The sequence below is a fragment of the Mustela lutreola genome, chromosome 12 (genome assembly GCF_030435805.1).
Source record: "Mustela lutreola isolate mMusLut2 chromosome 12, mMusLut2.pri, whole genome shotgun sequence".
Lineage (NCBI taxonomy): Eukaryota > Metazoa > Chordata > Mammalia > Carnivora > Mustelidae > Mustela > Mustela lutreola.
This window is the reverse complement of record NC_081301.1, coordinates 38,320,121-38,608,478: the sequence shown is the minus strand read 5'-3', so window position 1 is coordinate 38,608,478 and position 288,358 is coordinate 38,320,121. Positions and strand designations below refer to the sequence as shown.

The 288,358-nt window shown below is 41.0% G+C and overlaps 6 protein-coding genes and 1 long non-coding RNA gene across 13 annotated transcripts; 3 read left to right on the top strand and 4 right to left on the bottom strand.

Moving 5' to 3' along the window:
* The first annotated feature begins 9,520 nt into the window (after positions 1-9,520).
* LOC131812359 (iron-sulfur cluster assembly enzyme ISCU-like) lies at positions 9,521-10,339 on the top strand. Its single transcript, XM_059141737.1, has one exon. It carries the CDS (start codon positions 9,623-9,625, stop codon positions 9,914-9,916), a length of 294 nt encoding a protein of 97 aa, XP_058997720.1. The 5' UTR covers positions 9,521-9,622; the 3' UTR covers positions 9,917-10,339.
* A 115,687-nt stretch (positions 10,340-126,026) lies between these two features.
* Positions 126,027-129,830, bottom strand: LOC131812519 (uncharacterized). Of its 2 annotated transcripts, none has more exons than XR_009346383.1 (4): positions 129,759-129,830; positions 128,328-128,447; positions 126,936-127,098; positions 126,027-126,822 (listed from the first exon to the last, which is right to left on the bottom strand). It is a non-coding gene; the product is annotated as an uncharacterized LOC131812519 (long non-coding RNA). The 2 variants fall into 2 exon arrangements; XR_009346382.1 differs by lacking the exon at positions 129,759-129,830 and adding an exon at positions 128,777-128,957.
* Positions 129,024-185,423, top strand: ACO1 (aconitase 1). Of its 3 annotated transcripts, XM_059142178.1 has the most exons (22): positions 129,027-129,181; positions 144,360-144,540; positions 150,542-150,660; positions 151,726-151,894; positions 153,159-153,296; positions 159,788-159,857; positions 159,985-160,168; positions 160,869-161,008; positions 162,780-162,951; positions 163,720-163,820; positions 164,943-165,059; positions 166,167-166,326; positions 167,795-167,930; positions 168,837-168,921; positions 169,680-169,836; positions 171,247-171,371; positions 173,392-173,496; positions 174,201-174,343; positions 177,123-177,270; positions 181,591-181,713; positions 183,518-183,703; positions 184,562-185,423. In XM_059142178.1, the coding sequence occupies exons 3-22, from the start codon at positions 150,564-150,566 to the stop codon at positions 184,673-184,675; spliced, it is 2,670 nt and encodes an 889-aa protein (XP_058998161.1). In that variant the 5' UTR covers positions 129,027-129,181; positions 144,360-144,540; positions 150,542-150,563; the 3' UTR covers positions 184,676-185,423. The 3 variants fall into 3 exon arrangements, with proteins under 3 accessions (XP_058998160.1, XP_058998161.1, XP_058998162.1); XM_059142177.1 differs by lacking the exon at positions 144,360-144,540 and having other exon boundaries at positions 129,024-129,181; XM_059142179.1 differs by lacking the exons at positions 129,027-129,181; positions 144,360-144,540; positions 177,123-177,270; ... (1 more) ...; positions 183,518-183,703; positions 184,562-185,423 and adding an exon at positions 176,885-177,012.
* A 3,080-nt stretch (positions 185,424-188,503) lies between these two features.
* On the bottom strand, positions 188,504-244,929 carry RIGI (RNA sensor RIG-I). 4 transcript variants are annotated; one of them, XM_059142175.1, is made up of 18 exons: positions 244,800-244,929; positions 219,910-220,044; positions 216,087-216,268; positions 214,871-215,018; positions 213,272-213,394; positions 211,665-211,766; positions 211,089-211,242; positions 210,252-210,510; positions 209,180-209,342; positions 207,656-207,775; positions 204,594-204,751; positions 203,458-203,593; positions 201,995-202,143; positions 198,644-198,734; positions 196,015-196,185; positions 194,604-194,755; positions 191,132-191,275; positions 188,504-189,076 (listed from the first exon to the last, which is right to left on the bottom strand). In XM_059142175.1, the coding sequence occupies exons 2-18, from the start codon at positions 219,998-220,000 to the stop codon at positions 188,780-188,782; spliced, it is 2,640 nt and encodes an 879-aa protein (XP_058998158.1). In that variant the 5' UTR covers positions 220,001-220,044; positions 244,800-244,929; the 3' UTR covers positions 188,504-188,779. The 4 variants fall into 4 exon arrangements, with proteins under 4 accessions (XP_058998158.1, XP_058998156.1, XP_058998155.1 ...); XM_059142173.1 differs by lacking the exon at positions 244,800-244,929 and adding an exon at positions 225,275-225,511 and having other exon boundaries at positions 211,665-211,763; XM_059142172.1 differs by lacking the exon at positions 244,800-244,929 and adding an exon at positions 225,275-225,510.
* TOPORS (TOP1 binding arginine/serine rich protein, E3 ubiquitin ligase) lies at positions 233,419-246,824 on the bottom strand. The gene is made up of 3 exons (XM_059142171.1): positions 246,517-246,824; positions 244,800-244,991; positions 233,419-239,577 (listed from the first exon to the last, which is right to left on the bottom strand). The coding sequence occupies exons 1-3, from the start codon at positions 246,517-246,519 to the stop codon at positions 236,647-236,649; spliced, it is 3,126 nt and encodes a 1,041-aa protein (XP_058998154.1). The 5' UTR covers positions 246,520-246,824; the 3' UTR covers positions 233,419-236,646.
* On the top strand, positions 246,378-247,123 carry SMIM27 (small integral membrane protein 27). Its single transcript, XM_059142181.1, has 2 exons — positions 246,378-246,562; positions 246,899-247,123. Exons 1-2 carry the CDS (start codon positions 246,518-246,520, stop codon positions 247,019-247,021), a joined length of 168 nt encoding a protein of 55 aa, XP_058998164.1. The 5' UTR covers positions 246,378-246,517; the 3' UTR covers positions 247,022-247,123.
* Positions 247,124-247,574: 451 nt separating this feature from the next.
* NDUFB6 (NADH:ubiquinone oxidoreductase subunit B6) lies at positions 247,575-258,383 on the bottom strand. The gene is made up of 4 exons (XM_059142180.1): positions 258,087-258,383; positions 256,170-256,262; positions 251,176-251,220; positions 247,575-247,752 (listed from the first exon to the last, which is right to left on the bottom strand). The coding sequence occupies exons 1-4, from the start codon at positions 258,264-258,266 to the stop codon at positions 247,684-247,686; spliced, it is 387 nt and encodes a 128-aa protein (XP_058998163.1). The 5' UTR covers positions 258,267-258,383; the 3' UTR covers positions 247,575-247,683.
* Positions 258,384-288,358: the final 29,975 nt, after the last annotated feature.

Genomic DNA, 288,358 nt, shown 5'->3' with positions numbered 1-288,358 from the left:
ATCTGGAGGCATTTTCTCCGGAAGCTGCTCTCTCTGGACTCGTTCTCTTTTAATCCATGTATTGTTTTAGGCTAATAACCTACGACTCTATTTTTTGAAACGGTTTCAATACATGCAATCTTTTGGAGGAGGTGTCATTTTCTAAAATTAACCCTCTCCCTTTATTAATACTTGTTCTTTCACATTGGGAAATGTGAACAGTAAGTGCCCTTTTCATTGGTTTCATTCATCTGTTAAGTATCGAGGGGCCAGTACTTCAATCAATACATGCAATCCTTCAGAATTAAATTGCCCTGTTAGGAAGCCAGAGAAAATGTCTTCATGTGATGAAACACTTTGTGTTTCTCTCAGTTTCCTTTGTTCAATTGTTTTGGAACAAATACACATTTCTGCCTAATTTAACTATTACCTGTGAATGGTGAATGTTTATAATCATCCTCAGGCATCATTATGTAAGGGGGGGTAGTATTTCCTATTTCTAAAAATAGCATTGTGATTCTGACAGCATTTTTTTAAAAATTATTTTGGTAAATTGAATCATATTAATTGTAGAAGAGGCTCAGACTGTTTAAATAACATCTGTAATGACTGATTGGATTAAGGGAATAATTTGTCTTCTCGAAACTCAGATCATTGTTTACCTCAGGGGAGGGTGGGCTATGAAACTACTCATGGTTTCCCACCCCAACAAGTTTGGTGTCTGATTTCTGCCACCCACGGAGAATCAAACAGCCCTTAGACTAGGGAAACAAAGAAAGAGGTTAAAACCATTAAAACCAAGAAGCTTGCAAAGAGGGTATTTCGCATAAACCTGCCACAATAATGTGCCATCAACATACACACTCACATTATAAAATACTCACATTATAATAATGAAATCGATCTTCCTTACTGACAGCTCACTCTGTATCACATCATATAATATCTAAAACATACGTTAGCAGTTCAAAGCATGGCTCAAGAACTTCCTAGCATCCTTAGGATCCTTTCAGGGAGTCTGCAAAGTCAAACCTAATTTTGTAATAATGCTAAGAAGTTCCATGTCTTTCTTCATTGCATTGGCATTTCTACAGATAATGAAAAATTTATCCTAGGAAAAATTCATGGCACCTACATATGAATCAAGGCAGTGGCATCAAAATAAAAATGTTATCAGTCCTAACTATAATTTTCACTGCCTACATGTTCCTACATGAGGAACAGGAACATTTCCTACATGAACTTGCATGTAGGGAAAAATAAATGAATAAATAAAGCCAGCCTCACTTAAGATGGTTTTTAATGAAGTAGTAAAAACTATTAGTTTTACTAAATTTTACCTCTTTGAATGCTCATCTCTAATCTTCTTTATGATTAAACAGAAAGTACACATAAAACCCATCTGCTGAGACCAAAAGCATCATGGTTGTCTGGAGGGAAGGTGTATGATTATCTGAGTTATATGCCACACTTGCCCCTTTTCTCATGGAACACAATGTTTTCTTGGAAGAACAGCTGACAGACAGTGCTTTTTAGGCTTGGGTATTTGGTAGATATCTTCTTGAAAATGAACAAAGTAAACCTGTCACCCCAAGAAAAACAAATGATAATAGTTGTGGTCACTGATCAAATTTGAACTTTCAAATGAAATTCGAATTTTGAAGACTTGTATTTACCACCACAAGCTTGACAGCTTTCCAATACTTAAAAGATTTTTTTTTGATACAATAGGTGGTGAGTTAACAAATGTGATTTCTGTTTATATCTGGTGATAAAATGTGTCAACATTTAGAAGACCTATACTACGGGGCATCTGGGTGGCTCAGTGGGTTAAGCCTCTGCCTTCAGCTTGGATCATGATCTCAGGGTCCTGGGATTGAGCCCCGCATCGGGCTCTCTACTCAGCAGGGAGCCTGCTTCCCTCTCTCTCTCTCTGCCTGCCTCTCTGCCTACTTGTGATCTTTGTCTGTCAAATAAATAAAATTTTTAATTTAAAAAAAAAAAAGACGACAACCTGTATTACTCAGTAAGCCAGTATTTTCCAAATGATCCATGCACAATGCTTAAGATTATATGTGGGGGAAAGATCCACTCGAAGTGCCAAGCAGACCAATGGGTTATAATATTACACAAGCCAGAGTGTTCACTGAAACGGTTTAAGATTCCAGACTATAACAAACCTACTTATAAACTACCACTTGCTGAGTTTGGGTGAATATCAAAGGAAAATATCCACAATTATTGAAAAAGGCTGTAAGAATAGTCTTCTCTTTCCCAACTATGAATCTGTGTAAGGCCACATTTTCTTCATGTACTTCAACCAAAAAAAAATATAGCAATAGATCAGATGTACAGGGTACACATGATAACCCAGCTGTCTCAAAGACACTAAAGAGATTAACAAAATATAAGATAATGCCACTCTCTAAACCTTTTATAAACAGTTATTTAATTAAAAGTATCTTATTTTTTGGTAAAACATAAAGGGTTTATTATTGCTACTTTAAAATCAATACTACAGAAATATTTCTCAATTTGAATTTCTAATACACTAAATGTCGATATATAACTCATAAATTAAAAGCTTTTTGAAATCTTCAGTAATTTTTAAGAGCTAAAGGTGTTTTGAGTTGAAAATGTTTGAAAACTGTTGCTTTAGATATATCATTTTATTTTAACTTATTTGTTCTTTAAGATATTAGACTACTACTGTATTTTCAAATGAGCTAAGATTGAAAGAGACTAAGTAACTTGCTGAAGGTCACTCAGCTGACCAGTAAGTGCCAGAGTTAATATAGTTAGCCACTGGATATATGTATATAGTAGATGAAAACAGTGCAAAACAGCCAGGTAGGGCAAAACAGGAAAAAACAAAAACAAACAAACAAAAAGAAACAAACAAAAAACCCACAACACTAAGCATCTCATAGTTGGTCAAGAGATGAAAACGCAGGAAACAGGTATATAAAATACATAGTTTTGTTCCAGCTTCACGGAAATTTTTGCATGCCCTGAAGTTCTATTGGGGAGTCCTGTGATCACTCGGGGGGGATCACCAACATTATGTTAGTTTCTGTAAGGGCTACAGCGCATTTGGCTAGGACATCCCCTGTACTGGCTACCTTTTTGGAGCTTTTAAAGGCTACAGCAGAGGGCTGAACAGGTCTGTCACCAAATGACTTAGATCCTTGGGATGATAAGTAGCCCAGCTGGCCTTCCCCCGGTAAATGCCTAAGAGGGGAAGGAAGCGTGGCAATGCTTAGAATCAGAGTCCCTGGGGCCTGGATGGTGTCACCAGCATTACATCTCATGGAATCGTCATGACAGTCCCTAAGAAGACGTTTCCCTGTGTTTAAAACAGGACCAAGATTAAGGCCTCAGAAGGTCTTGTGAGGAGGAAGATGAGTGAGTGCAAAATGGGTCCTCCCCTCAGAAGAGTGGGTCCTACACAGAGACCAAAGTTTGAGAATGAGAGGTAAAAGGGGAATACTGGCAGATCAGTTAGCAGAACTACAACCATCAAGGCCTGATTACCCACATGGCCATCTCCATTTTAAGTCACAAAGGTCTGGTTTAAGTGATATCCTAAATTCTGCAGCCAGGTACTTCTAGTTGTTAAAAGTACAGAGCTATGGAGACCAAGATTTAGGCCAGACTTGACAATGAGAGTCGTTTTTAAGAATAAAGACATTACCATTGAAGATTATTAGCATTCTACTATGTTCACCTCCTTACTCTCACTTGAGATGAATTTTTCATGTATTAAATCTGCATAATTCATAATTCTAGATTTCTCTATTCTCTGACAGCTAGCTAACTAAAGATTGTAAGGGGAACTAAAATTCTAAGTATTTGAGTGTGTGGTGTCTAAAATAACCTGATTATATGTTTACCAGTTATGCATTGGTGTGTTTATATAACAATTTGTGCATTAAGGATAACACAAACAAGTAATTGTGCTTCCTTTCGTGGGAGGGTGGTGAAGACTGGAATGGATGTTTTCCCATAAATGGAAGCCTATCAGACCAATTTTTCCTCTATTCCTAGGCAAGAGGATAGATTTTCAAGATAAACTTGCAGTCCTGCTCGCTCTCTTTAAAAAAAAAAAAATGTTGTATTTATTTATTCATGAGCGACAGAGAGAGAGAAGGAGGCAGAGGGAGAAGCAGGATTCCTGTGGAGCAGGGACCCTGACACAGAACTTGATCCCAGGACCCCAGGATCATGATCCGAGCTGAAGGCAGATACTTAAGTGACTGAGGCGCCCAGGCTCCCCACAGTCTTCCTCTTAATGCTACCACCACCTACCACCTGATTCCACAGGAAAACTGGATGTTCCAGCAGGTCACTGACAGGATTGTTACCTTGAACAGTGGGCAGAGTTCATTCCCTTTAGGCCACAAAATAAGTGCCCCGAATATGATACTTATAAGAGGAGGAGCCAGAAAATATGTTGGGTTAGAGGTGCTGAGAACCAGTCCTACATCATTTGTGCACTCTAAAAGCCATAGAGAGGTTATATAAGAGATGTTTTACAAAATGTTAAATAGCCTGGGTGGCTCAGTGGGTTTTAGCCTCTGCCTTCGGCTCAGGTCATTATCCCAGTGTCCTAGGATCAAGCTCCACATCAGGCTCTCCACTTAGCGGGAAGCCTGCTTCCCCCCCCCCCCTCTCTGCCTGCCTCTCTGCCTACTTGTGATCTCTGTCCAAAAAAAAATTAAATCTTTTAAAAAAAAAAAGAAAAAGAAAAATGCTAAATAGGATTAACTTGAAAAACAGGACAAAATAAACTAATTAACGAGGGAACAGTGAAGCTTAAATTAGGATGATAGACTTGAGATGACTCACTCTGTCTTCAACTTTTCCATCTTACTCTTACAATGTTCCTGCCAAGGATGCGTCTATAATTCCCATTACATGTCATGTTTCCTACCATCTAAGATCTATTACAAGAGTTGTCTTTCACAGTGAGTTTTTCTTCCTAGGACTGAGGCTGCTGAGTCTATTTTAATGGGTCACTCAAATGTTGCTGGTGTATCAGACATTTGTGTTTCTGTCTCATCTCTTTCAAACAAGGGAGCCTCCTGTCTGCTGGCTACCAGTTCCCATATTGGGGACCTCTTTGGTGGAGTACTCTTGGAGGAAAGAGTAGGTTCCTGATGAATGTGACATGAAACTGAAGTCGGGCAAGCCTAACTTCCAGAAGTACACATTATGGTCTGATTGTGCAACCCTTCTGTTTTATAAGTTGGCCCTGTTACTCCTCAAGAGTTGCCTGTGTATGTGTTTTTTTAAGGTTGTCTGTGATTAAGTAAACCTACCTAATTCTGGGATCCAACTTTAAAAAGACCATTATTGTCATATAGTGAAAATATATTTTCCAAAAGCCCTATTAGTAACAAGCTGGTATTTTAATCTCATTCTCCATAATTCTTTTGTCTCTGATTGAACAAAGAAAGGAGCTGTTACGAATTGTCCTTCTAATGCCTAGTTCAAGAACCATGAGAAATAAAGAGTGGAATTTGGGTAGTAAAAGAATACCTGGAGAGTGAAGCATCTGCTGTGGCCTACGAGAAGAGTGTTTCTATGTTTGAAACAAGAAACATTTGGTTTCAGCAGCCTGTATTGTGTCATGCATGGGTATGGTTTTGTTTCATTTCGTTTTGCTTTGTTTTTAGCTGATATGTTCTGAATGGACAGCTTTAAGACTTAGGCATTAGTAAGTGATTATCATGTGGCACATGAACCTCACTGGGTCATCAAAGTTTATGACACCTTCAGACACAGGTAAGTGGCTCTAGGGTAAAGGCTGAGCTGCAGGCACCAGGCCGTAGCAACACATCCAGACACCTGCCATGACGGACTCAGGAGGAGGCTACCGCAGTCTGACCTTAAATTTCAAGAGTGGCTGGGCCCCATGTCGAGTGCAATACTGTGTTGGGTAAACCGTCCTAAAGCATCAATGAATGGGCAAAATTATTGTATTTTACTGTTTTGCAGACAGATCTGTTATACAGGATAGTTCTGTGGAGCATGAATTAGAGTTTAACTACAGGTTAGTACCATGTTTGGGTAGACAGTAAGGGACTGGTCCTCAACCCCAAATTCCATTCTTCATTCAGGAATCAGAAGAAACTATGGAGCAACTGACCTTAAATTCATGAAACTTGCCCACAGGGCCAAAAGCCACCTCCCCATAAGGTATGAAACTAGATTTGGATTTTAGAACCAAACTGAGTTTCATCCAGAGAAGAGGAGTCGATTTTGTTACATACTAACTAAAAAGATACAGAATCCTTATAAAGAAAATATAGCAACTTCTTGGAGTGCTTCAGACTTCCTATTTAATAGGAACAACTGAAGACTGAAAATCCAATAAAGGTGTTCTGGTTAAGCAGAAGCAAGAGAAAGAATTCCTTAAGAGGATGGCTGAAATAGTAACTAAACAGACATGGAAGAAAGCAAAACTTAGATATTAGAATACATGGGCATACAATCCAAGAGTCTAACTGCTCTTTTTTTTTTTTTGAAGATTTTATTTATATTTATTTATTTATTGGGAGAGAGAGAGAGTGCTCACGTGCATATGCAGGGGGAGGGGCAGTGGGAGAGGGACAAACACACTCCCCGCTGAGTAGAGAGCCCGACTGGGGGCTCAACCCCAGGACCCTGAGATCATGACCTGAGCCGAATGCAGACACCTAACTGACTAAGCCACCCAGGCAACCCTAACTGCTCTTAAAATATCAGAAAAAGGGGACATGTTTTAGTTCAGTGGTTTTAAAACATACTGACCCTGGAATTACTGGGGGCTTGCACCTCAGATCAAATCAATCATGATCTCTGGGGGTGGAATCTGGTATCAGTGTTTTTAAACCTAATAGGTCATGCCAACATGCAGACAAGTTTCAGAAGCCATGTTTAAAGAGGGGACTGTTTAATTGCTTCAATTCTTACTACATCAGAAAGGATGCTTAGCATGGAAATCTAGCAAAGGAAGAGAGAGGAAAGATATCAGAGAACACTGAAAGGACTCCTCCAGAGATAGCCAGGATCCAGAAAACTATTTAGAAGCATCCCATGAAAGTCACAGAAGGTGAATCCATGCGAAGAGCAGGGTAAAATACTCAAAGTATTCCTGAGTCAGGATTGCAATAAAAGATTGCTCCTGAAAGTAGAGTGACAAAATTGAGATCATGACCAAAAAGTTTATGGGATTAGGATACTAAAGATGAAATATCTTCAATATTAAATGGAAGCCATGAAGGGTAATAATGTGTAGCATCAAGGCCTGGATTAGATATTGATCTGATGGGAGAGCACAACCTGGTAGGATCACATAAACCAGAAAAACAAAGGCAAAAGGATGTTAAACAATAAAATTGGGAGGCAGACCCACAGTTCATTGATTTCCTATCTCTTGCCTAGGAGACCCTAAAGATAAAATCCAGAAGATCATGTTAGAAAGATTTCCTGATAACATATTCTATGCTAAGAGAATTAATCTGGTTGGTAAATTTAGAATAATTAAACGGATATACAGTTTCTGTAGAGGCCTCTTTTAGACAAACAAAAGCTTGAGCAATGGAATGCAGAAAGGGCCCACGGTGATCTTCTGGCTGAATACATGTACGTCCATCAGGCAACCCACCTTAAAATATCCATAGGCCCTAAATGACCAATGGGCTACTTTCAACTAGGCACAGTTACAGAAAAATGGAGAATTCCATATGTTCCCATACCTCCTCACCCTATCTCTTCAATTTTGGGGAGTTTTTGTTTTTGTTTTTGTTGTTGTTTAGATTTATTTATTTATTTTAGAGAGAGACAGAGACAGAGCATGAGCAGAAGGGGCAGAGGGAAAGGTAGAGAATCTCAAGCAGACTCCACGCTGAGTATGAGCCTGAGGCAGGGCTCAATCTCATGACCATGAGATCATGACCTGAGCCAAAACCAAGAGCCAGACTTCACCACCCAGGTGCCCCTCACCACCCCTCTTTAAAAACAACCCCACCCACTGCCTCATCACACACAGCCCCTCCTTTGCTCTTCCTTCTACAGCTCCCTTGCTCCCTCAGTAAATTTCTAGCTCCTTTGTTTCACTTTGGGTGAATCCTTTCACGACCAGCACCTGTCTTCCACCCGATCATCACCCCACATTTTGGGGCCCCCATCCAATCGGCAGATACCAGTTTCCTTCCTGAGAATCAGCTCTACAGAAAGCACAGCCTGAGATCTGCTCTTCTACACTGAAGATTTTCAGGGGCTACCCTCTTTGCAGAGCATGGGGAGGTTGTACCTTGGAGGACACCATTGTTGCCTCACACCTAAGCCACATTTTTTTATCAGTTCTACCACACCAACACTGGTATGGCACCACGGTAGATCAATTTTGATCTTACCATCGTGCCAACTTTGTCTCTCCTGACTGGTTCAAACCTTGGTTTGGGAAAAGCTTATAAAATACTGACCTCCTAAAAATCTTGAAGCTTATTAAATACTGACCTCCTAAAAATCTTGATATTCTCTAGTCTTTACAACATGGTAATTTCTCAATGGTAGAGACCCTTACACTTGTATGGACCACAGTGCCTAAAAACTATCTTACACATTATATCACCTCTATAAATATGTGTGAAATGAGGAATAATGTTGGGTTTTCCTCATCTTTTCCCTCTGACGTAAGAATGAGAGTCTTCATATATTAGTCACTTACACTAACCCTTTCACATTCAAGTCTGGAACTTTTTAAAAGAAGAGACATTCTCCCTCTAGGTGGTGCTGGTTTTTCCTTATGCTCTAGCAGCAACTGATGGTGCTTTATGTTCTGAAGGCACCACTTCTTTAAATGCTAACGTCAGAGTAAATCCAAGGAAAGTAATATGGAGCAATAAGCAAGCCTTAGAGCTCAGCCTGACATTCAGCCCATTTCACCAACAATGAAACCAGAGGAATTTGGGGCACAATTCATAGCTAAATATAAAAAGCTTACATACAAAATTGTATCTTCTGGACAATTTCTCCTCAGTCACATATTGATTTTGATATAGTTGGGATTCCAAAATGAGATATCCCCTCATGTCTTCTCTTTAGAGCTGGTTTATATATTAGCATTTTTATTTTTTTTTTAAATTAGCGTTTTTACATCCAAACCCTAACCCTCTACCCAGTTCTCACAATAATTAGGGCCACAGATTCTTTCTCCAGCATATAAATGACTTAAAGTTGTAACAGGGAACCTAGCAGACCACCATAAAGAAGTCACATATAGTACCTCAGGGTCATCCAAACCTCATTTTTTAGAAGGATGGATGTTGTGAGAGAAATTTAAGAGAGGAAAAGAGATTTTTATAGGTAGATCAGATAAAGTCCAATGTGTAATTAAATTCTGCCTGTTAAGAATAGTCCTGTAAGTCATTGTTTTAGGAGTTGGACAAGAACATTAAAGAGGATTTAGTATGTCAATTCTGGCTACCCCATGCCTAATTCCAGAAAAGGTATGATCTCTTCCACTTACTCTGCCTGGAATAGCAGGCAGAAGGTTGTTGATCATTATGAAAATCCTAGAAATGTGGGATCCCTTGACAAGACTTCAAAAAATGTCGGAACTGGATTGGTGGGGGCGCCAGCATGTGGTGATGTAATGAAACTGCAGATTCAAGTGGATGAAAAGGGGAAGATTGTGGATGCCAGGTTTAAAACATTTGGCTGTGGGTCTGCTATTGCCTCTAGCTCATTAGCCACTGAATGGGTAAAAGGGAAGACGGTGGAAGAAGCCTTGACGATTAAGAACACGGACATCGCCAAGGAGCTCTGTCTGCCCCCCGTGAAGCTGCACTGCTCCATGCTGGCTGAAGACGCAATCAAGGCTGCCCTAGCAGATTACAAACTGAAACAAGAATCCACAAAAGGAGAGGCAGAGAAGGAGAAGAAATGAGCCCTCGGCGAAGCATCTAGCGGTCAGACCTGCTGTCACTACAGATGTTCAGAAGCCACCACCCCCACTACAGTAAAAGAGCTCGGAGTCACGCACAGTGCTTGCTGGTCACGTGGCAGCTCCCATACCAGCAATATACACCGTTTACTTGTTCTAAGTCCTGTGCTTTCTTTCGGCCCACTCTTAGCACCTTAACCCCATTTGTATATATTTTGAATTGTGCGCATGGCCTCTAACGGAAATCAGTCACAAATTCTCAAGTGTGGTAGTCAAAGTGCGCAAATACCTAATTTCACCTGAAACTGTCTTGGGGAAGATTACCAGTAGAAGGCTGTGATATTATTTGATAGAACCAATTATTGTACATAAAACAGATGTGCATATATATATACACATATATATAAAATAAAGGATATAAGACCATGTTTTTCTCTGAAAAAAAAAAAAAAAAATACCCATCCCTGAATGAAATGGAAACATTATCCTGTGGGAAGTTGCCCAGATAATCCGTCTGTCATATATACTCTATTATTCTCCATTCTAAGGCCCAAGAACTTTTTCCTTTTTTCACATTCATTGGCTCAATCAACCTGAATTTCAAAAGATGTCAAGAAAACCCCCATTCCATTTCTCATATATGCAAACTAATTTCCTGGTGGTGTTTTAGAATTCTAGCTTAAGTCCTCTTTCAGCCACTAAAGCCTTGTTACTCAACTTTAGCCTAGGCTAAGAGTCAGCAACCTAGAACTGCCAAATCCTTTGATATTCAGCTCACAGATCACTTCCATTTAATGACAAGTTTCATTGCTGAATTTTAATGGGGCTTCCTCTCATTTTTAATTGCTTTTAAAAATGAAATAGTTTTGAAGGAATCTACACATATTTGACACAACCATAAATATTTCAAAAAGAAAAATCTCATGCTGGAGAACCATGAAAGACTCATCAGTTAAAGTAAACAGGAAAGAGCAGTTGCAGGATTAAATTTGCATTATTTCACATCAGATTGGGGCAATTAATATGTTAAACCCTACTTAACATCAAAAGTACAGGATATGTTCAACTTGTCTCTTCAATTATTAAGTGACTAAAATGATTTAATTACAAATTCTCTATTTTCTCTTACTACAGGAACGTGCTTTCTTTGTGTCATACTATTCCTCTTTGGTCACTGAATTTTGACGTTTTTCCCCCCACTGATACTGAATAACAATAGACCCTTCAAACAGCTTCATTCTATGATGATCCATAGAGCTCTACGCAACTGCTCCTTAGCTGTTACTGGTTGGCGCTGACCACTTTGTACTATAAAATGAGAAGTCAAGAGAAAGACATCTTCACTAAGAGAACCGAATGAGGAACTTCAAAGGAACAGCCTACCTCTCAGATATTATCACATCAATTTTTCCACTCATTTGCACTTCTGTCTCCATTGGAAAAAAAACCTCTAAATAAGACTAACACAGGTGAGGGCTGATCAGGCAAATATAGACAAAGAAACTTGCCTGAAAAACCTGATCTCTTCTCACATACTTAGATTCCATGAATGAGCTTGGAGAACTTTTATTTCTATTTGGCAACCCCGCTCAGCTTAAAAAATGTGGTTCTTGCGGCAGAGAGAGTCACTTACGTTTAGGGAAGCAGAGAGACTGTTTGGGGATTTGATACGCCCCATGTTCACCTGGAGGTTGTTCCATTCTTTCACCTTTTTTATTCTGTCTCTGTATTTGTAATTGTGAAAAATTTTAAACACACCAAAAGCATAGGAAGTACCTTAAAAAAAACAAACAAACAAACAAACAAAAAAATCTTTACCTATCTGCTAGGAACATAAGCACTATTTTTTTTTTAAGATTTTATTTATTTATTTGACAGAGACATAGCGAGAAAGGGAACACAAGCAGGGGGAGTGGGAGAGGGAGAAGCAGGCTTCCCTTGAAGCAAGGAGCCCAAAGTGGGCTCGATCCCAGGACCCCTGAGATCATGACCTGAGCCGAAGGCGTACGTTTAACGACTGAGCCACCCAGGTGCCCCAACACTGTATTATTTTTGCTTCAGTTTCTAAAATAAATAAATAGAACATTGCAGATGCAGTTGGAGTTCCAACTGAAAAGTAGTCCAAGTTGATCTCTTCATCTCTCCCTGGAAGCAACTGCTAACACTGTTCAAACAGAATCTTTCTCTCTCACCATGTTCTTACATTGTAACTACTTAGTATACATCCAGGAGCATATTGTTCTATATTATGGGTTTACCAAATCGAAGTGAATGGTAACATACAATGCGCATTACATTGCTACTTGCTTTCATTCTCAATGATGCTTTTAAATTCTATCCATATTACAACATATTTATCTCATTCATTTTTAACTACACCATTTAAATACACCATTGTATAACTACACAACAATCTGTCTTTCCATACAACTGATAGTTATTGAACTTGTTTGTGATTGTTAACATATGCTTAATTGTAATTATGGTGTATTACAACTACTTTTAGACCCCTCCTTCCCTTATCCCTAAGAGTAACATCTGTATTTTAATCGCAGGTCACTTTTATTTTTTTTTTTAAAGATTTATTTATTTATTTGGGGAAGGGGGTAGAGGGAGAGGGAGAGAGAGAATGCTCAAGCAGACTCCCTGCGAAACACAGAGCCCAATACGGACCTCCATTCCAGGACTCTGAAATCATGACCTGGGCCAAAATCAAGAGCTGGTAGCTTAACTGACTGAGCCTAATTAACCCAGATGCCCCTCCCATGTTGCTTTTAAATTCCCAAATATGTAGTTATTGTTGTTGCTATTGCTGTTTCTTTTAAAATTACAGTCTTAGTTAGTTAGTTAGTTAGTTAGTTAGTTATTATCTCTACAGTTCCTGCTTGGTTCTTTTATGTAAGCTCTTCCTCTTTTCCTAATGTCCTGGTCTTACTTTATGATGCCTATCCTTTTTTCATCTCTGATCACTCTTTAGTAAAACTTTTTTTTTTTAGTCCATTCTAGATTGCTCATTATTGGAAATTCTTGGGCTATTCATACACCGATTTGTTATCTGCATTGCCTTCTCAGGGTGACTTGTTCCCTCAAGAACCTTGTACTTTCTGACATCTCCAGTGGGGTAGTTTTTTTTCCTCATAAGAGACAACCTCAGAGAGAAGTTCCAAATTCTCCTCCCCTGGGTCTTCAGCATTCTGCCACAGACTTTAGTTTTAGCTCATTATTCCAGCTCAAATTCCTCTGGGGATCTGATATTTGGGATTTCTCTTCTTCACCTCTGAGTTGGTTCTATATTCATGTTTCCTGTTGTTGTATATCTCATTAAGCATTTCTGTGTCTGGGAGAATTGTAGGGGTATATCCCCCTCCTCAACTTTCCAGTGAATTCTTGCAAATATTTCCTCAGAGCTGTATAAGCTCTACAACCAATTGCTGTGTCCCCAAAACACTCCTTTGCTTTTAAAGTAAAAGGAAGAGAATTTGTGTTGTAACAATTGCAATTTGAGAAATTTCACTTGCCCATTTTACTTGTTTGAGTATTATTTTCCTTATTAATCCAATTCATTTTTCCTTTGAAATCTGAAATCCTTTTCTCTATTTCATTGCTAGGATGAAACACATCAAAAGGTAAACCTCAGGCTTCCAGGAGATGTGTATGGTTTTATTCACAAATTTAACTAACATGAACATTTTATTTGAAAGCAATTAAAGAAGTATTGCTTTCTAACCTTATTTCATCTATAGATGTATTTTTGATATCTTGTTCTTTTGCTAAAATTGTGTCCTTTCGTGAAACCCAAAATAATCTTTGTGAACAGCCTGTAGAAAAACAAATCTTGTGATCAATTTTCAAGGAGAGAGTTGAAGTGAAATATGTAACAAGTAGGAGGTTTGGGACTTTTTACTTGAGAATTATAAGGGATGGATATAACATATTCTACAATATAAGACCAAAAAAGAGCACGATCCTTCTAACCCTCGTAGGTATGATTTCTTGATAATTGCCCTTAAAGTTGGGCAAGAGGACAAACATACTGAGTGGTTTTTGTTTTTTTTCCCTAACATTAAATAGCATTTAGGAAACTACCTTATTTCAATCCAAGGACAGATAATATTAGCTATTTATCAGTTTTGACTTAGATTTCAAAACCATAGGATTAGGACATCTGTTTTAGATTAAAGTAAAATTTAAGCTTCCATATTAAGTTGGCATCTATTATATATTTGTTCTGAAGCTGGAGAAAAACTCTCTTTTTTGGACCCTCTTGCAAAATTAATAAAATAGAATTGGGAAAGAACACTCATCTGAAGGGATCCAATTGCCTCACTGAGGAAGCAGAAATTCAGGGGACATTAATTAAGTGACAGAGCTCAGATTTGGACATAATTTTATCAAATTCCAAACTCTGTGTTATTTCCACTTTACTGTTTTTCCCACATTACAGATTTTCATAGTCTGGCATGCATTAATGAAAAGGTCCCTGTCCTAGAAGTCAAGAGATTTAGGTTCAAGCTTGGACACTGCCATTCCCATTTTTCCTGTTTCGAATGTCTTAATGAGAAATAATATGGAAGCCTTGCTAGTTGTCAGCTGGGAGCTAACCTGTTACAGCTAGCCTGTGGTCGTCTCCTGTCGAATGTAAACAATGTCACAGAGCACCAAGTTCAGCAGAGGTCACCCTGGGAATATGACAGGGTGAGAAAAACACAAGATCATTTTGTAATCATGTCCGATCCTAGACAAAAATAAGAACAATATGCAAACCACAGAAATGTCCAGACATCCCCCTCTCCCAGCTATCACAAATGCCAGATGTATAAATCAGGACAGCTGTTATCACCACTCTGTACCCCTACACCCGAGGTATAAACTATTGACCTCCAATAAAGAATAGCTCCCACCCCCTGATAGTACCCACCTACAGCAAACTCCTGCCTCCTTGACCCCTTTGTCCCTCATATAACCAAAAGCCAAACCCTACCACAAATTTCCAACACCTTCTTAACTTATGTTCACACTCGCCCATGGGGTCCCCTTATTGCACCAAGTAATAAACACAACTTCCCATGACTTCATGTGTCCCTGACGGTTATTTGATGGCTCAGCATCAACAATAATACATCACATATTTCCCTGGAATTTTACATGTTTCTCATTTGCACGAAGGGGAAACTGGACTGACAGCATCAGTCTCATACTCCAAGAGACCTTCCAGTGCTGTAGACTAAAAGTTTACTATTTCTGTTCCTTTCTTCTGGTTTTGTAAGATACTCACACAAATTATTTTTATTTCTACTTTCTAGATTATTTCTACTTTCTACAAAAGAATATTTCCACTTTCTATGAAAGAAAATTTACAATAATTAGCACAAGCACTGAGCTAGAAGACAATTCTCCAATGGTCTCAGAATGAGGATGAGTGGAGGAGGAAACTGTTAAATAATCCATACAACTTTGAGCGTGGAAGTACCAGGTTCACACTGTAAATAATCCTGATTACACATGCCATCTTTATCATCTTTTCCTGCCCCTCAGGTTTTAACCATTTTATAGAAATCGAAACCTGGAAGTACATTTTTTTGGCATGACAGTTTAGAAATTAAGTGTGGTTAAAAGAACTGAGTGAGTAAGATTCAGTTATGTAGCTGTAATGATGAAGTCAGTAAATCAGATGCAATTTAATGATATTTCTGATATAGTATATGTAAGTTATGCATCATAATAATCATGTGGTTTAGAAACCTTTTTCTACCTTTGGTTGAGATCTGGCTGAATGAATCTGTCAAATGACAATGTAAAACAATTTTGTAACAAGTCTGATGTCCTTTATGCAAGGGAACAGAATCCAAGGACTGGGTGGGAGTTCAGGGCCTCAGCCGCAGCAAAGCCCTCTTCCCGTGGGATTTGGGGTAAGAGCGAGTTTTGTTGAGCATTAGAAGCAGCAACACAGAAACAGGGCATGACTGCCTAGGAGGCCAGGGATTTCCCTTAAAAGGCTATCAGGGCCTATTTCTAGGGTGACGGGAGCTAGCTAAAGCTCAGCGGGAGGACTGGGGTCAGTGTGTGTTAGGTCTCCTGGACAGGTGTTTCCTTTCCAATTAGTGCAGGTTGATCTCAGCTTAGTGTTGTGATGTGGGCCTGGCCCCCGGGGCAGCCTCCACTTTTTTGGGCAGCCTCCACACAAATTAACCTTATCAGATCATTTGGATTTAATAAATTTTGATGACTCTCTCTGTCACTGGGAGAAACTGGTTTAGATCTCAACAGAGAAAAGTATGAGAAGAAATGGTACTAGTGGGAAGGTCCACGGAGAATAATCAGAGGGAAACTGACTGTCAGACTAAAGAACGTGAACAAGGAGAAAGGAACAACATCGTCAAAAGAAAATACTCGGCAAAGAAGACAACCTGTAGAGAAGCAGATCTTACTAACGATAAAGGGCTATGAATTAGATGGCCTTTCTGAATTGGAGAAGCAAAGATGTGCTTTGGAAAATTGCTAGAGCAGCCACAAGTACATCTTGGTAAGAGGCAATGATAGCATAACTAATGACTTTCCGGGAAGTGTGTATTTCCTCATGTCAAAGAATATTTTAAATGTAAAATTGAATTATTCTGCCAAATGCACTTACTACTGATGGTTTGAAGGGTGACTTCCTTTAATTAATTAAAAAGGTGCATTTTATGGGCAACCGGGAGGGCAGTTTAATCAGACTTGGATGATAATCCCAGAGCTACCCACTCCTATACAGAGCACTTCCTCTCCCTCATCCTCAATAAAAGAAGTCTTGAGTAGCCTACCTGGCACCCAACACCTACCTCAAGGATTATTCAGGAAGGAATCTCTTACAGAAACCACCTGAGACACCTAAGAGACTACCAACAGGACATATCTCACCATGGAGATTTTCTAACTTCTGTAACTCTATCAATTTAGAGTTCTAGAAATCCTATATATTAGCCTAACTCCCTAAACAGAAACTTGTTAATCCATAGTCACTGTTACACCTTCAGCGTTTACTTCTGAATATTTGAAAGTACATAAGTATGAGAATTAGCACCTCTGACATTAGAGTTTTCAAGGTGCTCCACCTGCTGTGATCACCAAAAACACAAAAACAAACCCAAAACTCTGGTAGCTGGAGCAGTAACTGTTTTTCCTGTTTAAGAGACGAGGAAATTGTGACTCAGAGAGGTTCGTTAAGTGCCGAGATGTCTCAACAAGGAGGCTGGACTAGAACTGGCCTGACCCTCTGTTCTTGGCTCACGTGCTGTCTGTGCCACACTATGTGAGATGCCCACCAGTAGACCAAGGTGAATACAGTGCGAAGATTCCTGGCCTCCTGATCATTCCAGAGTTTCTTTTTCCTATGATATCCATTTGATGTTTCTTAAAATAATAAAAAATGTTATGTATTTCAGATCCAAGTTTAAAGTCCAGACACTTCCAAGTTACTGTTTTTTGAAATGTTTTTGACCTCGAAATCCATTTCTTGTCTTTTGATTTGAAAATAACTTAAAATATTGTTGTGGATCTCGAAGAGTATTTTTGGCCCTAAGTACTACATCTGATGGAGAAGGTAGTGACAGGGACAAGTGGACCTGGGAATAAACCATTCCAAGTGGGTTTCGGGTTGGTTTTGTTTGTCTGCTTGTTTTTGCTGAACAATTTGAAAGTAAGTGGCAAACACTAGGACATTTGACTTTGAAATACTTCAGCAGATTTCATCTACATAAGGACATTTTCCTATGTATCCACATCAATGTCATATCTCAGAAAATTAACATTAATTCATGAAACTACAGTCTTTTAGCCTATATTACAGTTTCTCAGTTCCACATCATATAATTTTTGTACTTTATAGTGATACTTCCTTCTATCTTCAACCAAAATTATATGACCAAATTAATCCATTCACATTATTTGCCACATGTACCTTTGGATGATATTTGTGTCAAAATTTACTCTCTCATTTTTAATGCTTAAAATGTTTCCTGGGGCGCCTGGGTGGCTCAGTGGGTTAAGCCTCTGCCTTCAGCTCAGGTCATGATCCCAGGGTCCTGGAACTGAGCCCCGCATCGGGCTCTCTGTTTGGCGGGGAGCCTGCTTCCCCCCCCACCCCCGCCTTCTGTTCTGCCTACTTGTGATCTCTCTCTCTCTCTCTCTGTGTCAAATAAATAAATAAGAAATATTTTAAAATAAAAATTAAAAAAATAAAATGTTTCTTTTGCTGAACTGCTAGTGATGCTTTAATGAGACATAAAGTTCTCTATCCTATGTTCTTTCACTGTCATCCTTTGGTAATTTTTTTCTTTCTCCCAAAAAATCCTTAACCCATACTCATCTTCCAGAGTGTTTTCATTCATCCAAATGCCTAGGCTGAAATATTAGAAAAGAGAGCTGTCATATTCCATTTGTTGGATGTCATTTTATAAAGTGCATAAGACAGTTGCGGAAGTTAGCAGGCAGATCTAATCATACATCTTATCTCTACCACACTGTCTTATCTACAGTGTATCCTTCAAAAATAGACAGGACATAAACTCAGAGCAAAACATCCATATAATGTGTGATGATCTCACAACCTGGTGAAGGCAAGTTAGGGGAATAACTAAAGTTATCAGGAAAGAGACACAGGCTTAAAATATCAATCCTACACATCTACTTCACCCCTCTAAGCCACAGTTCCAGCTGAAAATAAATACTGCTATATGATTAGATGAGATAATCAGTATAAAGCACTCAACATATAAACTCTACACAATGTCTCCCTCTCCCTTCCCTAAAGCTTCCTTAGTGTTCCACCAAGAGACCATCCTTAAGGTCTAATTCCCTCAAGGATAATTCCCACAAAGAGAGCTATGCCTCCCCTAAACCTTCATTCCTTCCACAAAGAGACCAGCCTTGGAGTCTCACTGACAAGTAAAAAAATACAGGTAACAAGAGATAATTACAGAGACAGATATTTGTTTTATTTGAAATATGTGAAACAAAACACTCAACATTTTCAGTAATGAAAAACATTTACTGAAGATTCCATTTGCTAACGCAGGCATCTAATACTTCAATCATCCAGAACAATGAAGAAGGAGAGTTACAGTATGTAAATAAATGTCTTATCCTGACTAGTTCCATCTAATGTATATAATACAGCAACATCTAAAAATACATGCTTCTGCTTCTGAGAAGAAGCAGTTCTCCTGCCATGTACAATGAAAAACTCTGGATATCATATATACAACAAACTCAAGAAGACTCCAAAAGGTAAAGAGAAGAAAGACCAATTAGGCACAACAGAATTTGAGGGAGAACATAGTGGTGAGCTCCCTGGGTTTTCTTTTCGCCTTCAGTATCCCAAACTGAAGAAGCTGGCAAACCAGAAACATCCCCAAGTATAGTGAAATTTTTGTTAATTAAAAAAATAAGTAAGCCTGGTCTCTCAGCCGAAGTAACAGGTCAGGAGCAAGACTAAGACTTTCAGATAATAACCACTCCATCACAGCCAAATACCAGGGGGAAGAAAATTGATGGCCCACCCCCAGTCACAGAAGCAAAGACTAGGTGGAGAGTTCATAATTCCACCCTTGGGAGCTGTATCGAGGGACCACAACACCCAACAGGGGAGTGTTACAGAAGGCCAAGCAGGGAGCTGGGACTTTCACCCTTCCCGCCAACTAATGAGGCAACTGCCTCCACCATCATCCTTAACCATGAATTTCAACATCTGACACTCAATCATAGTAACCTACCATATTAACAGACTACAGAAGAAAAAAAAAAAACCACTTATATCAGTGATGGAGAAAAGAAGTAATAAAATTCAATACCCATTAATGATGTTTAAAAAGAAAGAAAAAACTTTCAGGAAAGTAGGAACAGCGGGGTAGCTCCTCAATTTGAAAAAGAGCATCTTCAAGAAAACTTGCAGCTAACATTATACTTCACAGTGAATGACAGAATGTTTTCCTCCTAAGATTGAGAACGCATCAAGGATGTCTGCTCTTACCACTTTTAACATTGTGCTGGAAGTTCTAACCAGTGCACCAAGGCAAGAAAAAGAAGTAAAAGGCATGCAGATCAGAAATAAATAAATAAAAGTGTTTACAGATGACAGGATTATCTACATAGGACATGTAAAGGAATCCATGAGGAAAAAAAAAAAAAAAGCACAGACAAGTAAATGAGTTCAGCAAGGTTACAAAATATAAGAAAAACATACAAAAATCAGGTATATGTCTATTTACCAGCAGTGAGTATGTAAACACCAAAATTAAAAGTTCAATATCATCACCAATTGCTCAAAAAATGAAATACCTATATGTAAATCTCACAAACACATGATATAGATGTTAAAAATTATATAACACTAATGAAAGAAAGATCTAAATAAATGAAGAGAGAGGCAACCAGCTGACTCAGTCTGTGAAGCATGCAATTCTTGATCTTGGAGTTGTGGGTTCAAGCCCCATATTAGGTGTAGATATTACTTTAAAATAAAAATCTTAGATAGACAGACAGACAGACAGACAAACAGACTGTATTCATGGATTGGAAGACTAAGCATAGCAAAGATGTCCACTCTCCACAAATCAACATATAGTTATAATTCCTACCAAATTTCTACCAAAATCTCAGCAATATCTCTTAGAGATATAGACAAAATTATTCTAAAATTTATATAAAGACAAAGGAACTAGAAGATTAACACAATTTTGAAAAAGAAAAAGTGTGAAGAATCTGTTTACAGAATTTCAAGATTTATTATTTAGCTCCAGTAATGAAGACTGTGATATTACCAGAAGAATAAACACGCAGACCAATCAAACAAAACAGAGAACCCAGAAATAGATTCATATAAATATGCCCAACCGATTTTTGACAAAGGCATGACAGCAACTCATTGGACTAAAGACTGATTTTTCAATAAATGGTACTCAAGCAATAAACATTGGTCAGCAAAAAAAGAAGAAGAAACATACAAAAATCAACTCAAAATGGATCACAGACTTAGATGCAAACTGTAAAACTTATAAAATATTCAGAAAAAAAAAAAAAAGGAGAAAATCTTTGGAAGGTAGGTCTAGGCAACGAGTGCTCAGACGTAACTCCGAAAATACAATCCATAAAAGGAAACTTGATAAATTGGGTTTCACCAACATTAAAAAAACTTTGGTTCCATGAAAGACCCTATGAAGAGAATGAAAAGACAAGTGACAAACTGGGAGGAAATTTATCTGACAAAGGACAAATATATTATGAACTCTCCAATTTCAACAGGAAAACAGTCCAATTTAGAAAACGGACAAAAGATGTAAACAGACATAGAAGAAATGCAGATGGCAGATCAGCCCATGAAAAGATGTTCCTTTATCATTAGCCATTAGGGAGATGAAACTAAAACCATGATGAATTTTCACTACCTATCTATCATAATAGTGAAAATGAAAAAAATAGTGACAATATTAAATATAAGTGAGGAAGTAGGAAAGCTGAATCACTCCAGCATTGCTAGTATGCACGTAAAATTGTAAAGCCTCTCTGCAAAACAGTTTGGCAGTTATTTAAAAAACATTGTTTATGTTTTTATTTAAAAAAAAAAATCTAAATTTTCAAATGCAGCAGCAACAGCACTCTTCTCCCGGGGAAAGGAAGACTAATGCTCACACCCACAAAACAGGTACACGAATGCTGACCACAGCTTTGTTTGTACCAGCAAGTACTGGAAACAACCCAGACGTCCTTTAAGGGGTGAGTGGTAAAACAAACTGGCTTCTCCAGATCACGGAATACTATACAAAGAAAAAAAAAAAAAAGGAAGCAACTATTGATAAATAGAACAAACTGAATGAATCACAGAGAACTGTGTTGAGCTGGGGAGGTGCAGAACCCCCAAACATGGCATACTGTGTGATTCCATTTATGTAACAGTCTCAACGAGCCAAAATCATAGCAATGGAGAACAGCTTAGTGGTTGCCGGAAGTTAAGGAAGGAGCTGCTGTGCAAGGGAAATATGTATAGCTAAAAGGGGGCAAAGTGGGGGATACCTTGTGATAATCATGGAAATGTTCTGTATCTTGACTGTATTCAATGTCCATAGCCTGGTTAAGATACTGTCCTATAGTTTTGGGGGAAGGGTTTACGAGCTCTCTCTATATTACATCTTACGAATGCATGGCAATCTACAACTATCTCGAATTAAGAAGCTTCAATCCACATGCACACTACATGCATAGTTTGCCAAGAAGCCATGCCTCTCTATCCTGATAACTCAGATGCTCATTTAGACTGTGACCTGAGCAGGGGCTCTGGAGTTTGCACCCAGGCTGCGATGCCAAAATTCATAAGCTTTCTAGATGACAAACATTGCTTTAAACTAATGCTTCTGGAAATACAGTGAGTCTTGATTAAAGCTCATTAAAAAGTACTTGTCAGATGATCTGACTATGTGGGTGGCTGTTCTGATTTGATGCCATGCTTTGCTATGAGCTCCTGAACCAAATCAGTTTCTTAATAGTTTATTCCTGCATCAGCTACCATCCTAGCCCCAACCAATGGCTGTCAACCAGAGCTGAACATGAGAATTACCCAAAGAGTAACTAATTCAGTCAGTTAGGGCTGGAAGTCCAGCCTCATTCAGAAGCTCACCAGGAGATCCACATGCAACCAGAGTTGAGAACCATGGGTCCAAAACATCAGCAAAAACCCACCTTCACATTTGGAAGAAAAGGATTTTTTAAAATTACAGCCAATATTCATTGCTGAGAAGAGAATAAAATAATTTCCAAACTTCTGAAGGGCAATTTGACATCTCTTTGGAAAAATTCCCTTCCAGGGAGACACCAATGACCTGGAGTGAGCCAGAGGGAGGACTCAGACATTGTTCTCCAGGCCTCACCAGTCTCGTGGAGGTACTAAGTTAGAAGCCTGACCCTCAGGCAGCAGGTTTGGAATTAGGAATGGGCCTCTTTCAGGGAAAGACAGAGATGAGCATTTTGGTCGGCTTCTTCTACACTGAGCCCCAGGGAGATAGCCACAGTGAGTCCTGTCCTCCTGAGCCCATTAAGAGCTGTTTCTTTGTTAGTTATACTCTTGCGATCTCAAGGACACCAAGCCCCACTGGCTTTCTGAGTTGGGTATTTGGGGGACTCACTCTTAGGTGGAAGTCTTAAAAGTTGGGATATTGGGTCCAACCTCTTCACTCTTAGTGAATAGTTTCCCTATTGTATGTCACAGTGCTAGGGGTGGGGTTTACAGTGAATGCATATCTCAGCCTTTCCTATTCTTTTCAGCATGGTGTTTTTGGTTTGGGGTTTTTTTTTGTTGTTTTTTTTGTTTTGTTTTGTTTTGTTTACCCCATTTGTACTTATTGCTCAGTTATTTTCTGGGTTTCTGCTAGAAGGAATTGTTCCATGTATAGCCACTGATTCAGTGTGCCAGTTGGGGGAGGGGTGAGCTCAGGAGCCTCCCGTGTTGCTATCTTGGATTAGATGTCTCCCCTTTGCATTTCTTAAAATTAGTAGTGTGGATCTCTGCCTAAAGAGGGTGGTCTTTAGCCAGCTCTCAGAATCTTTCTTTATTAATTCTTAGAGCTGAATGTGAATCTATAATTATCTCAAAAATTTTTCAATTAAAAAAATGCATGGCTAATAAAAGTTCATTCATCAAAATTGATCACCCTAACAGAATCATATACACCAACTATATGATGAAATGTACGCTACAGCTCTTACCTAGTTCACTTCACCTAAACTTATTCTGCAGTGTATTTTATATTTGAGCCATTCATTTATGTGAAACTTTATCTCTCCAGCTATTAATTTCTGGTGCTTTTCCTTCCTGAGTCTGACTAGGGTTTTGTTGTTGTTGTTGTCTATTGCCAGTGGCACTTGCATCTCTGTTACTATCATTTCATCACAAAAGAATTTAAAAATTTGCAATAAAATATTTCCCAACAAGGAAAAAAGTGACTATAACTTATTAGGAATAGACATGAAAATTCTTGCCCAGGATATACAGTCATTCATTTTAACAGTGCCAACCAAGCACTAGCCGAGGAACTGAAGATACAGTAGTAAATTAAAGCCCCTGCCTTCATGGAGGTCACAGTCAAACAGGTTAGAAAGATAAAGAGATAAATCAGGATGTAATATAATACTATGTAATACTACTAAATACCATAAAGCATACTGCATCCGAGTAATTACTGATAGAGAATGATGACAACACTAATACAGATTGGGTGGTGGTCCTATACAGCTAGTCGGAAGCGATGATATAGGAGCAGAGATCTGTATATTACATCAGAGACAACATACAGTATGTAGCTCATAAGCACCAAGACAAAACCAATGCTGGCTCTTCTGAGACCCATGCTTATTCTTGATTCCCAGAAAAATTAATAGAGAAATGAAAGCACAGCCAAACTTCTTTATCTTTCAACCCAAAGGCTATGGCGTTTGGTTACAAAATGAAAAGGCACCAAACACTTAATACCCTATTCTTTCATTCTCCTTTCTTTTGATATTTTTTAAAACCTTGTCTAGTTCTAAAAGGAAAAAAAAAAAAAAACAAACACCATTTTAATGAACACTGCAATTAAGAGATTCAGCCCTTGGAAACGAACACCCTTTGAGCTTCTGTGATGTTGACCTTTTCCTGATTTGAGGTCAATAAAGTTATGGTGGTTGTGTCTCCCAGGGAAAATCCCTGCATGTAAAATCATTTGACTCACTCTGACTTCCCCAAATCCTCCTCAGAAGCTCAATCTGGAGATCAGAGCCAGCTACTCCTTTTCAATTAACTCTCTTTCAGACTTGATCACTGTCCTTGTCTTCATTTATGTCAAATAGTGCTCCCTGTGGAGACAGGCAGCTGGTTATTCTGAGCTCACTCAGATAACCCTTATTAAAATAACCACCTCCCTTGCGCAAATCCATCTATCACCTTCACCTTGACAGGCCCCTGTCAGCCTCGTGCCATTTCTGGATAGGTCCCCACTCCACCCACCTGGAAACACTGCACCAGTAGCTTCAGGATGTTGTTTGCAAGGTGCAGACTGCATGGGGAGATTCTGACCCATTTGCTTCTTTGAAGGTTTCATTCAATGCAGGAAATGTTAATTGAACAAATATTATAGCTTCTGGAAAAATAGGAATGAGATCCTAGAATCCTATCTTAAGTGAGAATAAAGGCTTTGCCTCCAAGGCTTCCTTGGAGACAATAGGGAATGCCCTGGGTTTGTTTGTTATCTAGTCCAATAAATGCCAGATGGATATTTTTGTGAGACAAATACCATAGCAAGCGACATGGGGGAGGGAGATAAGAGTTTATGAGACCTAATAAACTCCAGGTTTGGCATGGACATCTATGTAGGAAGACAGGAATTTATACTTTCTGTTCAATATTTAAGATTCTGAGAAACACACTGAGGGTTTTGGAGGGGAGGGGGGCCGGGGAGTTGGGTGAGTCTGGTGGTGGGTGTTACGGAGGGCACGTATTGCATGGAGCACTGGGTGTGGTGCATAAACAATGAATGCTGGAACACTGAAAAGAAATAAAATAAAATGAAATGAAAAAAAAAATCATCTAAAATGAAAGAAGAGGAGCCAGTCACAGCAGCTCCAGAAACCTTCCTCAGCCATTCCTATCCGCTTCTTCCTTGACGGGATACTCCCTAAGCTTCTGCTGGAATGTGTATAAACCACTCTTGACTTTAGAAGTGACCTGTCTTGGCCTCTAAATTCAAAGTCACACTAGGATTGAAGAGTGAATAGGGCCAAGCAAAAAGCTCCCTGATGTAATTTGTGTGAAGATTACTCCTGAGAGCTCTGTTTGTTTCTATAAATGTAAGGCCTGACTAGATGTGGCAAGATAGTGGGCCTGTCGTGGGCAACAAGGAGCTAGTGAACCAGGAAAAATGACAGTTTCTTATTTTCCTTTTGCTACTCATAGAAATAAATAGGGACTCTTCTCATATATGTAGACTTCGACAGCATAATGAGTCCTAAGGGTGGATGGGTAGATCCCATGGTACAGACTCATGCACCTTTGCAAAGTCCCTGTAGGGCCCCAGCCCTGGGGTTGTAGGGTCCCCCAATAATGGGTCCGTGATTAAAGGAGCAAGACTGATACAAAGCGAAGGTCAAGCAAAGCTTTATTTCGCGCCAAGCATCGAGAATCAAACCGACTGGTCAGGGCCATCTCTTACAAAGAGGCGACCTCTCCCTGCCTTACAGACTAGCTTTTAAGGGCAAAGGCCATGTGGTTGGGCCTGGCCACACACAGGTGACCAATGAGACTGTAACACAGAGAAAGCTTCACAGTCCTCCTAGGTCACACATAAGTGACCAGCTGAATTACAATTCACCCCATAGTAACTATTTGAACTAGCCTACCACCTTGGTCAGAACTGGCGCCCAAAGGGCACCCAAAGGGCAGGGCCCATACTCCTTGGTAGCTAGGGAGACAGTATGTGCACTTTACTGATTGGATGTCTCCATCTGACCTGACCCACCTTTGTATTTGGGCTTTGTTACCTGGGACTGGTTTCCCAGACTTGCTTTTAAGTAAGTTCCCCTGGGGGTGCAGGGTCAATTTAAGTTTTACTGCATAAACAACAAAATGGCTGTCCAACCGGGGTGGGGCCATTCTGGCTGAATAGGCCTTTATAGGGTCACATACAGCTTCACCCCCTAAGCAGACAGAGAATTAAAATCAAGGACTATGAGTAAGAGACAAATAATAAGAAATGTTAAAAAAAAAGGGGGGGGAACAAAAGCAAAAAAAGGGGGGAGGAATACTGTGCTACTAGATGATTCTCCGATTCTCTAAGAGCTTATAAACCAAAACCCTGAGAGACAGCATCCTCCCAGGGAATTCTGGATAAGGAAGGTTGTTGCTAGAGCTGTCACTGCTGCTACCATGACTATAATCACCAGCCAGCATGTTGGGGGTATTTAAGACTTAGGAAGAGCTGCAGATTCCCTGATGTAAGAAGGGAAATATCTACAAGTTTGGATTTAATAAGGGAGTCAACTGCTACAACCTTGCCATGCTGGGGAATGTCGCCCTACAGAATCCTACTTCGGGAACTTGGAAAGACTATGAAATTTGGTTACCAAGTCAGTAGAAATTCCAGCATTTGCTCATTTCCTAAATAAGGTTCCTTCCCAAGCAACTGCGACTAAAGAGTCTGTAGACAGAGTTCCCAGGCTGTGGTAGCGGTGGTGTCTGCTTGATTTTCTCCAATCCATCATCCATAACCTCACCTCCTATGGAATCGCTCTGTTGCTTAAATGTACTTTTGTCATCTTGCTTTGATAATCACTCAATGGTTTCCACTGCAATAAACAGCAAGTTCAACATCTCCAATGTGGCTTATGAAGCCTAAATAATTTCTCTTTCCAGCTTCTTCTCTCATCATTGTCAATATTGACAGGAGGTTTCCTGTGCATGAGTGGCACATTTTCCCATGAATGAGCTGTGTTTTCTCACCTCGGATTATTCCTTCTGCCTGGTCCCCCCACCCTTTCAGTAAATTAACTCTTTTCCATTCTTCAAATTGCAATTTAGATTTTACCTTCTCTGGAACACCTTCCCTAGCCCTTACATTACACTGCAAATCTCTCCAATGTGCTCCCACAGAATCTCATCCTATTCCATAAATGGTACCTACCACACTGTGTTATTGTTACTAGTTATCCATCCTCCCTCACCAATCTGTAAATTTCTTGTGGGAAGATAGGCACCTTGTTTATCTTGACATTCACTGATCAAAATAGGATCTCTTGAATGAAAGAACGTATGAAAACACCATTGTCACCAGGAGGCAAGAGATCTGCACTCAAGTCAAAACCTCACTATTTAACTTTGATTGTAAGGAAACCACAAACTTCCCGGAGAGAATACAGAAGTAGAAATGTGATCCTGTCTGCATAAACCAGGTGGTTGAATGGGACAATGCCCTTACGGTCCTGTCAATACAATCAATAGCTTCATATGCAAGATTGCAATGTACACTGGGTTGTTCTAAAATACATCCAAGACAAGAATCCCTGGGTCGTCAGAAGAAGAGGAAATATGAACAGTTTCTATAAATGCCCAGATTCAAAAACAAAAAACAAAAAACTCTCTGTTCTATCACAGGAAGGAGGGAATTAACTGAAAGGTCCAGTACAGAAACATGAATACTTGGCCAGATTATGCCCTAGTTCAGCTCTCTAAAATTCAAGTGTCATTAAAAGCTAGCCTTAATTAGGCAGGACTCTAACCTATATTGATTGGAATTTATTTATTAATTTTTAGCATTGCTTCCAGTATTCATTCTAGCTGTTAATTGGGCCCCTTTCCTTAAATGAAAAATGTTCATATGTGCAGAATTTGAGCATTTCCCAGCACTGACTTCCATTTCGCCCCCATCATGTTCAGGCAAGGGCAGGATCCTCTCTGCTCTAGCAGAGCCCTGACTGTGTTCTAGCCGGCATGCAAATGCAGACTGTGATCCATCATGTTTTATTTAATAGAGTCGCTGAGAGAAAGGAAAAAGGAAATTGTTGTGAATTAAATGTCCTTGTCGTTTCAGGCAAGGAGATAAAAGTTCTGATTGATTGCTGAGATGGCTGAAAATGGAAGTATTAACGCAAAACAATGATTTTGTTATGTTTCTATTCTCTGGAGTGTTGCAAATGGAAAGAACATTTTATTCTGGAAACAGATTAAGAGAGACTTTCTCCCTTGCCAGAACACACATATTTGGTGAAATCAGGAAGCAGAAGGTGAAGAACCAGGGAACAGGGCCAGGGGATCTCCATCCCAATCCTGGCCCTGCTATGTTCCCTTGGTGGCCTTGGACAAGTCTTTTATTGCCCTAACCTCAAATTTCTTAGCTCTGATGATCTGACGAGGTATGAGATCTAACATCTCTTCACTGCCTCTACTGCCATACAACTCTTTCTCCTTCTAAATCAATCCAACCAATAGGTCTGAAGTAGCTGTCCTCCACTGTCACTGACCTGTGCTGCCCACTAGAAACTTAACTAGAATTATCAGCAGATTCCTCTAACTTCTGTCATTTCTTTCCAACAATATATAAAGAAGCAATTCTACTAAGACTCTGATTGCAACAAAAGAAAATATAAAGTGTTAAATGATCCCATTCAATGGACTAAACTTGACAATTTACCCAGTTGACCTAAGCACAATGCCACACACAATGAACTACATCTAATAAGCAGAACGTTGTTGGTGTTAGCTTCTACCTCCCTTCTCACTTAAAAAATGGGGGAAATTCTTAGTTGAGCCAGATAATGAAAATATCTCTGTCATGATCTGGTCCAGATCCTGCTTTTTTTTCTCCCCTTCCTGAATCTGCAACTTTCCTGGATTCTATGAATCTCTGAGTTTATACTGTTCCATTTGCCATAGTTGCAGACAGAGGCATTGACCCTTTGATGCTTCCAGGCATTTAAAGTCCTCAAAGAAAATTCCCAGTACTTAGCTACAAATAAATGGTCAAGGTTCAGAGTTTAAGTTGAATGTCTTTATCTACTACACTTCTTTCTCTTCCTCAGAGAGACTACTTAATATTCAGATAGGGGCATTGCTGAAGACTAACAGAGGTTTGATTTTCCCTTCTGCAGAGCACCCAAGATGGGTGCCTCAGAAATGGCTCCCAGTCATCTCCCTCTGTAGTTCCTGCTCTGAGGGTATGTGTGTGTGTGTGTGTGTGTGTGACAGACAGAGACAGAGACAGAGATCCAAAGAAAGAGACAAAGAGACCAAGATGTGGGGCACCTGGGTAGCTCAGCGGGTTAAGCCTCTGCCTTCAGCTCAGGTCATGATCCCAGGGTCCTGGGATCGAGCCCCACATTGGGCTCTCTGCTCAGCAGGGAGCCTGCTTCCCCCTCTCTCTCTGCCTGCTGCTCTGCCTACTTGTGATCTCTGTCAAATAAATAAATAAAATCTTTTTTTTTTTAAAAAGAGACCGAGATGTAAGCACAGAGAAAGATGTTAAGAAACAATTATTAGATTCTGTAGCTCAAAACAGAGTATGTATGATCTCAGACTGTGTGACATTATCTACTGCACCAGAACTCAACTTCAATATGACCCCAAATTTTTAAATAGAAATTAGGTATTAGTCTTCAAACAAAAACCAGACCCCTTTCAGAACTCACTCCAACAAAGACAGGAGCTTTTAAAGTGTTTGTGAAATGTTCTTTTAGTTTCCATGGGCTTAGGTTCTTTTTTGTTAAATATGATTCTTAAAACACTAGCACAGTTAGCAAAGATCTTTCTGTCCAAATGACAAGATACACAGACTCGACTATGGCTTTTGCTCAGAACAATGACTTCATAGTTTATATGATGTAATATCCAAACTTAACACCAGGCCCCCAGCGAGCCCTGGTTTTCTCCACTGCTTCGATGGTTTTACTTTACTCAAAAGTTGTTTCTGAAGTCGAATTTCCGAATGATGAAATCTGGTGTTATGGGTGAAACTGATGAAGTTGGATCTTTCCACTTGGTGACATGACTTTCAGATACTAAGCAATCCGATCATTCTCTCAGGCCACCAGGGCAGAGCTGCACACACGGTGTGACTAATTCCCTCGCAGAGTAAATTAACAAATGTAACTCAAATGAACTTAACTTCTTAGAATATAGAGTTAATGAGCCTGAAACGTGTGAGATTAGTTTAGGCAAGTGAGCTCGGGCAGGCTCCAAAGCAACACACTGCATCCCAAACATGAGGGAATCTAGGTCGTTCGTCAGGAGGAGGAGCGGGAGCGAGAGAATCAACGGGTCAGTACACGCCCCTCATCCTTGGAGGGAAGGCAGCTAAAAACGGACAGGCCGAGTTTCAAAAGATAGCACAGCTAGATGCTTTATGCAAATGGGTGAAGCATTTCCAGATGTACTGAGTCTGGAGGACGCCTATGGGTTTACATTAGTAAATTTCTATTTGTATCTAATTATAGTCTTCACGTGAGACTCTTCTGTAGTTAGCCTTCAATACTCTCACCGTTTCATAATTCAGTCTGAAAGGACATGGTTAGGTCCTACTATTTTTAAAATATTTAAAAGGGGAAATAAAGATAAAAACATAATTCTGAAGAAAATGTAATCCTACTTAAATCCTCAGAATAAACTTCTAATTCTTGGGCCAGTCTCTCAGATCAGACTACCTGCTGAAAGACAACTGACTTTCATGATCCTGAAGCCAGACGTTACTGCTTTGACTTGGGTGAATCATGTAACCTTTGTGCTTCAGTTCCTTGCACTGAAAACTTGAAATAAAAATAGTACCGACTTCATAGAGTCAGTTTTACTGTGTGCCTGGTACTTGATGCATTTATTTTTATTGTTTCAAAATACGTGTATTCTCCAAATGGAATGAAGTTGGATTTCTTCTTTATGCCATACGGAAAAATAATGATGATGATTAAAGGATTTAAATAATAATGAAGACAAAAAAAAAAAAAAATCCCTCACAAAGTATACAAAGTTTCGGTTATAGAAGACTATAGAAATCTACAGCACAGCATAGGGCCTGAAGTTAACAATTTAATTGCTGTAGGGTGCCTGGGTGCCTCAGTGAGTTAAGTGTCCAGCTCTTCATCTCAGCTCAGGTCTTGATTTGGGGATCGTTAAGTTCAAGCCCTGTGCTGGCTCCCTATTGGGTGTGGAGCCTAAAAAAAAAAATTGCTACCAGGGTAGATCTTACATTGTGCTCTTATGATCAAAAAAATTAATAAAAATAATAAATAAAGGGTATGAGGAAACTTCTGGAGGGGATTTATATGTTGCGGCATAGACTGTGGTCGACATTTCACATCTGCATACTTATCTCCAAACTCATTGTGTTTTATACATTAAATATGTACAGTTTCCTGTGTGTCATTACACCTCAATAAAGTGGCTTAAGAAATAAAGGAAGAAATCACAGAAAAATATAGTTTGCAATCTTGAGGTGAAAATTTTTATCTAAGCCAGACAACAAAGGTAGGAATCACAGCAGAAAAAATGAACAGGTTTATATTTACAAAGATTAAAATTTGCCATAAGGAAAAACAAATGACAATTCTCTTTTTAAATATTTGACAAGATACAAAAAGGTAGGTACTTTACCTGTATGTAATATATACATATATATACACACATATACATATATATATATACACAAATATATATACATATATATATATATATATATATTTTTTTTTTTTACAGAAACTAAGAAAAAAGAGTTTCCAATGTAGAAAAAAATATAGGCAGAGTATATGAACCGGTTACTCACAAAAGAAGTAATACACGTTTCTTTTTTAAATGCTCACCTCACTCATAATCAAAGTCATGAAAATTAAAACAGCACTGAGATTAGTACTAACTGCTGTCAATGGAGAAATGTGAATCTGCTCTGCACGATGGGAAACTGGATTTAAGAACAAGGATATGAAACAGAAAGTACGGAGAATGGGATCACAGGGGAGAAAGAAAAGGAATCAGGGAGAAAAGTCTGGTACACTTACACCGCAGGTAGCCTAGACGGCCTTTGGATCTTAGCATGAAATGAACCTGGGTCTGACTCTTTTCTCTGATGATCACTGTTACATAGTCTTGGCAAGTTCCTGGCTTTCCTGACTTAGCTTCTTCATCTATAATGTAAACTACAGTGATGAGACTGAGCAAAAACAATACACTTGTTTGGTCAACGCCATCCCACCTGCACCTAGCTTCCGGGTTCAGAAAAACCATTTTTACTGACTAATGCAATTTTCCCCGCTGCTGCTGGTCAGGAAGGAACTATCCAGTCCCAGAAGCGCAGACCAGGCCTCCTTCATCCTCATGCCCCATCGATAAAACTGTCCACAAGACAGAAACAGACTCCTTCTGAGGTTAAAAGCAAAACGGACATGAGGAGATTTTCAGGTGTTAGTCTGAGCTGTCTGCTCCAGCTCACGGGAACAATCGCTTCTTGACCAGTGAGGGAAGCAGACGCAGTCAATTCTGCTAATCACTTTTTACCTAGGGAGCACAGTATGGATTATATCCACCTTTGGTCTCTGGTTATTTTATGTAGTTTGCTTTGGGATGGGGGCTTTGTGTTTGATTTTTCTTTTTTTTAATTTGATCATCTTTTCTGTATCTTCTTTACATTTATGAAGAGTAAAGGAACAGTCCGTCCTGCTGTGATAGCCTGCAGAAAAACTCTTCACTCTTCCAGAGATGGAAAGAACATCGTGACACTAGGTAAATCATAAATGGGTTCCTCAAGACAAATGAAATGTTTCATGGGAATAAGAGGCAAAAAATATCATAGGAAAGAGAGAAGGAGGGAGGGGAGAAAGCAAGAGAGAAAGGGAGGAAGAAAAGAGAGAAAAAGAACCCAAAAGAGAAAGAGCCCCTGGAGTTGCCAGAGGGCAGGGGTTTCTCCGTCAAAGACTGCCACCTGGTGGCAGTCTCATAACCTGCTCTTGGCCTCCTCTGGTCCTGGAAGGCGGCCAGAGCCATCAGAAGCCGCTGACCTGCAAGGCTTCAAAGCTAAATGAAAAGCAGATGAATAAATGTCGGTGCATCAGTAGATACTAAATCTTGACAACACAGAGGCCTTATTTAATTTGATCCCTGTGCATCAGAGACTTTAAACGGCCATTAGTCAGGCACGCTGCCACTCTCTCCTCCGTTGTAGAAGGCTGGTGCTGTTTATGGGGCATAAACCAACTATATTTCATGTAAGCAAGTAAAAGGAAACAAAATCTCTTATGATAAAATAAAGAATAAATATAAACACTATTGTTTTATCCGGCATAATCCTTCCTGGACCTCTTTCCACCCATTTTAGATAGGTTTCTCAAAAAAAAAAAAAAAGATAAGTATTTGAAATATTTGAATAAATGAAAGGACTGCTAACATCTTTTCAATGATCAAAGTGGCTTGACTAGAGGCTAATTCTATCTAGTAAAGAGACAATAATGTTGCAAGAAAGAAAAAAAATAGGTTCATACTTAATGTTTTCTCTCTGTTCTAGCAAACAGAAGGGAAATCAGATGTATAAAGAATTTATCCTTTACTCCGTGCTTCCACACTACTCTGCTGACTTAAACAAGGATTACTATACTATATGACAAAAACCTACTTAAGTTCCAAAAGCAACTTTGTATTTCTAAGCCTTTGTATTACCTTTTTATGTGGTAGGGAAATAAAAGCAAATAAGATTTGGCTTTTATTTTTTACTCCTGCCCAGAAAAAAAAATCTTAGCAGCTCTCATAGTCTCTTTAATCACAGTTTCTACCTCTAGGCTCCAAATTCAATTCTCATTTACAGATTTCTAAGGCTTGCATAATTTTTAAGGCACAACACTATATATTTCTGTCCTGTGAGTTGAATACTCTGAATTCAGCTGTTTTTTGGCACACAGATTTAATGACCATCGAGATTCTTGCAAAGAGAACAGGTAAACAGATCCAGGAGGATACTTTCTCTGTTATGCTAACGTTATGGAAAAGTTCACGGAATAAAATTAGAACATATGACCTACTAAAATAAAAAGCAAAAACTAATGTAAGATATTCATTTCAGTACCCAATCTAAAAATCTTGACAAGAAACAAATAAAATCTTCAGTGTGTATATGGTCTTTATCATTCATTTCAATGATTCGCTTACATTTTTACAAAAAAGGCAAAATTTATTGAGCAGATAATAAAGAATTTCTGAGAATCAGAAAAATAACCAAGAGAGTAAAATTTCACGGTACCCAATGGTATGGAGTTTCAAAGAAGAATGTAAATGCAACTAAGAAGTTCAGTAAAAGAGCTTTGACAAATGCCCATTAGGTACGGCAATGAAGGAGTTACTGGACCTTCAGGAGGGGAGTCTCAGTAGAGTGGGGAGGGCCGAAGCCAGGACACAGTGCATTGGAGAAGAAGCTGGAATAGTAGAAGTAGAGATAGCAGTACTACTCATTCAAAACACGTGGATAAAATAGAAAGAAAGAAGAAATGGGGGAGGAGAAGGAAAATCAGGGGTCCAATGAACACTTAGGACAAAAGCACATCCAGAGTTTAAAATTAAGCTACTCCATGGTATTGCTGGCTCAGCATCCATTTTGTTTGGCCAAGTGGCCTTGGGGGCTTTACACTGATGCTAGCCCCTCATGCAAGCCCACGGCGTCACAACAAAAGTGAGCTCAAGATACGACTTTCCCAGTATCCCCAGTGTTCAGCAGTTTCCCCTGCCTCCCAAGGCCTGTAATCCCTTTGTGTCCTTTAGATAAGACCCCTAAAAGACTTACAAAACCCCCTCTCTTATGCTTCGAATTGACCAACACATCACCCACAGGCCCTAACAAAAGCACACGCCCCGGGTCCTGCCTTTCTCTGTGTGTGCCCTCTGCTTTCAGCTCCTGTATGGCCCTTCGAGGCATGGAGAGCTCACCATGGCTAATGATAATGTGTTTAGGCGCAGGGGACAGAAGCAGCCCATCTGGTGGTTTCAACGATATAGAAAAGGAAGGCAGCTACTGAAACCAAGGAAAATACGGAGGACTGGCTGGAGATCTAGCCTAATCAAAATAGCAAAGAATTGGAAGGGGAAAAGATACTGACCAAGGGTGGTCCCCTGCCCGTAAAAGAAAGGAAGGCAAATGGTCCCATGGATCCCAAATTGGGTATTTGTAGGAGAAAAAAATTTGAGTACTTTATTTTCAGTACCCATGATCCCCAGTAATTACTCACAGAATAAGGTGTTGGAAACTAGTTCTTTATGGCCGGTCTTTAAGTCCAAGTCCACATACCACCTGCCCCAGAATGTGAACAACCAACTATCATCATGAATTTGCATCTGATGCTATGCCTCATCCCATCTCCATCATTATTATCCTTCTGTTCTAAGAAAAAACAAACAACAGAAAGACATGCAGGGCGATTTTTTCTTCCTTTCTTCCCCAAAATGTTTAAAAACTCCTTCTGTCCCTAATTTGTCATTTGCAGTTGCCCTGACTCCTTTTAAATTTCTAAAATAATACACTGTCTTTACAATATTAGCATATTCCATATACTAAGATTATTTCATCCATATTTGCATATTTGATTATCCCACAGGGGACAGATAGCTGAAGGATGGGGATTTTTAAGTGGCAAAGATCACTTAGATACAACTCCAAAATTATGAACCATAAAAGACAAAATTGACAAATGTGACTGCATCAAAATTAATACTATACTGCAAAAAATAATGCTAAGGCGGGGAGACAAGCCACATATGAGAAGGAAAATTTTGAAATCATATATATCGCAAGGATAGATTTTTCAAAAAGTAGCACAGAAACTTCATATCACATAAAAAATTAACTCAAAATGGATTACAGATCTAAATGTAAAGCCTAAAAACTATAAAACTTCTAGAAAAAGGCATAAGATAAAATCTCTGAGATCTTGAGTTTGGCACATATTTCTTAGATACAAAGACAGAAGCATAATACATAAAAGGATAAGTTAGTAAGTTAGACTTCAAATCTAAAATTTCTACCTTGGGATACCTGGGTGGTACCGTCAGTTAAGCATCTGACTCCTGGTCTCAACTCAGGTCATGATCTCAGGGTCGTGACCAAGCACTTGACAGGGCTTCAGCGTGGAGCCTGCTTACAATTCTCTCTCCTTCTCCCTCTGTGTCTGCCCCCTACTCTCTCTCTCTCTCTTAAATAAATTAGTAAACCTTTTTAAAAATCCATCAATAAACAGATAAATAAATTTCTATCCTTCAGAAGTCATTGTAAAGGGAATGAAAAGGCAAGTCATTAGATGAAAGGAAATGATTGCAAAGCGTATACCTGATAAAGAATGTATACCTATAAAATATAAATTATAAAACCGAACAAGAAAATAGCCCAATTTTTTAAATGAGCAAAAGATATAGTTCACCAAAAACAGATAGACAGAGTGATAGATAAACTGACAAAGCACAGGACAAGGTGTGCTTCAACATCATTATTCATTAAGAAAATACAAATTAAAACCACAATGAGATACTACTACACCCCTATTAGAAAAGTCAAAACTGAAAAGTTTGACCATACCAAGCACTGGAGAGAACATGGAGGAACTGCAACAACCACACACCCCTGGTGGGAAAGGAAAACGGGACAACTACTTTGGAAAACAGTTGGCTATTTTCTTAAAAAGCTAAATATACACCTACAATATGATCCAGTCATTCCATACCTGGATGTTTGTCCAAGAGAAATGAAAGCATATGTCCACACCAAAAAACCTGTACAAGAATGTGTATAGCAACTTTATTTGTGACAACCTGGAAGTGACTCAAATGTCCATCAGCAGGTGAATAAATAAATAAATCATGGAACATCCATTCAATGGTATACTATTCTGTGATAAAAAGGAATAAATTCTTGTTACATGCAAAAACACTGATGAATTTCAAAATAAATATGTGAAGTGAAAGAAGCCAACCGACAACAGAACAGATGCTGTATGATTACACGTACAGGAATTCCAGAAAACGCAAAATGATCAATAGTGGCAGAAAGGAAATCAGTGATTGGGAGACAGAGGGTGATGTAGAACAGAAGAGACAGAGGACAAAGGAATTTATTTATTTTTTTTAAAGATTTTATTTATTTATTTGACAGACAGAGATCACAAGTAGGCAGAGAAGCAGGCAGAGAGACAGGAGGAAGCAGACTCCCCGCCGAACAGAGAGCCCGAGGCGGGGCTCAATCCCAGGATCCTGGGATCATGATCTGAGCCGAAGGCAGAGGCTTCGACCCACTGAGCCACCCAGGTGCCCCCGTAAAAAGGAATTTAAAGAAACTTTTAGGGATGATGGATGTTTTCATTTTGATTGTGGTAATAGTTTCACAAGTATATTCTTATGTCAAAACTTCCCAAACTATGTATTTTAAAACATGTACAGTTAAATGTGTTGATTGTATCTTAAGAAGGCTGTTTAAAAGTTCCATAGCCACCTACTGTTTCCTCCATTTAAAAATGTATAAGCAAGTCATGGGACACCTGGGTGGACCAATCTGTTAAGTGTCTGCCTTTGGCCCTGGTCATGACCTCAGGGTCCTGAAATTGAGCCCCATGTGGGGCTTCCTGCTCAGTGAGGAGTCTGCTTCTCCCTCTCTCACTCTCCCTGCTTGTGCTCACTCTCCCTCTCTGACAAAAATAAATAAATCAAATCTTTTTAAAAATGTATAAGCAAATCATATACCCATGTATGAGTCACCCAGATTAAAAATAATTAAAAATAGATTTGAAGCCCATAAATATCCCTCTTGCAGTTGCTAGAAGATCTTACCACCTCCTTACTGAGGAACATCTGCAGGTACCTCACATTTACCCATGTGAGTAAATATGCTCAAGAAATGATATGTACAATAGCGGTCTCAACATTCCCCGGAAATTCTTTTGCCATCTTCACGTGACATCAAGTTCAAGGGCCTGTGCATAGTGGTAAACAGAGAGCCCCTTTATCTAACCACACAGGATTCCTCTCTCCTCAAAAGGGGCATGTTTGTATTGCTCCAGCACTGCCCAGCCTCAGCACCACTCCACTCCAGAAGCAGGTGGGAGGAGGGAGAACAGAGATGACTCTGAGCAAACTCAGATGCACGTGTGGCCCCTTTTTACTTCCCAGAGGATTGACAACTGTGAGACAGTCTCTTCTCATCTGCTCTATTACTCCAGGCTGACCCTCTTTTCATGCATTATATATACCCTGTTGGAAATGGCAATGTCTCTCCTGGAAAAGAAAAAGTTCACCTGTCAGCAGTAGAGTGGGAAGTGAATGCACTCACAAGTTCCCAAGTTAACACAGCAACTGCTTTTCTGCACATTTCGCAATAGTACAAGAAAAAAAAAGCCTTTCTCCACAATGGTATGACCCCAAAACATCAAAGAATTAGTGTTAGGCTTGAAAGGCAAAGAATATACTCCGCCTCAAGGTTAATCTCTGGAAGTAAAATAAACAAGCAGAATTATCAGTAACTATGCCTTTCGCAGAAAATCTTAGAATGTGAAACTCTCCAACACTTCAGTGACCACCATGTTCAAGACTCCAGTTCTACAAACAAGGAACCGAGGCCATGACAGTTATGGTGCTCTACTTTTAAAATGTTCTACATCTCTAAAACATCACCAGAGTAGGTCCGTATTTGTCCTGTCTTTTAGCGTTCTGCCAATAGTTTTTCAAAACTTTCCAAGTGCAGAACCATAAGCTTCAAGATAGAGACACGGGGATGTTCTCAAGGAGCAGGGCTAAAGTGAAGAATCTATAGAGACTGATTATGTTTTATCCAGGGATAAATGTAAGTCTTCCCAGTTTTCCTGGGCAAGAAGAAAGGATCAGTCGCCCCCACTTCTGCCATGTCACAACCAGCAAGACCCACAACCACCCCAGTGACTGATTCCCAATGGCTTCTTCAAGAGCCCTCAAACTCTTTGCTTCCATAGGTCAGGAAAGCTGATGTGAATGTGGGTTATGAGAGTCTAATGGGATCAATTGTAAATGTGATAAATGACCCCTCTGTAAACATGGCCAGAGAGGGATCTTTCAAAGATAAATGTGGAATCGTGATTCTCCTTTATAATCCTTAATAGTGGAGCCTGGGTGGCTCAGGGGGTGAAGCCTCTGCCTTCGGCTCAGGTCATGATCTCAAGTTCCTGGAATCAAGCCCCAGGTCGGGCTCTCTGCTCAGCAGGGACCCTGCTTTCCCCCTTTCTCTCTGCCTGCCTCTCTGCCTACTTGTGATCTCTATCTGTCAAATATATATATATATATATCTTTAAAAAATAAAAAATAAAATAAAATCCTTAATACTATCGGCATTTGGGGATGAAGTTCATTCTCTATTTCTCTATACAAAGGCATTCATAACCTGTGTCTTCCCTCCCTTTCTAGCCTCATCTTCAACCTTTACCATTACCATTACTCCACCCCTGCACTCCGAAATCCAGCCAAATGTTTGAAATTCTCCGATCACACCTCCCCTGTGCTCTCTTGGTTTGGCTCATTTGGATTCCTTTTCCTTGAATGTGTCCCTCCTCTTCCTCCATCCCAAGTCCGCCTTGATGAGTGCTCACTCTTCTATAGTAAGAAGCTTCCTAAAGATCCTCACCTGGTATTCGTGTCTATGTGTAAATCTCTCCCCTTCAGTGTAGACTGAACCTCGTGACTTGCTTCTCATGAACAGAACATGCAAAAAGTGATGTCAGGTCCCTTCAAAGATTAGGCTATAGAAGACTGTGACTTTGGTCTTACCCCATTCTCTTGCTGGCTCTTCTTGCTAGTTCATTCTCATGAAGCAACTGCCATGGGGGAGATGTCCTATGCAGAGACCCACAAAGCAGGAAACTGGGGGCAGCCTTCAGCCAACAGCCAGTGAAAAATGGAGGCCCTCAGTCCAACAGCCTGGGAAGAGCTGAGTATTTCTTTTTTGGTTTGTTTGTTTGTTGTGTGTGTGTGTGTGTGTGTGTTTAAGATTTTATTTATTTAACAGAAAGAGAGATCACCCCCTGGGGCAAATAATACATTATATGTTAATAAAAATAATTAATTTTTTAAAAAAGAAAAGAAAAAAGAGAGATCACAAGTAGGCAGAGAGGCAGACAAAGGGGGGGGCGGGGAGGGGAGCAGGGGAGGGCAGAAGCAGGCTCCCCACTGAGTAAAGAGCCCGATGCGGGGCACGATCTCAGGATCCTGAAGCCATGACCTTAAGCCTAAGGCAGAGGTTTAATCCACTGAGCCACCCAGGCGCCCTGAACTGAGTATCTCTAACAACTATGTGAGTGAGCTTGGAACCAGATCTTTCATCAAAGGCCAAGATGACTGCAGCCCACCCAACATGCAGACTACAGCCTTGCAAAGAACTCTGAGCAAAATCACCCCACCATACCATGCCCAGACCCCCGATACACAGAAACTATGACAAATGTCTGAAGCCACAAATTTGGGGGGTAGATAGTTTACACATTATCTCTCCAGCCTCAATTCCTAATACTAGCAGACAAGGAAGATTGGACTCTCTCCTTTCTGTCTGCCTCTGTCATAGAATTGCCAGGCACGTGCTTCTCTTTCCCATTTGACACAAAGCTCTGTAAAACTGGAGAGAGGTCCTTTCATCTTTTTAATCCCGAGATCCCAACACAAGGCCTGTCACATGGAAAGACTGGAGAAATGTGAATTAAATTATGACCTAGTTTCAGAGTTGAAATTTAAAACAAAATTTACAAGTCAAATTTGTATTCTTTCAAATACAGGGGAATATTCCAAGGGTTGTTAGGGTAGCCAATAAAGACCCTATGAGAGGTGTCTTTTTTATTCAGGCATCTTGTGGACCACACCACTATCCAGTGTGAGGGATGCGTGAGGCGACTCTTCCTGGCTGAGGCAGAAACTCCGTTAAAACAGAAGTCATTCAGGCTAAACATCCTCAGAGATAGAAACCACTCATTTGAGACAAGAAAGAAGTACCTACTAACCTACAAAGGGACCCCCTGGAAGGATGTCCCTTCCAGAAGTGAAAAATCAGAGGGATAGCAGGTTAATGAGCCCTTCCTCAAGGGCAATGGCTTGATGCAAGAATCGAACAGGGATTCCAGTTACATTTTCAGAAGAGCTTTACAAAATATTTATCAGTGACTGTGTATTGCATCTATCTGCTATGCTGGTGTCCCATTTTGTAGAATACTAAAATGTATAAAACCTGAAGCCTCCGGATTTGTTTTTCGGGAAACAGTGTGTGGAGATTACAGGCCACTCTCTCGCTCATGGGTCTCATATAGAGGCTCACTCATCTAGAGGCTGAAAAGACTAGAAAAGATGGAAATCCAGCTAATTTTCTGAGGCCAGCTTCAAGGGAGGAAAGTAAAAACAATCAACTTTCCTCTTGCAGCTCGTATATCTCCCCATTGCTCCCATACCAATCCTGTGCCACAAAGTTAACAGCATTTTCCGAGGCTACGGTCTCAGAATCCAAGGTGCTGGGGAATTAAGTAATTTGTCGTGGGTTACACAGCTGGTAAACAATGGGATAGTGACTTAGAGCCAGCAAAGTCTTCATTCGGTCCCATATTCACTGCTCTTACACTGTGCATAATGTGCTGATGGAGACTGTAACTCACATGTCCTTGATTTTAACAAGCTGTGATGAGCATCATCTATGTGCCAGGCTCTTGGCCAAGGGAGGCAGCATGCAGTATGATCCTGGGGTTGGGGGTGGAGGGCTCCAGTGGGAGATCCAGCACCCCTGATCAATCTACCAGCAGCAGCCCTTAGATTAGAGGAGGTTTGGGTTTGTTCTTTTTTTTTCAGCTGATGGTTTTTCCAACATTACCTAAAAATTTTCATCCATATCCCTGTTGCAAGAGCAGAAATATTCTAGCACAAACAAGACTGATTCTGTCAAGTGTAGGAATGGCAAACTAACAAAATACTTGAGTTAATGATGCCTCCAACAGTAAGGTCTATTCACTTAACTGACTTCACAGTATAAGCTGTGCCCAAAACAATATGCTCACTTGTCTCACACGTCTCCATGTGGAACCCAACACTTGTTAGCGTGGGATTTTTAAATCTAAGTGATACCAATATGAAAGTTGGAAAATTCAGATAAACATCTAAAGGCTTCTAAATATACCGATGCCGGTAGCCATCTATCAATCCCTCTCCATCCCCGTTACATAAATGCTTCACTATACATTCAATAAATAGTAGTTGATAATTTAATAGTAGTAGTAGATGCTGCAGTTAGTGTCCTTCACATATTATCCCAACTAATCACCTCATCAAAGCCCTGTGAAATAGGTGCTAATGTATTCAATGTGTAATTATCTATATTTGCCACCTATTATGTGTTGGGCACTGTGCTAAGCATTTAACATATGTTTTCTCATTCATTCAGTAACTATTTATCAAGAGTTTGTTATAATCCAGGGATGGGGTTAACCTCTTAGGATACAAGAGCAAGCAAATGGAATAGACAGGGCATTGTCCTCACTGCCCTTGCTTCCCAGGCAGTTGGAGACAGCAATAACTAAGAAAATAAACAATAACAAGATAATTACAGATGGTGATAGTCCTGAGAAGAAACTAAATGAAGAGAGAAAAATGCCCGAAGAGGGGAATTCTACTCTGGAAAGCATGATCAGGGATGATAATATCCAAGCTGAGACCTGAAGAGCATGAGGGAGACAACCACGTAAACACCTGAAGGAAGGGATTCCAGGTTGACAGAACAGATGCAGAGGTCCTGAGGTAGGAAACAATCTGGTATCCTAGAGGTAGGATGGTCCAAGGTGAGTCTAAAAAGGTAGGTGGGAGTTGGATGATGCCGCAGTTCATGGCAAGGAATTCTGATTCTGTTTTGTTTTGTTTTGCTTAAGATTTTATTTATTTATTTGACAGAGACACAGCGAGAGAGGGAACACAAGCAGGGCAGTGACAGTAGGAGAAGCAGGCTTCCCACTGAGCATGGAGCCTGATGCAGGGCTCAATCCAGGACCCTGGGATCATGACCTGAGCTGAAGACAGATGCTTAACGACTGAGCCACCCAGGCACCCCTGATTCTGTTTTAAACCTACATGGAAACACTGAATATTTTCAGCTGAGCCATGGTATGATATGATTTGTAATTTTAAAGATGATTCTGGTTGCTATGTAGGGAATGAACTATAAATAAGTAGGAACGGGGGGAACAAGTGAGGAGGTCTTTACAGCCATCCAGATTGGAGATGGTAGAGGCTGGCTTGGTCCAAAGAGGTAGCAGTGGGTATGGAGGAAAGTGGACAGACTTGAGATATGTTGTAGTGGTAGAACCAGAGCCAACAGAGCTCACAGAATTTAATGTGAGAAGTGATCACATGGGTTTGGCAAATTCAGTGCCATTTATTACCCTTTTATACAGATTTTTTTAAAAAACAAAATGTAAAATGTTAAATTACTGTCAATTATACTTGACCCTTGAATAATACAAGTTTGAACTGCATGGATCTACTTACATGCAGATTTTTTTAAACTTAATATACTGGACATTTTTTTTGAAGATTTGCAACAATTTAAAAACAATTTCTTTTCTCTAGCTTACTTTACTGTAAGACTACAGTATAAAAGACATATAAAACACATGTTAACCAATTGTTTATGTTATCAGCAGGCTTCTAGTCAACAGCAGGCTATGAGTAGTTAAGTTTTGGGGGGGGGGAGTCAAAAGTTATGCACAGATTTTTAACTGTGTGGGGGTCAGTGCCACTAACTCCCATGTTGTTCAAGGGTCAACTGTATATCAATAAAACTGAAGCAGGGTGAGTGGTTACTGGCAAGAACTAGGGAGAGAAAGCACTGGGAATCACATGAGATATGCCTGACTGGAAGTCCTCAACCACTCTGCTCCACTGCTTTACATTTATCCCTACTCCTTATCCAAAATTTCTGCAGGAAACCTCAGATTTGTCCTATCTTCTACTCCTGGTCCTTGACCTCCTGGCTCCTCACCACCAGTGCTGCCATGCGCAGCCCTGTGTGTGATACATGCCCCGCACAACTAGGAGAAGGAGGGGACAGAGAGTACTATGGAGGTTTTAAAGACAGGTTTACAAATTCGTTGATATTCTGTCCCTCCAAGTATTTACTTCCCTTGCTTTTGAGTGTGGCTGGACTTAGTGATGTACTTCTGATAACAGAACAGGTAAAGGTAATAGCAGGTCACTTCTGAGATTAGGTTATAAAAAGACTGCTTCTGCCCATTCCTATTCTCATTCCTAGTCTATCTATCTTTCCCTCCTTGCTCTCCCTCCTGCATAACCTTATCACTGACTCTGAATTCAACCAGAAGTCACGTCATGAGGACACCTAGCAGTATGGTCAGGCCCACATGACACAAGTTTTATAAACCCTGGTTTAGTGTTTGTCCCTGCCATGTTACACAAACATGGACCATAACTGGAACCGAAAGCTATATTTCCTGTGTCCCCTTCAGATTTCTTGCACACGTGCAATATAAAGTTTACATTTTTCCTCTGTGCATTTTCCCAAAGGCAATAACCGAATTATATTTGCTGAATGTCTGCAAAGATGCAGCAGTTAAGTATATATTGAATTTACATATGAGACATTTTGTACTTTTAGCAAAGTGAGATTCAACTTGATGGAAGTTAGTACTCTGAACATATAAATTTATTTTCTGTGATCTCACTTTTGCAATAACTAATTTAGTTGGTATCTTCTCCGACTCTGTGGAAAATGTGAAGAGCATCTCAATAAATAAATAAATGACAGCTTTTGGGTTTATCAGTGATCGAGGCTGCAAAACTAATAGCTAAAGAAAATACAGCAAAGCAAAACTAGAGCCATTTATTCTGTTAAATTCGGGGAAACAGGGTCGTCAGCAAAATGCCAGAGCCAAAGATGCTACTGGAAAGGGATTCTGGTAGGAATAAAGGAGACCGCAGTTTTCTAATTAACACTGCAACGAATACTAAAAATGACCTTAAAGCAGAGCTTAAAAGGTATTTTAATGAGTTTTTGGCAAGGAGTGCTGATGAGCCCTTTTTTATAAGTGAAGAGAAATGTCTTAAAATTAACCAAGGCTTATGATCATCATATTGGAATCATATTTCAGGGAAATAAAACCCTTTGCTGCAAGTTAAACAAAAGGCCTAGTAGGAATACTAATCAAGCTTGTATCTTATTCTAATAACTGACAAGAGGCAGATTTCTGAAGTCTAACTATTGTGCTATTGTCTCCCTTAAACCTTCTGAGAAATTCTCAGATTTTAAAGACACATATGCACACACACATATACACATGTAAACACACATACACACACACTCACACACTTCATTACTCCATGTTTACCTGTTTGTCTACTTCGCTGTCCTTCCCTCTCCCACCAGAGGTTCTTCAGATTCTTTCCCAGCCCATTACATTAAGACATATACAATCATCTCCCACATTTTTTAAAATATTTATTTATTGGACAGAGAAAGAACACAAGCAGGGGGAGTGGGTGAAAGAGAAGCAGGCTTCTTGCTAAGCAAGGAGCCTGATGCGGGGCTCAATCCCAGAATCCTGGCATCATGACCTGAGCCGAAGACAAGCACTTAAGGACTGGGCCACCCAGGCGCCCCTCATCTCCCACATTTTTGAAGGCTTCACTTGTACGAGACCTCTAGTTTAACATCGTATCTATTACCAATTTTCTAAGGAAATATCTCTGTAGGTGGACCCAAAAAGCCTACATTCTAGCTCATCATCCCACAGACTGGCTCAGTTCCCATAGTCACTTGTAAATTTGAGTCTAGAATCACCCAGTCACCCCTGCAGTGCCCCCTCACTTTGTGCTGCAAGGAGGGATCTGTTACCTCGTCTTTCTTCAGCCCTCCTCCATCTGCTTATATGTTCCAGAAATTACTGAAATCTTATTTCACTCTACCCTCTTTTAGCAATGACATGGAGTTCTCCCTCTTGTTATACTTATCCTCTCATTTTAGAATAAAGGTTTAAAAAACTTGTAGGCTCAGGATAAGCCCATAAGAACTGATGTGTTTATTACCAACAATAAATTAGCAAAAATAATGTAAGAATTGATGAGTATTTATTAAATAAAAGGCTTCACTGTCCCATTTCTCTAAAACTGTAACACAGGTTTTAGGTTCCTTCAAGACCACTTAGCAATTGGTCTGGAAAAATCTAGACTGACGTTCACAGTTGCACGGCAGCGAGAAAAATACACCGTCTGTCTCAGTTTGGTCAGGGAAAAGCTGGCTTGTGGTCATCTGTAATAAGACGTGTTCCACCTTCTGGTAAAACTTTAAGATTAACAGCAAGAATGTAAGTGGGAGTTTTTATCTGAGAAACAGATAAAAGTTATGTAAATTATTTAAGAATAAAAATGTGGTTTTTTTTGTCAAGAAACCGGAGGCAGTTCTAGGCATTTGATCCACAGCCATAACCTGTGTACCCTCGGCAAAACATTTTCTAGCTCAACAGCTGTGCCAAGAAGGGAGGAGAAGATTCAAGGAAAATCTCTCCTTTAGCATTCCTTGAAGAATGGGGTCTCATTCTTCAAGGAATGCTAGGGGTCTGGGGTCTCAGTCCAGACTCTAGATTGAAGGAGATGAAATGCAAAACCCTATCAGCACCTTGTAACTCTGAGTGTGGTCCTTGGCCCAGTAGCATCCTGGAAGCTTGTTGGAAATGCAGACACCCAGGCCCCACTCTAGGCATTTACTGAATCACAACTGCCTCTCTAGCAAGTTCCTCAGGTGATTGGTATACCCCTTGAAGTTGGAGAGGCTCTGCCCTCCTTGTGAGAAGGAAGCTTCTCACACCAGGGGCTCTAGAAAAGTGGGACACTTTTCAATCTCCAGATTTACTTCCTCCTATTTGCTCCTCCTCCCCACTTGTCCTGGGCCAGACGGGTTACTCATAGAGGTAGTGGCCTCAGATGATTCCAAAGACCAAATTAAGTGGTATGACCCCCAGATTCCAGCAGGACCACACAGGCCTGGGAGGCCGAGGTGTCCTGGATTCTACTAAGCTATATTAAAGAAAAGAAAACCTACAGACTTCTGAGAGTCCTCTACAAGTCAAGACTCTTGGAGCTACAGTAGCAGAAAATCCAACTCAAAAAAAGAAAATTTATCGTTCATGGAACCGAAAAGTCCAAATGTTGATCAATTCCAGTCACAGCTGGGTTTGTGTATTTAAATAATGTTGTAGTAAGCTGCCTACCTCTCGTGAACATCTGCTTCTCTCCATGTTGGCTTCTTTCTCTGGAAGGCATTGTGTCTAAATACAGCTCCCATTTCCAGGTCTACCTCTTCTCAGCTCTTCAACCGTAGAAAAAGAGAAAGTGTATATTTAGCATGTGTCTAAAATGTTGGAAATGCAGACACCCAGGCCCCACTCTAGGCATAATGAATACTAAATATAATGAATACTAAATAAAACCGATAGAATCCAGATTAATTTTTAATGAGCAGCAGTTGTGTACTGCATGTAATAATATTGAAATTAATACATAATTAAAGTAGATTTGTACAGAATAATTCACCCGAGGTCTACCTCTTCTCAGCTCTTCAACCATAGAAAAAGAGAAAGCTTCTCTCCCAACAGTTTCCTAAAGCTCCAGACGGAGTTATATTGGCTCTGTTTGTGCCAGTTTGGATCACATGCGCATTTCTGAACCAATCACAGCAGACGGAGTGGATGTGACCTTCCAAGTCCAAGTCCACTCTTTGAGCCAAGGACGAAGTCAACCCCATCTTCAGTACACAGACTGCAAGTGTGGGAGAGCTGCTACCCCCAAGAAAACTGGGAGATAAGGGCAGAGGAAGGGGAGATTGATGCTGAGTTTAAAAAAAAAAAAAAAAAAAAAAAAAAAAGGCAGTTGTTCACTAAGGACCATTTGGCTGAAATTCACAACCACTCTCTCTTACACAGAGACGATCTCTCCAGAAGTGACAATGTGGTCATTTACTGCAGTAGAGTCACAGAACAAGGAAGTGGATCCCAGTGCATTTTCCTTGTCATTTTGGGGGTGTCCATTGTTCCATTATAATATCTACAACAGAATAAATTCGATTTGTATTTAAAGCTATGTCGACTGATAGCACTGCTTGCTTACTTTGTCAGTGAAGCAGTCACCTTACTTAATAATCACCTTAAGTCAATCAGTGATGTAAGAAAGGTGAAAATCATTAGCTAGTGAAAATGCAGAAGAAGTCATTGTAATGGTAACAGTGCTCTAGGCAAGGCTGTGACGTGTGCAGACTTTGTCCTAATTAATGTTCAGTGGGGCCTCCTATGAACTAACATGGAAGGTCGTAGCCCAGATCAAAGTTCCCAGTGATCTCCCACGCCTCTAGAAAGTGTGACTTTGCCTCAAGAAAACACTGATCTCTCTTGGTGTCTGAAAAATCAAGATACAGAGCTGTGGGTCGCCTCTGGAGATGTTCAATTTTGTTCTCCACTCCTCAACTCTCAAGTGAATTATTCTGTACAAATCTACTTTAATTATGTATTAATTTCAATATTATTACATGCAGTACACAACTGCTGCTCATTAAAAATTAATCTGGATTCTATCGGTTTTATTTAGTATTCATTATAAGGCAACGTTCACTTTTTTTTAAAAAGGCCTCCAGATAAATGTGTTGCTCTACATAACCAAGTAGCGATCTGCCAGAAGTAGAAATACCTTAATAAGAATTCTGCCTACCTTTTCCCTTCCCTCTTCTCTTGAGCGGCTCACTCACACCCATCAGTAGTGAACTGGCAGAAGGAACTGGCAACCATTGGTTCAGGGCAGCATCTGAGGCCTCTACTGTGTTCTAGGTTGTTGCTGGAGCTGGAACACCGGAGTCCTATTCTCATTTTGTTATTAAAAGGAATTATTTTGGGGCTCAGTGGGTTAAAGCCTCTGCCTTCGGCTCAGGTCATGATCCCAGGGTCCTGGGATTGAGCCCCACATCAGACTCCCTGCTTAGGAGCCTATCTCCCCACTTGCCCCCCTTCCTCTCTGCCTACTTGTGATCTCTCTCTGTCAAATAAATAAATACAATCTTTTTTTTAAAAAAGAGTTATTTTATGTCCTTGTCTTCAATAGCACTGCTAGGGAGAGTCTGCAGCAAGGATGCCTCTGTTTAGATGTTGACCAGAAGTCCCACAGCTTTACTTCCCCACATCTGTTACAGGAGTTTTCCATGCGGATAGGTGCAGAGCAAAATAACAATGCTTACATTGTGCATGGAAAGAATCACATAAGATTGCAAATAATAAAGTCTAAGCAGTTTTCTTCTGAATCTGAAAATAACAGTTAACATTTATGTAGACCTTACTATGCGCCAGGTATTAAACACATCTTATTTAATTCCAAGGTAAATAACTACAGTTATTTCTCACACGAATTTTACATGGTGTTCATAATACCTTAGAAGGATTCATATACATGTTCACAATTAATGAGCACTACCTTAGCAAAGAAGAAACAAAACCTTAACGTTGAATTCATCACGCCAAATAATTGACAGAGAAAACAAATTTTCACAATACAGTTGTGGTCTCTTGACAGCATCAAATCAACATTTTGAAGAAGAGTTAAACAATACATCCTGGCTTGGGCATTATTTTCTTAATTTAGGAATGGACTTTTCACTTGGGGCTATTTCATGAAAATGTTGGCTTCAAACTAGAATTGACATGAAGGGAAATTTTACAAAATAATATTTTGTGGTTGCTTCTCAGTGAGCTATACCTGAGCAGGTTCCCATCCTGCCTTTTCTTTGACTTTCTCATTGGCTCCAGCTAACATACAAAGAGAAGTAAATAAGGTGCCAAGCCAATGTACGGGTCACACTACTGATGCAGAAACCAACTTCAACCAGCAAAAGTAAAAAATAAAAGACAAGGTAGAGGGTAGGGGGTGTGATACAGGTGCATTACATAAACCGAAGAAGGAAGCATCCAGGACTGAGAAAGTGATGAAAACAGGAATGAGAAGTGGGTCAGGAACCTTTTCTTTGCTTTTCATCTGTGCCACTTTACTCACGCTACAGACCAGCTCTCTCTGCTTCTCACCCAGATGACAGAAATGGCCACTCACAGCTCCTAAGTCTAATGTTACATGTTGGCCAAACAGGAAACTGTGCTTTCCCCCTCCTTCTCAGGTTTAACCTGTGAGTAATCTGAAAAGCCCACATGGAGTCAGATGTCCACCTCTGGACAGTTCATACGGGAGGTGGGGTCAAATAGAACAAAATGACTATAAGAACCATCAACTCAGGTTAGAAAATAGAGGCCAAAGAAGAGGGAATGCCTGTGAAATGGGCAGATGTCCTAAAAGGATGTTTGGTTACAGGGTGCCTGGGTGGCTCAGTGGGTTAAAGCCTCTGCCTTCGGCTCAGGTCATGATCCCAGGGTCCTAGGCTAGAGTCCCACATCAGGTTCTCTGCTCAGTGGGAAGCCTGCTTCCTCCTCTCTCTCTCTCTGCCTGCTTCTCTGCCTACTTGTGATCTCTCTCTGTCTAATAAATAAATAAAAATCTTTAAAAAAAAAAAAAAAGGATGTTTGGTTAGTCTGGATTCTACAGAGAAACAGAATCAATAGATACTGGTTTCGGGAATGGGGGTGGAAAGGGAGGAGGAATGAAGGGAGTAGGGTAGGAAGAAGGAAGGAAAGAAGAAACGAGCAATGGAAAAGGAGTTAGCTCATAAAATTATGGAGGCTGACAAGTTCCAAGATCTACAGTCAGTAAGCTAAAGACCCAGGAGAGCCAAGAGTATGATTGCAGTCTGAGAGCAGGGGAAGACAGATGTCCTAGTTCAACAGTCAGGCAAGTGAAGTTCCCTCTTACTCAGCCTTTTTATTCTATTCAGGTCTTCAACTGACTGGATGAGGTCCACTCACATTAGGAAAAGCAATCCAGTTTACTCAGTCTACCAACTGAAATGTTCATCTCATCCAGAACCATCCTTATGGACACATTCAGGATAGTGCTTGGCCAAATGTTTGGGCTCCCTGTGACCCAGTCAAGTTGATGCATAAAGTTAACCATGATGGATGTCCACATCCACCACAAATAACACAGTGCCTTCAGGCACCTGACCACAGAGACAAAATTAGAATATTCATCTGATATTTTAATTTCTTTTGACAATATGAGCCATGTCATAATAACATTTTGTTAATAAAAAATTAAATGCTATCTCCTTGGAAGTAAAGTTGAATGTCAAGAGAGTGCCTTGACCCAAAAAGTATAATCTGACTGATCACAGATCCTTTCAAAAAGACATTGGCACAAGTAGGCCTATCCCATTTTCCTTACCAAAAGTGATGAAGTAATGATGAGGGAATCCTTTGGTTCAGATACTTTAAATTTATTTGGAGATTTTAGACTTTTCATATCATCATATTCTTTTTGCTTTAAGATAAATTCATTCTCTGATTCCAAATCAAAACTGACATAAATTAACCTAAGACCTAACACAGCTGTGAATGTGTTGACTTTTTACAGTTATTAAGCTGAAGAAGCAGCTAATAAAAAAAGTCACTAATGTAAAGATAACTTATTAGTCTGTGGTTTGCATTATTAAACAAGTTTGAAAGGTTAAATACTCATGTTCTAAATTATAGAATAAAGGTTACTTTCATCCATCCCTTTGTTGCAGAAAGAAAATGTGTTGAGAGGAAATACAAACAATTTTGGAATATTTAGGCTTTTAAATAAGTTATAATCATTTAGTCATAGAAAACTTGAATGTGGCAGCACTGGCCCTAACTTTAACAGATTTACTTCAAATGCAAAATTCACATTTTTTAATTCTTGAGTCATTTGACTCTATTAAATACCATTGCCATTTAAATAGTCTTGTCTTTAAAACAGACCTGTAAAAAATATTCTTTGATTTTTTTTTTTTTTTAAGAAAGGGAGAGTGGGGTGGGGGGGAGGGACATAGAGGGAGAGAGAGAATTTTAAGTAGGCTCCATACCCAGCATGGAGCCCGACTCGGGGCTCCATCCCACAATCCTGCGGTCATGACCTGAGCCAAAATCAACAGTTGGATGCTTGAATGACTGAGCCACCCAAGCACTTCTTAAAATAATTCTTTTTGAGATATCAATCTTTTAAATATTGAGCATTTACATATACAGAATTATTCTAAGAAAATCGGGTTATACTCTATTTTTGAGATTCAGAAAAAATAAAAGAGAAAAAATATGATAAACATAGGGTAAAATGTAAACAATTGGAAGAACTGGAATAAAGAGTATAGGGGAGTTCTTTATACTATTCTTGCAACTTGTCTGTTATATTTAAAATTATATCAAAACTTAAAGTTATTAAAAAATAAAAATAAAAATGTATGATCCAGCAGCTCCATTTCTGGGCATATATCCAAAGATAGTGAAATCACTATCTCAAGTGATATCTGTACTCCCACATCCATTAAAGCATTATTTAAAATAGCTAAGACATAAAAAGTCTCCACTGATAGATTAATGGATTAATAAAATGTGATAGATAGATAAATAGATAGATAGATACATATACATATACACAATGGAATATTATACAGCCAAAAAAAAGGATATCCTATCATTTGCAACAACATGGAGGGGCCTTGAAGTCACTATGCTAAGTGAGGTAGGTCAGACAAAGACAAATGCTACATGATCTCACTTATATGTAGAATCTTTAAAAACTGAATCACAGAAACAGGGAAGAGACTGATAGTTGTCATGGTTGCCAAAGGATTTGTGGAGGGGCACTGGCTGAAAGCTACACAAGGTCAAAAGGTACAGACCTCCAGTTATAAGATCAGTAAGTTCCAGGGATGAAATGCAGAGCATGGTGACTGCAGTTAATAATACTATATTGCATCAGTCAAAGTAGCTATGAGAATAAATCTTAGAAGTTCTCATCACAACAAAAAAATATGATTATGTGAGCGATGGATGTTGAGTAAACTTATTACGGTGCTCACTTTGCAATATACGTTATATAAAATCATTATATTATCCATCTTAAAGTAATTGAATGTTATGTGCCCATGATATCTCAATAAAACTGGGAGAAAAGAAATCAACAAAATTGGTAAGTTGATAAACTGCCTACAAGGTCCATTTATGTAAACAGAAGGCAGGCTGTCAGCAGGAAGATACTAAACAGTTTAGCAAAATCATGGCAGAACCTGACTTTTCACTTTCCACCCAGTGAGAAAGGTCTGGAAGGAATGGCTGACCTGTCTGGAGCTGTGGTCCCCTGGGAAGCTCCACCTCCTTTGCAGCTTGAGAAAGTTATAAATGAGCTCTCCAGCTGGAATCAGCCAGCTCGGTTTGACTTCATCGTCTCCTTGGGAATGTCACGTCATCAAGTGGGTCTCCCAGGGGGCAGCAATGACTCAATCACTGAGGAAGACAATCGAGGAGGATCGAAAACGCATGCCAACTAAAAGTTATTCAAATAAAACTAAGTTGATGGAGAAAAAACAAAAGAGAGGATTACATTATTTTCACTTTATCATATATACAGGGTGGGAGGATTAATTAGTTTGTTTTTATAAAGTGCTTTAAAGATAAATGGTGCTGTTAACTTGCCAAAACTCATTTCTATAATGTTCATTTGCTGTGCCCTACATAAATATTTAATGATTACTCTGGGAAAGTAACTCTTGTTTAATCCATCATCCCCTTCTTATTAGTAGATAGTACCCAACAGCCAAATTTTTCCCCTGAACATATTATTTTTAAAAAATGCCTCCAAGATAGTTTCCTATCAACTAAGCAATAATCCACAAATAAGCCATTAATTTTTTATTGCTCTTAGCAATGAGAAACACATAATAGGGTAGAACCTATACATCGGAGCTCCTTCAGGTAAAACAGGAGTTCCTTTTCCTCAGCACCAGAGTGGTCACAATCAAATTGGCCACTGCTGAGGTAAGCCTTTCAATAAAGAAACAATACAGGTTCTGATTCACTCAACTGTTTTTGGTTTTTTGGTTTTTAAAGATTTATTTATTTATTTATTTGAGAGCAAGTACACAAGATGGGGAAGAGACAGCAGGAGGGCCTGATGCCGGGCTTGACCCCACAACCCCTAAGATCATGACCTGACCTGAAACCTAGAGTCCTAGAGTTGGACGTTTAACCGACCAAGCCACCCAGGTACCCCTCACTCAACTGTTTCTAAGCATTATCGACCCCAAAACATGCTGTATTTCTAGAAACACAGGTTTCACAAATTAAGAGAAAACACTCCCGGTGTCACCCAAAGTGGTGATTTTCAATTAGCATGCTTCATGTCCCACTAATTAATCTATTTGGTGGGAAGGTAGAGAAAGCAATAGCAACACGTCTTTGCACTGAATTTGTAACTCTTTTTTTTTTTTTTTAAGATTTTATCTAATTATTTGAGAGAGAGAACACAAGTCGGGGGAGGGACAGAGGGAGAAGAACAAGCACACTCCCACTGAGCAGGGAGCCCAATGTGGGGCTGGATCCCAGGACCCTGGGACCATGACTTGAGCCAAAAGCAGATACTTAACAAACTGAGCCACCCAGGTGCTCCTGAATTCTTTAACTCTTCAGGGAGATGAGCACAGGCCCCAGGCTCTGGCCAGGATGCCCAGCCCTGCAGCACAGAGGGTCCCTAGTGGCTTTCCCCTTGATCTGTACATCCCTGGACCTCCTGGCATAGCCTTGGCAGACGAGCCTCTTGGCCTCCCACATTAGCAAGAGCAGGCCCATGTGCACACACGGTACCTGGCAGTGGAAGGCAGAAGGGCATAAAGCCAGTGGATAATCCCTGGCAAGTTAAGACTGGCAGAAAAACAGCAGGAAGTGAGCAGGGGGATGATGATTAGGAGAAACACCGTGTACACAGTTACCCTTCACAGGCCACAGGATTACAGTGTCTGTCACACTTGCCAGTGAACATGCTAATAGAGAAGTGGCAAAGTCTTAATATGTTTTCAAGTGTTGCTAGGAAAACCGTGTCTACAGTACACTGAATCTGAGTCCACCTCGTTCAAAACCACTGGCCCAAGGAACATGCAACTAATTCAGCATCACTGGATAATGTCCTTCCTGACTGAAACTTTAGCTGAGGGGCCAGGCTACAGACACAGAAATGAAGGGAGCTACCCTTTGCCCCACCACAGCTGACTTGATTGTCTCAACCAAGCCAGAAACTCTGACCCAACTTTTCCCTAGAAAATTCCTCACAGCCATGTGTGGCAGTCAAGGTTATCATTGCTTTCCTCATCCTGGGACTTGCCCTTTTTCCAAGCTGCATGACCTGAGACTTAAGCTCATCCTGGGAGAAGCAGGCCTCTTTGGGTAATTCTGTGCCTTAGTCAAGTTCCTTCAGGGGGTAGAAGTGTGGAGGGTAAGTCCTGCAGCTCACAGACCAAGGTTAATTAGTATCTGAGCTCTAGCACGTAGGAGCTGTGTGACCTCCAAACTAATCCACATTTCGGAGGCTCAGTTTGCTCACTTGGAAAATGAGGAAAATAGTATTCTTATGATTAAATGGCAGCTATTACCAAATTCTTCTCCCTAAAATGCAGTCAATTATATTTTAATGAAGATAGTGAATTTAATGTGAATGAAAAAATTGCTAAGCTTTAATTCTACACATTTATCAATACAATTATATACCACTCTATTCTTCAGTATCATGGCTAAAATTTAAGTGATGCCTTTTTGTTTAGTTATGCCTTCTTTAGCTGAGAATCGAAAGATGCTTCTGATTTTCTTGTAGCCATTCTCAGTTATACATTTTTCTTTTTTAAAATCTATGTTCATGAGCATAACTTTCTCAGCAATTTCAGTTTTGACAATGAAACTCTTGGGCATTCAGGACTGCTGTGCATGGTTATACACTGGTTATGTACTGACTGCCTTAGGAAACATCATTCACATAGATCATAAGGGCATATCTAAAAATATCACACTTTTTAAAATGAGTCACATATTGCAGAAACAAACCTGCTCTTCGTGAAAGCTCTCAGACCTGTTATAGATAAATGTTCAACGCCCTGGGATCAATATCTGTGTGATGTGTAACTTGGTTAGGCCAAGCTCTCCTCACTTTGAAGATTTTGATTTATTCAAGAACATAGGGCTAACTTAACAGAACACTTTTTGTAATCATAAATATAATTATTTCTCACTGCTAAAAGAGACAACAAGGAAGATGCATGGGCTTTTTTACGGTTTTAGAGACACATTTGTTCTGTTGGATGTTCTCTTGTGGAGTGGCCAACAAATAGTCCAGAGCAACCTTAAAATCCCATCTGTGCTTTCTAAATTATACATATCATGATTCAAAGTTCAATCTGCCTGACAGAAATGTTTTTATAAAGTCATATTAAATCACTATTCTTACAAAGCTATTTTTAACTATAACACATTTAACTAATCATAAAACGTTACGTATTCATTGCAAACAATTTTGGAGGATATTTTTATAGGAACAGAACAGAATAATGGTTGCTAGAAACCATTGGGAGAAAGAAATGGAGAGATGTAGGTCAAAGGGTACAAACTTTGGGGATTAAATTCAATAATATGGTATTGTTTGCTTAAAAGTTCCTGAGAGTAGCTCTTAAATGTTCTTACCACAAAAAGAAAAAATATGAGAGTTAACACTGAGGTGATTGTGTGTCAATCATTTTGATCTTGGTAGTTATTCCACAGTGTATGTCAAATTATCACACTGTATTCTTTAAACATACAATCATATTTGTCAACTATTCCTCAATAAAGCTGGGAAAAAAATATTTCTATTACTCAGTTGATATTTACTGTGCAACTACAATGGGCCAGACACTAGCTAAGGTTTCAAGAAATGCAGTCTAATAGAAAAAAACAAAATCACAAATGAGTGAAAGAACAGAAAAACAAACAAGTGAGTGAATATAATGTATTATGTTTAAATAAGTATGCAAAATGAGTTTTGGCTAAGAAAAGATGAAGCAGCCACCTGAGTGGGGCGGGGGTGGGGGGACCTGAGTTATAGCAAACAGGTGTATAGCTCAGCTGAGAAGATCTTCTTCCTTGAAAATATCTTCTAGATGTTAAGATGTAATTCTGGTACCTAATGTTTTAAAAGTCATCATACTGAGGAATACTATGCATAGAGCTTCCAAAAGTTGAACAACCACTACGTGGATGCCAATCAGAACTTCAATCAATACCTTGAGCCAGCCAAGGAAAAGAATCTTAACAATCCCAGGCTAGATTCAAACCTTGGGATGAGTGTGTGCATGGAAAATTTAAATATGGCCCCAATGGGGCACTTCCTGCTTTTCAGAGGCAGCATCTAAAAAGAGTGAAAACAGCATGCTGAATACATTTTTGGTAAAAGGCACTGCCATTTTTACAAGCCTTCTAAAATCAGGAGAAAAGTATTTAATTTGGAAATAATACAGGCATCTTAGTATCTAAAATTTCAATGCCTCTTAGGAATTTAACTACAAACTTTTGATGTAAGTGGACGAAAGGCATGAGGCTAAAATCAGCAAGCCTCTCAAGTATAGAGCAGTAAATGTGGCCCAAAATGTTCAAAGAAAACACAGAGCAAGACTAAATTGAATAAAAAGAAATTCACAACAATGCCAAAATGCAAAAGTCAGCCTCCTTGTTCTCTCATTTTGTAGTTAATTTATCCCATTACAATCCTCTGACCTAGTATTTACCATCAATTTCACCGTCAAGACTTCTGTTGTTCTTTTAATATTCCTTCAGTTGTATACATATGAACCTCAGGGCAGAAGTGACCTCCAGAGCAAACAAAAACAAAACAAAAAAAAGCGATGCGTGCCTGGCACCCTCTATAAATCCTCCCAACACGTAGAAGTGCTTGTGTTTGAATAATCCCGCCCTGGGACATTGTTCAAACGGCAAAATGTGGACATTAAAGCATGAGACTCTAAGATGCCAAGTCTCTGCTTTAAGATTCAACATTGTGCAACTTTGACAAATCACTTGACCTTTTTTTAACCTATCAAATGTGTATTACCAACATCACACTTAATCTAAAGAGTTATGAAGTCAAATATGGCCTACAAAAAATCATATCATATAGGGCAATACAATCACTATTAGTGGGATAATTACTTAACTCTTATGCTTACAAAACAATTCTGAGTTCTCTGATATTTCACGGCAATTTCTTGTTGAAACATCCAAGGAATTTTAATCATACAGAGCTTGCTTTGCACCAATTCAAACCTCAAAAATTTGAATTTTCTCCTCATGACCAGTTAGTTGTTATGCATACATGATATTCTAAGCCTCATATTTCTTATTCCTGTTCTTAAGTGTATTAACTTCAATAAGGTTCATGAAATGGGGGTGAGAACATATAGATCTACAGCCTGTAGAAATGTGCCATTTTTAAATTTATTACTCAGGAAGAATTTTTTGCTCCAATGAAGTGGAAAGGAGAAGGAGGAGAAGAAAAAGCATCAGAAACCAGACACCAGACCATCTCTGAGGGGCAGGTAACTGTCCACCCAGACCCACGTTGACACTGCCTTCTCTTCAAGTAGGACAGGGACGCCTGGGTGGCTCAATTTGTTAAGTGGCTGCTTTCGGCTCAGGTCGTGATCCTGGGGTCCTGGGATCAAGTCCCACATCTGGCTCCTGGCTCAACGGAGAGCCTGCTTCTCCCTCCCACACTGCCTGCTGTTCTTCCTGCTTTGTACTCTCCCTCTCTGTTAAATGAATAAATAAAACCTTTTTAAAAACTCTTTAAAAAAGAAAAAAAAAGATGGAGTAGGACAGCTTGTTCTGTAAGGATAAGGACCTCTGGCTCCAGATTCCATCTCAGGTGATGGCTTTCCTACATTGGCTGTATTGATAACAGGGTGAGTGACAGGGAATTCTGTTTTAATCGTAAAGATGATAACACCTGCCTGGTTCTTCCCTGGAGCTTTCTAAAATGTGGAATGCAGCACACTCTGTAGAGTATTAAAAGGAGGGAGAGAATGAGAGACTCTTGTATATAGCACCAAATTGTGGAATCAAAGCTTACAGGAGCCTTTATAGGAACGGAACCTTATGTCTCAGGTGTAAGTTTCTCAGCCACAATGAGAAGAGGCAAGATTTCCAAGGAAATCAAATAGTCAATCTTATCTGAATTGTGTTTTGAGGAATGACCAAGGCACAACACATATTTCGGAAATAATTAAAGTTCCTGGACCAAGGCTTTACTTACTTCATTCTCCACTCCATTTTTCCATCTAGAGTCTCAACCCAGAGAGACCGGAGAAGACCACAAAGTCAGAGAGAGCAAAACTCTGTTTAATTGCAGGATTCTATGCTGCATGGAAATGTGAAAGCCTGAGTCCTTATTGGAAGTATAATTTGCATCTCCTTTGTGGCAACCCAGTTCCACTCGGGACAGCTTTCTTTCTTAGTCTGTCTTGGCAAATGAATTTAAGCCAAAGAAATGCATTTGCTTACTATTCTCTTGGACAAACAGACTGTTGATGTGCTTTGGCATTCTGAAATAGTAACCCTCATTATTTTCTCTGTTGTGATCCACAAACTTTGACACCTTCCGGTGAGTAGCATTATACATGTAATTCATCAAAGCTTCAGTTCCAACATAAATTCCTCAAACACACCTCGCTTGTGAAGTATCCTCGCTGGCTTTCTTCTGTTCTATCCCTTCGAGTTAACTTCCAGCTGACAGGCCAAGATTTTTTTCTTTTCTGTAATCATTAATCTTCACTGAAAAGCTGTTCAAATGCCTTCCAACAGCTTCAGGGGCAGAGCCTCCTGCTGGCACTAGTAACTCTCATAAATATTATTGGGATTGTGCATGTACATCAGGGAGAGATTTTTAACCCAAGAGAACATGAAAGGAACACCAGCAGGCTCATTCTGAGTCTGAGTTCTGCAGCTGAGCACAGTGGAGAATGAGTGCGGGAAATTAGCCAGCAATTCAAAGGGCAAACAGGTGTTCCGTGCAGGCTCTGCTTCTAGGGTGAAGAATGTCACACTTTACTGTATAGTAACATTACTTATTATTACATCCTCTGTCCTCTTAATAAATGACAAACTTCATGCAAGAAGCATCTTTTTATTATTAATGAAGTATCTGGCAGAGAGACATTCAGATGTTTGTTGAATAAATGAACTAGATGAGTGGATAATGGGTGGATCGATGGGTAAACAGCTTGTGAAGTGAAGCTTGTATTATTCACATATAAAAAAAAAATAGTTCCCAGTAATAATATACTCCCCAACAGCAAAATTAACAAAATACTCCAGGTTTTTTTTTTAAATTATCATATTATTTATGTTATATGTGTGTGCATGTTCAAGTGTGCACGTGTGGGGGTTCTCAAAGCTACCTATGTAATTTTTCTGGCTGTTCTGGAAATTAAAAACATGACTATGCTTTGAAAAAAATCTTGATGTTAGTTGTCTGGGCATGTGCTAAAGCCTTAGGAGCATTTTCTAAAGGAATACTGCATGTTGAAATTAGTGAAGGAATTAGTGACAGGGAAAAAGAAACGTTTTTAACAAACTGGGTCAAAAGGAAACTATAATATACTCCTTAAAAATTATATTTAAATTAATGTTCAAAATTTTTCTATAAGAGCTAGAGAAGAGATAAAGTTCTTGTGATGAAGAGATTATGAATTTTGAGTTCTGGAATTAAGCTTGCCACATTTAAGTATTCTAGAGAGAATAATATTCAGCAGAGTGCCAGAGTGTTTCTTCTATTTTATTATTTCAATTTTCCTCCTGGCAAGTTGGCCAAGTGAGCTTGCTGGTCTGTGATGATTCTCTATAAACTTACATACTGATAAGCAACTCTGAGCCCTGCTTAAATGAACCCTATGCAAATTCCAGCCTATGCCCCAGACACTGGAACTATCTGGCAGAAGATTTAAAATAACTCTGATTCGTATGTTAAAAGTTATCATTGAAACCATGGTAGATATCCAAGATCAGAGGGGAATTTCATCAGAGAGACGCTAAAAATAAAGCAATAATAAAGAAGGCCTTCAACTGCTCATCAGTACACTCGGTATAGCTGAGGAAAGAGTAAGAGACTTGAAGAAATGTCAGCAGCGACAACCCAAACTAAAAGATAGCAAGAAAAAAAAAGAAAAGAAAAAAATTTAAAAATGGAATATCCAAGAGATATGGAACAATATTCCAGAGGATGAGAGAGAGAGGGAGAGAGGGTCAGAAATATAGTTTTTTAAAAAATGGCCAAGAAAAAAAAAATAATAATGGCTAAGAGTTTTCCAAATGAATGAGAATCATGACACAACAGATCCAAGAAGTCCAGTGAATAGCAAGCGTGATTTAAAAAAAAAAAAATTTAGGCCTATTATATTCAAATTGCTAGAAACAAAGACAACGAAAATTTTTGAAGACAGCAGATATTTAAAAAACATTATGTACAGAGGGAGAAAAACAAAACTTAGAGCAAATGTACCATCATAAACCCAAGCTAAAAGACAATGCCATTCAAGTGGTGAAAAAAAAACCTGTCAACCTAGAATCCTATATCCAGCAAAAATATCACTCCAAAAGGAAGGAAAATAAATACTTTTCAGGAAAAAAAAAAACTGAGAAAACTTGTTGCGGGCACACCGACTCTACAAAAAATTGTTAAAGTGCTTCAGGCAGAAATAATACATTGGACTGAAAACTGAACCCACCAAAAAAAACCTCAAGAATCTAAAAAATGGAATAAATGAAGGTAAAATTAATCTTTTCTTACTTTTAATTATTCTAAAAAATAGCACTGCGTTCTGTGTTATAGCATATGAAAAATAAAAGGACAGAAAGGATGAACTGAGAATATACAGTTGGAAGGTCCTTACGCCACACATGATTGAAGCCATATAGTATCGCTTGAAGATATTATTACACATGTATATTATAAGCCCCAGGTTAACAACTAAAAGACATTTCAAGAAGGTATAAATAATAAGTCAATAAGGAGATACAATAGCATCATAAAAATTTCCTAGGCAGAAAAGGTGAGAGAGCAAAGAACAGATAGAAGGAATGAAAAACAGCCGGAAAAATAACAGGTTTTAATCCAACCATATCAACCATCACATTAAAGGTGGATGATGTTAAGGAAAAGTTACAATACAGCAATTTTCAGATTGGGAAAAAAAGCAAGAATCAAATACATGCTGTACTTAAGAAATCTACTTTGAATTTAAAGACATATATAGACAAAAAGGAAAAGGACAGAGAACAAACCATGCAAACATTACACAAATGAAAGCTGGAGTAACTATGTTAGTATCAGATGGAGTAAACGTCAAAAAAATAAGATATGGGACGAAACAGAACACTATCCAGACGGTCAATTCTCCAAGAATGGGTGATAATAGTCATAAAATACTAATCTGTTCATCCCTCTGTGTTTTCTACCAGACTGTGGGCTCTTTGTAGAAGGACTATGTTTTCTTCACAGTGGTGTCCTCCCTCAGAAACCAGCACGGTACGGATACAAAATAGGAACTCCCAAATGTGAAACTGATACAGCAATTGCCTTAGTAACCAAAGAAACACCAGTGAGTTTTAGTCTTAGTTATAATTTATTCAGGGAGTAACTATTTTTATGTAAATAGCATTATAATCGATGGAACCTAACTGAGCATGTCTCAGTTATTTCTGGAATTCCATGTAAGTTGAAAATCAGAAAAAAAAAGAAGACACCATTAACATTACATTATAATAAATTAAACAAGGTTGTGGGTTTTTTTAATATACTTATTTTATAGATTAGCTCTCATTCCAAAAAGAACTCGAGGTGACCTAAATAAGAACGTACAATAATAGTAGTTTATGTTAATTGAGTGTTTATTAAATGTCGGGTTTTCTTCTAACAACCCCATCATTATCCTGGTTTCACAAATGAAGAAACTGAAGCACAGTGTTTAGGAAAATATACAAGATCACACATAGATAAATGGACGAGTTAGGCTTGAACTCGGAACCTCGAGCTCCAAAGCCCACACTCTTGGGGACTGCAGAACTGCCTTGGTGCACCATGACAGTGAGACCGTCAGAATCAGCTTTGTGCTGACATTTAAAGCCCGGTGTGATTTCTTCATGCTCAATATCCAACAATTAAGTACAATGAACTGAAGCACAAGCCACACTGAGGTGCGCAATGTCCGTATTTTTAGCCCACCCCTCTTCCATCCCCTAACTTCTCTCCTTGTTGTAGCCTTTTCTACAACAGCTACATCCTCATGTCCTCGCTGCCCTCCACCCCACCCACACTTGCAAACACGAAAGGACCTTTCCATTTGTTTGTTCTCAAGTAGAAAGTGACAGATGTGACATGTTACCCCTCCCAAGGAATCTAGATTTTTAACAAGAAACAGAGTCTTAAATCAAAAGACCAAATCTCTCACAGTGAGGGATTCAAGGATTGACATGGCTGTGAAAGAGACAGTTTGGATATAGAGAATTTCTGGTACCACTAAAATTATACCCATAAAAGAAACCGTCCGGGCTTCTGAAAACAGCACAGGCTTTGGAATCTACCATTTTCTAGCTGTGTGAACTTAGGAAATGTAATTAATTGGGCCTCTCTTTTTTTAATTTTTAAAGGACAACATAGTACCCACTTTCTAGGGATGCGACAAGATTTAGTGATAATGTATATAAATTAGCTCCCAAAGTGCAGGGTTAATGCTCCATAAATTATTGGTACTGGTATTTAGTATTCATTTTGGTATTAGTATAAGTATTAACATTAGTGACATTAACATTAATTAACATTAATGAAAAAGTACTAAGCTAGCATCAGAAAATCTAAGTTTGAGCTTCAGCTCTGCCACTTCCTAGCCTAGTAAGCCAGCAAATGACACGTAATCCACCCAAACTCTTTTGGGAAAGGCAGTGCCCATGGGCCCTGAACACCCTGCGTGGTTTTGTGTGGTTTTTGAGAATGTAAAGCTGTGATGTCTCTCTATGGGGTCCATTTCTCAGGGTTGGTTTTGCAGCAAGCAGCCTTGAAAGGTAAGGTCACGTTCCCACTCAAAGAGCAGGTTTCCTGAGTGCTCACTATAAAAACAATAAATTCCTCTTCTGTAACACAATCCAGCACCTGGGCAGCCTCCACCCACGCTCCTGGGACTGGAAGGCACAGCACAGGGGAGCCGACACCATGCTCCTGCTGTTTGAAATGCAGCCTTTGTCTCTGACCTAGGATTTTTATGTGTTCTGCCAGCATCCAGAGAACAGAGGCAGCTCGCTTGTCTGCTTACACGTATGGTAAAATCTCAGAGCCTTCACAAATCATGATAAGACTCCTAGTTTTCTCATTTACCATAGAAGAATAGCACCACGTGCCCTATCTCCCTCAAAGAACTACTGGAATAGCTGAAAATGTATGTTCATGCACACTGTCAACCTTTATATCGGACGAGAGACTAACAGAACACACGTGACTGCAGATCATAAGGAGAGCCTGGTGTCATAGAGAGGAGAGACTCTCAAAATATGGTTAACACTTTATTGTTAATTAGCAGTCAGAAAGTGTCTGTGATTCTTAGGTTCTATTTTTAAAAGCATTCCTTGTGGTTTTGGTATCAAGAGATACCAGATACCAAGAACAATAGTATGGCAGTGATGTACTCCTATGCACACACTCATGCGAATGAACCTTCTGGTAACTCAGAAACTGAAACAAAGACGAATGCCTCCAAAACATCAGCTTTCCTCTGTTGAGATTACATCGTCCCTTCTTATTGTAGTTTTGATGTAATGGCTTACAAATTCATTTTTTACTTACGTAAGCGACCTTTATACTGTGGGGATCCAACACTAGTTTTCAGAAATACTTTTTCTTTTGGACTGAAAAACCATGGATGCACAGAGAAAGTCCACTTTCCCCTGCTCTTCCCACCTCCCATGCATCAGGGGCAAAGGAAAAAGAAACATCTGTTCTGAAGCTTACTGCCAACTACAAAGAATTAATGGAAAACCAGGGCTTTTGAGTGGTGCCCATGCTAGTTCCTGAATCTATCAAGCGATTATTGGATCTACAATGACCCACATGCTGAAATCTTCAAATGGCCAGATGGTCCCTGCCCAAATTTGGGCAACCACTGAGGGTCATTCAAAATCACCATAACTAGTACTCTTGACACTTACCAAGCCATAAACTAAATCTAGCCCATGTGAAAAGCGATTAAGTGAAAATCATTAACAAGGCTTTAATATTTCATAAGAAGCCTCTAATTCAAGGGCAGCCTTTTGTTTCAACAGTAAACCAAATGGTCAGAAATCCATATGCAAAGCGAGCAGGATGAATGTTTTATTAATAACAAGTGGCCCAAATTGAGATCCAAATACATCTATCTGCAAATGTCAGACAAAATTGCGGGAGGCGCAAAGGAAGTAATTTGCATCGATCCGTTTGTAAGGTGAATGGGGTTTGGGAAGGTTGTTCTGTTTTGTTTTTGTTCTTATTTTTTGTTTGTTTGTTTGTTTGTTTGTTTGTTTTGGGTCTTGACTAATGAAAGAAGGAGGTTATGTGTGATGCTTAAAAAAATCTGAGAAATGGACAAGACAATTTAGTGCATGCTTCTCCCCTTCACCGCTGGACCCACGAGCACAGGCAGAAGCAGCTTTCGAGGCTCTGGGAAATAATCAGAGCATAGACACTCTACCTTTGGTTCCAAGTGACAGAATGAAACCTGGAAACAAACAGTCTCCCTGGCAATCAGAAATTGTGTTCAATAGCTTTTGAGGCTGTTACACTAGTGCTTTAACCAGGTGTCTGGTCTATTTGCTCCGGTTCAGTGATCCTAGACAATAGACTTTAATGTGAAAAACAAGTAAACAGCTCAGCATTACTAACTGAACACTGTAACAGTTTCTTCCAGGCTGGAGGGAATTCTTTGCAACCTGCATTTTCTCATAATAATAGCCAATCAAGACAGTGGAGGAAACCAAGGAAGAAAGTTGAGAAGAGGCGAAACTGAGCAGGATCTCAGAATTCCAATTCTCAAAGTACAGTTTTTCAGTTAGTCTTCCTAAAAAGAGCCTCAATTTTTTTTCATTTCTGTTGTTTTCCTTTAAATTTTTAAACACTACTACAACCCCACATAGTTTTCTTTTTATATAATTAATCTCTTCCTAACGGCTACAGTACCCATGCTGCTTCTAGTTTGGATCCCTACGCCTCAGATGCACTCGGCCACATCCTTCTCCTGGTCTTTTCAGGCCTCTGGCACTGACCTGAGACCCCTGTCCAGCCCGGGAGACACTCACATTCTCAGGACATCAATCGCTCAGAAGAGAGGAGGGCGAGGTCATGCCACTCAGCTTCCTGAGCCCTCAGAGAATGTGGACATTCTATTGCAACCTGAAGTCTAACTGGGAAGCCTGACCCTGGGAGCCCAGGACCCAGGAGCTCCTTGAGATGCTCATATCCATGGCAGGTTAGTTTGGAATAAAGGGGGCAATAAACGACAGAGAGGAAGGAGACAACCGGACGTCGTCAGGGCATGTACTGCCTTGTTCTCTACCAAAGCTTCCCGTGTGATGCACGTACATCGTATTTCTGTCCACGCATAAAACACGCAGTGTGGCTGCCTCAGTAATCAGAAGTTTGTAGTCATGGGCTTGTTGTTGCTTTAATTATATTTTGTCACTGATATCTCTTGTATATTACATATCAATATAACCCCAAACTATCCTGTAAATCACCACTCCTAGGCCTCATCAACCTGAACATTCATTTAGGACTGTGAGATCCAGTAAAAATCCTCAGATTCAGCTCCCACCAGCCCAACCACTTCCAGGCAGATGTCACTCACCCCTTCTTGGTAGGGGAGCTTGTAGACATGCTTCCAGGTGCTCCTGGATAGTGCTCCTCCTGACCACCTCCCTCAATCCTCCATTCAACTGCCTTTGGCATTTGGAATGTGACACATGGTCCCATTCGTGGAATGTCTTTTCCACCTAAGTTGAGTAAAAGTGACCAATGTTTTCTGCCCCTTGTCCCTCCCATGATTCCTTGTATTCTGCTATACCTACTTTAATGCCACCCTCTTAAAAATCTCCTAAATATGAAAGTCTTTGTCCTGGGTTCATATCCTTTTTATAAAACAAGTCTCCATCCTGCCTCCCATATTTTAGCATTCTAGTTCCCTTGAGTAGCAGAGGTCATAAAGTGTGGCAAATAAAATCAGAGAAGCTGGGTTTGAGTCTGAGCCCTGCCACTTTCCAGGTGAGTAATACTGGGCAATAATTTCTTTCCATCCCAAGGTGCTCACCTATATGGGATAATTATCTTACCTCAAAGGCAATTGTCAGATTTATCTGTTACATTGTCAAATTCCTGCAGACCCTGCAGAAGTCCTCTTATCTAATGCATCTGGGATTGAAAGTTCGTAGATTAATCAAAAGAGCCAGAAATATGGAGAAATCTTATGAATTATTAACACATACTGTGGTGAACAGAACTGGCCTCCCAAAGATGTTCACATCCTGATTCCCAGAAGTTGTGACTATGTTGTTACATGACAAAGAGGAACTGAGATGGCAGATGGAATTAAGGTTGTTAACCAGCTGATCTTAACATGGGAAGATTACCCTGGATTATCCTGGTGGGCCCACATGGGTCCTTAAAAGTAGAAGCAGGGGCTAAAAAATAGACAACCAGAGAGGAGAAAGCATGAGAAGGATTCAGTCTCATGTTGCTGTCTTTGAAGATGGAGGGATGAAGCCACAAGCCCAGGGGTACAGGAGCCTCCAAAAAGATATAAAGGCAAAGAAATGGATTCTCCCCACCCCAGACCTTTGATTTCAGCATAGTGAGAGCCATTTTGAACTTGTCACCCACAGACCTTTAAAGTAATACATTTATGGGGCACGTGTGTGACTCAGCCAGTTAAGCATCTGCCTTCGGCTCAGGTCATGACCCTAGGGTCCCAGGATCAAGTCCCACATCAGGCTGTTTGCTCCATGAGGACCCTGTTTCTCCCGCTGTCTGCAGCTCCCCCTGCTTGTGCTTGCTTGTGCTCTTTCTAATAAATAAAATCTTTAAAAATTAAAATAAAATAATACATTTGTGCTATTTCAGTTCATTATGTTGTGTACTTTATCACAACAGCAAAAGAAAACTAATACATATTTATTAAACATTTCAGATTAAAACATGTAATTGTTCATTCACTTGCCAACATTTTGATTTTTGGCTACAATTTCTAGTTTGATTTCCTAAAATGAAGCAGATATTTGCTAAAAGACTGTATCCAAATATAAATAACTCTTACAACTCATTAAAGTGATGAAAAACAAACTAATGAAAAATAAGCAAAAAAATGAACATTTCACAAAAAAGTCATAGGAATAACCAATGAGCATATGACAAGACATTCAACATCATCAGTCATCAGAAAAACACAAATTAAAATCACAATGAGATGCCACTGCAAATACTGCATATACCACTAGAATAACTAAAATTTAAAATACCAAATATTGTTGTGGGGAGCCTGGGTGGCTCAGTGGTTTAAAGCCTCTGCCTTCGGCTCGGGTCATGATCCTGGGGTCCTGGGATCAGGCCCCGCATCAGGCTCTCTGCTTGGAGGGGAGCCTTCTTCCCTCTCTCTCTGTCTCTGCCTGACTCTCTGCCTACTTGTGGTATCTGTCAAATAAATAAATAAAATCTTTTTTAAAAAATCAAGTATTGTCAAGGATTAGAGTTTTAATTATGTGCATTTTTTGTTTTAAAAAAATTTTTAAGTAAGCTCTAGGCCCAATGTGAGGCTTGAACTCACGACCCCAAGATGCAGAGTGACATGCTCAACCAACTGAGTCAGCCAGGCACCCCTTATGCACCATCTGAAATAATATCTTTCATTATCTATTCTCAGAAGTTTCAGCAATGGTTCAGCTGAGTCTACAACTTACTCTGGAAGCAAAGAGATGGATTTTCCAAGAGAAATTTTATATATATTTTATGATTAAAGTTATCTTTAAGATTTATATTCAAAGAATAAGAATAAGAGATCAGATGAACATGACATTTCTTTCCCAAAACAGTATTTCAGAAGACAAAAAGGCAACATCAGTAGAGTCTCAAGGAAAGTATATTGTGACCCAGAATTATTCTTCATGTGAAAGGAAAAAAAATAAAACTTTAAAGAAATGCTAGTAAGCCCTGTGACAAGCAGGAAGAGGGGGAGGAAGGAAGGGGGAGGGGGACGGAAGAGAGGGAGGGAGGAGAGCGAAATGAAGGAAGGAAGAAGTGAGGGAGGAAGGACGAAGGCATGTTGCTTTGAATATGCTTAATAAAATAGGACATATATTAAAAATAATCTCTGAGAAAAGGAAATATAACCAAAAAATGAATAATAATGTGGATCTAAAATCCTACATGTTTTAATATCTTTAATTACTGTAATTAAATTACTAATGTGAGAGAAGAAAGTAAAAACACACTAAAATACTCAAGCTTTTACTCACTGCCATATGTGCACTGCTTTAAATTTTTCAAAAATTGAGGACTTTCACACAACTAAATGTTATATAGTCATTAAAAATATGTAGTTGTTGGACATCTAGGTTCTTTCCATAGTTTGGCTATTGTGGACATTGCTGCTATAAACATTCGGGTGCACGTGTCCCTTTGGATCACTACATTTGTATCTTTAGGGTAAATACCCAGTAGTGCAATTGCTGGGTCATAGAGCAGTTCTATTTTCAACATTTTGAGGAACCTCCATGCTGTTTTCCAGAGTGGTTGCACCAGCTTTCATTCCCACTAACCATAAGTAACTCTTAATCTCACAAAACAAACTGAGGGTTGCTGGGGGGAGGAGGGTTGGCAGAAGGGGGGTGGGGTTATGGACATTGTTGGGGGTATGTGCTTTGCTGAGTGCTGTGAAGTGTGTAAACCTGGTGATTCACAGACCTGTACCCCTGGGGATAAAAATAGATGTTTTTAAAAAATAAAAAATTTAAAAAATATATGTAGTTATGATTAAAGATCACACAACAAAGCGATTTCGCTCAGGTCACATGGACCAGATTTGGTCCCCATGCCCATCCCTGGACTAATTTGCAAAGACCAATCATGAGGTATTCTGGATTGGAAGTGAGGCCAACCTTTGTGAAGAACAAGAGGGTTTTAATAGCCACACATATGGTTTTGTTTTCAGGAAAGAAAAGATGGAAGGACTGGGTGTTGAGAAACCAGTAGTTCATGTCAATGTCCTCCAGGCAAAGATCGCCAGGAGCACACTCATACTTGAATGAGTTCGGTTTAGTGCTCATTGCAGTGAGGGAGAACACACAGATGGGGAACCATGGGGGTGTCTCAGTAAAAGAAAAAAAGTGGATAAAGAGTTAATTATAGAAGTTGGCCAAGGGTTAGGTGATTTGAGGGATGGCTAAAGGAAGCAGGCTCTGCTATGGATTGGATGCTACCAGAAACGGGGGCAATTCTAGCCTTGTTGTCCTAGTACATCTGACAGAAACCAAAGCCAGAATCATGATAGCCGCTCATACGTTAGTCAAGACAGGACGATGTCAGTATTGTTGTGGTTTGCTTTTGCCTGTGCTTAAACAGCATGATCAAGTTCTCCCACTTGTTTTTTCTCTAACTTCACCACAGTCACAGAATGCCCTTGTCTGACGTGATGTACGGTGAGGTCATTTATGTCCAACAGGAGAACACTTCGGCCTCGCTGTAGGTATTCTGCCAGCCCCTGGATGTCAGGAGCTGCTTTCTTCTTTTTCCATAGTTTTCCCCAGGTGGTGGGGACGAGGTGCGTGCTAATTCTCATGCCACCATTTGCACCTAATATTCCTGGTGCTTCATATGCCTAGTAAGATGCACAAATGTGGCAAGATTTCAGTAACAACTATTTTTAAGGAAAAAGATACACTACCTGTAAACTAATGAACAGTCAATTTTCTCTGTGTAGGAAATAATGACCACCACCACCCCACTCCTCATTTCCCCTAGAGAATTTCCAGGGCATTTCTGTTTGCAATAAACATGTAGGGTTTTATTTACTTGGTCTTCCCTAATACTTACAAACATTGATTTATATCAGAGGGTTTATTTAACCAGCAAACAAAAAAGAGCTTCCCCAAATGAGCATTTCTAAGCCAAGTCTCTGGCCAGAGGGAATTTGTTTCCCTTTCAGTTATAATTCTCTCCAAACAAGGTACTATCAGGGGAAGGCAAAGAAACAGCATGTGCCACTCAGCTCATTGCAGCTTTGTATCAAGCTTAGGCTGGAACCAGGGCTAAGTTATACAACACAGAAACCACTGGAAACAAAAGTGTCCATTCCCACTGGAAAGAGTAGCTCCAGGTCTCAGGGGGCAACAAATAGACAAAAGGACTTCTCAGAAACAGAAAGTAAGCCTTTTCCTAACCCCATTCACCTTCAGAATGCTGCCATTCTGACTTTTCTAACCATTTTAACCTTCTCGGCTCAAGGAAAGCCAAACGAGATGAATACGCTGGCAATCAGTAAGTCAGACACATTTTTTTAAAAACCACCTTTTTGGTAACTATCTTCTCCCATCGCCTGAGTTGAACACAGAAAACAGCTGAAGACACGAGTCAGGTGAGTATGCCTCTGGGGAGCTGGAGAGCCCAGGAATGGGAACAGAGCTGGATCTCAGCCATGCCCAATCCCCCAAAAGCACAGAGACAGCCAGTGTACAAAGACCACCTGTCTGAGGAAGTGTCCCTGTGGTGCCACTAACGGTTGGAGAAACTACTCCCCGCAGACTTACATCCTCTTGCCATTCCCCGATGCCTGGACTATCATGGGCTTCTGATCCACCCATGGTCAACAAGTGAGAGCATCCCATCCTTCTGGTTTCTAGGACATTATTCCAGGACAGAGCCTCCCAGGAAAAACTTCACAAGCAATTGACCCCCGCCTTATTTGTCTGACTTTGCCTTCCCCAGCCCTTCCCCACAGGGACACCTGATGACCCATTTCTCGTCTGATAGAGCAGGGACAAGAAGTAGCTTCAAGCAGTAGCTTCACATTTCCAGATGAAAGCATGCGACTCTTGATCTCAGGGTCATGACTTCAAGCCCCACATTGGGCCTAGAGCTTACTCAAAAAATAAAAATTGCCACAAATCCCAAAGTGGGGCCTGGTTCTGACCCTGCCACCCATGGACTTAGGATCTGCCCAGGCCAGGTGGTAGACCACTAGTCACAGCTTCCCTCTCTGTCCCCTCCGCCCCATCCCTTACCCTGTATAGGGGCCAAGGGCACCCAAGGGACACTTTGGCATATAGATAATTTTGAGTTAAAAGCAATCAAAGCCAACAAATTCTAGAGAAGCTCTTTACCTCCCCTTCAACTGCCAAAAAGATCTTAGGTGGAAGACCTACCTCAGGAAGAGACCTATCACCATAGAAAACTCTACTATAACATGAACTTGGCATAGTAGACAGAGAGCGACCTAGCAAGGCCCATTTGATCAAAGTCCTCTATGTCCCATTGTTTGGCCCACAAACACTTATTTACTGTGTATTCTTTTTCATCTTCCTGTAAACTGTCCTTTTTTCTTTTGAAGTCTTACACACTTACCCCCTTCTCTTCAGTTCAGAATGACATATAGATCTCATTTTGCCTGACTGCCTTTTTAATTTCATGTCTGTGTGGATTTCTCACATACAAAATTAAATTTTATTTTCTCCTGTTACTCTGTCTCATGTTAATTTGATTCTTAGTCCAGCTAAAAGGACCTTGAAGGGCAGAGAAAATTCTTCCTCTTGACACCTCAAGTGTTGACCCAGACTCTGGGACATGACTTCTTCCTAATATTCCCACTGTTTCCTAAGACTGCCTTAACCCAGGGAAGCCTGAGGAGCACCCAGAGATGATGCCAGCTTCTTCTGGGAGACAGTACTATTTCATCTCCTTGCCCCAGCTAAGGACTGAGTTTAAATTGAATTGCCCCCACCCCCTCCAAAGCCAAAACTTCACCTTTCTTCTGACCTGAAACAGAGGTCTCAACCCCTCTATTCCTTGTCAGAATATTCCTGATGGGTAAGCAACGAAAATCAGATTCACAGCCTCTGCTATTCACAGCCGCTTCAAACGAATGATGTGGTACAATCATGTCACCATTAAAGAAGGATACAGGATACGTGTACCAAGATATCATGTGCTGAGTAACGAGTCTGAGCCCAGTTTCTACTCACTGGTGGTTGTGGAGGTGGCCCTTGAGAAACAGGAAGCACGCAAACATGAAATCAAAATGCCTGCCTGGGAAATCTCTGCATGTCCATCTGTGACACGTGATCAGCTCCCCATAACGGTCACATTATCAACGTCAGGTTCATGTTAACATTTAAAAAAATGTGGACCCTTCTGATGGGGAGACTCTCACATCCTCTGCGGAGCTGGTAAATCAGAGCTGCAAGGAGCTTGCCCGTCCTCTCCCTTGCCCTCTTCCCAGGATGGTTCTGAGGGTAACACATTTGCCCTTCAGCAGTGATGAATGGAGTGTTGTGCTAATGCCGGGCATCACCATTATTCATGTCCCTATCCTCTGTCTGGGCCTTTAATTGCAGCATCCTGGAAGTAGAAGCAAAAACCGTATTACAGAGGAAACTTTCATCTTCCTGATTATAATACCTGACAAAAAGCAGGCTTTTCTATTAATCTTGGGTTACTTCCACCAGAGGGGCATCCATGCACCCCCCCACACACGTGCGCAGGGGCCACATCCAGATGGCATCATGTAGAAAAAAGACTCTGTGCCTCTTAGGATCCATAACTTCAGCCCCAAGAAGCTGAGCTGATCATCACATCACACCATGGCCACATCCTTAATCAGCCCATGACAGGCATAAATTAGGAATTTCACTGGCCAGAACCCATGTCCCAGAATTCCTGACTGCCAGGACCCAGATGAGCTCTGATGAATAGAAAAGTTTTCTAGCATATTCCAGCTCTTTCACGGCAGCCTCTTATAATTCAATTCATGCTTATTCAGAAATGCCCTGGATTTGTCACAGTCATCTCTTTCCTCCTTTCTAGCTCGTAAAGCAATATCCAAAAGAGGGTATTTGGTTATACAAATCATATCGAAAGGATACTGGCCGGAGATTTCTTGTTCCAGATGTATAATGACAGTATTTTTGTCATAATTAACAAAGAGGCAGAACAAGTGACAAGTCCATCAGAGCACAATAAAAGCATCAATTTGGGTTACAAGACAGTCCATTCCTGTAGCTGGTCACGGTTTCTATTAAGTTTTAGCGCTACAAGGGTTGTAACTTTGCCATCTGCTACTTCACTGAGTGGTTTCTAAGAAACCCTCTGGCCTGGAGAAAAACTGTCATACAGCTGCAGGCTGCTTGCTTCTCTTTTTCAAATTAAGACAAGTCTAGGATCCAACCCAAACTACAGGAGAAAAAAAAAAAAAAGTAAATAATTTTTGCAGCAGAGCACCCAAAGCCTTGCAACTCACAACTGTCCAATCTGGGCCATGATTTAGTTTGAATTCGCTGTCCACTGGGCCCTGTCCTAGCCATGGGGGACATCTAGGTAGAAGAAATACAGTGAGATGGGACGCCTAGGGGCCTAAGTCGGTTACATGTCAGCCTTCGACTCAGGTCATGATCCCGGGGTCCTGGGATCAAGTCCCACCTCGGGCCCCCACTCAGCAGACAGCCTGCATCTCCCTCTACGCCTCTCCCCCACTGCCCGCTCATGTTTGCTCTCTCTCTAAAATAAATAAATAAAATCTTTAAAAAAAATAAAATAAAAGGAAATATAGTGAGACCTGGCCCATTAGCCACCTGGGAAGTCTTAACTACCTCTGTGGAAAGGGATGCAGCAGACCTCCCTCCAGACTGCCCACACTGGAAGGCACTACCCAGCTTTTCTAGAAGTGGAGACAATACGAGAGGAGGGTAAAGGCGGGGTCTTTTCTCCTCCATCTGCCCTGGCCCCTCTGAACCCTCTGTTTCTCGGTCACAGCACTGCCCTCCCTGGTCTGAGACTGACTCTCAGGGCACAGTCAGAAAAGAGTCACAGGGCTGTCCCTAGATGATATACAATGTCCCTAAACATTGGGCAACTGCGAGGTTTCTTTAAGTGGCTAAGGTTTTACTAAGGAGTCTTTGTTATTCTAAGACTGAAGAGAAAACACAATCAAATATAAACTTCAAATTATCCATTGCAAAAGAGAATCAGTGTCATAGAGCAAACAGAATTACTTATTTGCAGCATCAGGAATTGACCGCTTTCTGACAAGCACCCTTTCTTGATGAAATCTGTTCCTTTGGTATCCGGGGCCAAAACTGGTGACACCACCACACGGTGGGGCCCAGGAAGAGGGAGTCAGAAGAGGTGCCAGTTAGTGGAAAGCACCAATTTTGAACACTCCGAACCGTGGCTTATCGTTCTATCCTGCCATCCCCTTCTTTATAAAAGCTATGGCAAGGGTGGATGTCGAAAAGAGAAAAAAAGTTAAAACAAACTTTCTATTTCTATTCCCCACTAGCATCTCAGAGTCTACTCAAAGAGATGGACAAAAAATGTAATAATCGAAAAACAGCTTATTACACTTCACAATGGAAATGTGTGGGCACCAAGGAAGGAGCAGTGAACTGGTAAACGCTGCCAGGTGAAGGCAGAGAAGGCTTCATGGAAAAGGTGATGATCAGACTCACTCCTGCAGAATGAGTAGGAACTCCCAGATGTCTTCGGGGGTTAAGACCAGTGAACCTTGGGGGGTCAAGCACCTGCTTTGCTTAGGTGAGCGGTTCTCAAACTTAGCCTGCAAGGGTATTACGGTACAGGTGGCTGGGCCTCCCCAGCAGAGTTTCTGAGAATGGGTCTGGAGTGGGCTCACAAACTGGCATTTCCAAATGAGCTCACAAGTGATGCTAACCCTGAAACCTGGGACTTAGGGGCAGGGTGAGGAGCAGAAGTAGAGAAAGATCTGCTGGGACATAAACAGGGCCTGGATATTAAGGGACCCTGGGGTCCATGGAGAGACCATTCATTATCTGGACAGTAAGGATCCACAGACAAGTGTGAAGCCACAGAGTGCAATAACTGTATTTGTGTTTTCAGAGGTCAGCTTTGGTGGAAGTGTTCAGGGAAAGGGTAGTTATAACTCAGTTTCACTCAGGAAATGATGAAGTTAGAACAAAAGCCCTGGGGAGTGATAGGAATGTCTAGGAGGATGTGAGGTTACTTACGTGAAAACAAGAACAAAAGCCTGGTCTCTTGAGCTGTCCTCTCAAAGGGGAAAATAAATCAACTGTCTCCTTTGCCTCCAAAAACTATTAATTGTTCTCAGCCCTTATTAAAATATGCATGGTGTATCTTCTGGGAAAGGACACATGGATTTTAGTATCATTTACCTAATTGACAGAGCTTGTTAATTCTTTTTTCCAAAAAAAAAAAGGGGGGGGGATTCTTATTTAGTGAGGTCAGAGTATCCCTGTGGGCCTTTCATGTGCACCTCTGTTACCTACAAAGCCCTGGGTCAAGGGTGTATGGAAGATGAAAAGGGTAGTGTCGGGGGAGCCCATGTGTTCATAGGTCGGGCAAAAGCTGACCAGAGGAGGTTAGAGTAGCACAGACTAGCGATGTAGAGGAGGCAGGAAGGGTGGCAGGAATACCAAAGGTCAGTACACCTGCTGGGAATAAAATGAGGATTTCTTGGAAGCCCCAGAAATATTTGGTAGGTGAATGAATTTCTTCTAGAATATGCTGGATAGGGGAAAATAAAAAATTAGCAGTAACATTCAAAGAGGCTAACACTTAAGGGCACCTGGGTGGATCACTCGGTTAGGCACCTTACTTTTGATTTCAATTCAGGTCATGATCTCAGGGCTGTGAGATCGAGCCCTATGTCGGGCTCCATGCTGGGCATGGAGCCTGCTTAATATCCTGTCTCTTCCTTTCCCACTACTCCTCCCCACCCTTCTTCATCTTAAAAAAAAAAAAGCTAACATTTACTGATGCTCACTGTCTTAGCCTGGGTTCCCCCTAAACAGAGCCTGATACAGAGGCTCACCTGCTGGTGGTGGCTGGGGTACTGGAACCTGAGGCACATGGACACATCTTGGGGGCAGAGAAAGGCCATCTCAGCTGCAGACAGAACTGACCACTGCCATGGGCCACACTGCTCACCTAACCCCATGGGACCTCCTGAAAAGCTTTATAAAAGGTTTCTCAGAACCATTTGTCTAGGAAAGAAAGGGGAGGGGGGGCTCAGCCACTGGCCACCTTCCCCCAGAGGTCAAGGGCTAGCCTATGAGATATTATTAAACCCTTGGCTCTTCTGAAGGAACATCCACTGCAAACAGGAAGCAGGAAGCAAGAGTGGTAAGAAGCTGTCAGGCTGTGCCGGCACCAAGTGAGCAGGGCCATTGTGGCGCTGGTCACCACCCATCGGAGGTGAGGCTGAGAGCACATGCCATGGTCCGAGAGCATCCAGTACACCTGCGATGGGCCAGGTCCCAGGCTAAGGGCCTCCCATGCCCTCTTTTATCTAATCCACACAACAATCCTACAAGGCAGGCAGTGCTATCCCCACAGTACAGGTGAAAAAAGGAGGGCTAGAGGCCCAAGATGACCCAGTGATCAGGGGCAGAGGTAGAACTCCAATCCACTTCTTTCTTTCTGGCTTCAAAGCTTATCTGGCTTACCCAAGATATTAGGCTGTACCCGACACCTAGATGGTCCCTCAGAAAATCCACTTAGGAAGCCACAACAACAGCCTTTAAAATGCTTATTAATTTTATTTCTCTCCTAGAAATCTGACTTAAGAAAATAATCAGAAATGTACACAAAGAAATGATTACACCCTAATATCAATTACATGTATGTACACACACCATACATATACATGTATGTATATGTATATATGAGTATCATGCAATTATTTAAAATGACTGCGAAAAAATGTAAATGGGAGAAAGAAAAATATAGCCTACAGAACACAAAGCATGAATAAAAACATAAATACACAGAAAAAAAAAGACTGAAAGGAAAAGTCAAAACTTAAAGTAGGTAACAAGATAATACTCATTTTAAATTTTTTTCTTTCTAATTCTCAATATTTCTTAATTTTCTACCAAAAAACTCTATTACTTTGATGATCAAATGATATTTTTTATTTTATTTTAATAGGCAGTGGGGGGAGTGACAGCCACCCATCAATGGTTCCCCACCAGGGCCCGAGTTACCTTCTAGGACCAGCAGGCTCGGATGGTCTGTCCACCCTGCACGGCTGCTGTCACTAAGGAGGGGCCCTTTGTGGCTGCGAGGTTTTGTGTGCTTTACAAAAAAGTCTCCTTCCAAACACTCTGCTTGGAGCCTAGAGCTGTGTCTCTATGCCTGGACTCCAGAGACACCTCTGCCAACCCACCATGGGCACCAACATGGCCTGAGCGCAGCTCTGTGTGTGTTCAAAGCTGGACTGAGAGTCCTGGGATGCTGGCATCCCAGCCAGCCCTGCTGACATGAGCTCTCTGTCCCAGGTGAGGATGGAACTGTTTCCAGGGCATTCCCTGATGTCCCAGGAGCCCCCTGGTGCCGAAAGAAGATGGGAATATGGGAAGGGCAAAGGGCAGGAGACCTGTGCCTTTCTACCCTTCACTAATATCTCCAGTGCTGGTTCTGCCTGCACAGCCTGGCCTGCCCAACCTCCACCAACCCTCAGGAAACCTTGTTCCCTAGAGTTAAGAGTCTCTTATGGTTTGCCTCCCTCTCTGTTTTCATCTTATTTTATTTTTCTTTCCCTTCCCCCACGTTCATCTGTTTTGTTTCTTAAATTCCACCTATGAGTGAAATCAGATGGTATTTGTCTTTCTCTGACGGACTTATTTTGCTTAGCATAATACACTCCAGTTCCATCCACATCACTGCAAATGGCAAGATTTTATTTCCTCTGCTTACTTTCTGGAAATAATTCCTGAAGACCCAAAATGAGAAGACTATAAGATTCAGAATGGTCATGGCCCGGTACATTGCACTGATGTGCCAAAAGGTCCACATGTTTCCCTTTTTTCTTTAATAAATAGTCCAGGCTATTTCAGGGAAAAGAGAGTTGCTTGGTTGGGTGCCCAATGGAGGAGACAAGGCTATAAATTCTGGCTATCACCTGAAGCACATCTGTAGTTCTATCTTTCTCTACATTATCAGACATCAAAAAGATACTCTGACAAGGGAACCATTTGGAAGAAACCTTGACACCAATCATTTGCTGGTTTAGTAAATGTATAGCATATTTTTAACAGCATTTCTGTGTCTACAGCATTCCACACATTACAAGGCCTGTGTCGCCAAAGGAGATGGGAGATCAAGACGACCCAGCACCACAATGACATGATGGTAAATGTTTCATAGTTAGCTTTGCAGGGGGGTAAAAAGCCCTGGTTTGTATCACTTGCGAATTTTCAGGGTGTAAATACTCCTATTAAGGCCAATGTCAAGTGACCATTAGTTTACAAACTGATTTATAAAATCCTTGAGACTTAACAGTCAGCTCTCCTGAGTTGAGCTGTTTCAATATACCACGGGACAGGCATGTGACTTAGAGTCCCTGAACAGATGCACCTGCATGAAATGAGCTCTGAAGAGAGAAATATCAGGAAGCAGTCTCCATACGGAATCTATCTTGTTGCAACATGACAGGTGGAGCGCGGGAGCCTGATTCTAGCGTCCAGTCCTAGCCCCAGCGCTGTGAGTTGCCGTGTCTGTTCCCACAGTAATGTCATACAGTCATCCCTGGAGCAGACCTGAGGTTCCTTGGAGCACTGTTCCTCACTTTAGGGCCTCTCGCCTCAACTCAGGTTCCAAGAACCTCTTTCTCTTCTTTAATAAATCTCTTTTGTGATTTGACTGAATAGGATGAGTTCTCTTATTTGCAAATAAGAGCTCTAGGCAACTGCATTTGAGGCAGAGATAGATACTTGGAATCAGAAGTAAATATTGCTTCCTTGACATCTGTCTTTAGAGTTTATGATGTTCCCCACTGGGGTGAATTCAGGTTTCATGCAATCCCGTGTCCTCCCACTGAGTAGTGGTGGACAGAAACAAACTCAAGCTCGGAGGACTCGGCAGTTCCATATGCACAAAGGAGCAGCTTTACTGTGCAACAAAGCAGCTGTTAAGAAAGCCTTTTTCTCCCAGAAAGCCTTGGGGAGGATGAGAAGTAATTCCCTCCACTTCAGCCATGCCAGCTCTCATGTTCGCCAAAGGCATCATGAAAAACTCTTCAGAGGAACAACACAGGAATCATGCAAATTATCCACTCCATACATTTTGATGACCAGTCCTAAATCATGGATCCCTCAAAATTTACCTTAGATATTATTCTAGCACTTTCTGGACCTCTCACCTCCAAGGGAACTGCAATACTTGCTAAAAGTATATCTGCCTTGCCAGACCTCCTTAAGACCAGGAATTTACATTTTCAACTTGTTCTTAAAATTGCTGAGAACCAAACTTACTTATGATCAATATCACAAAATATCACAAAATGAAAAATACCACAAAAAAGGGCAACACCCCACAGGAAAAAAAAATTTTAAGTTTAACAGAAAATTCTAGCCATTTGTAACACAAATTACATACTTAGACATTCAGACATAACACTGTCATGAAATGATTAATTAAAAAAATATTAACCCATAGTCTCAGGCCAATAAAATTCTCCAAAATGCCTAGGGGGTGTGAAGAGAAGCGGAGAGGAACGAGTGCACTCTGCTGGGAGTCACCATCCTCCCCCCATCTTCTTCTCCATAACTACAAACTTCCTGTCTCCCCAGGTAGTTCCCTAAAAAGAACTCTACCCAGGCAGTTTCCAAATGCCGCTGCTTCTCATCATGCTTGAAAGGTATGGTGGAGTTAAAAATAATAGCTGGGGCGTCTGGGTGGCTCAGTCATTGAGCGGCTGCCTTCGGCTTAGATCATGATCCCAGGGTCCTGAGATCAAGTCCCTCATTGGGCTCCCTGCCCCGTGGGAGGCCTGCTTGTCCCTCTCCCACTACCCCTGCTTCTATTCCCTCTTGTGCCATCTTTCTCTGTCAAATAAATAAATAAAATCTTAAATAATAATAATAGCTAAGCTTGAAGGAGTTCTGAGCTTTGAATGGATGATTTCATTTAATCCTTATAACTTTGTGATGTAGGCACAATCATTATCCTCATTATGCAATGACAAAACTAGACATAAGGAAACTATCCAAGTTCTCGGGAAATTAGTGGCAAAGGTGAGATGTGAACTGTGACAGTCTAACTCCAGAGTCTATATTCGTCAGAGCTGAACCACACTGATAGTACTTGACAGTGGTCTGATCAAAGACAGAGGAAGGAGCCAAGGCACTCCTGAGAAAGAAGAATAAAGCAGGAGGTATCAGGTTCCTGATTTCAAACTATACTCTAAAGCTCTAGTACACAAAACAGTGCGGTACGGGCATCAAAACAGACACAGAGATCAACAGAGTAGTGAGTCCAGAAATATAAGGTCAACTGATCTTGAACAAAGGAGGTAAGAATACACAATGGGGAAAAGACAATCTCTTTAATAAATGGTCTTGGACAAACGGGACAGCTATATGCAAAAATAATGAAACTGGACCACATTCTTACACCACATGCAAAAGTGATGGATTAAAGACTTAAAAACAAGACTGGAATCTATAAAGTCCTAGAGGTAAACAGGCAGTAAGTTCCTAGACATCAACCTAAGCAGTATTGCTCTAGATCTGGCTCCTCATGCAAGAGCAAAAAGAGGCAAAAATAAACAACTAGGACCACATCAAACTGAAAAGCTTTTGCACAGCAAAGGAAACCACCAACAAAATGAAAAGGCAACCTACTGAATGGGAGAAGGTATTTGTAAGTGGTAATAATCAATAAGGGGTTAATATCCCAGGTACATATAGAACTCACACAACTCAATATTTTAAAAAAAGTCTAATTTTAAAAATGGGCAGAGGACCCAAATAAACATTTTTCTAAAGACACACAGGCAGCCAACAGACATATGAAAAGTTGTTTAACATCACTTATCATCAGGGAAATGCAAGTCAAAACCACAGTGAGGTATCACCTCACACCTGTCAGAATATTCTGGCTATTTTCCAAAAAACAAAAAACAAAACAAAACAAAAAGATATATGCACCCCTATGTTCATTGCAGCATTATGTAAAATAGCTAATATATGAAAGCAACCTAAATGTCTCTCTATATATGAATAAGGAAGATGTAATACACACACACACACACACACACACACACACACACCATGCATACACACACGCAATAGAATATTACTTAACCATAAAAGGGGAATAAAATTCTACCATATGCAACAACATGGATGGACCTAGGAGGTATTATGCTAAAGGAAATAAAGGCAGAGAAGAACTAATCTCATATGATTGCACTTATATGTAGACTGTTTAAAAAAAAAAGAAATGAACAAGAAACAGACTCGTGATATGGTGAACAACCTGGTGGTTGCCGGAGGAGACAGGGGTAGGAAGACAGGCAAAATAGAGGAAGGGGATTAAAAGGCACCAACTTCCAGTTACCAAATAAACAAGACATGGGGATACGATTTACAGCTTGGAGACTATCATTAATAATTCGTAACAACTTTGGTGACCGATGGCAGCTAAATTCATTTCATCGATAACTTCATAATGTGTATGAATGCTGTACATCTGAAACTAATACAATGTTTTTCTTGTTTCAAAGTTTTTATTCAAATTCCAGTTTCTTAACAGTAACTAATATAATACTGTATGTCAACTATTTATGAAAGAAAAAGAGAGAGAGAGAGAAAGAGAGAGAGGGAGGGAGATAGCGTGTGCTCCGAAGAAGCTGCCTAATACACATAGAAGGACCTACCAGAAAGCCCAAGCCTTGCAGACAGTCTTGGAGAGTTTTACAGGCTCTGGTGTCCTCACTGGCTAGTGAGGACCAGTCTGTGACACACGGGAGTAGCAGCGATTGTGAGCCCACTCACAGCTTGTGGCCCGAAGAGTCACAAACCACATATGTAAAGTGTCTACAGTTCTTACTACAGAGGACAGATTCTGGCCTTGCCATCTGATCCTTCTGTTGTCTTCATTAAAAACCAGGAGGAAGAAAACCTTCCAGGGTTTCTGCCTAACAAAGTGCACCCGGCGGGGGCTCCCTGAAGCAGCCCCTGGGTCAAGCCCACCTCCCCCATTATCTTGCTTTCTCAGCTTTCACAGGAACTAATCAGCCCTTCCCTTGAAGCAGGGCGGCAGGGAGCTGGGTTCAAATCCTAACTCTACCCTCAAGCTCTGCAACCTTGAGGAGGTTAATTGACCTCTCTGAACTGCAGTTTTCATGTGAGAGAAAAAGATGACCAGTCATAACTCACAGGAACAGTATGAGGATTAAATGAAAATAGCATGTCGCAAAGGTCCTGGCAAAGAGTAAACTCTCAATAAATAGTAACTACTTGAACCATCACAAAAGCCCACATCTCTTCCTAAATCCTTTAGTCATTCAATTCCTTTATACACAAACACCTTTGACAAACATTTCTGAGTTGTGTGCTTTTGCTCTGTGTATATGCATACCATCAGGACATGGAAAGACAGCCAGCGTGGGTATCTGTTATCAGGCATGGGCTCATCCCCTTTGCGGAAGCAGTCTGTGGAAGATATAGCCGCAGGACCCATCCAGAAAGACATCTATGGCAGTCAGCCCCAGGGGATCCGGGAAAGCAGGCTATCTCTTCTTCCATGTTCTTTACCCTTTCTCTCTAAACAGCAGGAACACAGTTTCTGTTCATACAGGAATAAATGGGATGCAGAAAGTTTTTCTTCCATTTATTGCTTCCTTCCCATCCCGCGGCTATGTATGCACTGGCTGCCTGGCTCTCTGTGTCTCTCCATATTCTGCTATCTTGAGACGCTGTCTGTAACAAAGAGAAGTTAAATCAAGTCCACATTCAAAAGCCACACTGAAGAGTAAACCAAACTCAGACAAAAGACTGTGCCTCTTCTGATAAAGGAGGATGGCCAGCGCCATCAGCTAAGGTAAGACTTGAATGATGCCTTTGTATAGAGTGCATTTTCTGGCTTGCCCTCCCGCCCCTGCTCCATGCCTCTTAGGTTGGCTTTTTTCATGTATTCATAGGAATAAATGGGTTGTTTGATCTTTTCTGGATTTCCCCTTCAGTGACTAACCAAGACAAGAAAAAATATAAACACATGATTTCCAAGCCCTCAAACCACTGGTTGCATCTGCAAAGAATGATAAGAAATGAAGACTCTGTTCTTGGCCAGTATTTATCACACCCTATATACCTAGCTAACAAGCTTGCTGTCCTCAGATTTCATGGACTAGAGCAGGGCTTCTCAACCTCAGCACTACGGACATTTGCAGAGGGACAATTCCTTGTTGCAGAGTGCTGTCCTGGGCATTGTAGGATTTTGGTAATATCTATAGCCTCTACTCACTGATGCCAGGAGCACTCCCCACCCAAGCTGTGCCAGCCAAAACCATTCCCAAACATTGCCAAACGTCCCCTGGGTGACAAAAATCCCCCCTGGCTGAGAACCACAGGACCAGAGAGACATGTAAATGAATACCTATAATGAAATGAGTAGGTGGCGAAATGCAGGAGGAATGTGTCAAGTGCTACAGAAAGAAAAACTCCTTCCATCTGGGAAAATGAGGAAAACAGAGGAGAGGAAAACTGAACCTGAATTAGAGCTTTTGTGTCAGAAATAAACCCCTATTCTGAACTCAAATTGACCTTTTTTTTTCCCCCTAAGATTTATTTATTTATTTGAGAGAGAGAGAGCAAGAGATCATACAAGTATGGAGAGGGGTCGAAGGAGAAAATCTCCAGCAGACTCCCACTCAGGGCTGGATCCCAGGACCCATGACCTGAGCTGATGTCAAGAGTTGGATGCCTAAACAACTGAGCCACCCAGGAGCCCCTCAAATTAGCCTTCTTCTTCTTTTTTTTTTTTCTTTTTTAAGAGTTTATTTATTTATTTATTTGACAGAGAGAGAGAGACAGGGAGACAGGGATTACAAGCTGGGGAGTGGAAAAGGAAGCAGGCTTCCCACTGAGCAGAGAGCCAGATGTGGAGCTTGACCCCAGGATCCAGTCATCATGACCTGAGCTGAAGGCAGCCGCTTAACACCTGAGCCACCCAGACACCCCTCAAATTAGCCTTCTGACACAACAATCCTTTGGTCTAGATTCTCTCATTTGATCCTCCAAAATTAATGAGCACAAAAACTGTTTCTCTATACAAGTATTTCCCAGCTCACATGATATAGTCAGAATTCACTGCTTTGGACTGTGATCTTGAAGGAAAGAAGAATGGGGGAAAAAATCACGGGCTGAGCCTCAGCCACGAACCCTAAAGAGGACAAGACAGAGCACAGGTCCTGGGAGAAAACCTGAGGAAGCAAGATGGTATCATCTATCACTAAACATAAGCATCCACATTTACATTAAAAACAAAAGTCTGGACAAGAACTTGAATAGTCTGATATATTTTTCTGCTATGAAATGAAACAAAAGTGAGCTATAGATACTGAGTTTTTTGAAATGCCCTGAGTTAAAGCTATTGAATTCAACACTTACTCAGAAACCCTATGCTTGTGACCAGTGCTATTTTACAGTGATGCTCCCTTTGCTCTGCTTCCAAGTTTAAACTGTTTGCTCCTCTTCAGGTTAAGAGAAGTTCCAGATGAAACAGCAGGTGCTCAAGACACTCACTGACAGAGGCCATTCAAGGCAGGCAGCCACACAGTGGCATCACCCCACGTGTGCAAAGTTGTGTGGGTGCACAGGAACTCCTTCAACTGACTTTTAAGGCCAATAAATGTACAAAGTAAAAATGAAGGGCCTGAGGGTAGGCACTTCTAGAATGATGGAATAAACACCTCCAAAGATCCACTTCTCCATAAAAGCAAGGAGAATCCTGGCAAAAAAACACATGTCAAAACACACGTTTTCAGAACTCTATAAATTAAAGGCTTGCAATGATCCAAGAAGTATTTATTCAAGTGGTGCATCTGGGTTAAAAGGATGAGCTTCATGGTATTTGAACTTGTCCTATTACCACCCAGTTTTGAATCAAAAAGTTTGCACCATTATCTGTTGAACAAATGAATCCACTTTGCTCTGGTTGGTTAAACATCAGTTGTTTTGCCATATGGCTGGAAATGGGCATTAACAGCAAAGAAACAATTTCACTATCCATAAACCCAGCTTTGGCAGTTAAGTTTTTTACCAGTAAGTGAATTGACATAGTAATTTTTCTTGTGGCCTATGGAGTTCACATAGGTCCTAAGAGATGATTTTAATAAAGAGAGAATCTGAGAGTTTAAGGAGAACACCATACATCTTGAGTCCTTTTGAGTTCTTGATATGCGATCATCACTAGTTTCTCTAGAAAATGTGTGCATGGGCTTTTGGCTGGGCCTCTGCTATCAAGCTTAGAATTATGAAATAAAAGTTGAGAGGAAACAACAAATAACCCTTCACTATAACTACTATTCCTGCTGGAATGTAACCCCCTACGCCAGAATGAAAAAAGAAAAGTTAAATTGCCTACAACTGTTAGTGAGTGTTTCAGGACTTCATGCCTTTTTTTTTTTTTTTTCCAATTCTTTTTTGCCAAGAGTATAAGACCATCTCACATTATCAGTGACTATATTGTTGCCATGGTTTTCTAGCTTTCACTACTTCTGTAAATAAACAACCCATTAGATTTACGTCATTGCTAGATAGATTACGTCATTGCATTTGTCTCTTTGTATAACATAGATAGATGATTTGTAGCCTGGATATGAGCACTAGTTATCCTGAGTCTCCCTTAGCGAAAAGTTGACACCAGCATGTTTTAACAAAACATATAATGACCTGACTTCTATTTAGGAGGTCTGTCATGAAAAGGTAAGTATTGTTTCTAATTAGTGTATCAACTTTGCTTGCTTCTATCCTTACCAAAGAGAGCTTATTTGGTTAACCTTTTCTACATGTTCCGTATTTTCTTATGTCCAGGCCCCTTTTTTTCATGGACAATGTAAAAATTAAAATTAGCCTACCTTAAGATGTCAGAGAAGTAGGGGGACCCTAAGTCTGTCTCGTCCTTCAAACACAGCTAGATAGTTACCAAATCACTCTGAACACCCAAGAAACCAAACAGAGGTCTCAGAGAACAAAACCTGCAAGGTACAAGTAGAAAAGCAACCCCCTTTGGAAGGTAAGAGGTTCCTAGAATAGACATGGAAGAGATGTAGCTGTAGATACAGTGGCAGGGAGGGAGGCTGCTTAGAGAGGCTACCACTGAGCATTATAAGCAGCAGAAGCAAAATCTGAACTTTCAGAAGTCGGCTACAGTGGGGGATGTGCCTGGCTTAAAGGTGCTCAAGAAGTGAAGCAGAGCAGAATCCCAGGAGTGACAGCACAGTCTGCAGATCCCTTGGGTTGCAAGAACAGGTGGCACCAACATGCTACACTGTTCCCAGGCACAGGAGTGGGGAAGCCCACAGGGAGCAGCGGGTCTTGGTGCCGGCTTTCTGTTCTATTTTGCCATAAACTGCAAACCACTACACGGTCCTGTAAGTGCATTCCTGGGACAGACCTACATTCAGCAAAAGTGCAGGGAGACCCTCCCCTGAAGGGACATTGCGGGTCCCTACTGTAGAAGTCCCTAAAATTTGGAGTTTTGAAACTCTGTCACTGTTCCTCAGACACAGGCAGAGTGAACACGGGGTTCAGACAGAAACCGTGGACACAAGGAGGGGTGAGTGACTGCTCTTCTATGAGGTGTCATGAAGAGTGGAGGGCACAAACTTTCAGCTGCAGAGATAGAGAGCAGGGTGCCATCATACTGATCCCGCTCCTCAGTGCTGAAGACCTTCGGGAAGCAAAAAAACAGCGCCACCCAGTGGAGACCAGAGCAGCTTACACCAAACCTCATTCCCTGGACCCCTGAAGGTGTATTTCCATTGAAAAAAGTGGGCCTGAGAATCAGCACAGCAGGGCCCCTCTCCCAGAAGACCAGCATAAACAACTCAGTCCCACAAAGTATACTGATCACAGAGTGCTGCAAAGCTTCAGCTCTATGGGAAATAGGATCCAGCTTCCTTCTTACTTTTATTTTCAATTTTCTATTATTTTTTCTTTTATTTATTTAATTCTTGCTTTAAATTTTTTATTATTAATTTTTAAATTTTTATTTTTGTGTGTATATATATATATATATATATACACACAAAAATAAAAATCTAGTTTCCCCTTCCCCTTGGTTTTTATCTTTGTTTTTGTTTTTGGTTTTTTTTCTTTCTTTCTTCTTTTCTTTTCTGGGCAAAGGACAAGATGGAGAATTTCACCCCAGAAGAAAGAACAGGAAGTAGAACTCACAAACAGGGATTTAATCAATACAGATATAAGTAAGCTGTCTGAACTAGAATTTAAAACAACGATTATAAGAATACTATCTGGGCTTGGAAAAAGCAGAGAAGGCACCAGAAAATCTCTTATTGTAGAGATACAAGAACTAAAATCTAGTCAGGCTAAAATTAAAAATGCTATAATCAAGACGCAAACACAAATAGAGGCCAAAAAAAAGGGGTTGGATGAAGTAGAGATGAGAATCAGTGATACAGAAGATAAAATCATAGAAACTAATGAACCTGAAAAGAAGAGTGAAAGAAAGATAATGGATCATGAAGGTAGATTTAGGTATAACTCATCAACTTATTAAGACATAGTAACATTCATATCCAAGGAGTCCCAGAAAATGAAGAGAGAAAAAAGGAGGCAGAAGGCTTATTCAAACAACTATAGCTTAAAACTTCCCTAATCTGGAGTAGGACACAGACATCAAAATCCAAGAAGCACAGAAAACTCCCATTAAATTCAACAAAAGGCAACCACTGCCAAAGCATACCATAGTCAAATTCACAAAATACACACACAAGGAAAGAATCCTGAAAGCAGCAAAGGAAAAAAATATCCTTAACCTACAAGAGAAGACAGATCAGGTTCACTGTGAATCTTGGCAAGGCAGAAGAAAGTGACAGAATATACTGAACATACTGTATTGTATACTAATACAAAATGAAATAAAGAGCTGTTTCCTCAAAAGAATTAATAAAATTGATAAATCTCTAGCCAGACTTATCAAAAAGAAAAAAGATCCAAATAAATAAAATCACAAATGAAAGAGGAGAGATCAAAGCCAACACCACAGAAATACAATTATAAGAGAATATTATGAAAGCCTACATGCCAGCAAACCAGGCAACTTGGAACAAATGGACAAATTCCTAGAAACATACAAACTACCAAAACTGAAACAGGAAGAAATAGAAAATTTGAACAGACCCATAACTAGCAAAGAAATTGAATCAATAATCAAAAATCTTCCAACAAACAAAAGTCCTGGGCTGGATGACTTCCCAGGGCAATTCTACCAGAATATTTAAAGAAGAGTTAATATCTATTCTTCTCAAACTGTTCCAAAAAATTGAAATGGAAGGAAAACTTCCAAATTCATTCTATGAAAACAGCAGTACTGATTGCAAAACCAAAACCCCACTAAAAAGGATAATTACAGGTCAATATCCTTGATGAACATAGATGCAAAAATTCTCAATAAATAACCAGCAAATCAAATTCAAGAGTACATTAAAAGAATTATTCACCACAATCAAATGGGATTTATTCCTGGGCCACAGGGGTGGTTCATTATTTGCAAATCAATTGTGATATACTACATTAATAAAAGAAAGGATTAAAAACTATATGATCCTGTCAACAAAGGCAGAAAAAGCATTTGAATAAATACAGCATCCTTTCTTGATAAAAGCCCTCAATAAAGTAGGAATAGATGGAACATACCTCAATATCATAAAGGCCATATACAAAAGACCCTCAGCTAATATCATCCTCAATGGGGAAAAACTGAGAGGCTTTCCCCTATAGTCAGGAACAAGACAAGGATGTCCACTCTCACCATTACTACTTAACATAGTACTGGAAGTCTTAGCTTCAGCAATCAAACAACAAAAAGAAATAAAAGGCATCAAAATCAGCAAGAAAGAAGTCAAACTTTCACTAGTTGTGGATGACATGATACTGTATGTAGAAAACCCAAAAGACTCCACCACAAAATTGCTAAACTAATACATAAATTCAGCAAAGTTGCAAGATATAAAATCAATGTGTAGAGATTTGTTGCATTTCTACACACCAATAACAAAAGAGTAAAAAAAAAAAAAAGAAAAGAAAAGAAAAGAAATCAAAGAATTGATCCCACTTGCAACTGCACCAAAAACAAGTTATGTAGGAATAAACCTACCCAAAGAGGCAAAAGATCTGTCTCTGAAAACTATAGAATACTTAAAGAAATTGAAGAGGACACAAAGAAATGGAAAAGTATGCCATGCTCACGGATTACAATAAACATTGTTAAAATATCTATACTACGTAAAGCTATCTACACAATTAGTGTAATCCCTATCAAAATACCACCAGCACTTTTCACAAACTATCCTGAAGTTTGTATGAAACCACAAAAGATCTCAAATAGCCAAAGCAACTCTGAAAAAGAAAAACAAAACTGGAGGCATCACAATTCCAGATTCCAAGCTCTATTACAAAGCTGTAGTCATCAAGACAGTATGGTACTGGCACAAAAACAGACACAAAAATCAATGGAACAGAAAAAAAAAGAAGAAGAAAAGAAAAAAACAGATATGGACCCACAATTACCAGGCCAACTAATCTTCAATAAAGCAGGAAAGAATATCCATGGAAAAGGGGCACCTGGGTGGCTCAGTGGGTTAAGCCGCTGCCTTCGGCTCAGGTCATGATCTCAGGGTCCCGGGATCAAGTCCCGCATCGGGCTCTCTGCTCAGCAGGGAGCCTGCTTCCTCCTCTCTCTCTCTCTGCCTGCCTCTCTGCCTACTTGTGATCTCTCTCTGTCAAATAAATAAATAAAATCTTTAAAAAAAAAAAAAAAAAGAATATCCATGGAAAAAAAGATACTCTTTTCAACAAATGGTGTTGGGAAAACTGGACAGCCACATGCAGAAGAATGAAACTGGACCACTATCTTATACCATACACAAAAATAAACTGAAAATAGATTGAAGATCTAAATGTGACACAGGAAACTATTAAAATCCTAGAGAACATAGGCAGCAACCTCTTGATCTTGGGCCATAGCAACTTCTTACTAGACACATCTCTGGAAGCAAGGGAAACAAAAGCAAAAATGAACTATTGGGACCTCATCAAGATAAAAAGTTTCTGCACAACAAAGGAAATGATCAACAAAACAAAAAGGCAGCCTACAGAATGGGAGAAGATATTTGCAAGTGACATATCAGATAAAAGGTTAGTATCTAAAATCTATAAAGAACTCATCAAACTCAATTACCCAAAAAGCAAATAATCTAGTTAAGAAATGGGCAGAGGACATGAACAGACATTTTTCCAGAGAAGACATCCAGATGGCTAACAGATACATGAAAAGATGTTCAACATCACTCATCATCAGGGAAATACAAATCAAAACCACAATGATATACCATCTCACATCTGTCAGAATGGCTAAAATTAACAACACAAGAAACAATAGGTATTGGTGAGGATATAAAGATAGGAGAAAGAACCCTCTTGCACTGGTGGTGAGAATGCAAGCTGCTGCAACCACTCTGGAAAACAGTATGGAGGTTCCTCAAAAAGTTGAAAATAGAACCACCCTATGACCCAGCAATTGCACTACTAGAGATTTACCTAAAGGATACAAAAATTTGTATTTTGTAAGCTGATATTTATAGCAGCATTATCAACAATAGCCAAACTATAAAGAGAGCCCAAATGTCCATCAACTGATGAACTGATAAAAAAAAGATGTGGTATACACACACACACACACACACACACACACACACACACAGGAGTACTACTCAACCATCAAAAAGAATGAAACCCTACCATTTGCAAAGATGTGGATGGAGCAAGAGTGTATTACGCTAAATGAAATAAGACAAATACCATATGGTTTCACTCATATGTGGAATTTAAGAAACAAGATGAACATATGGAAGGCAGGGAAAGAGAGAAGAAAACAAACCATAAGAGACTCTTAACAGCATCGAACAAACTGACAGGAGACAGAGGGAGGTGGGTGGGGATAAGCTAGATGGGTGATGGGTATTAAAGAGGGCACTTGCAATGAGCACCGGGTGTTGCATGTAAGCGATGAATCTCTGAAAATTCTACTTTGAAACCAATATTGCACTGTACGTTAACTTACTAGAATTTAAATAAAAATTTTTTAAAAAAAGAAAAAAAGAAGCTCTTGTGTCAAGAAGGAAGGGCTATAACCAAATATAATATAAGATGTACTTATCATCTCCATCACTCAAGAAATTACAAGATTTAGGAGCTCTGTGCCAGGAACTGGGGACAAAGATCTAATTTATTATTTTTATTCTTTCATAGTAGCACAGAGGCACATTGATTCCTTTAAGACACAGAGATAATCAGTCTAGAATCTGGTAGGTGTGTCTCTCCCAAACGACCTCAGCCCCATGCCGTCCAGGACCTCAGCTCAGCATGCAAGAATATGGTTTCCTACCCACTTTGCAAGAAAGCAAGTTGGGCAAAAGTTTATCATCTCCCAAGAGGCCGGTTCTCATTTCCTGTCAAAATTATCTTAGAAACTCCTCCATCAAGGCCATATTCCCTTTTGGTGTCGTAAAGAACTTCTGCCCAAAACCTTGATGTTGGGACTTCTCATACGTCCACCCTATCACACCAACACCATCTCCAGCTCAGGTGCACCCTTGACATGTAATCCTTTTTAGTAACTTTAGGCCCTAAGCCCTGTCTTATTCATCCTTGTACTGTCAGCACATACCGCAGTGCCTGGGGCACAGCAAGCTCTCAATTGTGTTGAAACAAATGGAACTAAAGTTATTTGTGAAATGAGCTATATATGCACGAGCCTGCGATCATAACAACTTGAATGCAGAGTGAGATATTTGAGAGAATAATAGGTCCATATGCCAATCCCAGGCTAAGCCCAGTCACTCCGACAAAAAGAAGAATAAGAGTTTTTTTTTTTTAATATTTTATTTATTTTATTTGACAGACAGAGATTACAAGTAGGCAGAGAGGCAGGCAGAGAGAGAGAGGAGGAAGCAGGCTCCCTGCTGAGCAGAGAGCCCATGCGGGGCTCGATCCCAGGACCCTGGGATCAGGACCTGAGCCGAAGACAGAGGCCTTAACCCACTGAGCCACCCAGGTGCCCCAAGAATAAGAGTTTTGAGTGGAGTGGCCAAGAATCGTAACTTTGAGGGAGCTCAGATACACCTAGGCCACTGGCCGGTGTATGGCAGATAGAGTTCAAGAGTCAACATCATACTTTAAGATTATTTGCCTTCCCTGTTGCCATTGAGATGCAGCCCTGATTTCCACTGTCCCCTGAATCCATTTATTCTTTGATTCACAATTCAGCAAGCCGATGTGCAAAAGCCCCATCTGAGAGATACAGGGATAACTAAGGTCTTCCAGGGCCTGCAATTGATACTTTGGAGATGCACATGGATAGCCTTAAAACAAAACTATGAGGCACCTGGGTGGCTCAGTCAGTTAAGCATCTGCCTTCAGCTCAGGTCATGATCCAGGGTTTTGGGATAGAGCCCCACATGTGGGCTCCCTTCTCATTGGGAGTCTGCTTCTCCCTCTCCCTCTGCCCCTTCCCCTGCTCCTTCTCTCTCTCTCTCACTCTCGCTCACTTATTCTCTCTCAAATAAATAAATAAATCTTTAAAAAAGCAAATACAAAACCGAATGGGCAGGGGTCATAAGTGGAAGGTAAATGAAGTTCTCCCTGATGAGAGATCTGTTAATAACTACCTTCCAACTTCATTTTTATGAGAGAAGTTCCTTCTCACTTAAAGACTTTCTAAATACACACACACACACACACACACACACAGAAGAAAGTCGGCTGCTCAACTGGTCCCTCTGCTCAGAACACTGGTCCCTCCCGAGTTAACTCTACTCATCGTCAGGTCTCAACTTAGAAACCAGCTCCTCCATATTGTTTTCCATCCTCCCAAAGTCTCTGCTACAAACTCCAAGAAGGCACGGAGGATTTTCCTTATCAGACACTTACTACACTATCTCTTAATTATTTGCTTAATTCTCTGTCCCTATAATTAGATTAAACTCTCTGGAAGTCCATCTGTACTCTGAATCTCTGCTTGGGAGGTGGGGCACAGTAGGCATGCAGTGAATGTTTTCGATGGGATTTATCAATCAGTCAACACAGAGCACATTTAAAGAACCTCAGCAAAAAATCCAAGCAGGAATAACATTAAGTAGCCAAACTGCTCATCCATTTAATTGGACATGAAAACGGATTCATGCAAATTTTTAACACCAAATATAGAATTCGAGGCTACAGGCCTTGCCCCTCATGTGTGGAAAGGGGTTCATTTGTGCTCATAAGTCCCAGATAATTTGAAACCCAAAATTATCCAACATTTTATCCATAGCTACCACGAGTTTCCCCACCACCAATACTTTTTAATAAGTCAGTCGGAGCAACCATGCCCTGACTGGCCTCTCCGCCCTCCTCTGCCTCCTGCCTTCTGCGAGGCTTGAGAGGAGACAAGGCAATAGCCAGAAGAAGAATGAGGAATAAAGACTGAATAATCCCGATGCTTCCACTCTTAGCTGTCCACGTCCTCGGTTCTTCACAAAGGATCAGAGTTCCGCCCACGGTCTGAACAACCTGGGGTGCCAGTATTCAAGGCTCTGTATCTCCAGGCATGGGCCCTCTGCTCAGGGAGCTTCCCCATAAAGGCGGCCTATCCACTAAGAACCAGGCTGCCGCGGGAGGCAGGCTCCCACATTCATCAGCATCCCTAAGTGTCATACACACCTGGACAGCCACTGAAAGTGACCTTGAGCCACCAAATTACCACTGGGATGCAAAAAAAAAAACCACCTGTGCTGCACTTTTCAGTGGAAATGCGCCCGTTTGATCAGTATCAGGGCACAGTGCTTTTTCTACAAGCCTGTCATGGCATGTGATGCCTCTATTACATACACAGCCCCTGGCAACATGGACAAGGCTGAATCCCTGCCCAAAATCAAAACGTGCCAAAGCAGATCAAAATATGAAGCAGTGCTTAAGTTGACGTGGAGTGCAATTCACAGGCACTGACATCTAACTCCTAACTCTGTCTTTGCTTCTCTCCTTCGTTTCCGATTGGGCTGTGGCTTCTACATCAGTGGGAGCACATCATCACCATCAGCCCTCCTCCTCTCTGCTCCTCAAACCCATCATCACCACCAAAAATCACCCGGATTCCACGCCATCATACAATGCTATTCACTGGATTCTAGGAGAGAAGCAATGGAAACACAACACGACATCTTCCATTTCCAAACAGAGCCCAGAGAAAGCATTGCTCTGCTGACAAATGTCTGCATTCGGGCACTCCCGGCTGCCCCCAGGTGGTTTGGATGCACAGGCAGCTGGAGAGTGGCACTTTCCAGTCTAGAGCAGCTGTTCCTCTGAACCACCCTCAAAAGGTTGCCTCAGCTACAAGCCAACTTTTTGTGGCAATGCCCACCGATTTTTAATAAAGCATGTGCAAAGAGACAGCCCTCCGAAAAACTAGCCATCCTACTGCAGATCTTGGGAAGCCACACCTGATCCAAGACTGCCCACAATTCTGGTTCCTTAACCAGCACCTCTGTAAGCAAGTAAGGTCTTTCTTTAGGAACCTCAGGTGGCTTGGCTAAAGCACAGGTGAGAAAAGCAGGACTGAGTAACTTCCAGCTCTTACCAGAATGCAAACATGCTACTCTCTCGGAGCTGGGAGGCACCAGTGGGGTGGCCATAAAGTTCCCAACTAAAATGAACGCACATTTGATGAAGAGTGAAAACAAGGACTGACGTAAATGTAAGGGCCTATTCAGCCGGAGCGGCCCCACCCTGGTTGAACTGCTATTTTGTTGTAAAACTTAAATTGCCCCCCCCACCCCCACCAGGGGAACTTACTTAAAAGCAAGTCCGGGAAACCAGTCCCAGGTAACAAAGACCAAATACAAGGGTGGGTCAGGCCGGGTGGAGGTATTCAATCAGTGGGGGACGTGTACTGTCTCCTAGCTACCACGGAGTATGGGCCCCGCCCTTTGGGCACCTTTTGGGCGCCAATTCTGAACTAGGTGATAGGCTGGTTCAAATGTCTACTAGGGTAAATTGTAATTCAGTTGGTCGCCTAGCATCACTGTGGAGTTTCCTGTGTGTGTTACAATCTCATTGGCCACCTGTGTGTGGCCAGGCCCAACCACATGGCCTTTGCTCTATAAAAGTTAGTCTGGAAAGCAGGGAGGGGTCGTCCTCTCTATAAGGGGCGGCCCCAACCTGTCCTTTGACGGTCGGTCTGATTCCTGATGCTTGGCTTTGCTTGACCTTCACTTTGTATCAGTCTCACTCCTTTAATCACGGACCCATTATTGGGGTACCCAATTTTGGGGGGCCCAGCAGTAACAACTTCTTGGATCTGTATTTGAGGATGCAGAAGAAAAAGGACTGATAATGAACTTTGTTGGGATTGATTCTTGGAGCTGTTTAAAGAATGTGGTTTGGGGGCCCCTCGGGTGATGCAGTTAGTTAACTCTTGATTTCGACTCAGGTCAAGATCTCAGGGTCGTGGGATCAAGCTCTGCATCAGGCTCCACAGTTGCTTGAGTTTCTCTCCCTCTGCCCCTCGCACTGCTCAGGCTCCCACATGCTCCCTCTTCTCTCTCTCTCTCAAATAAATATTTTTTTTAAAAAAAGGGTAACGTGTTTTTTACTACAAAAGGAATTAATGTCCACTGTAGAAATACAGACAAGCATGAGAAGAAAAATAAAACGAGCGATAATCCACTTTCTAAAAGTAATCACTATTAAGATTTTAATTCCTTCCTTCCAGGCATGCGTGTACATGTGCATGTATGTGTGTGTATTTTGGTCGCGAGTACCATTTAGTAACTGGTGTTTTTGCTTAATAAAAATTACCATGTTAATATTTTTGTACATTTTTTAAAGTCCACACATATGGGTACTAAAAAGAGCTAACATTTATTGAGCCAGGAACATTGTATTATCCCATTAAAAGACAAATTAAGGCATATTAGAAATTTGGGGGGGGGCAAAGAATTGATTCAAATTGTGCGGTACTAAACTGAAATTGGTTAGGAGCGCTCCACCAACAGGAGCCAAGGGCAAAACTTACCCGTGTGGAGAAAATGCAGAGGAACAGCAAGGGAATTGCTGATTGGCTATAACTCGAGGCCTAGCTGGCCATTTGTGACTGCTGTCCGCTCTGATTTCATAACTGAGGCATCTACAGGATTCGATTCTAGTTTGCTTAGAGAGGCTATCAAGGCATTAGAACTACCTCAGTCTAACAGCCTCCTTGTTTAATTCACTTAACATTCTTAATCTATGCAAGAACTCTGAGTTGGGTACTATTATGTTTTGCCATTTTTTTTTAAAGATTTTATTTATTTATTTGACAGAGAGAAATTACAAGTACACTGAGAGGCAGGCAGAGAGAGAGAAAGAAGGAAGCAGGCTCCCTGCTGAGCAGAAAGCCCGATGCGGGACTCGATCCCAGGACCCTGAGATCATGACCTGAGCCGAAGGCAGCGGCTTAACCCACTGAGCCACCCAGGCGCCCCTGTTTTGCCATTTTTTTAATGAGGATACAGAGATGTAGAAAGAAGATAAGCTGTGTCTCTGGTCTGCTCCTCCTTTCCTTCTCCTCTTCCCCATAAACCATCTTCAAACCAAGAGACAGAAGACAGCCTCTGGGGCCTTCTCAGAGGCTCCACAGAACCAGCCAAACGAGGCCCTGTGGAAACAGGTCACCGGGCAGATGTTCCAGAATCATCTCTGCCAGAGCAGAGCCGGTACTTGGGTAACTCGGACCTCAGACTTCCCAGGACAGCCTCCCCATGCTTTTTTGCCCTGCTTCCCCCTCAGTGTCAGCCCGACTTCAGTTTGACCCACCGGCGGTGGGGTTAGGGGAGGGACACCCAGCAGCATTTTCTGTGCCGTGTTCTTTCTGGCCCAGTAGCTCTTGTTTTGAGTGATTTTCTCTCCTGTTTTGATTTATTTTTTTCCATTTCTCCTCCTTCACTCTCTTTTAAGATATTTGTTCTCCTTTCTCCTTCTGTTCCCTTTGCTCACTGCAAGCCTTCCCAGCTCATTCCAGTCCCCTCCAGCAAATAATGGTTTCTCAGCTTTGTTTACTGCAGATCTCACTCTGTTATAAAAGGTCCCTTTCCTTTCTCCCTTGGTCTAGCATGCTCCTTCAAGACTGCTTCTGCCATCCTGAGAAGACAAGGACACCAGATGGACAGATCCCTGCTCCGGATAATAAAGAGACAGTGAAAAACGATCCCATGGGGAAGAAACTGCTAACCGCGGGCCACGCACACACTCCCCCGACCAAGTGGAAGCTGTTTCCCTTACTTTCCATTGGCCTGCCTTCTTCCTCAGTGATTTCCAGCTTTCCGTTTGTTCTGAAAGAACCAAAACCAATGTGATGTTGTTATGCTAAAGGGTCTTTCCTGGAGCCTCTCAGTCAGCATTTTGCTTCACAACAGATTATACCTCTCAAATGCAAATACAAGTAATGTGTGCAGGAAGATTACAATGCACCCTACAGGTACCATCTGGAGTCAGTTCTGCTTCTCTTTGTGCGGAAGGCCCAGGTATTCCTCAAACATTTCACTGCAGCTCAACCTGCTACCTAGAAACCAGGTTGCCAGAACTCAGACTGAGGAATCAGGGCCTTGCAAGCCGTTTGGGGGGAAAAGGAGGGCAGTCTAGATGCAACTCATTTCACTTTCTGGGCTGACTCTCCAGCAAGGCATGAGAGAGCACTTGCTTTACACTTCGATTAAATTCCCTGACCACTCCGGGGTCTCCAACTCCTCCCGGTCTCCACTCGGTGCCCTATCCACCCCCCCAATTTGCAGATGCACATACTTGTACACATGAAAAATCTACCCCCAAGACTCCAAGCACCTTCAAAATGTACTCACGGAGAGAAACAAAGAGCTGATTATAACAGGTCTCTTTTGCTGTTGTATTTTATTTTTACCATAATAGAAAATGGAGAAGAGAATTAAAGACAAGTAGAGCTTATAAGGAGGACCAATCCCTATGTATCTACTAAGACCTGACCACTGAAAATCCCGTAAGAGGCCTGGACAGCCCCCGGGGGACTGGTCCTACATTGCTGTTCCAGACTCCTGAGTCGTTGGCAGCATCACCTAAAAATAATGAAGGATCCAAGAATACGACTGTGTGCTGCCCATTTGGTTTGTTTTCTAGAAGTTATATACAGTCTCAACCCATCCTCAAATGGCAACTTTGGGGAGTTATTCCATAGACATAGTGTTGCAGCGAACAGTAAAGAGGCTCCCATCTGAATAATATAAGATCAAAATCGAGCTGCTGCTTCCCCTCAATACATAGTCTCCAACTGGAGGCAAAAGGCCAGTGGCCCAGCTCTGCTTTGGGTTGAGCTAGGAAAGAATCTGCAAGATCTTTTCAAGGGTGACAAAAACATACAGAATACATCAGGATACAATATCTCACTTAAGACTGAGTGCACAGGATTAAGACAAAGTCTACAGAGAAATCAGAAGAATCATTGATTTGGGATGCTCTCAAGCAGGTAGGAGTGAGAGGCAAGGCTTTAAATAGCTCTTGCCAGCTATAAAAATAAGTGAACTGTAAATTATTCTGACTGTAGGTTTCCTAAAACAGCAGAAATAGAAGTATTCCTAAAATCCTAACACAGGGAAAGTCACTCAAATAAATACTTCTTAAGGGAATTGATGCATTAAGAGGAAGCATTTACACACTAAAAGCCACAGAACACACAGAGGTTGCATCCTGGCAGGACACTTGTTAAAAAGGATCCATTTGCGGCTTCAATATTCAGGGTCAGTAATTTCTCAGAAAAAGGTTAATGGAAACAAAACAGAATTCAGGGCACATTCTTCCAATCAGTGTGCAGAAGTATAAGCAAAATACACCTTCAGCACGCCCTCCAGCTATCGAAAACAAAATGATTACAACGTTCTGTTCAGTAGAATTTGCAACCATCACAACGGAGAGAAGAAGGAGGCCAGATGCAAGGGGACATTTGTGTGTGTGATGGGGCAGGTGGACTGAATGACCCTGGTCACCCCCAGAGAGACTGCTGTAAGGCTGGGTTTGAAGGCAGAGCGTATGAATGTGAATAAACCAAGTGATGACTGGGTATGGAGCTGGAGAAACTTTCTCAAATCAGCTTCCAGCCCCAGAAGCTACTCTGAAAAATTTATAAATGTGTCACAGACTAACAGACTGGGGAAAGTTGGCAGAGAAGGAAGCCATGACACCTAATGGCTGTGTGGTCTCTTCCTTTTCTCCTGGGGGGGAAAAAAAAAAAGGAAACCTGAGCTGGGCAGTAGTATTCTAGAAAGGTTCAGAAAGTGAAAGTCTGGGCTGGCTTTCAGAGTACAGAGCAACAGTACAAGCCCCGCATCTGGCTTTCTGCTCAGCAGGGAGCCTGCTTCCCTTCCTCTCTCTCTGCCTCTGGAAAATCACCAACAGTGAAGGTACCAAGAGAGCAAGAGAAGGATGAAGCTAGAGATGATGTGAAGACAGAGTCTGTAACACCAACAGGATAGAGAAACCCTGGGCATGGAGATTTGGAACAGGATGAATAAGCAAATATGAGGTTGGAGGGAACCCTTCCAGAGGCTAACCCAGGTCAAAGGACTTTTGAAAAAGATAGTACTTCATTGAAGAGGCCACACAGATAGTGATATAAGTCAGCCACAGCAGGTCATTTGTGTCCCTTGGTGGAGGGCAGTGCATGGTCCAGACTGCCAGAGGATGGCTTTCAGTGAGGCCTCACTGGCTGCCAGGCTCGGTGTTCTATGTGCATCATGCTGTGAGGTCTGCATGTCTGCCCTCCAGCCTCATCAAACCCTTCCGGTAGAGAAATAACATTTATGGACAATGGATGGATTCTGAATTGCATCCTTCTGTCCAACTAGCAATCCTGAAGCTATAATGTATTCCTTGTAAGGACTCTTTGGGGGTACATGGTGCTCACCCACCCCCTTCCCCCTCAAATTCCTTTAATTAAATAGCACTATGGTAAGACCCATCTTATAGCTGATGCTGTAAGTAGTCATGTAAAAAGTATCATTGGCTTAATGTAAAGGTATTATCTACTGCATTTCACAGCGTCCTATTTACAAGACACTAAGAGACATACTTCTGACCTTAGAATTAAGAAGTATTATAGGGGCGCCTGGGTGGCTCAGTGGGTTAAAGCCTCTGCCTTCGGCTCAGGTCGTGATCCGGGGGTCCTTGGATCAAGCTCCACATCTGGCTTTCTGCTCAGCAGGGAGCCTGCTTCCCTTCCTCTCTCTTGCCTGCCTCTCTCCCTACCTGTGATCTCTGTCAAATAAATAAATAAAATCTAAAAAAAAAAAAAAAAAAAAAATAGAAGTATTATAGCTCTCCTAGCACACAGCATGTTCTTACATTATAGACACTGAATCATTCAACTGATCCTGTCTGCCTACTTGCAAGGGCTGCTAGGAAGCTCTAGGTCAGACTTATGGCCCAACTCAAGGCAGCTATTTCTCTAACTTCATTCCATTCTTTCTTGCTCCTTTTTTTAAACATAGTTATATTTCTCATTTTTATCCCATAAAATTATGTGCATTTCTAAAAATCCTGTTTGTACAAGATCCGTTACAAACACATACATACATACATACATACATACATACATACATTCATATGTACAGATCTAAGAGTGTTGTGGCCAAATTGCAAAAACAGTGCAGGCACTCAGAGTTTCATGTACATATAACTGAAATTAGGGAAAATCTTGTCCCCTGTTAAAATTATTTCTTATTAAAATTTATGAGTAACCCAGTTTTCCTGCTTCACATTTTTATTGAGAAAATCCATTTTCAAGTTGCCAGAAACCTGAATTTCTTTAGCCATCAGAGAGGAACCAAACCTTCTGATTTATATGGAACAACTTCTCCATCTATTGGCATCATTTAATATTGCAAATAATATCTTGAAATCAAATGTTCCCTTATTACTTTATGCAGATTTTGTTTCCTTCATTAAGTCTCTCAAAAAGTCTCCACCGTCAATAATTAAATACATCTCCCCTGCATTAAGCTCTTTGCCTCCCGGAGTTAATAAGCCTATAGAAATTAAATTCAAGGCATTAATACTGGGCTGAGAGGCTTCCTGGATCATAATCTTCACCTCCTAAAGGAAGTCAAACCAAATTCTCTAAAATAAGATATAAAGGAATGAAGAAGTATTAATACATAGATTTAACCTAAACCAATTTAGGTATAATAATCACTTTGAAGTCATGTTTAAGGACTAAGTGAAATACTGGACATGCCAACATTTTAATCCTCTTGAAACAGCTTATAAGTGACAAAACATATGGGCATTCAAAAGGGCCAGTTTTAAAAGTAAGTATATCCTAGACTAACACTGAACTGAGATAGAACCAGTCTCACCATTTCCCACCTACCAACACATCTCTACCTTTGAGTAAGTCATTCCTTCACCTGACAAGGCCATCCCACTTTCTCATAAACAAAATATACTACCCTTGAAATTTTTCTAAGCATAAAATATTCCTAAAATCTCTGTAATGTTGCAGGGTGCCTGGGTGACTCAGTCGGTTAAGCGTTTGCCTTCAGCGCAGGTCATGATTCAGACCCCCTTTTCAGATTCCCTCCCTAGCAGGGAGTCTGCTTCTCCCTCCCCTGCTCATGTTCTCTCCCTCTCATAAATAAACAAACAAACAAATAAATAAATAAGCAAAAAAACAAATAAATGTCTTTTTAAAAAAAACTCTGTGATGTTGTATCTCTATATGACTCTGTATATCTGCAGTGAATTTATTTCTATGTACATCCATTATATTATTATCGTACAGATCAGAACTTAAAACCCAACTTTTCCACTTATACAAAATGTGTGGCCTTGAGCAACTTATTTTTGCCTCCATAAGCTTATTTCCTCACATATACATGAAAATAATACTAATTACCTTAGAGGACTATTGTAAACAGTAAATGAGTTAATTGTTTAAAAAATATCTGGCATTTGGTAAACACACAATAAATGGTAGATTTTAGTAGTAGCTATAGTTGCTGTTGGGAGAAGAAAACACTTTTTTCATTAAGTCCCTTGACTGTTCAATCCTTCTCCAACTGAATCTCTGGCCTGAAGAAATAATTTTAAGAGGACCTATAGGCAAGGAGGTTCACAAACAGCCTTGTTTGTGAACAAACAAGAAATAGAGGCCTTAATGAAAATTATGAAGGAAAGAGGAAGCAAACAGAAGCAGAATCAAAAATATGAACTAGAATAGAAATCAATAAAACTCAAAATAGGAAATCAATAAAGTCAACAAAACACAAAGTTGGCTCTTTGAAAAAATAAAAAAAGCATTGATAAGCCTCTAGCCTTCGTAATGAAACAAAAAAGAGAAAAACACACATTACTAATACAGAAATAGAAAAGGGGACACCACTATAGATCTCATGGACATTAAAAAGATAATAAAGGAAAAAAAAAGATAATAAAGGAATACTATGAACACCTCTATGCCCATAAATTTGATAACCTAGATGAATCAACCAATTCCTTGAATGACACAATCTGCCAAAGCTCACACAAAAAGAAACAGATAATCCAAATAGCCCTTTAGCTATAATAAAAATTAAATAATTTATAATCTTCCAAAACTGAAAGCACTAGGCCCACATGGGTTCCCTGGTAAATTCTACTAAACATTTAAGAAAAAGCTTTTAGCAACTGTCTATAATCCCTTACAGAAGGTAGAAGCCGAAGAAATACTTCCTAACTCTATGAGGCCAACGATTATTCTAATACCAAATCAGACAAAGATATCACAAGAAAACTATAGACCAATATCTGTCACGAACATAGATGCAAAAGTCCCCAACAAAATAAAAGCAAATCAAATCTAATAATGTATAAAAAGAATTATACAGCATGACCATGTGGGATCATTGCACACATGCCTGGCTTGCTCAACATTTGGAAAATCAATTAATGTAACACATCATATGATCATATCAATAGATACAAACAAAGCATTTGACAAAACACCCATTTATAATAAAAACTCTAAGCAAATTAGAAATAAAGGGATGCTCATAAAGATGTTTATAAAGAACATGTACAGAAAATCCATAGCTCACATCATACTTAACAGTGAAAAACTCCAAGCTTTCCCTCTAAGATTAGGAACATGACAAGGATATTCCCTTTTGCCACTGCCTTTAACATCTTGTTGAAACTTCTATCGAATTCAGTAAGACAGAAAAAGGAAATAAAAGGTAGACAAAAGGAAAAGAAGAAATAAAACTGTCTTTGTTTGCAGATGGCATGACTGTCTATGTAGAAAATCTAAAAGATGGAAAAACTTCCTGGAACTGATAAGCTGTCATAACAAGGTTGCAGGATACAAAGTTAATATACGAAAGTCAATCACTCTCCCATATAACAGCAATGAAAAAATGGAATTTGAAATTAAAAACACATTTCCATTTATATTAGCACCCCTCCAAAATGAAATGCCTACGTATAAATCTAACAAAATATACACAAGATCCATATGGAGAAAACTACAATGTTCTGATGAAAGAAATCAAAGAAGAATAAATAAATGGAAAGATATTCCATGCTCATGGACAGGAAGACTCAATATAGTCAAGGTGTCAGTTCTTCCCAACTTAATCTATAGATTCAACACAATTCCAATCAAAATCCCAGAAAGCTATTTTGTAGATATCAATAAGCTAAGTTTGAAGTTTATGTGAAGAGGCAAAAGAGCAGGATAGCCAATTCAATACTAAAGGAAAAGAAAAAAGTCAGAGGACTGACTACCCGACTTAAAGCTTTCTATGAAGCTGTAGTCATCAAGACGGTGTGGTATTAGTGAAAGAGTAGACAAATAGTTGATGAAACACAATAAAGAGCCCCAAAACAGATTCACAGTCAACTAATCTTTGACGAAAGTGTAAAAGCAATATAATGGAGCAAAAGACAGTCTTTTCAACAGCTGGTGCTGGAACAACTGAATGTCTATATGCAAAAAAAGGGGAAAAAAAAAAAAAACAATGTGAACACAAGCCTTACAACCTTCACAAAAATTAACTCAAAATGGATCACAGACCTAAATGTAAAATCAAAACTATAAAACTCCTAGAAGATAACATAGGAGAAAACCTAGATGACTTTAAATACGGCAATGAGTTTTTAGATACAAAACCAAAGTCCTGGTCAATAAAATCAAGAATTGATAAGCTGGACTTTATTAAAATAAAAAACTTCTACCCTGTAAAGACAATCTCAAGGGAATGAGAATGTAAGTCACAAACTAGGAGAAAATATTTGCAAAAGACACAGCTGATAAAGAGCTATTATTCAAAATATACAGAGAACACTTAAAGTTCAACAATAAAATAAACAATCTGATTAAAAATGAGCAAAAGACCTGAACAGACAACTTCACCAAAGAAGATAAACAAATGACAAGTAAGTACATGAAAAGATGGTCAACATCATAGGTCACTGGGGAATTGCAAATGTATACAATAGTGAGATCCCAATACATACCTATTAAAATGACTAAAATCTAAAACAGTGTCAGCATTTGGTGCTTGGAGAGGATATGGAGCAAGAAAAACTCTCATTCATTACTAGTAGGAATGCAAAATAGTATAGTCACTTTCGAAGACTTAGCAATTTCTTATAAAACTAACATATACTGGGGCACCTGGGTGGCTCAGTGGGTTAAGCCTCTGCCTTCGGCTCAGGTCATGATCCCAAGGTCCTGGGATCAAGCCCCGCATTGGGCTCTCTCTCAGTGGGAAGCATACTTCCTCCTCTCTCTCTGCCTGCATCTCTGCCTACTTGTGATCTCTCTCTGTCAAATAAATAAATAAAATCTTAAAAAAAAAAAAACCCTAACATGTATTATCATAATATCCAGCAATTACACCCCTTACTATTTACCTAAATGAACTGAAAATTTAGGTGCACATGAAAACCTGCACACAGATACCTAAAGCAGCTTTATTCATAATTCCCAAAACTTAGAAGCAGCCAACATGTCCTTTAATAGGTGAACAACTAATTAAACTGTGGTACCTCCAGATAATGGAATATTACTTAGCAGTAAAAAGAAATGAGCTATCAAGCCATGAAAATACACAGAGAAACCTTAAATGCATATTACTTAGTGAAAGAAGCTGATCTCAAACAGTTGTATGATTTCAACTCTCTAACATTCCAGGTAAAGCAAAACAGGAGGCAACTGGAGGATCAGTGGTTTCCAGGAATTACAGGAGAGGTGAATAGGAGAGCACAGAGGATTTTTCATTTGCCTTTCCATATAAATTCTAGAATCAGCTTATTGATTTCTAAAAAAAAAAAAAAAAAAAAAAAAAAAAAAACCTACTGGATTTGATAGGTATTTCACTGAATCTACAGTTCAATTTGAACAGAACCGACATGTTAATATTGAGACTTTAAATCCATGAACACTGTCTAGTTGTCCATTACTTACTTAACTTTCTTAGATTTTGCTCATCAGTTTTGTAGTTTCCAGCATATAGATCCCATACATATTTTTTGAGATTTACACCTAAGTTGTATATAATCTTTGTGCTATTTTAAATCGTACTCATCTTTAATTTCAACACTCAATTTTTCATTGCTAATATATAAAAATACAATTGAATTTTATATATTGACCCTGTATCCTAAAATCCTGCTAAACTTATTGGTTTCACTAATCTTTTCACAAATTCTTTGAGATTTTCTACATAGCTGCTTATATGAGCTACAAGCAGACTATAGTTTTATTTAACTTTCAAGTTTGTACACCTTTTCTCTTTTTTCCTGGCTGATTTCACTGATTTGGACCAAGAACAGATTGAATTGGAGTGATGACAGTGGACAGCCTCGCCTTCTTTCTGAGCTAACAGGGAAAGCATTCAGTCTTTCATCATTAAGTATAATGTTAGTTGTTAAGTTTATCAAGGATGCCCTTTATCTAAGGTTGAAGAAGTTTCCCTGTGCTCCTGGTTTGCTGAAGTTTTTATTATGAATGGATGTTGAATTTTGTCAGGCACTTTTTCTCTATCTATTAAGGCTGATTACAGTTTTTCTTAGACTGTTGATACATGAATCACACATTTGATTTTCAAATGTTATACTACTTTCTTAAGTCTCTTTTTCATGACATACTTCTCTTTATATGCTGCAAAGTTGATTATACTGGCTATTACTTTGTCAAGGATTAGCCCATTCTGTACATTTCATTCAAATGGAATCATAAATTATGTGGTCTTTTGTGACTGGTTCATTTATTTAGCATAATGTTTTCAAGATCTGTCCATGGTGTAGCATGTATCATGATGTACTTCATTCTTTTCTGCTGAAGAATATTGCATCATATGGATATATCACTTTTTGCTTATATACTCATCAGTCAATGGACATTTGGATTGTTTCTACTATTGGCCATTATAAATAATGCTTCATGTACAAATTTTTACATAGATAAATGTTTTCATTTATCTTGAATATATGCCTAGAACTAGAATTGCTGGGTCATATAGTAATTCTATATCCAATGTCTGAAAAACATCCAAACTATTTTTCAAGTAGCTATACTTGGGGCACCTGGGTGGCTCAGTCAGTTAAGCATCTACCTTCAGCTCAGGTCATGATCCCAGAGTCCTGGGATCAAGCCCCACATCTGGCCCCCTGCTCAGTGGGAAGCCTGCTTCTCCCCTCACCCTCTGCCTAGTGCTCCCCATGCTTGTGTTCTCTCTCAAACAAATAAAACCTTGAAACAAGTAAAGTGGCTGTACTATTTTACATTTCCATCAGCAATGTTTGAGGGAATACATTGTATGAGGGGGAAGCAATTTCTCCACATCCTCTTCAATACTTATTATTATCTGTATTTCCTAACTGGGTTTAGTTTTTAAGTGTTTCTGCTTTAAACACCATACATTTATGAATAACCCACATCTCTCTAAGAGAATATTTTAGATGGTGTTTAAATATAGCGATGGCAATAAAGCCAGAATCTGTGAGTGAAATATTATAAAATTTAAATATCAATTGTCTATAACCTATGTTAAATAAACAAAATTTTTTACTCTAAAGTAGTTTTTATAAACAGTCTCAAGAGTAAAGATCAGTGTGTCACTGAAGAACATCTTGTTGATGAACTAGTTTGATCCAAATTCATGAAGACATAAAAAAAGAAATTATTCAAGAAAAATGTGGCTAGATCTTTACTGTCCAATGTAATGAAATATTCATATTTGGCTCCCAAAGGGCTAAGCCTTTTTTTCCAGGTTTACTGAGATATAATTGACAAATAAGAATCATATATATATTGGGGCATCTGGGTGGCTCAGTCATTAAGCATCTGCTTTCAGTTCAGGTCATGATCCCCAGGTCCTGGGATAGAGCCCTGAGTCAGGCTCCACAAAAAAAACACAAAAAAATTGTGCACATGCACAAAAGTAATGATGTTCATTAGCTTGATGGTGGTAATATTTCTCAACCTCTACACATATCAAATCATCACACTGTATACTTTGAATATATGATTTTTTTTCTTTTAATATTTTATTTATTTGACAGAGAGAGAGAGAAACAGAGGGATCACAAGCTGCTCCTCCCTTTTCCACCTTCGAGTGTGCACACGTGTGTGTGTGTGTGTGTGTGTGTGTGGTGAGAACAGGTAAGATCCACTCTCTTAGCAAATTCAACTGTAGGACACTGATGAAAGAAACTGAAAAAGATACAAACAAATGGATTTATGGATTGGAAGAATGAATATTATGAAAAAGTCCATACTACTGAAAATAATCTACAGATTCAATGCAATCCCTACCAAAAATCCAATAGCATTTTTCACAGAAATAGAAAAGCCAGCCTAAAATTCATATGGAACCACAAAAAAACTCCAAATAGCCAAAGCGATCTTGAAAAAGAACCACAAAGTTGGAGGTATTAAACTTCCTCATTTCAAGCTACATTACAGGGGTACCTGGGTGGCTCAGTGGGTTAAAGCCTCTGCCTTTGGCTCAGGTCATGATCCCAGGGCTCTCAGCTCAGCAGGGAGCCTGCTTCCCCCTCTCTCTCTCTGCCTGCCTCTCTGCCTACTCGTGATGTCTGTCAAATAAACAAACAAGTAAATCTTAAAAAAAAAAAAAAAAAAAACCTACATTACAAATCTAGAGAAAACAAAACAGTATAATACTGGCTAATATTTACACTTTAAAAATGTCAAATTTTCTGCTGCCCTCATCTCCTTAACAGCATATAATAACTATGTCAGTGCTTTTTACTTTCAGATCATCCATGTCAACCAATTTTTTTTTCTCAAGATCCCTATTATTGAAATGTGTGCTCTCTGGTTTCAACTATAATTCTGATGAAGGCTAAACCAGGATCTTGGTCTTCTAACCATACTTACAAATTAATATTCAATAAATATAAGTTTTTAATGAGTATCAATTTCTCCCACTAAATTAATTTTAAAAGTGTTGATAATATCCAGCATATGAAGCATCCTGAAAGATGGCTATTCTGTCTCATCCAGTGAAAATTTGAATATAAGTTTCCTAAATTACAATTTGGAAAGATATTTTGAAAAGTTTCTAAAGTGTGCAAACCATCTGACCTAGCCATTCTTCTTGCAGGAATTTGTGCTAAGGAAATCATTAGATATTTAGCCAAAATTTTATGCATAGAAATGTTCATCTGTTTACAATGGAAAAGTGAGAAAATTTTAATTTTAAGTAGCTAAAAATGGGAGATGGTCAAGGGTTAAATAAAATACAATCTATTTGTGTAATATAATATTATGCAACAATACAAAAATCATGTTTTCAATTAACTTGCAATGGCCTGAGAAAAAAGTTTCTAATGCTATGTTTGAGGAAAAAAAATGCAACATATATATAGCTAAATACTATGAGCTTGCCACTTACTGAGATAAGACAGACATTGATAAAAGTAAACATAATTAATAGTGATAAGTCATCCATGGGGAATAGGATTATGGGCAGTTTTTAATGGAGTGGGTATGGGTGTGGGGGGGTGTGTATGTGGTGTGTGCGGGTGTGTGTATGTGTGTATACGCACATACCTTGGCATATTTTCCAAGTGTTTTGCAGTGAACATGCTTTACTTTTATAATGAGAATGAAAGTGATGTACAGAAGTGTTCTTAATTTCACCTCTGTTTAAAAACCACTTTTTTCTTTTACTGCACAGAGATAAATGTCTCCTTCAGGGATACCTCATTTTGCTTTCTCCAAAAGTTGCAAAAACAACTTAGATAATGAGCAGTTTATTTGCAGTAAGAACGTATTGGCACTTCTTAGAGAACTAGCTCCCGGAACTTTTCCCCATGGCAATACAAAAATGTCATACACAGAGGCATTACAGTGTTTATGCTAACTCTGGCATTTTACATGCTTGAGCTCATTATTATTCTCATTAATTTTGTGATTGTTAATAGCACTGCTATTTATATGATGACTTAACCTTTACAAATTTATATCAAAGATTTTAAAACTCAATGGAGAATGTGTCTAGAATGTAAGAGGATGTATCTCTGAGTGATTTCTCCAGTGGGGAGCATATTTCGATCCTTAAGATCTTTAAATAATTGGGATGACTAGCTGGAGAAAAGTTGAGAAACAGTATTTTATCAGTAAAGGTATAAAAAAATTATAAATGACTCATTGGCTTTCATAAAAATATGTATGCATGTCAAAATACATATGAAATGAAAACAAACAAATGAAAACTAAGGGGGTATTTTCTAGCTGTTCCCTTTTATGAAGGTAATTTTCAAAGAAGCAAGGAAAAGGAACCTTTTAACAAAAAGCCTTATTTTATAACAAAAGCTCTCTTCAGCTTAAGTCTGAGCGAGGTAAACTGCAAAATTCAAAAGGATAAAAATATAGAAAAGTCTCTCTATTTTAATTGTCAGGAATGCAGCAAGGACTCCACTGTTCACTTTTGCCAACAGATGGTTGAGGCTGGCTGGCATGGTCAGGCACAGTCATTTTATCCCTGGTCATAGAGTTATTCTGTGTCAACTGTGTTTCTGTAGAGTTGTGAAGTGTTTACAAGCAGTGTTAAAGCCATCATACATGATAAGCATAAAAGCAGTAGGAACCGTTATACCTTCCACCTTTCTCGATGCTTTAGAAGAGTTTATAAAGCATGATCATCTGTTGTTGAGAAGAAGAATCTGATGGCAAAAATCTACACATCGGGCAAAATACTGCATCTGGTTGCTGGGAGAGATGCGTAACGGCGCTTCCACACCTATGGCAGGTGGCCCTGTGGAGACCATAACCTGGCTCCAAATTCATCCTGTCTTACTTCCTGCTCTTTGATGCTGGGTCCAGGAGTCTCAAGCCACCTTCCTGCTCTGTCAGTCGGCTCTAAGGTCAGGATGTTATCAGTGGGGCACCATAGTGGAGTCTGAGCAGCTTAGGGAGGAGGTTTGGGGGAGGGTGGGACAGGCTGCCACATGTCTGGTCCTGTCTGCCTGCACTTGCCAAGGTGCTTTTCACCCAGACAGCAGCAGTACTTTCCCCACAACAGCAGCCAAATTCAGTTCTGTTTTCCCCATACATGTAAATTCCCATCTCCCATAGAAACAGGATATATATCAGCTGGCCACCCGCTTCAAGATCTGGGCCCCAGGCTCACAGAGCTCCCCATTTCAAACTCAGAACCACAGCACCAGCCAGCACCATTTCCATCTCCACAGCGGTATGAGTGGCCGTTCCATGGCATCCCTCCTCCTAGTCCTCTCAGCTGAGGGCTGGTACAGGCTTCCTACTCTTGCTGCCTTTTTGATTCCCTGAAGTTCTCTTTTTACCTTTTCAGCTATTTAATTAATGCTGTACCTAGTGAGCAATTCTCTACATTAAATTCCATTGGTTTAAATAGCTGGCATGGTTTGTTTCCAAATATAACCCTGTGGTAGTCAGTTTGAGCTCTACAACGAGTTACCATAGGCTAAGTCGCTTAAACAACCAACATTTATTCCCCCAAAGCTCTGGAGCCTGGAAGTCCGAGTTGAAGTCAGTTGGGTTCTGGAGAGGACCCTCTTCTCCGCGGCAGACTGCGGTCACCACTTGTAGACTGCTGTCACAGCAGCCTCATGTGGCAGAGAGCTCAAGATAACTCTCCAGCTCCAACCTCAAATGCCATCACATTCGGGGGAATGGCAGGGGGTCACCAAGATTTTCAACATATGAATTTGGGAGAACACATTAAGTCCACTGCACACCCTAACTAATACAGAATAGAATCTGACAATATCTAGCAAAATGACATGGACTTACCCTTTGACCCATGAATACCTCTTTTAGTACTCCATACAAAAAGATACATGGTCTAGGATTTTCTTCCAAGTGCTATCAGTAACAGCAAAGACTGGAAACAAAATGTAAACAAAAATGTCTACCAATCGTACATGCACATAACAGAGTATTAGATAATCATAAAAAGAAACGGCTCTATACACTGCTACAGAGTGATCTCCATGATAAGTGGTTAGGTTAAAAAAAATGGGGGAGAAAAGATGCATTACACATCCCTGTTTGTCTACAAAAGAAAAACTTAAAAGCATACTCACATATTTCCTTTTGTTAAATTAAACTGATGGATAAACAAAAAAATACAGAGTGCCTGTGTGGCTGTTAAGCATCTGCCTTCAGTTCAGGTCATGATCCTAGGGTCCAGGTATCTAGTCCCACATCAGGCTCCTTGCTTAGTGGGGAGTCTGCTCCTCCTTCTCCCCCTGCCCCTCCCCCTAGCTTGTGCTCTCTCTTGCTCACTCTCTCAAATAAACAAATAAAATCTTTGAAAAATAATACATAAGAGGTAGGAAAAAACAGGATGAAGATTGGGACAGAAGCTAGACATCTCTGAATATACTTTGTTTTACAGATTTGACGTTGAAAGTTTCTGGTAACAATTCCAACATGGGGTGGTGTGTGTGGTTGTTGGGGAGGGAGGTTCCCACACCAGCAATTTTCAGACATCAGCTGGGTATCCCACAATTTAACTCAATTCTGACACTAACTACCTGGAGATAACATCAAACCTCACAAGTTAAGGGCTGAGTCCAACAAGACTGCCCTTCACCCCCATTTCAGATGCCGGTCACAAGTCCAGGTTGTCACCTGTGCTTCTGACTGGCTAGCTATATAGACTGGAGGTTCTAACAACCCCCTTCTTGGGTTCAATTAATTTGCTAGAGCACATAAAATTTAAAGAAAAATTTGACTTGCTAGATCACTGGTTAATTATAAAAGGATATTAATGATATCCTCAGGAAGAGCCAGATGGAATAAAACATAGAACAAGTTACGTGGAAAGGCTACAGAGCTTCCATGTCCTTTCCAGACATATCACTCTTCCCAAATCTCTACACTTCACCAACTCTGAAGCTCTCCGAACCCTGTCCTTTGGGGTTTTATAGAGGCTACATTATACCGGCATGATTCAATCACTGGTGGAAATTGATCCAACCTTCAGTCCCTCTCCTGTTCCCAGGCCTGCAAGTTCCAACCTTAATCACAAGGTTGGCTCCTCTGGCAACCATCCCCCATCCTTAGCTGCTTTCCAAAAGCTGCCTCATTAACATAACAAAAGATGCCTTTATTGCTCTTATCATCCCATAAATTCCAAGGGTATTAGGAGCTCTGTGCCAAAAACTGGACAAAGACCAAATACATATTCCTCATCTCAAAAAACAATATCACAACTTTGAAACTAAAAATAATTTACATAATTATAAATCATATTCACAAATAAAATTAGAAATTTCTAAACAATATATTTTATAAACAAAAACTCCATTCACTGAAAAGACATTGTTTCTACTAAGACCAACTCCACAGCCATGAGCATCCCTAAGGGTAGATTATGTCTCTAAATACCATTTCATAATAACAGGAACCAGGTTCTAGGTCTGGGAGAGAAAATATACAAAGTGAATGAGGAATCTCTTACTATAACAGATTATATATTCTGGTGTATGCTTATACCAGAAAGCAAGGAAGCTATCAAAGACAGCTAGGTTATGTCAAAAAAGGCTCAAGAGCCAACTTGAAAATACTCTATTAGAACATCTTCATTTCCATCTCCTAATGATTAGTGAGTCTAGGAAATAATCATCAATGCCTGCTAACATCAAAAAAAAAAAAAAAGAAAAGAGAGAAACAGATGTTATGTACCTTCTAATAAGAGTATACAACATCATCTATGAAGCATTCTTATGCAAAACACACAAGCATCACCTAATCAAGCTTCAAGATACATGTACCTATTTGCAAAGGACAGAAGAACATATTAAATGACACCATGGAGATGCAATTAGCAAAATCCAGGCTGTAGAACACTACAGGACAATTATTTCCTCAAAAAATCAAACACAAGAAAAAAAGAGAATGTGTGTATTTGTAAATTCATAGAGAACGAGTAGCAAGTCCAGTTTAAACAAATAAACCATTTAAAAATTTTATGAGACATGGCGCCTGAGTGGCTCAGTGGGTTAAGCCTCTGCCTTCAGCTCAGGTCCTGATCCCAGGGTCCTGGGATCCAGCCCCACATCCGGCTGTCTGCTCAGCGGGGAGCCGCTTCCCCACCCCACCCCCCTGCCTGTTTTTCTGCCTACCTGTGATCTCTCTCTGTCAAATAAATAAATAAATAAAATCTTTTTTAAAAAAATTTTTATGAAACAATTAGGGAAATTTTAATATAGGCAGCATATTTATGATATTTTGGGAGTAGTGTATTGTTAACCTTATTAACATAATAGTGATATTGTGATTACATTTTTAAAACAAAATATATGACATATGAAATTGTATAAAGTCAGGTATTTGCTTCCAAATTATCAACTGTGGGAAGAATTAGGTGAGGATATAGTAAAAACAATATTGCCCAAGACTTTATAATTGAGAGTCTGGGTCATAGGTACATGGGGTTCATTATATAATTCTTTTTACTTTTTCATATGATCATATTTCCATAATAAAAAGTCCATTTAAATTCAAAATCAGGGGTGCTGGGGTGGCTCCCTCAGTTAAATGTCTACCTTCAAGTCAAGTCATTATCAGACCCAAGCCAGTCTCCCTGCTTGGGGGGGGGGGGGGTATTAAGCCTGAGCTAACATTTTTGGATCTAATTCTTCGATAAGTTTTCCTATTACTTGCATGATTATTGCACTAGCTTAGTTTTCCATTTTTTCTAGAGTCCATTTTTGGTAATTTATATGTGATGTGAACAAAAAAATTTACTCATTAGAATATTTCTTAGAGAATAAAATAAGTAAGACTACTCTGAAGAGTGTAAGACTACAGGCAAACCTGACCTTGAGAAGTACAGTCATGCCTGATAGAAAAGAAAAGACAGGAAAGGAAAGGAGAAGAAAAGAAAAAATGAAGAAGAAGAAGAAGAAGAAGAAGAAGAAGAAGAAGAAGAAGAAGAAGAAGAAGAAGAAGAAGAAGAAGAAGAAGAAGAAGAAGAAGAAGAAGAAGAAGAAGAAGAAGAAGAAGAAGAAGAAGAAGAAGAAGAAGAAGAAGAAGAAGAAGAAGAAGAAGAAGAAGAAGAAGAAGAAGAAGAAGAAGAAGAAGAAAGGAAGGGAAAAAGAAAAGGTGAGGAATTTCTTGGTTACATCTGAATGAACATGAGGAGAAGAGAGAAAAAACAGAGTAGGGGTAAAAAGGAGAAAGCAGATGGCTAGGCAATATGTGACTGAATCCAATGAACAGAAATAGTCTATATGAAATTAAACGCTTAATAATAACAACCAACAACCAGTGAGTGTGCACAATGTGCCACATTTCTAAGCACAGTACACATATTAGCTCATTCCATTTTCATCACAACTCTGAAGACTGTAACTCAGTTATTACCACTGTTTTCAAAATGAGGAAAATGAGGCACGGAGAGATTCAATACTTTTCCCAGGTTGACACAACCAGGAAAAGGTGGAGTCGGGATTAAACCCAGAAGCGAAGGCGAAATGGCTACCCGGCCTGCATTATACTTCAGGGCAGGGTTGACAAAACTACCACCTGCGGCCAAACACAACTAGTAGCCAGATTTTGTACCTCTTCCCCTGCCCCGACCGGGGGTAGGGGTCGGCCGCAGGGATGCAGAGTGCCCACCGCGCCCGCCCTCCGTGCCCGGCTGGCTGGTAAGCCAGGGTGGCGGGGTTCACCCGGGGAGCTGTTGGGAGGCGCCAGGGCTCACCTGCGACAGGAGGGCCATCCTCCACAGCCATTGGTGGCCGTCCAAGCAATGGGCCGCTGTCAGGCACCCCTACGCAGGGAAAAGGCGATGCTTCCCTGCTCAGGAGGAACGGGAGGAGGAAGCCGGGGCTTTAAGCCCCGCCCCGTGCTGTCTGCAGCCCCGCCCACCGCACCCTTGCCCTAGGAGCCCCGGTAATAACTCCAAGGTCTGGATACACTGGGTACACTGGGTACAGGTGACCCGACCATCCAGCCTCTCGTCTCTCCGCCAGGGAAGCCATAATAAGTGCAGCTCCCCCCACCCCCCCATACACCTTGAGAGCTAAGAAAAGTTATGCAGTTTTTTCAAAGGTTGTAAACTAAGAAGAGGAAGAAGGACAAGGAGAAGTAATGTATGCGCCAACGAAGACTGAAATACTTGCTGTCTAGCCTGTTACAGAAAAACTGACCAACCCTTTCTGTGATCTGAATGGTTTCCATGTGGAAAATTGAAAGGGCAGATTGACTCATGTTAGATGGATGCAGGAGTATAGATGTTCAGCAAACTACAGAGCAGTAGTAGCCAAACCCCAAAGTATGAGCAGGTTTTTGGACTATTTGAACTAAAGTCAAATATATCTCTGAGGGGTTGAAGCTCCAACTGTTACAGATTTTATATATTTGGTCAGAAATTTTCTTTATGAGTTTCAAAATTATTGGCATAGAATATCTTACAGTATTATATTATTTTAATATTGTATTTGTAGTTATGTATCTCAATCAATATTTGCATATTTTATCTCATTTTTTTAATTTGTCAGAGATTTGTATTTTTATTTTTTCAAAGATACAGTTCTCCCAAGTATTCAGTTCTAAATATTATAAAACTCATTAATATTTTGTTACTCACTTATATTTTCTTTATTTTCTTTTTCTAACTTCATTAATTTCTTTCGTCGTTGTTGTTGTTTTAAATGATTTTATTTGTTTATTTTTCAGGGAAAGAGTGCACAAGCAGGGGGAGTAACAGGCATAGGCAGAAGCAGACTCCCCACTGACAAGGAGCCAGAGGTAGGTAGGACTCCATCAGGACTCTGGGATCATGATCTGAGCTGAAGGCAGACACTTAATCGACTGAGCCACCCAGGCATCCCCCCTTTTTATTGTTTTAATAACAACAGACCTTAAGGTTGTATATTTGGTACTCTGTATAGCTTTTGTTACATCCAAAGTATTTCAGGGTCGGGGAGAGAGAGAGTTGTGATGCCTTTTAAAAAATTATTATTGGGTTAGGGATAGGGTGGCTGGGTGATGGACATTGGGGAGGGTATGTGCTATGGTGAGTGCTGTGAATTGTGTAAGACTGATGATTCACAGACCCATACCCCTGAAGCAAAGAATACATTATATGTTAGTAAAAAATAAAGATAAAAATAAATAAATAAATAAATAAATAAATAATCATTATTAATGGAACAATATACTCTCCATTCACAAAATAGTTCTTTATAAATAAAACAAATGTGCTATAAAACAAAGCAAATTCCAATGATTTTAAATCGGAATATATTACAAAAGGAATCATATAACTTTATAAATGTGCTACAAAGTCATTGGGAATGGGAGGCAGATATAGAAGTAACAAGGTCAGCCATGAGTTGATAATTGTTGAAGCTAAGTGATGTCTATGTGGGAGCTCTTTCCACTAGCCTCATTAATTTTGTAACTGGATGACATTATTCATAATTTTAAACTTTTAAATAAATCTTAAAAAGTGACTAAATGAAAATGTCCCAAATTTCTAGCTTGGCACAATCTGGGGCAGATTGTCTTGTCTTGTCACAAGACAAGTCTACCAAACTGATTTTTTTTTTCTCTCTCAATATGAAAACAAAATTATACAACTGAATTTGTGCCTGGTGATGTCAACCAGACATCATAGCATCCCCCACTCCCTACAAAACCATATAGATCCTGACAGGGTCTGGGGATTTATTTTACTTTCAAGCTCATAAGATCCTGTTACTATTTTATAAATACTGGAGGACGACACAAAACTCCTAAGTCCCAGAAAAGGACTTATTATTACTTATTATATATATATATAATATTATATACTTATATATATATTATATACTTATTATTACTCGTGGCATGAGCGTTGCCCCAAATCCCATGGGGGTAAGCGGAGTACCCAGAGGACATACTACATACAATGGGTTTGGATTGTTGGTGAGGAACACAGCTTGGGAATCCACTGTTTTTTGTTTTTTTAAGATTTTGTTTATTTATTTGAGAGAGAGAAAGAGAGGGGGAGAATGAGGGGGAGAGGTCAGTGGGAGAAGCAGACTCCCTGCTGAGCGATCATGACCTAAGTCAAAGGCAGTTGCTTAATCAACTGAGCCACCCAGGCGCCCAGGAATCTACTATTTTTAAAGTAAGTAGTAAGAAAGCCTGCACTCTGAACCCACATGGACCTGTGACCCAGATTCAACAATTATAATCTTTTAGATCATACGGTTCATTTATATTCTCACTCAATTCCTCCCCCAACCCAATAAGTTTGAAGTGATAATCTGACCTACATGTAATTTCAACTCGCAAAGCTGTTAACTATAAACACAACCCTGGGAAATGGCATTAGGAAACAACAGTCAGGAAGGAACTTAACATTCTTGGCATACCCAACAAACAGGTGCATGTTCAGGGTTTGTAGAAGATTGTTTTCCCCATCAATCCACTTTTGTCCCTACCTGTCCTGGCTTCTGGCAAACTGTTACCAAAGTATTTCACTCTGTTGGCCACTCTAATTAATTTAACCAGCAGAAGCTAGAACTAAATCTGTGTGATTGGTCTCCCACAGCACCTAATTAAGGCTACTATCATCAGGACTCCAAACAATGAGATGAAGTTAACCTTCAGTACTGACCTCAAATAGGTCTTCCGGGGTCCTGGACCAGGCAACTGTCCCAGGGGAGACCAGAGTACTTAATTTCAGATAGTTGGGTTATAGTCTAGCCTAAGGCCCATTCATTATCCATTTCACTAACCTGCTCATCTTTGGTGTCATCACCAGTAATTATAGGAGGCAATAGAGGGGCTAAAAACCCACCTCTTTCCCTAACAAAAGAGGTATTTCATGGCCCGTTTCCCGCCATTGACAACCATATAACCCAAACAGGCACATGTAATTACTATCAGGATTTGTCGTTAAACTTGATTTGGATCAGCCTCAGATTGGTTTGATTAGGTCACATGGGCAGTGTCCCAGAATGGTTCTAACTTCCTTTCCTATCTGCGGCATATCCCTCTCAAACGTCAGAGAGGCATGTGAATCTGTAACCTTGTAACCAAATGGGGTGAGATGGTGCCAGTCCCTGGGTTTGTGCCTGTTTAAAGGGGCTCCGGGTTGAGAGCGGCTACTGATTGTGGCTCAGGCACCACCGTATAATTTACCATCAGCCACGCTCACGGATTGTCTGCTGCCTTTGCTGTTTGCCTTGTGACGGTGTTAGATCCAGACGACAAAGAGAATATTTATTGCCTCCACCCTTGTACATCTAGAGTCTAAGGTGTTCCTACCATAGCTGCCAGGGCTGTTTAATCCCGAGGTCTATGGTCTTCCAAGGGGTGGACCAGATAACGGACCAGAGAGCTAAGTCACTGGTACTATCCCAAGAGTCATAATCAACATAGGTAATGTTGGTCAGAGTTGTGAACATGGCCTTGAATTCTGTGCACTGAGTGACAAGGCCAATTTTTAGTACGGCATATATGGAGGAATTGTTGAACAGCCACAAGCCCCCAGGGGACACTAACAGGTTTGCACTTAGCCAAACCCATCCCGTGAACCAGGCCCCAATGTTAAGGGGAGCCTGGGTGAAGAGAGGGCCCCATCACACCAGTGGCTTTACTTCAGGGGTTATAGTGTGAATCTAGTGTCCCAACAGCAACAGCTGCCTCTTTTCCATATCAACGGAGATGCTGCTGGAGCCAGGCTACTAGGTCCTTGAAGATCTAATTTCCAAGTGTGGGGAAAAAATTTCCAGTTTGACAAGTGAGGTTATATCGGGGCTTTTCCTTATTCGTTGTCAAGCCCTATCTAACTCAAGCCCAAATGGGGACATTTTGCAAAGTCACACGTCTTTATGGGTCAGGCTTTCCTGAAACAGGTCAGTAGCCATACACCCTCCCCAACCTCCAACCTCCCACCTCCCCTCCCGCAAGCCCAGTTTTTATAAACGAGCACTTGGAGCCTTGAACAGCAGGTGGCGATGTTGTACTAGGGAATTGGCTCTTTGACTTTTGAAATCGTTAACTAAAGCCGTGATTTCCATTTCTTCTCAGATTTTATATTCTTTTTTGCTAGACCACCACTAAGAGGACAGAGATTCCCTCTCTATATGCCACCATCCTTGAATGAAAGAATCCTTTCTGGACTTCACACAAGTATTCACATAAAACAAGCACCTAGAATGTAAATATCAATTATACACTTGGCAGTAACAGACAGTAGTACATTGAATCAGTCCAAAAAGCCCTCCCTACCAGATCACTTGAATTTTCCTACTTCACAGAAAATGTTACCCAAACCCCATCAGTTGATTTTTGGATGCCCCCCCCCACGCCCTCCCCAGCAAGGATCCCATCCTTGGCATTCCTAACATTTGGGGCTTGATAATTATTTGTTTGGGGAGCTCTCCGTGCACTCTAAGATGTTTAGCAGCATGTCCTTGCTTCTACCCACTACATGCCAGTAGAACATACCCTTCCTCCTCCAATTGTGACAACCCAAGGTATCTCTAGACATTGTCAAACGCCACAGAGTTGGAAGTGAGGACTAAATCACTGGTTGAGAACCACCAGCCCATGGAACATGGACCAATGGACCAATGAGTCTAATAGGCATATAAAGGGTTACAGCTGTTGGAAGTCTAGAAGGTGGGAGGACCGAGGAGGAGGAAGGTAAGCTTTGGAGGATGGCTTTTTTCTTTTTCTTTTTTTTTTTTTTTTTTTTTAATCCTTTGTCTCTTTAAGCCAGGCTCCACCATATTCTTGCACATATTCTTGCAGCTTTCTCCTGAGTCCTGGGTGCCTGCAACTACCCTGGCACCTAGCACCCCAACCCCCTCCACTAACGGGGGAGGATTCCAGCCTGGGCACTTGTATACAACAAAACTAAAAATATTTAAGTTTCTCGGTCCTTGAAGTTCCTCAAGCACACTTAGCTTTCTCCTTAAAGCAGCTAAAGTTGGGGGTGTGGGGGAAGGGAGGAATCAGGAAGTGCAAGGAACAGAGCAATCCCTCGCCAGTAAGCAAGGCTTCTTACCAACCTCCAGGTTCAAGCGGCTGCCAGCAGCCTGGGCTCATCCAAACCAACGCCCGTTTCAGATCCACTTAAGTTTCCATCCCCATACTGCCGACATCATTTATCTAAACTTTGGGGATCCCCTGACTCAGCAGCTACAGCCACTTTTGACTGCCCCACTGTCATATAACATTCCTTTCTCTTCCTACTCTTGAGGAGAGAGAGCACAATTAAAACATCATTTGGGTAAATTGGGTGTTTGGTTTTTTTTTTTTTCAAGATTTTTATTTATTCATTTGACAGACAGAGATCACAAGTAGGCAGAGAGGCTGGCAGGGGGCTTGGGAAGCAGGCTCCCTGCTGAGCAGGCAGCCTGATGCAGGGCTGGATCCCAGGACTCTGGGATCATGATCTGAGCCAAAGGCAGAGGCTTTAACCCACTGAGCCACCCAGGTGCCGCTGGGTAAGTTCTTTCAATCCTGCTTTTTATCACTTATCCTCTAGATGTACATTAACAGGGTCAGACTTTGCACCTTGTTCATGATTTGAGTAAAACCATTTGCTCCTAGATCCTGGAAAATCTTCTCTTGCCCACTAACACAGCCCATAGGGTCTTCCAGAAAGGCATATCTCTGCCAGTATCCTATCCTGTCACCGAAACTGTCCGAAACTAAGATTTTCCCCTATACATGCTAATAATTTAGCCTGTTACTGTTTTCGTGGATGTTGGCAGAAGACACAAGATTCTTGGGCCAGAGATAAAGTACTTTATTACTCACACACAGCAAGTAGCATGAAAATAATGTCACATCAGTTGCCTGTGGGGACAAGGTATAGAGGGCCCAGGTGTTGCTATGCATACAGGGAGTCTGCCTTGTAGCTTAGGAAAAGTGAGTTTGGGGAATCCAGTGCTTTTAGAGTAACTGCAAGACAGACAGAAAGAAATACCCAGAATGAAGGACAAAGAGAATGAGGAGAACATAGGAGCATAGAGGCTGTAGTAAGATTTTTGAAAATATACGAAAACAGTTTCCTCATAAACTGGAAATGAAATGAGTCCAATTAGTGACAAATTTGCTATTTTTCTAACTCTCATTTGTCAAAGTTAGCAAATCATTTTCTTGGAAAAAAAATGAAATAAGTCAGTAGCAGCTGTCTCAGAATAATGATGTTACTAGTCCTGACTTCCAACATCTCCATTCCCCAGGATGAGGAGCATTTTTACCTGTGTGCACCTAAGTTATAGGGCTGTATCAGGGATCTTTGGACTATAATCAGGGAGAAGAAGTCCTGAAAATAAATGAATAAGGAATTCTGGATTAAATGGTGTTGGACCAAAGTTCCCTCCTAGAACACTCAAGTTCCTCTTCTTTTCTGCGAAGGATAATTTATAACCTCAGATCATCCAATGATTTCACTTAAATAAAATTATACTTCGTTGCATAGAGGTTAAAAGCACAGGCTCTGGAGTTAAATCAGCCTTTGTTCAACCCCAGCATCACAATTTGCCAGTTTGGGGACCAGAAGTAAGTTATAAAATCACTCTGAATCTGTTTCCTTATTGGTGAAATAATAACAATGTCACCAAGCCTCAAAGGGTTGTTGTGAAGATTCAGTGGGACATTTAATCACATTTGACTTTTATCAGTAGTTATGTTGAGGGGGGTGATGTTTAAAACAGATGACCAGTGGTTCCTAGTTCCTTGGGAAAGCAGCTTAAGGATTCAGGCACTGAGGCAATAAGAAAGGGAGCATGGGGTGCCTGGGTGGCTCAGTGGTTTAAGCCTCTACCTTCAGCTCAGGTCATGATCTCAGGGTCCTGGGATCGAGCCCCACATCGGGCTCTCTGCTCAGCAGGGAGCCTGCTTCCCCCTCTCTCTCTGCCTGCCTCTCTGCCTACTTGTGATCTCTCTCTGTCTATCAAATGGGTAAATAAAAATCTTAAAAAAAAAAAAAAAGGGAGCACAAAAACTAAGTATATGACAGTTGTGGAAGGGGGTGGCAGTTGGGTATTTGTGGGGGGCCAAGATAAGGCTAATCACTACCTTTCTTTACTATGAATAGAGCTTTTTTTTTTTTTTTTTTAAAGATTTTATTTACTTATTTAACAGAGAGAGAGACAGCAAGAGAGGGAACACAAGCAGGGGGAGTGGGAGAGGGAGAAGCAGGCTCCCTATAGAATAGGGAGCCTGGGGGCACCTGGGTGGCTCAATGGGTTAAAGCCTCTGCCTTCGGCTCAGGTCATGATCCCAGGGTCCTGGGATCGAGCTCCACATCGGGCTCTCTGCTCAGCAGGGAGCCTGCTTCCTCCTCTCTCTCTGCCTGCCTCTCCGCCTACTTGTGATCTCTGTCTGTCAAATAAATAAAATCTTTAAAAAAAAAAAAAAAAAAAAGAATAGGGAGCCTGATGCAAGGCTTGATGGACAGGGGGCTCAATCCCAGGCCTGAGCAGAAGGTAGATGCCCTGAGCCACCCAGGTGCCCCTGAATAGAGCATATTTTAAAGGAATGGAAAACATTTCATTTCAAACTTCCTCAAGTATGAGGAAGATATACATTTAGTGACGAACACAGGTATTCTAGAGTTCCCTCAAATAAGAATTTCAGGAAGAACCACCTTATACTTTATGCATTACCAAACAATGTTTCTGCTGTGTGCCATGCTAGAGAACATGGAACAAAGTGTAATAAAGGGGGCAGGAAGAAAGTGACATGGTCTCGCCCTCATGGGCATATATTTCAGACAGCTGCTCCCTGGTGCCAATCTGTGGACATGCTAAAGTAGAATCACCTGCAGGGTTTAGATTCCTCCGACACTGAGCACCGATCCCACCCCTGACCTGATGAATCAGCATTTTAGGTGGTGGGAGACACAGGAGGCGGTGTTCTTTTCTTTTGGGGGGTGGGGAGGGGCAGAAAGAGACATGAGAAAGAGAGAGAGAGAGACTCTTAAATAGGCTCCATGCCCAGGATAGAGTCTCACACGGGGCTTAATTTCACCACCCTGAGATCAATTTCATCAGCCTGAGCTGAAATCCAGGGTCAGAGGCTTAACCGGCTGAGCCACCCAGGTGTCGCAAGGAGGCACTATTCTTAATAAGTGCCCTCTCGTGATCCCAAGTAACAGTCTGGGAACCACCACTGGTGTTTCTCAAAAGATGGTCAGACTCTCAAACTCAATCTGCAAGAGAGTGGCATGTGAATATATGTTTTCAATGCACCAGGAGATATGAGAGATGTGCTCTCAGACTGCCTTTCTTTTTTTTTTTTTTTTAAAGATTTTATTTATTTATTTGACAGAGAGAGATCACAAGTAGGCAGAGAGGCAGGCAGAGAGAGAGAGAGGAGGAAGCAGGCTCCCTGCTGAGCAGAGAGCCCGATGCGGGACTCGATCCCAGGACCCTGAGATCATGACCTGAGCCGAAGGCAGCGGCTTAACCCACTGAGCCACCCAGGCGCCCCTCAGACTGCCTTTCTCTGACACCATTTCCTTTTTATTAAATGATATGTGTCAAAGTGCATTATAAATTCAAAAGTGTGATACTAAGTTAGTTGGGTACAGTTTTTAGGACCTTTCTATAAACTGAGGAAGACCAGTTTACACAAGTAACTGAAGTCAGTGTGGAGTACAACAGGGCACTTCTCAGAACCTAACAGGTCTCTGACCACATCTTCATGGTTCTTCTTATGGCAGCAGAAACTTCTGGCAGGTGAGACTGCTAGAACAGTGCAGTGGCCTCCACTGAAGTCCCTTCTGCACTAGCCCCTGGAGTCATCTTCGGTCCCTGAGCAGCTCCATACCTGGATGACCTCTTCACAGAAGGTCCATAAAGTCTATATACTCTAAGCCACTTGCAGTCTTTTGTGCCACAACAGAAATATTTATCAGGCAGACCCTGTATCAGTCTAGTAACATGGTTCTAAACCCCATCAATGCTTAGCTTTCTTAATGCACCATAAGATCCAATTTCAAGTGAGATTCAAAATGAGGAAGACACTAGATGGGAAGGAGAAGACAGACTGAGGGTTAGAGAAGACACTAAATTCCCATTTTAAATTTTTATTTATTTTTATTTTTTTATAAACATATAATATCTAAATTCCCACTTAGATGCGAAGAATGGCAGGTGCCTTTGGAATATCTGGGTGGTGCTACCCCACAAATAGCTGGAAATAAAGCATGTGGAGATCTGAAGCTGGGTAAGAACAGTGACAGAGATCTGACAGGCTTCCGCTAGACATTGCACTGAGTTTGCGTGGAGAGAAAATAAATTAAGAAAAACTCACCAGCATATGGAGTCACGGTAAAAGGAGAGGCGAAAAAGTGCCGTGAAGGAGCCTACAAAAGAGGGATCGAAGACAGATGCAGTGATCACCAGAGCCAAGGGCTCTGAAGCCAAAAGGAGGTTAAAATTTCAAGGAAAGACTAGTCATCAGTGTCAAATAACACGGAGCAGTCAGTGAGGACAAGAACAAAAGACAGGCCAAGTGGATTTGCAATCTGCATGTCACTGGTGACTTTTCTGAGAGCAATGGAGCCCCGTGATGTGGGTACTACAGGTTTCTCCCTCTCTCCTAAAGTGGAGCGTTCCTAGGAAACAGAAACGGCAGAAAGCAAAGAAGCAATCACCATTAACTTCTGTGGAAAATTTTTTGAGCATTCTGAGACTTAAAAAAATAACTTCTTTTAAGCTTTTCTGGTACCTTAGGACACATCTTGCTAAGGGATACACAAAATCAATCAAGATAAAGCACAGATGCTCACAGACACGGTCCAAAGTTATGGTGACTTGATGTTGAGTTGCTGACTGAGTGTAGTTCTGGGAGAAGGAGCTTGGCGGGGCCACTCCCCCCATATAACAGCTTGCTGCAAAACAAACATTGGGGGCACCTGAATGGTACAGTGGGTAAAGCCTCTGCCTTCGGCTGAGGTCATGATCCCAGGGTCCCGGAATCAAGCCCCACATCAGGCTCCCTGCTCAGTAGGGAGCCTGCTTCCCCTTCTCTCTGCCTGCCTCTCTGCCTACTTGTGATCTCTCTCTCTCTCTGTGTCAAATAAACAAGTAATTAATTAATTTTTAAAAAAACATTGAATGCTATTTTCACTTTTGTCTTTTTTGTAAAATTCTTTTCAGATTTCTTTCACTTAGTGAAAAAAGGTAGGAATATAGGTCTTTCATAAAATTGAAGTGGTGGAATACTGACTCTTAAAAAGTAAGAGATATCTGGATTTTCTTCATGGTTTGGGCCAGTGTTTTATGAATAAATTCCAATTTCCTTTAGGGTTTTGATTTTATCATTTTCTGTTAAGAATTATGTTATCATATTAGATGTCTGCTATCATTGAACATTATCACCCTAACTTCCAAGGGAACTCTATTATTATTTTTCAGAGTTTGTGGTGGAACTCTGGCATATGGTAGACACTCAGGAAAGTTTGTTCAATGAATGTTCATAAGAAGAACGGGTGAATGTGAATTTAGGAAGCATGTGGGAAGAAAGTCTTCTTCCATATTGGAAATACAGTAAATATCTCATCTTTCAAAGCTAAATATAACCCTTTATATTTAAAAATTAGATGCAGAGCACCTGGCTGGCTCATTGGTCCAGCGGTCTTCTTGGGATTGAGCCCCACATGGGGCTCCCTGCTCAGCAGGAAGCCTGCTTCTCCGTCTCCCACTCCCCCTGCTTGTGTTCCCTCTCTCTCTCTCTGTCAGATAAATGCATAAAATCCTTTAAAAAAAATTAGATGCAATTAGGGGATAACTGTAGCTTGGAAGACAGGCATGAAGACTGAATCCCAGCTATGGGGCATTCTCTATCTGCAAAATGGGGTAATACTCTTGACTTCACAGGACAGATGGAGGAGTTGAATTAAGTAGACACGTAAAGATCCAACCATAGGACTCTGCACAGAGGAGCAGAGTGGTAATTAACTGGTAGCAGTGTTAGTGTTAGTATTAGCTATTTGCTATTCGTCCTACAGGCTGTTTATTCAGATGCTCAAAACAGAAAAGTACAGTAATCTTCCATATAAGTTGGCAGGAAAACCTCGCCACTTTCGACCTAAAGGTCTAATCACTTCTTTGTACTTACATTTGCCGAAGAAGGCGGCAACCCCAACCAACCTATCGATTGATAAAAAGCGATCGTGGGACGAAGGCGCACTCAGTGTCAACTCTCAGCCATTTCTCTGATATCCGACCAGCGAACAGCCTGAGTTATAAAGTGTTGTCACACGTTTAAAAAATAATTTTTTTAACACTAGAAACTCTGCATTCATAACCATGGAAACGTTGAAGTCCTATGATGTTAGCGTGATTCTGACGCCCATCTGGTACGTTTTGCAAGGAATTCAGGAGGGAGTAGGCGTAGGGGGTGGACACGAGAAGGTGAAAGGGGGCGAGTCGGTGGGGAGAGGGGTAACGTGACTACAAGTACCATAGCAGCCAAAGAATAAAGTCTCCACCTTGACCGCCAAGTCGTTTTTATAAAAAAGCACAAAAAGAAAATGACTGCACTTCTTCCCCACCCCTTCGGCTCACCTCCTAGCGGGAACCGGACAGTCGCACCCTATACCTCAGGGTGAGCGAAAGCCACCCCCGTCCCAGTCTGCGGGCCCGCAGGGGTGGCCCTAGCCGAGCACGTGGCAGCCCGCTTCCTGCAGCCGAGCCCTTAGCCACTGCCCCTAGCCGCCGAGGGCGAGGTCGCCAGAGCCGGGAGGGGCGGGGCAGCCGGGACAGACTCCGCCCCGCCCCCCCGGCCGTGGCCCGGCTGCGCCCGAGCCCGGCGCCCCCCGCTCCGCCCCTGCTCCGCCCACCCGCCGGTGGCCCCGGGGGACACTGGGGGAGGGGCGCGGAGGCGGCGGCCCCTGGAACAGCGCAGCGCAGGGGAGCGCGCTCTGCACTTGGAGCCTGCCCGCCCGTCAGATCCCGGCTGTGCATTCAGCGGTGAGTACCGGCCCGGCCCGACGGATGTCCCGGGGCGGGAGCGCCCGCCGCCCTGTCCCCGGGGCAGTCGGCGCGAGCCTCTTCCGCGGCGCCCGAGGCTCCCTCCCCGAGAGGGACTGACGTGCGCAGAGCGGCCCGGGGCTGGAGAGAAGCCGGGAAGGCCCAGGGGAGAATCGGGGAGGGGACTAGCTCCGGGGAATCGACCTCTCCGCTCGTCTCCAGCCGGTGCCGCGCGGGCCACAGGATTCAGGGACTGGAAATGGCTTTCCTCGTCCCTCCTCGCCTTGACTGTGCAAGCCGCTGGAGAGTCCTCGGCGAGGTTGTGCGGGCCTCAGGGGGAGTCCTCACCCAGGCTCTGCAGGCCGGCCGAACTGGCGAATCCTAACCCGGAGGAGGGTGTGCGGGCCTCGCTGGGGTGTCCTAACCCCAGGAGGGTGTGCGGGCCTCACTAAGGAGTTCCCACCGCGCCCGGGCTTACGGAATAGGGAAATCCTCACTGAGCCGGCAGGTCGGGGAATCCACACCAAATGATAAGGGGCAAATGGGGTGAGGTGGAAGGGTTGGGCACAGAGCCTACCTTCATAGATTCAAGAGATCCCGGAAGGAGCATGGGCTGCCATTCTTAATTGAGCCAGACATCAGAATGGAACATCTTTCTTGCAACACACATAACCCTCCTCACAGGCTTGGGGGCGGGGAGACACAGCCTCTAGGACAGCGGTGCTTAAACTTTTGGGGCGCTCAAAAACCCCTTTACACTCATGAAAATTCCTGTACCAAAGAGCTATTGTTTATGTGGGCTGTGTGTTTTATATTGACCATATATATAAAACAAAATTTACCGTCCTTAATAATCCATTTTTTAAAATAGTGGACCTATTATAAATATCCGTATTTTCCAAAACAGAATGTTACTGAGAAGAGTGGCATTGTTTTATATTTTTACACATATCTTTGATGTCAGGTTTATTAGAAGGCACCTGGATTCTAATATCTGCTTCTTCATTCAGTCTTGCAATATCCCATCATGTTGCTTCTGGAAAACTCTGCTGTATACTCCTGAGCACATGATGGTGAAAAGGACAAATTGCATCTTGATGTTATAATGAAAGTGGTGATCTTTCAAATAATGTTCTTGTGGATACCAGCTCCACACTTTGAGAACCACTGGTGTAGGAAATGCTTTGGAGGCTTAAGTCATTTGTCCTCTCTCTTGCTTGGGTTGCTTGCTCTAAATGGAAACACGTACCACCCCATGCATGGACAATGTTAACCTCCAGAATGTGGGACCAAGCTTGATCTCACTTTGGAAGCTAAGTACTAGGTTCCCACATAAGACATGATGAGCCCCAATAGCCTCCTGAAAACTCAGCAAGGCTCACAGATGGCTTTGGTTGTTACTGTGCCCATAGAGTTGGCCTGTCTGTGTGCCCCAATTGCAGCAGTGATATGGCAGAAAGGACCTGTGGGTTCAGAGAAGTGGCCAGGGGGAGCCCATGCCAAGTGTGTAGGGGTTGGTGTGAAGTTACCAAGTAGTCAAAAAGTCATTTCCAAAAGAACATTTCCTTCCTTTTCTCCATGGTCAGTGCTGTTTGTACTTGTGTAGCCTAAGAGCTTATTGAAGTAGTATCAGGATTCCCCAATCTTGGTGCTCTTCCACTTTCCACTTTTAGAGGTGTACCACCTGGACCAGCCCTGCCTCAGCCCCTTCCAGAAAGCCGTGTCCGACGCCCTGGTGTGTGGTGGGTGGGATCCCTCACTGGTTTCTTTCCTCGGCTTCACACTCTGTGAAAACAAGTTGCAGATAGAAATTAACATACATGTGTACACCAAATGAAAATGATTCCCCGACTCTCCTCCCTTTTGCTTCGCCATCCACAGAGCCTCTCCTGCTCTGATGAAGCAGCTTGGATACTGAGAAATGTTGAGAAATGTTAAAGCTGATAGTTGAGAAATGTTAAAGCACATAAGTGGATTGCATCTGTTGTTGCCCTGGCCCCAGGTGGGAGAAGGGAATGGGATCCCTGTGCCCTGGCTGTGTTCTTGGAGTAAAACTCCACTTTGATGGTAGGGGTCTCTTATCCCTTCTGCACTTGTTTCGTGACTGCCTGCTTTATCAAGGGCCCAGTCCGGTACTGGACACTTCGGGGTAGTGAGCACAAACAGATGTAGTCCCGGTCTTTCTGGAGTTACGGTCTGGTAGCTTAGGTAACTGCTGGTTAATGGAGCCAGTCCACTGTTGAGTGTTTGCATGAAACCTGGTCCTGCGGGAAGAACACTGCTGCTACCAGTTGTGTGATCTGAAGCACATGCTGAAAAAGCCAGAGTCCCAAGCCATGATGATACCGATAAAACCAACACTTACTACCATATGCCTTTTTTTCTCTTTCTTCCTTTTACGGAGGAGGTGACTCCCTGGGGGGCAGCCAGACCCTATACTGGAAAATGAGCTCTAGTCGGTTCCAGTCACTGGGGCAGCCTTGGGCAGCCTTGAGAGCAAGACACTCTCTCTGGGCCTCAGTGTCTACATCTTTAAAGTGGGTGGTTGGACCACTGATAACCAAGGGGCCAGTGGTTTACATTGGCATTTGTGTGCATCTCTTCCCAGCTCCATGTTCAAGGGCATCACATTTTTTTAGCTTTAAGTTAGCCGTTATGGGAATATCCACACCATAAAAATCAGCAGATGGTGGAATCAGGGCTCCTGCACCACAGAGAGCAAGTGGTTAGAGGTTTCCTGGCGCACCAGTGCTGCCGTGACAGCCCGCGTACTTTTCATGTGTTTGTACAGTTGACCCTTGAACAACATAGCAGACAGGTCGGGGTACTGACTCCCTGCGCAGTAGAAGATCCAGGTATAACTTTTGATTCCCCAAAAACTTCACTACTAATAGCCTACTGCTGATTGGAAGCCTTACCAATGATACAAACAATTACAACACAGTTTGTATGTATGTGTATGATATGCTGATTCTTATAGTAAAGCTAGAGAAAATAAAATGTGAAGAAAATAATAAGGAAAATACATTTCCTTTACTGTACTTTGTGGATCATTGGGTCCATGTAGTTCAAATCCTTATTGTTCAAGGGTCACCTGTATTTTTAAAAAAAGAAACTCTTTAACGGTACCAGCGTGACCCAGTCAGTTAGGTGTCTGACTTTGGCTCAAGTCTTGGTCTCAAGGCCGGAGGATAGAGCCCTGTGTCAGCAGGGAGCCTGCTACTCCTTCTCCTGCCTCCCCTACCTTCTCGCTTGTGCTCTCTCTCTCTCCCTTAAATAAACAAGATCTTTAAAAATAATTATAATAATAAAATAAATTCTTTCGCCTGGACAAAGACACTGAATATGGGGTATGTGATTCAGTTCCTCCAGAACTGTTTATAGGGAACAGTCTGTTTTCTATCATATCCTAGAAGATGAATCAACAGACTTTTCTTTAGGCTTTGTGGACTCTACAGTCTCTTACTGTCCTTGCACCTTTTCAGCTCTGTTGTTGTTGTGTGAAAACAATCACAGACAATATGCAAATGAATAGGCACAGCTGGGTTTCAATAAAATTTTATTTATAAAAACAGGGGCTGGGCCATAGTTTGCAGACCCATCTTAGAATGTCAGAATGGGAGCCATGCTTTGAGGAGATGATTTCATGGAAAGGGACATTCTTTAGGACTTTATCCATGAATACAACAGATTTGGTGCTCGAGGACACACAGCTGGAAGAGCCAACTGCAAAGGATTTGGAGTGGATTGAAAAAGAATCCATAGTAGGTTGTTTAAATCAAGGCCAAGTATGTTCCCATTTTGAGGACACAGCCATGGTGTGTCCCATGTTTATTCCCAACTGCCTCTCTCTTAGGAGCCAGCTCCAACATTATGCTAGGACTAGTAGACCTGCAGTCTAAACCAGCATGTGGAATTTTGGGTGTTCTTAGGCAAAAATCAGTAGTGTCTCTAACAGGTATTCTGATTCCTGGGAGAGGGCCAAAAGTGTTAAAGACAGAAGGGAAAATCATCATTACATGTGTTTATATTATATACACTGTGGATTACATTGTGTGTTTGTATACACATCTCTACGTGCATATTTGTCTATATATGAACCTAAGATATGTGGCTGTGCGATTATTGTTCCATGCATTTAAAAGAGTCTTAGGAATGTTTAGAAGACAGGCATATCAAGCTGTTACCAGTAGCCAGTTCTGGGCAGTGAAATGGGGTAGAAGAAAGACGGGAACTCTTCACTTACTACTCTTTGTAATACAGTGTGTTTCCCTACCCTGCAACATTTAAGTATTGCTTTTATAACCTAAAAATAAAACAAAAAACTAAAATCCCAACAACCGATAATTTTTTAAAGAAAATAGGATTATTTCTATGGTAAGAATATTACCACCACCCCTTCTCCCCTAATAAAACAAATTATTTTAACTGTCACATCACAATTCTGAATTAGTATATATACCACTATATATATATATAAATATATATTATTACTATATATATTAATTCAAAATAATATTGGAAGAGAGGCCTCTCAAATCAAAACATGTTAGTAGTTGACTTAACCCCCTGTCCAAGATTACAAGTAACAGACGAGTGTTCTTTTATGGACTATTATACATCCCTTAGATTACTGTTGTAAAATGTTTTTTCATGAACCTGTCATGAAGTATAGTTTTTAGAATTCAAACCAGGTTACCCAAGAATAGTTTCCTGTGGTCCTGTTTTCATGAGGAGAGAAAGCACATGCATGTGTATGTGGGCTGCACACACATCCACAAAGGCAAATGATATGCCAAAGGCTCCGCGGTTTTCTCTTGCTGGTGGTGTGAAGTTGCTTTTTAAATTTTCTTCACTTTCCTAATCAGTATTTTCTAGCATGTATTAAACAAGTATTAAATTTAATAGAAGTAGTAAATTCAAACAGCTATTAAAAATGATAGGACCAAAAATAACCACCCAGTTACTTGTATCTTGGGGACAGCACAGTTGCCTTCATTTTCTCCTGAGTTGTCTCATAGCAGATGCCTGCCTACTCCCTTTCTCCAGTGGGAAATAGAGAAAAAGTATGGAGCAAGAGGCATGGGGAACCAAAAACGGGCCCACGGACAGACCTCAGTCAGGCTGTGCTTGTCCACTTCCCTGTGGAGTTGGCTCCAACCTCAGCCCCTCCCTCTTTGTCCAGGTGACCCAGAGGTTAGAAAGTGCATAGGATTAGTACCATTACCTGAGAAGCTATCAGCTGACCATCTTCCTAGAATAAATGGCCTTTGTTTCTTTTCTTTTTTCAAGTAGGCTGTATGCCCAATGTGGAGTCCAATATGGAAATTGAACTCGGGACCTTGAGATGAAGATATCAAAAGTCAGACATTTAACCAATTCAGCCACCCAAGCACCCCCTATTTAAGCTATTTTTATTTTTTTTTAAGGTTTTGTTTTGTTTTGTTTTTTATAAATGCTAGCTGCATTTTTTTTTTTAACAGATTGTATTTATTTATTTGACAGACAGAGATCACAAGTAGGCAGAGAAGCAGGCGGGGGGGCCGGGGAAGCAGTCTCCCTGCCAAGCAGAGATCCGGATTCAGGGCTCGATCCCAGGACCCTGAGCCAAAGGCAGAGGCTTTAAACCACTGAACCACCCAGGCGCACCTTTAAGCTATTTTTAATGGAAAATTTTTTCAGATATAGAAAGAAGTAGAGAGTATAAACTCAGCTTCAACAATTGTGAACATTTGGCCAGTCTTGGTCCACCTATACCTTTCCCCAAATTCACTTCTTTTCTTCCCTCTTTCAGGAGTTAGCATCTTACCGTCAACTGTATAAATTAACAAAAACTTATTATTTATTGTGTCTTTTTTAAAAAGCATGCACTGATGCTGTAGGAAAATTCTTCATATTCTACCCTAATGTCAGCCCAAATGAACAACTGCCCAGCCCTTGAGCCCTTGCTGTGTGTTTCCTGCTTCCCTGTGTTTGCATTCATTCTTCTCTCTGCCTACGAGTCTAAATCAGTCTGCTCTCATTCCTTCTCCCAGTGCTCTGTGAAGCCTTTCTCAGTTCTCCAGGCTATAGCGGTCTCTTTCCTGGACCTTCTTTATGACCCTTATGTAGCATATCGTAGTTATTTGTGTGCTTATCTTGGATAAGCACTGTTAGACTGTACTGTTCTTATGAAACAAGGAGTATTTTCCTGACCTCCCTCTCCAGTGGTACTTCGCAGTGCTTAATGCAGAGAAGGTGCTCAGAAATATGTGCTTAATTAATTTGACTTGATTACATTCACTGAAGAAAATTTTCGATTATAAAAGAAACACATCACACTAAAAGGAAAATGTTTAGATACAGCCTGGGACCGAAAACATTTGATCTCACCTGCAAGGATTTTATTTTATTTTTCTAAAGATTTATTTATTTATTAGAGAGGGGGGAGAGCAGAGGGAGGGGGATAAGCAGACTCCACACTGAGTATAGAGTCCAGTGTGGGGCTCTGACCCAAGACCCCAAGACCGTAACCTGAACCGAAATCAAGAGTCGGAGTCCTAACCAACTGAGCCACCCAGGTGCCCCTCACCTACAAGGATTTTAAAAGACTTTAAAGAATTATAAGGAAAAGAATTTTCAATTTGAGCCAATATAGAAAGGCAACTTTTTTTGAGGAAAATAATTTTTCTTTATGCCACTTAACTGTCACTTGTCAGTTTTTCACATATATATCTGGAACCTATAGCTCTTCTCTGCTTTTTTAGAATGCTTTTTTTACCCCAGCTAGGTAAGAGTGACTCTGACTGTATTTTAGAATATCCATTGTGTTTTAAAACGTAGATTTAAATCTTCAGTAACAGAAATAGGCTACACGTCGGACCCACAGGCCACATGAAGTAAGTTGATAGCAATCTCATGGATGCTGGTAGCTCACAGGTATAGAGTTCCCCGTGCACACTGTGTTGTACTGTCGCCACGTATAACTATCAGAGCAGCCCTCGGGAGCCGGGCAGAGCAGCCTGGGGCAGGTATGGTTACCTTAAATCTGCAAGGATGCAAACCTGGGTTTAGGGAGATGGAGTGAATCTTGCGGAAGGCAAAAAGAAGGGGTGTGTGATTTTAGGCTTGGATTGGAAACCTGAGGGCTTTGGGATTAGGTGTTGCAAATGTGCAAAGATAGGAAACTGTCTTTTTCAATACTGTATGTCTTTGGGAGACAGACCAGGTTGCTGAGGTAAGCTATGTATCCCTTAATGCCACAGAACTACCGAAGTGATCTGGTACTTTTTGAAGCAGTCATTTCTCAGATCCCTCATGTTCTGCCTTAGTCTTTTGCCATAAGAATGAATCCACTTTCTGATGAATTAGCAAGGCTGCTATGGCTAAGTGCTGGTGTGGTTCTGTCTCATTGTCTTTTCTTGGCTTAAGAAGACCTCTGAGCAGGCCCATCTTTGGATAGTGTGACTTGCCTAGGCTCTTGCTCAAACAGATGTGTATGGAGGACTTAGTTATTCCTTTGCCTCATCATCCTTTTATAGCCATTATTATTTTTAAGATTACTTATTTATTTAACAGAGAGAGAGAGAGACCACAAGTAGGCAGAGAAGCAGGCGGGAGGGCACTGGGGGAGAAGCAGGCTCTCTGCTCTGCCTATATGCTGCTCTGCCTATATGCTGCTTCCATTCTCCCGAACTTTTGTCCCAGCCCAGAGCTCCTGAGCTCCAGATGCAGATGCGAGGCTCCATCCCAGGACCCTGGGATCATGACCTGAGCCGAAGGCAGAGGCTTAACCTACTGAAGCAGTCAGGTACGCCCTTTTATAACCATTATTGTAAAATTACAAAGCAAAATATGTACACTGTAGTATAGTTCATGAAGAGGTTTTGTCAGCCTAAGGGTATCCTCCTACATGATCACCAGGTTTGAATTTTGGTTTGAGAAGAGGAGAGGTGAATATACCATTGCTGATGGTCTCTTAGGTGCAAGAGCTATGCTAGGAGAGGCATACAGAAAGTCAGTTCTGTAATAGTGGTGGCAGAAGGACGAGTCTTAGGATTGATTTTAAAGGTTTCATAAAAGCTTTATTTGCTCAGTGAAGTAATCAGTTGCATTTTTTTTTTAAGTAACCTCCACATGCAGCATTGAATCCAGTGCAGGGCTTGAACCCGCGACCCGGAGATCAAGATCTGGGCTGAGATTAAGAGTCGGATGCTTAACCGACTGAGCCACCCAGGTGCCCCATCAGTTGCATCTTAAATGCTGGTGTTGTCTGTATTACTGACATCAGCTCATCCTTTCAAAGTTACCTATCATGCCAATTTTGCCAAAGTCAAGGATATTTTAGGGGAAATAAAGATGGACTTTCTAGTCTTGACACATGTCCCTTGGAGTATGAAGATTGTTTTAATATGAGATTTCATTTTTTAAATCCATTTGATTAACTTGGGTTTTCGTATGAGGAGTGACCATAAGTTCCATCACTTGTGCCGCTGACTTGAGGCAACATGGTGCAAGAGTCAGCCCGGCATCACAGGGCCTGGTTTGACCCACAGCTTAGCAACTTACCAAGGCTTCCCAGCCTTGGCAAATTACTTAACCCCTCTAGTCCTCAGTCTTCCTGCTTGTAAAACGGGATGGTGATGCCATTCTCACAGGGTCCCTAACAGACCACGTGAGACAACGAAGCAGAGGTGCCTGGCACCCCCAGGCAGCCAGCACGTGTCCCCAGCTGCAGGGCTCACAGACGGATGGAGAACTTATGGCACAGTGCCTATATGCTGCTTCCATTCTCCCGAACTTTTGTCCCAGCCCAGAGCTCCTGAGCTCCAGACCCACGTAGGCAGCCACCTGCCAGATGTCTTCATCCCAAAGCCGCCACCACTAAAACCAGTATCTTGGCTCCGGTCTTGTTAATTGGCTCTGCCAGTTTGCCCAGATGAGTCACATGGGAACTGTCCTGGACTTCTTCTTCATCTCTCTTCTTTAGTCCATCCTGCTTGCTTTACTCTCGCTGAGATCACTTGCCTCTGACCTTATCTTCTGACTTAGTGACAGTAATATCATGGTAACCTGCCTCCCCAACACCAGTCAGCATCCTTTCCCTGAGGTAGTCCCTGTGACTCCCAAGTGATCTCAGAAAATCAAATCAGGTCTCCGGAAGTTCAGCCTCAAATCCTCTCATGGTGCCTCCTGTCTTCAGGATAAATCTGAGCCTTTTTGTGATGTAGACCCTGCCCTTCACTTTTCACTCCTCTCTTAGCTCTGTCTCTGTGAGAGAGAGAGAGCTCTCATGGAGTCTCTCCAAAGTCCCTCCACCTGGGACTTTCTGACTTTCATGAGGTCACACTTGCGTGCCTTCGCAAGTCCTGTTTTCTCTGCCCAGAATATTCTTTCAGCCTCCTTCTGTGTAGTTCTGGGAGGCTCGTGGCTGGTGTTGCCTTCCCTGAAGGCCTTCCTGTGCCCACCCCCCCCATCCCACGCTGCTCTCCCTAGAGGCTTCTTTATCACCATTCACCCCTACTGTAGCTGTCATTAATGCCTCACCAGTCTATATGTGACTGAAGCAATGGGGACTAGTATCCCTTTATCCCAGCGGTTTGTAAAAGTCCTGTGTGTGAATGAACTTGCATCCTTTCTCTAAGACAACCCAGAGAGGCTCAGACGCCAGGTGTGTCTAATGCTATTTTATTGCTTGTCACATCTTTGAGGCAGTGAAGTGGCAATTGCATACAGATGCCATGTTGCTGTGTGGACCACCAATGGAACTAGGGCAGAGCTGCCTGACAGGTGGGCTCTAGGGTCTGATGCACTGGATTTTGAGTTCTAGTTCTGCCTCTCGACAAGCCTGCCATCTAGCTTCGGATATCCAGCTCCTGACCACATCGCTGTACTGCTAACGTGATGGTCCAAAAACAGGAGCATTGGGTCCTCCCAGCAGTTGCCTTTCTTCTGGAAAATCAGCAAATAATGGGTTTATACCTCAAGCTTCTGGGAACTCTACTAGCGTGAGTCATCCTTCTCTGGTCCAACCAGTTCCGAGGTGGGTGGGGTTAGATGACCTCAGGTATGGGGTAAATTTGTGGGGATAAATGCTTCCCCATGAGACCCTAGCAGCCTGACACCTTGCCTTTTGCAGTGACACTGTTTCTATTTCCTAAAATTTGGGTTAGAAAAGTTCATTACCAAGCATCTACAAAATTAGTTCAGAAGCTTGAGAAAATCAGGCAGCTTTCTTAAAGAATGGATATCAACTAGACCTGCTCCATAATGCTTTTAAAAGTACAGTTGTCTGCCCCTATCCCACTCCTCCTGCTCTCAGAAGTTAGATCCAATAGAATGTGATTCTGCAAATGTCATTTCTGGGTTGTCTGCAGGTGTCATTTTTGAAGCCCCATTGATTGCTGTGGGTTGCTGCAGAGTAGGGGACCCACATTCCGAGAAGGGGCTGAGGACTGACCTCAATGAGGACAGGATGAGGTCAGGAGCGGAGGCCTGGGTCAGGATGACTGTGGCGGGGGGGAGCTTGCCCCGCTTCTTCCTTCCTTTCTGGCCAAATGGTTTATGACCTCACAATGACTTTTTCTTCCCAGTGCAGCTTAGGAATTATAAATTCTGAAGTTCACAGAACTTTTTGTGAAACTGCTTGTATTAGCCTGCAGTGATTTCAGAAATTAAAACTATTTCTGTTCTTTCGAGTTTGTGCTACTGTAGTTAATATAAAATGAGCTTAAAGGATGTGTCGGCGAAGTCTTTCTCCTTTGGGAATCAGCAAGCCTAGAACTGGGAGTCTTAATGAGACAGGGGCTATTGGATCAGACAGCGCAGTGACCATGGCCATGGTCCCCCAAATCCTCACTGTTGCCTTTGGCAGTGGCTGTATACATCTGCCAAGTGAGTCATGATCATTTTTATGACACATCATTAAAAATTTCCAGAGTTACTTAATAATGAAGTTTAAGGAAACTGAAGGGTTAGATTTCAGGAAGTAGCTACTTTTTAAATGCCATCTAGTATTTTCATGCTATGACTTAATTTCACATCAAACTTTAACAAATTCTGACATTGGGAATCTATAATTTAAACCAAGTGTAAAGCTAGGACAGTGTATTATAGTTGGTCTTTAGTCACAGTTCCTAGAGTGGCCAATTCTGCGGCCTCCCCACCTTGTCTCCTCCTCTTCTGCCCTCACTCACCCTCTTCAGGCCTATGTGCCTTCCTCAGACCCACCTCAGGGCCTTTGCAGATCTCACCCCTCCTCCAAATAGTCAGTAGCTTGTCCCCTCACTTTCTTCCAGGCTCTGCTCAAGTGGTTATGTACCAGTGAGATCCTCCTTTCAGAAATCCCAGTATCCTTCACGGCAACATACCTTACTTCCTTCATCCTGCTTATCCACAGAGCTGGTCACGCTCTGACCTTCTGTTTGTGTCTTTATTTAGCTGTGTGGTCTTTCTCCTGCCCCTACTTCCCTCCCTTCTCATGGAAGCACTACCAGGGCAGGGACTTTGTCACTTCTGCTCCTGGGTATATCCCCAGTGTCTTAAACAGTTTCTGGCACATATTAGAGGGTTAATATAAATACATGTTGAATACATGAATGAATGAATCATGGAATTTTTTGCCTTAGGAGGGACTTTTTAGGATCATTGTTATGTTATGTTACAGATTGGGAAACTGAGGCACAGAAAGGTTGTGTGGCTCATTCGAAATGGGGCTCAGTCATTTCACCACTGTTAACAGCTCTTTTTAAAAATCCAGGAATATATGTGGAGTGAAAACAGACTGATAGTTTAAAAATTTAACAAAAATAAGACAAGTCATTGTGTCATGGCAAAACTTTCTAATACAGAAGGCAGAGTCTTGTTCATGTTCACACTGTATAATGCACCTCGCATATAATTAGTGCTCAAGAGATATGTGTTCATGGATTTGGTTACATTTTTATAAAGCCATTCCTTTCTGCAAGACCTTGCTTCCGTGCTCCTCTTTTTCTTTTTTTATTCTCTCCCCAAATAGACGATTGTTCTTAGGGCTCCTCATTCAAACTTCTTTCAGTTACAAGTGTCCAATTTATGCGCTTACTCTGTGTGTGTGTTTAATTTCATCTACGAACAGCTAGCAGGATCAAAGAGGTGACCTGGTCTCTGGGAAGATCCAGAGATATTTAGTTATTCCCGTTTTCCAGATGCAACTACATCAAATAAAGTAAAGAACTAATCTTTCTAGTTCACTATGTGGAAAAAATCCAGCTGACAAGCCATGGTGGTTTGCTGGCCTGCATGCTTCTGACCTCAGTCTTATTTATGCTTACATAGACATCCTTGGAATCTCACTTTTGACAAAAAGTTGTTTATAAGTAGCATGATGTTTAGATACACAACAGTCAGTTTGGGAAGTAGGACCAATTAATTTCTCTTTAAATAGAAAAGAAATGAAGCATAGCTAATCTTTATAGTGACCTGAAGTGAACTTCAGAGATGCAGTGACCTTAACTTTAACAATTGGAAGCCATGAAAATTCAGGATGGGTATATTTAGGAAAAGTGAGAAGAGAAATGGGCAACCACATGAAATAGAAACCACTCTTGTGTGTCTTTAGATATCCTAATAAATAAACAATTCGGAGGATGTATTGTCTGCACTTTAGACCATTCTCGACTAATCACCTGCAAACTCTTTCAAACTATACAAGCTCTCCTGGAATCCGATATGCATACTCCTCACCGCTCCCCAAAATAAACAAAACCTCTGTCCTCCACGCCCTACCACTGGCAGGAGATGACTCTCCTCGGCTCCTTCCTACTGGTCCACGGAAATCCTGCAGTTGGTTGTGGGGCCCATTCATATCTGTGCCTCTTTCTCTATCATAAGATAACCGGAGAGGATTCAACTCTGATAACAGAAGCAGCTAAATCTTGGATTTATATACTCCGATGGCTGGAAAGTGGCTCGAAGAGCTAAATCTTACTGTATCTGTCACTGGCATTTAGCCAAAGTTGCCTTTTTCCATGCGTTTCCACAAATCTGGCTGTGCGGGATAGCCCCGTGGTGCGGCATTCCCTGCCAGCTGGGTGCGTGGTCCGAGATGTGCTTCTAGCAAGAGTGACGGTTTAGCAGTGCGCTGCCCAGACGCCAGCCTCAGTCTCCCACACAAAACCTCATGTAGGAAAGACATTAGGGTTGGAGGCTGACAGGGACAGGACCCATGGGCAGAAGAAGCTGCATGGCCCATTATATACCTCTAGGTTGGGAGGGGGTAGGATAGTGTAGTCCTCCCAGGTATTTTGGAGACAAGGTTCTCAGGATTCTGAGGGGGCTTATCTATTGTTGGGAAGGGTCATTTAATATTGTTTAGTAAAAACAGTCATGGGACCTTTCAGATGTATACCAGTGGGTCTTATTCTTGGAGGGTGATTTCTAACATCTATATGGGAGGGAGGGGGGAGAGATAAAGGAAGTTCCCAAAGGAATTTTTTTATGTTAAAGTAGACCGACAGGATCTTGGGGCTTGGGCTAAGATTGCCTTCTGCCCTTAGCAAACAATTCGACATCAAGGGAGCTGAGTCCCTAGAAGAATGTCACTCTGCCTGTTTCAAAAACTTGTCAATGGGCTGGAATCAGTAAGGGAATTTAATAATCTTTCTTCTGCCTTTGTTTTCCACATCAAAACCCATCTGCGGGATTGTTGTCTGGGCTTGGAAGTTAAGTCTGCCTAACAGATAGCAAAGCTCACTGAACCAAATGGGGATTTCGCCCATGATTTAAGGTAAAGGGGCCACCTACCTTGCTCTAACCAGCTAGGTTCATGACGTACCCCAGCGTGGCGTCAAACTGTCTAAAGATTTTAGGGCCCCATCAGAGTTTTGGGCTCCGTTCTTGCCTTCACAGGGTTACAGAGCCGTGTCTTAGCCACATTAATAGCTCAGTCAAGTCCCCCACAGAGATGAGGACATTTGGTCACCAGAGGCCATCTCGGTTTGGCCTGTCCCGCAGACAGTTCACAAAAGAAGAAATTCACATGGTGACGGGACAGATGAAAAAGTATCCACCTTCACTCACTAGCAATTAAAGAAATGCCCAAGATTAGCTTTTTAATCTCTCAATTTGTCCAAAGTAAGAAAGAATTACATTACCTGGTTGAGGCACTTGCATTCGCTGCCTCAGAGAAGGGTCCTGAGTGGGAACAGTTTTTCCCAGGCCACGTGGTGACGTTGAACAGAATCCAGACATGCAAATCCTTTCTCCCAGCTGCCCTACTTCTAGGAACCAAAAGCTGGGAATTTATATGGAGGAAATGGGTTGAGGACCTACTCAAAGAAGAGTGTACAAAGGTTGCAGCATTGTTTGAATGTTAATACTTGGAAACAAACTACGTATTTTAATGATAAGAGATTTAAGTAAATTGTTGTATATCTGGATGATAGATTTTTATAGTGTATTTAAAAGTGATATAAACTATCACATGCTGGTCTGATAAAGATGTATTGCTGAGTGGGAAAAAAAAAAAAAAGCAATTTACAAAAGAACCTGAGATCTAATCCATTCTTTAAAGAGATCCAAATCCATTTAAAAGTCTTGTTAGGGGGCGCCTGGGTGGCTTAGTCGTTAAGCATCTGCCTTCGGCTCAGGTCATGATCCCAGGGTCCTGGAGTCGAGCTCCGCATAGGTTCCCTGCTCAGTGGGGAGTCTGCTTCTCCCTCTCCCACTCCTTCTGCTTGTATTCCCTTTCTCACTATATCTCTATCAAATAAATAAATAAAATCTTTAAAAAAAAAAAAAAAAGTCATGTTAGGTGAAACTCCAAGCTCCTATGGTGACTTTTATTTACTTCTTTTTGTTTATCTGCACTTTCTAATGTTTCTGCAATGATCATCTATTAATTACTGTAATATTTTTGATAACTGCAGCAGGTTTGGTCTCCTGCTGGGATTGTTGGGGGAGGGAGGAAGTGGAGATGGGGCTGGGGAGGGTGATGAGTAGGAAGTTTTCCCACCTGGATTGATAACGTTCCACGAATAGGAAGTATGCAAGAAGTCCGTCTAAAGTTAGATGTGAACCATTCACAGATTCTTTTCAGAACCGGTGCACTGCATCAGTGGTGACAAAGGACAGCATTTGGGGAGCAGAATGGGTTTACTTTTAAGTAAATTCTCATCATTTTTAAATTTTTTAAAAAAGATTTTATTTATTTATTTGACAGACAGATCCCAAGTAGGCAGAGAGGCAGCAGGCAGAGAGAGAGGAAGGAAAGCAGCTCCCTGCTGAGCAGAGAGCCTGATGCGGGGTTCGATCGCAGGACGGTGGGACCACGACCTGAGCAGAAGATAGAGGCTTAACCCACTGAACCACCCAGGTGCCCCCCCTCACCCAGCTTTTTAAAAGTAAGTGACAAAGAAAACATGCTTGCAGAAAATAGAGCCTGGATTCTGTTCAGAAGTTAAAAGTCCTCCCCACCCCGCCCCACCCTGCCCTTTAAACCATGTATTCTTTCTTCTATCTAGGGATAATCAATGTTAACTTTATTCTAGATCTTTCTTTTTGTATTCATTTACATATACGATGGTATGTGTGTATATGGATGAATATATACTAATAGTCTTGCATTTTTAACTTAAGTTAGATTCTAGTGTACATATTATTCTGCAATTTCTCCTATTCCACTTACATTACTTGATGTGAGTCTTAGCTCACATTTCTTATGTTGAATCTGAGTAAGGAATTGTACGTTCGATATTTGTATCAGTAAAATTTATTTGCCCTTACTCCTCTGCCTCTTGGAATAAACTCAGTCACCCAGGGCAGATTGTTAAAAACTTAGCCCTAAGTTACTTTCCCAAAGTGTAGCTGACAGTCAGTTCTCTGCAGTTTGGAACCCCATGGAAGGCTCAGTCAATGCTTAGAGAACTAGCTCACAAAAGCTCCAGGAGATTGTGATATGTGAAAGTGCCTTGAGTGGTACTTTTTCAACTTTTACTTTTGAAGGATTTTAAGCATTCTTTTACCCCCTGCCAGAAATTTGCATTTCACTGGAGAGAAAGTCATCTGGATGTTCTTCCTAGGTCTACGACTCATAAATCCACTGACCCCACTTTCTTCCTGGGGGCCTGTTTTCTCGTCAGGAACATGCTACGGCATGTCTAAGGTTCTTTCCAGAAGGCTCAACATTCTCTGATCCTGTCTCATCACTTTGGTAGCACCTAGGACAAGGTGTCCCGAGGGCATGGGGGTGAGGGGGATCGGTTAATGCCATGCCACGTAAGCACAAATGGTAGTGCTCTCCAAGTCATGTGCAGGCGTCCAGAATTGGGACCAAAGGTTGAATGGCAGCAAGACTGTTGGGGTGGAGCCGTGGCTCTGAACTCCCTGTACCTTTTTACCGACAGCATGGTTCATTTGTTAAATGTCTCAGATCTGTCTGCCTGTGTCTAATGTTTAGTTTGTTGTTTGTTTTATTTTTTTTAAGAAATTAACAACAACAACAAAAATTTTTTAAAAATCTGGCGTTCAACACTCTCTCCCCACTCCCGCTCTTCCTTGTATCCATGCACAAGATGGACCCGAGGGCATCATGACATTGGACACGTCACCCAGCTGGTATTTCAGGATGGGTTACTTTCCAAAGACACTGTTTCTCAACCAAATAATTTTCCGGATTTTAAAGAGTGTGAGCTAGGTGTAGTGAAGGGTTTCAGATACAGTGCAACTGTCTCTTTTTAAAATTCCTTTTTGCATAAGCGCGGGTCACGTGTCCTACCTGATTGACACTCGGGGTGGGTACAGTTGAGCCCTCCAACGGTTCTGTTCATGAAGCACAAGCTCCAAATGAGCTCACCGTCGCTGCTTCAAAGATATCACTTCCCCTTCTTAACTTTCTTCTTTTTAAAAAACTTTCTTTTCTCTTTTCCTTTTTGCTATTCCTCTTCTTTTTTTTTTTAGCCTCCATGCAATCCTGTTCTTAATCTGTAGAGCAGAAAACAGTAGCACCCAAGCAGATTTCTATGCACCTGAACCCTTCTCCGCTAAAAGAAAAAAAAAAAAAAACAACTAGGATAACACTCCTCCCTCTCCCAAAAAATCCACAGTGACTCCCTCTGTTCACGCCTTCCTTTTATGAGCATTGAATGGGGATTAGGTAGAACAGAAAAAAGGCAGGAACAAAGCAGAGGGGAGGCAGAGTGGGGGATAAGAAAAGAAAGGAGTTGAAACAGTGGGGTGTGGGCTTTCCGTGGATGTGGGAGGTAAGAGGGCAGGTTTCTAGATGAAACCCAGACCACAGGTAGTTTTGGAGTCTGCAGGATTTGCAGTCCTACTTGAGGTTTGAGGAGGAGGTACGATTCTGGCCAGGGGAAGGCAGACCTGGGAAGCGTTCATGATGCCCAGATTCTACTTGGGGTCTAGACTGCTCCCAGGCCAAAGATCTCTCCCTCCGACCCTCCTTGGAACATGATTGTTTTTGACTTTCTCTTGGGATCGCTGAAGCACCGGGAGCTCCTGTAAAGCGATTTAAGACAAGAATGATAGCTTGAGTGAAACTGGGAGGGATTTCCAGAGCCCTCCAGGTGGTGTGAAAGGACTGTTTCCCAACTTGGAAGCAAAACCAGTTTTTGGTCGCCAGAACACAGCTCCTGTTGCTTTCCATTGACCTGTGGCTCAGTACAGAGTGCAAGGGACATGTGCCACGCTGAGCTCAGACCGACCTGCTGGGTGACCCTGGGAAGAAGGAAAGGCAACTCCAGGATTCCAAAGTGAGTTCCAGGAGGAGGAGTTCTCAGGTCCCTAAATCTCTTCTGGCATTTTCTTTTTAACCTGTGGGGCTGGTTGGTGACCTCTAGCCAGCACACCCCTTTAAGAACAGGGGTTGTTTTCACGGAGGGAAGATTTAAAACCCAGCTCTGCTTCTTACTAGGTGTATGTCCTTAGGCAAGTTCTTCTGTCTCTCTGAGCTGCAGTTTCCTTAGGGGTAAAATGGAAATAATGACATGCTTTCACTTACAGAGATGTCGCCAAAATTAGAGAAGATGGTGTAAAGCGCTGGGTATTTATGTTTCGGTACCCAGGTACTTACATGCTGCTACTGAGTAACTAGGGACTGATTTCTTTCTCTTTTAGCTTCTGCAAGGAGAATTTGGTTCATTAATATGTTGAAATTAGACAATTATCTAGTTTCTAAGGAAAAAGGGAAGCAGATATTAGAACACTTTACAAAGCCATTTTCCATAAACGCCCTGATGGTCACTATGTCTGCCCTGGAACACTGGCTGGCTCTGTGGTGGGAGGAGCTGGAAGGGACTGAGTCTTGGGAAGTTCTGCCCCAGGACATTTGTAGGCTCCAGGGAAGTGGATGGACACATTTCAGCCTCGCTGATTCATGGCCAACATGGGTACAACTTAGCGGTTGAATTCACCACAGAATTTTTTCAAACTGGAGGCGCCTGGCCTCTTTAGGGTTTGACAGAGAGAGAGAGGAATGAGGCTTTTTAAAGATGTGAATGACCCACCCTCCTGGTTCTGCGAGCGTCCCCCACGTCTCTGTGGCTGCAGAGATTGCCACGGGTCCCGCGGCCTCTGCGGAGACACTGTTCTCTTGATCCATCTCCCTGGGAGGCAAAGAGCAGTTTTACTCTTGCATTTGCTGCTGTTTGGAGTAGTTAAGTCTAGGGGCAATGGTAGCTAATCCAAGGAGAATAGGATGATTGCCTTTTTCAGTTTACACCTTTAAAATTCTAGTTATTAGTCTTGTTTTCTGAGCCCACAGATTTGTAAACTCCTGCACACGGGCGAATACATTTCTTACTAAACAGCATATTTCTAGGTTTTTTGTCCTCTTGGCTGGCCCCTCATTTAGTGGGGAGGGGTGGGAAGTCTCCCGCATCTGTGTGGCACTGCGAGCGCTCTCCCCTCAAAGGGGCCGATTCGGTGACTCCGAGGCCACCCTTTCTCCAGCCTCTGCCATTGCAGCGGCCACCCTCCAGCGGCTCACGCAGGTCACCTCTCGCTTCCTCCCTTCCCGTGGTCCCCTACCCGAGTTTTCTCTCTCTGGTGACCCTGCTGTCCTCCAGTCCCCGGGTCACGCAGCGCCCGCATGGCCGTCATGCAGCAAACCCACACAGTCATTTAGAAACCTTTCCTTACCAGCACTTCTAAATCCAGGGAGTCCATGTGGAAATTCACACTGCCAGACTTGCTTGAAAAATAGGATGATCTTTCCCCACGGGGAATTAGGAGACAGTAGCAGTTCCCAGCACAGCCACTGGCAGAAAGACACTCTCCCCGGCGTTCTCTGGTGCCCGTGACAGGCGTCTGGCTTGTCCTCCGGCCTCCATGGAGGCAGGGACTGCTTCTCAGCCAGCGCCTCTCTCCACAATCACCTAGCACCAGCCTTAGTACATGCACAAAGAGCTATTTCTCTAAAACTTGTGACTTGTTTTCAAAAAGTGGCATGCACGTGGGTAAGAATGCACACGATATGAAAGGATGTACGGTGGACACTGAGTCTTACTCCCCGTCTTGACTTCCCTGCCCCAGTTGCAGCAGCCAGTCCCTTTTGTGTTTTAATGAAGAAATGGGCCTGTCTGTGGAGACAAGAACCACTTGTCACTTTTCATCCCCCCCCAAACAGTTATTTCCTGTACAGACAGACCTCATTTTATGGTGCTGTGCAAACACTGCGGTTTGGACAGATTGAAGGTTTGTGGCAACCCTGCATTGAGCAAGTCTCCTGCCACCAACAGCGTTTGTTCTCGTGTCTGTGTGTCACATTGTGACAATGTTCATGATACGTCCAGCTTCTTCACTGTTGCATTTGGCGTGGTGCTCTGTGGTCCGAGATGACGACTCCCTGGAAGCTTAGATGATGGTCAGCATTTTTTAGCAATGAAGGTTTTCTTCATTAAAATCGGCACATTTTTTTTTAGACATGATACTGTTGCATGCTTGCTAGATTACAGTATAGTGTCAGCGTTTATATGCACTGGGAAACTAGCAACTTCAGTGGACTCACTTTACTGCAATATTTGCTGTATTGTGGTGGCTGGAAGGGAACCCACGTTATCCCCCGAGGCATGCCCACAGGTGTTTTTTCATTTTACAGTAATGTGTTGATCACGCCACATCAGTCGTCCCCAGAATATGTTGAATATTTAAGTATTCATAAAACTCCTGGGTTAATTGGGTAATGTTACTATTTTTTATTTAAGATTTTCTCTTTACGTAATCTCTACATCCAGCATGGGGTTTGACCTCGCAACTCTGAGATCCAGAGCCGCACAATCCACCGACCGAGTCAGCCAGGCACCCCAGAAATGTTACTCTTCTTATCTCAAAATTAAGACTGTTTTCCCAAGGGGTAGGACTGGAAAGCAGGTCTTCCAACTCCTTCTCCAGTGCATCAGCTCTGAGTTGTACAGTTACTTGAGATTGCCGTTTATCTGTGTGGTGGAGTCCAGGAACAGTGTCCTCCTTTGTTCACGGCTTACAGTTTATACAAAGATACGTAAGTCCTGGCTGAAGCTGGGGTAGAGGGTCTCCTTCACACATATCTGGGTAGTTTGGGCCTTTATGCTCCTCTGCAGGAACAGAGACTCCCCGATTGAACACTGCGTTGCCACCACATGCAAAAGTGAATCAGGAGGGGCGCCTGGGTGGCTCAGTGGGTTAAGCTGCTGCCTTCGGCTCAGGTCATGATCTCAAGGTCCTGGGATCGAGTCCCGCATCGGGCTCTCTGCTCAGCGGGGAGCCTGCTTCTCCCTCTCTCTCTCTCTGCCTGCCTCTCTGCCTACTTGTGATGTCTCTCTGTCAAACAAATAAATAAAACCTTAAAAAAAATAAAAATTAAAAAAAAATTTAAAAAGCTAATTTAAAAAAAAAAAAAGTGAATCAGGAAGACTTCAAACTAACACATTAATGTCAAATGCTGCAGAGACTGTTACAACAGAAAATAGCTGCTTCTGAGCCCCTACTTACAGAGTTCAAATTTTATACAATTGTATGTCATCTGTATGGACCTTTTACCTCCTGTCAAGAAAGACAGGAGTCCAGCTCAGAAGTTTGTGATTTACCATGAGACACAGCATACCTTATCAGTGGAAGAAGGTTGGAAAGTTTATAGCCATCAGACAAAAGAAGTTTGGGATTTTATGTGCTCTTTAGAGGTGAATGCTAGCTTTCACAATAGCTTCACAGAAGCCCATTTTATTTGCTAAGATACCATTCTTAGAGTCATGTATATCCCGCCTCCTCCTACTTTGAAAAGATAAGTGATGTCGTGAAGTGGATATGTACCATAATCATTAAAGAGGGCAATTATACCTCAGAATCAGTGAAATCCAGCTTTGAGAGTAGAAATTAAATGTTCTCCCTTTTTTATCTTTTTTCTTTTCTCAGGGACACGTGGCCGTCAAGAATCATGAGCAACCCATTTGCGCACCTTGTTGAGCCTTTGGATCTTGCACAACCAGGAAAGAAATTCTTCAATTTGAATAAATTGAAGGATTCAAGATATGGTAGGTCCATGGCTCTCTGATGTCATTGTTATCAGAGCAGTTAGAGTCTTGTTTACATAATAATTAAGCTATGTAACTAATTAGCCTTTAGGAGAGTTGAAAGAGGGAGTAGCAGAAGTGTCTGAATGATCTTGGATTAAGCGCACAAACTCACACACACAGCCTTTCTTACATTGCGCATTTTCAAGTAAGTAATAATAATTATAATCATGTGATATTTATGTAACATTTACAGTATATAGAGTGTTTATATATACATATTATATTATTTAATCTGTATAACAGTCCTGTGAGGTCACATTTATAAAACATAAGAAGACCTGAGGAAGCTGAGGCCCAGAGAGGGTCAGTGATATGACCAAAAAACAACTATGTGGGTAGTAGAATTAGATAAAAACAGGTCTCTTTTATTCCAAACCCTCTACTTTCTACCTGAGCACTCTAATCTTTTCTAAATAGTATTGGTGAACATTTCTTTTATAAATAAGCAAAATAGTTTTTCTTATGAATTACCATTGTCTTATCCTTAGACCCATTACCAGGGCAGTCCTATGTGGTATTCAGGCTTGTATTTCCTTTGAAAGGTGTATGTGACTGTCTTTGGTCTTAATTACAACAGTTGTAAAGGAGTTATTTTCTCATTTCTTAAACACTAGTTTTCAATAAGAAATATTACTTAACATGTGTGTTACTTGCCAACATATAATACAGTAAATATCTAGATTGATTTCTTTCATGATAACTTTCATGATAACTTAAGGGAAACTCTGTTTTTGGAATCCAAGGTAAGGCAACAATTTATTATGAAAGAATTAAGTATAAATATATATTTATTTTTGCTTAGTCTGTGGGTATTTTCAAGTACCAAATGTCTCTTAAACCCATTCGATATGCTTATATTTTAAACTGTGGAAATCCCAATTTAAACTAGTCCTCTTTCCCTATTGGAAGAGTAGTCTGATGCCTTATATCGAGTTTATATAGAGATTGGCTTTAACTAGCCCTTATGAGAAGGTGTCTCGTGGCTTTTGTTTGTTTTGTTATGCTTTCTCCTTTTTCCCCTAGAACGCTTACCATTTTCCATCAGAGTCCTCCTGGAGGCAGCCGTTCGGAACTGCGATCAGTTTTTGGTGAAGAAAAATGACATCGAAAACATCCTAAATTGGAATGTCATGCAGCATAAGAACATAGAAGTGCCATTTAAGCCTGCCCGCGTCATCCTGCAGGACTTCACGTGAGCCTAATGTCACTCCACTCCCCTCTTCACCACCTCCCTTGTCAACCTTTAGATCAAGCTTCACACACGTACGCGCACACAGAGTACCTGTATAATTTATCACCCAATATCCAGACACTTTTGAAAACGTAAATGGTGTGTTATCCTGGACAGCACAAGATTGTCTCGGACACACTAGGATGTGTAGTCACGCCACCGCTTCCAATGGCGAAGGTTATCATCTTTGGTCTGGGAGATCCTAGTCTTAGGTACATTAGAAGAAGGTGGAAGAAATAGCATTAGGTAGGGCTATCTTGGAATCTTCTCTCCCTCCCATCCTGTTACTCACATAGCCAGTTTCAAACAGCTGTCTTTAGAACAGTGATGTGCTGTCCCCTTAGGGGAGACTTGGAGGTGACAGGGCCTGACCTGTTGCCGTTAAGCCTCAGTTCAGATCCTACTATTCCCAGGACTCTTTACTCCTCATCATGGTCTGTTGTTTTAGACACTGCCTTTCCTTTTTCTTTTTTTTTTTTTTTTTAAGATTTTATTTATTTAACAGAGAGAGAGGTCACAAGTAGGCAGAGAGGCAGGCAGAGAGAGGGGTAAAGCAGGCTCCCTGCTCAGCAGATAGCCCAGTACCGGGCTCAATCCCAGGACCCTGAGATCATGACCTGAGCTGAAGGCAGAGGCTTAACCCACTGAGCCACCCAGGCGCCCCTGCCTTTCCATTTTTAAGTGATGTTTTTTTATTCCTTCTAGAGACCAAATTTCATTTTTCTAGAAGACAGTCTAGAGAACAAATTTTACACTCTAAAATAATAAAATGGAATGATTCAACCTAGTGTCAATTTGATTCATAGCATACTTCTCTGAATTACATCCATTTCTTGAAATTTGGTCTGAAGTTGGAGGTCAGATCCATGGATCTTCTCTAGGCTTTTGTCTCCCTATCATATGTATGGGAATCAGCCATGGCAGTAACGTTCCCAGAGTTTTTTAAGTGCCTGCTTTCCCAAAGTCTCTGGTTAAACCCTACTTGTTGTTAACTTTAATGCAATGACAAAGCTTCATGTAGAGATACCACCCAGTTATGGCACTTACTACCAATGTCTGCTCAAGGAAAGGTGTTTAGCAGCTTCCACTCTTCTGAGTCATCCATTGCTCACCCCACTGATGAAAACTGGCTCATGGCCGGTATTGTCAGTGGAGACCAAAGCTGACCATTCCAAGGACACTTGTTCAACAGTTTTGTCTTCTGCTTAACGCTCTATTTTCTTAGGGGTGTGCCAGCTGTGGTTGACTTTGCTGCCATGCGTGATGCCGTGAAGAAGTTAGGAGGAGATCCCGAGAAAATAAACCCCATCTGTCCCGCCGATCTTGTAATTGATCATTCCATCCAGGTGGACTTCAACAGAAGGTGAGAGATTAGGATCAATACTTGGGTTTTCTGTTTTGTGCAGTCTTGCAGTTCAAGTCTTCCTTGTTGGTGTATGTAGATAAACAGAAGAAAATCTTTAAAAGATGTGTTCAGAAAAACTCAAACTTACTATAGATTTTCCAGTGAAGATTTTTTAGTAGTAGTAGTAATATTTTTTTAATGTTTTTTTTTTTTCTTTTTACCCCTTCTGGGGCCCAGGCTGAAGGAGAAAGCAGCTATCTGGTGATCACCACAGAGGCTCGAGAAGCCAAGTGGGAACCCACAGTATCTCTTGAGGCTTAGATCAGGGCAGGCATAGAATCAATTCTCTTCACAGTGACATTAATCAAAGCAAGTCCAGCCCTAAATTAGGGGTGGGGAATACACTCCATCTGTTGTAGGAATAACTGCCGGATTATACAGGGAGGGCAACCAGGTACTGCTAGAAGAATAACTGAATAGTTATTATCAACTATGAGTGGGGAAAGAGGCAACTATACCACATTCAGTGCTGGAGAAATTAATTATTTGGGAGAGAGAGCGATGCCTATGAATTAAAGCTTTAATATTTTTTAAGTTAAATCATCAAAAAACTTAGAAGAAAATTATGTATATGTCAGATGTCTTGAGGAGACCTTTCTAAATTTAAAAAACAAAGAATGAAGCAAAGAAGAAAAAGAACTGTAGTTTTAATGACTTCAAAATTAACAGTAAATATCTTTAAAAAGATTTGCCACAAATAAGACAGAGGGTTAATATTCTTAATATATAAACAGTGTACCTAATCCATTCAAAAATAGTAAAACTCAGCAGATAAATGGGCAAAGGAAAATGGAAATATCACAATAAAAGGAAAAGCAAGTGAACACTATATAAATCCTTTTCAACTTCAGAAGTAATAAAAAGTAGATTAAATTCTTGAGATACCATTTTCTCTTATCAATGTAATTAAGGTTAGAAAATAAACATTATTAATTATAAAGGTGTCATGAAGGAGACACTTTTATGCACTGCTAATAATAAATTAGGAACGATGAAAGCAGTGTGTATGAAGATTATTAGAAATTGTCATATCCTTTGTGCTGGAATTTCCACTTCAGAGCATTACCCCTTCATAGATAATCTGGAAATTCAGGAGTAGCTTAATCACTAAATAGTGTTCATTAAATCATTATTTATAATAATGGAAACCTAGAAGCATTCTTAATGTCCAACAAAGGAGAATGATTTATTAAATTATGGTATGTCCTTAAAGTGAATTATTAGGTAACATTTACTATTATAATTATAAAGTGTCATGGAACATGCTCGTGTCAGAGCTCAATGAGCCAGATATAAATTGCATGTATATTGTGATCTCAGCTAGATGAAAAGTTATACAGAGATTAAAAGATTAGAAAAACTTCTAAATGATTTATTTCTGGGATTGTAAGAAGCTATTGTTTTTATAATAAAAACTCATTTAACAGTATGAAACAAGCCATTCAAAGAGGAAAAAAAAAAACTTGCTTCCTTGGAGATTTAAATGGGTTCCATACAGCTTCAAGAGAACTGGGGTAACTGGCCATTCTCAGATTAAGGTTGCCATTGTAAAAACCAGATAAATTCAGGATAAAGAAAAATGTGCTTTGTCCTCTGAATTGACGGTTCTTGGAACAAACGGATCCTAAGCAGCTGTTCCCTTTCCTTTGGACTCTAACCTCATCCTTAGGCAACTTGTCTTTTTTTTTTTTTTTTTTTTTTTTTTGTCCCTTAAATCACGTGAGCTCAATTTAATGGTTTGGTGTCAAAGGGAAGAATTAAAAATACATCCACAAAATGTTATTCAATTTGAGAAAAAAGATATTTCCCAACACCCCACTGCAGAATTTATAAAAGTAGCCTTGGGGCGCCTGGGTGGCTCAGTGGGTTAAGCCTCTGCCTTCGGCTCAGGTCATGATCTCGGGGTGCTGGGATTGAGCTCCGCATCGGGCTCTCTGCCTGCCTCTCTGCCTACTTGTGATCTCTCTCTCTGTGTCAAATAAATACATAAAATCTTTAAAAAAATAAAATAAAATAAAAAATAAAAGTAGCCTCACAAAAGCATGGGCAACTTTATCTTTCTTGGAGATTCTGATTGGCATTGATGATTTACCTTGATTTCACTGCCTGGAAGGTGAAAGGACTGGTGGGGACAGAATTGTAATTGTTTTAATGTCTGACTCAAAATTCAAAGAGCTCCTGACTGTTGATTAAGCAGTATGAATCTGGGGTATCACAAAGTTCGCTGTAATTTATTTTTCCTCTTTAAACCTTGAAATCTATCAGCTCCAGTTTCAATTTTTTTATGGACCCTTTTCATTTATACGGCACTACTGAAAACATTATTATGAAACAGCAAAGTCCAGTGGGGAGCTAGGGGGAAGGACTTTGATCCAAACTGATACCAAAATCTGGGAACACTTTTTTTTTTTTTTAATGAAAGACAACATTTCTGTTAGAAGTATTTTCATTGGTAGTGTTTTGTTTTTATTGCTTGAATCTGGTTTTGCAATTTGACCTCCCAGTCTCTTTCTTCATTTTTGTAAGGAATTAAATATGATATGTCCCAACTTCTGTGAAACTGTGTGCTATGGGCTGATTTTCAGGTATTTCCAGACATGAACTAGAAAAACTGTGGATGGGGTGCTCAGATGATAAGTATTCCCATTTAAGTATTTCTGAGCTCTTTGCCTGGTTTGAATAAAAATAATTGGCCTCAACATTTTTAGGAATGAAGGGTCTAACTAACTCATTATTGTAAAGTTTTTCAAAGTTATCTCAAAAATAACCTTTAAAAAAAAAAAACAACAAGATAAAATAACAATTTCTGGCTGGATTTTGTGGGTATGGAAACTATCTCCTCTGTAAATACTGATGAGTATTTACAGAGGAGTACCATTAAATGTAATACTCAGAAAGTTTGAAATACATCCAAATCTGAATTCAAACTATGTAACTAAGGAGACATTTCCGCTTTAGTCTGTGAGGCCATTCATATTCAGAGACCTTATTAAAAGCTCAGTTGATTGGCGAATTTAGGGAAGTCCTGAGTGGTAGAAAAATCTGAATTCTAGGTCTGTTTACTCACTCATTCCAGGAACTAACACTGTTAAATTTGAGCCAAAAAAGGTGTTTTGTTTTAATGAGTAAATAGGCTTTCACCTGGAATTAACCTGTCTTACAACAGCCTAAGCATTACTGGCTTTTGCTTGTCCTGTGAATATGCTATTTAAGTCAGGCTGACGTGCCAGCATTCTCCGGGGTAAATGTCACCCTTCCAACCCTGCTTTTCTGCTGTCCTTCTAGTGCTGGGAAGGATCAGTGAGGGAAAGAGACCGTGACTGGTCATCCACAAGTGTTCCGAGTAGGAGAGCTAGAACCTGGGGCTCCAGGGTGGCTCAGTGGGTTAATCCTCTGCCTTAAGCTCAGATCATGATCTCGGGGTCCTGGGATCAAGCCCTGCATCTGGCTCTCTGCTCAGTAGGGAGCCTGCTTCCCCCTCTTTCTCTTCCTGGTGTTTTGCCTACTTATGATCGCACTCTTTCTCTCTCTCTCTGTGTCAAATACATACATAAAATCTTTTAAAAAAAGAAGAAGAAGAAGAGCTAGAGCCAGAGGCATATGATTAAGGGCCCCATATGATTAAGAGCAATGTTCCAAGATGGCTTCCTTAAATCTGTTATAGACCTACTATGTATTTGTTTAAGAAACAGGTTAGTTTAGAAGAGAGAAAATTAAAGAACACATGACTTCAGTGCAGTTGCTAAGTGGAGTAATCACGGAGAAGGAAGCAAATCATCCTGACCTGGGGAGTTGAGAGGGTTCTGCCGGGAGCATCACATGCTCCAGGTCCTGAAGGAGCTTTACAAGGAGGGAAGCTCTGGAAAAGGCACTCGGCACAGAGAGAATGGAGTGTGGGGAAGTGAGGTTTGGGAGAGTATGAGGGCTTCAGTGTGGCTGAAGCTGAAGAAGGTTTGTACCAGGTAATAGGAGAGGACTTAAGAAGGAAGCTTGAGGTCACACGGAAGGACTTCGTTTTTTAAGGCAAGGGATTCGTACTTTATGTAGAAATGGAAAGCCGTTGGCAGGTTCCAGGTGGGTCATGATGATCTGTGCTTTAGCCAATGGATTCTGGCGAAGGTACAAAGGTAGGCAGAACAGACGGACAGGAGCCAGTTAGGCTATTTCTGGAATAAATGCTTTGATAATTGCATAAACTAAGTGGTGGGAGGAGAGGTCATTAGATGATGTAGAAAAGTGGGAGTAGGGATGAGATGCGGGAAGGAAACTCAGGCATTAGGGTTTCACCCATTGACGGTGTGGTGTCCGCGGTATTCCTCATACAGGAAATGTGGATGTGGATGGAGCCTTCAGTGGACTAGTGAGAAAGAGATGAGTGCCTGGAGGAGTAGCTGCCCTGGTCCAGAGACTGCTGTTCCGGGGGCAGCATTCTTGTTCTGCCTCATCCTTCTGTGCTGGCATCTCTCCTTTCTCTGCCTTTTGCTTTTCTCTAACACATACACTCACAGGCCTTCATACTCTACATCAGGGATCAGCACATTTTTTTAAGGACTAGTAGTAAATATTATAGGTTTTGCTGGCTGCATACTGTCTCCGCTCACATACCCTTTTTTTTTTTACAACCTGTACCAATATAAAAATTATTGCTTGCTTGAGGGCCAAACATGGACAGGTATTGGGCCAGATTTGGCCTGTGGAGCTAGAATTTATGGCTGCCTACTCTAAGGCACCCTCAGGAACTGATTCCATCAAAGCAACTCACACGGGGGCCTGGGTGGCTCGGTGAGTCAAGCGTCTGCCTTCAGCTCAGATCATGATCCTGGAGTCCTGGGACGGAGTCCTGCATCGGGCTCCTCGCTCAGCGGTAACTGAATGTGCTCTTTGTCAATGCTAAGTGCTTCCAATCCTTTTTTGCCCAAGGAGCACCTGCCTGTCTTTATCTGGTTGATGCCACATGTCCTTCAGACTGCCTCAGTGTCACTTTCTTCTGGAAGGTATCCCCACCCCCAGTCTGAATCTGCGACCTTTTCTGAGTGTTCCCCCGGTACCACGGCAGTGACCATCACACTCTTACAGTTGCCTGCTTGCTTCTCTACATTGCCCAGCAGGCTCTGAGCAGTGCACACACTGCTCTTAGACCCTTGTGTTCCCAGCGGGGGCACAGAGTAGGCTTTCTGGGTCATTAATAAGTGAAGGAAGAACGTAGATGAGACATAGAGAATGGTTGTAGGGGACAGGCCCCAGGGCCGTCAGACTTGGGCTCAGATGATGGCTCGATCATCAACAAACGTCTGGCCTTGGACAGGTAAGCTCAGCTCTCTGTGCCTTGGCTTCTCTTCTGCACACGGGGCTAAGAGTGGAACCTCTGTGAAGGATGGTTGTGCACACTGATGAGTTCATGTGTGCAAATCACGTGAAGCCTGTGACACGACTGTGCGCTGTGGCTGCCAGCGTTCCAGTTCCGGTTCCAGCGTATACTAGCTGCATGGTCTTGAGCAAGTCTCTTAACCTCTCTGTATCTCAGTTGCCTCTTTTGGAAAAATGTGGGTGTTTGTGGCATCTAATTTAAAGGGTTGCCATGGAGACTAGATGAGAAAATAAATTTTAAATCTTTAGAAGAGTGGCTCATGCCCAGTGAAGTCGGTAAGCATTAATTACTAATTAATGAAGTCTGACTTAGGTCTCAGCTATTAATTCTACTGTCCTTTCCTATGTGCACGCAATCCATGGTTTGGTTTATGAGTGTCTTCTGTGTGCCTGACCTGCCAAGTCGTAATCCTGGTTTATTCTACCTTGACTCAAAACAATAGATGTGATTTGATTATAAAAATCCTGGAGAAGCTTCTTGATGCCCTGCTCTGCCTGCATCATTCCTGATGGACTGAATGATTTTGAGTAAACCTCAGCATGTAATCTGCCCTTCATAGATGCTCTTGGGTAGCACCATCCTCCTCGGAAACCTCTGTCCAAGAGCTAGGAGATCGTGATTCTATAAATGCCCGTGGCTCCTGGCTCTGCTGATCCTTGTCTCCCAAGAGAAGCAGATGAAAATGCCGCCTGGACCCGGCTCAGCTCAGAGAGGTGTTGTAACGAAGTCACCCATGGGAAAGGAGTACAGAAACAACAGTCCTTTCAGTTTCTAAGCTGCTGTTGTCATCATAATTGTCTGGAGTCTGTTCCTAAAAGTCAGGCTTTGTGATTAGATGAGTTTCAACTTAAATTCACTTAATGTTCGCTACTCACCGTGTATTGTAGGATCCCTTGACCCAAATGATAATTATTCTTTCTACTTTTGTCAATTCCCTCTCGTTTCTCATGTGAATGAATGCATCAGCACCACCTAGCAAGCCTGTGGATGAAATTGTGGGTGCATCTGTTTATCACCAATAAATTCGACGGGTAACATTTCAAGCCTTAAAATGCATATATTTACCTTTTGTCTCTGACAGGACAGACAGTTTACAGAAGAATCAAGACCTGGAATTTGAGAGAAATAGAGAACGATTTGAATTTTTAAAGGTATGGGCGGAGTTTGGTTCCACGGGTTGTTTCTTTATATCCGTGGGTACAAGGGGAGGTGCCGGGGAGGCGGGATGCACAGAAACACACCAGGTGCTCATGGTGTTCTTTCCGTTCTCAATCCTAGTGGGGTTCTCAGGCTTTCCGCAACATGCGGATTATCCCCCCTGGCTCAGGAATCATCCACCAGGTGAATCTGGAGTATTTGGCAAGAGTGGTATTCGATCACGATGGTTATTATTACCCGGACAGCCTCGTGGGCACGGATTCGCACACTACCATGATTGATGGTTTGGGCGTCCTTGGTTGGGGTGAGCATCGTTCCAGGTTTCTCTTCCATATAAGCTTTTCTCTAGTGTGTAGCTTGATTTCCACTCTTACCATGACATCCCAGGAGCATGACTTGGCACGATCTTTTGTCTGTTTTGTTTACTGCTGGATTTCTAGTGCCTAGAAGACTATCTCATGTCTCCTAAGCACTCAGTAATAATGTTTGGAAGAATGAACTGGCATAAAGGTTAGGGATATTTAGAATACATTTAGAATAAATGCAGATCACCTCTGTTTGTTAATAAATGGAGACTCCTGAACCCTATTTCTTTTTTTTTTTTTTAAGACTTTATTTATTTATTTGACAGAGATCACAAGTAGACAGAGAGGCAGACAGAGAGAGGAGGAAGCAGACTCCTCGCTGAGCAGATAGCCTGATGTGGGGCTCCATCCCAGAACTCTAGGATCATGATCCAAGGGGAAGGCAGAGGCTTTAACCCACTGAGCCACCCAGATTCCCCTTGAACCCCATTTCTTCACTTGCTGTAGAATCAAGGGGATTTTGATGCAGGTATCCCGCGGACCGCACTCTGAGAAATAGTTGTTAAAAATTCCGTTAAGGGAAATAGGGAAACCAGAACCCAGCTCAGGACTAGTAAAGCTCTGTAAGGGGACTGGGTTCTGCTTGCGGGATATAGTGAGGCACAGTGAGAGCGGTCCTCCGTCATGCCTTCCTTGCAGGAGTAGGCGGAATCGAAGCCGAAGCCGTCATGCTGGGCCAGCCCATCAGCATGGTGCTTCCGCAGGTGATTGGCTACAAGCTGGTGGGAAATCCTCACCCCCTGGTGACATCCACTGACATCGTGCTCACCATTACCAAGGTAACCATACGCTGCCTCTTCCTGGCTGTGGCTGGTTTGGGGGACACACAGGGAGCGAATGCACAATGGAGTCCTCTTGGTTTCCATGTGCTCTAGGAAACAGGATGTTGATGATTTTTAAAAAGAGATAAGGGGAGAGTTCTGCGGTTAAGTGTTAGTTAATGTTCATTTTATTCTTCCGTGACTGCATGGATCCTTGAAAACAATATTTTGAAAGTGCGAAAGAGTTCAGATACACAGAAGTTAAAGTGACATTCGTATGCGCCACCACAGAGAGTTACCAGATGGTAACACTTCCCACATTTGCTTCGGAGTTCTCCCTGTGTGCATATTTTTTAAGAAGTAAAATGAAATATTTATGGCTAAAGCCGTCCTCCGCATTCCTAGAAATAACCGCTATCCCAAGGTTGTAAAACTCATTCCCAAGCGTGTTTATACTTAGACTACATTTTTCCACATGGTTCTTCTTTATGTGTAAATAACAAACTGCTTCTGTGGATTTAATGTCAGACTCTTTTAATTCCCTTCTCTGTATTCGAACTTTCATTGTTGGAAGTTTCTCCAAGCTGGAAATAGTACTTTCTTTTTCCTTTTCTTTAGCTTTTGCCAGAAATTATTTTATTTTATTTTATTTTATTTTATTTTATTTTATTTTATGATTTGCTTGCTTTGCAAAAGGAGAGGAGCAGTTTCATTTTGCAAGATTATTAGAAAAGAATGTTTTCGTTTTTTATTATCACAAATCTATTTTTGTCTGGTTATATAGTTAGGAGGCTTGGAATGTTAGGGATAACTACTCTCCTGTTAACGGACAAAAACTATTTCTCTTTGATTTAATCTTTATGGAATTTGGAATTGCATTTATTTGAATGCTGTAGGTCATCATAGATGTCTGTGCATTGTTCTTCAAATGCAGAGTTATGTAGGACTTTCCCACAGAATTTAGCAGAAGCCCACGTAACCTGAAGAGTCTGTCGTGTGGCTGTCCACACCACTGGTGAGACTGGCTTCATGCAGGCCAAGTGAGCCACAGAGGCCCCAGCCCTGGCTGATGGCATGTCTGGGAAAGAGATGGGAGTCACACTGGCTGATCTTTTGGTTATAATGAACTTGTACTTGTGTTTAGGAAATTTTTTTCATTATACCCTTGAAAATAAGCCTGTTACTTAATTACTAAACTAATGTAAGACTATTTAGGGTGGAAGAATTTATTTGATTTTTTGCACTTGTAGGCACTTCCAATGATCTCATAAGAGAGGAAAAGTCCTTCTCATCATATAAAACTTTTATAATGTTATTTGTGTTTTGGGCATTACTTTCTCTCTCTCTCTCTCTCTCTCTCTCTCTCTTTTGAGAGGGTAAAAATTGTTTTTGACATAATTTTAGATTTACAGGATAGCTGATGTAAATACAGATCAAACAGGAGAGTTCTGTTACCTTTCTCCCAACTTCCCCAAACATTAACATCTCACATAACCATGGTACATTAATCAAAATAAAGAACGTTAGTATGACACTATTAACTAAACTAGAGACTTCTCCAGTTTTTTCAATAATGACTCTTTCCTGTCCCAGGACCCAGTCCAAGAATCCCCATATTTAGTTAACATCGCTTTTAAAATTCTATATTTTAAAGTAATCAAAAATATGTTAGGCCAGTTTATTTTTTATGTTTCCTCACCAGACTAGCTGATAAGAATTACAAAGTGCTAGTTCTGCATCTTAAAGATGGGCTCTTGAGTCTCAAGCTTTCTCTTATTCTGCTGCTCAGCACTTGCGCCAGGTGGGGGTCGTGGGCAAATTTGTGGAGTTCTTTGGGCCGGGAGTAGCCCAGTTGTCCATTGCTGACCGAGCTACCATTGCGAACATGTGTCCAGAGTATGGAGCCACTGCTGCCTTCTTCCCGGTTGATGACGTTAGCATCAAGTACCTGGTGCAGACAGGTGAGTGCAGACAGCCCTCGGTCAGGCTTCCTCCAAGGATCAGAGCACTGCCTTCTGCCTCTGCCCCTTGGAGTGCACAGGGTCTCATGTATAGGTTATTTTTTCCTTTTATCTATGGAATCAAAATGGTCGTTGGGAATTCAGAAGATATGACAAAGACACGGTATAGTCAACCAAAAGGGCTCACATATTCGGAAGCCTAAATGTTCGTACTGGTCTTCTACTACTGGTTATTTGATGGGAAGCAAGTGATCTTAGTAATGAAGGTGTGCTCTGACAATTAACTAAGACTGAGGTCCTCTGAATGGACGATGATTACCAAACAGAGGGGGAGTATTTACAGACAGGACCAGAATCTGCTTCAGAAAAGAGTCCAGATCAGTTAATGACCCCTAGTAAAGAGCACCCTCGGCCAGAGAGTCAGAGTATTAGACAGAAAGTTGAAATATCAGCAAAGGTTTTGGGGTGTGTGTGTGTGTAAGCAGAATGCACCTTACTTGTGTAATTACTGGTGGAGACATTCGTTTCACCAGGAAATCCTTTACTTATTTACTTATTTGTCAGAGAGAGCAGCACAAGTAAAGTCGCAGGCGGAGGGAAAAGCAGGCTTCCTTCTGAGCAGGGAGCCCGATGTGGGACTCCATCCCAGGACCCCGGGATCATGACCTGACCCAAAGGCAGATGCTTAACCAACTGAGCCACCCAGACATCCCTTCAGCAGGAAATCTTAACCTCTGCTACTTGTTATTTCTTAAAATGCCCATTTAGGTCGTGATGAAGAAAAAGTAAAGCAAATGAAAAAGTATCTTCAAGCTGTAGGAATGTTTCGGGATTTCAGTGACCCCTCTCAAGACCCAGACTTTGCCCAGGTATGAGAGAGTGCATTTCCTTTTCCTCTAGGCAGTGATTTTAGTTGTGTATGTTTTTTTCTGAGGGGGCATACTTGTAGGAAATTAGTCACTGCCAAGCATCACAGAAGAACAAGGTTTTCAAAGACTAAAACAATTAAGAAGATAAGGAATTACAAACCTAAAATGACTTCTTCCTTTTCTCTTGGCCATTAGGTTGAATGTGTGTTCCCTTTCTGACCTACTGATTGACTCCCCTAATGTGGAAGACCTTTGGAGAAGGGCTTCACCAGAGAGAGTAGGGCTGTTTAAGGGGCTTCATCTCATCACTATAGATGGAAAAGAAATGGAGGTCAAGCATAGCAATTAGTTCTGGTTTATCCAGTGACTTACCTTCATTCATTCTCCAGGGGGCAAACTGATTCCACGTTTTTCTGGATTGGCAACCCTGGATGGTCACCAGGTCACCCTGGTTGTTTCACAGTACACCTGAGGGAAGGAAATACGCAGTCAGACCCAGGCCCATTGCCTGGCATTGATGACTGAATGGCAGTATCCTATCAAATCAATTTAGAAAAAAGTACAATGGTTTTTATATCATTTTAGTAGAAAACCCATCTCAAACTAAGATCAGCATTAAAAAGGACGCATCGGCTTTGCATTTGGAAAAATGCATGCGTAGAAGATGCTGGTCAGCAGCTAGGCACACATTCTGGTCTTTCTGGGAGGTGACAAGGCTTTCTGCCTGTCCCATGCCACTTACATTCCCATCCTGATCTTTGGAAATTCATTCCTTAGGGATTAAGAAGAATGTTGAGTCCTTGTTTATGAATGTGATGGCTTAGTTGTTTTTTTTTTTTTTTTCCTTAAAGATTTTATTTGACAGAGCAAGAGAGAGCATAAGCAGAGGGAACAGGAGAAGGGAGAAGCAGTCTCCCTGCTGAGCAGGGAGCCTGATGTGGGGCTCAGTCCCAGGACCCTGGGATCATGACCTGAGCTAAAGGCAGAGGCTTAATCAACTGTACCACCAGGCGCCCCTTGTTTTTGTGGTTATGGTGTTTTCAGTTCTCTAGCCCAGCTTGCATTTTTGCTCTGAGGGTATAACGTCAGCTCTTGACTTCCTTCTCTTTTGGGGGGGGACAGGTTGTGGAATTAAATTTAGGAACGGTTGTGCCTTGCTGCAGTGGACCAAAAAGGCCTCAGGACAAAGTCGCTGTGACTGACATGAAAAAGGACTTTGAGAGCTGCCTCGGAGCCAAGGTATGGGCTGGGGAGAGCCAGGTGGAAGTCCTCCCTCCCCACCCAGCCCTATTCCCCATGTCTTAGAGCCACATTGCTTTCCACTCCCCCCCCCCCCACCATGATGAAGGCTCCCAAAGCCTGATGCTGATGGCATTTCTTTTCCATCCTGAAGTCCTCAGTGCCTGTCCCATTGGCCAAGAGCCACACAGCTTCCTTAGAGCCCATCACCATCTGTGAACACAACCCAGCCTGAACATCTACTTTTCCTATGACTCTCATCACACCGTGCACTCGACTTGCCCTGGCTTTTCTGGCCATTGTACTTCTGTTCATGCCCCGCCTCACCCACCTGCATGGCTCCTCCCCCTCCCTTCATGTCCGTGCCCCTCAGCCTCCACAGCGTGGCCTTACATCTCACAGCAGAAAGTCATTGGTCCCTCATTTGAACCTTCCATGGCACTTGGTCTGAAACCCTTGGATGGCATCCATGTTCTTGAACTTACATTGCTGGTCCTTTATATTATTTGCTGGTCTGATTTTCCTTATTGGACCATATGTTTGAGTGAGGGTTTGTGTCAGCATCACCTTTGTATTCCACAAAGTACCTAGTGTCTTATATGCAGATTTTCAATGAACAGCTCCCCAAATGATGATTAAGATAAGTGATATGTTTTATCGTGGGGCCATTAGCATGACACCAAATGTTCAGCTGTACTTGATTTGCCTTATTGACCACGATTAGTTGAATCTGGCCAAAAGGACACATTTTTCTAAATTTCCATCATGTTAGAATCCGTGACCGTGGTTCATATCCATGAAACTCTACAATAATGTCATCTGGTTTAATTAGACTAACTTGGAGCTAAATTTGTAGTTGTAAGCAAGTCGTTGTTAATAGGACTTCAAAGCAGAGTGAGAATCAGAAATTATGACTGTCTTTTATAAAGATTTAAAAACAATAAAGAGGCTTTCATTTTTCTGTTGCATTTCAGAGTTCATTGGCCGAGATATTTGTTTTGCTAAAAATTGGCTTTTGAAATTATACGTACAAGGTATTTCTTTTTCTTCTAAAGAGAGAACATTTCACCGTGTTTTTTCTTCCATTTTTTTTTTTCTTTCCCATAGCAAGGGTTTAAAGGATTCCAGGTTGCTCTGGACCATCATAATGACCACAAGATGTTTATCTACAATAATAGCGAATTCACCCTTACTCATGGTTCTGTGGTCATTGCTGCCATTACTAGCTGCACAAACACCAGTAACCCATCTGTGATGTTAGGGGCAGGTGAGTGTCGGCCTCTCCCCAAGGTCATGGGGACACGTGGGTGGGAATCTTTCAGGATGCTACCTTGGGGCCTACCTGAATCTATGTGCAGTTCCCCAAACCTTTTCTTTTCCTGATGCAGAAATGTGTTGGTCCAAAAGTGTTTATACAATAACAAGTGTCCAAAGCAAAGTATGTAAAGTAGAATACATAATGCATACTTATCTTTAGAATTAATGCAGAAAATAAGTAGAAGAAAGAAAAAAAAATTTTCTAGTAAGCTTAGAATCTTGTGTCAGACTCTAAAAGAAAAAAAACTATTTTCATATCACAGATTAGTGTCTGCAAAAACCCTGATAGGCCTTTTTGTACACCGGACTTCAGTCTGTCTCAGAAGTATTTTAAGTATCTCTGAATTAGGGCACAGGGAGCTTACTTGGCTCTTAAGCAATTCTGGTCAAGTAGTTAGTATTATATACAGGGTTTTATTAATAGAAGTCTCTTTAGTGTCAAGATTTTTTTGTCATTCCCAAGAGTTCCTTTTGTGTCCATAAACCAAAGATCATCAAAGAGTTCTTTCTTTAAAAAGTGTACACGTACATATGGAACACCTTTGTTCAAGAATTCATGCGTTGATCCCTAAGCTTTTTGTGTCTGGAGCAAACGAGTTTCCTTAAGACAAGTCAGTAGCTTGTCTGTAGATTCTTGTGCCTTTTTACCCCCACTCATTTCTTTCCAAATTCTCTGATATGTCATAAGAATGCACCCAGCGTCTCTGCAGTAGTCTCTGTATTTGCCAAAATTCTAGCGGCTGAGAGCTCTTGATTTTCTCCTTTAAAATATTTTATTTATTTTATTTGACAGACAGAGATTACAAGTAGGCAGAGAGGCAGGCAGAGAGAGAGAGGAGGAAGCAGGCTCCCCACTGAGCAGAGAGACCGATGTGGGGCTTGATCCCAGGACCCTGGGATCATGACCTGAGCCGAAGGCAGAGGCTTTAACCTACTGAGCCACCCAGGTGCCCTGATTTTCTCCTTTAAAAGAATACCTGGGGACTAGATTTTTCCTCTACCCTGACAGTACTTCTCACTAACCAGTACACAGTTTATACCCTTTAAGAAAGGGCCCTACCAGTTATAATCTTCATCCAAATAAAACGTAATCAGAAAGATTATTTTCCCTCCAAAAGTTAAAGTCGTAATTCTATAATATATTCCTTAATATTTTTAAGTTTATGTCTTCAAAAGAAAAAGCCTATCTCTTTCTTCATTTCCTTGACTAATTTTGAGTTTACTGTGTATGTGCAAATACCTTTGGGTCAGTGAGTTGTTGATTTGTGCTAGGCAGCAGAAGGAACAGTAAGCACCGTGATCAGGGCTTTGTTGGGCGGTGGCAGGCGACACAGATGGAGGGGTCAGTCTCCTAAAACCACCCCGGCACCGAGAGCGGGCGGCCACCCAACACTGTGTCGGTGTTTACCATTTCACAGGACTGTTAGCAAAGAAAGCTGTGAATGCTGGCCTGAACGTGAAGCCTTACATCAAAACTAGCCTGTCTCCTGGAAGCGGTGTGGTCACCTACTACCTGCGGGAGAGCGGGGTCATGCCATATCTGTCCCAGCTTGGGTGAGGAGGCATTTTCTTTTATACTGTCACTTATGTTGTATTTTATTCCACACGTATCACGCCGCATCACCTTGTAACATGCATCACCTTCTGTGATGGTATCTGATGCGTCTCATCAGCCGGTGAGCAGACTTCCACCCTTACATTCCTAGAGTCAGGCCCTCCTGTGGACAGTTGTGCTTGTTGTTCATCAGACAAGGGTGCCCTTGAAGGGCAAAGCAGGGCTGAAATCAAGCCTGTGCTTTGGTGTGGCACTGCAGCCTTCTGAGGGGGGGTGGGGTGTGTCTTCTCAATTGGCAGAGGTCACGAGATGGGCTAGTGCTGGCTCAGCAGCTGAGAGGCTACCGTTGGGCATGAAAATAACTGGCTAAACATGTTTTAATTCCTTGGTTTAAATAAGTCATTTGTTACTGAATACAGTTCCTCCAGTTTCCCCCCTATTCCTGATTTGGATGAGAAAGATTTTATTTGTATGTCTCATAGAAGTCGAAGTCCTTATTGATTATACAATCAAAGTAGTGAATAGAGAAATTAAATGGTGATGGGATTTCAACTTTTAAAAAGCCTAGATAGGCTCCTTTTTACAATTTACTCAGAAAAGACTACATGAGTGATCTAGAATGGATGAGTAGTATATTAAAATGCTCTACCTGGCTGGCTCAGGTGGTAGAACATGTGATTCTTGATCTTAGGGTCGTGGGTTCAAACCCCACGTTGGGGGATAGATAGTACTTAAAATTTACAAAAAATCTTTACAGCACTCCTGAGAATGAAAGCTTTGTAGAAACAGGACTACACTTATTCCACATCCCTCTGTTCTCTGTGAATCAGCTGTCTCTAGAACTGTCCCCAGCAGAGCAGCTCACTGGGATTCACTCTCCATTTCGCCTCTCTTCCGGCGGCTAGGTTTGATGTGGTGGGCTACGGTTGCATGACCTGTATCGGCAACAGCGGGCCCTTACCTGACCCTGTGGTCGAAGCCATCACGCAGGTAATGACCGAGGAGCCTGTGGGGCTCTTTTCATGTGATGTGTGACCTGAATGCTGATAATCTCAGGAAGTCCCAGGGCAGCAGGGGGTGTGTTCAGACCTAGGGTATTTGAATCAAGCTAACCTGACTAGCTGTCGACCTTGTACCTCAGTTTTCGCACCTGTAAATTAGGGATGACGATAGGACCTGTTTCACAGAGTTGTGAGCATGGAGACGACAGTGGATGTGAAGGACTTGGCACAGTGCCCACACACATGGGCTCTGGGACTACACACAGCTCCAGGACTCTGTGTGCCTGGCCATCTGCAGCCTGGCTCAAAGTCAGGTGTGTCTCCACACAGACAGTGCAGTCGAAATTGCATTGCATGGCCTTGATTTCTGTCCCATAAATTCTGTAGCATTGAGAAGCACCATTTGGTTTGCATGAATTACAGAAGCCATGGAGGTCAGTGTGGCTTCCTTTAGCTTTCAACTGTTGGACTTTCCCTCCTGTTCTCGGGCCCTGGGCAGCAAAATCACCAGTATGCTGCCTTCTGACACACCTGGATTTCCTCGGGAGCAGAAACCATGTCTCTTGGTGTCCATGGCCACAGTCTCCCCAGGGACACCCATGCATGCTCTTCTCCCCACAGGCAGAGGACCAAGGGAAAGGGAGGTTAAAGAACTCCCACTGTGATGGGAGCGTTCCGCAGGTGGTCTAAGACAGAAAGCCTGGCCCCTTTCTCCGCGTCACCAGATCTTTCTCTTGCCGGACACAGGGAGACCTGGTTGCTGTTGGAGTACTCTCTGGGAACAGGAATTTCGAAGGTCGAGTCCACCCCAATACCCGGGCCAACTATTTAGCCTCTCCGCCCTTGGTGATAGCCTATGCCATTGCTGGGACCATCAGGATCAACTTTGAGAAAGAGCCGCTGGGTAAGATGTCGTTTGTGGCTGTCCTTGTTTGTTTTCTGGTGAATTCAAAAATATTACTGGAGGGAGAGTAACCACTTTTGTTAATAAATAATGAGGCATAGGTAGGTGGTCGGTTAGTTCAGCTGGTTAGAGCACGGTGCTAATAAATAATGAGGCATAGAACTGACGAAGATGAGAAGAGTATTTTCTTTTCTCCCCATACACAGCCAAGACAGAACTGGAACAGACAAAAAGCGACTGAAGGATAAGGGATGACAAAAGGGAATCTGAAAAGTCCGAGAGAGCACACTGTTCTGGCTTCATCCCCAATTCTTCTCTTTCTAGCTCCGATTTTTTTTTTTTTTAAATTACTTTTCAGTGTACTAGATTTCATTGTTTATGCACCACACCCAGGGCTCCATGCAATCTGTGCCCTCCACAATACCCACCACCAGGCTGACCCAACCTCCCACCCCCCGCCCCTTCAAAACCGTCAGGTTGTTTTTCAGAGTCCGTAGTCTCTCATGGTTCATCTCCCCCTCCCAATTTCTAGCTCCGATTTTATCTGACATGGGGCACTGTTTTAACATATCCAGTTTGGGAACATGTCTCAAATAGTTCAGCATCCCCAAATCCAGAGAAATGATGCTTTTTTGTTTCCTTTCCTCTGGAGGTCTTGCTGTGTCCTCCTCTGCCTGGTCTCCGCAGATTCAATAATATGACAACGGTGCCCCTTCAGTTTACTGTTAGGAGATCACCACTAGAGCTAGAGTCGATTCTCATGTGTGGATTCGGTATTTGCAAATTTGCCTCTTCAATAAATGTAATTTAGCCCCCAAATCAAGACTCGTCTTGCCTCCATAGTAATCGGCAGACGTGCACAGGGGGGTAAAGGCTTTGCGTCCCTTCAGCTGCTGCCGAACGAGGCAGGCCCTGCCTTTTCCTTTCAGCTCGCACATCCTGTTCGTGCTCTGTGTGGCGCCATGTTTTTCCACATTTTTGTGGTTTTGGTGATTTCACTTTTTAAAAATAGCCCCCAAGCATAGTGCTGAAGTGCTGTCTACCATGCAGAAGCCCAAGAAGGTTGGGGGTGTCCCATGGGAGGTAGACTTTGTTCAGGCATGAGTTGAAGTGCTGTTGGCTGGGACTTCCTCGTAAACGCTTCAGCAAGGTGTCCTGGGTGAGTATCTTTAAGCAGAAGCACACGTGAAGCAAGATTACATATTGGTCAGGTGCTGAAAGTGTTGTGACGAGAGGCTGTCAGGAGCCTGACCCACGTCCCCCAGTGCTGGCAATTCATACTTCACCACATGGTGTTTGCATGGATTTTACAGAACGCTTCTACCACGGCAAATGGGATTTGACTGGTTGGGATCATGAAAATGGGCTATTAAATGCAGTTTTTCTCCTTAATAAACTTATTTTCCCCAGGGGTCAATGCAAAGGGAGAGCAGGTATTTCTGAAAGACATCTGGCCAACCCGAGACGAGATCCAGGCGGTGGAGCGTCAGTACGTGATCCCAGGCATGTTTAAGGAGGTCTACCAGAAGATAGAGGTGAGGTCCTTGTCCACTCTGCCCTCTTGTGGCCAGGGAACAGCCATTCTTCTGTGGCATCTCTGCAGACACCAAGGCCAATGGTGGTGGAAACTAGAGGAAGTCACATTTCTTTCTTCAGATAACCAAGGAGGTAGTTCTCAGTCATTTTCTCCTGTGACTTCCATTTTTACATACCCCGCACTCTCCAGATCTTCCCAGATTTGGACAAGGTCCCAGACTTGGCAGCAGCCTCAAGAAGAGAGGTTGTAGGTTGTGTGTGATTCCTACCCAGCTCGCCAGAACCTCCCTACCTCAACCCTGGGTGCTGTGTCGGCTGTGGTTGGGGATCCCTGATGTCATTATAGAGTCTCACTGACGTAGAGTTCATGGGTTGGATGCCCCTCCCAGAATTATTTGGATGCTTAAAAAATATTTAAAAAGCCACTGAGGAAAAAGCACCGAACTATTGAATTAAATAAACCTTTCCACACATTTGATAAATACGGAGAAAATGTGTGGGGCTCAGTATCATTTTCTGAGACCTTGGATGTTATTCCTTTCTCTGCTTTCTGTGTTAGACTCACCTAAGGAATGCTGACTGGGTCTTGGGATTGAAATACAAGAGCAGATTATCTGGGAAAGAGAGTCAAATTGGGATCACATGCATGGACCCTGATCTCCCACAGGGTGCTGACTGGGAAGTGGTATGAACAAGTTTGCTGGGCACTGGGTTAAATGCATTTCTCCAAAGACTGAAGTTATGGCCCCATGGAGACAGTTGAAGCTAACTTTAATGCATAGTAGCTGTCAATTGTTGTCCCGTGTCCCTGTGACCTGGACATCTACTTCCCCAAATCTTCAAAGAGTAAATAATTTCCCCTTGGGTACAATCTGGATTATTGTTTCATAAATTATATTATGGATATGGTTTAGTTATCTCTTGCTGTGCAATGAATTATCTCAAAACTTAGAAACCGCTTTTATTAAATCTCGTGGTTTCTGTGGATTAGAAATCCACGTGCGGCTTACCTGGGTGCCTCTGCCTTCACAAGGCTCCAACCGAGGTGTCCTTTGTTGCAGAGCTCATCTGAAGGCTCAGCTGGGGGAGGATCCACTTCCAGGGCAACTCGAGTGGTTGTTGGCAGGACAATACAACTCACAGGCTGTTGGACTGAGGGCCTCCATCCCCTTCTGATGGTTCCCTAGAGACTCCCCCATTGCCTTGCTCAGGGGTCTCTTCACAGCTCACAGCATGGTCCTGGCTTCCATCAGAGCAGGCCGGAAAGGGAGAGAGAGACAGAAGGCAGTCTCTTTATAACCCAATCTTGGAAATGAGTCACTAGGGTCAGCCCACACTCAGCAAGAGCCGATCACTTAAGGGTGTGCAGCGGGTGGGGGGCAGGTCTTTGGGGCCATTTTCGAGGCTGCCTGTCACAGTGTTTGTGTATTTTGAAGTCATCTGGCATGACAGTGTCTTAGTGTCAAGGAGCTCTTTTATGTGACTAGAATAAGGGTTTTATTGAAGTACAGTTGACACACAGCGTTACATTGGTTTCAGGTGTACAAATAGTGATCGGACAACTCTGTGTGTTACCCAAGTGTAGCCACCATCTGTCACCATTCGACACTATTACGATATCATTGACTGAATTCCCAGCGCTGTTGGGAATGAATGAATCATTCACTGAATTCCCCGTGACGTACTCATTCCGTAACTGGAAGCATGTACCTCCCCCTCCCTCTGCCCCTGTTTGCCCGTCCTCACACCCCCTCCCCTCTGGCAACCATCAGTCAGTTCTCTGTGTTTATGGATCTGTTTCTGCTTTGTTCGTTCACTTTGCTTTTTAGATTCCCCCTAGCAAGGAAATCATAGTATCTGTCTTTGACTATTTCACTTTCATACCTAAAGGGTATTATGCTAAGAATGGTTTTTATTGTACTCTGAGGATATATAGTTTCTGGTTTCATGTCACACTTAACTTTGAATGCAGTGGAATTAGATTTGCTTTTCTTTCTTCTGTCTTTTTTGTTTGTTAAGACCGTGAATGAAAGCTGGAATGCCTTAGCAGCCCCGTCAGACAAGCTATATTGCTGGAATCCCAAATCTACATACATTAAATCACCACCATTCTTTGAAAACCTGGTATGGCTTTTTTATTTTTAACAAAATAAGTTTTTCAAAATTCTCTTTCCTTATAAAATCTATCTGAATACCTTCTACCCTTGCTCTAACTATGCATTCCAGTGAAACCTTTACCAACCCGAGCAGACAGTACTGGGGAGAGTTCTGAGATGCTGGGGTACTTGGCTCTAGGGAACCTACAGTGTCTCTGTCCAGGGGTTCTGTGTGGCTGCGCAGACATGCCCTGGCCATCCTGTACCACCTGGACAGAGACTCAGAAAAGTCCGAGGACTGACTGTTTCAGCAAAACATCCCCGGGCCTGCTATATTTAAACCTTATACTCAAAAAAAAAAAAAAAAAAAAAAAGGCAAGGGAAATCTTATAACTGATGATCAAGGACTTTACGCACTGCTGTTGGGAAGAGGAGGGGAGTAGAAGCCAGGGTTCTGGTTGTCCTCAGCATCTCCGTCCCTGGATGTGGAGACACAGGTCATTTGCAGCTGCATTCCTGTTGCTTTCGAAGGAATAGTCCCAATACTTTGCCTCCCTTCAGGGGTGGAATGTGAATGTTAGGAGGAAATTCACCTTACTTTTGGAAGCACCCCTGATAAAACCAAAAACCTAGAATTTTCTGTACAGCAACATAGGGCTGTCACCCAATTCAGGTCCACCCTGGTGACCGGAGAAAACCTGTACTGGCACTGACTGGCGTATTCTTTGCTAGACTTTGGCTCTTCAGCCGCCCAAATCTATAGTGGATGCCTACGTGCTGTTAAACTTGGGAGATTCCGTAACAACTGACCACATCTCTCCGGCTGGAAATATCGCAAGAAACAGCCCCGCTGCTCGCTACTTGACTAACAGAGGGTAAGTGTGAGCGAGGGGAAGACAGACTTAGCAGCAAAAATGGAGAGAATGAGGCCGGTGTTTCTGTTCACATGTTCTCTTTTCAATCAAACTCTGGTTTTTTCACCAAACCTTGAGGCTTGAAAACCAGTCATGTTTTCTGTTTGCTGCTTTGCAGCTTCCTTGGGAGATTCCATGAGCGAGGAAACCCCAGCACAGGGACCTTCTTTCTGTGCCAGTGTCCCCACTGGAGTCCAGGCTCTGCTCTCAGACTGCGGGGCACTCAAGGGGGTGTCCTCTGCACTGCTGCCCCCTGCCTGAGACATGTCTGACTGTGATTTGCCACTGACACATCCATTGATGGATCCGTCAGTCACGGACTGACGTCAGCGGGTACCAACCCAGTATTACCCACTGTCCTCTAATACACTGAGAGTGGTCAGAGTCTGTCCCAGAGCTGACTTTCCCTGAGAATTATCTGGGGAAATCAACATTCTGGCTCCGTTGGCACCTCCCATATCCACATCTTCAGGGATGGGCCCATAGCTAATCTAAGAACAAAATTCAACACTTATTCATTCTTTCCCCCCCCCCTTTTTTTTTAAGTCAGTGCCAGAGGAAAATGGCCTTGACCCCATCTCGCTTTCCTGGTGGCTGAGGCGTTTTCTTCACGCCTCTCCATCCTGCTGAGCCCCACTCATCCTCTTGCCTCCTCCTGGTGCATCCTATAGGACAGTCACGTTCAGAGCAAAAGTAGTCCACGTTCCCCAGAGACGGGAGTGCTGTAAGCATCAGAACCTAGCCCGCCTCTAGAGTAAGGGATGCACAGGAGTCTATCTCAAGATGTTTTTTTTTTTAACATGGGGCAACTATTGTATTAAATGCACAGGGACTTGCTACACACAGACACAAAGGATAAGAATCTGAAGGGACGGGATTGTACTTTGAAGGCGAGACCTAAGTGCATCACTGAGCCGAGAAGGGCAGGGGGTATTTGAGAGGGGTCAGCGAATTCCTGCTCTTTCCCCTCCCCACACTGCTCTGGCTACACTGGTGGGTGCCTCAGTTGTTGAATATTCCAGATAAGTTCAAATACCCTTCTGCCCGAGAGCCTTTGGTTGAGCTGGCTATTTCTTCCTCCTGGATGCTCTTCCCCAACTCCCTTGCCACTTCAAGTCTTCCTCCATGAGGTCACCCCCACTCTACCCCTGTTTTCATTTTGATCTTTTTTTCCCTCAGTTATTAACCACAATGTGTTAACACTTAGTTAAGAAGCTCATTTTTAAATTATGATTATTTGTCTCTACCTTTTAAAGATTTTATTTATTTATTTTGACAGAGACAGAGATCACAAGTAGGCGGGGGGGTGGGGCGGGGAGCAGGCTTCCTGCCGAGCAGAGAGCCCGATGTGGGGCTCGATCCCAGGACCCTGAGATCATGACCTGAGCTGAAGGCAGAGACTTAACCCACTGAGCCACCCAGGCGCCCCTGTCTCTACCTTTTAGAAGTAAGCCCTGCAAGGGCAGGAATCATCATCTGTGTTGTTCCTTGATCCACCCCAACCCCTGAGAATAGTTCTTGGCACGTAGCTGGGGCTCAGTAGTTGCTGAATGAATGAATGAATGAATGGGAGAAAAGGATTCACCAATAAACAGACACAGCGGTTGAGGCTGGAGAAAGAAACTAAGGAAAGAAGCAGTGACCACTACTTTCTTTGATTGGTGATGGTTGACATTTTTGAGATATGGACTCTAGGGAATTGAATGAAAAGAATCCTACCTTCCTAGAAAAATGCACATATCCCCAACATTCTGGATTTTGTAGGAGTTTGTAGACATGCTCACCTGCTCCTGAATCCCATTCACAGACTCTCTCCATCTCCAGATCACATCTCACGGTGAGATCAAACTACCACTCACACACACATCCTAGCTTTTCAAAGAAACCCAGTGAGCCGATCGCTGTGTTAATTATAAAATGTTCCTGCTGTCACAAAGTGTCTTTTCACCGGGGCCCCCAGATAGGATTTTTCTTTGATTTCAGGACCAGGAAGAGCTGTTCTGCCTCTTTGGCACCACTCTGACTTTTATCTTATGAAAATTGTAAATCATGTTGCCTGTCCTGTGTTCTTGATGACTTGAGGACAAATGTATACCTCCTTCCAGTTAGTTTACAGAGCATATTTTGTGTTTCCCTAATTCTTGGCTCTGCCCAACTGGCCCATGCTGATTAGTCTTTTGCTTTCCTTTTTCTTACCCATTTTTAATATTTTATCTTTTTTTTTTTTAGATTTATTTATTTATTTATTTGAGAGAGAGACAGTAAGAGAGAGCATGAGAGGGGAGAAGGTCAGAGGGAGAAGCAGACTCCCCTTGGAGCTGGGAGCCTGATGTGGGACTCGATTCCGGGACTCCAGGATAATGACCTGAGCCGAAGGCAGTTGCTTAACCATTGAGCCACCCAGGCGCCCTAATATTTTATCTTTTGTGACACTTTCTAGGCTACCCTACTGAATCAGTAAAATGAATACTCATTAGAGTTCCTCCTGGTTTTTCTATTCAGATTTGAAAGACTAGAAGTTGACCCTGAGACAATGTTGATTTCCCCCTTTCACTGTCCCACCTTTAAGCTCTGACTCTACCCTCAGCAGAAGATACAAGAACCAGCTTTTCTGCCTTGGAGAGTGATGCTTAGTAGACTTAGATATCTAGGTCGGTGGTTTTTCCTTTTTCTTGATGGAAGCTAATTTTTGTCTTTGCACCGTTCACTAACCTAGCTCCTCCCCTGCTTGCATTCTTAGCTTGACTCCACGAGAATTCAACTCCTATGGCTCCCGCCGAGGGAATGATGCCATCATGGCACGGGGAACATTTGCCAACATTCGCTTATTAAACAAATTTTTGAACAAGCAGGCACCACAGACTATACATCTGCCTTCTGGAGAAATTGTGAGTACTATCCCTTTGTCAGGCTCTGGGTGATTGGACATTTATGTGGTGGCTTTCCTTTGGGCCTTGCTTTTCTTTAGAGCCCCGTGGTACCTCTTATTTCGAGAGAGTTGATCATGGATAGAGATGCCCTTTAAAGTTTTACAACTTTATCTTCCTGCTTAGAGATTCTGCTTCATGGTTTCCTGGGAGTTGAGTTTATGAAGCCTCTGAGTGAAATGTCATCAGTTCAGAGTATTTGAAGGGGAACTTCAGGTTAAGATAGAGGATAGTTATCAACAGGTGCTACTGTATGACTTTATTAGCATTTAATTAAGTCCCCATAGAGGAACATAGAGGCCCACGGAGGTCTGCATGGGTCCTGACGGAATGCCTTTGCAGTTGGCCTGTTACAGCAGGAACTGTTCATTCCCACACGGGAGGGAGGTGTGTGACAGGCAAGAGAGTCTGCGCTTTGAGTCTGACAGACCGGCTGTGGAGCCTTCAGCAAGTTATTTCCCTCTCTGAGCTTCATTCTTCTGACCTTTGAAGCAGGATATCCACCCTGTGAGGCGGTGAGGCCTAAGCTTAAATAGAATGATGTGTATTAAATACAGAGCAGAGGATCTGGAGCATGTCGTGGATCCTCCGTGTTGCTTCCCTCTCCAGCAGGAGCTGCCAAGCTGCTTGAGAACTGTTTAAGTTACTTGAGAAATCACCCTCCTGACTTAAGAATAGTAACAGCTAGGATTTCTATAGAACTTACTACATCCCACATACTGTTCTAAGCTCTTTGCCTATATTGACTACTTTAATTCTCATAACCACCCTTTGAGGGAGGTACCATACTTGTCCATTAAGATAATAAAAATGGAGATTAAACCCAAGGAATCTGGGGGCACCTGGGTGGCTCAGTTAGTGGGACATCCAACTTTCGGTTTTGGCTTAGGTTGAGATCTCAGGGTCACAAGATCGAGCCCTGCAACAGTCTCCGCACTAAGCCCAGAGTCTGCTTAATTTTCTCTCTTCTCCTCTGCCCCTCCCTGCCTAAAATCAATCAATCAATAAATCTTTAAAATAAAACCCAGGGAGCCTGGCTCCAGTGTCAGTGTGGTTTACCACCACCCATATTGCTTCACTTATAACAGATCTTGGTAAAGCAAACTCTTCCTGGGTCATCACTGATCACCAGGACCCAACAGAAGTCAGTGCCCAGTAGGTAGTTGTTCAAGGAGGACCAGGGATGATAAACAAGCTATTAAATGGAAAAGATACAGTTAGGTGGTGGAATGCCCAAGAGACAAGGGGAAAGACGGGCAGTATAGACACTGGCAGGGTGGGGGGAGGGGGAGGGGCTCCAGTATACTGAATGTCATAGCGAACCTCACATATTTACCAACCCGCCACGACACAGGACTTCTCATCAGATGTTCAGGGCCTCCTCTTACATAAGGAGACCAGAATCGGAGATGAACAGCCATTTGAGCCAAGACTTGAACTTGAAAGATAGACCTAGACAAAAAACAGAGGGGGAAGGGAAAAAAACAGAGATAATGCAAGAGTACAAGAAAATGAAAAAATGATTATCTTCTCAGAGTGATGAAATGGTTTTCTGTTGGCATATAGTTATCAAAGGACAAGAAAGGGCTCTTGGTAAAAAATAGTAATTAAAAAAGAAAGAAAATGCTGTTTAAAAAAAAAAAAAAAGGCTCCTTAGGAAAAGTTGATTAGTTGAGAAAAACTCTCCGAGTATAGAATAGAAAGACAAAGGAAAAATTAGAGAAACTATAAAAAAATTAAAGTCTGAAATGAGGAGGCTCAGCATCTGACTAAACAGAGATGCTGAGAAGAGAAGAGAGGTTATTATCCGGGAAGTAACGCAAGGAAAACTCCCCCACTGCCAGATCCGACTCCACAGAACAGCCACTGCATACCGACATGATTATGGAAGACCAGCTCCAAATCGCTTTGGTGTGAAGTTAAGAACAGCAGCGATGAGGACAAGATCTAGAAACTTCCAAAGAGGGAAAAACAGCTTCTGTGCATGTGCTGGGGATCAGAAGTGCTCAAACCAACACCGGAAACTTAGACTGGCTGCACCCCTAAATTCTGTGTCCCATGTTAAAGTAATAACACATTCAGATTCAAAAACCTTAAAAATACTCCTCAGGAAGATACTTGGTGAATGTTTTTTACCAAAATGATGAAATAAGGCAAAAAGAGGGAAGATGTAGGATCCAGGAAAAAGAAGTGCAGGGAATCCCCAAGATGTTGGTGAAGGAAGATTCTTCCATCACAGGAATGCACCACCTCTAGAGGAGAATCAGTCCAAATTAGGACTGAAGCTCCTGGAGAGAGAACTCCATGGAAAAGAATTTAACTTTCTTTTTTATTTTTAATTTTTTTTTAAATATTTTATTTATTTATTTGAGAGAGAGAGCTTGAGTGAGGTGAGGGGCAGAGGGAGAAGCAGATTCCCTACTGAGCAGGGAGCTAGACTGATGGGATCATCACCTGAGGCAAAGGCAGATGCTTCACACTTTACCTACTGAGCCACCCAGGCATCCCCATGGAAGAGATTTTTAAATGACAGACTTCCTGATACAGTTGAATGTCTTCAGAGAATTATCCTTTAGGCAGAGTGGGGATTAACTGGTGGGTTGGGACATAGAAACAGGTGAGCACACATACAAAAAGGAAATTATTAATTCCAGTGGAAATTTTTCTTAATTACCAGGAAAAGGCAATCAGAGTACATTACTTGACTCAGCTATAAATAACATTCACATGGTTAAAGTAGTACAAACACCAAATATTGACTCATCCAAAATGTATGACATAATTATATTGGGAGGCTAGGGAGAGGGTACCCAGGGGAACAGTAGTTACAAGAACTAAATCCCTGGGGTGTCTGGGTGGCTCAGTCCTTTAAGCATCTTGATTTCAGCTCAGGTCATGATCTCAGGGTCCTGGAATCGAGTTCTCCCTCGGGCTCTGCGCTCAGCGAGGGGTCTGATTTAGGATTCTCTCCCTTTCCCTCTGTCCCTCCTTCTGCTCGCACACACTGTCTCTCTCAAATAAATAAAATCTTTTTAAAAGGAGAGAGAACTAAATACCCATCAAAGCAGGAAATTGATAACAAAAACGGAGAAATAGAGAACTGGCAGTTTAAATATAATACTGAAGACACAGAGGCACAGTAACAGAAGAAACCACCAAATTTTATGTCCTCTTCTTTAGAAGAGAGGGCATGTGCAGGGAGCCGTTGCTTTATAAGCTCCCCAGATTTGAGTAACGCCATGTGGAACCAACCACAGGCTCCATCAGCCCACCGAAATAGTAGTTTGTGAAAGCTTACTTGAAAGGTTGATTATACACCTTTCTAGAGCTTCTTTTGAAGGAAACCCTCTTGGGGGATTTTTTTCTTTTCTTTTTTTTTAATTTTTTTTACTTACGTAGCCAGGAAGAACAACTGTTTCCTGTCACCAGCAATGATATCCAATGTCTTTGTGAAGTCTTGGCATAGCAGAACATTCAGAGTTCTTGCAAGAAACAAATGAAGACATTTGTGGAAGATATTTCTCATATATACCAAAATATTAGTTAATCCTCTTGTCCTGTATTGATCTGTGCTTCCACCTGTGTTTCTGCTCTGTCTTGACCTCCTTATAGAAAGGTGAATAATACAAGTTTGCATTTTGGGGCACTGGGTGACCCAGTCGGTTAAGTGGCTCACTGTTGATTTTGGCTCAGGTCATGGTCTCAGGGTCCTGGAATCAAGCCCCACCCCAGGCCCTGTGCTCAGCAGGGAGTCTGCTTGAAGATCCTCTCTCCCCCTCTGCCTCTCCCCCCCACTCACTTTATCTAAAATAAATCCATGTATGTATGTTTGCATTTTATGTCATTTCAGAACATGTCACCTTCTTTGTGGTTGCTACCCTACATAAGTGGCCATCACTGAGTCCCTGAGAATGAGTCAAAACCCAGGTTTAGGTGGGATTCTCTGTTTTCTAAGCTTTATAATAGTTAAATCAGTGGAAGAGGGGAAAAAAATCTGATCTACTTTTTTTTTTTCCCCTTGATGCCTTAGGATTTGATGCCTTAGGTTTTCTAAAACCAGGACAAAAACTAGGCATTTCAGTTAAAAGAATATACAGCTCATGGGAGGGGTGAATGGATGGGAGCCAGTTGGAGATCTGTAGAGCAGGCCACTGATTGGTTGTGTTGGCGGTTGGCTTCGTGTTGACTTGGGCCCCTGAAGACCCTGTCCTTTCCACCAGGTCCCCCTGGCCTGTGTCCATGCTCTGCTGCGTGTGTAAACCTTGCTTTTCTCTTCCTCAGCTTGACGTGTTCGATGCCGCCGAGCAGTACCAGCAAGCAGGCCTGCCCCTGATCATTCTGGCCGGCAAAGAGTACGGCTCAGGCAGCTCCCGAGACTGGGCGGCCAAGGGCCCTTTCCTCCTGGTGAGTGTGACGTGGAGGGAGCCCACAGGCTCAGGAAAGCAGGTGCTGTTTGTTCAGCTCCTGCTTCTTGGCAGATCTGCCTTTACCCCACTCAGTGAAGGGTAACGTAGAGTTGAACTGGTTCCTCAGATCAGATACTCGTATTCTACAAACCGTGGATCATTGGGGGTGTCTGTGGAGCAGTTGGGAAGAGGGTCTGTGAAGTCTCTGAAATTATTTTCAAATATGTGTAAACATGACTTTTTTTATGGGGGAAAATGGCACGGTTTTCTTATTATTCAGGTTGAGGGACACGGTGCATTTCAGGCTGTTGTTCCAGGAAGCAGTAAGCCTGGGCTGCTGCTCCCGTGTTGTCTCTCAGGAGGTTCATGGGAGGGTAAAAGTAAGGAGCCTATGCTCTGGACAGACTTGGGGAGTGCACTTCTTACAGTGGCTTTCCACTGCCCGTGAGTCGGTTTATAGACTCTCTAGAAAAGGCAGCTCTCTCTGGACACAGACAGGCAGCTCCTCAGAACCTTCGGCCATTTCAGGGCCTGAGCCGTGTGAGGTGTCCCCATGGAGGGGCCATGCAGGGAGCAGACGGTTGTCACCTCTTGAGCATCGTCCGGCCCCAAAAGCAGGGAAGAGTCCTGCTCAGCTTCTATTCTCAGGGTAGGGTAAGATGACCTAGCTGGTGCCAATCTCAGTGATTTATGACTCGAGCAAATTAAAACTTTGGAAACACCTCGTACAGTGATTTCCACACATACAGTAAAGAAGGCAGGGTCTGGCAGGCAGCCCTCCGGGGGTCCAGGCTTCAGTAAATCTCTGTGAACATCACACTTATTGCTTTGTTTTGTTTTTTATCAATCATTTTGCTTTGTGGAGGGAATAAAAGATGTTCTTTGATTACTTGGTAATATATCAAAAGCCTACCTTTTCTAGAAGCTGCTGAAAAGAACCAGAGAAATTACGGAAGAGGAAAGGGTTTTAGGGATGGGGCTGGAAGCTGGCAGTGCAGCCGCAGGGGGCTGTAAGAGCTGAAGGAGGCTGAGAGGACTGGCGCACAAGGGGTCCGCTGGGCTCTAGGCTTCTGTACAGAACAGCGCCGAGCTCCGGCCTCCCCAGCCAGGCTGCTCAACAGTGCTGGGCTCTCCTCACGGCAGAGGGGGCTGGACACCTACCTGGTCTGCAGCCCTGCGCAGCCCTCACCCAGCCTAGGGACGTGCATAGTATGTGTTTACAAAGCTGCCACTCCCTCCAAAGTGAACACATGTGTACACAGATCCATACGGAAGACCTCCTGTTCTTGAAACAGGAATCACAAAAGCAGCACATCTCTGTTCCTTTCTCTGTAGTTGTTCTGAAAGTTGTTTTCCATTAAAATTTTTCATGTCTGCACCTATTCAAGGGAGAGAAGAGAAAAATTTTTTTATGTTGTTCTGCAGTATGGATTCTAGATATGATGGAAGTGTGCTAAGAGATGTTGTATCACAAAGCAGCTAAGTATGTGGTGAAGCTGCATGGGTTAAATACCAGCTACCACCACTGACTGTGTGGGTGATGGGACAGCAGTTGCCTCTATCTCCTAGGGCTGGTGGGGATGGGCTGAGAGAAGCCACTTTATTTTACTGCCTGTACATTGTAGGCAGTCAGTGCAGACCAGCTGCGGTATTATTTACTAGAGTAACTGTTTATGTAAATGACTCATTGGTACTTAGAATTTAGGTGTGAGAGGAGTTTTGACTGAAGAAGCCTTTTGTCAAGTTTCTGTGTATCTAAAGAAAATGGAAACTGTGTCCAAAGTACTGTCTTGGCTCCTCAGGGAATCAAAGCTGTCCTGGCTGAGAGCTACGAGCGCATTCACCGCAGTAACTTGGTGGGAATGGGGGTGATTCCCCTTGAATACCTCCCTGGGGAGACTGCAGACACCCTGGGACTCACGGGGCGGGAACGATACACCATCATCATTCCAGAAAACCTCACACCACGAATGAAAGTGCAGGTCAAGGTAAGCTGGAGCTCCTCCCCCATGCCACGCCCAAGTAACAGGACCCTGTGTTCATCGTCAATCGCAAGAAGGAAATGAGTGGATTTGGAAGGAAAACAATCACTCAGTAGGAGTGCGTTAGACCTAGGAGTTCTGCTGTCACCTGCTCTGTCTTCACAACACAGTGAGGAGGACCCCTGTTGATTGATTACCTATTTCCGTTTACTCACAAAATTACCATCAGTTCCTTTCTTACTCCCCATCCCCACCAGCCCCACTGTCTCCTCTGACTCCCAATCTCTCTTGAACCCAGAGAAGAGTGCGGGAAGCTCAGTGACAGGACATTTTCACATGATCTAAAAAACATCTTTTTATTATCAAAATGTGGACATACCCCATTCTTGAGCCTCACCTCAGGTGCCAGGTTTTGGTTAGCCCAAAGGTAATGTGACAGCTCCTGAGGGGAGGCAAGGCAGGTGCCCAGCGCTGACATCCCAGGGTCAGCAGCTGCACCAGCTGCCTAAGGGGCCACCTCAGTGAGACCTCTGCTGACACATGGCTCCCAGAGGAGGTCTAACATCACTAGGAGCTGCTGCCCCGAGAGACTTGGCCCTTGGGTGTCCTTCATCTCCGTCATTCACACCCCACGGTGCTTTGCTGCACAGAGGAGTCGGCTGGGGGGCTGGTCCAAATATAGCCCCTGATTCACTGGGTCTGGGCTAGAGCTGGGACAGCATGTGCCCCCATGTGCCGCTGGCTCTACTGGTGTGTGGACCACGCTTTGAGGGGCAGCTCTGAGGGCAGAGGGGGGCATCCCTCCTGACACAGCTGCCCGGCCTCCTCCCCCACTGGTTCTCCTCTGCTTCTTTGTCGTCACAGCTGGATACTGGGAAGACCTTCCAGGCCATCATGAGGTTCGACACGGACGTGGAGCTCACTTATTTCCACAACGGAGGCATCCTCAACTACATGATCCGCAAGATGGCCAAGTAGGCAAGCTGCGCTCGGAGCCCCAGGCTTGGAGCTGCACCGGGGGAGCAAAGCGCCACTAGCCAGCCGGGTCCTTGGCGCAGAGCATCCCCTCATGGAGGCGTGTGAGCACTGAAGTACTGGTGCCATTCCTCCAGGCACAGAATGAGCAGTTTCTGCATTCTCTATTTTTGTGGATCTTTTTCTCTTTTTCTAGAATTTGGAAGCTAGAATGGTGGGAATGTCAGTAGTGCCAGAAAGAGAGAACTTGAGCTTGTCTGTAAAGTCACTGATCACAGAATGTTGATTTTTCACTCTTGGCCTGTTAATGTTCAGCTGGACACTAGTCAGTGTTCTCAGAAGGCATCCCCTGTCCTCATTTCTGTTCCTCTCTCTTCTCCTCTGCTCCATGAAGCCTTCCCTTGAGGGCCACTGGTCCCTGCCTGTTATACCAGTATGAACTGACATGGTAGATGAAAACATTCTCACACCGCAAATCACGGCGGTGATTGTGATTCTCCCCTCCGCCTTTTTCCTTCAGATGGAATGACCCAGGCACCTCGTGGACAGGTCAGACACTGACATTTTTTGATTATGTACCTTTTGATGGATCAACACTAAAAAAAAAAAATGTGATGTTTTCTTTCACTCTTTTCAGAACTTTTCCCTAGAAAACTTTTCATTTGTCCAGAGGAGAACTTTGGAGGTGGTTTTGGAGAGAGACATAGAACATTTGTAATTTGAATAAAATTAAATCTATTTTCAAGGAAAACTTGTTGACTTTGGAACTGAATTCTGTTGTGTGTAAAGCTCTTGTCTGTAATATTTCGAGCAGAGCAAGTCTCAGACTACAGTATCCTAAAACCGGGAGACCTTCAAGTTCTGCTTTTACAACATCTGTACTGTGGGCGGCGGGTAGGGGGAGTGGAAGAGCTGAGGAAAAGGATTTCTCTGCCCTGGTTGGGAGCAGACAAGAAGGTAGCAGTAGCAAATACGGTGAGCAGATCATTTTTTTTTTTTTTTCACTTTATGTTCTATAGTTTACCTACCTGCTTATGTTCATCATAGTCTGCTCTGGCAACCGTAACAAAATATCATAGCCTGGGTAGTGTAAACATCAAAAATGTATTTTCTCCTAGTTCTGGAGGCTAGACGTCCGGGCTCAAGTTTCTAGTCAATTCATTTTCTGGTGAGAACTTTCTTCTGGGTTAGCAGACAGCCACCTCCGCCCTGTCCTCTCACATGTCTTTCCTTCATGCGCGTGTGAGGAGAAAGAGGAGGAGTTGGCTCTCTGGTGTCTTCTAAGGATACTAATTGGATCAGATCGGGGCCCCACTCTTATGACCTTATTTAACCTTAATCACGTCCTTAGAGGTCCCATGGGGACCTGGGGGTTCTGGCTCATAACAGGTCACCTTATAGCTCCCAGGTTCATCTCTTTTTTTTTTTTTTTTTTTAAAGATTTTTATTTATTTATTTGACAGAGAGAAATCACAAGTAGACGGAGAGGCAGGCAGAGAGAGAGAGAGGGAAGCAGGCTCCCTGCTGAGCAGAGAGCCTGATGCGGGACTCGATCCCAGGACCCTGAGATCATGACCTGAGCCGAAGGCAGCAGCTTAACCCACTGAGCCACCCAGGCACCCCCCAGGTTCATCTCTTTGTAATGAATTTTAAATCTCAAATTTAGCACTCAGCGAATGTGGCCTGGCCATCAGAACACCCAGGACTCTCTGCCAGAACACCTCTCTCTGCCTCTCCTGAGATGAGGAATAAGACAGGTTATTGAGCAACCCTGCCCCTGAGGTTCCTGGGGCCCAGCTTGCATTCCTAAGATAACAGACAGAACCTTGTTGTATAAAAAAGCCCATGACCTTTAAATAAAGATCAGTCCTAACATAAAAACACAAAGAAGGGCTGAGAAAACAGACCTCTACCGCCTTAGTTCTCTGTTACTGTGCTGCTGGGGAGCTGTCTAGCTCCTCACATTACGTGGTTATGTGGAGACAGAGTCTTGTGTCTCTGACTTCTAGAACAGGGTCCCTTCACTTCTGGACTCCTCTGCCTCCAAATGCACCCCATATCCTGTTCAGTAATAAAATGTCTTGCCCAGTGTCACACCCTGGCCCATGACAAGACTGAACAAATAAGCTCCTTTGGCCTAGTTTCTCAAGAAGGCACTAGGCCTCTCGTTCCACACGAAATGTTTGCTGCTCTTGTCCAAGGTGCCTGCCAGTCCTCTTCTTCACCCTGGGATTCTCTTCTCTTTTGTTAACAGTTTTCCAAATCCATTACACCTGACCCTTCCTAGGAAAGCAAGCATTCTTAAGTGCACACACTGTCTTAACCAACAGACTTATTTAATGCAGCAAATAAGCACGTGTGTCTTTGGCTATGGGACAGCCGTTAGCAGATGAGAGTCACCTCCAGCAGGGTCTAGTAGTAATGAACCACAGTGTTATTAGAAGCACAAGTCAAACGGGTTAAGCAAAAATGTTAATAATAATTGGCGTGGGGCGCCTGAGTGGCTCAGGTGAAAAACCCATCACAATGTCAGCACTAGCAGGAACCATAGAGAGACAAGGTCCTGTGGGTGTGTAATGGGTTGTATCTGAACCACCCGAGGAACCTCACTAAGTACACATGGCTGGACACCCTGCCAAGATATCCTAATGGGGGTGGGGCACGTGCCCATGAAGACTCCCCACTTGGTTCTGACATACAGCTTTTGACCGAGAAATCTAATGACCAGCATTTGGCATCAGTCAAGAGTCTGCATTCTATCTACCAGGTTTTTTCCTTCAGTAAATAGTAACCGAGTGCCTAACTCTGTTCCAGGCTCTGTGCCTGGCAGTGGCTTGACTCAGGGCAAAAATCCAATAAGGAAATTCTAATATTTTTTTTTGTTTCACCTTCAATCTGCCTTCTGTTGGCTGAAGAGAGGACCATTCACCTTCAAACAAATTGGACCATTTAGATACCTGAAAGAACTTTTCTCAAATCTCCAGTAGGTGTTTTAAACATCCTATTAGGGTTCTTAAACAACAGCATCCAAAAAAAGGCAATCACATATAAAAAGAGATATTTGTGAGATAGTGATTTACATAATAAATATCTCTTTGGCTTTCATCCCCAGCTCTGGCACTGAGCTCCTAAAACCCTTGGAATTTCCTAAGTGACACAAGTGACAAAGGGTCTCTTGTTATGCTAATGACATGGCTTTTGGACCACACCTAAGGATGGAGCTGGTTGCCAGAACAACCAACTCAGATTCTAGGGCTGGAACTCTCAGTCCAGCCCCCTAACAACCAGGGAGTGAAGCTGGAGGTTGAATCAATCACCAACGCCAATGATTTGATCAGTCATGCTTATATAAGAAAGCCTCCGTAAAATCCCAAAGGATAGGGTTTGGGGAGCTTCCACCTGCTGAACAGGTGGAGATCAGGAAAGGACATGGGAACTCCTTGTCTCTTCCCACATCTTGTCCTATGCATGTCTCCCATCTGGCTGTTTTCTAGTCAACAGGTGATTAAGAAAATACAATGTTTCTCTGAGTTCTGTGAGCTCCTCTAGCAGATTAATCAAATTCAAGGAGGAGGTCAGGGGAACCTCTGATCTATGCCCTGTCAATGAGAGGCTCAGGTGATTCCCTGGATTTGCAACTAATGCCTGAAGCCGGAGGGAGTGGGACAGTCTTACAGGACCAAACAAGAACAATTTCAGTATGTTAAGGGCAAAAGTCAGTTTATGGTAGAAACACTTTCAACGTTTCATTCATTCATTCATTCATTCATTCATTCCAATGTGTACTGAGTGGCTACACTGGCAGTCAGTTGTGAAAGGAAAGATCAGAAAAGAAGTTAGGGCTTTTTAATTTTTCCCAAGTGCTTAGAGCTCCATTGGCCTACAGAACATTAGTGCTGTTATCACTTGTGTTCTACATATGTGATATAGTTCAAACTGCTAAAAACAATAAAAAGAGGGTGAAGTTAAGTGACATATTCAGTTTGATACAAGTTTGGGTAAAGTGTCTTCACAGTGGTATACAAGCAATCCATGACTGTACCCACTGGGGCTAATTTGTCAGTTAAGGTCACCCCTTGCCTGTAGCTAAAGACTGAGGACCCAAGGTCATTTGGACATTTCTGTAGCATCAAAGGGTATCTTCTCAATAGGAAAATCCCTCCACTTTGCATATAGCTTCTGAGCTCCAGTTGCAATATCCTCCACCACAAAGCTTTCTATTTTTATAACTGGAATCTCAAATGTCTTATACTTCACATGGATTCCCCAGTCATGGCAGCAGTTCTCTCTGGCACAGAAGATCTTTGCTTTCTTCTCAAAATGCCCATAGGTCTTTGGTTTGGGGTGTAATTTGCTCACATAGCACTTCCTGAAAGCATCTCCAACCACAGCGTAATGGCAGTCCTACAGACAAAGGGATTGAATAAAACACAAAACAGAACATTAGAACCAGGACCGAACTGTGATTTTTTATGAACTCCACAACAATCTGAGATGAAAAGCAGGTAGGATCCCACTTTTGTGACAGATGGGGTAAGAAGGAAATATGCATTCACTGAAGGCCAGACTAGAATTCATGCAACTTGACTCCCAGTTCCAAGGGTGGAAGTGAGCGTGGGGATGCCAAGTGAGGGGATAGGGGCCATCTCATGAAAACGAGGACTAAGAAGTTTCTGGGCAACCAAGCTTCTGAAAGTAGATACTCTTTATTGGTTCGGAAACAAAAGCGGGTATTTCTTGAAGAGCTCCAGTGCCTGAGTTTACCTGACAGGCACAATCCAAAGGATACAGAGAACAACGAAGGGTCAATGGAGATCTGCAGAGGGTCACAGACTAATGTGTCCAGAGGCTCCAACTACAGTCAACTTTAGAGTAAATCTGAGAAACACCACTCTGTACAGAGGAAATGCAGACCCAATATACGGGCCCCTGGGAGGAGGGGGTGGGGCAGGAGGGAAACGATCATAAAGGGCATTTGCAAGAGAAAAATCACTCAAATTGGAGCTGAAAGGATGTTTTCTAGATAAAGAAGTGATTTACAAAGGCACGGGAATTTGCTAGTATCACCCTTAATATTGTGCTTCTTGCTCCATTTTCTGATCAGAGACCAGCTTCCCAAAGACCAAAAAGAATCCTAATAACTAATCATCGAAACCAGCCTCTCTTCTATCAGGAGCAATGGAGTTACAGGCAGTTTTTGTCTCTGGAGATTATTCTATTCAAAAATTTTTTTTCAATTTTATTTATTTATTTGATGGAGAGAGAGAGATCACAAGTAGGTAGAGAGGGGGGGGGAAGCAGGCTCTCTGTTGAGCAGAGAGCCCAATGTGGGGCTCGATCCCAGGACCCTGAGATCATGACCTGAGCCAAAGGCAGAGGCTTAAACCACTGAGCCACCCAGGCACCCCTCTATCCAAAATTTTTAAGGAGGAAAAAACAAAACAAAACAAAAAATAACTAACCAGATTTTCTAAAATAAGGAGATATTTTGTTTTCATTATAAAAGTGATCTATGGGGTGCCTGGGTGGTTCAGTGGGTTAAGCCGCTGCCTTCGGCTCAGGTCATGATCTCAGGGTCCTGGGATCGAGCCCCGCATCGGGCTCTCTGCTCAGCCGAGAGCCTGCTTCCTCCTCTCTCTCTGCCTGCCTCTCTGCCTACTTGTGATCTCTCTGTCAAATAAATAAATAAAATCTTCAAAAAAAAAAATTAAAAAGTCATCTATATCCCAAAAAGAAAGTTTAGAAAACATAAAATAGGAAAAATCATGGAGTCTCACTGTAAAATATATATTTAGTATATTTGCTCTAGTCTTTTTCTGGACAAAGAAAATGTCTTAATGTTTTTCGTTACAGGTGAGAGCGGTGCGGGTATTGCCACTATTATTTCACACCCCGAAAGTCACAGCATATTAACAACTTTGTTTCCTTGTTATTTTTTCTACTTCATCACAGTCTGTAAGAAGCTTTTCATTATACATAAGCTTCATGTTCATTTCGTTTAATGAACTCTACTTTGGAGTTCCTTTAGATTTATAGAAAAGGGCAAAGTTGTTCAGGCATCTCCTGTATCCCATTCTCCCAGCTTCCCTGAATGTCAATATCTCACATACCACAGTATATTTGTCAAAACTAAGAAATTAGGATTGAAACGCTACTGTTACTGGCACTACAGATATTTACTTTTTCTAATTAATATTCTTTATCTGTTCTAGGATTTAACCCCAGATACCCCATTCATTTAGCATGACCATTATTATTTTTAGTGGCTATGTCATATTTAATTAAATGCCTTCTTTTTCTTCTTCATTGTTATGGGTTTCCTTTCAAAATTTTTTGGCTTTTTAAAATATCACGGCCATGATAACAACAAAAATAATAATATTCTTCCACAAATATCTCACCGATAGAGAGTAAGTTTAATTAGTGCTAAAAAATGCTCTTTGCTCAAAGTTCGCTTACCTCTACCACTCTGATGTCAGCCGTGTAACACGCAAAGCCCTTACACTTTCTGCAAAGCAGTTTTTTATTCTCCTTATCGGGTACAGGTTCTACTTTTGCTTGACTATCCCTGATGAATTTTTCTTGCATCTGTATCTGGAGAATCTACATGCAAAAGTCCAAAAAAAACCAAAAACAAAACCACCTTGTCAGTACAATGGTATAACTAGGAGGTATTTATGACTGTGTGCATGCAAATACGCAAACACACACACACACACACACACACACACACACACACACAAGTATTATCATTCATTCATTTACAACTTCCATGAACATACAGTACCTGACTTTGTTTATAAAAATCCCATAGATAATTTTATTGGGTTATCCTAATTCTTTATTAGTCAGTGTTTAACTGTGACCTCCAATGAGCCTTTAAATTTTTGCATCAAAGATACCCATAAAGGGAGCACCTGGGTGGTTCAGTTGGTTAAGCAACTGGCTCTAGGTTTCACCTCAGGTCATGATCTCAGGGTCCTGGGATTGAGCCCCACATCAGGCTTAGTGCTCAGCAGGGAGTCTGCTTAAGGATTCTCTCTCCCTCTCCCTCTTCATCTGTCCCTCCACTCTCTTGCTCTCTCGCTTTTCACAAGAAATAATCTTAAAAAAAAAAAAAAAGGTGCCCATAAAATACTAAAGATGTTCATAAAACAATCATGTGACCCCTGTTTTCTACTTTAGTAGTTGGCAAAAAATTTTTAAAGCATTCATAAATATAAACATACATATTGACTGTTTCAGGGATAGTTATACCACTTCTAGGGCAGAGACCCATTAAATAGAACAGCAGACAGAAGAGTCCCCATACCCTAAATCATTTTTCTCTCTCCCCTTCTGACCACAGTGAGTACTTTGAGTTACACTAAAGTTAAATCATGTATATGGTATGACTGCATTCTACTTCAAAACTTAGGGCATGCCTACATACAACTAAGAACCTGGACATTATAGGGTGCCTGGGTGGCTCAGATGGTTAAGCATCTGCCTTTGGCTCAAGTCACGATCCCAGGGGTCCTGAGATCAAGTCCCACGTCAGGATCCCTGCTCAATGGGGAGTGTCTGCTTGTCCCTCTCCCTCTGCACCTCCCCCCAACTCTCTTTCACTCTCTCTCTCTCTCTCTCAAATAAACAAAGTTATTATTTTTTTTTCTTTAAAAACCTGGACGTTACAGATAAAACAAAACTAAGAAGATTTAGAAGGGTCAAGAGAGGAAGGGAGACAGCTAGAAAACACAAAACCTTAAGAACAAAATGGTACTGAGTAACCTGGGTTTTCTTTTCATCTCCTATTACCCCAGATTTGAGACTGAAAGAACTGGCAACCGGAAATGCCTATGGACGCAGATAAAAAAAAGTGTCTCAACAAAAGCCTACTTTACTCTCTCTAGTCAAAGGACGACCAGGAAAGGGACAGCCTAGCAAGACAAAAAACTTTCAGACAGTGGCTCTTCTATTTCTGCCAAACATCATAGAACGGAACAGACAACTATGGTCTAACCCCAGCCCATGCCAGCAAAGACTGAGGGCGCACCTAGATTTCCACTTTAACAAAGCGTCTGCACACTCCCACCTAGCAGTGTCAGAGAAGGCCAAGGAGGGATCCATGCTCTGCCCTGCCACACGGTAACCACCCTTGCCTGTGATGTCAGGGCAGACCCTGCGGAGAGCCAGAACGCCCAGCCCCACCCACGGAATGACCAGCCACCAACAAGTCCTGGCTGCACCGGTTCTGGGCTCCCTCTCATCCCTTCCCACCGCTGCCCATTTTCTATGGCTGTTTGGGGAATCCCAGGTGCTCTTCAACAGATGCATAACCTGTTCTCTCTTCATCCCACTCCTCGTCCTGGTGAGCTGGCTACAAAAGCGTCTGGGTATGGCCGAGCCTCCATCTCCCTCAACAGGCTTTTACTCTTTCTCCCCTGCTACACATGAGTCTATGTCATTGGTCACCCAGTGGAAGAGATAAAAATTATGTCATGGGTAGTAAAGCTATTACTGTTTTAAAGATTTTACAGCCAACATCAACATATGCTACAAAAGGGGAAGATGACTCAGTGAAAAACCTCTATTCTCAGTAAAGTTCAAGAGGAAAATTAAAGAGGAACTAAAAAATTTCCCTGCAATTCTCCTCAATTAAAATGTGGAAGAAGTATTTTTAAATATTTTAGTCTCTAAACTTAGGTAGAAATTTTCTAAAAATGAGTGAATACTGACATAAAGTTGTCCTTTTATGTGCTAAAATGTTAATTTGCTTTAGACCACTGCTTCTCAAAACTATTTTTGAGTAAAGAGATTATGACTTTTCAAAATTATGGACACTATGGAGTTGGTCTACTGAATTGTGAGGTTCATCTCTGTGAAGTTAAAGTCTGCCTCATGCCTCAGTCCATAACAGTTCTCATTTTTTGAGCACTTACTTGATTCCAGGTACTGTGCTGAGCAATGCATATACCCCCATTTTATCCCTAAAACTGCCCTGTGAATTAAATACCATTGCTTTCTCAACTTTACGAATGTGGAGACAGATGATTTAAGAGACAGAGTAACTACCTGAGGTCACATATCTTCTAAGTGGCAGAGATCCCAAGATGAAAGTCTCTGCAAAGGGTCTAGAGAAAGTGTGGGGGTGCTTGTATGTGCATGCACGTAAGCCTGTGTGTGCGTGTATTTGCATGTTTCTGTTTCTTGACCTTCCCCAGTCTGGTTCCATGCTTCTGTGTTATAGAGGAAATTGCAGTAAAATGAAGGTCACTATCAAGAGACTGAACTAGGGCGCCTGGGTGGCTCAGTGGGTTAAGCCGCTGCCTTCGGCTCAGGTCATGATCTCGGGGTCCTGGGATGGAGTCCTGCATCGGGCTCTCTGCTCAGCAGGGAGCCTGCTTCCTCCTCTCTCTCTCTCTCTGCCTGCCTCTCTGCCTACTTGTGATCTCTCTCTGTCAAATAAATAAATAAATAATCTTTAAAAAATTAAAAAAAAAGAGAGAGACTGAACTAAACAGATACAACACTCCACAGTGTGCATTCCTACCCGCACCTACAAACAGGCATTCTAACGTGCACTGTGCATGGGGAGCTTTTCTCCAAGGACTCTGGATGTTAGCGACAAATTTGAAGGCTGTGTTTTGCCATGTTAGGGTGCAGTCCTCAGGATGAGCTACCAACTTGAGGGCCATCTAACTCGGTTTGCCCTTTTATAACTAACTAAAAACCTCACTCCAAGTATTAGCGCTAATAACATACATTTTAATCTCACTGAGGCCCAAAGCAGAATGAATCTGATGTTTACTGCGGGACAAAATTTTAAGCATAAACTTAGTGTTCTCATGTAACACTCAGAGCAATATGATAAAAGGCACCAACTACCCTTACATTCTGTTTGTTACTCATGGTCAGATTCTGCAAGAGTGACACAGAATAAAAGACTTACCTTTTCTTTAAATACTGCTTCATTCCACGTCTGAAGCCTTAAAATGGATTCATTCATCATGTTTTCCTTGTATATGTTTATTTTTTCTTTTTCAATTACATCAGCATTGCTGGTCAGAAGGAAGCACTTGCTCCCTTTTGCTCTTCCTCGGCCTATCAGAAAATAAGTATTTGGTGTCTTTGACTTAGAACTTTGATAAATTTGAGAAGAGGTAAACAGAGGGGTACTCCTAAAATTCAATTCTGATTCACTGATACCCGCTTTCATAGGACAGCTGAGCTGTTAGAGCAGGAACTCCCAACGCAGGTGTGTGCCTCCATATTAAACTACATGTTAAGCTGGGGGCGCGGCTTAGGCTGGCTTCCTTGCGGGGGGTCGGTCTCCAGGCAGTGTAACGGGACAGCTACATTATCAGAGACACTGCCTTAAAGACAATCCAGCTTGAACACTCAGGAGGACACCGTGAGCACTCCAATATGAATAATGAATAGATCCTCCCTCAAGACCCTTCAAGCAGGTGGGGAAATAGATATGTTCACAGTCACCAGAATACAGGTAGAAATGCTAAGTAAAATAAGGAAGATAAATGAAAAGAAATATGGGTATTCAAGTTTATTGCCAGCTGGGGGATCAGGGACACGTGATACAGAAGCAGAGGAAGAGGGAGGAAGTAAAACAAAGGTTATGAGTAGCAGTACATGAGCGCTTTCTTCGACAAGGAGAAAATGATGAAGTCAGGTTGGCAGAAGTGGATAACGAATAAAGGGGAAGAATGGGAAATAGGTTGGAAAGATAATTTGGTGCTGGACTGTGAGCTTTTTAACACCATGTAAATCAGGAAACAATGGAGTCTCTATACAGGCAAGTGACATGCCCAGACATGCCCAGTGACATGCCCAGCCCCAGAGCTGTTTTTCAGGAAGTAAAATGCAGCTGTTGTTACAGAAATTGGAAAAGGAAGAGAGGCTAGTTAGGAGATTACCTAGTTCAAGTGAGAAGAACTCTATGGAGTATCTCATCTAGAATACAAGGGCCCATCATTACCACAAGCACAACCACGAAGGGTCCACACATAGGCTGCCAAAGTCTCAATCCAAGTGGGAATTATCTTTCCATAAATATGTCAGTCAATGTTGGTCAAGTAAACAGTACTCATCATAAACAAGAATTAAAATGGGACACATATTAGTGGGCAAAACTGTACCCACACAATCCTGATCAAGTAAGCCGCCTTTGGGGCCAAAGACGCCAGAGTCCATGGTGCCAATGGTCCTATAGCCACAATGGTTTAATAAAGGAGAAAAAGCCAGAAGCACAATGACTAGGACAGAGTATGTTTCTAAATAACAGACACACTCACAAATCAGAGAAATCGCCAGCCATTTAGTAATGGAATCAAAGCTCTTCTCACCTCTGGTTTGAATCATTCTGATGACATTGCCCACATACTCATACAAGATGACCAAATTACACTCAGCAATGTCGATGCCTTCATCAGCAACTGAAGTGGCAATCAGAATCTTTTTATCTCCATCGGTTCTAAATGCGTCCAATGCACACTTCTGTGCTGGGAGCGTCATTCCTGAGTCAGAGTCAGAGGGCATTCATTACACAACTTATCAAAGAGGGAACTTTACCCTTGAAAAGTAGCCATTAATAACGGAGTGTTATTACGTGCCAAATACTGTGAAAAGTGCTTTATATTCATGATGTCAAAACAACCCTAGGCAGTAGGGCCTATTCCTATCCTTGTTTTAGAGAGGACATTAGGGTGGTGTTCAACAATTTGGACTCTGCCACAGACTGCCTGAGTTCAAATCCCAGCTGTGGCACTAACCAGCTGTGCAGCTCTATTGCAAAACAAATATGGATTTTTTTTTTTTTTGCAAAACTATCAACAACTATCAGTAATTCATAGTTTTTTTGCAAAACAATTAATTGTAATGCCTTTGCATGTGTATAGGACTTTACAGCTGGCAAAACAGTGTCACAGTTAATTAATGGAATTTCTCAAAGCCCTTTGAGGCTGATGTGGCAAGTGTTACAATTCTCCTTTACAGATGAAGACCTTGAGGTTTTGGAAGTATGATAAACTCACAGAACCGGGCCTTGAATTTAAGTCTGAAACCCTAACAGTGTGCAGTCCTCAGCCAGTGATATACTGAGAAAGAAAAGAATTTCAGTGGTCTCCACCTCCGAGTTAAGAGAATTTATAAAAGTTCTAGTTTTTTTCTGTACGTTGGCAGCCAAAATCTTCAGATATATTTTGTTAAGGCCAAAACAATTTCTTTTTACCATCATTTTCTAGTGAATAATGAGCGTGCCCAAGACAGATGCCGTACTTCATGAATTTCTAAACTTAGTCATCTACTTGTTCATCATTTACTCAGCAATTATAGTTTGTCAGGTAAAAATACAATGGTTAAAAAGGTCATTTTTATCTACAAGGATCTCATGGAAGAAGGAGATCAATAGGAAGCTATTGATAAAATTGGTATAATACTGATATCTTAGGAACTGCATCTGTGGGATGGGGAGGAGAGAAACCTCTACCAGTCTTGGGGTTGGGGAAGGCTATTTGGCAGAAGCACAATAACTGGTACAGAATAAGTTTCTAAATAAGTGTGGCTGGATGGGTGATGGATGGATAAACGAACAAACAAGAAACTATCTTGAATGCTTATCTGTAAAGAAATACCAAAATTTGAAAATCAACTCATGTTAGAGTCAGACGGCAGAGCTTTGAATTCCAACTGCAGTAATGTGGTATTGGAAAGCCAAACTTTCGAAACTTGGTATTGAACCAAGCCAAACTTGGTACTGAAAGCCAAACTTTCGAAATCTGAATATACTTATTATATTCCCAAAGTTTAAAATCTGCATAAGGGGAAAGTGCAAGAGCGATGCCTGAGGACTGACAGGATGGGGACTGCTTATTAGACACAAAACTGAACAGGAGGAACAGAATGAGTATCTGTCCTGGCTGGTCAATGAGGGTTGGGGAGCACGGCTACGGGAATGTCAGGTGAGGGCTGGCCACCCAGAGATCCTCCTGGGATTACAGAGGCACCCCTTCATCCTTCAACCACTGTAGCTAGACTGCAGGATTTTGTGCCTGAACTTTTTTTTTTTAATTAAAAAATATATAATACACATAAAAGCGTCTCTAGCTTAAAAAACAATAAAATAGAAATAGAACATTTTTATTTCCAGCTAATCTAAATTTATTGGTTGAAAATTAGAGAAAAAGAGTGACCTGCTCTAACAATATTTTAAAAAATAACTTTGGTTTCATCCGAAGGACCTATGGGAAGAGGAGATGTCTGTAAGTTTTTGTATTTGAGCACTGTGATGGCTTTTTCCTGTGGCTAGGCTGAACTACAGTACTCGCTTATTGATCTAGGTGCTTCTGTGAAGGGAATTCACAGACGTAATTAAAGTTCCTAATCACTTGACATTTAAGTTACAAAAGGGATTCATCCTCAGATGACCTGACATAATCAATCAACCCTTTGAAAGAGGGCTTAGGGGGCACCTGGGTGGCTCAGGGTTAACGCCTCTGCCTTCCGCTCAGGTCATGATCCCAGGGTCCTGGGGTTGAGCCCCGCATTGGGCTCTCTGCTCAGTGGGAAGCCTGCTTCCTCCTCTCTCTCTCTGCCTGCCTCTCTGCCTACTTGTGATCTGTCAAATAAATAAAAATTAAAAAAAAAAAAAAGAAAGAGGGCTTAGGCATTAGTCCCAGACCTCAGAGACTCCAAATAGCTCACACCTGTGGGTTTCAGACCTGCTCCTGTCCACCTACCCCATGTATTTCCGACTTCCTTTGCCAGACCAGTTGTGCATGCTAATTCCCAAATCCCTATGAGTTTGTGTGTGTTTGTGTCCACATACAAGCAACATAAATATGTATATATGTATGAGTGTATAATCACTTAATGGTTTTGCTTCTCTAGTTGAACCCTGATAAAGCATTAAAAAAGAATTTGAATATATTATAAATAATCTTATAGTATCCTAACTCTAATTCACTAATATAGTACCTGTGTTCTGATTTGTTTTGCCACGTCCAGTCAATATGCCAGGATTTAGAAAGCTGAGCTCAGAATTTTCTTCAATCCACTTCTTCAAAGCCTGAAAATCAAAAGCAATTATCAGTTGGACAGTATTTGTGGGTTTTGTTGTTGTTGTTTAAGATTATTTATTTATTTATTTGACAGCGAGATCACAAGTAGGCAGAGAGGCAGGTAGAGAGAGGGGGGAAGCAGGCTCCAAGCTGAGCAGAAAGCCCAATGCGGGGCTCGATCCCAGGACCCTGAGATCATGACTTAAGCCGAAGGCAGAGGTTTAACCCACTGAGCCACCCAGGTGCCCCTGGACACTATTTGTAGACCACATTTGTGTAACTATTAATTCGATATTGATATATCGCAAGAAGGAAAAACTTTTAGTAAGTAGTTTTCTGACTGATAAACTTGAGAAAAAAAGTTTTTTGGAATTGAATTCTATGCAATTAAATATAATGGTTAAGATTTTTGTGATCTGATATAATTTAATCTCTGAGACCTTTTTTAAATGAAAAAAGCAGTGTTCAGGGGCACCTGGGTGGCTCAGTTTTTAACTGTCTGCCTTAGGCTCAGGTCATGGTCTCAGGATGCTGGGATCCAGCCCCGCATTGGGCTCCTTGCTCAGCCAGGAGCCTGCTTCTCCCTCTCCAACTCCCCCTGCTTGTGTTCCTTCTCTGGCTGTCTCTGTTTGTCAAGTAAACAAATAAAAAAAATCCTTAAAAAAAAAAAAAAAAAGCAATGTTCAGAATAGTGATTGTGTAGAATAAGTGGGTTTTAGCAAGATCCCAGGACATAAGATAATGTACAGAAGTCAGTTGTATTTTTTCTCACCAGCAACAAGCAACTACAGGTACAATTTACAATAGCATTAAAAAATTGACACTTAGGTATAAGTCTAATAAAATACGTGCTGAATCTGTATGCTGCAAACAACAAAACAGTGATAAAAGAAACCAAAGAAGATGTGGTAGGTGGCCTCTCGGGTGGCTCCCCGTGATCTCCACCCGCTGGTCTTCAGATTCTTGTGTAATCCCCTCCCTTCAAATGTGAACTGAACTTACTGACCTGCCTCTAATAAATAAAAAACGGAAGATGTGATCACTTCCAAGTCGAAGTTAAAAATGACTATGACTTCCATATTAGGCATACTTTCTCAATCTCTCTTGGATCACTCACTCTAGAGGAGGCCAGCGGCCGTGCTCTGAGGCAGCTTTGTGGAAGTGGAAAAGCCCCCATGAGTGAGCTCAGAAGCACATCTTCTGAGGCCTTCCACAGCCAGACAGATATGGTTGGAAGTTAAGCCTTTCAGGTAGGATCCTTGAGGTGATTATAGCTTGCTGAGAGATCCTGAGCCAGAATCATCCAGTTAAATTGTTCCCAGATTCCTGATCTATAGATGTTGTAAGATAATAGTTTGTTGTTTCCAGCCACTAAGTTTCAAAGTAATTTGTTACCAGCAATACATAACTAATACAGAAGAGAGAAAGATATACTATGGTCATGGATTGGAAGACTCCATACTGTTTTGTTTTGTTTCGTTTTTAAAAAGATTTTACTTATTTATTTGACAGAGGGAGAGACAGTGAGAGAGGGAACACAAGCAAAGGGAGTGTAAGAGGAAGAAGCAGGCTCCCCGCTGAGCAAGGACCCTGATGCAGGACTTGATCCCAGGACCCGGGGATTATGACCTGAGCCGAAGGCAGATGCTTAACGACTGAGCCACCCAGGCACCCCCAAGACTCCATGTTGTTAAGATGTCACTTTCCCCCAGTTTTATCTCTTGATTCAATGCAATCCCAAACAAAATCCCGGATTTTTCATATATGTGAATTAGCTGATTCTAAAATATGAATGGAAAGGCAAAGGAAGATAGCTAAAACAATTTTGAAAAAAGGAAAAAAGTTGGAGGACTCACACCATAAAGCTAATCAAAGCAGTACAGGAAGGATGAAAGGATAAATAAATGTAAATGAATGTAACAGAAGAGAGAATCCAGAAATAGACCTACATAAAAAGGCCAACTGATTTTTCGAAAAGTTACAAAGGCAATTCAATGGAGAAAGGACAATCTTTTCAACATACAGTCCTCCAGCAAGTGGATAGCTCCATGAAAAGATAAAAAGCATCTCAACTCATACCTCAAAATAGATCGTAGACCTAATTGTAAATTGCAGAACTATAAAACTTGGAGAAACTAACAAAGCAAATCTTTGTGATCTTGGGTAAGCAAAGGGTTCTTATATACAATACCAAAAGCACAATCTCCAAAAAGAAAAAATTGGTAAAATAGAATTTATGGAAAGTTAAAACTTTCAATCAGTAAAAGGTATTGTTCAGAGAATTAAAAGATCAGAAGAAAATATTTAAAAATCACATTGCCGACAGAGGACTTTTGTCAGAATATATTAAAAAAATATTTTAAACACTCAACAATACCATGATAAAGAAATCAATCAAATCCTATTTTTTTTTATTTATTTATTTTTAAATTTTTATTTATTTATTTGACAGAGATCGCAAGTAGGCAGAGAAGCAGGCACAGAGAGAGAGAGAGAGAGAGAGGAGGAAGCAGGCTCCCTGCTAAGCAGAGAGCCTGATGCAGGGCTCAATCCCAGGACCTGAGATCATAACCTGAGCTAAAAGCAGAGGCTTTAACCCATTGAGCCACTCAGGTGCTCCTCAAATCCTATTTTTAAATGGACAAAAGAGGGGTGCCTGGGTGGCCCAGTCAGTTAAGCATCTACCTTCGGCTCAGGTCATTATCTCAGGGATCCTAGGATCCTGGGATCGAGCCTGGGATTGAGCCCCACTGCTCAACAGTAAGTCTGCTTCTCCCTTTCCTTCTGTGATCTCTCTGGCTCTCACTCTGTCTCATATAAATAAATAAAATCTTTAAAAAAAAATGAAATAAAATGGGCAAAAGATATGAATAGACACTTCACCAAGGAAGATATATGGGTGGCTTATAAGTTTATGAAAAATGCTCAAATGTATTAGTTGAAACGCAAATATAGTAAAATGAATTTTAAAAGCCTAGGGAGATGACATTACATGCTCAGAGGATGGCTAAAATTGTTTTTAGTTAACAAAGAATTTTTTAAAGTATAAAGTCCTTGCTCTACAGGTACCAAGACTTACTATAAACTAGAGTGATGAAGATAGGAGGGTATTAGTATAAGGATAAACAAACAGATAATCAGAACAGAATAGGAAGCCCAGAAACAGACCCACACTTAATTGGGTGAGTGCCTGATTGCAGAGCAGTGAGGAAAGGAATGTCTTTTTGTACTGGGTCAATTTGTTATCCACAAGAAGAAAGAAGCTTACATCCACAAGTGCTCTGGTTTTCACAAAGAGGATGGTTCTACTCTCTGGGTTTAAGTGGTACTCTTCTTGCAAGATGAAGGAGAGATCTTTTAGTTTAGGGTTCTCGTTGCTGAGATCCATAGAAACACTTTCCAGTTCCTTCAATTTTTCTGCAAAAGGGGAACATTCCATAAATGGCTTATAAAGTCTAGAAATTTAGAACACACTGTGACCTTATCTATAGTTCAGTTAATCTCTCAATCTTTGACCAGAATCCCAAGAGTAATAACCACTGCTTTAATGCATATATTAAAAATGCAGCAATAAATGCATACTTATTTTTCCCCAGACAGCTGGGTGCTCAAGCATAGCAGCACACCATTGGGCTACACTTATGTATACTTAATACTTTGATATAAGCCAAACAAATTTATTAGCAGTAATTACCTTCAGGAAAAGGATTTGGAGAGAAGGAGAAGGACTTAATTTCATTTCAAATCTTCCTATATTACTTCTTAATCCAAGAGCAATAGGATTATGGGCCATCTCGGTTTTCTTCTATATATAAATTTATATATAGTATATATAAATTATAATCTCTTTAAATAATTAAAACATTTTTAAATATATTCTTTTTTTTTTTTTTTTTTTTTTTTAAAGATTTATTTATTGGAGAAAGTGAGTTTGAGCAGGGAAAGGGGCAGAGGAGAGAGAGAGTCTTTTTTTTTTTTTTTTTAAAGATTTTATTTATTTATCAGAGGGGGGCGGAGAGAGCGAGCACAGGCAGACAGAATGGCAGGCAGAGGCAGAGGGAGAAGCAGGCTCCCTGCCGAGCAAGGAGCCTGATGCGGGACTCGATCCCAGGACGCTGGGATCATGACCTGAGCCGAAGGCAGCTGCTTAACCAACTGAGCCACCCAGGCGTCCCTAAATATATTCTTAAAGCTTTGTAAAATTACTAAAAGTTGAACCAAAAAATGCTACCACCTTTCAATAATGAGAGATGAGACTCCGGACTCTGGGAAACAAATTGAGGGTTGAAGAAGGGACGGGGGGCGGGGGAGAGTAACTGGTAATGGGCATTTGAGGAGGACACATGATCTGATGAGCCCTGGGTGATGTACGCAACTAATGAATCATTAAATACTACATCAAAAACCAATGATGTATGTTGGCTAATTTAACTGAAAAAAATAGAGTCTCTTACAGATTGAAAAAAAGTGCCGCTACCTATTATAATTTCTATGGGACGTGTCCTTTGCAAATCCCATTTTTCCTTTTTCAAAATAAGAAATAGTGAAAGCAGCATATTTTTCCCATAAGCACCATATTTCACTGAAGCTTAATAGTCCTGGTGTCTATAGTTGTCTTCTTAAGCCCAGGACAACTCCCTGAGCATCATCGTAAACTAAATGCAATACAATATAAGTATCCCGCCCTGGAGTCGCCAGGCTCCAATGGCTTCTTCCTCTAACACCACCCACCTTCGAATCTACGAGTGAGGTCCTGCTCAGTCTCATCAAATCCTGCACTTCGGACGTCAGCGAAGAAGTCTTTTAAGTAATCCAGAGCATCTTTCATCCGTGCATGCTCATTGATCATGAGGGCATCGTTATATTTCTGTTTGAAATGAAAACAGAGTTTTCAATGTTTCCAGTGTCCAATGCATTTGCTATACTCACATTCAATTAGCTGTACTTAGCATGGAATTAATTTTTAAAATAAGCTCTTCTTAAATCTATTCCAACTTAGTTTTCTAAGATGAGTGGTTTCTAATGGTACTGCAATAAAACCTTTGAACCAATACTATTTTAAAAAACCATAATTAGCTAGGATTATTAATCAATTAGGATCATTTTGGAGTCTAGAATTCCACCTTGGACGGGAAAGAGAAAATTTACAAGAAAAATGCATGTCAAAGATTAAAAAACAAAAAACAAAAGCAAATCAACTTCCACATCAACTTGCCTCTTGATTCAGACACTGAATTTAATCTCTTCATTCATCCAGAGCCATCAGTGAATTGCAACAATACCTGTTGCAACTGCTGGCGCTGACCGCCTACCCCAAACATGCAACTAAGTTCATTAAAATTCTATAAACGCATGCGGACTGAGTGCATTTTTAAATACTCTTAACAGCATGATAAGCAGAGGTGATGGTTATTATTTCTTAACTTCTTGGTTAACCAGAAAACAACCAAAGACCCTGGATTTCTGAGCATGTGGCTTGCCAAAGGTAAGAGCAGCCATACTTCAAAATAGGGCAAAAGCAGTCGCTTACTGAACTCTCAAGATGGCTGTCACCAACCGCATATCTACAATCATGTTCATCATCCCCCAACTTTTTCCAATCGTGTCAATCATGGGAATGCTAGAGGCACATGGTATAGAGCCCCAGCATCTGTTTCTATCCTGTGGCTACTAGTGTTACATTTCAGTAAGCAGACAGAGAAGATGCCGAATGGGATAACTTTAAAGTTTGCTTCAGAGGAACCCCTCGGAAAGTCCCTAAGTGAGCTCTTGGAATAGGGTGAGAAGTTGATGTTCTCCTGGTTCCCAGAGCCAAGCTCCCAGGAGGTGCTGCAACTAAAATATGTCGCTACAAAGAACCCACATACCCGCAAGTGGGAAGTGTACAAATACAGGGCTTTACAAATCCTGCTCTCTTCATCTTTGTCGGGCAACTGAACCACCATGCACGCTTTCTGAACGGAAATGATCCACTGCTCATATTTCTGTGTTCCAAAACTCCTATTTTGAATTTGAGATACATTTTCTGGAAAAAAGAAAAAAGTGTTTCATTGTGCCATGTGGTCAGTCATTTAAAGTTCTAAGCAAGCCTCACCCTCCAATTTTCTTCCTTCCTCTCCGTAAGCACAGTACTTCTCCTGAAACAGGAGGTTTTTTGTAGTGAATCTGGCTGGCACAGGGCTGCTTACTGAATACTTACTCTGCACCTAGTATCAAAGCGTCTTACACTCATAATTTCATTCATTTTCACAAATCTCTGAGGTGGATATTATATTTTACACGTGAGGAAACCGAAGCTCAAAAAAGCAAAGTAATTCACCCAAAGTGACATAGCTAGCACAGGGCAGGGGGTACAGGAATGCAGATCCAGGTGTGTCCGATACTGAAGGCTTGCTGGCTCTATGAGCTGATGAGCAAAGCAGCCCAGAGGTAAAATGGTGGACATGAAAAAAATATCTAACTTTGCCTTTAACAACGAAGCAGTAAATAAAAGTAATAGGTTTCAAAACATTCATGAGGAAGGCATCTAAAAGCAAGAGAGACAGAACTCAACAGTCTCCTCTGTCTTGGTGTGAACTCAAGCTCTCTGATCTCCACAGCATCATTCACAGGACCCAGCGAAGAACAGGTACTCCAAAGATGCTTGTCATGGGTGCTTCTGTGCGTGTGCATCTCCTAAGCTATGCCTCAGTTGCTCGGTCCAAAAATCGAGCATCAGCTCTGGTCCAGGCTGTGTGCAGGCTGCTGGTGGTAAAAGGATGCAGAAGACAGAAGAATCCTATTCTCAAGCGGCTCAGATCTCCAGGGCTCCCTGGGAAGAGCACAGTTTAGTAAAACTTACAGGCAAGAGCTCTGTTTCTGGGTGAAATTGCTCTTCTCACCCATTCATGTTTAACAGGAGGAACAAAGGAGGCTATTCAGACAAGTAGCATTGACATCTTCTTTCCCAGCTCCAACGACAAACAAGGGGGTAAACCAGATGAATTAACAAGTATTTCTTGAATGTGAGTAGGTGTGAAAATGAGCTAAGCAATCTGGAAACCAAACAGCTGACAGGATGTAGACTGGAGAAAGGCGGAGATAGGGAATTAGAAGTGGGAAGAATAAGAAGGTAGAAATTCATGTCTTCCACCCTTCTGCCACTCCCTAGATCAGACCACATCATAATGCTCCTGGATAACATGACAGCCTTGTAAGTGGTCTCTCTACTTCTTGCCTTACCCCCCACCCCAATTCACTGCCCACTCAGCAGAGAGAGTTTCCAATATTACAGATGAAACATTTTGTTACCCTACCACTTAAACGCTTTTAGGGGAGTCCTCTAATCAAAGTCCTACCCAGCTCCCAGGATCCTCTGTGATCTAGCCTCTGCTTCTGATTCTCATCTCCAGCTTCTCTGCTTCCTTCATTTGACAGGGCTAATGGATGTCTTCCTACTCTCTCCGCTTTCCTGGCCTTTGCACATGCTGTTCCCTCTGCCTGAAACACACCTGATCACCACCACCCACCTACCCCTATCCCATTGTTTCATTATTCCTTATCTAACTTTGGCTTTACCGTTGGATTGGAAATGCCTCAAGGGCAGGAGCTTGTCTCAGGGTCCATGCTATCTCCCCATCAGCTATCATACTGCTGAGCACTAAGTGGATGACAAGAGAATGAACATGTTTAAGGAACGGCTAAATCAAAGGACTGGAGTAGGGAAGGAGTGGAATGTAAAACTGGAAAGATAAGTAGAACCAGACTGTGCAGGCAGGGCCCAGACTGGCAGGTTAGAGGCTTAGAGAGCTTTGCTTGTAAGGCAGAGAGATTCAAGCAGAATACTGACATGATAAAACTAGTATTTCAGGTAACAGGGGGCTGAATGGAAAAATGAGTGGGGGTGGGCAAACTAGCCAGAGAGCTGTTAGCATAAGTCCTAAAGAAAGCTGTGAAAGAGAAGAGTAAAACCGAAGTACGTGTGAGGAAAGGTGAATTCACAAACTCAACATCTCCAAAGTTGCTCCCCGTTCTGGAACCAGCACTCCCCAATACTATACCAACAAGTGTGCAATACAGAAGCCTGGTGCAAGTCACCCCCCACTCCCACCCCAAACCAGCTAGCCAAGAAATCGGAACACATCCTGTTTGCAGCGCTTGGCACAAGGTTCCTCCCTCCACTAGCTGTCTTGACTGCCTCTGGCCCTCTTTGTTCACTGGTATCCTCATCACATCATGGATCGGGTTAAGATCTTTAGATGCTTCCCCCTGCTTTTAGGACAAAGTCAAACTCAGTTTGGCCTCCCAGGCCTTTCCTGGTCTGGTCCCTGCCTCTGTAGCATCATTCCTTTCTGCTACTCATGTGTTAGGAGTACCCAAATGCTTGCAGTTCCTGAAACTCTTCCTTCAATGCCTGATGCCTTTTCAACCTCCCTTGGTTGTCTCTCCTTAACTTGGCTGACTTCAAGACTGCTTCAGACACCACTACACCCCAAGAAGCTTGCCCTGCAGACCATTCCAGGCCAAAGTTCCCATGAGCTCCCAGGGCACCCAGGGTGTACCTCTTCCCTGCTGTGTGGAAGCTGCTCACATCTGATTCTCATTATTTGACTGTGAGTTCCCCGAGGATAGGACTTTGTCTTTAACCTTGTTCTTTCCATTAAAGGGCAAAATGAGTACCTGATTAATGAATGAAGGAACAAAAGAAAGAACAGAACTTGGTAACTTCACAGGAGAGGCTCAAAAGAAGAAAGAATCAAAGATCTCTGCCTGTTTCAATCAGAGCCATCAGGGAAATGGTGGTTTCATTCACATAAACAGGGAAGTCAGAACAGAAAGCTAATTTGGAGGATTAAGAAAGCCATGAACCAATTTAGATTTGGTATTTTTCAGTTATGTATGTCCACAGAGATTTACTTTGAATTTAAAAAGAAAAGGAGATTTATCTCACCAAGAGTTACGGTACCGAGTTCATCAAAGATACTCTTTGCCAGACTCTCTGTCTCCCTCATCAGCTGAGATATGATGCATTTAAATCTGTCAGTAGTCCGGGATTCTACTTTCCTGAAAACTAGAGCCATCAAAACAAAGTGAGTATTTTTCAGGAAGAACACATTATAGTTTAAAGTAGGTATCTGCACACCTTTCTCTGCCTCTGTTATTTCTTCTGCAAGACCTGAGGCCCCCAACCTCAAAGGCAGGTAGTCTAAATGATGTATCAAATGCTCAAAAACCTTGCAATAGCTCCCTCGGGCTTACTGCACAGATTCTAACATCTCCATCTTTCATGGTCTAGGTTGAACCCAACTTCTCTTTCTGGCTTTCCTGTTATTCAGCATAGAGCCTCTATCCTGACAAGGCTGGTGTCCATCCTGTCTCTGCAAATACAACACTTCTCTGATTTTCTCCTTTCCCACCCAACCCCCAGAAGTGCTCACACTGTTCCTAAAATTCATTACTGCATTGTTTCAGCAGAAACGTAATAACTGCCTACCAAGTGCCATGTTCTGGTGATGAACAGTTGAAAAGAACACAACCTGTGCTCCAGACAGGTCTGTGCTCTCAGGGGAGAGACAGATACACAGCCAAATAACCACAGTAAAGAGCTGTGCCAGGTGACACGGAGCACAAGGAAAAACATCTCTGGTTCTTCCAAAGGAGATGTTGTGGGATAAACAGAGGGAGAGGAATGGAGGAAGAACAAGATGCACTTGAGGAGCTCAGAGGAATGCAACATGGTTGGGCTTACAAGCAGGGGGCAGAGGGGACTGGATTACAAAGAAATTTGTACTTGATACTAAAAAACTTAGTTTGGGTATCTTCCCTGAATGACTTACAGGAAGCTCCCAGATAAGAACTGAACTGTCCCTATTTCATGTGTGTCTACTCTGCCTTATACAATCCTACAACATCCCCCGAGCAAGGAGGAAGGCACATTATGTCTCCTCTTCCTCTCTCCCTCAATGGGTTAGTAGAGCATTGAAATTTAATAAACATTTGCAAGCCGATTTTTAAAAAAATCATATTCTGATCTGAGGAAAAACGTGATTTCAACCCAAATCATCAGATACTTATTCAAATAATGAATGAGCACATAGCATCCTCCTCAAGCTTGCAACACACAGAAGGACTAAGCCAGCTCTTGGCCATTTACATGCTTTGATTTTCTCATCATGTCTCTCTCATTGTTAGTATCCTTATAAGAACTTCATCAGAAACAGAACAAAACAAAACAAATCATCAAACCAAGAGTAAGGATGTTTGCTTTTGACAGTCCACTCCTGAGGTTCATCCACTTACTGAGGATAGAGCTCGGTGGAGAGAACCATGAAGTGTAATTATTTCCTAAGTTTGGAGTTAAATATTTTCTACTAAAAAGAAAAAGTAAAACTTCAGTATTCATTCAAATGTCTCTGAGCTAAGAAAAGCAGAGGATAACAAAGTTCTAAAGGGCTTGCTATGGGATTCCACTTACACTTCTGGGGCTTATAAGCAACTTCTTCCAGTTCCTCCAAGTTGTCTTTGACTGTTGCTATCACCGCTGTGTCAAGAGAGGCACACAGTTTGCAGATATACTCCATGGCTTCCTTTGTGTTTTTGGCATCCCCAGTGCCAACCGAGGCAGTCAGCCCAATGACCTGTGAGAAGCATCCCAAATTGTCAGATGTCTGGAAAACACCATGCCATTTCCAAAATCCCCCATGCAACCCTTTCCTGCTAAAGTAGGGTTTGGGTTTTTTGTTTTTTTGTTTTTTAAATAATTTCAGATAAAGAGGAAGAACACGGTTTTTTCCCCCCCTGATATTCTCTATGACATTGCAAATGGAAAGGTCCCTGTTAGGCAAAGCACTAAATAGATGCAGGAATCATAACTTAACAAACATGAATTAGCAAAGAAACTAATGGCAGAAACCCCTTCAAGGCAGGACTTCTCTATTCACTATCTTTGTGTCCCCCAAGATGTGTAGAACTAAAAGGAAAGGGACTGAAATCAGACATAACTCCATTCTAAAGGCAACCACGTCACACTGGCTGGGATAAAAGAACAAGTACCTTCAGCTCTCTTTAAAGCTGGGAAACAATAGTTATTCAGAATGGTAGGTGTGTGAATTCAGCAAGGTAACATTTGTAGGAAAAAATAGATAAATTTTATACTATGTATAAAATTTTATACTATGTATAAAATTTATACATATATAGTATAAAATTTATATATATATTATATATATATTTATACACACACACATATGTGTGTGTGTGTATTAGCTTAATGGTCACCTAATAATTTTTATCTTACCTGAATAGCAACTCAGTAAATACTGAATAATTGACTCATTAGCAAGGAATCTAATTAGCCACCAATTTTTTTCTAGAAGAAGAAGCTATAAAAAATGTGACTGCTACTAAATTTTGTCTACGGGTACCATGCTGAATTTCTTCTAACCTATGCTCCCTAAACAGACAGTTATTAGGGCAAGAGAACTTCATGCGCTGCACTACTGGTGTACTATAGCTCTTCTGAGAAATCCATCTGGCTCTGGAGATACCTGAGGCAGTGGGTCTGAAGATCCTCCAAGTTTCTGATCTATATAATTAAACATGATCATATTGTAAGGATGGTTTTTACCAGTGTTGTGACATTCATCAAATATCATCAAAGTAAAGACAGAGAGTGATGGAAGGGTCCCATTTCTAAGGCTATTCACAAGAATCTGTGGAGTTAAAATGATGATGTCATTGTTCTCAACAATCTGTTCCAGCGAGACAGTCTCAGCTGTTACTCCAGAAATACCTGCAACTTTATACCTGAGAAATGACAAAAAATTCCCTATTACTAACCATGATGTGAATGAGGAACCATGAAGACATGAAACAGTAGCTCAGAGCATCAACTGATTAAGTTCCCCCTACCTCCAAAAGGAATATATCTAGAGACAAGTACTTAGTTTAGCACAGAGTCATACATACAGTTAAAGGTCAATAAATGCAAACAAATTTGTTTTTTTATGCAAATAAATAAATGCAAACAAAATGCAAAATTGCTAGTGAGTATGTTAATTCCTTCAAATCTTAAGAAAGAAAGTAGTACTTCAAAGAGTAATAGTGAAGAAGTTATAAAATCATTAAAAAGTTAAATGTGTCACTGAAATGTAAAATGGATCTCAAGTCATTTACTTAGAAAGCAAGAGCTAACCAAAGGAGTTTAGGATTTCAAGCATACCTACCACACTTGCATTCATAAAAAATTAATTACATCTAGATTATATAAAAGCTAAATCTATTACAAATTTTTGAATCCTAGCTCTCCAAATATTAAACAAAGCTGAATACACACCAGTTACATGAAGCCAGAGGAAAAGAAATGGATCAACTGTTATACCTACCCAAGTTTTTCAAAATAATCGGAGAATATGGATTTCTGCTGTTCATATAGTGGGAGTTGAATAGCAAAAAAGACAACTTTCCCTTTTCGTTCTTGTGGAAATTTTTTAAGATGATGTTCACATATAAGAAGGGAAACAAGGGTTTTTCCACATCCTTTTAACATACAAAGAAAAAGAAAACATGTAACTGATATTATACTAAAATATTTCTACAGAAAGGTAATTCTTTTTGGCTCCCCTAAAACCACCGCTCCAACTAATAAACTAGGAATGTCAATGGGTTAACTGCAGCAGAATTTGTACCAGGACAGGAAAGGACCAAGCTACTTCCTAGGTAACATGCAAATAAAATAGTCAAAGCATTGAGTAAGCTAAAAAAGGGCATTTTTCTTTCCCTCCTCAGGTTCCTTAAAAAACCTGGAGACTATGTTAGTGGGAAAGCTTTCTCAAAAGATATATGGAACAAGGAAAAAATGGAAACTTGCCCGTTTTGTCCCAGTATTCAAATAAAGAAAAAAAGGGGGGTGGGGAAGCAAACACAGAAAAAACCCACATAAGTAGTAGCAATCAGCTTACCAGTAGGAGCACATATTAATGTGTTTTTTCCTTCCTTAGCAGGCAAAGTGAGCTCTAGTTGGTAATTTCTTGGCTTCAGAGGCGTGCAGGTAGGAGAGGCTGCTATAATACAAAAGGGACAAAATTACCAAATAGTTGCAGCTATGAGAAATCAAGGAAAGAGCTATCTATCATCAAATAGACAGGAATCCAGACTTTAGCAAAAAGGGCGTCGTTTAAGAAACTTTAGAATCCTTGTCTCTTGTTAACCTTTCCAGACTGCACTGATTTAAGTACAAACTTCTCCCTCAGTGATTAAGTACCAATGGCAAGAATTCTTTTAAAAAACCACAAAGATTTCTTTCTTAAATAGTCTTGGAAGTCTAGTAAGGAGAAACTAAAGCAAAAATGGCCTAATTCATGGCAAGACAGACGGCCACTGGTTAAAAGGAAATGGTATATGGAACCAAACAACAAATCCCTCCTGGATCTATGAAAAGCAACAAACTATCAACACTGAATTCCCAGAGCCATGGAAATAGTGGACAGCAACCATGCTTTCCAATTTTGCAGGCTCTCGCAGGGTATCTTCTCTCAAAATGACCAGGAGTTTAAAAAAATAACCAGAGGCTTTTTTTCACTAACAGATAAGCATATAGAATGTTACTGCTAGAAAAGACTTTAGAAATCATCTATTGACCCCAACCAATTTTAAAGAAAAGGAACATTTCTAAAAGGGTAAGTGATTTCACTAAGGTCCCTTACATGTCAGAAAAATTTAAAGCAATTTACATTCAGTGATTTTACTCTGAAATGACAAAACAACAACAACAACAACAACAAAAAAAAAAAAAACACAACAACTTGTATCATTTGGTTGCAGAAGTAATCTGTAGATCTTCTTAAGGTGTTATCACCAAATCACACTTTTCTTCTCACACTACTCAGTATTAGTCAGAATGTCTTCCCTGAGGTCCTTTTGTAAAAAAAAACTTTATTATGGCTCTTAGTTATGCAACTTTCCGATCCCCTCATGATAACATGCTTCTAGAAACAGAAGGTGGACCTTATAACTAAGTTATACAGTGCCTTTGTGTGAAATTAGAAAAAGGAGATCCTCTGGGATGGTACAGCCCCCTCTGTGCCCTATTTGGCAAAGAGCACAGGCTGGATCTCAGTCCCCACTCAAACTCAGCTGGGCACATTTGTTTAGTGCACAAACTTCATCGGCTTACAGGCCAGTCCTGGGGTAATAAAAGGAAAGTGAACAAGTGACTCACAAACATTAGTGTTTCTTTAGAGAGCAGGGCTGACTTTGAATTGCATAGACACTGAAGTTTCCAGGAGGACCCTATTTGCATTTTCAATATAGACATGTACATATGTCTTAGTGACAAAAGAAAATAAAAGAGGCTGACAATAGCTTTAGAAGTGAGAAAACAGTATTTTTAATTATAGAAAAAGTATCTATTTTAATATAAATTATATTTTCTTTAAAGAAAAATAAATGATCTTTTCTTACTTTTCCTTTAAAACCTTTCATAACACTATGACTTTTCATACTGCAAGCCCTGTTCCCACACAAAATACCTGAGGAAAATCATTATGGAAAGAACAGTGCTGGGTACCTGAGGGTGGAGATGAGCTCTGACTAAGATTCTGGCATTCTGATTCTTCCTTATAGAAAATCTGTATGTCAGAAGTTTCCATTTCATCATCCTCAAGAACTTTTGGGTCAACATTTTTTGCATCTGTATGAGACCAAAAGACACCTTAGAATTTTGATCTAATCTGATTGTTTTGAGAGCACAAGACCTACAAAGAGGTCATAATCCTAAAACTCTCAAATTCCATTAAAATTTCTCACAACCACGCCCTTCACCTTCTAAAACAATGAAAAAAAAAAAACCTTTTTAAAGAAAGATTTTACTTATTTATTTCACAGATAAAGACACAGCGAGAGAAAGAACACAAGTGGGAGGAGTCGGGGAGGGAGAAGCAGGCTTCCCACCAAGCAGGGAGCCCAATCTGGGGCTCAATCCCAGAACCTTGGATCATGACCTGAATTGAAGGCAGATGCTCAACGACTGAGCCACCCAGGTGTCTGGAGAAGAATCTTTTTGAGTGTGATGCCTCAATCTGGAGTCTGAACTCCAATATCATTTAGGACTTAATTATTCAAACTGTGGAACATGGGCCAGCAACTTCCAGAGCTTCTTAGAAATGCAGGCTCTTGCATCCCTACTAAATCAGAATCTGCATTTTAACAAAATCCCCAGGTGATTCTCACATAAAGTAAACAAGAGAAACACCACTTTGCAGACATTTATGGCTTCCATTCCTGACCTAATCCAAGAAATCAGATGGGTATTTATATAGACATTTTCTAGAACAACTTGTGATCTAAAGCAGCCTAGGACAAGTGAAGACCAAACAGTTGCTTTACCAAACTAAGGATTTTAAAACAATGCTCTGAGCAGATTAGCTACAGGAAAACACATGACAGCACAGATATCTAATCACAATACATTCCTTTTTCAATCCTGTTCTGGCTTAGTTCCCAATGGCGCAGGCAAGAGGAGTAGGCTGTCTCTATTACAATTCTAGTCTGAACAGGGGGCAAGTTCTGGAGTTTGAACCTTCCACTCAAGAATTTTAAAGGTAGGGACGCCTGGATGGTTCAGTTGGTTAAGCTGCTGCCTTCAGCTCAGGTCATGATCCCATTCCCCCATCAGGCTCCTTGCTCCACAGGGAGGCTGCTTCTCCTACAGCCTCTGCCTGCTGTGCTCGCTCGCTCTCTCACGCATGCTCTCTCTCTCTGACAAATAAATAAAATCTTAAAAAAAAAAAAAAAAAAAGAATTTTAAAGCTATTTCTCTGATGAGTGAGCTCAGATTCTGCCTTCCCCAAATCCTTTGGGCCAGATGGGCTAATTCTGGATGAGAGCAGTTTGCCCTGGTCCATTTTAGGGGTTACACACAACCATATTACTTCTGTAGGCAAGTAAGCACTTGCTTCCGAGAACTCAATTTCATGCTGCTCTCTCACTAGAGACTGGAGAATGGAGTCACCATGTAGCCATGGGTGTCTGAAGGACAAAATGCCTCTGACACTGAGTGATGGACAGGCAGGAATGAAAGAGGCCCTAGTAGAACTATAAGAAAGGCAGAGCATGTTTTCAGACCTTCCCAAACCTTCAGGGCCCTTCGCTGGGATATCCTACCCACCTTTGTCAACAATCCACAGTTCACTGAACTTGCTCTCTTCCATCTCCAAAGCAAGTTTCAAAGTTTTGGGCCAGTTTTCCTTGTCTGATCTGAGAAGGCATTCAACCATTTTCTCTGCACCTGCCATCAGCCCCTTGTTGGAACACACCTAAGCAAGACAACTGGAGCTGATCAATCATTTTAAAAGTTTTCAAAACACTAAAGATGTACTGTATGGTGATTCACATTACACAGTTTAAAAAAAAAAAGTTTTCCTTTTGTGAGTTTTTATAGAAGAAATAGCAATTCAAGCACTATCTGATTTAAATTAATTGTAGACTGTGATACTGTGGTTCAATAGGTCTTATTCATGACCATTTTTTGCCCCATCCAACACAGTGTCTTTTAAGACACCCTTTCCCTTGTCTTTGTCTTTCCACGTGGCAATGCTAGGTCAAGCCAGGTACTCCCAGTCCTCTGAGACCGTTTATCTATCTCTATCATCATCAGCAATACTAGGAAACAAACCATTTGACAACCATTCAGACTATGGGTGTATTGGTACAGAGAGATATTTGGGAGAATATAACAAAATACTAACAATTGTTTTTTTCAGGGTAATGGGACCTACATGATTTTTATCATCATAAAAACTAGAATTAATCAAGCACTTATTATTATTATTATTATTATGTGTCAGGCATATGTAAGAACCTTACATACATTATCTCATTTAATCCTTCTAAAAATATCATGTTAATAAGGTACTATTATTTCCATTTTACATGAAGAAATAGGTTAAAGAAACTAACTTGCCTAAGATCATACTATCAGAAAATGGATGAACTAGGATTCTAACAAAATTTGTGTGCAGAGCCTGAATGCTCAACCATGAGAGTCTACAGCGTTTGTCCTTTTTTATTCGCTAACTTGTTCAACTTTGCTTAAATTTGTATAAAACATTATTCACAAAAGTAATAATAATTTTAACTGAAAATAGGCCAAACCTGAAAAAAACTCATGATATTAAAAATTACTCAATTCACAACTAAAAATACTATTCCAGGTAATTATGCCTTAGATTTGAGGACTTCTGTGGATTTCAATGATCCTTCTCGGGTCTAAATCAGTGGAGAAAACAGAAGACATTTCCCATGTTCAAATTACCTCCCCCCAATTTATTATTTTATATTAAATTAATTATAATTAATTGTGTTAAATACATTAATTAAATTACCTGTATAATTTCTTCGCACTCCTGACTAATTAAACATTGGGATATTTCAGGAAGGATATCTTTTGGATTAACTGTGGTTTTAAATTCTGGTTGTAAACGCTTTAGAAGTGATCTGTACTCCTCTAGACTTTCAATTTTTTGGAAATCCCAAGTTTCAATGGCTTCATAAAGTCCAGAATAACCTGGAAAGAAAGAAGAAAATAGGGGCTTTTATGAAACCAACTAAAAGCTATTTTACGATTGTCATCATAGGAATTATGTTTGAATGTATAGTAAGAGAAGTCAAAAAATATCTGATAGCACCTCAATAATTAATGATCTTTCAAAAAAGAAAACTCAACATTTATTATAAGCACCCAACATTTTAGGTCCTCTAACAATGTTTATCATCTCTTAGGAAAAAGTAACAAGGATAACGTGACTATTATAGAATTTTATTATCCATTTTCTTCTTGAAGGACACTGGATTGCTTCCAGTTTTATTTGGTTGCTTGCTTGCTTCCTTTATTACAATTATTCTATGAATATTCTTTAATCAGTATGCTGCAATATATGTGTTAAGAGTTTTTCTAGGGCACGTACTTAGAGTGAAACTGTTGGACAGGGGAATACAAGAGTTCAGTTGAACTATGTAAGATGATGACACGTTGGTTTTTTTTTTTTGTTGTTGTTGTTGTTGTTTTAAGATTTTATTTATTTATTTGACAGACAGAGATCACAAGTAGGCAGAGAGGCAGGCAGAGAGAGAGGAAGGGAAGCAGGCTCTCTGCTGAGCAGAGAGCCAGATGCGGGGCTCGATCCCAGGACGGTGGGGTTAATGACCTGAGCTGAAGGCAGAGGCCTTAACCCACTGAGCCACCCAGGTGCCCAGACACATTGTTTTTCAAAGCAACTGTATTAATTTACACTCTGTATAATGACACTTAAGATTTCCCATGATTAAATAACCTCTTCAAGCCTTAGCATTGTTGGACTTCCTAAGTTTTGCTGTCTAGTAGTTAATAAAATGCTACCTCATTGAATTCCTAATTCACAATTCCCTAATTGCTATTTGGGCTGACAATTTTTTCATATGTTTATCAACCTTTCTTATTTCCTATTCTTTATTATGTAAGTTCACACTTTTGCCCTATAGATGTTTTCTTTCTTTTTCTAACTGATTTTAAAGCCTTTTTAATATATTCTAGATATTAATCTTTTTGGTGATTATATATTTTGCAAATACCCTCTTCCAGTTTGTGCCTTGTTTTTTCATTTTCTTTCGTGTTTGACAAAGAGATGTTTTTAATTTTAATGTCAACAAATACATCAGTTTGTCTTTTATGGATAATGCTTTAATGTTTGTTTCACAAATCCTGCCACACCCCAAGGTCATAAAATATTATTCTATATTCTTTTTTAAAATTGCTAAATTCTGGCTTTTAGAATTAAGTCTTTAATTCTTGTGAATTCATTTTGTGGCTACGTGTGAATGGAATGAGCTAAGGAATACAAATTTATTTTACATGGATATGTAATTTAGGATTTATTTGGGTTTTAACATTATCCTGTTTATAATGGCCCACTGCAATTTATTAAAACCCCTCCATTCCTTTTTTTTTTTTTTTTAAGATTTTATTTATTTGAGAGAGAGAGAGTACGGGAGAAGTAGAGAGTCAGAGGGAGAAGTAGACTCCTTGCTGAGCAGGGGGCCTGATGCAGGACTTGATCCTGCGACTCCAGGATCATGACCTGGACTCAACCAACTGAGCCACCCAGGTATCCAAAACTCCTCCATTCCTAATGATCATCCTTTCCTGGTGATCTCAAATATATCAAGTTTTCATAAATATATGAGTTTAATTGAAGGCTCTTTATTCTGTATCATTGGTCAGTTGGTTGATGCCAAGACCAACATTATGCTGTTTCAATGCCTAGCATAAGTTTTGCTATTTATAAGTGGAAACCCCAGCCTACTTAATTCTTCTTCTTTAGGAAATATCCTGACTATTCTTGGATCATAATTCTTCCCTTTACCTTTTAGAATCATTTCGAAATTTGTCAAGCACATGAAAAAACATGTAGGATTTTTATTAAAATTGTATTGAATATAGAAATCAATGTTGGAAGAGCAGATATTTTTATGGTATCACGTCTTTCTCTCCATGTGTATGGGTCTATATCTCCACTTAGATAGGACTTCTTTAATATCTTTCAATAACAACTTATCATTTGCTCCATTTGAACTTTACACATCTTTTGCGAGGTATTTCCTAACTGTATTACAACTTCTGTGACTATTCTAAGTGGTATTCATTTTGGACTACATTTTCTATTTGCTTCCAGTGGCTAGAAATACAACTAATTTTTGTGCTTTATTTATTTTTATTATAGTATAATTAACATACAGTGTTATATTAGTTTCAGGTGTGCAACATGATTGAACAATTCTATATATTACTCAGTGCTCATCACAAAAGTGCACCCCTTCACCTGTTGCACACATCTTTCTACCTACTTCCCTTCTGGCAGTCACCAATATGGTCCCTATATCTAGGAGTCTGTTTTTCATTTGTGTCTTTTTTTATTTTGTTCATTTTGTTTCTTAAATTCCCCATATAAGTTTATCTTTCTCTAACTTATTTCACTTAGCATTATACTCTCTAGATCAATCCATGTTAGTACAAATGGCAAGATTTCATTCACTTTTATGGCTGAGTAGTAATATTCCATTGTGTGTGTGTGTGTGTATATATATATATATATATATGTATATACACCACATCTTTATCCATTCTTCTATGGATGGACATTTGGGTTACTTCCATATCTTGACTACTGTAAATAGTATTGCGATAAACATAGAGGCACGTGCATCCCTTTGAATTAGTATTTTCATTCTCTTTGGGTAAATATCCAATAGTGGAACTACTGGATCATATGGTCATTCTATTTTTAATGTTTAGGGAACCTCCATACTGTTTTCCACAGTGGCTGTAGCAGTTTGCACTCCCACAAACAGTGCATGACGGTCCTTTTTCTCCACATCCTCTCCAACACTTACTAGTTCTTGTGTTGGCCATTCTGACAGGTGTGAGGTGATATATCATTGTGCTATCTTAATATCTCATTGTGGCTCTTGTTTGTATTCCTTGATGATTTGTGATGTTGAGCATCTTTCCATGTGTCTGTTGGCCATCTGTATGCCTTCTTTGGAAAAATGTCTATTCATGTCTTCTGCCCATTTTTTAATCAGATCATTTGATGTTTTGGTATTGAGTTGTAGAAGTTCTTTATATATTTTGGATATTAATCCTTTATTGGATATGTCATTTGCAAATACCTTCTCCTACTCAGTAGGTGTCTTGTTTTGTTGATGGTTTCCTTTGCTGTGCAAGAGCTTTTTATTTGGTGTAGTTCTAATAGTTTAATTTTGCTTTTATTTCCCTTATTGAAGGAGATAAATCTAGAAAAATGTTTCTATGATGTCAAAGATATTACTGCTTATTTCTTCTAGGAATGTTATGGTTTCTGTTCTTACATTTAAGTTTTTAATCCATTTTGAGTTTATTTTTGTGTATGGTGCAGAAATGCAACCAATTTTTGTATACTGATCTTATACCTGATATACTTGTTAAGTACTTCCAATAATCTCTCTGCAGATTCCTTTGGATATTTCAGGTAGACAATCATATTATGTGACTAAGAGTAATCTTAAATTGCCTCAGATTAAGAGACATGAGACACATGAGGATAGCTCAAAATTAACAGCATTTCACTTTTACAGCATTCTGAAACAGTTAAGTAATATCCTCTGATTCATGAGTAAGAAGAATGAACTAACCTGCATGCCCAAGGGCGTCCAAAAAGCCACGGAACCAGCCTTCTTCCTGGCGCTCCAATAGAAACTTAAGAAAAAGTGAGGCAGCCTCCATCGTGCCCTTATTGTTTTTCTCAGCCTGAATATGCTGCACCTCATCTACAAACAGAAGCAAGAGGGGCTCATCAAACTGCACAACTAATCAATGGAAGACAAACCTGAAAAGGGCTGTCAGACTTTCTCAAACAGGGACGGCAATTGTAACATATTCCATTGTGGGATAGGAACTGCAAGAAGCTAGCAAATTCTCTGTTCAGACAGATGATGCCTATTCTTCACCAACCATCCTTCCCTCCCATCCCCCATCTTCTCTAGAAACTTCTCTTAGTTTGGTATGGAAGTCTGGGAACATATTTCAGGGCAATCCTTTAAAAAGGGAGCTTCTTAATTGTGTATGAAAAAGTACTCCCATAACAAGTCACTATTAACACTATTAGGTAAAAGAACAATGGCTTCCTCCAACACCTTTTTAAAAAGACTTTATTTATTTGACAGACAGAGATCACAAGTAGGCAGAGACAGATGGAAGCAGGCTCCCTGCCGAGCAGACAGCCCAACTCGGGGCTCGATCCCAGGACCTCAGGACCACCATCCCAGGATCCTGGGACCACCTAAGCCCAAGGCAGAAGCTTTAACCCACTGAGCGACCCAGGTGCCCCTTCCTCCAACATTTTGATACTCCCTTGTTCAAAAGTCTAAATTAATTGCAGGCCTACAAGATTGTGAGGACAGGACTACCTCCACGGCATCTTTAATTACACCATACTCAAAATGAAGAGTTAGAAATAAAAAGATACTTTCGTGGTCCTCTTTCTAGGTTTTTGCTTAGTATGAAATATGGGAGAAAAGAAAAAGCAAGAGTAGTTAAAAGAAACATAAGGTCAAGGAGCATAAAACTATCCACCCAGCTGCTGATGGTCACATGGCTTTGCGTGTGTGTATCTCCATGTCTGGGGCAGTGGTTGCCTACACATGACCTGACATTTGACAGTGTTCCTTTTTTCCCCCCTTATTGTCAGTGGAGTGTAAATTCCAAGGAATAAGCCAGTTGTCTGGTTAATCGCTGTATCATCAGAGATTAGAAGAGGACCTTCTAGTACATAACACTCAACAAAGGTATACTGAATGGATGAAAAAAGGAAGGGACAGTGTGCTTCTCTGCCAAGGTCTCTGTCTTGGGAACAATAACATTTTAATGTGTAAAATCCAATAGTTTTTAGAGTTGTGGCTCCATCACCACTATCTAATTTTAGTACACTGTCATTACTGTAGAAAGAAATCTTGTAGCCCTTAGTAGTCACTTCCATCTCCCTTTCCCTTAAACCCAGGAAACCATTAATCCACTTGGGCCTCTACAGATTTGCCTGCTTTGGACCTTTCATACAAGTAAAATTATACAATACATGGTTTTTTTTTTTTTTTAAAGATTTTATTTATTTATTTGACAGAGAGAAATTACAAGTAAGCAGAGAGGCAGGCAGAGAGAGGAGGAAGCAGGCTCCCTGCTGAGCAGAGAGCCCGATGCGGGACTCGATCCCAGGACCCTGAGATCATGACCTGAGCCGAAGGCAGCGGCTTAACCCACTGAGCCACCCAGGCGCCCCACAATACGTGGTTTTTGTAACTGGGTTCTTCCACTTAGCATAATGTTTTCAAGGTTCATCCACAGTTGTAGCTAGTAACATTCCATTATATGGATGCACTGCAGGTTGTCTACCCATTGACCAGTTAATGAGCATTTAGATGGTTTCCACATTTTGGCTATTATGAATAGCAATGCTATGAATAGCCATGTACAAGTGTTTTTGTGAACATATGTATTCACTTCTCTTGAATTTGTGCCTAACTGTGAGATTGCTAGTTCATATGGTAACTCCATTTAATACTGTCAGGAATTATCAAACTGCTGTCCAGGGGAGCTGCACCATTTTTACATTCCCCCCAACAATTAACGAGAATTCCAATTTCCAAACATCCTGGCCAACACTTCTTTTTATTTATTTTTTTTTTAGCTATCTATATTGGTTTTCCGTGCCTGAAGTAACAAATTAGCACTAAATGGTGGCCTTAAAATGACAGGAACTTATTCTCTCACAGTTCTAGAGACCAGAAGTCTGAAATCAAGATGTTGGTGGGCTACACTTGCTTTGAAGGCTCTGTGGGACAATACAACCCTTCCTGCTTCCAGTGGCTATTGGCATGCCTTGATTTGTGGCCACATCAAATCTTTGCCTCTTTCTTCACATTATTTTCTCCTGTTTGTGTGTCTTGTGGCTGCATCACTACAACCTCTGCTTCTGTTTCCACATGACCTTCCCTTGTGTCTTTGCACGGCTATCTTCTCTTAAACACACCAATCGCATTGATTAGGATCCCACCCTACTCTTAACTAATTACCTCCATATAAAGATCCTATTTCCAAATAAGGTCACATTCTGAGGTCCTGGGGCTTAGGACTTCAATGTATCTTTTTTGGGGAGGACGCAATTCAACCCATAATAGCAACCTATCTTGTCACCTATCCCAACTCTTCTGGGCACACAACTCTTTTTCCTTTGAGAGAGTTAATTCTGTTCCTAAACCCCATCCTCAGATCTGGATTCTTAGTCCCAGGTCTCCCTGCTGTTTGTTCTTTCCTTACACATGCTACCAGCCATTACTGACACTCCACATAAAGGTTCAGACATATCCCAGTCACAGCTGAACCCTTTCCAGTTGAACTGTCTTGCTGTATTGGGGCAGTTTAGCTTTTCTCTGCACATGGTCAGACCTGTCCTGGTGCTACCTGGCCCGATAACTGCTCCTAAGTAGTGCTACTTTCCTCAAAAGCATTAACCAATGCAGGAAAAATTCTATTTTGGGCTGTTAGTATTTCCCACTCCCTTGCCATGCTGGCCACTCTGTGATGCCATCCTCAGCTTCCCAAGGTAGAATTTCTTCATCTCTTTTCCGTGCTTTCTTGGTCTCTTTACATGCTTCTGACTAGAGCACTGACAATGCTCTATATAGTTTTATAAACACACACACACACACACACACACACACACACACATAGTATATAGTACCCTGTATATGGGTGTGTGTGTGTGTGTATACTCTCTCTATACTGTATATACTCTATAAATACAGTATATATATATACAGTATATATACTCTATACAGTTATATAGTAACTGAGTGTCTTTTCCCATTGACTGTGATCATTTACATGTTATATTCATTTTTGCCTCCATCTTTGTATTCTAATCATCAACAAAGTGCCTGGCTCATACATTTATCCAGAGAATGTTACTAAAGAAATGGATAAATACTCAGAATACTGCTTCCTCCCAGACTACTACCCAGGATCTCTCCAGGATAAGGGTAAGTTTTTGAATCCAAAGAGATACTGCAAAAAATTTGGAGCCCACAACCTGGTCTACCTTGAAACATCCTGGATAACCTATGAACAAGCAAAGCCCCGCAGTACCCTAGTCGCCACGCAAGCTCTCCAGAAGACACATGGCTTCAATTCTCCTTTCCCAAGATTCAACTAGAGCACAATACCCAACACATGGAGACAATTATGGTAAAAGACATACTGGATATTGCTGGTGTAATTTAAACATATTGGTGTACTTGCGTGTGCATGAGGGAATGTGTATGGGCATAAGGAGAGTGTGGATAAGCTCCCACTTATAAAAGCAAAAAAATGAATCAAAATATTTATATCCAGCTATAATTCTCATGTCTCAGCTCTCTGACTGAATACTGACTGCTAGAATATACTTGTCACAATTAAGGTTAACTAATAGAATCCTGAGATTCCAAAGCATCCAAAAACAAAAGAAAAAGAAAAAGGGGGACAGAGAAACTTTATCAATCTAACAGAAAAAGATGGGAAGAAAGATATAAGCCAGATAAATGATAACAACTTCCTCTGGGAAGGAGCTGGAAATAAACTCTATGGTGTCTTTAACATTCAAAAATAAAACAGTATCACACAGTGTTCTTCAGTTTGCTGTCTCTACTTCCATTTTGGTATTTTTATTGTGATTGCTTTATAACTACCAATTAAAACTATATATTAAAAATTATGCTATATATTAAAACTATAGTTTTCCAGCAGAGCGTTTTGTCATCTATGGTTTATTTAGTAACCTGCCTTCCCATATGCATTCTGATCTCTATTAGGGGCCATTTCTATCACACTCACCATGGATTTCTCACTTCTGTTACACTTCTTATTAGATAATATGTGTAGTAATACGAGTCAATTCCCTCCAAAGCAAACACAATGTCTAAAACATTTGAGTTGCTTGAATCACACATGAGTGCAAGAAAGAATGGGATTCACACCAGTTTGTTAGCCTTTCATTTATGGCAAGATTTCTAAAAGAGATGTCCTGAAGGGGCTTACTCTCTTCAGGGGCCCAAGCTACTCTGTGGTCATCAGGATGTTACCTTGTTACCTCTCTCTGAGCACAAACAAAGCGGAAGCCCACTTCTGTTGGTGGTATTCCTTCACTCCTTACTCCACAACCTGTGACTTTGCAGAGCAATTAGCATTCAAATTACCTTTCTGCTTTCACTCAATTTCCCAAAACTGCCTCACACTGGGAAAGATTTTTAGGCACTTGGAGCCTGAAAAGGAGTTGCCAGATCCCCTCTTTCATTTCAACTCCCTCTAGGTACTACCTCCTTTTTCCTCTTTGCTCAAAGCCTCTGCTCATCTCCAGCATAGTGCTCCTGGATTCAGATTTAAAGCAGCATTCATCCATCACCAGGTGTCTCAAAAGCTAGACAAACACACCAGAAGTGAAGCCTGCAGCCATTCAGTCCACACAGCCTTGCCCCTCTCAAGCTTCCAGCTACTCCTAAATGCAATTCAGACCTGGCAAGAGTAACTGTCAATTACCTTGGAGCTCTGAGAGCATTTTAATAGTCATTTATGTACATCTGTCCTCACTAGTAAATCTTGGGCTGCAAAGTATGTGAAAGAAGGGCTTCTATCTCACTCCTGAATCTCTGTCGGTAGAAAGCTGAAGACATCCTGGACATAATCATTAGAGAAACTAAATGAAAGGGACAACGGTTTGTTTCCCCAGCTTTCAACCTAACTAGATGCCCAATCCTACACAAGTCATTTCACTTCTCTGGGACTGTTTCTCCATCTGGACCTCCAAAGGCTCCTCAAATTCTCCTGGCAATCTCCAGTCTAAAAATGCCGTTAGGATCTTGCCTCAACACCGACGTTCCTAACGGGCTACCTGACGTGAATTAAAAGGGAAAAACAAGTCCTGCGTTGTTCCCTTGCTCCAAGGAGCAGGTGTCCCTGGGGACCACTCACCGTCCTTAAACCAGGGGGCCATGTGGCTTAGGATATAGGTAGGGTCCAGAGTCTTCACGACATAATCCCGGAAGGCGTGCAGATTCCGCCGATCCTCGGCAGACATGCGGGCGGGTGGCTCCCTCACCAGGGCCGCACTGCCTTCAAAGGCCTGGCGGCCGCCGGCTACCACGAATCTTCTGAGAAGCAGACCCAGTGCTGAAAGGCGGAGACGCTGGGAAACCTCAGCCGCAGACGGGAAATCGAAACTGCAACTAGCAGTCTGCCGGCCGGGGCGAGTCACAAATGCTGGACGGCTGCAGGTCCCCGCCTCCCCAAATGCATTTTCCCAAGCTTTCGTGTTCTCTAGCGGCCTGGTTTGTCGACCCGTGCGTACTTGCTCACCCAGAGGGACTACTTTTTTCATTTTGCTTTTATATCAGGAAAGGTTAGACTCAATAAAATGCACAGATTTTAGGTGTATTGTTCCATGAGCTCTGAAAAATGTGTCTGGGTGTAATTGCTTCCTCCAGGTCATGTAGGTCATATGGTAAGTGCATGTTTAACTTCACAGAAACCTGCCACCTGTTTTGCAACGTACATGTACTACTTTGAATTCCCACCGGTAAAAATAAGAGCTCCAGTAGATACACATTGGTCAATTTGCCATTTTGGTCAGTGTGGAATAGTGTTTCACTGTGGTTTTAACTTTAACTTCTGTTAATGTGAGCACATTTGCATCTATTTATTGGCCATTCATCTATCTTCTTTTGTGAGGCATTTGTTCCATCTTTTGCATGATAGAGTTTTCTTTGTACTACAGATTTACAACTTATTTATGCTGGACATGAGCCCATTGTCAAATACATGTATTCTAAATACCTTCTCCTAGTCTGACTTACCACTTAATTTTCTTAAAAATGTCTTTCAAGTAAATAATGGAAGTCGGAAAAAACTTTTAATACAGTGGTAAGGGCGTATCTCTCTGGGTCAGTTAGGAATGAGAAGGAATGAACTCTTCAGCTGAGTCCTTAGGAATGAGAAGGAATGAACTATTCAAAAAAGTAGGGAGAGGGGGCTTCCTTGCAGGGGGACAGAAAGCATGTGTGAGTCAAAGAGAAAAAGTGAATAAGGGATACCCCTTCTTGAACAAGGGATAAATGGCATGCAGCGCTGAAATGGTAAACAGGGCCTTGTAAGGAGATAGATAAAGGAACACACTGCAGGATTTTAAGCAAGGAGTAACATAATATGATGACTTTATTTTTTTTTTTTTTCAAGACTTTCTCTCTGGCTCTTCTGCAGAACAAGTAGATGCATGAGAGGTGACTCAAGAGATGAGAGCACAGATAAGCACAGTGGCGGTGGAGAGTGTAAGAAATGAGATGTTTCAGATATAGATAGAAGTGAGTGAACAGCAGTGGAAAGGAAAAGGGGAAAAAAAAAATAGGCATCAAGGATACATTCCAGGCATCTGGTTTGAGCAACTAGAATGGCAGCACCATGACTAAAATGGAGAAGACAGGTTTACAACTTATTATATCCTAGTGTGGAAGAGAGGCAAGAAAGTAAGTAACAGTAAGTTCAGGAAGGAGAGATAAAGCAGGATAAGGGAATAAACAGTAATGAGGGCTGTTTATAGAAGGTGAGCTAATCAGGGAAGACCTAAAGGAAATGAGAGAGAATGTCCTTTGGGTGAAGAGCATTCTACTAAACAAGCAAAGCACAAAGGAGAAAAAAAAAGTACCAAAAAACTGAAGTGAACCAGGTGTGCCACAGAAAGAGGAGGTGAGCAGAGTCACTAGAGTTAAGTGGGCTGGGGTAAAGAGAGGAAGGAGGCTTAGGCACTTCACATACAGCCTGACCGACCACAAAAAGGACTTTGGCTTTGATTTTAAACATGATGGGAAACCATGGCAGGATTTGAAAGGGAGTGTAAGATCTCTTTTTAAAGGATCACTGTGGCTGACTGGAAGAAAACAAGCCGCCGGAGGACAGGGTGGGAGCCAAGTAATGAGGTAAGAAGCTGATACCAACACTAGCCCAACTGAGAAATGATGGCATCTTGGATCAAGATCAAAGCAGTGGAAGTGGTAAAGTTGCAGGATATATCATCTTAAATCACATACAATTTGGTGATGAATTGGATGTAGGACATGTGAGAATGAAGTCAAGAAAAATTCCCATTTGTTTAGGCTGAGCAGTTACATGAATGGGGGCACCATCCACTAACATGAGACACTGGAAGATGGGCAGGCTTGGAGGAGGAAATCAAGAATATGCTCGCTTGCTTGCTGATGAGAATTACCCACAGCCAGTGCTTCCCAAACATGAACCTCCACACAGGTCTTTAAAGTACAGATTCTGACCTAGTAGGCCTGAGACTGCATTTCTTACAAACTGACATTCGTGATGTTGATGTTGCTGGTCCACAGATCCTGTTCTAAGTAGCAAAGTCATTAAAAAACATGAGACAAAGGAAAAGGGAGGGTAACTTGAATATAATATTCCCACTACAGTGGGTGTAAGTGAAAACCTGAGCAGATGTGGAGGGTATGTCCTAGAACTCTGGTTTATAGGCCAGTAGCATTAGACCACCTGGAAACTCAGAAAAGCAAATTCTTGGCCAGATGTTCTGAATCAGAAACTGTGGGTTTGGGCCTCAGCCATCTGTTTTAACAAACCTTCCAAATGATACTGGTGCATGCAAAAGTGTGAGAACTAAAGGCCTCGAGGAGGAGCACTTCATTCATTAATGGAGTGAAGAGGGGTGCTATGGTAGGTTGAATGCAAAATTTACAATTCTTCACTTTTCCCAGTATTTACACCACTTGCTACAGTATTTACACCATTTGCATTGTTTTGGTAAACAAGTAGGGTTTATGTTTGCCCAAACCTGGCCCTGGCTAGAACTACCCAGCCACTATGGAAACCAAGTGGGAAGTTTGAGGAAGAAAAAGGTGTGAAAAATATCCATTGTACCAATGAGCAAGAACACTAAAGAAACTTGTCCACTAACATATCATATGAACTGGAACCTGAGGATTGTGTTTTCATGGTGACACCAATCTGCAGTTACTCATTTCCTTCAAAAACTCAGCTGGATGGGGCCACCTGGGTGGCTCAGTGGGTTAAAGCCGCTGCCTTCAGCTCAGGTTGTGATCTTGGGGTCCTGTGATCGAGTCCTGCGTTGGCCTCTCTGCTCAGTGGGGAGCCTGCTTCCCTTCCTCTCTGCCTGCCTCTCTGCCTACTTGTGATCTGTAAAATAAATAAAGTCTTAAAACAAACAAACAAACAAACAAACAAAAAAAAAACTCAGCAGGATGCATGCAGGCACAACGGAAGAGTTGAGTTGATCCAGACTGAGGTCTTGCTGGGTGAACTATTGCTGTGGAATCTGGCATATGACATGTTTTTAAACAGGCCAAAGTGTAAAACTGTTTTAACATTTTTAAAGTGTTGCAAACAACAACAATAATAAAAGACTATATAACAGAGACTACATATGGCCCATAATATTTACTATCTGGCCTTTACAGGAAAAGGTTGCTGACCCCTAAACTAAGTGAACGAGGAGAGACATAAATAAGGGCAAGAGAGTTGGAGGGTATTGCAAGGGAGTTATTTAAACAATCTGGAAAATCACAGCTAAGCAGGAAAGCAAGCATAGAGAAGGGGGTAACTGATAGAGTAGGGGAAATAGGATAAGGAAGATTATACTTCCTAGTTCTGTATTCTAAAAAATGGCCTTAGATATTCTTGCAGGTAGCCTAATCTGCTCCATCCACAGCAGAATTCCCTGATTCAATGACCACATGAAGGTGACAGTGACATGCTCCCAACAATTTAAAATGAAGATTAACCTCTTGGAAATTCTGTTTATGTCCTACTGCACGCAGGGCACGCATTTGATATAGTAAATAGAACATAAAATTGAAGAGGCAAGAAAGTATATGGAACTAGAGGGAACACTTTTTGATCCCTTTTGAAAGTTGTCCTTCTATTGTCAGCCTCCTTAATCTTGTATTCTCTAGAATCTTCTCTTATGCCTGCTCTTCTTGTTCTACTCTCTGGGAGAGCTCATCCACTTCTATAACCTCACTAGTACTCTCTAGTTTCTCAGTGACTTCTAAGTCACTAGTCCCTAACCTCCATAGGCCCAATCTCTCCTTCAAGATTCATTCTATTTCCAGCTACCCATTGGAAATCTTCATCTGCCTGGGTGTCTTCCCTTCTGTCCAACAGAATTTTCTGTGATGATGGAAATGCTGTATTCGCCAATATGGCAGCCATAAGCCTCATTAAACAAAATTTAAAATTCAGTTCCTCAGTTTTCCCAGCCACATTTCAAGTAATCAATATCCAAGTGTGCTTAGTAGTCATTATATTGGACAGTGCAACTCTAGGCAGCTGACTCTCAAACTGAACTCACTGTTCTCCCTAAACTATCTCTATTACTCTATTTCCTACCTTGAATATTATCACCAGGCATCTAATTCTCATATGGGAGAAGAAGAATCTCATCAGGGGCACCTGGGTGGCTCTGCCTTTAGCTCAGGTCACGATCTCAAGGTCCTGGGATCGAGACCCACACTGGGCTCTCTGCTCAGCAGGGAGCCTGTTTCCCCCTCTGTGCTTGCTTCTATGCCTACTTGGGATGTCTCTATCAAATAAATATATAAAATCTTAAAAAAAAGAAAAGAAAAATCTCATCATACCAGACTTTTCCCTCTTCCTCACAGCCCATCCTCATCTAAATGGTACCCCAAATTGTGTCTAGTCTGCCACAGAAATATACTGACTCCTGCCTCTGCACTGGATCTCTTCTACAGGCTCTTGATTTCTGGTTTGAGCTACTACAAAGCTTTTAAGCAGTCTTGCACTTGGGCTTTCCCTCTCCAAACTTTCTTCTACATTACTGCTGATTGTTTAGGAACAAATCTAATTGTTCCATTCCCACGTCTAAAATTCCTGTTGGTTCCACCCTATTCATCATCATACCTCTAACATTTAGCACAGACTTGGACCACATGTACTTGGTGTTTGATGAATAAACGAGTTTTACAGACAGAAAAGCAAAGAGATATCCTTTTCCTTAGGAGAGAACTGTTTATCTATTTAAAGTGCAGATGGTCAGAGAAGCAGCCTACTCCAGGCAAATACTAGATACCCAATTCTGTTCCCTCGTGTCTACGTAAGTACATCATCTAATGTTGTGGCAAACATCACAGCTGCAGCTTCTATGGGATAAATTTTTCGACTCAGACCTTGGCCTAACTGGACTTCCACTTTCCTTGCCTATTGCTTTTCTCACGTACAGATCCAATGGATTTACCATTCCCCAATACCCTTGTAGGTAAAGTAAGAATTTCCTAATTTTCATGACATTGTAACAATCTTACTGTACTTTTTAAAATGGTCATATTGCACTTTTTTTTTAAAGGTTTTATTTATTTATTTGACAGAGAGACATCACAAGTAGACAGAGAGGCAGGCAGAGAGAGAGAGGAGGAAGCAGGCTCCCTGCTGAGCAGAGAGCCCGATGCGGGACTCGATCCCAGGACCCTGAGATCATGACCTGAGCCAAAGGCAGTGGCTTAACCCACTGAGCCACCCAGGCGCCCTGCACTGTTTTCTAATACCTAAGTGGGCCATGCATTGACTAAAAACTCAGAATGAGGGAATAATTATTTACCAAATTTTTATCATCTTCTCTGTACTTGTGCCAGCTGCTATAGCAGAACGCGGGCCCTGTTTAAAGGACAAGCTATTAATACCCATGACACAACTCCCCTTTCCTTCTCTACCCTTTAACTGCTGTCATCACCCACAGCATTTTCCATGTGTACTTCCAGCCTCACTGATCACTATCCCTTCCAGTCACCTTAACCTCTACCCATTCTAGTTACTTCCAATCATGCCTAGAATTAGGCACTTTCTAAAGTATTTCTTCAGTCTTCTTATACCTACCTCCACTATATCTACTTGAAACTCACTGGAAAACAAATTCTTTGGTATCTCCCTGTTCTTAAAGTCTAACAGTCACTTCAGAGCTTCACTTCCTTCCCCACACAGCCCAGGTACCAGAATGCATCAATTCAACTGTACTCACCAGTATCTCTCTCACTCCCTTGCCCCTGCTGTTTCACTAGTCATTCAGCAGAACCCCAACCAGAAGTCATCCATTCACTCATTCACTGTATAAATACTGCACACACACTGAATCTCCAACATTAGTTTCTGCTTCTGCTCCCACAACGCTGAATGCTACCAGACAAAATCACAAATCTTGGTTGTCCATACAATACCCCATGCCTCCAGTCTCAGCACTCATCGGCAATTCTTAGCTAACCCTCTCTCCATGGCCCTCAGTGGCCATTTTCTCATTCCTTTCCTCAAGCCCTTTATTTATGACCCACCTTTCTCACAAGTTGGCACTGCTTCCTACTTCATGGAGAAAAGCCAGCCTTGACAATATGAACCACCTCATCTCAACGTTCTACTCACAAACATTTCTTTGCACATTATCCTCTTCTGCCACTTTAGACTAAGACTCGCCTCTGCTTCCGCCCATTACTAATTCACTTACCTGTGTCCTGTGCTCTGCCGTTCAGGAACTCTGTTGCATCCTTTCTCTCTCTCACTTGCCTTTAACTTTTCCTGTTCCAAGGTCTCCTTCCCAGAAAGCTTGTCTTCCCTCCAGCCTAAATTTAAGAAAAAAACTCTCCTTCGATTTTATACCCCACAAGCTTGCTTCTGAGCATGGAACCAAAAGCAGTCATGTATCTCTCAGACTAAGATCTCAACAGGCCAGGCTTTGTAAGTGGGACCAGAAAACCTCTCTAATGACTCTTCCTCACAAATCGGCTTTAGTATTTACTGCTTGTTTGCCTTTGTGACTTTTCCTTTTGCTGGGTATACATGACTGAAAACTCTGATTGACACACAGGTAAAACTGCAGGCCTATACAGGCGATTTTATTAGCTTGTTTTGGAATTACTTCAAACTTACAGAAAACCTACAAAAATAGAAGACTTCTTGTATTTGTACCCTCAGCTTTTTAACATTTTGCCAGTTTACTTCATAACTGTCCTCAACTACGTATGTAGTATTTTTCTCTGATCCATTTGAGAGTAGGCTACATACTCGATCATCATTATTTAGCTTCCCATGCAGGTTTTTCTAAAGGTATCAATCCCCGGACAGGTCTTTATAGTAGTACCCTCCCCCTCACCCTTATCTGCAGTTTTGCTTCTTGTGTTTCAGTTATCTGCAGTCAACTATGATTTGGAAGCCTTTTTAAGTATCTTGAGGTCAATCAATGGTAGCCAAATGCTGCATCACAGTGCCCAAGTCATTCACCTCACTACATAGGCATTTTACCATCCCACATCACAAGGGTCAGTACAAAGCTATTTTGAAAGACCACATTCACGAACCTTTTACCACAGTATATTGTTATAATTGTCCAATTCTTATTGTTAATCTCTTATTGTGCATAATTTATGAACTTTATCATAGTTACATACATACAGAAAATACTACATGCAGGGCTGGATACTATCTAGTTGCAGGCATTCACTGGGAGATCTTGGAATTTATCCATTGCAAGTATGGGGATACTAAGTTCTGGTCTCAGTGATAGCACATTATAGAAATTTAATCAGTTAATATTTCAGTTGTAGCCTTAATGAGCTTAATGTTAGAAATAGACCCATCCTCAGAATTCTGATGAAATCTGGTTTGTGAAGAGGGACTCTTCTCCTTTACTTCCCACACCCCTGCCCCTCACGGTGGGAACACCAGGGCTGGCAACAACCCAAACCAGGTTATATATGGTTTCTGGTATCCTGAAGAACCTTCTGAAAAATTTTCTGAGTCCAGGGATGTGCTGACTGGCTCAGGGTGTCCATACGCATCGGCAGAGGACTGCAGTTATTCCCCACGATGGAAGAACTCCCAGTAAGAATGGGCCATCAGCTTACCCTGAATAAGCTATTGCCCCTTTGTACACATAGTCCATCATTATTACACATTAAATGGGTGGGGGAGGCCTTGGGATTGGCTCCCAAAGAACTTCCTGAGAATGGAAAGTGAAAGAAAGAAAAACTTTTCCCATCATGAATCTGAGGATTGATGAAGTGCAAGTGCAAATGGTTGGCTGCTTTTCCTTTATTTTTTTTAACTTTTTTTTTTTTTAATTTTATTTATTTATTTGACAGACAGAAATCACAAGTAGGCAGAGAGAGAGGGGAGGAAGCAGGCTTCCCGCTTAGCAGAGAGCCTGATGCGGGGCTCGATCCCAGGGATCATGACCTGAGCCAAAGGCAGAAGCTTTAACCCACTGAACCACCCATGCGCCCCGGCTGTTTTTCCTTTAAACAAAAAAGTCACAGAAGTCACAAAAAACACTGAAAACCCAAGGTAAGATAAAATACCTCCTGGACACTGAATTCAGACGAACAGGTTAAAAGAAAATAGTGTTAGGCTAAAAGTTGACAGACATGGAAGCCCTCTGAAAGAAGAAGCAGGTCTTAGCCAATTTTTAAATTTTACAAGCCCTACCACCTGGTCATCCATCCAGTATGTGCTTTAAGCACTTCCTATGTGAAAGATAACAGAAGGGATTTACCAGTACACATACATACAGTTGCCAAAGAACTTGCAGACTTATGAGAGAACACTTAGTAATCAATTACTACAGAAGAGTCCAGGGTTATTAAGAGAGCAAGTAATTGGGGGGAAATAACGGAAGAGGGCACACTTTACCAGAAGCCTCCTTTAGCTAGAACGGAATTCAGTTCCCAGCAGAAGAAAAATCCACATATGAAGGCTCTGGAGTAGCAGGTAGCAGCAGCACCTCCACAGACCCGAAGCAGGTTAGGACGGCCAGAGCACAAGTGAGGTGAGAGAAAAGCTGTAACAGGAGCTAGAACCTGAGTAGGCAGAGGTATGTAAACCATATTATGCTATTTCTTTTTTTCTTATTTTATTTGACAGACAGAGATCACAAGTAGGTACAGTGGCAGGCAGAGAGAAGGGGAAGCAGGGTTCCCAACAGAGAGCCCAATGCGGGGGCTCTCTGAGCCAAAGGGAGAGGCTTTAAGCCACTGAGCCACCCAGGCGCCTCTATGCTGGATTTTTGTTTGCTTTTATTAAGTACCCTAAGAATAACAGGAAGTTGCCAGAGAATTTTAAATAGGGGAATGAAAAAAAAACAATTTTAAAAAATATGTATCTTTTGCATGCTACATCGAGAATGGCTGGAGGCAAATGGGTAGGTGTAGAGCAAAATGGAGAGGTGTGGATGCAGGGAGACCCATTATCAGAGCACAGGTGAGAGATCATGGCTGCCTGGATTGGATGGTACTTACACACTAGAAATATTTAGTGATCAGGATCTGGGGATTGAATGAGAGGGCTGAAGGAGGAAAATTGAAGACTGGGAAATTTTTGGCCTGAACACCATAAAAAGGATGATGTGATGGTCCCTGTATTAAGATAAGTTTCATGTGTTCGACAGAAAACATTAAGATAGGTTTTCACTAAAATGTTTTACTAGAAGTATCATGTAAAATCAGAAAATAGCACTGTTTTTAAAACTTAAGAAAAAACTATAAATCATGTCATAATTTCAAAGTATATTCCTTGATCAACTACCCTATAGCATTCCTAAAATTTCTCAGTGTCTGAGCTTACTAAAAATTGCCAACATCAATTTAGATGGTCACTTTAAAACAATTTCCTACTGCCATTAGGACAAATACAAACATGATCTACAAAGCTTGGTCCCACGCACTTTATCCTTTAACTTTGCCTTCTTTTATTTTTTTTTTCTTTTAAGATTTTATTTATTTATTTGACAGACAGTGCTCACAAGTAGGCAGAGAGAAAGGTAGAGAGAGGGAGAAGCAGGCTCCCTGCTGAGCAGAGAGCCCAATGCAGGGCTCTATCCCAGAACCCTGAGATCATGACCTGAGCTGAAGGCAGAGGCTTAACCCAATGAGCCACCCAGGCGCCCCAACCTGCCTTCTTTTAGTTCTTGAATATGCTAGGCTACCCTTCTGCTTTTGGATCTTTGGACATTTCTTCCTTTGCTAAGAGCACCTCCACTCCTAGCTAACATCTACTTGTTTTCTGAATCTCAATTCAGCCATCACGTCCACATGAGTTTAGGTCCCCACTGAATGCTTATATGAAATTATACTTTCTCTTCAGATAACTTATGGTTTATAATGTTTACGTATGTCCCACAAGGCAAGGAGCAGATATGCTTTGTTCTATCACTGAAATCCTAAAAACATAGTCTAGATCCTGTCACACTGCAGGCATCCCAACTTCTGTTTAACAATGAATGAATATGGTAGCAAGGCAATCTGAAGGCTGAATTAGACTTAATCCAAGTTCTGTTCTTCCCTGGCAATTTTACTTTAGGTTAGATGGAGAGCACTTTGTCATCTCTAAAACAGAATAAAACATAAATGTAACCACTTTGTGTACAAGAATTACCAATGTAAAAGATGTCTGGCAAGCTGTTTTTAGTAAGTTAAAAGCTACATAGCTGCATTTTGTTGAAAACAGATATACCTTATAATCAGATTAAAGAACTAAAATAATTAAAGCTGTGCAGTTAAACGCAGATCACCTAAAATTTAGTATTTACGACAAGTATATTCTTAACTATTTTAAAGATTTTAGCTCCTCTAAAACAGTTTTTTTTTAAAGGTAATACTGCATAGGAAAATTTCTGGATTCATGTTTTAAAGTATTACTATTTTATTTTTTATTTTGTTGAATACACATTTCTTTCACTGGCAGTCCAGATGAACAAGTATATAAAGGAAATATTTAAATTTTGCTTTTGGCAGATGTCAAGATAAACTGTGCAGATTAAAATGCCTCAATTTAACCTGAAGAAATGGTTTTGAATCATACAAATTTTTAAGAAGAAAAATAAAGACTGTCCAAAGGGATTCTCCTAGCTTATAACACATTTCCAGAATAACTCTCAAAGAAAAAAAAAAAATTCAAAAATACTCATTGACTACTTTAAAAATAGGTCAATACCATATGGCTTTATGAAATAACTTCTAAAATTTATATTTTTTTTATTTAAAAAGGACCCCAAGTTTTAAATAAACCGCTAGCAATATCATTTTCCTCACTTAAAAGTGCATATCTCTGAGGGTGGGACATACATACTTTTTGAACAAATAATGATTTTTACAAATTTTTAACACACACACACACAAAAAAAATTACTTAAAATATTTTTAAGGGGGAAAAGAGTTTTCACCAAGAGTCATCTTTAAATAGACTGCAGTAGATGACACTGTTCCTTTTTTTGTTTTTTAATACCATCAGAATTCTCAATGAGATGCTTTGGCAGAGTTTTAAGACATATCATGGTCTCTACCAAGTGACACTGACATTAATGATGTCCGTGGAGATGGCAACTGCCTTGATGGCTCAGTTTGAATAGACACGTTACTGGGCTGACTCTCCAAATCAGAGGCAAAAGTACTCTCTTCTCGTACATCAAGAGTTTGTTCAACTGAAGCTGGCTGGTGTGGAATATTATCCACAGTTTTGTTGGCATTATTCAAGTTGCTATTAAGCATGGTAATATTACATTCCTTGTCCAGGATGCCAAATTCATCTTCTATTGTAACTACATCTTTAGCTTCAAATGGTTCCAAGGGAGGAGGCAGAAACTCATTTTGTAGACAGTCCTGAGGACCACCATTGTCACATTCTGTATCCTCCTTTACTTCAGAATCCTTATCACTATCACTGTCAATGGTAATTACAACGGGCGAACGTGAAGGATTGTCCCCGTGATGTTTCTTATGCTTCTTCTTGTGCTTCTTCTTTTTCTTTTTATGATGTCTAGTTGAATCAGTAGCTTTCCCTTCATAAACTATCTCTACACTTAGGCTCCGGGTCCTCCTTTTTTTCCTCTTATGTTTTGTCTCTCTGTCTGATGACCGGCTGTCTGAAAAGCTGTCACTCTCATTTTTGTGGCTGCCATCAAATTTTGATGAGGATTTTTGGTAATGACTTTCCTTTACTTTAGAAGCAAATTCACGAGAAGGTTGAGCCACTTCGTTAGTACCCTCCAAATGCCGTGTCTTGTATTTTCGTTTCCCTCCAGGCTTTTCATTTCTTACCCAGTCAGGCCCTGTAGATGCAGTCTTTGATCTATTACTGGATAGGCTCCTTGATCTATGCCTTTCATAGTAGTAATACTTCCTTTCACTGTGATTATTTTTTTTCCTAGCATTTGTCCTTTCAGAAAAGGACTGAATTCTAAATTCTGGACTTGAAGATTGTCTGGAATAATGAGCTCTGGACAGAGTCCTCCTCCTGTAAGATGATTCATAGCCATCCCTGTCCTTGTTTCTACTATAGTAAGTATACTCCCACTTGTATCTACTTCCATAATTATTTCTTAAATAATAACGATCTCTATTTCTGCTCCGTGATCTTCTTTTACCATGATCACTGCTACGAGATCTTGATCTGCTTGTGCTCTCACTACTGAGAGAGAGAGTTTGGCTTCTTCGTGACCAACTGCTATCTCTAGTTCTTGATCTCTTTTTGTCTCTTCTACCTCTAGGTCTGCTACTCTCCCTGCTTCTGGATCTTTTGCTTTTCATCCTTTTCTTCCCATGATGCTTTCTGCGATTTTTCTGGTCATGCCCACTTCTGCTCTGGGAACGTGAATCTGAACTTCTTGATCTTCCCCTCCTCCTGTGTCTACGGTTATATGGGGAATATACTCTGTCTCCTCTGACAGATGAGCTCAGGTCTCTGGGAGATGACAAGGATGTAGAGTGTTTCTCTTCCTTCTTTGACTTGATTCTTTTACCAGAACCACAATGATCTTTATTTATTTGCTCATCTTTTCCAAGGACAGAGCGTGGAGATGAACATCTACTAACATCACTATCACCAGAACTGTAAGACTGTTCTTGTGTCTTCACAGTCTCCATTTTTTCGTAAGACCCTAACTCCTCAGAATCAGAGGATAGTTCGACAAGTTCTGGGGTCCTCTCAGCTAGTGGTTTAACAAACCCAACAATGACACAATTATCTGAAGAAGAATCACTGTCATTATTTAGGTCTTCATTAGTTTGTACTCCTTGTATCTGAGATGTGGCTCTTCCTGTTACAAGTTCTTCATCTGAACTATCAGAAGTATTTAAAAGGGAAGACATGGCAGCATGCACCTGCTCTGAGCTTGAGTAAGATGGTCCTGGAGTTTCATCATCCCACGGTGCCTGACTAACAGTGGTTACATTGATATCCAACTCCTGAGTCTCAGCTTCATCAGGAGATATTGTTATGACTGAAGAATCAGAATGGCTACCTTCTTCGTATGAAGGAGCAGGGCAATCATAATTAGCATGCTGGTCAAAAGCTGCCATGTTAAAAGGAGATCGAGCAAAACTGATAAATTCATGTATAAAATGCTCAGTCCGATTAAGCAGGAACGGTCTTAAGTCAGACACAAATTCCCGACTCTCCAAGTCATAGCGAGTGACATTACTCATGATGATGTGCTGGACAATATTCACTAAAGATCCATGAGCTCCAAAAAGAACCGTAAGTTCACGTTTTAACCAGGGAACTAATCTGTGAAGGCAAGCTGGATTTCTACGGAAAAATTCAGCAGAAATATCCCTGCAGCGACCACCATCTTCAATATTTCTAACACGGGCACCAGCACGGTAGAGAGTTCGTCTAAAATTAATAATATCCTGTTCCTGAATTTTCCGCAAAGATCTTTCATCTGCATTTGGCCTCCTAATTGCAATCTGTCTCATAAGTTGAGGAACTTCACCATTTCTAGGTCTTGTTGAAATGCCTAACCCTTCAAATAGTACTCCACTATCTGGTGGAGTTGTTGTTCTTCTATTCATGGTATTATTAGGTGAATAAACAGAAGCACTTCGATCCCTTGTCATAGTTGTACGGTAGCGAAATCTTGGAACATCAGGGGTTGCAAAAGAACCATTATATGAAGGCCTTAGGACATACTCCTTGAAGTCATCTTCTGCCCTCACAGAATGGAAAATAGAATCAAAGGGCTGTTTACACAGTGGACATTCAGCTTTGTTTTTTGACCACTCCTGTACACAGCGAAAACAGAACTTATGTAAACAGCGATCTAAGTAAGACACATTATCAAACCTATCCAAACATATAGGACACTTAGAATCAGGAGATGCATCAGCTGGTACTGTCTGTTGCAATTTGCTAGTACCAGCTTTAGGTGAAAAGTTGTCCATTTTAAATTCCTTAGCAGCTGATGCCATTATCTGTAAAAGGGAAAAAAATACATCAGTAACCGGATTAAAAAAAAGACAAGACTAAATCTGAAAAAAAAAAAAAAAAGCAAATAATGACTGTGAAATATAATTTGGTGAAACAGTTGAGTAGCTCATTATCCTTGTAATATGAAGGAGCAGGATAGCATAGTAATATAGTACTTAAAATACAAACCCTAAAGTCAGATACTTCATGGCTTTGAATCCTGGTTCTACACCAGCAGTATGACTACGGAGATCAGCAATAATAGAACCTGCACCACAGGGTTTATGAAGATAAAAAAAGGGGCCTGGTATATAGTAAGTTCTCAACTATTCTTTATCATTCTGTTCTTTTGAAAGAGGATTAAACTGAGAAATATTTAACTGAAAATAACTGAGGATAGAAAATCCACCAAGTACCCAAGTATCCACCACTAAGATTTAACAACTTAACATTTTCTCATGGCTATTCCCCTTTTTAAAATGCCCCTTATCTTCCTTTCTCCTATTCCTCTCTAGAAAACAAAAACCCACAACACCCCAGTCCTCAGTGGGTGTTATTTCTATGTATGGTTTTAGATCTTTTATACATATGCCCTGAACAATATACACTATCACTACTTATTTGTGGAAAGCATTATATACGCACCTTTAAAAATAACTGCAGTGAGATAATTTGCATACCAAAAAGTTCACCTGTTTAAACCAATTCTGTAGTTTTTAATGGAAGATTCTTTCACACACACAAAAAATATCTTTTAGTGAAGATTAAATGAAATAATAACTGTAAAAGCATTAAAAGATAGTTCCTGACTTCCAGCAACTACTGTGTACATGTTAGTTGCTGCTATTACTATACTACTGTTACACTACCACATTCCGTTCCTGATTCCTTACAGCATCCCTAAAAAACCTTGCTTAGCTTAGCCTTTTAATCCAAAGTCAGCCACAAAGTTTCTTGAAATCATGCTTCCAGTGCCCTTCCCTCATTTTTTCCCACATGGATCACTAAAATGTTAACAATTAGTTTTGTTTGCTTTAAATTTATCAGTTTATGTTGACCCATAACTTTCAAAATCAATTTGCCAGAGCTGAAATTTGGTGTGCAACACATTTTTGGCTTTCTTACCTTGTAAAATCACTTTTTAGCTGCATTCTATACTAATCATTGAGTATATATTAAATACTTGCTTCTTCCTTTATGTTTTCTGGGCCTATTATTCATCTTTTCCCATCTCCTCTATCACAGGAAGTTTCATCAATGGTCAACTGCTACCAGGTGAGTCAAACAACAGATTTTTAACTTTCTAAACTATGGCCATACCGAACTCTTATCAAAAAGAAAATCCACAACAAAAATTCATGACTGTAAAATGTAACTATTTCATCATGGCTTTCATATTAAACTTAAGAGCTCATCTAGGGCCTCTTAACTTTCCCAGAGATATAACTTAATCAAAAATCAATTAATGCTGAACGAATGCTTTCAGGGATCCAAGTACTTCTAGTTTTCCATTTTCTAGACTAGAAATACAGAAATCACTATTATTCTTGAACACCATATAATGATAAACTTCTTGCTAATATACCGAACTATATATAATACTAATGTTAATTGTTAATATACTTAAACCTTAATATTACATAAATTTTTCAGCATTTGCCCCTACTTCTAACACTTTTACTCTTCCTCTGAAGGAAAAAAAAAAGCCTAAAAATAAAAATTTTTAGGATCACAGAATATTAGGGGAAGGAATGAAGAGTGGAGAAGGAACTGAATAGGTTATCAGAGAACCTGGATTGAAGACCAAGTTTCCCCTAAAACTAACTCTATAAACTGGAGCCATCTGATGAGATCTAGATTTCAGTTTGCACCTCTATGTAATACTTAAAAAAAAAAAAAAAAACTAGTGAATATAAGTTTATAATTGTATCTTAATTTGTATCTTGGAAATTAGAATTTTAGTGCTTACGGAACACTTGCAGTTCACATAAAAACTGAATGCACTTTATTAAAGGAAATTAGTAGGTAGTAAACTTGAAGTTTGGATAAAATCTCACCTAAGCAGAATTTAAAAAAAGAAAAAAAAAAGCAATCTTATGGGCACTTGAGTGGCTAAATCAGTTAAGCATCTGTCTTCGGCTCAGGTCATAATCCCAGGCTCTTGGGATTTAGCCTCACCTCAGAGTCCCTCTCCCTCTCCCCCTGCTCATGCATGTACTCTCTCTCCCTCTCTCAAATAAACAAAATCTTAATAAAAGAAAAAAAAAGAATATTAGTCTTCCCTTTCCTAGTTTTATAAGTCTGTCAACCACTTTGGCAGCACAGCATAAAGCTAAAGAATGATCAGTAATGTCCATAACAAATAAAAAGAATAAACTAGATTTGTATTGTATTTCTCACAGCAATATCTGTAGCTATAAAGAACACCATTCATCAGAAACATCAAACAATGACAATGGACATACATAGTCAAAGAAAGAGATTTACTCCTTCAAAAGCATCACTAATGCTAAAATTAAAACATTTGCTAATGGAGCATCTGGCTGGCTCAGTCAGTAGAGTATGTGACTCTTGATTTCAGGGTCATGAGTTCAAGCCCCATACTGCATACAGACATTACTTTAAAAAAAATTTCTTCAAATATTTGCTGAGATACAAATGAAGCAGAATTACCATATGAATCAAGGACTCAACACCTTAATTTAATTTCCAAAAGAAATTAAAACATGTCCACACAAAAACTTGCCTGGGAATGTTCATAGCTGCATTTGTCCTAATAGTTCAAAAGCAGAAACAATCCTATCAACTGATGGAAAGATAAATAAAATGTGGATTCAATGGAATGAAAATGGGAAATAAAAAGGATGAAACACTGATACATGTTACAATAAGGATGAAACTTTTCATTAGGCTAAATGAAGACAAAGAAAATCAGGGTTGCCGGGGTGGCTCAGTGGGTTAAAGCCTCTGCCTTTGGCTCAGGTCATAATCCCAGGGTCCTGAGATCAAACCCCGCATCACTTTCTGCTCAGCAGGGAGCCTGCTTCCTCCTCTTTCTCTGCCTACTTGTGATCTCTGTTAAATTAAAAAAAAAAGTCATGAAAGACATGTATGATGCCATTCATATGAAATGTCCAGAACAGGCAAATCTATAGATGGAAATAGACTGGTGGTTGCTGGAGGACGGAGAGGGATTACAAAGTTTATTTCCGGAATGATAAAAATGTTCAATTACAGTTGCACAACTCTTTAAATATACCAGAACCCGCTGGATTATATACTTTAAACAGGTGACTTTTATGGATGGAATATAAATTATATCTCAACAAAACTCTTTTAAAAATACAAATCAAGGCATAAAATAGCAATGGCTAAGAGTCGGATTAAAATCTGCAGGTTTATAAATTCTGGGTTTGGGTAGTAAAGGTGGACCTGATGGCGAATTTAGTGCTCAGGTTCTAGAAGCCTGCAATAAAGGTTTCTCTAACACTCTAGGAATTGGGACTTCAAGTTAATTTCCCCATAGACATAAAGATGAAATCAATTCTTCTGAACCCATATCCTTAACCATCTCCCAAATTCTAAATAAAGTTTACCATCTTTAGGATACAATGATTAAGTCAAACCTTCCCCAAATTTTCACATCTACCGGCTGTAACAGAGGTAAAAAATCCTTCCTGTCACATTCTGGGGTAATTCTAGGTAATTTACAATCATACTTACCTAGGGAAATGGATGAGAGGGGCTAAAGAATCAAGAGGCTGGACATTATAGACTGGACATTTAAAGACTGTGCTGATTATATACAGGGGAATGACATTAATTCTAACGCAGAGCCAGGGTTGAAAATCAAAACCACTTAATGATGTGATCTGGAGGAAGTTATTTAATTTCTCAAAACCTTGAATTTTCTCAATTCTAAAATGGGTTAAATACTAGTACCCACGTGAAAAGGTAGTTGTGTGAAGGCATATATTCTATGTAAACCCTTAGCATAGTGATTACCATGCAGTAAAAATTTAATAGTGTTTCCCTATGTTATGTGAAAATAAAGTTAACATTAGTCCTTTTCATCACTTACAACTGATTATAAAGACCCAGAAAGATGATAGCCTATAACAAATCATCTTTTTTTCTTAATATAATTACTGTATATAAAATATCCAAGGGGCTAAAAAGCGTTTACAAGCAGATGAACTAGAATAAGCCCCAAGTATTAAAAATATCTGGCTTCTAACTCTTACAACCTTTCTGAAATTACTGTACCTCCCTCAACTGCAATTTAATCACCAGTTCCAAAGGGTCATACGGATCTTACAGGATCTATTAACGAGATCCTATAAATGTTGATTCCAATTTCAACCCCTAAAAAGAACTGCTTGGGAACCATGCTGCACTAAAGCCACTCATTTCAGCTAAGCCTGATTGTTTTTGGCTGACTACAGCTTTGAGTTTCATTGAGTCAAAACAAAACAAAACCCAACCTTCACCATTAACTTAAATCTTGGGTAACTCTTAATTTATCTTAAATAATACTGAAAATTACCTACCAAAAATTCTGTTCACTCCTGCCCTTAAAACACTGCTCCATCTCAGCACTGCCCCCTGCCAGTCTAGGAATCAGCACCCCACGAGGAAAGCTGCACCAACCGGATGCATGGAGAAACCACAGGCAAGCGAGCCTAGCCCACAATGTGTAACACAGCACAGACTACTCGAAGAGTCACGGTGATAGTGGCTTCCCTGGGTTGAGAACGGCCATCGGCCAAGATCGCAGATAAGGCCCCCGTGCATTACATAATCACAACGAACTAAAACACTGTTACTCCCGTTTTACTGGCAGGCAGATTATGACCCCTCAACTAACCTCTGCCACACCTCTGAGAGAGGCGATGCCACGAATGAGACGCGAACGTTTTGTTTTCTGGGGTTCCCCCCACCCCAAAGAGACCAAGCTCTTTCCAGTACACCGCTACGCTCGCGCCCCACGGGAAAGGTTCTAGGAAACGCAACTCTCCCCCGCCCACCCGCACAAATCCACAGGTGCGCCACGGGAGCCGCCAGCCCGCCCGCTGGGAGCCCAGCCCCGCCCAGCCCCGCCGAGGCCCGGACGGCCCCGCAGGCCCAGACCGCAGCTCCCAGGTCTTTGGGCCTCGCTCCAGGCCGGGAGCTACGGCTCGCCCAGCCCTTCCGACCCCCGCGCCCCATTGTTCGGGATCTCACTCACCTCGGATACCGACGCAGTCCCAGCTGGGGCGCTCGTGCCAAGCTCCCGGCGGCCCAGAAAGCTGGGTCGGTGACGGCAGGATCCGCGAAGGCGTACCCGGCGACTTCTCCGCCGGCCCTCAGGAGCGGGAGCAGGCGGGGGCGCTTCACCCTCCTCGCGAGACAGCGGAGACCCCGGCGGCTGCTGCGAACCCTGTGACGTAAGGAGCTCATCACCAAAGGCAGCTTGGGGGACCGCAGCAGAAAGCGAGACCCACTCCGCAGCCCCCCGCGCGTCAAAACACAACACCCGCGTGCGTAACGCCTGCGCAGTAGAAGGGCGCCGGCTCAGAGGGCGGGGCCTAGAGCGCTCGGCCAAGCACGGGCCCTTCCCCCACCCGTCCCTTCGGTTCCTGGAATAAGAACGACAGGACCTTCCCGGGCACAAATCACTGCCATCACCATCATTCTTGTTACCACTAGTTTCTGGGGGGTACAGGCGCAATACTTAATGTTCGCTCCTACCTTACCCGGAAAACACGGTAACTAGCTTGGTCTCATTTAAACCTCACCGAACTCCGCGAGAAGCTACTAAAATGATCTCTAGCGTATAAAGAAACTGAGTTACTTGAAGGTGAAGGGACCGCCTCCAGTTGCACATCTGGATCATAACACGGGGATTCGGATGGAATCCAAAGCCAGAGCCCAACCAGTGTCCTATGCAGTCTTCATAAAGAAATCTACTCCAGTCTAGGGATAAACAGGGATGACCTAAGAGAACAGGGCCTTAAAATCTTCCCAAGACAGACGACATTTTTCTCTCAAAGAATACTTTTCCCCTTCCCCATTCCCCTGAATCTGGATTAAAAACTTCTTTCGGTGAAATCCGAGATGTACAGAGCCAAGTCTGAGCCTAAAGTGGCCCACGGCCCCATTCTACCCACAGGCCTCAGATGTGAGCGTCCCAAACATTCTTGAGCTAAACTAGCTATAAACCGCCCGCGTCCAAAATGCCTGTCTCTGGCTTAGTATCTGATACGCGCTACCGTTCTAAGCACATCACAAACGCTCAAAACACACTTGTTGATTGGCAGGTACATTATGCCAAGTAATTCGTGCTACGTTACTTCGTCTTAGAAGTACCACTTATATGCACAAGCCACTGCGTTCTCAAAGACTTTTGTTTTTGGAAGAATGGCTCAATTAACACGGCCCCCCGCAACGATTCGTCGCTGTTATATAAAAGTGGGTGTTCCTCTTAGGTGAATGATGAATATACGAACCTCTCTCTGTATTATGTGGAAACAAGTGCGGGAGGAAACGTTAATCCCTCCAGCGTCAGAAGCCCGTGTAATATCTAAAATGAAGATTTTTTTCAAATAAATTTTTAAATGCACACGACGGTCCATTATCTTTCATGAATACTGCACTCCAAATGAAAGAAGACCGGACGACAATGCACGCCCAAGTAAGTAGCAAAAAAGGCCATTTTTAACGTGTTTTCCCCTTCATTTCATCCCCTCCCTCCACCACGAACTAGGCCCCCATGTCACGTGAGCCCACCCCAGCTCCGGGCGGAAGAGGCCGGCCCCGCGGATGGGAAACGCGCCCGGAGGCGAGGGGCGGGCGCTTGTGCCCGGCTGAAAGATGGCCGCCGCCGCTCGGCAGCCGCCGCCCCGGTTGTTACTCTAGGGCCTGCAGTTTCCCTCCGTTCCCGCGGGCAGCCGCCGCCTCCTTACCATGAAGCCAGTGAGTCGCCGCACCCTGGACTGGATTTATTCAGTGGTAGGTCCCTGGTCTGGCGAGGCTCCACGGGGTCGACTCCGTAGGCCCGCAGGCGGAAGGCCCCCTATTTCTTCAGCGCCCAGCAACTCCAAAATCCATTCCTGTGTTAAGGCTTTCACTCTCTCACCTCGACTCCGCCTCTTCCTGGACGACACGCTCTTCCGCTTCTTACGTAAGGGCGGCTGGGTGTACTCGCCTCCAGAACCCCTTTTATTCGAGTCTTTAACTGTAATTCCCTCCTTAGCAACGTACATGGCAACCTGTTGGGGCAAGGGGGGGGGGTATCGTTTACAGTAATTTTTTTTTGCTTGTATTCCCCTTTTTGCATTTTTTTAGTTGCTCCTCGCGATCGTATTGCTCTCCTGGGGCTATGTCATCTATGCATCAACAGTAGCCGCACGACGACAGCTCAGCAAGGAATACCCAGACAAAATCTCGGGGATGAATGAAAATTTGTAATTCCTCTGGATTTAATTTTGTGCACACAGTTCTTTACCTGATGTTTGTCTGGCATGTGTCTCGATTTAAAGTAAAATTCATTATGCAAAGCTTCCAAATTTATTTTTTGCATAGTCCTTTATAGTAACCACTTATCTAATTTTTGCAAGGTTTGTCTTCCACATTCTTATATAAAACAAATCAAGCTAGATCAGACCGCTTGTGAGTACTGAATCATAGATGGAATGATGTGCTTTTCAACCTAGAGTTCCTAAGTAACCTCTTAAAATGCCTCAGTCTTCTCTAAAACAGTGTGTGGAATTGCTGTTCTTTTATAATTCTTTATTGCAACATTTCGTTCTGTTACATACCTTAACACAAGATCAGATTAAGTACTGCATAAGAAAAAAAAAATCTATCATGTGACTACTTTTCTATCCTGTTTTTCAAGTTGAGAATGGCCAAGAAAAGGTGATCACTCATCTTTTTAAAGCTTATCCAATTTTTACTTACTGTTAAATAATTCAAAGAGTTGCAAATTGTACGATATTTGTGAAGAAACGGACAACACGTATCTCAGAGTAAACTTTATTAAAGTTACTTTTCCAGAAAATATTTTCAGTAAATACACTTATACAGCAACAAACTTGGCTTTATATGCCTTTGAAATTTTAAAGTAATCTTCAATGATGTTGATCAGGAAATTCTTTCATTGGCGGAATTACTTCTCCAGTCTCCAGAATTGTATCACCCTAAAAAAACAAAGATGCATTAGTAGAAAAATCTTTGTCTGCAAAGATGATAGTTCCACTTGATCAGATCTCACATGGAAAATCTAGTTCAGTTCTGGCATTGACATTTTGAAAGGGACTTAGACAAAGTAGAAGCTGTCTAAAAATGAGCAATATTCAGAATCTTATAGTTTACATAAAGGAAGTATAAGGGGGAAGTTTCATTCAAACAAAATGTCCAGAAAGGGCATGAAAATGGTCTTTATAAAGTGATAAAGAGATAATGTTTATTTTGCATGGCCCCAAGAAATAAGAAAAGCCCTAAAAAGAAGTTACAGGGAGACATCTTCATTCCAATATAAGGAGGTAATGTATTCCTAGCAACTGAATGTGTTAGGCAATCATGTTTACCACTTGGCTTTGATGTGAGGGACAGAATACAAACTTTGGGTAGCTGATTCAGGTTATCTTTTCAAGCGTAGATACAGTGTGTGCTGTAGAAAGGGCATGGACTTTGGAGCCAGAAATAAGAGGGGAGAATCCTAGAACTTTCACTAAGAAGCTGTATTATTTTAGGCAAATTACTTAGCTTTAGTTTCAGCTTTTTGTTTAAGAGAGCAGATTTTGTAAGCCTAACAGTCCATGAATGACTGGGTAGAGCAGAATTATCCCCATCCCTATACTTGCCATTCCTGACCCTGGTAGTGTTCAGGACTGTTATCTGATGAAGAAATAAACTTTTATTATGTTTAAGCCATTATACATTTGGGGGGTAATTTGTTACTCAATTTGCATTACCCTAACAGAGCAATTAGTACTCTAAAGTGGTACTAATGCTGCTGTAATAAAAATAGAACCAATGGCACTGGCTTAACAGTAGGCTAAAAGATGGGGTAGCTGTGTCTTGGAAGCAGAGTGTCTAATGCATTGAGGTTCTAGGAGAAGTAGCTGAAAAAAGTTACAGTTATCTTTGACTTGCTGCCTTGGGAATGTACTTTAAGAAAAATAAGTTCAGGCAGAAGATGCTGATTTAAAAGGAGAAATAAAAATGGAAAGAATAAAGAAATTCAGGACCTTGCAATATTGAAAATCAGGTTGCTTCTGGTTCTCTAAATACTGAGTTAACAATGAAAAGATCCTCAGACACAGAAGCCCAATAAAACTAAAACAGAGGGACTCTGTCCCATGGCAAAGATCAGACCGATCTTGAACCAGTTTTTCAAATGTCTTCCATGTAGTTACAGAGGCAGCTGAGCACAAAGAAATGAGAGAACATGGTAACTACACAAAACAGATGCATATGGGACTGACTAGAAGCAAACAGACTCCCATCAAGTATTTTTCTTTCCATAACTACCAACTGTTGCGGAAACTAGATGGTCAAAGAAACCAAACATATAGGCAACAAAAGCCTGTGAATGTTTGAGCTTAAAACAAGCTCTGGCACTCACCCTATGAGGAGGAGGCAAATTTTAAATGCTAGATAACCCTAAAAAGGGCATGCTTCCTAGTACCCATTTTAAAACGTGGTCTAGGTTGAAAATGGAAAAGAAAAAAAAAAAAAAAATCCCATGACGGACCCAGGGGCCAGGAAGAACAAGGAACAAAGGCATTCCAGAAAACAAAATCAGTGCCCATTCAAATAACATACTGCATGCGGGGGTTAGGAATCTTTATATTTGAGCACTGGGATTTAAGAATTGCCAAGAACTAATAACTGAATTCCACCACTGAGCAATAGGTGTGTTTGGGGGTGGTGTGGGGGAGACAAGGCATATAGTTAACTGGCCTTAGTTCACTGATGCTAAGATCCCGTGGGAAGTCACATCTAAACCTGTACAAACTGTACAGTATCTGGAGGTCCTACATTTGGGGCTGGTTGCAGTGAAGGTATGGGACTCTGGAATTTCTCCCTAGGGAAGGAACGATGTTATATGTGTGGGGAGAAGAAAGCAAAGAGCTATTTGGTAATTAGAAGGATGGACTGTGGCACAGACTCCAGGCATGGTAGACTGGGAAATATAATAAAGCATATAGATACGTGGGACAATGACAATGAGTTCTGGCCAACAGGATCTGAAGAGAAGTGATGTAAGCTAGTTCCAAGCTTAGACCTTAAAATCCTTCTGAGATGTCCATCCCTCTTTCCCTTAACATGATCTTTAGAAGACTCATATTCCAGATGGTGTAACTATAAGACTGTGGAAAACACCTGATGCATATCAGTCTATGATGTCAACTAAGAAACAGACCTTTGTTTTGTTAAGCCGCTGAGGTCTGGGGTTTGTTACTATCTATCCTATTCTAGTAAGTATACAAATGAGCATTCTTCAGGTCCACACAGGGGAAGTTTCTTAAAGGGTCAATGGCATAGAAACAGAACCATAGTGGCAAAAAACAAAATGAAACAAACAAACAAACAAAAACCCAGAACTAGGCAAAATGCCATAGAATCATTGTGGTCCTCTAAAGAGCCTCACCCTTCTTGCCCTTTGAACAGCAATGGCAAAAAAAAAAAAAGTGATAAATAAATATGTCAATGGAAGATTAAATAAATTACCCAACTAGTGAAACCAGTTAAGATAATTCTTATTTTGGGACTACCCAAACCCTGACACACACACACACCGTTACTATACACAAAATACAGAAGAAATACCCTGTTTCTTAAAGCTAAGTTTCAACCAAAGGGTTAGTTAATTTTGGTGGTTCACCCTTAAGTTCCCTTCTGTTGCAGACAAGTATGGATTACTGTGACGATGTCATTTGATTGATGCAAGAACCAACAGAGTTCTGTTTTTTAAAATTATAGAACTTAGAGATTGATGGTAGTTCATTATCTAAGACTAGAAAAAGAACAAGAACATAATCTGCATTTTGCTATGCTTAAATAATAACCTTGCAAAACCAGTAAAAATACCAACTGATAACTAACTAATCCTTTAATGCTTTAAAGACCCAATTTTAAATTAGGATAATAGCCTACATAGTTACATCACAAAACTTAAAGTACACATTAACAGATTTTGAATTCACAGATGGACTGGTTAAGGTCAAACTGCCATAAGAAATGACAGTTTGGAATTAATAACAGAGGAATTCAGTCGCTGTTACTATGCTCAAGTGTCTGCTCAGGCTAGTGCCCTAAGTCCTTAACCCTACATGAAAACAGGGGAACCAGTGAAAAACTTGGTATCTTCAATTCACTTCAGGACTACAAAGGTCATCAAGTTTTACAGCCGGCTTCAAAAGAAATATGCTCACCTCCCATTTTCAACTATAGCTGCTTCCTCACAGTATTTCTTCTTTTTTTTTTTTTAATAAGAATATACAAATCAGGTACTTAAAATGACAATGAGAAGAAAGGAGCACTTTAATGATCACTTAGGGACATAAAGGAGAGAGAAAACTAATAAAAGAAAAATCAGACATATTAAGACTTACTGGGAATATCCTGGGCTTCCTTTCAACAACACCATATGGTTTTGTCTGCAATAAAAGTAATGCTCTATTAATTATGGTTTGAGAGTTTCTTCTAAAATAAAATACAATATATCCCAAGTTTTTAACTTAAGCTCCAAACTTTCACCAAATTCAACTCATACATTTAACTGTTCACTCAAGATTTTTACTTGGCTCTCTCTACTACTCATCTCAAACTTAATCAGGTCCAACTTATAACATCCCCTCAGCCCCAGATGGTTCCATATTGTAGCAAATGGCACTTTTTTCTCTTAGTTAACAAAGACCAAAAACCTTGATTCCTCAGCAGATCCCTTTGGTTCTGTCTTGAGATTTTATCATGAATCCAACTTTCTCACCACCTAGTACTACTACCCTTGTTCAAGCCTCTGGCATTTTTGTTTTACCTGTATTAGTGTCCGCCACCCACCCATGCCTTCTTACTCTATTATCCACAACAGCAGAAGTGACTTTTTTTTTTTTTTAAAGGTTTTATTTATTTATTTGAGAGAAAGAGAGAACAAGCACAAGAGGGGGAAGGTCAGAGTGAGGAGCAGACACTGCCCCGCCCCCCTCACCGCATCACTGAGCAGGGAGCTGGATGCAGGACTCCATCCCCAGACTCCACAATCATGTCCTGAGCTGAAGGCACTTGCTCAACCAACTGAGCCACCCCAGCTGGATCACTCCTCTGCTCAAAGTTTCATAACTCGTAAAGCAGAGGCCAAAGTTCTTGCTGTGATCTCTAAAGCCCTATACAATTCAGCCCTTGGCCACCTCTCTGATCTCTCTCTTTCTCTTTCTGTATTGTAGCCACAGTGTTCCTTTACTATTAGTCTAATCAGTTGGGCCTGCTTATGCCTCATATGTAATGACTCCTCTACCTGAAATGCTCTTCTAGGTATTTGCTTGATCTGTATCATCATTTTATTTATGTGTCTCTTCAAACAGCACTTCCCCAGAGAGACCTAGTCTTTTACCCTGTTTCGTTTTCCTTCCATAGATTATCATTTCCTGTAACATCATTATATGTCTCTTTATTTATTACCAGTCTCCAAGACTAAAATACACACTTCATGAGGGCAGAGACTCAATCTGCTTTGCTTACTTCTATATCCCTGTGTTAGAACAGTGCTTTGCACACAAGAGGTGCTAAAAATGTTTGTTACATAAATGTATTTATTAAGCATATACATATGCACAAGGTACCACATGAATAAAATTTTATTAAAATATGACTGGCATAATGTAAGACTCAAACTGGAGCCAAAAGCAGGAGATAAAGTCAGAATACAATGTAAATACATTAAACTGTCTCTTAAGTACTGGGGCCAGTAACAAGAAGACACTGAAATGTCCTTAGAGAGAACACAAAATTTAATTAGTCAGGAAAGGTGTTAGCTGAAGCAAACTGGCTGCAATAGTAATGAGGATGCAGACCGGGATGCCTGGGTGGCTCAGTAGGTTAAGCTACTGCCTTAGTGGCACTAAGCAGTGGCACCGCGCAGGTCATGATCCCAGGGTCTTGGGATTGAGTCCCGCATCAGGCTCCTTACTTGGCAGGGAGCCTGCTTCTCTCTCTGCCTCTGCCTGCCACTCTGCCTGCTTGTGCATGTGCTCACTTGCGCATGCTCTCTCTCTCTCTCTCTCTCTCTCTCTGACAAATAAATAAAATCTTAAAAAAAAAAAAAAAAAAAGAGGATGCAGACCTACCTGAATCCAGAGAAAAAACAAGGTAAGGAAGAGGCCTTGGAACCTCTACTGACACAAAACCTTTAATTACATCCATCTGTGGCTTAGCAAAAAATCATCTGGAAGTATGACTCCCTCAGATAAGCAACTATATTAAAGTCTTGAATTGTCAAACCAGTAACTGCAGCTTATTGAATCTGCCTAGAAAAATTCAGTTAAATACAGATATAACAAAGATTAAGACTACAGAATAAATAAATAAATGTCAAATTTAGTTAAGTTCTTAAAACACAGGTATAATCCATATATTCTGTTATTTAGAGCATTTGTAATGTTTAAGGTAATCAATCTGGCTATGAGAGGTTCTAAGAGATTAGTTTTAGGGTTCTGGTTACAAAGCATAATTGATTTAGGTTTGTGACTATAAGTTTAAAAAGATTTTGCTTCTTAGGGTTATTAATTTGCCCTATAAATACTTAAAAATAAAAATTAACATGTAAATATAAAATGTATAAATGCAGCTTAAAACATAAAAGAATATGATTATGTTTGTAAGTGGAATTGTTTTAGGGGAGTTCAACCTGAAATAACCCAAAGACAATAAGAACAAAGGAGATCGTTCATATTTTACTAGATGTTTAAGTAGTTTAAAAGAATTTTAAAACTGAATATAAAGAATTAGGAAAAAAAGGAGATTTCTAAATTTGAAACTAACAAAATGAATTTTAATTTATATTCCAGGTAACTGTGAACAGTTCTTCTGCACGTAAAAACCAGTCTTGGATGTTAAAAAATACTTGCAGACAGAAAGTAGAAACATATTTTTCTCTAGAGTCTTGCATGTTAAGAGAGTAAAAAATAACAGACATGATGATATGAAATGGCCTGTGGACTTGCAGGTGGATATAAATATAAAATTTTGTTTAAGCCCATCAATAAGAGAAACAAACTATATTCTAACCCTTAGACATATAAATTGTTAGCCTCTTTTAATGGTTTTGGGAAAATTTTCTGGTGGTTTATGAAGTGAAAACACTGAACTACAATTCTAATTCCTACTAGCCTCCACTAATTTCATGTTTTTAACACATAAGACAGGCCATGTCCACTTGGACATCCCCAAAACGTATTAACAACACATGCTACTACACAAATTTACCCCATTGCAAAACCCTATTTATAACTTCCAAGGCTAGAAATTTTAGAGTCATAAGTACTTTTGGTTTCATCCCCAACTTGAGCTATGACTTCCTTAAATAATGTCTTCTGGCTTCAATTTTCCTTTCCATTTCTGCCATCTTCACCCTAACAAGATTCTCATCAACTAACATCTACTACAGTACAATAGCCTGGAGCTGATTTACCTGATGTCAGTACTTTCCTCCCTCCAATTACCCTTATTATATGAATTTTTTAACGTTTTCCTAAATATACTACTTTCATCAACTCACTCACCTACTGAAAAATGGATCCCATTGTCTACCAGATAAGCATCAACCTTCTCTGCCTAGCCTTCAAGATCTTCCATTAAATGGTCCTAGCCCATTGAGCCAACAGACATGCTATTCTAGACACTTCCTCAGTCTTGGGTAGATATGATATGCACATTACTGACTCCTTATCTTTCCTCCTAGCTGGAATAACTTTTCTCCTCCATACTCTTACCCACATCATACCCATCTTCCAACTTTCTACAAACTCCAGGAATTTTATCTTGCCTATTCTTTCCAGAGCAATAAAGGAAGATGACATACTAGGCACTCTGTATATAATATACTGATGAACGAACATAATCTGCTTAGTGAAGAACAAAAATGATGTCAGCAATCAGAATTTTAAAAGGAGTTCTGGATCCTTTCAGTGGAGAATTGGATAAGACCAGGCTGCTAGATATGCTAATTACCATACAGTGGCACTGCTCCCAGGCCTGTCAGTGGTCAGACCTAGACTATCCACATTTACACCTATAAAGAATTCTATATCAGTACATATTAAAAACCATATGTTCATACCAAATTCCAATTCCATTCCAGTACCACAGGGTTCTCCAGTCCATGTGGAATTCCCTTTTCTGACAATGAGAATTCTCAGTCTGTTATCATCAATACATGTACTTATTTGATCAATCTTCCTATATGTAAACAATCTCCTGTCACTACCATCCCACACCAGTATAAATAACCTCACCTCATTCAGGTCCTGATATCTTCTGTAATGTAGACTGCCACCTTCACCACTGCCCCAAACCACCCTTCTTGAAGATGTTCTCCTCCCCTTCCTCAGGTTCCAATATCCTACCCCAGGTTACTACCATTGCTGCTCTCCAAACAGGTTTATTCACCAACCCCAACCTCACCCCAAGTTCCCCCTCTACCTGAGACCTAATATCCTCACTGGGTACCAGAATGCCCTCTTCAATCTGTTTGGGTCATGACATTCCATGCCAGGCAGCCACCACTGCTCTCCTTTCTATACCATTCCCTGAAACACACTCCTTCCTCATAGTGCCTTGAATCCAACGCCTATACCAGACTATCCCTTGGCTTTAAAATATGGCAACTGCCTCAGCTCAATCACCCCATGCGAGATCTTTCCATCACAAAGTTCAAGCTTTTGGACATCCTGGATTCTAAAGAAAGAAAATGGTAAAACATCAGACATAATGAAGGAAAGGGAAATGGAATGATGACAAAGACCTCTAATTTGAATTTATCTTTTATCTTTGCTCCCTTCTTATTTAGAACCCAGAGTTTATGTTAGTATTATTGGGTCAGCTTCATTCTGATTATTTAAACATTGTTTTTATGAGAAAATGCATTTCAAGTTGTAATCAACTAATATAAAGATTAATTTTTTGAAAAACCATACTTAAGTTTCATTAAACCTTTTACTTAACTACTTTATTTAAAGCAGTTCAGGGACTCCTGGGTGGCTCAGTTGGTTAAGCAGCTGCCTTCGGCTCAGGTCATGATCCCAGCGTCCTGGGATCGAGTCCCACATCGGGCTCCTTGCTCCGCGGGGAGCCTGCTTCTCCCTCTGACTCTGCCTTCCACTCTGTCTGCCTGTGCTCACTCTCGCTCGCTCTCTCTCTGACAAATAAATAAATAAAATCTTTAAAAAAAAAAAAAATAAAAAAAATAAAAAAAATAAAGCAGTTCAAAACCAGTTATAAGAGGAAGATTATTTCCACTAAGTAAAGCAGCATAAATTATGCCAGCATAGGAAATAATTCTGTACAATATTAAAAGTAAATTCTGAAAAATACATACTTTAAACATACTTACATTCACATGATATTTAATATAATAATGAATAATCCAGGCAGGTATAAGTACATGAGTAAAAGCAAAGACACTGTGTCGGTACGCCTTATAAATCTGGAGGGAAAAGAAACATACATACAAATATCCCATTTTTTAATGTCTGTGGCAGAAAAAAGCATCAATGGTATAATAATGTCATGATTATTTTAAAATATCTACATGCTACATACTTCCTTATAGTCTGTAACTAACCTCACCCATTCAAATATTTTCATTAAACATAGGACCTGCTAGGGGATACCTACAGACTTCACAGTAAACAAGGCTTAAGACAAGTAACATTTAGCAAAGCTACAGTAAAGTTTTCATAGATAGATATAAATATTGTAAAGACTTCTAAAAACATCCTTATTATAGGTTTACTAAAGATAAACATAACATAAGTAATGAAAGAATAATTTTAATCAACTTAAAGTAATCAAACCAGAATTTTTCAGGTATAGTCAACCCCTTAATTTATCAATTTCGGATACCCACAATCAATGTCACTTGCACCATTCTAGGTGTAAGGCAGATGACCTTGAGCACACCAAAGCTTGAAAAAGAATGTTTTACATACTGGGATAGGGGTGTACCAAGGTCTGTTTGAGATGCTTTCAGGCACACTATTTTAAAAGAGAAAGGCAAAATAAAACTGAAAACGGAACTTTTTCCGTGGCAGCCAATTTGACTGAAACACATCTATCTTTCCAGGGATAAACTAGATTCCAGGTGTTATAGTACATATGATTATGGAAGAAAAACTAACTCAAAGTAAGGAAAAACAGACTAAAATATTTACTTCCTTACATCATTGGCTGATGGCTGGGTCAACTTTCAACCAGCAGCTGCTAAAAACAAGTAATGTCAAGGATACAAAAGGTGAGAAGAGGGTTGAAACCCTCTTTAGGGTTTACCACCCTAAATAAGTGTCTAAGAACACTTGCTCAGAAAAATTTGCACAAGACTTGGCATTACAGTAAGAAAGTAGATACACTTGGATCTCGGTGGGAGCTCCTTCAATTCCTAGCTCTGTGACCACGGATAACTCACTCAGTTTTTGTAGGTCTCATTAAAATAAGGATTAGGAGTAGTTCTACCTTACAGAAGGAAAGAATTAAAGTAACACATGTCAAACCTTCAGCAAAATGCAGGACAGAAAGTACGTAAGTGTTACTTCATAGTATCATTAGCCAATGTCATACTTATTGAAAACAATTCTGAGATACAGTGTTCATCATTAAAATTGATGTAATTTAAAGACCTCAAGAAAATGTCCAGAAACCCTGAAAATAAAGATAGCTCTGAAATGAGTGGTTTTCTTCAGTGCAAAGTCCAGAAACGGCACTTTTAAATTAAACTGTGTTAAAAGAACATAGTGGTAGTTCAGAAAGGTGGCTCTTGAATATAACTCATTAAGCATACCAATTAAGACCCTATCTTTCATGGTGATTACATGGGGCTGCACGACCAATTAGGAGCTCCCCCTGTCTTCTGGTAGTTGGGTGTACTGTCATTCCCTATAACCTCAACCTTGAAAAGCAGACAGGTGTCCTTAAACACTAAAATCACAGAATTTTCACTCAAGGGAATCCTTCTGTCAGTCTGTAAAACCTAAGCAAAGACTGGCCCCCCTTTTCATCATATCTGACAGCAAAAGGGAATGACTCTCCCAAAGCCATACTTGCTCCTGAACTCCAGAGCTCTCTTGGGACAAGAGAGCGTCCATGCTAAATGTAAATCTCCGTTGAATCCGCTTCTCCCCCAAGGAACTACCGGGATTTGCGGGCCTAGGGATGTCAGTCCTTGGTGCGGCTACAACGAGCGGGCGTCCAGCAGCAGGCCGGAGGTCGCGACGCGGTGTGTGCATCAGAGGGAAGGAAGCCCATCATCACTCACCACGTTCTTCCAGGAGGTTTGTTCCCGAAACAACGTATTCCAGAATCTCTCCATAGGCGGCATCCGCTGCGAGGGCAGCACCGGCTCCCGGGAGCTCAGCTCCTGGTCTTTTAGCCATCGCCTTCTCAGCTGTTGGAGCTGCTGCAGCCGCAGTTTCTCGTCCGGCGTGTACCCCGACATGTCGCCACGGGTACCAAGGCAGGCCACGGAGCGCTCCTGACCAGGGTCTTGTCACTTAGTCGCGCTCTCCGCTTCCGAGGCGACCTTGCGAGGACGCCTGGGAGCGGCGCGCGGTTATGACGTCATTCCGGTCCTGCCTCCGCACCGCCCGCGATTTCTGCGGAGCCGCTGGGTTTGCGCGTTCTTCCTCCGCCCCGACGAGCCGGGGGTAGGTGGGGGGCGCGTTTTAGTAGAGGGAGAAGAGGGCAAAGTGACGGAAAGAACAAAAGAGGAGAGGTCTGAGGGCCCGAGTGGTGTACTGGGACCTGGGAGGAAAGGATACGTGATCCCAAGACCGTGATGTCCAAATGCAAATTCTTCACCTCCCTCTCCCACCTCGGTACTCTGCTTCGAAGCCATGACCTAGAGAGCGTGGGGAACGTTTACTTCCCGGTTTAAAACCCAGCGGTATCAGTGACTGATGAAGTGACCTCGGGCAGTCTCTGTTCCTTCATCTGTACTGCGGAGGCTAAAGGAGTAGCTAAATATCTCACAGAATTGGACACATTCATGCTTTGACCCAGCAATCCCGCATCGAGGACTCTATCCAAAAGATAAAATGTTAAAAATGTGAAAAGAATGTGCGTGAATATTCACTGCAGCACCATTTACAATAAAACACTGGAAATTAGCCCCCAAATCCTCAATAGTGGCCTGGCTGAATAAATTATGGTGCAGTGCTCTGTATTACAACTATGGAATGATCTCTAGGATATATTGTTAAGTGTAAAACTAAGTGGAGAGAAGTGCATATAGTATCTACCTTTTATCCAAAAAGAGAAGAGTGGTATTAATATGACATACATATATACATGTTTGCTTAGATTTTTTAAAAATAAAAGAAAGAAAACTATTGCTTTGATTTAAGACTTTACCAATTGGGGGAGAAAGGGAATAGGATAGGGAAACAGGGAAAGAAGCCAGGTGTCTGGATATATTCTATGTAACAGAATTTACTCTAGAACCAGCTAAACATATTATTATAAAGCAAAATTAAATTTACACAATTTCCTCTAAAAATCAAAAGTAAGAACACATGAATCTAACTGATCTGCTAGGCGGCATAACCAACCCCCGGCCAAACATACCATTTCAAGTAAATTTAATACATCAAATTATTGTACATCTATATAGAATGACAAAGGAACTGTCAAAACAATCTTAAACTGTTTTAGGTAATTATATTGTCGGTAGTGGTATTATTCATCTGACACTGAAAATAAACATTTATGCTGGATTTTTTGCAATGGGGGAAAGGAGATACAAATGGTAAACTGTATGAGTTTAGAGTTAACTCTAAAATCCTGAACTTGAATTGAAAGACTCAGTAACTGAGCAATTACTTAGTAATTTCAATTACTGAGTAATTCAGTAATTGAAAAACTCCTGATGTATTTTATCTTTAAATATATTTATCATTTTATCTTAGCTCTGCCCATTGAAATGGCCTACAAACAATGGCCAATCCAGTAACTACGAACATCTCTAGCTCCCAGATTGTGACTTAAATATCATTTTCTATTAAAAGGAGTCAGGACTCCTGGGAACAGCGGTTCTCAAACATTTTGCTTCTCAAATTTCTTTAAACTCAAAAGCTATTGAGGACCCCAAAGAGCTTTTGTGTATATGGGTTATACCTATTGATGTTTACTACATTATACATTTTTTTTTTAAAGATTTTATTTATTTATTTGTCAGAGAGAGAGAGAGAGAATGAGTGCGGGAGAACACAAGCAGGCAGAGCGGCAGGCAGAGGCAAAGAGAGAAGCAGGCTCCCCACTGAGCAAGGAGCCCGATGCGGGACTTGATCCCAGGACTCTGGGATCATGACCTGAACCGAAGGCAGTGGCTTAACCAACTGAGCCACCCAGGTGTCCCTACTACATTATACATTAAAATAAATTTTAAAATAACAAAATATCCATTAACAAAAATTATTTAATGAGAAGAGCGCCATCCTTTTACATTTTTGTTAATCTCTTTAATGTCTGGCCTAATAAATGACAGCATAATTTTTAAAACCTCTTCTACATTCAGTCATAATATCATACACCTGGTAGCCCTTGGGAAACTATATACATTTGTGAGAGACTGAAAATTAAGAAGGTAAAGTAGCATCTTAGTATTAGTATGAAAATCATTTTGGCCTCACAGACCCCATGAAAGCATCACAGGGACTCTCAGGGATTCCCCCATAACACTCTGAGAACCATTGTCATAGAGAAATCGCTAATTCCAGGTCTGAATTAATACATGTAAAAGAAACCAGGAACATCTTGCCTAAGCAGAAAGTAGGGAAATTTCTAAAGACAGGTTCATGTTGGGGCGCCTGGGTGGCTCAGTGGGTTAAGTCGCTGCCTTCGGCTCAGGTCATGATCTCGGAGTCCTGGGATCGAGTCCCGCATCGGGCTCTCTGCTCAGCGGAGAGCCTGCTTCCCTCTCTCTCTGCCTGCCTCTCCATCTACTTGTGATTTCTGTCAAATAAATAAATAAAATCTTTAAAAAAAAAAAAAAAGAAGAAGGTTCATGTCAAAAGGATTCAGGAGCCAACTTAAACAGACTTCCTCTGGTCAAAGATAAAAGAATTTAAGTGTCAATAAGTATAATGACTACAGTGGAATGAAAAATATCAAAATAGATGCACATGGGGCATCTGGGTGGCTCAGTTGGTTGACAGTCTTCCTTCTGCTGGGGTGGTGATCTCAACCCAGGATCAAGCCCTGCATCTGGATCCATGCTTGGTGGGGAGTCTGCTTTTCTCTCTTCCTCTCCCCCTCCCCACCGCTCATGCACTCTCTCACATAAATAAATAAAATCTTAAAAAAAAAAAATAGATCCACGTAAATGAGTTCATAATGAGTTAAAAAAACAACTCATTGGTCATTTGGAATGGTGTTAGGGAAGCAACTCATTATTTTGAAAACTGTTAAGTGAAGAGAAAAAAATCAAGCATTTTTCTGGCATCTGTCTATAAGTTGCATCTTGGAGTAACAAAATAGTTGGTGAAGGAAAATTTAATCAAAGAAGCATAAAAGCCTAGTAAAAGAAGAAGGGATTGCAGAGGCAAAACGTCACTGTTCAGCAACCATTAGCTTGTTAATTAATGAATACGGTGATCATCAAAAGCTGCTGAAGTCTCGGTGGTTAGAGCATGGGCCTCTTAATCTTGGGATCCTGAGTACAAATTCCACATTTGGACATGGAGACTACTTACCAAGCCGCTCCCCACCCCCACCAAAAAGCTGCTTCTGTCCCAAAGAGAGCATGTGCGCCTCCTGGTGGAAGACTGCTTCACTGCTTGAGAAGTAGCCTTGCCAAACAAAAAATCGAACTGAATCCTATCAAGTTTCTAGATTGAACTACTCATTTTAACGAAATAATACAGGGACAGACTCCTCTAACTCCTAAACAACATCAAAATGATACATTAAGAAAAACCCGTTTGTCTAAACTGTAGAAAAGTGACTGTTTCTTGAACAAAAATATATTGAAGGGAAAGACAAAATGAGAGAGGGAGAGTAAGAGAACCTACAGATAAAAGAGATGATAACTCAACAGTAAGAAAATGAACACGCAGTGTACCAAATGAGCCAAAGACATTAACGGACAGCTCACTAAAGCAGATAAACAGGGGTGCCTGGGTGGCTCAATCAGATAAGCATCTGCCTTCAGCTCAGGTTATGATCTCAGGGTCCTGATGGAGCCCTGGGTCAGGGTCCCCACTCAGTGGGTGTTTGTTTCTCCCTCTGCCTCTCCCCCTGCTCATGCTGTCTCTCAAATAAATAAATAAATCTTTAAAAAAAGAAGATATACAGATGGCCACTAAGCATATGAAAACATGCTCCACATTGTATGTCATCAAAGAAATTGAAAAATTAGAACAATGAGATACCATTATACAACTATTAGAAGGTCCAAAATCTGGGATCCTGACAACACCAAATGCTGGTGAGAATGTGGAGCAACAGACACTCTCATACACTGTTAATGGGAATGCAAAACATTAGTCACTTTGGAAGACTGTGGCAGTTTCTGACAAAACTAAGCATACTCTTACTATATGATCCAGCAGTCACATTTCTTGGTATTTAAGGAAAGGAGTTGAAAGCTTATGTCCACACAAAACCCATATACAAATATTTACAGCAGCTTTATTCATAACTGCCCAAATTTGGAAGCAACCAAGATGTCCTTCTGTAGGTAAATAGATAAGCTGTGGTACATCCAGACAACAGAATATTATTCAGCACTAAAAAGAAATGAGATACCAACCAATGAAAAGACATGAAAGAGCTTTAAATGCATATAATTAAGTAAGAAGCCAATCTGAGAAGGCTGAGTACTGTATGACTCACACCATATGACATTCCAGAAAAGCCAAAACTATGAAGGCAGTGAAAAGTTCAGTGGTTGCCAGGTCAGGGGGCAGGGAGTGGTGTATGAATGGGCAGAACACAGAGGGTTTTTAGGGCAGTGAAAATATTCTGTGTGATACTGTAATGATGGATATATGTTATTCTACATTTGCCCAGACCTATTGAATGTACAACACTAAGACTGAACTCTAAGGTAAACTATGGACTTTGGGTGCTGTGGTATGTCAATGTAGGCTTATCCTTGGTAAAAATAGATAGATAGATAGATAGATAGATAGATAGATAGATAAAATAAAGCACTATTCTGGTGATGGATATTGATAATGGAGGAAGCTACGAATGTGTGAGAGAGCAGAAAATAGAGATTTTCTTATTAGAGATTTCTTATTAGAGATTTCTTTTCGTTATTCTCAGTACAGCTGTAAACCTAAAACTAAAATAATCAGCTCTTTTTCTTTTTTTTTCCTTTTTTAAAAAAAGATTTTATTTATTTATTTTATAGAGATCACAAGTAGGCAGAGAGGCAGGCGGAGTGGGGGGGAAGCAGGCTCCCCGCTGAGCAGAAAACCCAATGTGGGGCTCGATCCCAGGACCCTGAGCCAAAGACAGAGGCTTAATCCACTAAGCCACCCAGCGTCCCAACAATCAGCTCTTTTTAAAATGAGAGACAATGAGGGAAATTTGAACACCACCTTGATCTTTTATGACATTAAGGAATAGTTGTTATTTTTTACATGATGATATTGTGGTTTTATTTTTAAAGAGGAGTTCTTATCTCTCAGAGATATCCTCTGAAATATTTATGGGTGAGAGGGTACAATGCCTGGAATTTACTTCTAAATAACTGGAGAGGGAGGAAAAAGGTTTGGAGGAAATAAGATTAGTAATGAGTTGTATTGTTGGTGTTGTCTAATAAGTAAATGGGGGGATTATACTCCTTTCGTATACTATTTTGTATATGCTTGAAGTTCTTCCAAATAGAAAGTTTTTAAAGATGTATGCCTTGAAGTAGTAAGAAAACTATGCATTTAAGCTATTAGCAATCCTTATTCTATCTTATAATAGCTACACTTTAGACTAAAATTCTTCATCCTTCTTAGGCTAGAGCTCTCGACTCTCTTCTGATGAGATGCAAACAACTGACAGTCAGGTGAGAGTAAGTTCGTGAATGCTTACTTATCCCAGGAAGAATATAGATCCTCAATGAGGCATTTGACAACCCACATAAATGTTTCTTTGGTGACTAGAGTTAAAGACATCTAGTAATTTCTTGAACTTGAGACCTACATTCTGACTTATTCTATACTTTCCTCATCTCCTACTACCACTACATTTAAAAAGAAAAAGAAAAATAGAAAATCAATATTGTTTTGGAAAATATATTCTTATACCACTGGCTACTGCCTACCATAATTCTACCCCTTCCCATTTACCTATGGCAATGAAACCCATGAACAAGATGAGTTGAATAAAAATAAAATACAGTGGGGGAGGACATTCAGCTTACCTACCACACCTGGGAAGTGTGGACTCATAAATTCAGATGGTTGGTAGTACCTGAATATCTACTGGATATTCCCACAAGAGGGCACTCTAGCTTGTGGGAAATTTATGAATACCGTACAATTAAATTGAGCTTTATATAAGAGCTCATTAACCAGTCCACAAAACCTGGAAGGAGCTACAACACAGTAGGCAGGGAAAAGGAGCCAGGAGATAAGGTGACAGGGTGTCTTCTGTCAATAAACTCACTTCTTTAAATTAGGATCTAACAAGGGTCTAATAATTACAGGTTTTTTTTTAAATTTATTTTTTATTTATTTTCAGCATAACAGTATTCATTATTTTTGCACCACACCCAGTGCTCCATGCAATCTGTGCCCTCTATAATACTCACCACCTGGTACCCCAACCTCCCACCTCCCGCCCCTTCAAAACCCTCAGATTGTTTTTCAGAGTCCATAGTCTCTCATGATTCACCTCCCCTTCCAATTTCCCCCAACTCCCTTCTCCTCTCTAACTCCCCATGTCCTCCATGTTATTTGTTATGCTCCACAAATAAGTGAAACCATATGATAATTGACTCTCTCTGCTTGACTTATTTCACTCAGCATAATCTCCTCCAGTCCCGTCCATGTTGCTACAAAAGTTGGGTATTCATCCTTTCTGATGGAGGCATAATACTCCATAGTGTATATGGACCACATCTTCCTTATCCATTCGTTCGTTGAAGGGCATCTTGATTCTTTCCACAGTTTGGCGACTGTGGCCATTGCTGCTATAAACATTGGGGTATAGATGGCCCTTCTTTTCACTACATCTGTATCTTTGGGGTAAATACCCAAGAGTGCAATTGCAGGGTCATAGGGAAGTTCTATTTTTAATTTCTTGAGGAATCTTTACAGGTATGTTTTTAAAAGTCAGCTTGGTTTGACCCCTGAAAGAGTATACTAGTCAGAGCAGACATGAGATTGAGGCCATGGATTTCAGATGATGTGGGACAGATAGCTGAACTGAGTGCAGGACCCCATCACCAGACTGAATTTGTAATCAGGAACTGAAATGCAAGTTCCATCAAAATTCCCTTTCAAACTTCCAGTCAGAAATGTGAAAGCCTTTGTGCTTCATTTTAAGCACTTATTTAAGCATATTTAATTTCTCTATAAATTCCTTTATCTTTTAGTAGGTTTCTTTCATCTTGTTCTTTTGCTTTAAAAAAATTCTATCACTGTACTATACAAGGCATCATTATTTCCAAGGGGGTGAATGGAAAAAGGATACTTGCTCATGTTGATTAGAAGATCCGTAAGAGGGAGCGTTCTACAAATCCCCACTCTGAAATTTTTAAAAAATTAGTGTCTTAGAGGTAGACAGAAACTAATATCATCAACAACTTCATGGCCAATTTCATTACTTACAGAGGTGGACAGTCACATACTCGGTGCCAGAGATGGAGCTTTGAGCTGAATATTAAACTTTCCATCTATGGGACATAGTTGGTATGACTATGACTGTCTTAATATCCTGCAAATAGCAGAGCAGAAGTTGTTTGACTTCTGAAGCATGTAAGTAATCCAATCAAGGTCCATTTGCTCAAGTTTTTACTTCTAGTTGGATTCCTGCACTTTCAGCAGCAAGTGATGCCAAACAAAGAACAACTGATTAAAATCATTAACTCCTCATCATAGAAGGTGTCCTCTAGTTCTCTACAAGAATTTCTAAATTTTATGTTTTTGTTTCAACAATAATTTTAAAAATTTAGTGGGAATATTCTAGGTCAACCACCTAACAACCTAATACCCAAATTTGCATGTGTGTTTACAATTGTGTGGAGTCAAGTGGAGGCCATGTGATGTTTGGCGCAAGATATGAATAAAAATTTCTCAGTCATTCAGAAGTAGGGAAGTGGTGAATGCAGCTACCTCACAGACACAGCAGCTCACAGTAAAGCTTCCATCTTTGGAAGCTTTCCATCCATGTCCAGCAACAGTTGATTCGGTGAGGTGATAAAAAACAGGTAAAATGCCGATGTTTTCATTATGTCTTCTTACTCTTAGAATATTTTGTTTCTGTTGCATTTTGCAGGCTACGATTAAGGAGATCAGCCCAATAAAACAATTAACTGGTTTGAAATTAACATCATTGTTTAAAAGGAAAGATAAAAACAATGTTCAATGATTCAAATATCCTTCTAGCATGTTCAATATCAAGACAATAAACAATGAAGCACAAAACCCCAAAATGCATCTTTCTATTATTTATCACATTGTTGTTTTTGTTTTGTTAGAACATATCCATTATTTGAATTTTTTACTGTTATGTTTTTGTTTGCACATTATTTGTAAATAAACTTCAGTTCCATAGATGAAATAGAATATAGACAATGAATTTATATGTAATTTGTTTTTATAAATGTTTAAGTAGCTATAATGAAAATAATTTGATATAATTATATATTTTATTAGCAATATACTGTATATCAATAATATATTATATATAATAATATAATAATAATATTTTGTGTATTAAATTCCTTCCAAAATATCATATCAACAAATCTTGGTAATTTGTGTTTACAGCAGGAAACATCCATGCATCCATTCATTCAGCAAACATTTTACTTAGCGTTTTATATATGGCAGACACTAAACTGTGCTGAGAATATCTTGATGAGCAAGACTCAAGGGGACTTACAATCTAATAAAAGAAGGCAGTTATATAGACAAATACGTGTACACAGTGGCTGTGGCAAATGCGTGAGTGAATTCTCCAGCCTTGGGAAAACAAATCTAACTACCTGTCATTCATTCATCCATCTGTGTATTCACCATGTATTAATTCTGAGTACCTACCAGGTGGTAGGCCTTGCCCTCAGCGTCAGGGATACAGAGCTCTGGAAGTTACAGCCCCTGCTTTCAAGGAATCCATTGTTTAGCGTGGGAGCCAGGTAATTAGTAAATACTTGGAATAAGCAGGAGATAGTAGAGTCATATGTCTGGTACCACGGCTGCACAAAGGAAGGAGTCATCAGCTTCCTGGGTTTGGCTTCAGTGGAGGTTTGGAAGTACAGAACACAACAGAACTGGATCTAGAGAGATGGAACAGGGTCATTGAGCAGATGAGAAGAGAGGGTACTCCAGGAAGAGGACAGACTAATACTTTTCATGATCTCCAAATGTTTAGATTTAGGAACTCTGTGTTCAGTCAGACCCTCTCTCAGCCTGAAATGCCCAGGAGTGTCCCATGGGGGAAAGTGAGTGATGACGGGTACCAGAAAAAATTGTTTGGGTAGGTCCAGCTTATCTAATTAATCATATTTGATTGGCCTGGGAGCTCCGGATTATAGCTTCAAATTCAAATCCCCGTGATGGTTTCCAAGGTTCTTAGTAACTTCCTTTCATTTTGTCTATGCTGCCTAACTTTATCCTCTCCCTCTACTTCAGTCCTACATTATAGGGCCAATCACCTTTTTACCGCCCCCCCCAACAATATCTCCGTATTCACTAGTCTCTCTTCACCTTCTGCCACCAGTCATGTTTGCCTCCTTCCTCTCTGCCTGTCAACAGTTTAGCTCAAGTCCCACATCCGCTTCAAAACTTTGATCTCCATAGTCTAAAGTTTTCTGCTTCATTTGCCTTCTGTATTAAACCTGTGCCATGTATTGCTTCCACAAATGGCCCAGATGAACAATTTTTCTAAAATCTCACCCTGCCAAGCCTGAATATAACCGGAATACCTATTATATATACCATATCTGCAGAACATCCTGGAGCAGGGTTAGTTGAAAAGTTTAATTAGTATAAAATGACGTACAATAACATTAGTAAATGTCTGCTGGCTAAAGCTGACAAGCCCTGTCCCCCAGTTGTCCATACGTAATAACTTCATACCAAGTTCACCATGTCTCAAGCAGTGGGAATCATCTCCATCCAAACTTCATCATCTCCATCCACAGCCCACCTTCCTGACCCCATAAACTCAAACCCTGTCAGGAAGCATTCTGTGGTTCTACGTTCTGCTGTTCTGTAGATGTTTTCAGAATATATGTGAATCCTGGAGAAGAGTCAGAATGCTCACAAATATCTCTGAAGGAAATTTGGACCTTATTGTCTTTCTCTCACATCACCATCTTTCCTTTCTTCCAGTTGTTTCTTCTTTCCTGTGCTAATCAGGGCCGTGAACAAACAATCCTCAAATCTCAATGGCTTAAAGTACTGAAAACATATTTCATGTCCATGTCAGTCTGTGGCAGGTTGTGGGGATTAGGGAACAGGGGAGGGCTCTACACAGGCATCAAAGACCCAGGCTGATAGAGGCTCCCATGGGCTGCCTGGGCAATGATATCCACCGGACAGAGGGTGAGGAGGGGAGATGAAAGAAACATGGAATGTGATGCAGGACATTTTAGGAGCCAGAACTATAAACTATATATCACTATATATATAACTATAAACTATATATCGCTTCCATCCACATTCCATTTGGCAGAACTCAATCACAGGACTCCACCTAACTGAAGGTTGGGCATGGAGATAGAAATGAGATTTAGCTATGTTTCCAGGAAGAGAACAAAATGAGTTTGGTGAAAAAAACCCTCCAGCTTGGTGAACAAACCCTCCATGAGAAATTTATATATATCTTTCCTTAGACGTCTTTTGTCTCCACCCAGGTCAAGAAAACACACTTTGACATCTCATACAATTTCAACAATGTGTTTGATGGGTCATATACAGTCCAGTTACATTTGTAACAAACATCTTGATCCTATATCATACACTGCTTTGTATAATTCTCAAATTGCCTCACCTATATACATTAATTCTTCAATAAGATTTCATGGTGGAGGGGGTGGTAATGTGAGAGGAAGCAGACTAGAAAGAGCTGTTTTTCATAGGAAGAGGGAAAAAGCAAACAACTTAGAACTTTTAGAAACCTAATTGAGTGTATATTGATAGATTATGATATTATCAATCAGTGTGAGAACTTGAGGGGAAATGTATTTATTTCTGAGCAGACTATTTATATCAGGGACAGGTAATTTGGATTTAGAAGCATTAAAACGAGTATTTTAAAAACTCAAATGTATAGTCTTAAAGGATGCACCCATCATTTCATAGTTAGGGGATGGTGCATATTTCCACTAGATGGCCCTATTTCAAAATATTACAAAGCTGGAGCTGAACAGCTTTCTGATGAATTGCAACTCTCATAACTTTTCAAGTATTTAGGGCACTTCATTATCAATTGTAGCTGGTTTCCTTAAAATACTATTGATGTGGCAAATTTCATCTTTTAGTATGACATGAAACTGTTTTGGTAAAAGAATTCAGCCCCAAATTTTCTTAATAGAGAATATTTTGTACTGAACAGATCATTTAAAATGAACAACCTGGCACTAGTGAAATGACAATCTGTCCCCCAAAGTGCAGAATCAGCAGTGATGCTGGGAGAGTTCACAAAGAAGCACAGGCTATAAATTTCCCTCTCTCCAAGTGGATTTTAAAACCAACACAGATTCTAGTCCTCTTTTTTTTTTTCCCCCAGCTCTATTTTGAGACACACATTTCAAAATCCCTAAGGTTATTCTACTATGCTATATGGATTCTGACAACTCCAAATAAGTCAAAACCATCCAATTAAATTACGCTCTGAAACTAAAATTAGATGATTATAATAAAAAGCTGAAAACCCCATATTTAGCAACTAGAGCCTGGTAGTTGCCATCATAAAGCAGCCTGAGATTGCTGATGAGAAAGAATAGAAGACACTAATGTCTCTTTTTCCTATCCATGCATCCATTAATCCTGGCATTCTTTGTGTTAGGTGCTGGGTCTCAATGTAAGAAGGAAGTTCATCTAATCAAAATAAAGAAAGTCACAGAAATAGATTACTCATTCCCTTCCTGCCCTTTTCCAGCTCTCAGTCCCACTGAAAGTAGACCAAGGGTAAGATTTCCTACCACTTCTGCTCTCATCTTCTTTCTAAGCAAGTCTGATCATAGCAACATTGGTTCATTCCCGGAAACAAAGGAAGTCAACACCAGAGCCTTCTTTCTCCACTCCTACCATCCTTCAGGATTCTTCCTATGTTGAAATTAAGACCTCACACTACACTCAATATTACTAAACCATTCTAATACACATCCACAACTGTAGATAAGAAATCAGAGTACTACATTTAAACTAAAATAATTTCCCTCCACTGTTGTGGTCATATGAGTTATAGTCAGTATTAAACTGAAAACATTTCCCATCCTGGTTCTCCCAAATTATGGCAGTCATGTATTTCCTTGCCCATTAAATTCCACAACACAAAAATTGTACATTTGCGTGTCCAGAGAGTTATGGGATTAAGTGTGGCAAAGGTAATATGTATATAATGACACCTTTGACTATGATGAAGAAACAGAGACTGGATTTACCTTTGTGCCTCAACAAATAGAAAACCAGAAAAAAGTGTATGAAGTTTTCAGACACTGAACAACAAGTAATGTAAGACTGTGATCCCTGAGAGAAAGGGAAATAAATGAGGTGAGCCCTATAATTGCCCCAGTTTTCTGCCTGGAAGAAATTCCTAGTATAGGAAGTGATACGCAAACAGAGCACACCAGTCTCACTGAGTTGGGAAGACAGAGATTGAAGTTTGAAGAGGCCAAGACAGCTAGACTTTCCTTCTGAGAGGAGAGAGCTAATACAGAGAGCTCTGAAATCTTCACCCGGATAAAGATCTGTGCCTGTGTGAAGGAAAACTACCTGAGGCCACAGAAAGAAGCCCAGGAAAGATGTACAGAAAACAGAGCCTGCAGCTCTCTGAGGGCTTTAAATAGTTCCATTTTCCTACTGACCAGAGTGAAAAGAACTCAAACTACAAAAGACATTAGGTCCTGACCTGAGAAGAGTATTGCCCTCTTGATAATAGAGCTACTCTGGATCTATCCTAACAAAGCTTGAAAGCAAACCTTGAAGCAATCCAACTAATTCCAAGTGACTTAACTACACATTGGAATAAAAGTCCAACACTATGTAAGGCATACAACAAGATGCATCATCAAAAAAGTTAATAACACAATGTTCAGAATTCAATACTAAAAAAATTACCAAGAATGCAAAAGAGCAGGAAAATAAGATCCATAGCCAACCACAGAAAAATCAACCAATCAATACAGTCAAGAGTGATGGAGATAATGAAATTAGGAGACAAAGATGTCTTAAAAAGTTATTGTAAACATGTTCCATATATTAAAGAAGGTAGAGAAAAGCATAAGAATGATTATAAGGGGAAGGAAAGATATAAAAATGATCCAAGGAACTTCTGGGCCATAAGAATACATTATCTGAAATGAAAAATACAATGAATGAGACTAGCAACAGCTTAAACCACAGAATAAGAGATCAGTAAATTTGAGACACAGTGATAGAAGCTGTCCTGAATGAATAGCACAGAGAAAAATACTGAAATAAACAGAGCATCAGTGACCTTAGGGACACTTATCAATATGAGACATCAGAGTTCAGATATACTATAACATACCACCAATACAAAGACATAAATAGCTTGAAAGTAAAAGAATGGAAAAGGTATGCAAGGAAAAAAACAGTATTTTCAGACAAAGTAAATTTCAGAACAAGGAGTATTACCTGGAACAAAGAGAGACATTTGATAGTGATAAATGTGTGTCTACCTAATAAAAGCTTCAAATACAAGAAGAAAAACTCATAGAAATGAAAGGAAAAATTGATAAATATATAATTATAGCTTGAGACTTCAGCACTTTTTTGTCAGTAGTTGATAGAAACAAGCAGCAAGAATATTAGTAATACATAGGAGATCAAAGAACACTACCAATCAACTTAATGTAATTGGTATTTCTAGAACATGTCACACAATGACACCAAAAGACACGTTCTTTTCAAATGCATGCAGAACATTCACTAAGATAGACTACAGATTTTAAAAAGTCTCAAATTTAATGGAACTAAAATCATTCAAAGTATATTCTCTAACCATGATGGAGTTAAATTGTCTCAATAATAGAAAAAATACTGGAAAATACTCAACAAGTTGTATATTAGGTAGCACATTTCTAAATATCTCATGGGTCAAAAAAGAAATCACAAAAGAATTAGAAAATATTTTCAACTGAAATATAAAACTGAATATAAATATAAATATAAACTGAAATAGAAAACAAAACACATCAAAATTTGTGGAATTCAGTTAAAGCAGTACTCAGAAGAGGATTGTAGTGTGAACATTGAGATACTACCTTACACCAGTTAGAATGGCCAAAGTTAGCAAGACAGTAAATAATAAGTGTTGAAGAGGATGTGGAGAAAGGGGAACCTTCTTACACTGTTGGTGGGAATGCAACCTGGTGCAGCCACTATGGAAAACAGTGTGGAGATTCCTTAAGAAATTAAAAATAGAGCTTCCCTATGACCCTGCAATTGCACTACTGGGTATTTACCCCAAAGATACAGATGTAGTGAAAAGAAGGGCCATCTGTACCCCAATTTTCATAGCAGCAATGGCCACAGTTGCCAAACTGTGGAAAGAGCCAAGATGCCTTCAACAGATGAATGGATAAAGAAAATATGGTCCATATGTACAATGGAATATTATGCCTCCATCAGAAAGGATGAATACTCAACTTTTGTATCAACATGGATGGGACTGGAGGAGTATATGCTGACTGGAGGAGATTATGCTCAATGAAATAAGTCAAGCAGAGAGGTCAATTATTATATGGTTTCACTTACTTGTGGAGCATAAGAAATAACACAGAGGACATTGTGAGAAGGGGAGGAGAAGTGAGTTGGGGGAAATTGGAGGGGGACACAAACCATGAGAGATTGTGAACTCTGAGAAACAAACTGAGGGTTTTGGAGGGGAGGAAGGTGGGGGGTTGGGTGAGCCTGGTGGTGGGTATTAAAGAGGGCACATATTTCACGGAGCACTGGGTGTGATGCATAAACAATGAATCTTAGAACACTGAAAAATAAATTAAATTGAATTAAATTTTAAAAAGAATATAGTGTTAAATCATAATATTTAAGAAAGAGAAAGGCCTTAAATCAATGATCCAAGCTTCCACTTTAAGAAACAAAAAAAGGGGGGGCACCTGGGTAGCTCAGTCAGTTAAGCATCTGCCTTCCGCTCAGGTCACGATCCCAATGTCCCGGGATCAAGCCCCATGTGGGGCTCCCTGTTCAGTTGGGAGTCTGCTTGTCCCTCTCCCTCGTCCCTCCTCCTCACTCATGATTACTTTCTCTCTCTTTATCTCAAATAAATAAATAAATAAATATTTTTTTAAAAAAAGAAACTAGTAAAAAAGAAGAGCTAATGAAAACTAAAGGAAGCAAAAGGAAAAAAAATAAATAGCAAAAAACAATGGAAGAGGAAACAGATCATACAGAAAAAGAAATCAATGAAATTAACAATCAGTTTTTTTTTTTTTTTAAAGAAAAAATAGTAAATCACAAATTTCAAGCTAGACTGATGGAAAAAAATATAGAAAGAAGGCATACCGACATCAGTAATGAAAGAAAAGACATCACTACAGAGCCTATAGATATTACAATGAAAATAAGTGTTATGAACAGGGTAACCTGGGTGGCACAGTGGTTAAGTGTTCAACTCGTGATTCTGGTTCAGGTCATGATCTCATGGGATCAAGCCCCATGTCAGGCTCCATGCTCAGTGGGGAGTCTGCCTGAGAGTCTCCCCTCTCCCTCTGCCCTTCTCCCCACTTGCAGGTTCTCTCTCACTCTCTTTCCAAAAAAATACATAAATCTCTCTTTTTAAAAAGATTTTATTTATTTATTCAACAGACAGATCATAAGTAGGCAGAGAGGCAGGCAGAGGGAGAGGGAGAGGCAGGCTCCCTGCTGAGCAGAAAGCCCAATGCGGGGCTCCAGCCCAGCACCCTGGGATCACAACCTGAGCCAAAGGCAGAGGCCTTTCACCCACTGAGCCACCCAGGCGCCCCAAAATACATAAATCTTAAAAAAAAATAAAAGAGTATTATGAACAACACCATGCTATAAATTCAAAAACTTAGATGAAATGGACAAATTCCTTACAAGACACATACTCCCCAAACCTATACAATAACAAGTAAATAACATAAGTGGCCCTATTTCTATTAAGGAAATTGAATTTGTAGTTTAAAAACCTCCCCACAGGGATGCCTGGGTGGCTCAGTTGCCTTCGGCTCAGGTCATGATCCCAGCATCCTGGGACTGAGTCCCACATCGGGCTCCTTGCTCAGCAGGGAACCTGCTTCTCCCTCTGCCTCTGCCTGCCATTCTGTCTGCCTGTGCTCACTCTCTCCCCGCCTCTCTCTGATAAATAAATAAAATCTTTAAAAAAACAAAACAAAACCTCCCCACAGAAAACCTCAGCTCTGTATGACCTCACTGGTGAATTCTATCAAACATGTAAGGAAGACATAATACCATTTCTATACAAACCCTTTCAGAAAATAGCAGCATTTAAAAACTAAAGCAATGAAACTCGACCATTCTCTTACACCGTACACAAAGATAAACTCAAAATGGATAAAAGACCTTAATGTGAGACAGGAATCCATCAGAATCCTAGAGGAGAACATAGACAGTAACCTCTCTGATATCAGCCACAGCAACTTCTTTCAAGATATTTCTCCAAAAGCAAAGAAACAAAAGTGAAAATGAACTTTTGGGACTTCATCAAAATCAAAAGCTTCTGCACAGCAAAGGAAACAGTCAACAAAACAAAGAGGAAACCCACGGAATTGGAGAAGATATTTGCAAATGACAGTACAGACAAAAGGTTGATATCCAGGATCTATAAAGAACTCCTCAAACTCAACACACACAAAACAGACAATCGTATAAAAAAAAATGGGCAGAAGACATGAACAGACACTTCTCCAATAAAGACATACAAATGGCTATCAGACACATGAAAAAATGTTCATCATCACTAGTCATCAGGGAGATTCAAAATAAAACCACATTGATATACCACCTTATACTAGTTAGAATGGCCAAAATTAGCAAGACAGGAAACAGCATGTGTTGGAGAGGATGTGGAGAAAGGGGAACCCTCTTACACTGTTGGTGGGAATGCAAGTTCGTGCAGCCACTTTGGAGAACAGTGTGGAGATTCCTTAAGAAATTAAAAATAGAGCTTCCCTATGACCCTGCAATTGCACTACTGGGTATTTATCCCAAAGATACAGACGTAGTGAAAAAAAGGGCCATCTGTACCCCAATGTTTATAGCAGCACTGGCCACAGTCACCAAACTGTGGAAAGAACCAAGATGCCCTTCAACGAATGAATGGATAAGGAAGATGTGGCCATATACACTATGGAGTATTATGCCTCCATCAGAAAGGATGAATACCCAACTTTTGTAGCAACATGGATGGGACTGGAAGAGATTATGCTGAGTGAAATAAGTCAAGCAGAGAGAGTCAATTATCATATGGTTTCACTTATTTGTGGAGCATAACAAATAACATGGAGGACATGGGGAGATGGAGAGGAGAAGGGAGTTGAGGGAAATTGGAAGAGGAGGTGAACCATGAGAGACTATGGACTCTGAAAAACAACCTAAGGGTTTTGAAGGGGTGGGGGGTGGGAGGTTGAGGAGAGCCAGGTGTTGAGTATTATGGAGGGCACAGATTGCATGGAGCACTGGGTGTGGTGCAAAAACAATGAATACTGTTATGTTGAAAAGAAATTTAAAAAAAAATTTTTTAAAGAATGTAAAAAAAAAAAAAAAGAGGCTACAAGGAGCTATGAACCCCTCTAAGGCAGTAGCAGGGATATATGTGTGACATATGTATGAGATATTCCAGAAGTAGCATCAGCAAGACTTGCTAATGAACGGAGTGTGAAGACAAGAGAGGCTTTAAGGGGGAATTCAGACCCCTAGAGAATCAGGAAGAAACATGCACACATCCAAAGATTAACATCATTTGTGAACAGCCAGCTAGAGGAATCATAACAGAACCACCAATCTAATTCATGAGATCATCCCATGAAGTTGGGCTATAGGTAGATCACAGTCTGTGATACCATGAGATCTGTTTTGCCTCTGAGAAGTTCTTTGATGCTAAGTCACATATGGTAAAAGCAGCAGTGTTGGATTATAGCCTGTATGACCAGGTGGATGATGGAGCCAGTAACTAAAATAAGGAATACCACCAGCACTGTGCACATCTATAAAATATAAAACACCAGGCACTTGGGTGGCTCAGTTGGTTGAGTGACTGCCTTTGGCTCAGGTCATGATCCTGGACTTCCAGGATCGTGTCCCGCATTGGGCTCCCAGCTGCTTGGGGAGTCTGCCTCTCCCTCTGACCTTCTCCTCTCTCATGCTCTCTCTCACTCATTCTCTCTCAAATAAGTAAATAAAATCTTTTAAAATAATAAAATAAAATATAAAACACTTTCTAGCAGCTCAAAGAGCCAGTGGCCACTGCACAAGAACATTAGTGCCTTTCAGGTAGATATGGGGAACAATTAAGATTCCAAGAGTAACCAGAGGGGGAAATGCTCCTGGAAGACTTGAATTTATACATGTGGTTGTTTAGGAAAACGGAAGAGTGCCTGTCTTGGGAGAACTTAACCAGAATACTAGCAGACGGGGGGACTCAAAAGAGTGAACTTGAATACTTTTGGTTGGAGACCTTGAACCAATGAGCAAAATAGATATGGCAATTTCTGAATGTTAATGGGGCATGGGAGCAGGATGGCAGAGCAGAGTTACATTAATCTGCATATGTCTTTATATTTAAAGTAGGTTTCTTGGGGCACCTGGGTGTCTCAGTCAGTTAAACATCTGCCATGGGTCTCAGTTCATGATCCCATGATCCTGGGATGGAGCCTTGTGGTCAGGCTCCCTGAGAAGTGGGGAGTCCACTTCTCCCTCTCTTCTGCTCCTCCCCAACACCACCCACACCAACTCGTGCTCTCTCTCTCAAATAAATAAATAAATAAAATCCTAAAACAATTAAAAAAAAATAAAGTAGGTTTCTTGTTGACAATATACGGTTGTCTTGTTTTTGGGTCCGTCCTGAAAATTTTAGTCTTTTAATTGATAGTATTTAGACCACTGACATTTAGTGATCATTAATCCAGCTGGATGACTATCTACCATATTTATCACCACTTTCTACTTGTTGGTATTGTTCTTTTTTCCTATTTTTGTCATTTTCTGCATTTTATATGATTCCATTTTCTCTTCTAATTAATTATAATTAATGTCAATTTTACTTTTTTAGTCATTGTCCTAGAGTTTGCAGTATACACTTATAATTTAATCCAAGTCTACCTTCAAATCACGCCATACCACTTCTCAAGTAATGCAAATACCTTGTAGTAATAAAATATTTCTCATTCTTCTGCCTCATCCCATGTATCAGTGGTGTCATTTATTTCACTTATACATAAGCTATAATCATCAAATACTATTGTTATTTTACCTCAATCTGTTATCTTCTAGATAAATTAGGAAGAAAAGAAGTTTTTATATTACCTTACTCATTGCTTCTCTACTGCTCTTCTTACATAGATCTGAGTTTGTGATCGCTACTATTTTGGTTCTCTCTAAAGAACTTCCTTTAATGTTTCTTGAAAGTGAGGTTTACTGAAAATTCCCTCAATTTTTATTTGTCCAAGAAAGTATTTATCCTTCATTTTTGAAGGATAATTTTACAAAATGGAGATTTCTAGGTTTTTGTTTAGTTATTATTTTTTGTTTTGTTTTGTTTTGTTTCCTCTCAATACTTTAAGTATTTCACACCTCTCTCTTCTTACTTGCCTGGTTGATTGAGAAAAATGTGAATATAATTCTTTCTGGATTCTTTCAAGATTTTCTTCTTTATCTGTGATTTGCTGCAATTTCAATGTTATATGTTTAGGTGTAATTTGGTGGGGGGCATAGAGGGGTAGTTATCCTACTTGGTGTTTTTCTGAGTTTCCTGGATCTGTAGTTTTCTGACTGAAATTAATGTGGGGGGAAATTCTCAGTCATTATTACTTCAAATATTGCTTCTGTTCCTTTCTCTCTTTCTTCTTCAGATATTCCTGCTACATGCATGAGAGAGGCAACCCAGGATTGAAGCCTAGTTCTAATGCCAAAGCCCATGATTTTTTCCATGCTAATTTATGAACAGTTAGAAAAAATTATGAACAGTTTACTAGCACACATTTAGCTTTAAGCCATAAATTACTCAACCTGAAAAAGTACAATCCATAAGAATATGGAGTGAGCCTGAGTGAACAAAACCAAACCAGACAATAGTGTATATGGCAAGGGATGGGAATGGACGAGAGAATGCGATTAACTGAGTGTTTAAAATGTATCAGGTTCTGAGGTCCATTTTCACAACATTTTTTTTCTCTTTTACTTCTCCCAATAGCCCTGTGAAGCAAGGACTATTATCTGCATGTTCTCAATGCGGCTATGGAGCACAGGGTGAGTTAATCTGAGGCAAAATTGTCAGCTTTATCAAGTTTGACTTTTACGCTTTGGTTCCCATTTCTCATTCCTCACTCAGCTCCTTTCTGATGCTCTCAAATAGGTGAGGTTTCCTTTGAAATTTGAAAATTTAATCTTTGACAATCTCAGAAGAAAAGCTAATAGAAAAAATTAGGTGATTTAGCCTCACCTCCTGAATGGCCTGATTTTATAGTAAAAAGAAAAAGTGTATGTACGTGTGTGTGTTTAAGATGAGTATTTTTCTCTCCTTCCTTCCTTCTCTTCCTCTTTTCTTTCCTTCCCACCTTCCTTTTCTCGTTCTTTTTTATTCCTTTGGATTTTTGTTTTTGTTTTGTGGATTTTTGTATTTGTTTTGGTTCTTGCTGTGTGGTTTTTAAAAAAGATTTTATTTATTTATTTGACAGACAGAGATCACAAGTAGGCAGAGAGAGAGGAGGAAGCAGGCTCCCCGCTGCGCAGAGAGCCCGATGCGGGGCTCGATCCCAGGACTCAATCCCAGGACTCTGGGATCATGACCTGAGCCAAAGGCAGAGGCTTTAACCCACTGAGCCACCCAGGCGCCCCTGAAGGCAGGGGCTTTAACCCACTGAGCCACCCAGGTGCCCCGTTTTTGCTGTGTTTTTTAAAATGTCTGCCTTTTGGGGAGCCTGGGTGGCTCAGTTGTTAGGCATCTGCCTTCAGTTCAGGTCATGATCCCAGGGTCCTGGGATTGAGCCCTGCATTGGGCTCCCTGCTCTGAGGGAAGCCTGCTTCTCCCTCTCCCACTCCCCCTGCTTGTGTTCCCTCTCTCTGTGTGTTTTTCTCTGTCAAATAAATAAATAAAATCTTTAAAACAAAAAAATGTCCACCTTTTGCCTTGCAACTTGAATGACAACTTGGCTTAGTATAGTAACGGGTCCCACTTTCTTTCCTGCAGAAACTTGTAGATACTGCTCACCTGTCTTCTTAGTAGGAGGCCAGTCTGACCTTACCCCTTGTGGGTAGCTAGCTCTTTCTGATTGGATGCTTCAGGAAAACTTTCTTTATTCCTAAAGGTAAATACCTTAATCAATGTCATTTGCTTTATATTAAATAGTTTCTGAGTATATGGTGTACCCTGTCAATAGCAGACTTCATTCTTTTACCTTCGGGGAAATTTTTCTTCATTATATTTGAGAATAATTTTTATCTTCTATTTTGAGTATGCTATTTCAGGAACAATAATTATCTGCATTTTGTATCATCTATTTATGAACACCTTGTTTGGTCTCATTATTTTAATTTCTTTATAATTTTTTGCTGTGTTCATAGTGATTACTTCAAGTCTTCAATGCCACTAACTTGGTTCTGTCTAGACTGTTCTCTGATTTCTAATTTATTTAAGATCTGTAATAGTATTATTTTGGTTCCAATCGGTTTCCTTAGCCCTGCAATTTCTCTTTCATGTCTTTCTGTTGTTTCAGCATTTTGTCTTTGAGTTCGTATGTACTGATAGCCTGTTTTTATTAAGGTTTTGTTTTCTTTTTAGCACTAGGCAATCTGGGGGGATTGCCTTCTTTTTTCTTAATTTTTGTTTTTTTCTGGGCTATTTCCTTTGTGTCTGTACCTTCTCTCTCTCTCTCTCTCTCTCCCTCTTCCTACCCTCACCCCCTCCTCTGTGACACATTTACAAGGTTGACATGCCTTTTATTTTTATTTTGCTTAAACTCCAGTTTGACAGTTCTATGTAAGTCTCCAGTTGCTCTGATCTATAGTAGTTCTTCTTGACCTTCTTAGCTTCTCAGAAACTAGTTATCACCCCTGTGGACAGCAACTTGGAGGCTGGATGTCATTTTCTATGTGCTTTTCTGTATTTTGAAACTTGAGAGTGGTAAGGAGAAGAGTCCCTCTGGAACTGCCCGCAGTCCTTGCTGGGGTCCTGGACTGCTTCCTCTCTTCTGAGTCTGCTTCCTCTCTTCTGCAAATGTCCTTTATGGGAGCCAGCCTTCCCAGCAAGGGCCAGGAATTTCCTAACCCAAGGGCTCTGGTTCATTCCTCCAACGCAGCGGTGACCTTGGAGAATGGCTGGTCCTCAGCCAGGGTCTGCAGTGGTGCAGGAAGTGGCTCCTAGGTTCATCGTTTCCCACTTACTCATCCTTCCGGCCGCTTCTCTTCACCACTTCTCTTCAAATGAAGGTGAATTCGGGATATTGGAACATTCCTCAGTTGTTTTCTGGGAAGCAGATGTGGTAAGCAAGGTTGAGAGCCACTTTTCAATTTTGATTACTGCTGATAATTTTCAGCCTTTTGGAAAGAAACATTTTTGTTCATTTCATTAGGTACTGGGGGAGAAATGTTATTTGATCTGACTTCCTCTATCCCAGACTTTCAGAACAACTTTCAAGCAAGCACTGCTGATTCCAAGCAGGTGGTTCATGGAAAAAAAAAAACAAAAAACAAAAACAAAAAACAATAAACAAAAACAAAAATACCCCAAAAAACCAAAGCATGAAGTTCAGAGTCAAGATAAGAATAAAATTAAGGATATGTGGAAAACAGAGAGCCTCATTTCATCTTGACTTTTAATATTGAGATGGTTCCTAATTTTATATTTACTTAAATAATATATTCATGCATCCAAGAGCTAAAAAGGGAGTGGGGCAGAACACAAGTTTTTACCTTTCCCAATGTTAAAATATACTGAAGGTAAATAGTTGCAGGTTCAAAATCTCATATATTAAATGTATTTTTAAAAGGAAAACTTAAGCATCCTTATAATTACTCAAGGGTATCAGAGGGGCATTAAAATGTGTCCCAAGAACACAATATCCTTTCCCCAAGATGTCTCTGCAGCTGAGCTGATCATCTCTGACTTTACCATACTTCAGATTTATTTATCTTACAGAGTAAAATGTACTCTTTCATTACTTTTAGAGATTAATTCTGTGTGCTGACTTCAACAAGACTTGATGTTTTCCATTTGTGCTCAGTCACATTTTAAGCAACACCCTGGGAGATAGAGTCAGTGCTGTGTACAGGGATTTCACTGCACAGTTCACATCGAGATCAGCAAAAGGGTGGATAAATCCCTAGGTGCAGTTTTAATTTTGTTGCCAGGAAAACAACAACAACAACGAACAACCAGTGTTCAGAGTCCATTAGGCGTAGCCTCTCTGATGTGCCTCTTCAAAATGCAATAGACAGGAAATAGCACATCTTAGCGCCTGCCCCTCCCTCCCCGCCCCCTCTTGAATCCCAGCTGCCAGCAAAGCTCAGGAGGCTTGGTCTTTGGAGTTCAGTGATCATACTGCCCAGCATTGCAGGTCACCGGCTCCTGAGGGCTGTTTATCTTCTTTTCAGCATTTGGCAGGTGTGCTTTACCAGTATCTTAATTCTCCCTGTGCTTCTTAGATGATTCACAATGATTGCTCCTCATGTCACCTTAACCTATTGAGCAAATTCGCAAGAGTTATTTATTCATTTTAAAGTATAATATGCCTCCTAGTCCCAATGGCTGAAGAGACCACACAGGCCAACAGCCTTTACTGTGGATTTCTTGATATGCTGCATAATGACTACTTAGGTAGAGTTATGGGGTCAAAGTAGCATTCGTTAAGCATCTGTGCTCTGGACTCAGGAATCTAAATCTTGGCTCCACCACCCACCACACAACAGGGCAAGGTACTTACCCTCTTTGAACCCCAGGTTCCTTATCTATAAAATGGGAATAATAATGGTACCAATTGGGGAGATTTTTAAAAAGCTAATGTATGGGGGCATTCTTAGCCCTGTGCAAATGATCTAACTGCTGAAGATGATTATCACCTTACTATTTTATGTAATGAAGACTGTTGGGCTGGCAGGAAGGGGGCTACCAAAGATGGCGAAAGTTCCCGCCACAAGACCTGAGCTCGGACAGGAGAACAAAGGCCCAAGCAGGAATCTGAGACTCCTGCCCCAGGCTCCTGTGGACCAATGGAATCCCGATGAGCAGGCGGGATATCCAAATAAGGGAAACTTCCAAAAGACCCCTGAGCTTCCTCCGAGACCCCTTAAAAGCCCCCTCCTCCCTGCCTCGGGTGCGACTTCCGCCACTCTGCTTTCCAGAGTGGCGGAACCTCGCCCGAGGGTGCCCACCTCCTCCCTGCGCAACTTTCCTGGCTCCCCTTCTCCTGAGCCCTGAAACTTCGCCGGAGAGCATTTTTAATAAATCTTGCCTTGCACCCACTTTGCCTGGTGTTGCGTTTATCTCGCCGGAAAAAACTTTACAAAGACTTCTACCTTCGAGTTTCTACATTTAAAATTTTTATTGAATTGTTTTACCAATGAAAATACAGTGAAGTATTTTTGAAACCAGAGGCTTTTTCAAATTTTATTTATTTATTTATTTTACGATTTTATTTATTTGAGAGAGACAGTGTGTGTATGTGTGTGTGTGTGTGCTTTAGAGAGAGAGAGAGTGAGAGAGCAAGCGCACATGCTGGGGAGAGAGGCAAAGGGAGAGGGAGAAGCAGACTCCCGGCTGAGCAGGGAGCCCAGGTTGCCAAGGAAAATTTCACTTTCAGTGATTTTTTTTTAAGGTTTTATTTATTTATTTGACAGGTAGAGAGTGATCACAAGTAGGCAGGGAGGCAGGCAGAGAGAGAGGGGGAAGCAGGCTCCCTGCTAGGCAGAGAGCCCGATGCGGGGCTCGATCCCAGGACCCTGAGATCATGACCTGAGCTAAAGGCAGAGGCTTAACCCACTGAGCCACCCAGGCGCCCCTGAAAGGATTTTTTTATTCTACCTAGTGGATCGGATAAATTAAGTAGAACATTTGAAATTTCATGACTTTCAAAGTTGAACATACATTCTACTGATATTTATTCTCCCATTTGACAGGTTCATGACTTTTTATTCCTCATGTGTTCATCCTCATAGCATGACTGTCCCTGAATCTGATAACTTTACCTCAAGTGGTGTCTTCTGTTTTCTGATAACCACACTCAGTGCTCTTGAAATATAGTCTTTAATGAATTTGTTCTTTCCATCAGTTCGGCGGCTTCCTCAGTCTACAAAAAAACGAGATAGGTTTCACCAGATGTCCCAGAATGTCTTCTTGATGTAGGCTTCCATAAATCTAAGTGCGTTTTTCATTTGCTGGGTAGCCTGGGAAAATCTAGAATTTGAGGACACACCTGATTATTTACTGGAGAAATTAAGTGGTTAAAAAAACTCAGAGATGGGAAAGATAAGTCAGGAGAGTAGCAGCAAGCAATGGGAAGAGAAAAACCAAGAGTCGATGATGTTGGACATTTGCATGGCAAATAAGCATGTACAATTAAGGAGGTATGTAGGAGGTGAGCCATGCATGCAGTGATCAGTGTGTATACCTAATGTCTGGAAGGACTGTAAGACCAAATCACACTGTGAGAACAGGTATTACTTATCATTCATTCATCCATTTTCTTCACATGTTCACCAACCAATATGTTTTGATCCCCTTTATTGCCAGGTGTAAGGATGTTCCTCAGGGCCCTGAGTTGGCTTCTGTTCTGCTTGTATATCAAGCGTAGGGGCCATCTCAGTATCTTATAAAAGTATGCTTATGAAAGTATCTTCTTTTCACTTTTTTTATTTGAAAGAGTCTATATCTTCTTGAATATTACGAAAAAAATTAAGATGAGGTCTAAAATTAGCTTCTAATGTCTGTAATAAACATTTCCAGAAGGTACCTACCTTCCAATGTTTCTTGGGCACTTTGTTCCCCTTACTGAATATTCCATGGTACTTTCCAAGTTCACATATTTAGCTACAATATACAACTTGAGACTTAAAAATGAAAAAAAAAATGTTCAATGATCAAAACTGGTTCAGTTATCCAATCTGAATACCAATAACAAAATTAAAAAATGATCAAAGAATTCTGTCCAAAAGAATCCCCTAGCCTCAGACAGCTTTGTGGGTAAGACTTTCAAATGTTCAAAAAGCACATGATTCTCATCCTTTGTAAAAAAAAGATTTAAAAAAAACCATGGAAACTTATTAATTAATTATTAAAAAACTAAAATTACATTGGTACCAACATTTAAAGCAATAGCAACAACTATAAACCAAATTTACATATCAATATAAATGTAAAAATCTTGGGTAAAACACCTACAAATTAAATTTTAAAGTGCAATTAGGGAGTTCCCACCATGTCCAAGTAGGATTTCTCCAAGAAATGGGAAGATTTTTAAAAATTAAGTAGTATACTAATATAACATTTGTACAGACTAAAAATGGCCACAAATTCCTTGACATTTCTCCTTTTGAGAGGAAGGGCCTATTTGGCCTCTTCTTGCATCTTGGATGATCTGTGACTGCTTTGACCAGTTTAGAATGGTGGATGGAACACTATGCCAGCTCTGAGTCCAGTCTTTGACAGGACAGCAGCTCTCATTTTGGTTTCTTGGAGCCCTGAGCCGCTTGTGAGAAGTCTGGCCACCCTGCTACAGAGTCCACATAGAATGGCTCTGAGGCTGCACAGAGAAGGACCAGAGCCCAGCTGAGCACCCTTCGAGCTATCCCCTCAAGACACCAAGCAGATGAGTAAAGCCATCTTGGACCCTGCAAACGACCCAAGGGCTAGCTGCATATCATCAAATGACCCCACTCAACATTATAGGGGAAGAGGAGTCATCTGGCTGAGTCCTACTTAAATTCCTAACCCACAGGGCACCTGGGAAGCTCAGTCGGTTAAGCTAGGCCCTGGAGCCTGCTTAAGATTCTCTCTCACTCTCTCTCTCTCTCTGCCCTTCCCCACACCCACTTACTCTCTCTCAAAAAAAAAAAAAAAAAAAAAAAAAATCCTAACCCACAAAATCACAAGATATAATAAAAAAGTTGTTGTTTTATTTTGGGTTGTTCGTCAAACCATTGACTAAACAATGGATAACTGGAATAATTGTCCAACAATATGTGAACTGATGATTCACATAAAAAAAAAATACCTAATTTATATATATATAAATCTTTAATCTTGCAAGCCCAGCATATAGGAACCCACAATACCATTTTTGGGTGCAGAGTTCATGTGATCTCTTTGAAAGGTATTTTGGTAATATGCATTCAAATATAAAATTTGCAGACCTTTTATCTAGAAACTTCACTGCTAGGCATTCCTTCTAAGGAAATAACCCACTAAGGGCCAATGATCTGTATATAACTATATTTTGTGCAGAGTTATATAAAACAGAGAAAAATTGGTAATAGTCTAAATGCTCATCAGCATAGGACCGGTTAAATAAAATACACACATCCCTCCAATGACATTGTATTCGGGTACCAAAAGGGATGTCTGGAAGATATAAAGCAACGTGGTTATGTTTATATCTAAGGCCTAGAATTATGGGAGACTTTCACTTTCTGCTTTATACCCTTGCCCCATTATATATTAGTTTTATTAGTGCTCTCTCCCTCTCTCTCTCTCTCAAATGAATAATTAAAAAAAAACAAAACCTACTCCAGTTATCTAGAGAACTGGACAAGCCTTTCTTATTTGGATTGACTTCCACTTGAACATGTAGCTATGGTAACCACTGAGCATTGCCAGAGAACTCTTATTTGGAGGAGAACTCTTTTATTTTCAAAGCAGCTGCATGTATGTGTCTTCTTATCTGTCTGAATCAACTATTCATTCCATTATTAAACAGAGCTTCTTCTTAAACTGTTTGTATCAGAAGCAGGCTGATACATATTTAAGAGACGTGGAATCTTTCTCTCACAAAAATAAACAAATTAAATCTTTAAAAAGGGGGTGGGAGGGTGTGTCTGGGGGGCTCAGTCGGATGAGCATCTGCTTAGGCTCGGGTCATGATCCCAGGGTCCTGGGACAGAGTCCCGCATTGGGCTCTCTGCTCAGCAGGGAGTCTGCTTCTCCCTCTGTCCCTCCCCTCACTTGTGTGCATGCTCTCTCTCTCTCTCTGACCCACTCTCTCACAAAAATAAATAAATAAAATCTCAAAAGAGATGTGGAATACTCAGAATGGAGGGAAAGCAATGCCGATGAAGTTGGGAGCATTGAGGAGTAGATGAGGGACCAGCAGGATGGTAATGGCGCTGCTTCTGGAGAAGACAGTGATCGGTAAGGAAGTCTCCCACTCTTTCGATTTGAAGGAGTTACCAGTCAAGAGCTATTTTCTTTTCTTCATAAAAGTAGAAACATCTTAATTTTTCTTGACACAAGTTTATTGCTAAAATTCATATAATATGAAGGAATTAATAGCCCCCTCATACCTCCTGTTTGTAATCCCATACCCCTAGAGATAAATGCTGTTACCAGTTTATTCTGTGCACTTACAGATATTTTATGGATATATAGTTTACACACACACACATACGTGATATGTATGTATGTGTGCATGGGTGTAGATATTTAATTTTTAAACACAAGTGGGGTCTCTCTCAGTTAGGATTAGATTTGACTACATATAACAGAGACTCTTAAAAATACAATGTAAACAAAATAAATGTTCACTTCTCTCTCACAAGAAAAACAAAACAAAACAAAAAAACAGGAGGTAGGTAGTCCAGGGCTGATTGGTGGCTTCATAGTCATGAGGAAGCTGTCACCTTCCATTTTCTCATTCTAGAATCCCTACAGTATGGTCCTTGTCTTCCTGGTACAAGATGGTCCAAACTTCAAATATTACATTCCAAGCAGCAGAGGTGAGGAATAAGGACACAACTGTCCTTTTTAAGGAAACTTCTGATTATACCTCATTGACCAGAAATTAGTCATAGCCCCATCTTTGCAAGGGAGACAGGGAATATAATCATTCAGCTGAGTGACATTGTGCCTAGCCAAACAAAAGGGTCCCTTGATTGAAGAAGTCGAAGGTTATTTCACAGGGAACTGACATTCTCTCCCAATGTCATACTATTTTAATGTTCTATAACCTGCATTTTCTTTTTCTTTCTTTTTTTTAAAAGATTTTATTTACCTATTTGACAGAGAAAGACACACAGAGAGAGGGAACACAAGCAGAGGGAGCGGGAGAGGGAGAAGCAAGCTTCCTGCGGAGCAGGGAGCCCGATGCAGGGCTCAATCCTAGGACCCTAGGATCATGACCTGAGACAAAGGCAGACGCCCAACAACTGAGCCACCCAGGTGCCCCTATGACCTGCATTTTCTGCTTAATATATTTTTAAGAGCTGCACTCTATTACATTCTATTACATAACATTCTATTACATAACAATTACATGACTATTCTCAGTTGTTATAGTTGTTCTTCTTTTAACTAAATCCTTATCAAAGGGTCTCTGAGTTGTTTTATTTCTTTTTTTCCTCCCAGAAAGATATTTTCTACTCCTTGTATGGGAAAAACATTGAAGACAATTTCCACGATACTTATGGGCTTATACCTCTCTAAACATTTCTAACTTTGCACTCAATTCAGTGCAATGTGCACTTACTAGAAGCCACTTTCCTTTCCTGTACTTTATATATAATGTTCCTCGAGGCTCAGATCAGAGCCCCTTTTTATCAATTCCTATGGCTTCAAATCTCTGTTAGTGGGGCCTATTGAGTACATAATCTTTAGCCCACTTCTAGGAATCTGTCCTACAGATACACCTTCAAATGTTAAAAGATATGTATTCATGAATTCCCATTAAAGCATTATTGGTAGTAGCAGCAAAAACAGCCACAAAGGCAGAAAAAAATCCTGGTTTTCATTAGATGAGTCAAATAAATTCTG

Bases quoted from the DNA above. Each gene is read 5' to 3' on its own strand.
- LOC131812359 (XM_059141737.1), top strand. From the start codon at position 9,623: ATGAAACTGCAGATTCAAGTGGATGAAAAGGGGAAGATTGTGGATGCC.
- ACO1 (XM_059142177.1), top strand. From the start codon at position 150,564: ATGAGCAACCCATTTGCGCACCTTGTTGAGCCTTTGGATCTTGCACAA. The intron at 160,169-160,868 runs GTGAGCATCGTT...CCTTCCTTGCAG, and splicing joins TTTGGGCGTCCTTGGTTGGG to GAGTAGGCGGAATCGAAGCC. The intron at 169,837-171,246 runs GTAAGATGTCGT...TATTTTCCCCAG, and splicing joins CTTTGAGAAAGAGCCGCTGG to GGGTCAATGCAAAGGGAGAG.
- RIGI (XM_059142172.1), bottom strand. From the start codon at position 225,380: ATGTCTGCCGAGGATCGGCGGAATCTGCACGCCTTCCGGGATTATGTC. The intron at 220,045-225,274 runs GTGAGTGGTCCC...TTCTGTTTGTAG, and splicing joins GGCCCCCTGGTTTAAGGACG to ATGAGGTGCAGCATATTCAG. The intron at 207,776-209,179 runs GTAAGTGGAATC...TGATGGCTCTAG, and splicing joins TGCTTATAAGCCCCAGAAGT to TTTTCAGGAAAGTAGAATCC.
- SMIM27 (XM_059142181.1), top strand. From the start codon at position 246,518: ATGAAGCCAGTGAGTCGCCGCACCCTGGACTGGATTTATTCAGTG. The intron at 246,563-246,898 runs GTAGGTCCCTGG...GCATTTTTTTAG, and splicing joins TGGACTGGATTTATTCAGTG to TTGCTCCTCGCGATCGTATT.
- TOPORS (XM_059142171.1), bottom strand. The intron at 239,578-244,799 runs GTGAGTGAGATC...TCCCTTTTACAG, and splicing joins GGACTGCGTCGGTATCCGAG to ATAATGGCATCAGCTGCTAA.
- NDUFB6 (XM_059142180.1), bottom strand. From the start codon at position 258,266: ATGTCGGGGTACACGCCGGACGAGAAACTGCGGCTGCAGCAGCTCCAA. The intron at 256,263-258,086 runs GTGAGTGATGAT...TTTTCCCTCCAG, and splicing joins AAACCTCCTGGAAGAACGTG to ATTTATAAGGCGTACCGACA. The intron at 247,753-251,175 runs GTAAGTCTTAAT...TTGTTTTTTTAG, and splicing joins GGAAGCCCAGGATATTCCCA to GGTGATACAATTCTGGAGAC.